Here is a 252013-nt window from a genome sequence, read left to right on the forward strand (position 1 = left end):
ATAATAACACTATTGTCTTCTTTAGAGCTGCTTTATAGCTGAGTCGAACTAATTCCATAACTGAGAATTGTGAAATATTGATACTGAAATGAATCAGTACTAAACTTGGATTGGACTGGATTGAATTGAGTTTGCATCATTGATTCTGGTACTTAGGGGGCAAGCACCAAAAGTGCTTATGCACCTATTGAAGCCGTTGGTTTTCTTCTTCTTTTGCTCTGGGAGTCTATGGCAGCCCATAGAACCGCTTGTGGGAAAGCTATGAAATTTGGCACACAGATAGAGGACAGTCAAATCATTAACCATAGCAAATTTGGAATCTCGAACTCAAATTCTCTAGTGCCACCAACAGGCCAAATTTGCGCTCATGTTTCTGATAATAACTTTTGAACTGTGAGGTCTAGAAGCAAAATTTAAAACGATTTTTAGTAATTTTTCAGAGTCGAATGTATACAAAAATTACATTTTGTACAGGCCAAGATTGCAAAAAGAGATCATCTTCAGAAAATGCTGGCAAAAAGTTATCAAAAGCTTTTTGATATACAGAGCTGTTTTCGTAAAGCATGTTGATGAAATTTGCACAAAAATGGACATGAGGCTATATCTTTGTAATGCTTTAGCGGATTCAGACCAAATTTGGTCGTGTTATACCAAGCAAGTCCTGAGGGCACATGAGTAGTTTCGGTTTAATACCATCTACTGGTCAAAAGATATAACATTTTTTGTTTATATTTTCTGAACAGTTTGACCAAAAATCATGAGTGATCGTGATCGAAGTGATCGAAGTATCTTTGGAGTGATCAAAGATACAGAATCAAACAATATAAAATGTTCCTATGTCAGCCAAATTTTGTAGTAAAATTATGTTTTTTCAAATGCTTTAACATATTGTTACGAATCTTATAGAACTGTTTGTGAGAAAGTTATGAAATTTGAGATACAGATGAAGGACAGTCTCATCATTAACCACAGCAAATTTGGAGTCTCATGTTTAATAACTTTTGAACCATAAGGTCTAAAAGCAAAATTATTTTTTTCTTCTGATTCCTTGGCTCATACAGAGTTGAATGCATTTTTATTTCTATGGTCAAGATTTTTTGCAATTTTGAATTTTCAAAAAAATCTACTTCCAAAGAACGATTTTCACCAAAATGGACTCAGATCATCTTTAGAGCATTCTGGCAAAAAGTTATCAAAAGCTTTTTGATGCACTAAACCATTTTCATAAAGCATGCTAATGAATCTGACAAGTTTGTGCAAAAAAGGACATGAGGCTATATCTCCGCAACACTCTAGCGGATTCTGACCAAACTTGGTATGTGTTATAACAAGCATGACATGAGGGCACATAAGTAGTTTTGGTACAGTACCACCCACTGGTAAAAAGATATAAAATATTGACATTTCTACTTATAGCTTTTGACCAGTTTGGCCAAAAATCATAAGACTGGTCTTAGATTCGGAACAGCATGCCGAATCGAACAGCCTAATCTAATTTTCTTATGTTGGCCTTTTTTTTTTTTTTTTTTTTTTAGTTTTGTGGTAAAATTCTGTATCAACAAATGTTTTAACAGGGGTCTCCAACCCTGCTCCTGGAGAGCTAATATACTGCAGAGTTCAGCTTCAACCCTAATCCAACACACCTGGACCAGCTAATCAAGGTGTTCAGGGCTACTTACTGTAATTACAGACAAGTGTGTTGAAGCAGGGTTGGAACTTAATGCTGCATTCACGCCATATCGTAATTACCATAATTTCAAGATGACAACATGTAACGTTCTACTCTGAGCTGTTCACGTCCTCAGACTCGGAATTATGCCTTTCTATGGCAACACTATCAACGCCTAAACAGAGCCTATGTTGGTCAGGTGGTACAGCGGTCATGTGGTACAAGTCGTAGCTCTCAGAAGACTCCCAGAACGCTTTTTACAAGTTGGAATCTTGTAATTACGGGAATTCCAACATGGCGTAAACGCACCTTAAGTCTGCAGGACGTTAGCTCTCCAGGAGCAGGGTTGGAGAACCGTGGTCTTTACTGAGTAATTAAAGACAGCTCCTTAGCTCTTTATTTTACTTCTGTTGTGCTCAGCCCCTTAATTGCTGCTTGCAGCTATATTTTCTGTTTATTACTGTAAAGCTGCTTTAAAGCAATCTCTATTGTTTATAGCACTAAATAAAGGTTACCTGACTATAGCCTATTGTTGTCACAAAAGGTAAACATATGGTAAATGACCTGCATCTTTCTTTCTATAAATGTTCAGTATCTTTTATTTTAGTAAACACTTTAAGATATGTGGCTATACAGAAAAAAATGAACCTTTAGAAATATTCACTGAAGTAAAAAGTGACAACTAGCCCTTTCGCCGCTTGCATAAACTGCTTAGACTAGTCTTAAAGTTAGTCATGTATTTTTTTTTTTTCTTCTAGTTACAAAAAGGTAGACTGGTCTAATTTGAATTGTAAAGTAAGACTGGTTATCCCTTGGCTAACTGCTAGTTGGTCTATCTAGTTTTTAAGACAGTCTTAACATAGTGGCTTGGGTGTCTTTGTTTGGAACAACCTAAATAAAGTATTACTCAATAAAGTATTCTTGTTTTGAATCAATATTTTGGAAGGATCCACTCGCTGGCTTCCACAATCTAGCTTCGTGTTTAATCTGACTCCAGTTTCAAGTGATCATTAAATTTAGGCGGTTTCTCTAATTTAACCTGATCACAAATATAGATTATGTTTTAATTTACACTACCGTTCAAAAGTTTGGGGTCAGTAAGACTTGTAATAGTCTTTAAAGTAGTCTCTTATGCTCATCAAGGCTGCATTTATTTGATTAAAAATATAGAAAAAACAGTAATATTGCAAAATGTTTTTACAATATAAAATAATGTTTTTTATTTTAACATACTTTAAAATAGAATTTATTCCTGTGATGAAAAGCTGAATTTTTATCAGCTGTTACTCCAGTCTTAAGTGTCACATGATCCTTCAGAAATCATTCTAATATGCAGATTTATTATTAGAATGATCAGTGTTGGATAATATCAACAGTTGTGCTGCCAAATATTTTTTGGAAGCTGTGATTTTTTTTTTTTCAGGATTCTTTCATGAATAACAAGTTTAAAAAGTACAGTGTTTATTCAAAATATAAATATTTTATAACAATGTAAATTATTTATTATTAACTTTTAATAAACTTTTAATTATTAACTTAATACATCCTTGGTGAATAAAAGTATTAATTTCTTAAAAAAAAAAAAAAAAAAAAAGAAACAATAAAAATGTACTGACCCCAAACTTTTGAATGGTAGTGTAGATATTTCATCATTCTGGAAATCCCATACTTTCAATTAATCGTTCATTAAGGACCTGATATCGCTTAGCAATTCACTTGGCCAACAGTGAATGCACGGCACAAGCTCGCCAGTTCTGGACTTACTCAGAGGATGGTTATAATGGGGTGGTTATAATACATTTTATGCAGACTGCACCCTGCAGCCCTTACCATAAAGTGCATTTTTTTCTATTTTTTTCACAAGAACTACAAGGTGTTAAGTCAGTGACAGTCAGTAATCGGAAGCCCTTAATGGTTTCCCCATGGTCCAGCCACTGGTACTTCGGTATGATCCACCCTGGATGCAAACTTTGTGGAAATATCAGACTGCACTTTAATTTACTAGAAATAATGATTTCAAAAGAGATCAGATTGAATCAAATGTAACAATTTATTTTTTATTTGAATGTATCAATATAAGTGACTGCTGTGAAATTGAAACCATTTTACCAATCGCACAGAGACCTTTAGAACGATACCAAACATGAAGGGGAAAAACAACATACTCTCAAGATATAACACATGTGGTATATGGATATTCTTGCTTTGGTAGAAGAGTGAGATGCAGGGAGGGGAGAGGAGAGGGAGGAAGGGTGTGATAAATGAGCAAGAGGGGTGTTGCCCTCTTTAAAGATCTCTTCTCCAGATTAGTTTTATTGTTTTGCTGCATGGAATCTGTTTTTGTCAAAGTTCCTGGACTTTAAATTCATAAGGAAATAATTTCACCACTTACAATTTAAAACATTTTATTGTCGTTTTATGCAGAATAGTTTAACTGGTATATACACAACAAACAAGAGCTGTCTAAAGAAAAAGAGTGACAGTTCAAACTTCTTCCAAACTTGTTAATGATTATAAGGTGTAGCAGTATTTAGTATATAATCCATTTTGTTCTTGTGAGGTCAGTAGCAAATCTATGTAATGAATTCAGACACTATATCTGTCATACTATGGCAGAATTGTGTCACTGAATTCCACTGCATGATTTAGAGCCCTGTTATCCTGTTCAACATAACTCACAACCACAACGCTGGCTTTCATTTCTCACAGCAATATATAAAGTCACACTTCATAAAGCCAATTGTTTTTACTTTTCATTGTGCTCCATGTAATGCGGATGTGGTTTGTGGTTTTTACATCTGTGGCACTTACGACATATGTATTGTTTTATCAAAAAAAAGCCAGCTTTTGTGAACCTTTGCTAAAATTTGTCACTTCAGGCCACAGTTCAATGAAAAGACTGGCTTCTTATCCAAACATCCATTCCACGCTGTAAAGCTGTTCAACAGAGCGGGCCTGATGAGGGAATCATTCCTTGACAGCTCCATTTGACTCAAGCTGACAAGCACAGTGTTTCATAATGGATAGAAAATTGATATTTTTATAGACAATGCAAGAACGTACTGAAAAAAAGGAGGAAAACTTTCTGACAGTTTTTTTTAAAGAGCAAAAAAAGAAGACAGTGTTATTTATTGGACAAAAAAGGTTTTCCTGTTACTGTGGAACTGTGTTTTTTGAGTGGGCCTTAACAAGATATTGCCATGGCTTTTTTTTTCTTTCTTCATAATGACAGCTAGCTAAAACAAACACAATATGTTATTTACAGCATGACACCAGAAAACACGAACTGATCATTAGGCGCTTAACATTTGTGTATGCCTAATGCATGTAGATGCATTCAATGCTAATAACATGCCAAGAATGAGAAATGACATTTTCCTGTTGAATATCACCTAGCAATTCATGCACAATAAATCTTTGTGATTTACATCTTCTGAATGACCTTTTAATGGCTTGAATTAGCCTAGATTATAATACTGTGAAAATTTAATTAAAATGGTCAGTATAGAGTTCAATGTCAAGGAGTCATCTGAATGAATAAGATAATCTAGAGGTGAGCTGTACAGACAGTTCTCATCATTGCATTCAGTAACTGGTTCAGTGCACACTCTGAAGAGCTGGACCGCAAATTTGAATCAGCCTCGCTGGGAAATGAACAATGCATTTGGGTGTAATACTGAGGACCTGCAGCAATGGTCTGGTGTCAATAGAAAGTCAATATTAATTTTCTCTGGGCCAAAAACCCATTTAAGAGCTTTGGAGAGGGACCGGCCATTGGAGATAAGAAAAGTAATAGAAACTCAACCCTGTTTCACACTTCAGAGTCACTACGGGGACTCTAACAAGCACCCGTACCAAGTTATCCAGATATAAAGATCATTACTAGAGTAAAGCTATCTAAAACACTTATTCTCTTTTTTTCAGTAATTACTAGTGATTAGGCTAAATCGCCCTCTTAAATTTCCACTTCTATTTTTAAACACTACCAAATTGTTCTCATGAACTTCGGTTCTGTTAACAATTCAGTACATGCGAAAACATGCAGTACTGCTACTGCTCTAGTCTGATTGCCCTACGAATTGGTTCTTTTAAGTGAATCAAATACAGCAGGACCAACATAGTTCAGTGACTCTTATGAAGTAGCTCATCTGAGTGAATCAAAAGCACAAATCATCAGGTATCTCATTCCCAAATGATTGACTCTTCTAAGTTGGCTCTCTTTTAGTGAATCAAGACATATAGCAAGACCAGGAGTTAAATTACTGAATTAGGCGATTATTTTTAGTGAACCTAAAAACATACAGTGTGACTAGTGCATTTTCCAAAAGCATGGTTAGTTAATTATGGTCGCAAGCTCCTTTGAACTTTTGGAAACAATTGAACTTGTGACCACAGTTGCTTTTAAAGAGGTCGTCGGATGCAAAATTCACTTTTACATGTTGTTTGAACATAAATTTGTGTTGGCAGTGTGTGTACACCCTATAATGATAAAAAAATCCACTTAGTGATTTGTTTAAAATCCCTATAAATCATAACCTCTTTCTTAGATCAAGCATTAGCATTTTAGCAGTTTTAGCATAGACCCGCCCTGAGTGAGCTGTAAACTGTCCGCCATTGTTTCAACACCGCAATGGGGTAGACAAGAATGTCTCATAAGCGATTGAGGTGTTGTGTTGAATGTAATAATGAACATAGCAGTCGTCATTTACTTCCAACATCTGACCCACTGAGGGCGCAGAGGATTGCTTTTGTTTTTAAAGGGAACCTAAATGCGTTTATGTTCGCGTGAATCATTTGTGATCCAGCTTCCCCTACAGAAGGAGTATAAGTTTTTATATGAATCTTTGCAAATTGGCTTTTCGTAATAATGTGCTAGTTATCAATTTCCAGTCTCAGAAAACTGCTCGTCTTCCCGGGGAAGAGAGGGGTGGGGTGAGCAGAGCTCATTAGCATTTAAAGGGACATGCACCGGAACGGCTTGCTGTGAACAGAGCTGTTTTTGACAAGGTAAAAAGGGTGTTCTTTTACACTGCCATTGAGAAATTTTAACCAAAGTATGTTATAGACTTTTTAAAATAAGACCCTATAGCATCAAATCAACTTGTGGAAAATGGGCCAATGACCCCTTTAAGAAACACAACCCTGAATGTGACCTAGTTCTTATTTGTGAATCAGAAAGATACAGCGAGTCCAACTGCAAAAGGCCAGAAAATTTCTGGAAACTTTTAGGGATTTTTTGGAAACTTTCAAGAAAAGACTGGTACATTTTGTGAAACTTTTGGAAAGCTTCTAGAAAAAATTACCAGAAAATGTCCACCCCTTTGCATCTCTACAAATAACTGAATGAACGACTGTTATTAGCCGGTTCTTTTTAGTGAATCAGTGCGACTAATGGAGTAGCAGTTTCCATATGTGAGTTGGTTCTTTTTAGTGAATTATATAGCGCAACCAGTGTAATATGATTCCCAAGTGATTGACTCTCTTATGAGCCAAATCAAAATTCACTCAGACCAGTTACTAAAAGTGATTAGAATGGGTGGCGCTTGAGTTAGAGCTTATGAGCTCTATGTGAACGAGACTAACATGGAAAAGAAGAAATTGTTGAATAAAGTCGTTATTTTAGTTTTCTTTGTGCACAAAAAGTATTCTTATAGCTTCATAAAATTACATTTGAACCAAAGATGTAACATGGACTATTTTAACAATATCTTTACTACCATCTGGGCCTTGAACATGGTAGTTGCGTTGCTGTCAATGCAGGGTCAGAAAACTTGGATTTCATCAAAAATATCTTAATTTGTGTTCTGAAGATTAATGAATTTGAGTGTGAGTGATTAATGACAGAATTTTCATTTTTGGGTGAACTATCCCTTTAAAAGAAAATGCGCTACATTAGCAAAATTTCATGAGCAAAAATTGTCTATTGTTAATAATGCAGACATTTATGAAACACTGTTCACACAGAAGCAGCTTTTTGTTGGTAAGTGCGAAGAATTTTCTTCCTTCACCCTTATGTGATACTCCCAATAGCGCAGATTCCTATTGTAGTGATTCTGTTTTACCTGTGAAATTTCAGCGTGCAATGGTAAATGTGACTGCATATTTATTCTATCATCTGTTGACAAGTGGAAAGGTTTGTACATTTTCTTCAGTAAGTCTAGCTGCCTAAAACTGACACCTAAATGCACATAGGTTACCACTAATAGAAGTAGGCTACTGAGAGTTTCTAAGTGTAGGGAAGTTTTCTAAGGTATGAAGGCATGATTGCCGAAGGCATCTGAGTTATTTTGACATCTTTTAAATCCATTACAGATATTGTTGTCTTTCCGGACCTGAGAGACCTGGAGGTATGACAGTGATGTGTTGGGTTGCATTAGCAGTGGTACCTTGTGGGGGACCTAGGGACCTTTACTTTGATGGAATCTCCTTGTTTGAGACCCTTCCCCCTTCTCAAAGCCTCAGAAACATCGGTCTCCCATGAAAAGAGAAATATGATGTGGAAAATGGCCATTGGGTGATGGAGATTGATTCAGAAGAAACATGAGCAGTGATCAATATGGCGGCTTGTTCGTGGGAGAGATACACTTATTGCTGTTAGTTCAGCCACCTGGTGGATTCTGGGAGGAAAGCGGTCGACGGGGAATGCCAGACGTGTAATTTATGGTGGAAGTGTCAGTCCAAGAGTGATGCCGTTTGGATGAAGGATCCAGAGAGATAATGAAAAGAACTTTTTGTTGGACCAAAAAGAGGACAGTCGGAAATGAAATAAATGTAGCATGACATGAAATTTAATTCAGGTGAGGAGTTTTGAGGAATCGATTTGCAGATGCGTTTCACCTAGAAAACTCTTCTCATCTGTTCATCATCATCGTTTAATACTTTCAATCTTATGGAGCAGAATATGAATTTTCAGAAGTCACCGACTCGCCCTCAGTGGCCTCACTAAATCAGACCGCCAGCCTGTATAGACCAATACTCAGCAGATTCATTTTTCATCAGTATGTACCATGTTGATGTTGACCAGTTCCCCTATTTGCCATGAATATGTCATTTCTATGGGTTGCTATGGTAACAGAATTCTGGGTGGCAAGGGGGGGATGTAATAATCAATAAAACAATGGATGGAGGTCAGAGCTCAAGAGACGAACCAGTGCAGAGTGAAAAGGTATTTTTGGAAAGACTCAAAAATAAGTAATTCTTACTGTTTCGAGTTAGTTTTGAGTGATGTGCTTAGAAAACAGTTTGTAGTGTTTACAGTTACAAGAATAATCACTGACTGACTTCAAAAATGTTTAGTAAATTTATTGATTTATTTAAAAATGTATTTCAGTAGTAAGAACTAAACAATCAGACTATAGTTATTATTTTTTTTAAGTTTTTTTTTTAATTAGCCGTGTTCGTACACTAAATTCAAAAATAGTTTTGCATTATTTTTATCTGTAAAGCTGCATTGAAAAAAATTATGTGAAAATTACTAAATTCGATCTAAATTTCCTTAATATTATTTTTTGCTTTAATACAATTAAAAATAAAAGCCAGTTGTTTACATTTATAAAAAGCATGTTGTCTTAATAATATAATAATTACTATTTTTCTTTATACAGCAGTTCTTTTTGGCCCTCGAATCTGATTGGCTATTCTAGTGATAACAGAACTCCAACCATTTTACTGTTGGTATCACTCAGCTTGCAATATTTCTACAGGAAGTGTCATGGCGGACGCCCAAATCCACTATAATTTTAAAAATAATACTATTTTTGTGTCACAGAATAATATTCATATACATAATATAATAGTTTTTAAATTAATAATAGTATTTAGTATTGAGAAAAGGTGTGTGAGTGAGTGTGTGTGTGAGTGATGGTGATTTTACTTACATTTTTCTGCCATTAGATGGCGACAAGAGACTTTTTATGAGTGAGTCAGCAGTAAAGAATTTATATTGAAAGAGACTGAAACAGGGTTGTAAACAAACAAGTTATTTACTTTTAACAACACCTTTAAGACGCAGCCAACAAATGCAATGAGCAGCGCTGTCATCGGAAATCACCCTTAACGGATAAAAAGATACCGCTTTCCTCAGCGGACATTCAAACTAATGTTTGATTTGTGTGCATATGAGATTGAGCTGAATAATGAATGCTGTATCAGATGCAGGTAACCACACTTCGCTCATCGCTCATAATACTCAACTCTACATAATACTCTACATAAAACTCAGCTCTACAGTGAGCTTTTATTACAGTAATACAATAAGTTTTCAGTGAAGCAACTTAGCATTCCTTCGTTGCTAATTCTAAAGTGACATTTTTGAATTAGTAATAGGAAGCTTGGTCTTAGCTGTTAAACTGTCAAACAGATTTGAATCCATTCTGCATAAAAGCGGGTTTTAAAAGACACTCCATTGTCGTTTCTTATGTATTTACACACTCATGTCGTCAAACTGTTGTATAAATGCAATATCGCACTGCTACTTGTATGATATTGCTAATAGATTAAAAGCTTAGTTTTTTTTTTAATGATGACTGTGTCCTATAGAGAGGTATCATCATTTATGGGGTCCTTAGCTTGAAACCCCCTTTTTTTAATAGCCACTGTGTTGAAGTTGATGCACTGGTAAAGACAGTCCGCCAAACATGTTCTGTCACCCTGGCGTCAGAGTTGTCTCCATGCGCCAGGAATAATCTGCAACCTAAATGTGTTCTCTCTATTTATCCATTCATTTCCACCAGACAAGCACTGTCACACTGACGAATGGGAGCTGGAAAGAGCCAATTGTATTTGTTCAGTAAAAGGCCTCCATTCCCTTAAAACCCAAATGTCCCTCACAAAGAAAGCGATAACCCTCTCCCGACATTACCATAAGTCTCTAAAGAAACTCATCTGGGAAATCAGATGTTTATTACCGGATTCTTGCATGAGGAGCCAAATCAGCTACGCCATTATGTTCTTGATTGGGCTGCTCACTACTAGTTTGCTTTGCGCACATCTGTCTGGCAAGAACATTATTCTGCAAATTTGTTTCCAGTTGCACTAATAGACAATTCTATCTCTTCATCAAACAGAAATGAGTTTTCATAAGATATCTGCATTAAAAAAGGTTGAGGCTGGTGGCTTGAGTATGAATATCAAGTATCGTCTGATTAACGCAGGTGACTGGAGTCATCACACTGGAGAAACTCCAGCAGCAAAACTGAGAGAAGAGTTTCTGGCTTAGCACATAAGTGACAATTAAAAATTGAGAATGAAAGCTTGATTTGGTGCTTTTCAAATGAAAAAAAGTTTCGGTCTCACCAGCAGTGAACAGCATTAAAGCAATAGTTCACTTAAAAAAAATAAAATTTGCACAAATGCACTTACTCTCAAACCATCCAATATGTAGTGGAATTTGTTTCTTCATCAGAACAGATTTGGAGAAATTAGCATTACATCACTCACAAATAGATCCTCTGCAGTAAATGGGTGCCATCAGAATAAGAGACCAAACAGTTTATGAAAACATTAAAATGTGACCCTGGACCACCAAACCATTTTAAATAATCTAAATAAGCTGATGTATGATTTGTTAGGATATAACAATATTTGGGCGTGATTACAGCTTTTTAAAACTCTGGAATCTGAGGGTGCAAAAAAATCCCCCGTTTTAAAGGAAATTGGCTTTAAAATTGTCTAAATAAAGTTCTTAGTGATGCATATTACTAATCAAAAATTAAGTTTTGATATATTTACGGTACAAAATATCTTCATGGAACATGCTCTTTACATAATATCCTAATGATTTTTGGCATAAAAGAAAAATCTATCATTTTGACCCATACAATGTATGTTTGGCTACTGCTACAAATATACCCGTGCTACTTCTGACTGGTTTTATGGTCCAGGGTCACAAGTAATCCACACAATGCCAGTCCATTATATTGTCCATTCCAAACAAAATATTGTGAAGTGAAAAACTAAATAAATAAATACAAAAGTCAAATATCCATAATATTACTTTCTCCAGTGGACCAAAAAAAAATTGTAATGCAAAAATGTGAAAGTTACTAAAAAAAACCAAGGTGCTCCCTTGGAACAAACAAGTAAAACAGTTTTTAGTGTTTACAGTTTACAGTGTTTGCAAAAAAAATGTATTTAAAAATGTATTTTAATAGTAAGATATAGTGATTTTCATTTATTTTTTACTTATTGGATTAATTTATTTTATTTTATTTGCAATGTATATACACTACATTCAAAAATAGTTTTGCTTTTTTTTTTTTTGTAAAGCTGCACTGGAAAAATTAATGTGAAAACTGCTAAACAAACCATTCTAAAATGTCCTTATATTGAATTAAATATTTTTGTTTTGGCTTTTGCACAATTACAAATAAAAGCCAATTCTTGTTTTATTTAAGTTTTTTATCTTACTTAAAATAAACAGATTTAGGGAAATTAGCATTACATCACTTGCTCAATAATGTATCCTCTGCAGTGAATGGGTGCCGTCAGAATGAGAGTCCAAAATCTGATAAAAACATTAAAATAAGCCTCAAGTAATCCACACAACGCCAGTCCATTAATATATTGTGAAGTAAATTTAGTAAAATTACTAAAAAACAAGGTAAACCCTTGGGGGGAAAAAAGAAAGAGACAACCATCTCCAATTGTTATTGATACTTTTTTTTCAGGTTCTTTCTGTTGCACAGCTGGGCCTCTGCACTCGTTGTGACAGATATATTTTCTTTTTTTCAACTTGACTGAAAACGTAATTAGATCACGGTGTTCATGCCGTGGTCTGCAGCATATAGCAAAGTATAAGAGATTTTCCTCCTTCTCTGTGAGCAAAGACAGAACAAGCCGAATGCAGCCAGACGCATGGTCAAGCCTTGAGACTTGCACTCATATAAAGGGTGTATTCTGAGAAAGAGATCTGGCAACGTTGCATCATGTGAAGTGTTTGGTGGACGGGGTTGTCACTGACAACCAGGAACTTCATTTACACTAACAATAGAGATACAGCAGGCAGAAAGAACAAGTGGATATAAAGTCTGCACATAGATATTTTACTTTTTTTTTTTCATTCTCAGTTTTCACAGCCTATTTCCAGCTTTATTTATTTTATTGTAGAGTACTTTTGTCTATTTTTTCACCCAAATGTTGATGCTTTGTTATCTTTTGCATGGTTTAAATCAAATAGCTAAGAAATTGTACATATTTACTTTAGTTTGAATATGTGGATTTAATATACAAGAAAAATAAAAATGAAAACCCTGCTTTTAAAATGCATGATTTTGAATTAAGGTGGAATCATCTGCATCTCTGCACCTCTTTTCTCAACATGCAGTTTGATTGGCTTTTTAATTACAGCGACATAAAAAAAAAAGTTGGCCTCATTCCTCTGCATAATAAAAGATTAGATTTTGGGTGCTCTGGGAATCCAGTTTCCTCTAAAGTGTACACTGCTGTCATAGCTTGTATTGCTATCAACAGAGGGGAGAGAGGTGACAGGAACAATCACCATAAAAATTTCCCAAAGGAACTACTTGATCCTTTTAAGTCATGTACAATGCAATGGTGACTTGAAGTCGGGGAAGGAGAGAGACTTTTAGTCTCGGAGGAGTGAGGAGTGTCGAGCTAAGATGATAGAGGTTGCTGAGCAGGTCTTTTGTTGCACTTTTAACAGTACCGCACTTCACCACCAGACACATCATTATGGCGGTTGCTGTGTTTCTGAATCAGCTGTAAACATTAAAAATAGTCATATCCTTTTTCATTAGAAAATAAATAATAAATGCAATGAATTTTAAATGGGTTGCAAATACTGCTCCATGCTGTCTCAGAAAGGAATTTCAAATGGCAAGAATAGTTCACCCAAAAAATGAAAAATTGCTGAAAATGTACTTACCCTTAGGCCATGCAGTGTAGATGAGTTGTGTCTTTATCAGAACAGATTTGGAGAAATTTTGCATTATATCACTTGCTCACCAATGGATCTTGCAGTGAATGGGTGCCGTCAGAATGAGAGTCCAAACAGCTGATATAAAAAACCTCAACCACAATAGCTCACAGCATCACAAAGAATCAAAAGCTGTTTGTAATAAATCTATCATTAAGACATTTAACTTAAAGGAGAAGTCCACTTCCAGAACAACAATTTAGAAATAATGTACTCACCCTCTTGTCATCCAAGATGTTCATGCCTTTGTTTCTTCATTTGTAAAGAAATTATTTTTTCTGAGGAAAACATTTCAGGATTTTCCTTCATATAATGGACTGATATGGTGCCCCGATATGGCGACCTTTCAAAATGCAGTTTAAATGCGGCTTCAAAAGATCCCAAATGCGGTTGCAAACGATCCCAGCCGAGGAAGAAATATCTTATCTATCGAAACGATTGGTTATTTTCATAAAAATAATACAATTTATATACTTTTTAATCTCAAACGCTCATCTTGTCTTACTCTCCCTATACTCTGTGTATTCTAGCTCAAGACAGTTAGGGTATGTCAAAAAACTCCAACCGTATTTTCTCCCTCAACTTCAAAATCATCCCATATCACATAAGGGTGTTTGATCTTCTTTGCATGTTCACTTTGCAAAGACTGGGTCAGTACTTCTGCAGCGATGCTGAATGATTCTGAAATTATTTTTGAAGATAGGGAGAAGGGAGAAAATACGTTTAGAGTTTTTCGACATACCCTAACTGTCTTGAGATAGAATACACAGTCCAGGCAGAGTAAGACAAGACGAGTGTTCGACATTAAAAAGTATATAAATTGTATTATTTTTATGAAAATAACCGATCGTTTCGCTAGATAAAAACCCTCCTTTCTTGGCTGGGATCGTTTACAACCGCACTCGGGATAGTTTGAAGCCGCATTTAAACTGCATTTTGGAAGTTCAAACTCGGGGCACCATTGAAGTCCATTATATGGAGAAAAATCCTGAAATGTTTTCCCCAAAAAACAATTTCTTTACGACTGTAGAAAGAAAGACATAAACATCTTGGATGACAAGAGGGTGAGTACACTATATGTGAATCTTTGTTTTGGGAGTGGACATCTCCTTTAAACACGTTGCTTCCAGGTAGTAAATTTATTTTTTTATTTTTTTATTTTTTTTAATAAAGAATAATCTCTTTATTCTTTAGCCCAGATATAGCTGAAGTAAAAAGAGAATAATTTCAAACATAATGTTTTTGGATAGCAGCCAACAGCGCTAGCAGGAATATCTAATAATGCAAGACGAACAGATTAATAACAATTCTCTTTTGCCGCATTATCTAAGTGCACACTGTTTCCTCCGCTAATTGAAAGATTGAAGAAATTAGATGAATGCATCTCCCAGTTTACATCCATCACAGGAAGATGCGAGCACCATGGCAACTAATCAAACACAGCAATTCTTAGTTTAGTCACTGGCTTGCAGCCAAAACCAGTCCCTGTTCTTGTAGATAATGACTCCTTGATGCCAGCAAGCATCTATTCTCCAGTTTAATTAACCTTCAATATATTACATGCATCCATGTTTCTGGCTTATTACGGAGGCTGATACAATCTCAAGTGTTCGGGCTTGCTTTCTTGCACTAGTTTATTTGAATATGCCAAGTCTGCCCTCACGTGGTGTGTGAAGGAACTGTGAGGTGTATTGGTTAACTGATAAGATTATGCTAAATACGGTCCGTCAGAAATAATTGAGGGCACAGAACGTCAATAAAAGAAACCTAATATATTGTATAATTTGTGGTGGTGATGATGATTAAGTACTACTGAAGTAATACTTTGTGCAGATCAAGGCATACATTAGACTTTTAGGTAAATACGTTACGTTCTGCATAGTTCTGTCCTGCATTTTTTTAACAGATGTGGATTTTTAATAAAACCCCTGTGTGTTCCAAAGCAACATCTGTGGTTGCTCTTCAATCGATTGATAATTAGAAACTGCTTGATCAGCTCCCTGTTTTGCACACACACTCAAGGCTTCTTCCTTTAATTTAGTAAGTGTTAGAGAGTTTATAGCATGGTTTTACTTCAAAATTAACCATGGATTTATTTCAAATAAAACCAAAAAACATGGTTACTATCGCTAAACCATGGTAACTACAAATTAACCATGGTTTTGGTATCCTAACCATAGTTTAACCATGGTATTTTTAGTAAAACTGGTTTTACAAATGGTAATCACTACGCCAAAAAACATGGTTACTGCACTTTTACTATATTACAACCATGGTTAATTTTCGTAAGGGGACTACTCTAACTAACTAAAATAAATACATTTTAAACTTAGATAATAAACATGCAACAATATCGAATTAAGCAGAATTGTGTACGATGTACGATGGTCATATTTTGCTATGTCAATATTCAAATGTATTTTAAATGGGGGTTAAACTGCATTTTGAGCAAGACAACGTAACGTTAATTTATTTATTTATTTATTTGATTTCATTTATTCATTCATTCATTCAAAAACAGTCCGTGTTGTTTAACAGTCCGTAGATGTATACAAATTATACATATAATGTATAATTTGTCTTGAATTTATTCTGCTTCTAATATGTTGAGTCTTCCATGTCAGTTTCATATTGTAAATGGACTATTTATGCCATTTTTGTATTAACGTTAATTAAAAAAAAATCTCAGGGCGGGCTTAGGAACCTGTGTTTATAGAGATTGTTTCCGGACGGTGCTTGTGGTGTGGTTACACAAGTTGATTTGTGTGGATTACAGTGATGCTGTGAAATGTGAGTGAATTTTATATACATGTACTGTGTTTTGGCGTTTATGCCTTGTTTATATGTCTGTACATGGCGCTCGTCTGTGATTTCTGTGATTAGCGTCTCTGAAAAAAAATAAAAATCAATCGCGCAAATCATTTTTGTCCTTTAGGAAGATATGTCTCTTTCTTATTTTGTATTGGAGTTCAAATATTTTTATACATTTGCTGGCGTCGTTATTATTTGGTTAACCGAATCTATTAATATTTATACTCCATACTGATTTATTGTAAATATCTTTCACATATAATTAAATATGAAGCCTACAAATTATTAATGGTCAATCCACTTCAATTTCGATCTTTTAAGTATATGACAAGAAAGAAAGAGGTCAGTGTCATATACTAGATGCACTGTGAATATTTCTACCTGCTCTATTCTAGATTGACACCCAGTTTGTTTTTCTTGCCCAATGGGCTGACAGCGGGGGGCGGAGCAAAATGTTGAGTGACATTCCTCGGGACGCCCTCCTCCGCCCTCTCACCCGAAATGAGGTGGTGGGGATGTTGGTGAGACTGACCATCTTTGGAGCTGCAACATATTACAGCATCAAATGGGTGGTGGATGCTTTGGACCCGACACAAAAACAAAAATCCCAAGCCAAGAAAAGGGTAAAGATAAATTCACTACTGGATGTGTGCTGATGATAAGTGTGAAAGTAAATGTAATAAGACATCTAATTTAAATATAACTTTTCATGTAAGCCTCTAGTTCAAAGTGCTTAATATGAATATAAACATTTGGACTTGTTTCAAAAACAGTTGATTCTTTTACGGCTTGAACACTATTAAATGAATTGTTTGTTTATCTATCTATCTATCTATCTATCTATCTATCTATCTATCTGTCTATCTATCTATCATGTTCCTTCTCCTTAGGCTGAGAGGTTGATGAAGCAGATAGGCGTAGAGGGTGTCAGTCTGACGGAGTATGAAATGAACATCGCAACTCATCTCGTTGATCCTCGCAGCATCAAAGTAACCACCGATACTGATGCAATCAGTGCAAACCATTCATCAGTTTGCACTCTGCTTCTCATTATATCAGGAAAAAATGAAGAAAAGACATGTTCTTAGTAGTAAAGACATGATTTATTTATGTCATTGGTTGTCATTTTACAAATTCTGTTCAACTGATTTTGAACTGTGTTGACAGATTGGAAGTCTTTGAAGTGGTGTGACCTGTAATCACTGTAACCACTGGCCACCCGCCAGCCTTCCAAGTGATTAGTAGCTTTAGTAGCTTCTTCCTTTCCTTCTAAGGTGACCTGGAGAGATGTTGCTGGACTAGATGAGATCATTTCAGAGATGCAAGACACTGTCATCTTGCCTTTCCAGAAACGTCACCTCTTCTGTGGTTCCAAACTCTTGCAACCTCCCAAAGGTGAGACATGGAGAAAGCATATGAAATCACAGTTTTTTTGGAGTTTGTGTTTTGATCAAGATCACGATCATTGCTTTTCTCAGTTAATTAGGCATAATCATCTGCAGTTAGTATCGAATATTTAATCTAATTAATGCCAAAATAAATTAGACTCTAAATTAGAAAATACCCACAAAAGATTATTTACAGCTATTTTTGTGTTAAATGAGAAAGTATCAAGTAGACAGTACGAATTGTAGCTTTAGAAAAAAAAGAATGATTCAACATAAAATGTATTACACATAAACATTTAGGCTGCAATGGCCTAACGTTAACTATGGAACATAAAAGAAGATCATGTGAGAAATTTGTATTTTTTGTTCATATAATGAAAGTCATAGTAACCAAAACAGTTTTGTTACCAACAGTGTTAGTTTCTTGTATGTTCCACAAAAGAAGGGTTTGAAAAAACATCAGGGTGTGTAAATGATGACAGAATTTACATTTTTCGGGGTGAACTATCACTTTAATGTTTTTATTTTATTATTATTTTTATGAAATGATACTCTAAAAGAAACTAAATCTGCCAGAAGGTGGTGGTAAATCTTCTTTATGAGTCATTCATTCATTCGATTCGATTCGTTCAAATGGCTGATTCATTCAGGAATCAAGTAAACGGCTCTCTATGAATACGCCTTTGAATCATTGATTCACACGATTCGTTCAAAACGTAGATTCATTCAGAAATGAAACACCGCTGTGTTGGTCGGAGACTCTGAAAAATTGAGCAAAAACAATATATGTTTTTCTTATCTTATTTACTGAACTGTTGCATAAAATCACATTTAAGCTTGTGTTAGATCATATTGCACTTGTGTAACATTGCTCTTGCTGCCTGTGTGATATCGTGTGATTATATATAATTGTGAGACAAAACACATACAGGGCATTTTTTTGCACCAATATCTTGAATTTTAGGGCATAACTGCATTTATGGAGTTGTTGCCCTGTATCATATTTGTCAACAGTCAACTGTATGAAATATAAGATCCTGTAAATTTCTGGGGGTGGGATCAGTGCGTTAACTTTGTTAAAATATTTTAATCATGTTATTTTTTCATAGCTAAGTTAACACATTAAACTGACAGCCCTATCTGCATTTTTCACCTAGTGGTTTATTGATTCAGTTTTTTTAAATTTGACATTTGCGCTATTTTGCAATTGTAACAAGCCACCAGAAGCGCTAATGCGTGAGGTTGCCATATATCAAGAGTTTAAATCCCCCAATTAGAGCCATCTTTTTTTAAATGAATGTATTTTCTGCTCAGTGTAAAATTTGTTCAACCCAATCTGGCAACCATGATCACACTCTCTGCACTGAGGGAAAAAAAAAAAAAAAAAAGTACTAACAGTAATCTAAAAACACGTATATTTGAGTTTAGTGATCTCTGTGGAGCAATTCTGCTCAAATAAAAGTATGTTACAGCAAATCTGTGCAACCCTGTTGTACATGTAGCAGCAATATATGAGAAATATCAAAGCGAAGAATGTTATTCTTTTTTTCTTTTTTTTTTTTTTCGATTCCCAGGTGTACTATTGTATGGGCCACCAGGATGCGGAAAGACTTTAATTGCCAAAGCAACAGCGAAAGCGTCTGGATGCCGCTTTATTAATCTCCAGGCCTCCACTTTGACTGACAAGTGGTACGGCGAATCGCAGAAGCTGACTGCTGCTGTATTCTCACTGGCTGTCAAGATTCAGCCCTGCATCATTTTCATTGATGAGATAGGTAACTACTAAATATGGTCTTAATATCTGCCAGATATTTAGGGATTCCAGACAGATGGGAAAAACTATTACACTGCTAGCTTGTTGAACGTACTGAATAATTTCACTCAACACTACTACAGTGATTAACTCGCCTGTAATCCCTATGTATATGCAGGTGTTTTATATTCATGGGTTTTATGGAAAACGTGGTACATGTACATTTACATAATCACTGCAATGTTTTTAATGCTCAGTCTGAGCACTGTATTTTCAGTGCTGATGACATTTGAATAATACTGTACTGAGACCCATCATCTGTGAACCTGAAGAATGTGGACGTGGCACACAGAGTCTCTCAAGCATTTTATCATAGTATACTAGCTGAAATGGCAGTAAAAGTTCATTATTTTAATTAGTTATGCTTCTTTTAACGCCGATATCACATATTAAATTACAAATCATAAAAAAAATGCAAAATTGCAGAAAATCCAAGTCTGCAAAAACGCGGTTGCTTTAATTTCTTGTTTTAAAAATAATAAATAGTTGCACTGTATATCATTTGAATGTAACCGTAAAGTATACTTTTTTTAAACAATATGTGTTTTAAATATTTTATATACGCTAAAGTTAAAAATTTGAAGTCAGTATTTGGAAGAAAATAAAATAATGCTTTTATCTAACAAGGATGCATTAAATTAATTTTATAAAAGATTAAAAAAAGATTTCTATTACAAGTAAATGCATTTTATTTTTTTACTTTCTATGCATCAAAGAATCCCGAAAAAATGTTCACAGTTTCCACCAATTTATTAAGCGACACAGCTGTTTTCAACATTGGTAATAATCAAAAATGTTTCTTGTGCACAAAAACAGCATATTAAAATGATTTCTGAGTGATCATGTGACACTGAAGAGTTAAAATTACATTTTAAAATTAAATTGTAAAATTTAAATTGTAATAATATTTCATACTGTTTTTATTGTATTTGAGCATAAGAGACTTCTTTTAAAAACGTAATGAAAACTCACTGACCCAAGACTTTTGAACTGCACTGTTTATGTAACATTAGTTTTAATTTTCCTTATTCAAAATATTTTTTTCAATTTCTTTTGATTTTGGGTTAATTTCATAGTGTGCATTTATCACATGTATATCTACATAAAATCTGTTTCTTGCATCAGATTCATTCTTGAGGAATCGTTCCAGTATGGACCATGAGGCCACCGCTATGATGAAGGCCCAGTTCATGAGTCTGTGGGATGGACTAGACACTGACTCAAGCAGTCAGGTAACACACACATATACAGGTTTCAGACGTTATTGCATTTCCTCAAAAGTGATTAATAGAAGGTAAAAGTGTAATGTCATTGTCCAGGTAATGGTGATGGGGGCCACTAACAGACCACAGGATGTGGACGCAGCAATACTGCGCAGAATGCCGACAACCTTCCATGTAGGCCTGCCTGTGAGTCTGCTAAACACACCCACACAAACACACTTAATACTTTGTTTTTGTTAATTGCCTGTCTTAATCAGGACAAGACATAATTATTTTTGTTCCATTTTCAGAATGCAGCTCAAAGAGAGGAAATCCTCAGACTCATTCTGTCTGGAGAAAATGTAAGACATTAAGCTCTTCATTAACCACAATTCCTTCACAATGTTTTGTCTTAAAATATAATGCTTATATTAAAGGTAAAGTGGCAGACATTCATATATTTACACTACCATTCAAAAGCTTGGGTCTGTAAGGTTTTAAAATGGCTATAAATGGCATTTATGGAATCAAAAATAAAGTAAACACTGTAATATTGTGAAATAATATAACAATTGTGGTGTTTTCTGTTTGAATACATTTTAGATTTAATTGATTTCTGTGATGGCAAAGCTGAATGATTGTTTAGAAATCAAAATTATCTAATATGCTGATTTAATAGTTAAGAAACATTTATTATAATTGTTGAAAATAGTTGTGCTGCTTGATATTTATGTGGAAACTAGATTCTTTGATGGATATAAAGCTCAATAGAACAGCATTTATTTAAAATAGATGCAGATTAATGTATCTTTGCTGTATAAGGGCAATAATTAAACAAATCTTACTGACCCCAAAGCCTGCATTTATTTGATCTAAATTACAGCAAAAACAGTAAAATTTTGAAATATATTTTTACTATTTAAAATAACTGTTTTTCTATTGTGAGATGTAATATATTCCTGTGATTTCAAAGCTGAATTTTTAGCATCATTACTCCAGTCACATGATCTTTCAGAATTATTCTGATATTCTGATTTGCAATTATTTTAATTATTACAATTATTATTATTATTATTATTATTATTATTATTATTATTATGTTGAAAACAGCTGCATAGATTTTTTCAGGTTTCTTTGATGAATAGAAAGTTCATAAAAACAGTGTTTATCTGTAATAGAAATCTTTTGTAACATTATAGATGTCTTTATCATCACTTTTGATCACTTTAAAGCATCCTTGCTAGTTAAAATCTTTTGATTTTTCTATTCATCACAGAATCTTAAAAAAGGTATTTAACTGTTTTAAATATTGATAATAATAAAAAAAAAGTTTAGGAAATCATTATATTAGAATGATTTCTGAAGGATCAAGTGACACTGAAGACTGGAGTAATGCTGAAAATGTAACTTTGATCACAGGTCTAAATTACATCATAAAATATATTCAAATAGAAAGCAGTTATTTTAAGTAGTAAAAATGTTTTAAAATATTACTGCTTTTGCTGTATTTTGGATCAAATAAATGCAGGCATGGTGATCAGAAGAAAATTCTTTTGAAAAAAAAACTTTTGACTGGTAGTGTGTATATATATAAATTATTTTATTTGAATCTTTTTTTCATCAGTTAAGTAACGCGATTAACCTGAAGGAAATAGCAGATCAAACCGAGGGCTACTCCGGCAGTGATCTGAAAGAGCTGTGCAGGGATGCCGCCATGTACCGCGTTAGAGACTATGTCCGCAAACAGCAGATGAAACAGATCGCACAACAGTTCCAGCTGGATGACGATGAGTATGTCTAAGATAGCATTTTATTTGTGTGCATAACATGTAGCTCTTGCACCATGTCCAAACTAGGGCAGTTTATAATATCTGGAGAAAATGGTCCCATTAAAGGAGAAGTCCACTTCCAGAACAACAATTTACAAATAATTTACTCACCCCCTTGTCATCCAAGATGTTCATGTCTTTAGTACACTTTAGTTCTGTCTTCAGTCGTAAAGAAATTATGGTTTTTGAGGAAAGCATTTCAGGATTTTTCTGCATTTAATGGACTTCATTGGTGCCCCGAATTTAAACTTCCAAAAATGCAGTTTAAATGCAGCTCCAAAGGGCTCTAAACGATCCCAGTCGAGGAAGAAGGGTCTTATCTAGCGAAACGATCGGTCATTGTTTTTGAAAAATTTTGAAAAAGTATACTTTTTAAGCACAAAAGTTAGTGTAGCACAGTCTCTGGGATGTGCGTTCTTGAACTATTCATTCATTTTGAATGAATCTTTAATGTGACTTGGGAAGAACGAGTCGTCTCGGGGAGTGATTCGTTCAGTCGCGCATGCGCAACATCCTATTAGGTTCTGTACTGGAATTAGTTCACCTGTTTCGAATCTTCGGGTTTTTCGAGTTGTTTCTTATGGGGCTGTCACTTGACGCTGATTTTGCTAAAATGAACGAAATGACTCAAAAAAAAGATTTGTTGCTAAACGAGACTCAAAGGTCCGAGTTGGAAAAATGATCCGAACTTCCCATCACTACTATCACGTGATAGTATCACGTCTTTGAATCACCACAAGTTCATCGTCTGTTTACTCCTGCTCAAAAAGGTAGAGTATGTCGAAAAACTCCAAGTTATTTTCTCCTACAACTCAAGAATCGTCCGACATCATTGTACCTTTTTGTTTGTAAACAGCGTTTGACTTACTTGCACTTTCATAGTCTTTGCATGTTCGCTTTGTAAACACTGGGTCCGTGAACGCGCATCCCAGAGCCTGTGCTACATGAGCTTTTGTGCTTAAAAAGTAAACAATTTTTTTTTTCCGAAAAAAAAAAATGGCAGATCGTTTCGCTAGATAAGACCCTTCTTCCTCGGCTAGGATCATTTAGAGCCCTTTGAAGTTGCATTTAAACTACATTTTGGAAGTTCAAAATCGAGGCACCAATGAAGTCCATTATATGGAGAAAAATCCTGAAATGCTTTCCTCAAAAAACATAATTTCTTTACGACTGAAGACAGAAAGACATGATCATCTTGGATGACAAGGGGGTGAGTAAACTATTTGTGAATTATTGTTCTGGAAGTGGAGTTCTCCTTTAATCACAAGTAGTTGCTTAGCTGGTTCATTGTCCTATTTTGTTAGAAGAGAAACGGTTCAAAATATTCTTACGTATTCTTTAGAGTGTTGAAATGCTGTGTTATGCAGAAGTGAATGTAAAAGTATATTACTCCTCACTGATTTTGTTCTGCTGTCCTCTGGTGTGTCCTCAGGCATGTGGACAGCACGCAGCTGAGGCCTGTGACTCAACTGGACCTGCTGTTTGGCCTAGATAAGATGAGAGAGTCCAAACAGGCCACAGTTACAGCTGACCCAGCAAATCTGAGAGAGGTGCCTCTGGACTGAAAACCTCTCACTTTTTCTCCCTCTCACTTCTTTCTTTCTGCCTCATCTTTTTCCTTTCCTTGTCTTTCATATTTCTGTTACATCCCAAACATTACAACTTTGCACTGTAATTAATTTACAGGCAGATACTCAAGACAGTAACCATGTGCATATTTATAATAACAGTAATCAGTAATACTAATTAACACACTAAATGGAATTTAATTATTCTTCAGTGTTTTAACTTGTTTAAGTTGTTTTTGTTGTGATCATCTGTTGGTTGCATATTATGTAGAAGCAGATGTCATACCATTTTTTGGATATGGGAGAGATGAATATGAACTTTGCTATGTCTATAAATGTTTTAGTAATCAGGACCAGGTTTCCTGAAACACTGAGTGTTGTCTAAATGTCTTATTAGGATGCATGAGTGTTACTCTAAAGTTAAACTGAATGGTGCATGTGTGATCTTCGTCAACACCAAATTAGCCATGATAAAATGACTGTCTTAATTTTGCGTCAGGAGCATGTCTGGATCATATTCAACCCAAAATCAAAAGAAAAAAATATTATGCATAAGGAGAAATTATGTATATGTTTTGCTGCCATTGGCACAGCACAAAAGTCAAAAGTCAAATCTAATCCACACAGAACCCAAAAAATGCAATGGACAAAATTATTGGCACCCCAAACTTATTTGGTAGCACCCCCCTGTAGAAAAAAAAACTGAAATCTATCGCTTTCCGTAACCGTGAATGAGTTTCTTACACCTCTCTACTGGAATTTTGGAGCACTCTTCTTTTGCAAACTGTTCCAGGTAATTCAGATTTGAAGGATGCCTTTTGAGTTCTCTCCACAAGTGTTCTATGGGATTCAGATCTTGCCTCATTGTTGGCCATTTCAGAAGTCTCCAGCGCTTTGTTTGTAACCATTTCTGAGTGCTTTTTGAACTGTGTTTCGGGTCATTGTCCTACTGAAAGACCCATGGCCTCTGGTGGAGACACAGCTTTATGACACTGGCCACCACGTTGCACCCCAAAATTCTTTGGTAATCATCCGATTTCATGATAACGTTCACACAGTCAAGGTATCGAGTGCCAGAAGCAGCAAAGCAACCCCAAAACATCTTTGAACCTCCACCATGTTTGACTGTAGGGACCGTGTTCTTTTCTTTAAAGGCCTCATTTCTTTTTCTGTAAACAGTGCCATGATGTCCTTTACTTTTGTCACATAGGTTTTGTCAAATTCCAGTCTTGCTTTTTTATGCCTTTGTGTCAGCAGTGGTGTCCTCCTGGGTCTCTACCATAGCGTCCCTTTTCATTCAGATGGTGATGAATAGTGCGAGCTGACACTATTGTACCCTGTGTCTGCTGATCAGCTTGAATTTGTTTGGAAGTTAATTGGTGTTCTTTATCCACCATTCGAACAATCCTTCGTTGTAATTTTTCATTAATTTTGCTATGTCCACGTCCAGGGAGGTTAGCTACAGTGCCATGGGCTGTAAACCTCTTGATGATATTGTGCACACTGGACACAGGAACATTAAGATCTCTGGAAATGGACTTGTAGCCTTGAGATTGGCCATGTTTTTCCACAATTTTTTTGTCTCAAATCCACAGACAACTCTTTACACTTCTTTCTTTTCTCCATGCTCAGTGTGACACACAACACAAAGGCTAAGTCAACTTTTCTCCATTTTAACCGGTTGCAAGTGTGATTACTATATTGCCCACACCTGTTACTTGCCACGGGTGTGTCTAAATACAAATTACAGGAGTATCACATGCTTGAAAAGCAATTATTTGTTACACATTTGACAAGGTGCCAATAATTTTGTCCAGTCCATTTTTAAGTTCTGTGTAAAAATTTTATCAAGTTTAACTTTTCTTCTCAGTTTTTTTGTGCTGTTGCAGTGCAAACGAAAACAATAAGCATGTGAATACCAAGACATTTGCAATTGGAACAATTTTCGGAGAGAAGTTTTGCATTTTCTGATAGAATTGCAAGGGTGCCAATATTTTTGGCCATGACTGTGTGTATGTATGTATATATATATATATACATATATACATATATACATATATATATATATATATATATATATATATATATATATATATATATATATGTATATATGTGTGTGTGCGTGTATATATGTATGTATGTATGTTTGTATGTAAATTATTATTATTTTTTTTTTTTTTGGTGAAAGAATAATTTCTATATTTTTATCTTTTGGTTTTTGGGTGAAATATTTTTTGTGAGATCCATCTGACTACACATTTTCATTTTGTTTGACATGGTGAACAATAGCATTTAGTAGTAGAAGTAAAAAAAATTGCTAAAAAGTGTATTTTACTTGAAACGGAATTGCTCTCAAGGTTCACATATACTATATAGACAGTTAAGTGATCGCTTGAAGCAAGGTTGGAGACTGACAAATGGTGCTTCATGTATCTCTATTAAGAAGTTAAGCATCTGTGATATATAGATCTTCAGATGAGTCTGAGTGTATTCAGAAAGGTTTAGCTAGGAACATAACTAATATATCACTTAAAGTGTCAAACCAGCATCAAGATAATCATTTATCAGGTACTAATATGGGCACAACGGCAAGCTTCTTTCTTGAAACTACCAGCTTTGTCCATCCGTGCTGAAGTTTCTGGCCTTTGACCAGCTCTAAATGCAAAATTTTTGCTCTTGTCAAAATAAGTTAAGTGAGTGTTTTCCTGTTTGCGGTGTTATAAGCCAGCTGAATGTCTCCATGTGTTACTTTGATAATAAGAGAAGGGAAAATGTGTCTGGCAGCTTGATTAACGGTCTATCAAACATTTCAAATAAATGTCTTAATTTATTCAGATTCATGATTTTTTATGTTGTGCATTTTTAATGACTTGCCAATATGACATTTAACATGTAAATGTGCTTGTTTGGCAAACTGTGCCTACACTAATTCCATGCTGGTGGGGAGATTTGGCTTCCTTTTGCAATTTGGCACCAGATTACATCTTTAATGCGGCTCTGTTCTGCTTTGAATGTTTGTTGTTCTGGTTTGGTAATCAGGTACTAAGTTGTTTTATAATGAGCACACTGAAGAGAGAGTGGGAAATGAGCTCAAATCTTATGCATGCTGTTTGTTAAAATCACCTTCTGTTATCACATAAAATCTTGGTCATAAAGAAATAGTTCAATCAAAAAATGAAAATTTGCTGAAAATGTACACATCCTGAGGCCTTCCATGAAGTGGATGAGTTTGTTTCTTCACTGTAACAGATGTGGAGAAATTTAACATTACATCACCTACTCACCAATGGCAGTCAATGGGTGCCGTCAGAATGAGAGTCTGAACAGCTACTAAAAACATCACAATAATCCACATGACTCCAATTCATCAATTATTCTTGTGAAGCAAAAAGCTGCAAATATTAATGAACAAATACATTGTTATAATTTTTTTATATCTCTGTCCATAATATCTGTAATATTGCTTTCTCCAGTGAACTAGTGTCTTATCTGAATCAGGAGAAGAATATGCACATATCAAGCACCGTTTACAAGTGAAAACAGCCAAAAACGGTTATAAACAAATTTTTTTATCAGCTGTTTGGACTCTCATTCTGACGGCACCCATTCACTGCAGAGCATCCATTGCTGAGCAAGTGATCTAACATTTTTCCAAATGTGGAGAAGAAACAACTCTACATCTTTCCTGAGGATGAGTAAATTTTCAACAAATGTTTCAGCATTTTTGGGGTATACTGTTTCTTTAATGCTGGTATGGTTTTTCTTAAAATACTGTTTCACTGTTAAATTCCATAAGCTTTCCCTGATTTGTCTTTGGGCCAGAAAGAAATCAACAACAGAAAGACAACTCATGTTGTCTATCTAAATTTAAGATAAAAAGCTTCTTTCACACCAATAACTCACTCCAGCGTGACAGTGTTACATAAAGTGTTTTTCCAAATCATAATAAATCCATCTGGAATACGTTAAATAATTGTTGTCAGAATAATGTGCATCACTCAGTAAAAATGCCCTCGCAGTTCCTAATGTTAACATCAATCTTTGGCATTTTCGACATCTCCACACACGTACAGAGCATTCTGTTCTTAAAATATGATTACGAGAGGCAATTGTAAGAGAAACTGTTGACATTCAGCTCTTTGCTGTACTTTGTGCCTCGTTTGCATCAAAACTGCATAACCTTTCTGTTATAGCCGCGAGTCATAATTTTCTTTGCATCATAAAGCGCTTTCATCACTTTCTCTCTGTTCCTCCGTAAACAGTCAAAAATAGAAACTGAGGGAAAACAGGCAGAGCTTGTATCAGTGAGTTCATAATATGCCTTTGTTTAGGTTAGGCCTGTTTGTTGCTAAAAGCTGTGTATAATAACTGATCTGTTGCTTGGAAGTTTTCCGCTGTAAAAGTTAACTGATAGTAACATTAGCTTTTAATGCTTTAATGTTGTAAAATATGATTTTTAACCCAGATTCACTCTAAAAAGAGAGGTTTTTGTCACTGTCTGCGGTGGGAGTCCACAAGAGGGCAGTATTTGTATTGGAATATTTCTGAGACTTCATTAAAAGTTCTTTAAATGAGTGTTTAAAGGAATAGTTAAAACACAAAAACACCTAAAACAGAAAATTTTAGAGAAATTCTGAAAATGATGTGTTTGGTTTTCTATCCAGTTGCAACGAATGGGAATTGATGCTTTTAAGATTCTAAGAGGAGTCAATGTGACTTGTGTTCTATATTTCTATAGTCTTTTGAAGTCATATGCGACCTTGGACCACAAAACCATCATAAGAGTCAATTTTTTGAAATTGAGATTTATACATCATCTGAAAACTGAATAAATAGGCTTTCCACTGATGTGTGGTTAGGATATGACAATATTTGGCTAAGATACAACTATTTGAAAATCTGGAATCTGAGGGTGCAAAAAAAAAAAAAATCAAATTATTGAGAAAATTGCCTTTGATGTTGTCCAAATGAAGGTCTTTGCAATGCATAGAACTGATCAAAAATTCTGATATATTTACGGTAGTAAATTTACAAAGTATGTTCATGGAACATGATCTTTACTTAATATCCTAATGATTTTTGGCTTAAAAGAAAAATTTTGACCCATACAATGTTGACTATTGCTACAAATATACCCATGCTACTTAAGACTAGTTTTGTGGTCCAGGGTCAAATATAGTCTTTCATGTCAGAGATGGACATAAATTTAAGTTATTATATACTGAAAATCTTGATATCTGCCCTAGCTCTCGGCACATTTGTTGGACAAAAACAAAATTTTCTTTTTTTTTCTTTTGAACTCATTCTTTTTTTTAAATTAATGAATCAGTGCAGTTCAAACACATTCTAAATTTTCTACAAAGAATATTTAGATGAATTTGCCACAGTACTTTTACTTCCTTTTTTTAAGCTTGGAAGTCCACATTTGTTGTAATTGCATAGAAAGGAGTGACGAGTATAATTATTGAAAATTACTGCTTTTGTGTTCCACAGAAGAAAGTAAGTCTTATGGGTTTGGAATGATATGAGAGTGAGTAAATAATCAGAATTTGTATTTTTGGGTGAACTAATATTTTAAATCCTGTCCTAAGGCAGTAAACCAGATCCATTGCTGCAAAACACTTCCTATGTAAAATCTTCCTATAAATAAATCTTCCTGTATATAAAATTGCAGTTTTATGGATCTCCTCGAAAGTGTACTACTGCTCAAAAAAAGTGAGGTTTGGTGGATTTTTAAAAGTGTTCTTTTATGCTTAAAAGTCTTAAAACCATTATAAAACCATCTAATATGTTGATTTGCTAAAAACTTATTATTATCAATGACAAACACAGTTGTGCTGCCTAATATTTTTGTGAAAACTGTAATAATGTTTTTCAGGATTCTTTGATGAATAGAAAGTTTGAGAATAATATTCTTTAATGTCAGTTTTTTATCAACTGAATGCATAGTTGTATGTAATATGATATTTAAAAAAAAAACTTAATTCCTAACTTCAAAGCTTCCATCTACATCTACCATTACTATTACTATTTATACTAGTATATATATAATGATGATATACTCGTACGCATTCTTTGATGACTGAAATTCTTTTCTGAGCCAAATGTAAAAGAGCGGGAACATTTGAAACATTCACTTTTATTAGCATTAATGAGGTCTTGTAATTCTTTTAGTAGCCTATAGATTTCTTTGATCAGGAAATGTAATACTGTCATAACATGCAAATGCAATCCACTGTAAGTATGCAGTAGGAAGATATGAGTTCTTGCATTCATTTGGGATAATTTTTCACAGGCAGACACTACAGGTATGGTATGCACATATTTATTATAACAATAACATATAGACCAGATGTCATCAGTGTGTATTGTGTTTAAATCATATCAAAGATGAATCATCATCTGTTGTTTGCATATTCTGTTAAAGCAGTTATTAAGATTTGTTTTGATGTATGATTGAGAGGAGCAGGCTACATGCTGTTGTACTGATTACTGCATCTTTAAATGGTTAGTAAAATCAGGGCCTGATGTCTCAAAACAGGATTGTCTGCTTTACTCAGTCATTTTATTTGTAATCTAAACAACAAAACAGACCCTTTTAAATTGGATTCTTTGCTCATTTTAATGTAATTCTCAAAAATGTGCAGTCTAGATTAAATTATGAAGGGCAAAAGTGAATCAATACAGTACTTGATCAAATTATTTTTGATTTTGACATAAGTGAAACTGTATAGTTCCCTGCATGCTTTGCATTGGAATAAAAAGGGAGAGTAAAAATGTTAAATTAAGTATATTTGTGTGTGTGTGTGTGTGTGTGTGTGTGTGTGTGTGTTTGAGCAAGATGATAAAAAAAAGGAAAATTTTAATTTTTTTAAAATTATTATGTTGATTTACCCCCTTGGTCGAAACCTGCATTTATTGTTATTTATTGTTATCAGAATAATTCATGTTCTAGGGGAAATAGATCGCTTCCCTTTGGTAAAAAACGTGATTGTTTTCCCATAGATCAATTCCCATTGGAAGAAATCGCAGGGGCCCCACACAACTGCCTGGGTTGTGTGGTGACCAAACACGCCACTAGCAACAACAGATGCATGTGTACCACTATTCACTGTAATTACGAAAGTTACCTTGCAGTTACCTTGCAGAATCTGCAAAATGTTAATTGTTTTTCAAAAATTAGAGGGATCATATAAAATGCATGTTATTTTTTTACTTAGTACTGACCTGAATAAGATATTTCACATAAAAAAACGTTTGCATATAGTCTACAAGAGAAAATAATAGTTGAATTTATAAAAAAAAAAAAAATGACCCAGTTCAAAAGTTTACATCCCCTTGATTATTAATACTGTGTTGTTACCTGAATGATCAAAAGCTGTTTTTTTTTCTTTCTTTCTTTTTTTTTTTTTTTTGGTTTAGTGATAGTTGTTCATGAGTCCCTTGTTTGTCGTAAGCAGTTAAACTGCCCGCTGTTCCACAAATTTTTTGGTTTTTCAGCAATTTTGTGTATTTCAACCCTTTCCAACAGTGACTATAATTTTGGGATCCATCTTTTCACACTAAGGACAACTGAGGGACTTATATGCAGCTATTACAGAAGGTTCAAACGCTCACTGATGCTCCAGAAAAATCCAATGCATTAAGAGCTGGGGGGGTGAAAACTTTTTGAATTTGAAGATTAGGATAAATTTAACTTCATTTGTCTTCTGGGAAACATGTAAGTAGCTTCTGAAGGACAGTACCAAATAAAAAATTTGATATTTAGGAAAAATAAGAAAAATGTACACATCTTCATTCTGTTCAAAAGTTTTCACCCCCTGCATCATTTTTCCTTCTGGAGCAAATATGAGCATTTGAACCTTCTGTAATAGTTGCACAGGAGTCCCTCAGGTCAGTACTGAATAAAAAATAACATGCATTTTGTATGATTCCTCTTATTTTGGTCAAATAATTAACATTACATGCAAGGTGTACTGTATGTCAATTTTTGACTTCAACTGTATATTTGCAACAGTTAATTCTACTCACTTAACTTTAGGGGGCTCCAAAGTGGAAAAAAATACACAAAACTATATACAGTTGCATTAACAGCAGACGTAGCATTTCACATATGTGACCCTGGACCCTGGTCTTAAGTCGCTGGGGTATATTTGTAGCAATAGCCAAAAATACATTGTATGGGTCAAAATTATTGATTTTTGTTTTATGCCAAAAATCATTAGGATATTAAGTAAAGATCATGTTCCATGAAGATATTTTGTAAAATTCCTACTGTAAATATATCAAAACTTAATTTTTGATTAGTAATATGCAATGTTAAGAACTTTATTTGGACAACTTTAAAGGTGATTTTCTCAATATTTTAATTGTTTTGCACCCTCAGATTCCTGATTTTCAAATAGTTGTTTCTCGACCAAATATGATGTATAAATCTCAATTTGGAAAAATTGACCATTATGACTGGTTTTGTGGTCCAGGGTCACATGTGTGGTAGTACCATTGCTGTCTTTGCAGGGTCAGAAAGCTCTCGGATTTCATCAAAAATATCTAACTTTTGATCTGAAGATGAATAAAGGTCTTACGGGTTTGAAACGACATGTGAGTGAGTAATTAATGACAGAATTTTCACTTTTGGGTAAACTATAATGCCTCTTTATTTATTTGTTGTATTAATTGGGTAAATTTTGCATATAAACTTAAGATCTGCTGTAAAATAATACTGCTCTCTTATTCAGATCAGAATTTTTTAGAACCTTTATTTGTTTTTCATCTCTGCCCAGCTGAAGTCTGTGGTTATGTGTATCTCAGACGGCCATATTGGCGGCACTGAACCGAACGAAACTTGCATATTTTGCTGATTATTGCTGCTGAAATTTCAATTATTGTCATGTTTTGGGCTGTAATCGGTCGGACTGGGGAAAAAAAACATTTGGAGTACTATAGACTGCCAAAAGTTATAGGCTAACAAATCAAGGAGACGAGTGCAAAAAGAACTCGTCGTTTGTGGTTGGCCAAACTGAACCAGGATTTCCAGGGCAAGAATCTTGACAACATTTGTGTTTGTTCTTATCAGTTTCCGGTCAAGTAGGTGAAATATTAGGATAACATCTTAATTAATACTGCTCATCTGTATCTTTACCACTTATTAACTTTAGTTTGTCAAAATATTGCGCCCTTTCCTGCTTACGAAGTCCTTCTCTATATGATTTAGCAGCTTCCACACGTTTTTTTTCCATGGTTTACACAGCATAAATTAGAAGAACAACATATTCAGTAGTACATTAACCCGTGCAATCCATGCTGTTGTTTACATCGAGTATCACCAATATGGCCGTGCATCCGGTTAACTGACCAAATTGTGCAAAAGTGCAAACCCTCTATTCAAGTTTTTTTTTTTATTGTTGTTTAACCAGGATTGTGGATGGAGGAACACCGGTGTGCATCTGACTCTCCCTTTCTTTTCTGTGGACCCTGATCTGCATTAATAGAAAAAAACAGAGCTGATGGGAAAACTGCATTGCGCTTAAGGCTGTTTCCAAGTATTATTCAGTGCCCCACTGTGATTTAATTGATGCGTTCATGAGGTATTTTATTCATTTTAAGCGCCCGAGTGAATGCGTTGTCATCTCACTGAGCCCAAGTGCTAATGATACATTCAGTATGGAGATGTCTGCTAGAGCGTCGGCACCTGCTGTCTACTACAGGGAGCAAGGAACAGAATAATGAAGCCGAGGGCAGAGAAGCACAGTCCTCAGGGAGTAAGCACAGCACCATGGTCTTGGAGAGGAAACCATTCTAGTTGTCTTCAGGAACTGCAAATATAATTAGAGGAATATGTGTTAAGCTTTCACAGCACAGGTGGACAAATCGTGACGGAAGAGGAATGTTATCACTTAAAGAGTACGTCAATGATCTTAAAGCAATAGTTGAGTTTGGGAATAGATGAGGAGAAATTTTACATCACGTCACTTGCTCACCAATGGATCTTCTGCAGTGAATGGGTGCCGTCAGAATGAAAGTTCAAACAGCTAATAAAAACATTACAAGTAATCCTCATGACTCCAGTCTATCAATTATAGAAAAAAGCTTTGTATTTGTAATAAATTCATCATTAAGGTCTTTTAACTTTAAACTGTTGCTACTGGCTAAAGTATAAGTTTTTTATTAAGAATTATGGACTGTTTTTTTGGCCAGAGGCAATGGTTTCAAGTAAAACACCTTAATGATGGATTTATTTTTTTAAGACAACTTTTCACATCACAAGATGGTTTTCAAATTTATTTTTAATCAGCTATTTGGACTCTCATTCTGACGGCACCCATTCACTGCAGAGTATCCATTGGTGAGCAAGTGATGTAATGCTAATTTTCTCCAAATCTGTTATGATGAAGAAACAAACTCATCTAATCCCAAACTCAACTATCATCTCGGATGGCCTGAGGGTGAGTACATTTTCAATAAATTTTCATTTTTTATATTACTATAGCTTTAAGTGGCAGAAATTATTACTCCTTCAGCATTATAATGGAGGATTAAATGTTTTAAATGTCACTGCATCATTTATTCCCCTAGAGCATTGTTGTTTGATGTATTTTTATGTGTTTGCACTATAAATAGTTGCTTTTTCTTTCTTACACTTTCTCTTATAGAAAAAGATGTGCCCAAGATTTGAAGTTGCTGTGTGTTACTTTTAATGGAGTGTCATGTTTCGCCCTCTTGCAGTTCTGAAGGGCATGTTTGAATTTTCTGTTTGTATAATGAAGTTTGGTATATTAATATTCCTTTGATATTTAGAAAAGAGAAGTCTTCTGCAGTGTGGAAGATCTTAGGAAAAAGCTCAGGGGCATTAGTGCTTAAAGCATTTGTTCAGTTGCATGCGGTTCAAATCCCTCATCAGCCTTAATATTCCAAGGAGGCTTCACTTCCTGAGACTTCTGCTTTCTTCCATCTCAAATAGAGATGAACCGCAATGTATGTGATGTGTTCAGCTGACTTGTTAAGCCCTTGTTGAGTATGTAACACTTTCATCATGTTCCCAATTGCACAAAATAATCATGGGGCACAAGAAACACCCCAAACATGTTATTCATGATGTTAGCCATTTCACCAAACCGAATTAAGAATTGTAAAGTAGACCAAAATCACTAAAATTGACCTGGAAGAGAATCAGTATTTTTCAAATGGGAATTTCTTGTGAGTTTTGAATACTTTGAGATATGCTACATTTAAAAAGTTTGAGATCAGTAATATTTTGTATGTTTTTTTTTTTAAAAGTCTCTTACTCTCATTGTTCATTTACAGTTGAAGTCAAAAGTTTACATACACCTTGCAGAATCTGCAAAATGATAATTATTTTGCCAAAATCAGAAGGATCATACAAAATGCATGATATTTTTTATTTAGTAGATAAAAGACATTTACATATAGTCCACAAGAGAAAATAATAGTTGAATTTATAAAAATAACCCTGTTCAAATGTTTACATGCACTTGAATCTTAATACTGTGTTGTTACCTGAATGATCTACTGCTGTGTTTTTTTGTTCAGTGATAGTTGTTCATGAGTCCCTTGTTTGTCCTAAACAGTTCAACTGGCCGCTGTTCTTCAGAAAAATCCTTCAGGTCCCACAAATTCTTTGTTTTTTCAGCATTTTGGTGTATTTGAACCCTTTCCAATGACTGTATGATTTTGAGATCCATCTTTTTAACATTGAGGACAGTTGAGGGACTCATATGCAACTATTACAGAAGGTTCAAATGGTTACTGATGCTCCAGAAAGAAAAAGCATGCATTAAAAGCAAGGGGTGAAACTTTTTGAATTTGAAGATCAGGGTTAATTTAAATTATTTTGTCTTCTGGGAACATGTAAGTATCTTCTGCAGCTTCTGAAAGGCAGGACTAAATGAAAAAAACTGATTATTTAGGCAAAATAAGAAAAATGTACACATCTTTATTCTGTTCAAAAGTTTACACCCCCCTCTTAGTGCATAATTTGTCCTTCTGGAGCATCAGTGAGCGTTTGAACCACCTGTAATAGTTGCATATGAGTCCTTCAGTTGTCCTCAGTATGAAAAGATGGATCTCAAAATCATACATTTGTGTTCAAATACACAAAAATGCTGAAAAACCAAAGAATTTGTGTGACCTGAAAGATTTTTCTGAAGAACAGTGGCCAGTTTAACTGTTCAGGACAAACAAGGGACTCATAAACAACTATCACTAAACAAAAAACAGCTGTGGATCATTCAAATAACAACAGTATTAAGAATCAAGTGTATGTAAACTTTTGAATGGGGTCATTTTTATCAATTCAACTATTATTGTCTCTTGTGGACTATATGTAAATGTCTTTTATGTGAAATATTTTATTCAGGTCAGTACTAAATAAAAAATAGCATGAGTTTTGTATGATCCTTCTTATTTTGGTAAAATAATTAACATTTTACAGATTCTGCAAGGTGTATGTAAACTTTTGACTTAAACTGTATTTAATCAAAAATCAAATAAATAGTGATACTGTGGAATAATGTTGAAATTTTTCCAGGATTTAATTGAAAGTTTAAAAGAACAGTATTTCTTTAAAATATATATTTTTTAGAATGTAAAGTATTTACTGTCATAAATTTTATGCATCGTTAATTCTGAGATATAAATTATGTTGATCAAAATATAAAAGTAGTGCATAGAACATGCTTTAAGCAAAAGTAAACACATTTTTATGGTTGTGTAGAGCCTCGATATGATTAATAAATCATATGAATAATGGCTACCTTGTAAAGACCATAAAGGGCTTCTCATGAAACCATTTTTGCCATGAAAGGAGAATTCTCTGGAAGTGATGACCTTTCTCACTGACAGGATGTAGCTCTATATTTGTGTCTTGGTTATATCATGGCTCTAGATCTTAATATGAAAATGATTAGGATGTTCACCACTCTCTCTCTCTCTGTCTGTCTTTCTCTCTCTTCTTCTGAGCAGAGCTGGAGTCAGGATATAAAGGCTGCCGTTCCATTACCACTGCTGATTGAGTCTAGGGGCGTTTTGAGAGGTTTTCAGATGAAAGTAGTTTAAAGGTTGTGTGTGTGAGAGAGAGGGATTTGAGAGACCCTTTCAGACATCAGATAAAGGTGGGTATTGGAGACTTTATAGAATTGTGTGCGTGGGTCTTTGGGTGTGTGTTTGTTTCAGTACCTGAAGCGCCATTTTGTATGTTTGTGTGTTAGAGAGAGTTCTCAGTGATCTAAAACCTCTTTAATCCACCAAATCAAAGTAAAAGAGCCATGGATCATTAACTCTGAACCCAGCTTCCTGTGTGTATCTATGTGTGTGTTTAAAAGTGAAAGCAGAAAGTCAAATACTGATCCAACAGATCTACTTTTAATTAAAGGTGTTTTTCCAAAGTCAAAATAATTGATCATATTCCAGTTTAATGAACAGAGATAACTAAAAGTAAACTGTACATATAAACACAGATTCAGTGGCACTTTCCAAACATTTATGTTGAAACAGATATCAGTCTGATAAGTAAGGAATATTTCACCCAAAAATGTATTTCTTTTCATAAATTACTCGCCCTCAAATTGTTCCAAACCTGAATACGTTTCTTCCTTCTGTGGAACACAAAAGAATATATTTTGAAGAATGGCTTATATAATATCTTGCATACGTATATAAAAATTAATGTACATAGTGTAGTTTTGACTTAGGCCAGTAAGCATTCACCTAGTAACCACATGTAACACTTCAATAAATAAATAAATAAAATAAGTAAGTCAAATCAATTAATTGCATTTAAAATAAAAGTTTGTGTTTACACATTATTAATATGCACACATACATGTATATATTTAAGAAATAGATGTAATATATATTTGTGACCCTGGACCACAAAACCAGTCATATGGGTCAATTTTTCGAAATTGAGATTTATACATCATCTGAAAGCTAAATAATTGATGTTTGGTTTGTTAGGATAGGACAATATTTTGCAGAGATACAACTATTTGAATATATGGAATCTGAGGGTGCAAAAAATCTAAATATTGAGAAAATCGCCTTTAAAGTTTTCCAAATAAAGTTCTTAGCCATGCATATTAGTAATAAAAAATTTAATTTTAATATATTTACAGTAGGAATTTTACTAAATATCTTCATGGAACATGATCTTTACTTAATTTCCTAATGATTTTTGTCATAAAAGAAAAATCAATCATTTTGACCCATATAATGTATTTTTTGCTATTGCTACAAATATACCCCCAGCGACTTAAGACTGGTTTTGTGGTCCAGGGTCACATATACAAACCCAGTCATAAGTGTTGATTTTTCAAAACTGAGATGTATGCATCATCTGAAAGCTGAATAAATAAACTTTCCATTGATGTATGGTGTGTTAGGATATGACAATATTTGGCCGAGATACAGCTATTTGAAAATCTGGAATCTGAGGGTGCAAAAAAAATCTAAATATTGAGAACATCACCTTTAAAGTTGTCCAAATGAACTTCTTAGCAATGCATATTACTAATCAAAAATTAAGTTTTGCAATATTTACAGTAGGAAATTTACAAAATATCTTCATGGAATATGCTCTGTACTTAATATCCTACTGATTTTTGGCATAAAAGAAAAATTGATCATTTTGACCCATATGCCCAATGTATTTTTGGCTTTTGCTACAAATATACCCGTGCAGCTTAAGGCTGTTTTGTGGTCCAGGGTCACATATAATATAAATGATGTCAACTTTTATTTTTGATCCGATTAATTGCGATTAACCGATTTGACAGAACTACAATAAATAAAAGTTATTTTTGCATTTCCAGTTAGTGCTTCTCGAGTTGCTAGTAAAAAAAAAATTATACACTTCACCTCCAAAATACCATGCAGCTCTAATTATATTGAGTTTATACTGTGATAATCGCTCCTGACATTTTGTTTCAGATCTGGGTACGGATGACATCCCAACACCATTCGTGCACATAATGCGGGGCAGTGCGGACCGGGCCATGTGTCAGTTTGATAGGCATGAGTCACGGTGACAGCTCTATTAGAGATGTTAATAGAAGAGGACAAAGGCACAGCACCCACTCAGGAAGCAGGAGATGGGGTAATGATGGCTAATTAACTCACGGGTCCCTCTCGTCTTTCTCCTTTTACAGGGAAGAAAATATGACTCACAACACAGCTGACCACCTGCTCACACAGTAATCCCAAGTAAAGCTCAACAATTCCTCCTTGCAAATTTAAAACTCGGCATAATCTGATTTCTGAGCAAATGACTCACTGGCAGTACACATTTGCACACAGTGTTGACTTAAAAAATGTAGGCTACCTGAATGGTGGGTGTATATGAACTATGATTCTCACAAGAATTTGAAGTGTGGAGGTTGTTCTTTCCTTGATATAGCGTTTGACGTCTGCCTGTTCTTGGTCCTCACTGTAATATTGCTAAATAAGGACTTCTACAAAGCTGCTTGAAACATTGACGTTTTATAAACTTGACTTGCACAAGACACAATAAAACCTTACAAAAATAAAACTCAAATCTTGGCCAGTGGACAAGATTACGTGAATAATTTTCCCTTACAATATTTCAGCAATTGTGTTGTGTCTCATTTAGTTGTTTATAGAGTGTTTTCACGGCATGTCATCAATTGGCCATATTGGCAGCACTGAATGTAAACAATGCCACTGAACCGAATTAATCTTGCATATTTCGCTGATTATTGCTGCTGAAAATAGTCAATTATCATCATGTTTTGGGCTGTACTAATCGGTCGGAAAAGTGCAAAAAAACATCTGAGGAACAAAAGGCATTTGTGCTTGGCCAAACTGAACCAGGACTTCCAGGGAAAGAATCTTTACAACATTTGTTTTTGTTCTTATCATTTCCAGTCAGGTAGGTGAAATATTAGGATAATATCTTAATTAATACTGCTCGTACATTTCTATACCACCTATCAGCTTCAGTTTTTCAAAATATTACATTCTTTCCTGCTTACTAAGTCTTTCTTTATATGATTCAGCATCCTCCACACATTTTTCCATGGTTAAGACAGCATAAATTAGCAGAACAACATATTCTGTAGTATATTAATCGTGCAATCCATGCTGTTGTTTACATTTGAGTCAGTGTTAAGTGTGCGGTTTTTCCGCTGAATTTGACTAATTTAACACTGTTGCGGTGGGTTGATTTTCATGTCCGTGGGTTGAAGTGACCCCAAAAATGTGATATTTATCCCCGGGAAAGCTAATTTTAACGGTAGAACCCCCTCAAAAAACGTGTATTTTACCCATTGAATGCAATTTTTAATGGGGGACCTCCCTCAAAACACAATTGGGCTAGTTTTAAGTAGCAATTGGGTGGGTTTTGTTGTGAAAACCTGGCAACCCTGATTCGAGTATCGCCAATATGGTCGCGCATACGGGTAACTGACCAAATCGTGACATAAGTACAAACGCTCTATTGTTTACAATCACACTAGTTTTGCCGATTCCGAATGAATAACTCTTTTGAGTCCAAACCCGTCAGTTTCATTCCCAAATTTAGGACAGCAGGTAGAACCAACCATTACGTAACCCAAGTCTCTTCCGATTTTCGAATGAATCACTCTTTTAAATTGGAATCGGTTCGCGAGTCATTTGGATGGCACTTACGCATTGAATCTTTCGAAGTGGTTCACTCCGTAAATCAACGAGAAAATGAAAACCCTAAGCTTACAACAAAAAGATCTGAATAAAGTGGATGTTTTCTACAGTCAAAGCAACTGAAAACAACGTGACAGCGACGACGTCTTTTAAGTCCTGCAGAGACTTAACAATACAGGTAAATAACGGCATTTTAGTTCAAATTTAAATACGTGGTAATGTTACATGGACACGGCAGTCATTCAGTACATCATGTTTTTTACAGTTTGTTGGGCACCTGCAGTGCTTATCTGTAATGTTTTTAGATGGACAATTGATCAGAAATTATTCTGACACAAAACATGTTCTATTACATAAATACATAAACGAAAAAATGAAGGCATGAGTAGTGAGAATGTAGTCCGTTGATTTGGTAACGTTAACCGCTCTGATGATTCAATTCAGTGAAGAACACCAACTCCGATTCAAACCATCCATTAACTTCATAAGAGTCGGTTCGGGAATCAAACTAAATTGGTCGCGCTGTTTGTTTCTTGTTTTTTTTTTTTTTGTTTTTTGTTTTTTGTGTACACCGCGATGACTCAGTAGTTATACTTTCGTTTTCTAACGTTTAAGTTAACCTATATTTATATTAAATCACATTCAATAAAGACTCCAGTGCAAACTCAATTTCACAAAAGATTCATCAGCGGCGGCACTAAGAAGCGGGGGAGCAGTGCAGTAAACACTGGTACAGTACCATGATATTATCGTCTGTTACTTTAGCTGATTATAGTGGGCTAACGTTACTTTGAAAGGTAATTTTGAAGCTTCGGTGACTTTATATGCTTCGCCCATAGTTGCGTGCTGGAGACTTGTGAACTTGATTACAATTTCCATCCAACGCCGATCTGCTTTCGCACCTAAGTGCTCTGTTTGTGGTGTGATGTATGGCGCTTGAATTGGATTAGGCACTGTTTTGTAACAGGGTCACGCTGTAGACGAGCAATTATTCCACCTTAGTTGTAGTTTGTGTACCTTTCGTCATTTTTGTTTGTGGTTGGAGTGAGGAACTAATCTAGTGTGTGTATCCCGCAGATAGTACATGAATACGTCCCGTTTGAATGTTTGAATTAGGCTAATTCTAAAATTGCAATGGCCTACACAAATACACTTATCTTCATACTGTCATTTTACTGTACTGCTAAATACATAGTGCAGATTAGTATAATAATAAATAAGCGCTGAACTGCTATTGAGAAATGGAAATGTGCTGATAGAATGTAATTTCAGTATTTTCTGGCCCAAGGGCACAAATGGTATGCAAATCCTCACCCTTTCTTAAGTATATTCCAGAGCCAAGAAAACGAACTCCCTGCACTCCGAAAACTCCATCCAGTATTCCTATTCTCTCTCTCTATCTTTTTCTCTGACTGCAGAGACTCGTCTGTAGACTGTTTGGATGGTCTGATGGATTGATGAATTCTGGGACCTTCTGATCTCTTCCTCTTATTATGGAAAACATCCAATTTTGTGCTAACATCAACTTATGATTGCAAGATTTTATGCTTGAAAGATTCACTCTCAGTAGGCATTTTCCCTGCAAACCGTAGATATTAACTGAAGATCAATAATTCAGTGGAGTATCCTTATGTGAGTATTTTGGCGACCCAAGATAATTCATTCTGTATTGTCTGAAGTCCAGTTTAATTCGAATTAGCAGGCTATTATCAAATAAGGTTTTTTTTAAATAAGGCAAATATGATTTATTAACAGGGTCCCCCCCGCCCCATTTAGAACAAACTAGTTGCATTTACTTAATGTTATAGTTTGAACTGAGTCATAAAATCTAGGCTGACAAATTGTGTAACTGGTTTTGAAATGGCTTCACTCAGAGGTCTTGAGTGCTCTAAAATGAGAGCGGATCTTTATATGATTGCAGAGAGTGATGACTGGCTGTAGAGGAGAGGATGTGTGGAAAGCCCTTATGGAGATGCTTTGAGCGTATATTATGCTATGGTACACACTCTGTTAGTAATTCATCAACATTAAGATGAGCATTTATGTGCACACCTGTTGTGAATCTGGTGGAAATCTTCTGCATGCATAAGAATACATATACATGCCATTATTGGTGAATATGATACATTTTATCTTTTGTTTTGGTGACTTGCACCAGACACTCAGAATGCCTTTCAGGGCTTGTTTTTTTATTCCAGTACTAGGGTAAAAAATATGGTAATTTAAGGAAGAAAAAAGGTACAGTGACAGAGAATTGTTCTCAAGCTTGTTACGACTCACACACACTTACTTTCTCTTATACTTACAGTCTTTTATCCCAGGAGTCTTGAAAACCAAGCAGGTTAAACCTCCTGTGGGACTATTAAATGTAATCTCATTTTCGTCTTTTTGGCAGTTTGTGAGACTGATGCGCTTATACAGGAGCACAGAGCAATTTGTGAGTACAGACCATCTCTACAATGAGAAATGTGTCAAATTAGCTACAAAGCAAGCTGAAGAAAAAGAAGGCAGTCAGTGGAAACAAAACTGTATGTTAGTTGTTTTTCGGAGTGGTGCTTTCTCATGCTTTCTCAACTCCTATTTTTTGTAAATTATAATTATAGCAGTAATTAATTAATAATGTAATATAGTAATAGCTATTAAATGTTTAATAATTACAGTAATTAATAGTATTCATTTAAATTTTAAAGTACTAGTAAACGATATCCTAAATTATTTACAGTTTTAGTTTAAAATGTAAAAAATTAAATCTGTTTTTCAAATTGAAATACAATAAATTATATATTAACATTTATTGTGTTTGTGTGGTGTGTATCAGGGCTCTAAGCTTACTTTTCTTTTTAGGAGTACTTGTGCTCCTAACTTAAAAAAATGTAGGACCACAGTCAATTTCAGGAGCATCTTCTAATTAATAATCAAAAAATCTGATCACAAATTCCCAGCCTTCCCATTACAAGGTGATATTTGACTCCTTAAAGTGATTTACAGGGGAATTTTGTTTTTACCTTTAGTAATGGCAAATCTAATTAAAACAACAGAATAATAAGAAGTAGAATAAGAATAAGTTACCAATCAAATTAAATCAGTATTAACAAAATAAATTTGTACTACAGAAGAGCACAAAAGTGGCTTGTAGGTCTCAGAGAGGGGGCATGAGTGCAATCAAATTCATAAATTCATGTTGAGATTATTGTTTTAAATATAACATTTTTGAATATAGAAATATTAAATTATTTGTGTGTATACACACACACACACACACACAATTTTTAAATGCTTCAAAAGTGACATTTACAGTATGTGTTGCATTTAAAACTGATTTATCAATTAATTATTTGCTACATTTACCTACTATTTATTAAATTGTTTTAAATGGTTATTTATTTATTTATTTATTAACTTTAAATATGATTTCTTTACTTACATTTTTAGTTTTAAATTAGTACATTGATAATTCATTAATGGTTTAGTCCTTCATGAACGTCTATACCTGGAATATAGTGCACAAGACGTATTTTCTTTTTAGAAAACTTTTTTTTTTTTTGAGCTTTTTGGAAACTTTTTGGAGCTGACAGATGTGGTCACAATGAATTGTCATTGTTTATTAAGAGCGTACTTTTGTATTCCGTGGGGAAAAAGTTTATCGTTCGTAAACAACATCAGGGATTTGTTGGTGAACTATTCTTTTAAATATGATAAATAGCAATGCTTGCCTATTCAAAAAAGGGACCTATATTTTTTCTGTTCTTGCAAATCTTTTGTGGTTTATCCTTGATATCGGACAGGATGACAGATCATCAATCAGATGACAGATTGCAGCAGTGCTGGCCTAACTGAAGATGTTGACAAAGATAAACCGATATCATCTTGGCAACAAAAAAAATAAAAACCGTTCAAAAGAGATGTGACATTCTAGGGAGCTAGTAAACGAAGAAGCCATCATAAGTTACATGTGACTGCACTCTCCTGCCATGTTTCTCGTCTTGAATCAATGATAAACTGCATGCAGTCACCTCGTGCTGTGACATTACTCTCGCCCTGCGTGACTCAGACCCTGCCCCATCGGCTCAGTAGCTTGACATTCTGCGGAGGAGCCCATTGAGTGCCGGCGGAAAAGCTTGCTACGGTACCTCGTCAGACAGACGTTTTAGCTCGCTTCTGCCATTATTGGGCTTTACTGTGTGGTCGGCTCCAGGCTCTCTGGGGGTCGGCGCAGGAAATGGTAGCAGATTTGTGGCAAATTACAAATCTTGCTGTGGACCAACAGGACTGAGGGAGGAATCCAAGACTGAGAGCACCAATATATGAGCTCACAGTTTTAAGTAGTAGGGGTTAGAAAGGATTGGTTAGAATGCCAAACTTGGGATTGTTGGAATTAGAGTCAATCCTAGATTGTTATCTAGTGGTTTATGAATATTTATAGACTTCAGAGCCACTTTCTGACTGCACTATAGATAAATTCTTTGAAAAGCATGCCACAAGAGAAAATAAAAGCTATTTAATTCATGAAAGTTGCATCACTAGACACATACAGCGCACAAACTTGTAAGCTCTTCGTTTATCTTCAAAACACAAATTAAGACATTTTTGATGAAATCCAAGAGCTTTCTGATCTTTGGGCGCAAAATCTTCGTAAATAGCTTCATAGCTTTATAAAATTATGGTTGAACCACTGATGTCACATAGACTATTTTAAAGGGGTCATCGGATGCCCATTTTCCACAAGTTGATATGATTCTTTAGGGTCTTAATGAAAAGTTTATAATATACTTTGGTTAAAAATTCTCCATGGTGGTGTAAAACAACACCCTTTTTACATTGCCAAAATGAGCTCAGCAAAAATCATCCTATTCTGGTTGAGGTTGCTTTAAATGTTAATGAGCTCTGCTTGCCCCTCTCTTCTCGCTGTGGAGTGACAAGCCTGTTTACTTTAGCTGCTAAACTTGCTAACTAGCATGTTATTAGGAAAGGCAATCGCAAATATTCATTAAAAAAACCCATATACTCACGTCTGCTGTAGGTGAAGCTGGATCACGAATGATTTGCGCGAACATAGACGGATATATGTAAATCGGGGGGCGCATTCCCTTAACAAACAAATGTAATCCACTGCATTTTCAGCAGCTCAGATGTCGGGAGTAAATGAGGACCACTATGTTCATTATTACATCCAGCAAGACAACATCTCAGTCGCTCAATCGGACATATTCTTGTCTAACTTACATCCCTGCTCCGGCATTGAAACAGTGGAGGTCGGACTGATTTAAGGTGGTCTGAGGTAAGACGCTCATATCAATCAACTATCGTAGGAGCGGCCTCTGAGGCATCTGAGAATGGCTCGATTTGAACAAGGGGGTATTATTTTTACAGATTAATTAAAAACCACTGCATGGTTTCAAATAACATGTTCAAATAACATGTAAAAGTGAACTTTGCATTCAATGGCCCCTTTAACGATGTCCTTACTATGTTTCTGAGTGTGGGAACATTTCAGTTACATTGCTGTCTATGCAGGGTCAGAAAGCTCTAGGATTTCATCAAAATATCTTAATTTGTTTGAAATGACATGAGGGTGAGTAATTAATGACCCCTTTAACAATATTTCCTAACATACTCTTACATTGTTTCTGAGGACTTACCCTTTAATGCTCTGTTCAAAATTGGTTTTATAATTCGTTTTATGACCCATTTAATCATCTAAAGCAAAAACATTAACACTAGTACTCATAGTGTTGTAATTTGGTAAAGGCTAATGAAAAACTAGGTCCCCCCCCTGAGTCATTCTGCCCCAGTACTTGTACCAGCACATGCTCCCTGACAAACTCGCTCTGTCTGCATCCACCTCCCACCTTCTTTTCCTGAAGGGCAGAACATGTAAATCTCAGTGCGATGGCGGGAGGTATTGTCTGGTCCATTTTGAGATGTGTGTACACTTCTAAACAACATGCAAAGCACCCGGATTCACTGTGCTTTCTCAAGTGCTTTCTTTACCTCCAAAGCCTTTGAAATGCCTCACGCTGCTTTTACCTTCAATTCATTTGTTTTTTATGTGACATGGTTTTGTTTGTTGTGCTGCTTGCATGATTTGACTCTAAAAGTTCATTTTTTCTGAAAAGAGCTTGAATAGGCATCATTTTTACCTAACCAAGCTGATTTGGCTTTTAAGGCTTTGTCTTATAATGAGTGACAATCTGTATATAATACAGTTGCAGCCAAAAGTTTACATACACCTTGCAGAATGTTAATTATTTTACCAAAATGAGAGGGATCATACATTATTTAGTACTGACCTGTATAAGACATTTCACATAAAATACTTTTACATATAGTCCACAAGAGAAAATAATAGGTGAGTTCATAAAAATGACCCTGTTCAAAAGTTCACATACGCTTGATTCTTAATACTGTGTTGTTACTTGAATGATCCACAGCTGTTTGTTTTTGTTTAGTGATATTTGTTCATGAGTCCCTTGTTTGTCCTGAACAGTTAAACTGTCTGCTGTTCTTCTGAAAAATACTTCAGGTCCCACAAATTCATTGGTTTTTCAGCATTTTTATGCATTTGAACTCTTTCCAACAATGACTGTATGATTTTGAGATACATCCTTTGACACTGAGGACAACTGAGGGACTCATATGCAACTATTACAGAAGGTTCAAACACTCACTGATGCTCCAGAAGGAAAAACAATGCATTAAGAGTCGGGGGTGAAACCTTTTTGAATTTGAAGATCATGGTAAATTTAACTTATTTTTTCTTCTGAGAAACATGTAAGTATTCTGAATTGCAGTACTAAATGACAAAATATGATATTTAGGCAAAATAAGAAAAATGTACACGTCTTCATTCTGTTCAAAAGTTTTCCCCCCCCTGGCTCTTAATGCATGGTTTTTCCTTCTGAAGCATCAATGAGTGTTTGAACCTTCTATAATAGTTGCTTATGAGTCCCTCAGTTGACCTCTGTGAAAATATGGATCTTAAAATCATACAGTCATTGTTGGAAAAGGTTCAAATACACAAAAATGCTGGAAAACCACCAAAAAATTTGTGGGACCTGAATGATTTTTCTGAAGAACAGCGGGCAGTTTAACTGTTCAGGACAAACAAGGGATTCTTGAACACTAAAAAAACAAAAAAAAAAAAAAAAAATCATGTGGATCATTCAGGTAACAACACAGTAAGAATCAAGCGTATGTAAACTTTTGAACAGGGTCATTTTCATAAATTCAACTATTATTTCCTCTTGTGGACTACATGTAAACATCTTTTATCTGAGATATCTTATTCAGGTCAGTACTAAATAAAAAAGTAACATGCAATTTGTATGATTCCTCTTATTCTGGTAAAATAATTAACATTTTCCAGATTCTGCAAGGTGTATGCAAACTTTTTAACTTTATACATCCAAACGTTTGTGGTCAGTATGATTTATTGAAAGAAATGTACACTTTTATTTAGCAAGGATGCATTAAATTGATCAAAATTGTTTCTCTCTTCCGTGTCAGACTTCGAGACTTGTTAACAAGAGTACCACAATGCATTGCATGTACGAACGTGCATCAAAGACTGACACAGAAGAGAAAAAATTGTAAAAGTTGTTATTTTTGTGTTCTTTGCACACAAAGAGTATTCTCATAGCTTCATAACATTACAGTTGAACCACTGATGTCACATGGATTATTTTAACGATGTCCTTACTATCTTTCTGCGCCTTAAACATGGTAGTTGCATTCATGTCTATGCAGGGTCAGGAAGCTTTCGGATTTCTTAAAAAATATCCTAATTTGTATTCTAAAGATGAACGATGGTCTTACGGCTTTGGAATGACAAGAGAGTGAGTAATTAATGACAATTTTTTTAAACTTTCCTTTTCCACTTAGGCCACACAATCTGTTGGATAACATTGTTATAGCACCCACTTCTCTCCATCCAGTCCTCTCCTGATGGATAAACTCCAGTACTTTCTTATGTTTTTTACTTATTAACATTACTAAAGTCAAATGGGTTGCAAAGGGCATTTGAGTGAACCTCACGCACTGTTCTTTCTCTTTGTTTGGTCTCATTTTCCTAAGACCGAGGTGTTTCTGGAAAAAAAAATTCTAAGAAACAGCAGGTGTAAAATAATTTTCTCACGTCCCCTCTGTAATTTCATATTGTGTACCGGATGCATTTTTAGACTACCACTCTCGATTCTGTTCATGAACGATCATGTCCCACAGTCTCATTTTTGCCTCTTCCTGTTCTTGCTGTTTCTTTCTCACCGGTGAGCACAAGTGCATGTTCATTGGGGCTGGTGTTAAGAAAGCCAGGTGTCAGCAGGAATCCAGTCAATTCGGTGCAGCTTTGTCTCTGCACCAGACGTAATTACAGCTGTACCTCTGTGCTCACAATAAGCAGAGAGCTGAAAACAGGAATGAGCAGCAGTTCGTGGTCGACCTTTTACACAAAAGCCAGAATATGACCAAAGGAAGCTGCATTATAAAATGAGGCTGACATGCAGACGTGACCCGCGCTAGTCGCATTATGTCTGGCGAAATCTTGCATGGATGATTTTGTGCACCAACACGTGACAGTTTTAAAAGGATGTCGGTGTCTGTAATGATTCTTCTCTCCTGCTGAGCCATAGTGCAGGTGTACGTTGGGAAAAACAAGCTAAAAGCCTTTGCAATTAAAGTAGCAGTGACAGTTTTTGCATTTTACGCAATGCGTTATATGATCTTTGTAAGTTTTTCTTTTTTTGTGCAGCTGTCAACATTCGGCTTCACAATAGGATCAGTTTTGAAAATGCACTCAAATCTATTATGACTTTGTCATTTCATACTTTGTAATCATCCCCACCTTGAACAAAGATTTATGCAAGAGAGGAAAATTCAATATCATGAGCTCATTGTCATCATTTCTGATTGGATTGGAGAGAATTAAAAACATCATCAGCCATATTCCACCTGATGCTTAATTTATTCCTGTTTTTTGTCTTCCTGCCTTTGTTCAAGTCTTGCTAGTCTCTCTTTCAAACGATTTTTCTTCAACGCTTCAGTGCTTTTGGCTGCCTATCTAAGTGAATGACCTTTATTGTGATTCTCTACGTTCATTCTTTTCATCCGAATCAAGTTTATTTTCTACAACAGGCAAGAAAAAAACATTTTTCCACACAAATGAATAATGCCCCCCTCCCTGAACGTCCCGTCATTTCCAGTTGCCTCATTATTCAAATGTGAAAAATCAATATGCAGATCAATATTAGCATAAACTGGTTTCCGTATTTGAATTCCTCATAATGTACCTCTTGTTATTTCTCAAATGGCTGATGCAGCGCAGCGGGGTTCCTGTCAGAGATCAGCTCTCTGGATTTATGTCAGAGCCCCAGGAGCGGGGTGAACACTGAGAGCTGTGACCGGAATGAAAAAAGGAGGATACGTGGTGGGTGAATGTTCTCGGATGAAAGAAAGGCTTCTCAGGATCATGATATTAGCTTGTTTTCTTCTTCCCACAGAAGGTAAAAGTGTCGGCAGTGCTTTGTGGGATGGACTTAAAGGTTGGAATAAAATGCTGTATTATGTAACCAAAGGTTCCAGGACTAAGATCTAAATGGTTGGGCCATGTTTTACGACAGGCGAGTTGTTCGTTGTGATTATTCGTTGTGCTATTATTATCATATTGCTTTGGTCCACCCATTGAGTTGAGTTCACCTTAGAGCTGCACGATTCGGCATAAATTGAGAATCCCAATCTTTTTGTTTTGTCTTGTTTCAATTAAAGATCACAATTGTCCCATGATTCCAGCAAGATAGCGTGTAATTTACGAGAGGCTGTGACAAAATATTATGTTTAATTAGTTAGAATGAATTTTATAAAAAATTGTTTGAGTGAATGATTCAATGACTCACTTATGAATTATTTAATTCCTGAATGAATCACCGTTTTTGAACAAATGTCTTGAATGAATTACATTTTTGACAGGCAATTGTTGCGAGTGGCAAAACAAATGTTATTTGAAGCACCAATTACTTTCAAAAGGTGATTTGCTCTATTTTGATCTCTACCATAGACGTCAGTGTTTATCCAAACTGTAAACCTTTATTCCAGTACTTCTGTGATAATATGAATGATTGTAAGATAATACTGTGTTGTTGAAAAGACTGTTTGTGAAGCTGTTTTAAACCTAAAAATTATAACTGCTCTCTCATCAGCTGTCAAAAATTAAATTGGCTTTCTTTACTCTATTTTGTGCCTGATTGTAATAAGTTTAGTTAATTGTATAAGTTAATATGCAAAATACCATTAGTGTATTTTTTTTAAATAGTTAATGTTTTTTATAATACACTGCCCTCCAAAAGTTTGGAAAAGTGGGGTTTTGGACAATATTGGCATGAATCCTTTTTAATTTGTGATAATTTTGCACTAATAAGGGACAACACAAACTACGAAAACATATTTTATATTTTATTACATAAACAGTTTATGTATTTGCGCCAAAAAATAATAAGGATTTATGCTGATATCGTCCAAAACCACACTTTGCCAGGGGTGTTTCCAAACTTTTGGAGGGCAGTGTATATGTAATTTGAAATAAAAATAAATCCTTTTTTCTACATATATTATATTCTAATAATATATAATATAATATTGCAATATTTTACATTCAGTACTGTTCAAAAGTTAAAAGGGGTTAGTATTTTTGTTTTTGAAAGAAGTCTCTAATGTTAAGGATGCATTTATTTGATCAAAATACAGTAAAACTGTGATATTGTGAAATATATTATTACAATTTAAAATAATTATTTTCTATAATACATTAATTTAAAAAGGTCATTTATTCTTGCGATGACAAAGCTGAATTTTTAGCAGCCATTACTCCAGTCTTCAGTGTCACATGATCCTTCAGAAATCAATTTAATTGATTTAATCTGATTTTGTGCTCAAGTAACATCTATTGTTAGTATCAGTGTGATACTTTTTTTCACTTTGATGAATAGAACTTCAAACAAACATTTACTTGAAATAAAAATCTTATGTAACAATTGTTTTCACTGTTTGACCAATTTATTGTGTCTTTGCAAAATGAAAGTATTAATTCTTTAAATTAAAAATCTTACTGACCCCAAATGTGTGAATGGAAGTGTAATATATTTATTGTTCTTGGTGGGTTTTCAGTTAACTTACATTTAGCAAGCATACCCATTATACAGTTTAGGTCAAAAGTTTACATCCCCCTTTCAGAATCTGCAAAAATATTAATTATTTTACCAAAATTAGAGGGATAATACAAAATGCATGTTATTGTTTATTTAGTACTTACTTCAATAAGATATTTTACATAAAGAGTGTTTACATATTGTCCACAAGAGAAAATAATAGATTAATTTATTAAAATGATGACATTCAAAAGTTTACATCCCCTTGATTCTTAATACTGTGTTCTTACCTGAATGTTCCACAGCTGGTTGGTTTGTTTGTTTTTGTTTTTGTTTAGTGATAATTGTTCATGAGACCCTTGTTTGTCCTGAACAGTTAAACTGCCTGCTGTTCTTCAGAAAAATCACTCAGGTCCAACAAATTCTTTGGTTTTCCAGCATTTTTGTGTATTTGAACCCTTTCCAACAAGGACTGTATGATTTTGTGATCCATCTTTTCATACTGAGAACAACTGAGGGACTCATATGCAACTATTACAGAAGGTTTAAACTCTCACTGATGCTCCACAACAACAAAAAGCAATGCATTAAGAGTTGGGGCATGCAAACTATTGAACAGAATAGGGATGAGTACATTTTTCTTATTTTGCCTAAATATCTTATTTTTTTTATTTAGTACTGCCCTTCAGAAGATAGTTACATAGTTACAGTTTCCCAGAAGACAAAATAAGTTATATTTACCCTGATCTTTAAATTCAAAACGTTTTCACCACCCGGCTTTTAATGCGTGGTTTTTCATTCTGGAGAATCGGTGTGTAACTATATTCTCAAAATATAAACATTTGTCTTTTTCTATTTTTAAAAACAATAATAATGTTATGTACAAAAAATATACAATTTTTAAATTTATTTTTTAATCACGCATTGTCATTGTCAACCCCCTGTGTTCCAGTGCAAATTGCACCGTATAGGTGAACAAACTTGAAATTGCTAATGCAAAAAGCAATTAGCCACATGGCTTTATTATCTTATGGCTTTATTATTTCTTGCATTATCCTCTTAACACAATATTACTTCAGATAGTAAGCTTTGTCAATCATATTATACAGTAAATCATTCATTTGTTTGTGTTTTATTGTTTATCCATCAGTTTTAATCTCCCAATGAGGTTTACTGTGCACGCCGCTCCCGCGTGTGTGTGTACAGCCGGATTGACAGCTGTGTTAAATATCCATTAGGTAGGCAGCAGCTGGCGCAGAACCTCCTTTTTAACCATTAACATTGCTTTGACTCATCCACGTCCCCTCATTTCCATATAATATAATTAGCATTAATCAAAACAGGGTAGGAGGAGAGAACCCAAAGCTAGAGCTGAAAAATGCAACACCTCTGAGGATACTGCGAAATATGAATGATCCACTGTGAGCTATGTATTTTTGGACCAAACTCGGTTGCAAAGGTGTGAAAAAAGTAGGCGGATTCACGTCATGTTGCTCACACTAAGTAACAGTTGCTCAGATCTTGCGCCAGCCTTAAAATGGTCACGTAATTAAGATATTCCCTGGACCCTTCTTGCTTTCTCTATAAGGTGATGAGTAATATTTGACTTAGGTTGATATTTATACTGTATGTTGAATAAATAAACGATAAGCTAAGGGTCTGAGCTGACTTTTATAACATTTAGAAGTAGCACTTGTTTGAGGTATCATTCGTGCATTAGCAGTTGGTCTATGCGTCAGCAGTGGCTGAGTAATCTCAGCATTCAGACCTGGCAAGTGCAGTAATATTTTGCTTTGTCAGTTTTTTTGTAATTCATAAATCAGCAGAAGTATTCAGTGTTATTTTCAGATCGGATCCAAACACTGCATTCTTACAAATAAAGTACCATACAGATCATTTGATCTGGAAATGTTTCATATGGAGTTCATATCAAAAGGTTTCTTGGTAAAGAATTCATCACGCTTGTGTCATTGTTGGCATGTCTTTTGAAACTGTGTAGGAAACACAAATGGGATCTTTTTTTAGGAGAAAAATCTCAGTGAGAGAATTTCTTTTTAAAGAAATTAATTTATTCAGCAAGGACTAAATGTATCAAAAATAAGAGTGACTCAAATAAATGCTGTTCTTTTGAACCTTCTCTTTTTGAACCTTCTCATTCATCAAAGAATTATGAAAAATTAAAGAATTCTGTAAAAATGACTAAATTTGACTGTTTCATTCTGTTTTATAATGGTAATAAACACAGCTATTTTATTCTGTAGCTACCTTTTTGTTTCTTCCATTTTTATACATCTAACAGTATTTTAATGGTGTGTAAACAGGGATATAGTCCATGTAATAGAAACTGAATATTTTCCAGAAAGTGTTTTGCACATATAGGCCCTATTTTAATGGTGCCGTTCTACAGAATTGGTGCAAACTGCTGTCCCACAACCAATGAAAAAAAACGCACATTTAAAAAGCATTTAAGTATTCTAATCTTAGATGTTTACTAAGATCCTTTTTGTTATCTATTGAAACCCACAGTAATATTTAAAATATCAGTAAGCTATATATACACTACCGTTCAAAAGTTTGGGGTCAGTAAGACTTGTAATAGTCTTTGAAGAAGTCTCTTATGCTCATCAAGGCTGCATTTATTTGATTAAAAATATAGAAAAAAAACAGTAATATTGCAAAATGTTTTTACAATATAAAATGTTTTTTATTTTAACATACTTTAAAATAGAATTTATTCCTGTGATGAAAAGCTGAATTTTTATCAGCTGTTACTCTAGTCTTAAGTGTCACATGATCCTTCAGAAATCATTCTAATATGCGGATTTATTTTTAGAATGATCAATGGTGGATAATATCAACAGTTGTGCTGCCAAATATTTTTGGAACCTGTGATTTTTTTTTTTTTTTTTTTTTTTTCAGGATTCTTTCATGAATAACAAGTTTAAAAAGTACAGTGTTTATATATAAATATTTTATAACAATGTAAATTATTTATTATTAACTTTTAATAAACTTTTAATTATTAACTTAATACATCCTTGGTGAATAAAAGTATTAATTTCTTAAAAAAAAAAAAAAGAAACAATAAAAATGTACTGACCCCAAACTTTTGAACGGTAGTGTATATATAAAATCATAATTTATGTGGGACTCAAAATTTTTGGGGGGGTGTTATTCCATAAAATCGCCACTACTGTAAATAGAGTCATAACCGAAACATGTCATCATTGTTTCGGTAGTTGCAAAAAGGAGCACATAATCCTTTATTTGGGGTAAATAAAATTTTAGTACAATTATGCACATTTTTAGTATTTTACTACGTTTTAGCAGTGTTTTAGTATATAGGTTAAAATTCTGTGATTGTGATGTGGTCGCTACCAAAGCATTACTGTCACTACCAAAAATGTGCAGTCACAACAGAAACATGGGATGTTTTGTATACTTGTTTTGTATAGTATACTGAATTATCATATTATGATGTTATGATAGTGTTTAGTTCAGTGTATATTCAAACTAATGAATCTTTAAGTTTGAAATCAGTATGATCAACTTTTTGCCTTTTACAAATAAAAATTGGATTCAAATACAACAAATCTCATAAATCACACTTGAAATATTATTAAAATTATAATTGTTACTGATTTACCTCTGACAACTTTTTAATAAAATAGAAAAAAAAATAGAATTAAATGAAATTATAATTAAAATATACAGTATTACTGTGTTTCAGTAGTGAAAAAAATTGGGGGAGGGGACAAAAATTTCAAAACTTTCTGAAAATACAATACAAGAATTAACTGCACAATTAATAGAAATGTGTACCTTGGATATTATACATTACAACATATTTAAATGTTTTTTAGACATGACATTTATTTCTGCCTTTATATTTAAGGAAGAGGGTCCCTCACATGGGAATAGTCATGTTTGGAGGCCTGTCTGTGGCAAGATTTAAAACGCTGGTTTAGAAAAGTAACAAGTCACTTTTATTTATATAGTGCTTTATTCATACAGATTGTCTCCAAGCAGCTTTACAGGAAAAGTGTTGTCAGTAATGCAGGAGGCCAATAACAAAGTCAATTTTTCAGTTGAAGTCAGTTCATTGTTGATTCAGTGCCTTCATCATCTAGTTCAGCTCTCTTCCAATAGTGTCTGTGCAATCAAGCTGACAATATTACCAGAAATTAAACATCACCAAATAAGCAAGCCAGTTTTCAAGGAACCAAAACTCCACTGGTGACAGAAATGGAGAAAAAAAAACTTTTCTCCTCTGGCCAGATGAACCCTGTCAGGTTGTGCAGAAGACTCGCTTGTTTCTCGTGGTCTTATGTCGATGGTCGTCTATGTGATGAGGTCTTCACTGGGGCTGTCTCTAGGCCTCATCTAGTTTACATGATCTCTGCTGACATTCAGGGCTGTAGAGGTCATCTCTAGATGCTGATCCACCATCTGGACTTGATCCGGGTGACTGCAGTGACAATATGATCTGGATACAGTCTGGATCTGAATGGCTACGGTGACCTCGTAATAGGAATGAAACAAACTAATATTAGCATAGATGGCATAGGGGAGCGCAGGGCACAACCTAACACTTTTTTAATCTCTGTAAATCCACGTAGGGGTTCAGAGTATAATTTTTTTATCCACGTTAATTTCACACTTGTCTTGTACAAATATGCCACTTTGTTTCATAATTACAGTGTGTACGTTTTTCGTTATTTACCTCAAAAGAAAGGAAGTAAAAAGTGACAACATGCCCCATAGGTTGGGTACATTGTAACATTTAAGGGGCACTTTGTAACATGACCATATGACAGCTTAAAACGTTATATGATTGAATGAAAAAATATACACAACAAACTAAAATATTTTGTCAATAAAATAAAATGATTTAACTTTTAAAAAAAAAAATCTAACTTTTGAAGTTCACAATGAACACATCGCAGCCATGCGTGGGACGGCCCTGATTGCAAAACACAGCTATAAAGTATTGTTCAAAACAATGTGCGCAAATAATTGAAACCCATTCAGACATTCAAAAAAAACACTCCCCTCCCTTCAAACACAGCTCTCATAGCACATGAGACACATAAACGAGCCAAAATGCTTTACATTTCTTAAAATAATAATTTCTCAACATTAAATGTTGATTGTGAGTCTTTATTAACCTGTTTCTTGTGGTTTCTTTTTAAAATCCATAAAAGTAAATAGTGAAAATGACATGGATAATGTCATAGAATAGCATAGTTTAATATAGCGGGGCAGATTGTAATGCAGTGTTACAACTTTCCCCATCAGCACGACTGGAATATAAAACTGGTTTGTGTCTTCTGCTGACTTGCCAAGCATTAATAAACTGTCTAAACTGATAAACAACAGATTGGCGATTAAAATAACTGCAGATTTGTCTCATTTTCAATGAATACTAAAAACTGAGAAGAAAAATTTACTTCAGCCAGAAATGTACTTTTACCATGGAAAAATAAACATTCAGCGATATCATCAAAAGGCTTTTGAATTTTGGGGCACTTTTTTTTCTTTTTATAGTGTTGCCATGGCTACAAGTAAATAGCATAAATTTGGATATGCTAGCGTGTGTGGAAATATTTAAACCATGTGTTATTATAAATAACCCCACGTTAGTTTGTGCCCCGGGCACCCCTACTTCTTACAATGTAACCAGTACATCAGGTGTAATGGGAAGAGTTGCCGGTTCCGGTTGACCTAATTAATGCAGCCTAACAATTCTTTAATGGATTTGAATTATACAAATGTGCTAGTGTGTTCTGTGTAAGCCAGGTTAAAGATAAGGGTCTTTAATGTAGATTTAAACTGACAGAGCGTGTCTGCCTCCTGAACAACACTAGGTAGATTGTTACAGAGTTTAGGCACTAAATAGGAAGAGGATCTCCTGCTTGCAGTTGATTTTGTGATTATCAAATTGCTAGAGTTTTGCGATCGCAGCTGATGTCAAGGACTATTTTGCGATATTAGCCCGCTCAAGTACTGAGGTGCTAACCCATTCAGAGCCAGTGCCAGTGCATTGTTGACAGAAAAGGGCTAATAGGGTCAAACTTCCTGGTTCTAGTGAAAAGTCTAGGTGCTACATTTTAGACCATCTGGAGTTTGTTTTTTTTTAAACACGCAGAGCAACTACCCAATAATCTAACCCTGAGGTCGTGAATGCATGAATTAATGTTTCTGCATTTGACTTTGAAAGCATAGGTTATAATTTTTATATATATATATATATATATATATATTTAAGATGAAAAATGTGGTTTTACAAATGCTAGAAACATGGCGTTTGAAGGAAATCAACTATGCATTCCATATATAGAGTTGAGGTCAAAAGTTTACATACACCTTGCACTTAATGTATATGCATAATGTTAATAATTTTACCAAAATACAAAGGATTATACAAAATGCATGTTATTTTATTTAGCACTGACCTGAATAAGATAATTCACATAAAAGACCTTTACATATAGTGCACAAGAGAAAATATAAAAATGACCCTGTTCTAAAGTTTACATATGCTTGATTCTTAATAGTGTTGTTACATGAATGATTCACAGCCATGTTTTAAAAATATGGTCTCTTGTGGCCTATATGTAAACATCTTTTATGTGAAATATCTTACTGCATTATCTTACTTGTCTTGCAATCTTACAATATCTTACTAAAATAGCATGCATTTTGTATGAAACCTCTTATTTTGGTAAAATAATTAACATTTTGCAAAATTCTGCAAGGTGTATGCAAGCTTTTGACCTCAGCTGTATACAGCACACCTTTCCTCAACAAGCCACACGATTTGAAGTTTCATTCATGTCTCTATGGACAAGTTACCTAACAAAGTTTCAGACCTAAGGTTACTAGTTTGTTTTCTGAAAAACATAAGCTATGTTAATGGTGATGCTTGCTTTAGAGAATATCATGGCTGTGTTGGAGAACCAGTTGAAATATTAAACATGTTTCCTTCCTGTGGATTTCACTGTAATGAGTGGTAGGTAGCGGCTGTAATGGGGACTAAAACCTCCATCTGCCTTCATGCATTTTAGCGCAGTCCTTTCACTAATGCTTCCTCATGGCCTCAATGAATAAAAGCCCCTCTCATGCTCCGTTCTGATTGGTTGAGAACTCGATTATGCATCGCCCATTGTGCTGAAAGTCATCTTTCCTCTCAAAGATCTGTTTTGATGCGTCAGCTGCAGAGGATGTGGGAATAAGTGAGGCTGAAATATACTGCATTTGCGGGTGTGGGTATAAATGTGTGGTTTTGTGTGGTTCTCTAAGTCACTGCGCATTACGATATTGAATATCGAAGGAAGGTTGCCCTTGGAAAGCATGCACTTTTAAAACATCCGTAAAACTTCTGCTGTTCTTGGGATTAGAGCCGTATATTTATTTAAGACCAGGTCAGTTTTCCCATCTAGCTCATTACGTAAGGTGTGTAAATCTTCAGCCCGGTAATATCGTTAATGTCAGATAAGTGCAAAATGCAAGAATGAAATAAAGTATTTATCGCTTTTATACTACAACTTAATATTAGATAAGGCCACAGTCTCATTTTATGAAAAAAAGGAACACACTCTAGATTTATATATGCATCATGTTGAAAGCAGCTTGACTTTACTAAATAGAGGTCTGAGTTTCATCTCCAACGGTCTAGGGAGGGATTACGCTATCAGCAGAACAGATCAAGCCTCCCTAAATCTATCCCATGTTTTCCCTGCGCTGCATACAGACAAGGCCACAAATGGAAACGACTCCATCCGGAATATATTCAGCCAGTCTCTCACGTTAAGACTCCTAATAACCTTGGTGGAAATAGCGGCAACCGTCGCAGGTCGAGAAAAAACCCATTTTTGGATTCCCAGATGTGTCATCGCAGCCCACTCTGGCAAATGAAACCGAATGAACGAATAAACACGTGAACGGCGCAAGAGTAACAGGCCAGAATAAAAAGACGCAATTCATTACCCAAAAGAATACACTTCATATTCGGCGAGTGACGCCGTGGTGGCCAGGGTATTTTTGAACCCGGTTCCCCAGTGATGAGTCGTGAGAATTCACACTGTTGCCTGCAAATGAAAATGACACTTCGATTAGCAGTGGAGATGTTCGTTTAATGCCTCAGGACAATTTCCCTCCCTCTGCAGATGGTTGGTATAATGATAGCGCTTTTATTGTACAGAGCGGCAGATTCCGGCGCCGTGCCCTTTTACAGTGAATCCATCTGTCTGGATTGGGACAGGCTGAATCCCTCACCGTTTCATTTCTTCCCACCTCCATTGTTTCACCTCTAAGGACCCTTTAATCCATTGACCCGGTGCATTAAACTGACGCATGCTGTAAAGCTAGAGTTGTATGTCAGTGTTTGCATAAAGAGAGGTTTAGTTCACTATACATATAGTTGTCGATGTGTGCGAAGGTTCGGAAGGAGTTGGCCTGGTGTCCTTTGCCGAGGAGGAACTTTATAATTGTTTATCTGTCTCGAGAGGGAAACTTGCCTCAGATAAGTCACCTTGATAGAACGCCTGCTTGTTCATTTTAAATCAATTTATTAAAACAATTCGCATAAGCCCCTGTCAGCATACTTATATAGATCACCCTGGGGGTTGGATGCCCTCCATGCCAAACCAACCAATCATCTTCTGTTTAGGTCTGGTGAGACTGCACATGCATGTTGATTGCTGAAAATTGAAGGTTGCATATTTGCATGCAATTTGAAGAAATAGAATAGCTGGAATTATTATGATTTCTGCTTTTGCTTTATTGACGATATTGGTCAATACTAGGCATGAAAAAAGGAATATAAAAGCCGTTACTGGAGCAGTACCCTTTCAAAAGGGACTAATATGTACCCTTAAAGAGTTCAAATTAATAAATGATTTACTTACCCCCATGTCATCCAAGACGTTTATGTCTTTATTTCTTCATGCAAAAGAAGGTTTTTGAGGAAAACATTCCAGGATTTTTCTCCATATAATGGACTTCAATGGGGATCAGTGGGATGAAGGTCCAAATTGCAGTTACAATGCAGCTTCAAAGGGCTCTACACTGTAAAAAATAAAAAACACAATTTGTTGAGTCAGCTTAAAATAATTTGTTACCCTGCTGCCTTAAAATTTTAAGTTCAGTCAACTAAAATAAGTTTAGTCAACTTGAAATGTTAAGTTGTACTAAGTAACAACTTAGATATTTTTTTGCTAAACTTAACAGATGGGTAAGTAACCCAGCTGCCTTAAAATTTTAAGTTGATTCAAATCAAATATTTAAGATATCACTTAGTATAATTTAACATTTCAAGTGGAATAAACTTTTCTTTTGAGTTGACTGAACTTAAAATTTTAAGGCAGCCAGGTTACAAATTATTTTAAGTTGACTCAGCAAATTGTTTTTTACAGTGTACATGATCCCAGCCAAAAAAAAAGAACAATTTCTATACATTTTAACCACAAATGCTCATCTTGCTTGACTTCACACTAGGCCTGCACGATTAATCGTTTTTAAACCGAAATCGCGATTTGAAAGGGTGCGATTTTCAAATCGCAAGAGATGCGATTATTTCGATGGACTATCAAATATGTTAACAAGCATATACATGGTTTTTGACAGTTAGCTTCATGTGCATATTACGACTTAATGCGTATATTACGTTTGATGCAGAGTTTAACCAGTAGGGGGCATTTTAACACTGCATGTACTGATTGAACTCGCAAATAACGTTAACGCCATTTGGAAAAGATGAGCGAGATCTGCGGCTCAACTTCCAAACAAAGTGTGTCTGCAGAAGATTAAAGTCCTGCAGACGACTTGGTACCTAAACGAAAAAGCACCGCATATGTTTGGAATTATTTTGGATTTTGACGTTCTAATGTACTTCAAATGCAAGTACTTTGTAAAACGTGCCGAACGTCTGTGTCGACCTCGCGAGGCAACACAACCTGTATCAGCCTAGGGTTGGGTACCGAACCCGGTGCCAATACGGCACCGGTACCCATATGACCGGTATGTACCGAACCGAATCAGAACGCAAATTTCGGTGCCACTTAAATGCCTGAACTGTCGATTGACATAATTTTTCTTCTGGTGCTATGACACGGACGTCAGAAGCTTTGATTCATCAACATGCATGGTCGCTAGTTAAATTTAAATACTGCATTCATGGGTGTCAGAATGACCTGAAAATGTATTTCCTGAATGAGAAAACTCACGTGAATGTCGGAAAGCTTTGATGATACAAATCCAAGACATCTTTGTAGTTACTGTCCATTTTCACATTTCGAATTAAAAGCACAAATCGTCGGGAAATGAGACCATCTGAGAAGCGCATGAATGCAGCAAATATCGTTACACTTGCTTTGACTGCAGCAGGTGGTTTGCCGTTAGCTTAGCAAGCTACATTAAACGCGTCTGACTTAAAATGCCAAAAACTAAACGTTCTGAAGTGTTGCTATATTTCACGAGGAATTATTCAGACACCGCGACGTGCAGCAAATGTTTTACAACAGTTGCGCGTAAAGGGGAAAACACGTCAAATCTAATGAAACATTTGGTGGTACATCGAATAAACTATAATAAATAAAGCAAAGGGATGCACCGTGTTTGACAGTTTGCGGACATTAGCTGCCACTATCAAGAGAGGTGTCGTAATAACAGACGCTATAGCAAGTTACCTGGCTACAGGTTATCTGGCTTACAGTGTGTTTGGATTCTTGAAAGTTTAAGATTTTATATTTAATTGTTAATTTAATTTTATTTAAGATACTGTAGTTATTTTTTTTAATTTGTCATGACAACTGACAACTTTATGTAAAAAAATGGCAACAATAAGAGGTTTTAAATAAACAGTAGCACAGTGTAGCATACTTTGTGATTATGCTTGGTCTTTCTTTGGTGCTGTTAAAACCACCACATCAAACCTGTAGCTCTTTTATGAAATAGTAGTAAATCGCTTTTTAAATCGCAAATTGCAATTTTGATCAGAAAAATCGCAATTAGATTTTTTTCTCCAAATCGTGCAGCCCTACTTCACACAATATGTAGTCACGTTGGAAAGGTCATGTGTGATGCAGGTGGAAGTACCACCCCAGTGTTTAAAAAACGAATGTGCAAAGAAAGTCAAAGGAAAAAGGTAAAATAACGTCAGACGGTTTTGAAGTTGGAGGAGAAAATGAGATGGAGTTTTTACGCTACCCTACCATTTTGAACTACACAGTTAAAGAACTAACCATGTGTGACCTTTCCAATGTGAATATGTAATGCGTGAGGTCAAGATGATTTTTATTTAGAAAATAACCGATAATTTCACTAAATAAGACCCTTATTTCTCGGCTGGAATTGTGTAGAGCCCTTTGAAGCAGCACTGAAACTGCAATTTGGACCTTCAACCCATTGGCTCCCATTGAAGTCCACTGTATGGAGAAAATTCCTGGAATGTTTTCCTCAAAAACCTTAATTTCTTTTCAACTGAAGAAAACATTTCGGATGACATGGGGATGAGTAAATTATTAGGAAATATTTAATCTGGAAGTGAACTGATCCTTTATTTTACTCTTCTGTCTGGTTTGTTTGTCAGACAAAATGCCATATTCTGTGTTTTAATATTGGTCAGATCGCCTTGGAGATGTTGCCACAGTTCTTTTGGATTTGGTCTGTTTCAGTTTGTTCTGTTTCTTCATGTCATTCCAGACAGACTGGATGATGATGAGATCAGATCTCTGTGTGGAGCTTCAGGTGTTGTCAGACTTCTTGTGCAAACAAAAATCTCAATGTTGTGTTTGTGTTCCTCAGAAGAAAATACATTATAGAGTTTTGGGATGACATGAGATTTTTTTTAAAACTTTGTTGACCAAACAGCATGAACACCCAGGATGAATACTACAAATTTTATGCTGGAATAGTAATGTACTAACACATATATGAGTAGCACATTCTTGTTGAAGTGCCTGAACATACTCCACTATTATAAAAGCAGTGTAAATGATGCTAACGACCTCTAGGAGGGCCTTACTAGACTCTTCCTCACCTTGTTTTACACATGCACACAGTTCATTTTTGAGGCAAGATCAGTTCTTTGAAGTGTGTATGCTGACAGCAGGGGCCAGTTGAAATGTTTTAGTTCTTTTAAACTTCAGAAGTTGTCACTTCCTCTGATGTGTACATTTCGTGAAGGTCAGCATGTAATGTTGAGAATGACCTGCCTACAGCGTCTGACACTTAGCTCTCAAAACCACAAGGATGTTGAAGCCAGCCACGCAGAAATGCCACAGCGAATATCACCTCTGAAAGTTTTCAGAAGATGAAATGGTGGTGCCCTGCCACTTCCTTTCAAGCTCACACTTTTCTCACCAGCCGCAATCAAAGTCCAAAAAAAAAAAACCCCATCCGTATACGCACTGATGTGAACATGTGGTGTGAACATTTGCTTCAGTTGCAGATCTTGACAGCTTTACTCACTGCTTCAGTGAATCGCATTGATTTGACAAGTATAGCACATCATTTCAAGTGTAATTATGATTAGTGCAGATTGAATAGCAATTAGATGATCCACATGTGATGCAGTAGTAGCAGCTTTAAAGCTTTACAGCTTGACAACAGTTTTTCGCGTATAGGTATTACAGCAACTTCTTACTCATTTTTAATGAGGATCAGTGAGAATGACACCCCACTTAAAAACCTCTAAATGTAATTAATTGTATTTTATAACAAAACATTGAACTTGTGGCACTGCTAAATTGTTACATAAGTATTATATTACATAACATTACATTACATTACAATATACAGTAGTATAAGATATCACAAGTACACTTCTCAAACATTTTGACAACAAAAAAATATATTTTTATATAATAATAAAAAATAAAAAAAAACAATATCTGGACATTTACAACCTTCTGAATGTCACTGCATTAAATAAAATATTGAACCGAGTGGCATTTACACTGAAAACATTGGATGTCATTGCATTTTATAAGGTACCACAAGCACACATTTAAAGTAAAACATTGCACAAAAAAGTAATAATAAATTCTTGTTTTTAATAATAAATTCAAACAATAAAATAATATCAGAACACTGAAAACATTTACAAACCTCTGAATGTCATTGCATTTCATAACAAAACATTGAACGAAATGTCATTTTTTTCATAATATAAAATAATATATTATATTATATTATATTATATTATATTATTAAGGTACCACAAGCACACTTTTGAGGTAAAACATTGCACAAATAAAATGTAATGATAAATTCATTTTTATTTAATTTTTTAAAAATATTTATCAAATTATTAAAAAATAATTATCAAACAATAAAATAATATCTGGACACTGAAGACTTTTACAAACCTCTGAATTTTATTGCATTTTATAACAAAACATTGAACAAAATGTCTTTTTTTTATAATATAAATATATTGTGTCATTACGTTAATTACATTATATAAGGTACCACAAGCACACTTTTGAAGTAAAACATTGCACAAAAAATGTAATGATAAAATCACTTTTTATTTAATTTGTAACAAAGTTATATATATATAATTTTTTTTTAGTAAAACATTAGCAAACCTCTGAATGTCATTGCATTTTATAACAAAACATTTACTGAAATGTCATTTTTTTATATTATATTATGTTATATTATATTATATTATATTTTATTATATTATATTATATTATATTATATTTATTATATTTATTTTTCAAACAAAACATTTCACCAAAAAAAAAAAAAAAAAAAAAAAAACGAAATGAGAAATTCATTTCTAATTTAAAACAGTGAAACATTTATCAAATGCACACTCATAACTTTTAATGTGCATCCTTTTCCACTGAATCTACATTCTGGTTGTTGATGTTTCCAGATGCCACATGGTTTTATAGTCTATTATTTAATGCTGTTTCCTTAATGAATTTCTGGCTTAAGTATCCACATACTTTTCGGACACACTGTATACACAAAATAAATACTGCATGAGATGTTTACGCATTCAGTTACCCAGTGTGTGACCTCTCGTCCAATCCACGGCTTCAGCTCTGATTACACAGAGGATGAGGAGGCTGGTCCATCGTCAGGGTAGTCAGACCTATGTCCGGTTTCCTTAGAGATGTGAACCAATGCACCCTGACACCAGCGCAGCCCGGAGTGACTGCGTCCCTGAAGGGTTCGGACACTGAACGTTCTACACGCAGCAACTGTGCCAGAACACTTCATCAACGGCAGGAAATCACATTTACTGTCACATTCCTACTTCAGCGCTACCTACTGCGTTAAGTGCGTGCGATACTGTACATTATCTTCTTCTGAAAGACCTTTATCTAAGTCATTGGGAGTGGACTGGGTTTTCTCCAGACAGATGGAATAGAAATGTCTTGATTTATGTGTCTGAAGTAGCAGCCAGGGTCGCCTTTGTCACAGCTGTTTTTGTCATTTGTAAAATCTGAAAAAGTGAGGATCTCTATTATTTGTATTTTTGTGTATTCTTTTATTCTTGCTTTATATGTTGTAAATATATATTGTTTTATATATTGTAAAATGATAGATAGTTGGACGGATAGATGGATAAGTAGATGGATGGATGGATGGATTGATAGATGTAATTTAATAAGTAAATAATAAAAAAAAATTGAAAATATAAACAATATATTGTATAGATAGATAGATGGATGCAATTTAATAAAAAAGATCAAAATAACCATGATGATATGTTGAGAGATCCTCACTTTTATCTATACTTTTATAATTTCATATTAACCACATAACATGTTTTAATGATTTATCTAAAAATTTAAATACAAAATTTTAATTAGACTGTTTTGATTACATACAGATTAAATTATATATTGTTAAATATTCATAAATGTGTGTATATTATATATGCTCTATAGATAGACAGATAGATAGATTTTAATAATAAATAAATTATAAATTAAATATGCAAGGTCCTCACTTTTTATGTATTATATACAGCATAAGTTATTTATATATTTATTTATAAATGTAGATTTTATTTAAAAGTTTAATTTTACACATTTTTGTATCATTTTGAAATTCAATAAAAAAGATTTTTATTAAAAGTTTTTGATTGTTTTTATAATATTTATATATTTAATTTAAATTAATTCACAGGTTTTATATGAATTCATATTTTTTATTACTTTGATTAGTTAAATCATGAATTTGATTATAAGTTTACATTTTTTCACTTTTTTGTTTCTTTTTGAAATTAAATAAAAATATAATGATAGATGGATGGATGAATAGATAGATTTTAATAATAAATTATAAATAAAACAAAATATGCAAGACCCTCACTTTTTATATATGTATTATATACAGCATATATTTATTAAATATAAAATATATAATATTAAATATATTTATATAAGTATATATTTATTTATATATTTTTATTTTATTAAGTATTAATTTTTTCACATTTTTTGTATCATTTCTAAATGAAATAAAAATATATATTTAAATACAGATGATAGATATAGTTGTTTTATTTAATTATTGTTTTTTGTGATTTATTATATTTTTTATATATTTTTTTTATTTTAAGTTTTAATTTTTTCACATTTTTTGTATAATTTCGAAATGAAATAAAAATATATTTAAATAGATAGATATTTAATAATTTATTAAACATAACAGTTGTTTTATGTAATTATTGTTTTTTGTGATGATTATATATTTAATTTGTAAAATTATTTTACATGTTTGATATAAATTCTTATTTTTTAATACTTTGATTAGTTATACCATGTATTTAATTTTGTTAGAAATTGTAATTGTTTCATAATTTTTTTTATTATTTTGAAATGAAAAAAAAATTCACTATAAATTTAACTTTTGAATAACCTTGTGTTTGTTATATACAGTACTATATATTTAAATTATCCAAGGCAATATAACTGAACAGTTTTGTGCTTTGTGCCTTTGATTATACAGAGACACATGATTTTATGTGCGTGTTGCGCTGGTGATTTATGTAGGCCATCTACAGCACCTTATAGTCACACCAGAAAGAACATCATTCATTTTTTGAAGTAGTGATGGAGAGTCATGGCTTCATTCATTGCATTCTGGGAATGTATATAACATACAGTGAGAATAAAGCATGGCTAGCACATTAAAGATTAGCACATACATTTTTCATTACAGTCACAGGATTGTAGTGGTTGATGCAGGAAGTGTCTTTGGGTTCACTTTGATATCTAAAACCTGATTTAATACTATGTTCTTACGTCGCGCTTACAAGAACCCAAATTACACCCTTACATGTGATGCTGTTATTTGGTCTCTTCACACCTGTTCTTATTTGGTTTGTCATTACCATTGTTTGACAAGCAGCAAACGCAAGCAATGACGTATAACACTAACAGATCTGTCAGAATCGAATGGTCTTCAAAAACACATTGAACCATGGACAGTTAAATGATATGTTCTGCTGTGCAGCGCTTTGTAGTTGTTGTTTTTTTTTTTCCCACCATAAGCTGCTAAATATTTCTCACACTTATCTTAATGTCACAGGCGGCTGATGTCATTTATGCCTGTAGGTGCATTTATGCTTTAAAGTCACATGGATGTGTTTCCTGTTCCAGTAAAAAACTCACCATCTGGAATATTTCACACACACGCAGAGCAATTAGAAGAGCTGGATCCATCGTGCTCATAAAACCGTTGTGAGAAAGAAAAGCACAGATAAAACAAAACAGACTTTTATAAAGTGATTTTGTTTTTATACAGGATGTAAATAATGCAAAGAAAGCATCTGTGATTCTTATGCAGGAGTTTTCATTTAGTGTGTGTAATGAGCGGCTGCCGCCGGAGTGTGTTATTTGTGTTGTTTTGCTGAGTAGTGGTTGCGGTTGTCATCGCTGACGGAGGGCGACGGCAGCAGTGTTCTCTCATGCAGACAGCTCTGTCAGACGCGCTCCACTTCTCTATCGCTTTTCTGCGAACTCGCTTTCTGTTTCAGTGAAATTACAAAACCAATACAAATGTGTTTCTGGTGCTGATATACATCTGCTAACATACAGATGCAATTTTTGATTCATTGGAACAAAAATGTGTTTCAGGGGGATTTGAAATGAAACCACTCATAGTTCAAGTGAAAATGGTTGATGGCAATGACTGCTTCTTCAAAGCACTGTGTAATGAGACCTTTTATGTCGAAAAATAGCTGCTCTATGTGCAACTGAAATGGTTTTAATGATTTTGTATGATGTATTTTGAATTTGTATGATTTACATGAAAATTGCATGAGGAATGATTTGAGTTATAGTTTTGACTTGGAAATGAACTGAAAAAAATATATTTGAAATAACCAGGATATAAACTATATACATGGACTGTTTATTGAACAAAACAAAATATCAACATTTGAGAATTTCATTCACTTGATTAAAAATACAGTAATGTTATGAAATGTTATTAAAACTTAAAATAACTATTTTCTTTCATTTATTCCTTTAATGGCAAAGCTTCATTTAAGCATCATTACTCCTCAGTGTCACATGATCCTTTAGAAATCCTTTAGATTCGCTGCTCAAGAAACATTTGGTATTGTCGACAAAGTTGAAAACACTTGCTGCTTGCCATTTTTGTAGAACCATCACAGAATATTAGTATTTCACTAATATTCTTTTTTTTTTTTTTTTTTTTTTTTTTTGGATGAATAAAAGTAGAAATTACTGTCACATTTGTTAAATGTGATGTGTGCTTGCTGGATCAAAAATTCTCAGTGTCACCTAAATTTTAATTGTAGTGTAATTATCTGTGTAAATAAGGGCTTTCACTAACAATTATTTTGGTAATCAAATAATCGGTCGAATATTCTGACGATTAATCAAGTAATTTGATTACTTTCTGTCTAAATCTATGTTAGTGAGCACTTCTCCTTTGCCGAGATAATCCATCCACCACACAGGTGTGGCATATCAAGATGCTGATTAGACAGCGTGATTATTGTACAGGTGTGCCTTAGGTTGGCCATAATAAAAGGTTTGCATAACCAAAGAATTTCTGCAGAATTTCTGTCAGAAACCGTCTCAGGGAAGCTCATCTGGATGCTTGTTGTCCTCATTGGTGTCTCGACCTGACTGCAGTTTGTTGTCGTAACCGACTTGAGTGGGCAAATGCTCACATTCGATGGTGTCTCGTACTTTGGAGAGGTGTTCTCTTCATGGTTGAATCCCAGTTTTCACTGTACAGGGCAGATGGCAGACAGCGTGTATGGCCTCGTGTGGGTGAGCGGTTTGCTGATGTCAACGTTGTGGATCGAGTGGCCCATAGTGGCATTGGGGTTATGGTATGGGCAGGCATATGTTATGGACAATGAACACAGGTGCATTTTATTGGTGGCATTTTGAATTCACAGAGATACCGTGACAAGATCCTGAGGCCCATTGTTGTGTCATTCATCCACGACCATCACCTCATGTTGCAGCATGATAATGCACGGCCCCATGTTGCAAGGATCTGTACAGAATTCCTGGAAGCTGACAACATCCCAGTTCTTGCATGGCCAGCATACTCACTGGACATGTCACCTATTGAGCATGTTTGGGATACTCTGGATCGGCGTATACGACAGTGTGTTCCAGTTCCTGCCAATATCCAGCAACTTCGCACAGCCGTTGAAGAGGACCAACATTCCACAGGCCACAGACAACAACCTGATCAACTCTATGCGACGGAGATGTGTTGCACTGCGTGAGGCAAATGGAGGTCACACCAGATACTGACTGATTTTCAGACCCCACCCCAGACCCCCCCTAATATAGTAAAACTGCACATTTTAGAGTGCAGTTTTATAATGAATTGTTTTTGTAGTATTAAAAATAGACCTAAGCGAACAATAGTCTCTAAAATGACTTAAAAATACATATATAATAGCTTTAAATGTAGTGTACATATCTGTGTAAATTAGGGGTGTCAATAATGATTATTTTGGTAATCGAGTAATTGGTCAGTTGGTCATGCTGATGATTAATTGTGTAATTTGATCATTAGAATTTTTTTTTTTTTTTTTAATAAATATAGACCTAAGCGAACAATAACCTTTAAAATGCCTTATACATATCTGTAATAGCTTTATATGTAGTTTAAGTATCTGTGTAAATTAGGGCTGTCACTAACTGCTTTTTTGGTAATCGAGTAATTGTTCAGTTATTCGGATGATTAATCGAGTAATTTGATAATTATAATTATTATTATTATTTTTATTTTTATTTTTTGTAGTAATATAAATGGACATAAGCAAACAATAGCCTTTAAAATTACTTAAATATAGCTTTAAATGTAGTGTACATATCTGTGTGAATTAGGGCTGTCACTAACTATTATTTTGGTAATCGAGTAATTGGTCAATTCTAATGATTAATCGAGTAATTTGATAATTATAATTACTTTTTTGTAGTAATAAAAATACACCTAAGCGAACATTAGCCTTTAAAATGTCAACATACATATATAATAGCTTTAAATGTAGCGTAAATATCTGTGTAAATTAGGGCTGTCACTAACTATTATTTTGGTAATCGGTCAGTTATTCTGATGATTAATTAGGTAATTTATAATTACTTCTTTTTTGTAGTAATAAAAATAGACCTAATGAACAATAGCTTTTAAAATTACTTAAACATAGATATGTAATAGCAATGAGGCAATAATAATTCAAATAAAGTATCAAAAGCAAGTAATCACATGGTTTAATTAAAACAAAACTGTTAAAAAATGTATTATAAACAATAGAGCTAACGTACATTACGCATTATAACAAATGACTGCAGAGGGTGCCAACAGCCTGACGATTGTTTTAACACTTTACAGCGCCATCTAATCCTTGTTCAAATGTCCACTTAATCTTTAATATTTGGCCATTTTTTTATGACAGAAATGCTACAGCTACTGTAATTTATTGAATATGTGGACATCAAAACGTGTAAAATGTGTGAGGATTTCAGCTTTTATTTTGAAATCGTGATGAACAGTTAGAATATTGTGAAAGATGTTGATCCTGTGTTTGCTTAGGTTTATAAATGATTTACCTTAAAATGTTTATGAAATGGCGCTCTTTGTTCCCATATTAACGTTATAATAAACCCAAACTCACAACAATATGCAGAGATGGAGTTTGAGACACTACACAGACTGGCAAAATGCAGTCGAGGTGAAATGAATCAGCCCTAGTGTAAATACATGAAAATGTTAATCATTTAGTACAATGTGAGTATTAATATTTGATACCACAGTACATTTTTAAGGTTTGTCTTGCACTTGGTATCCATTCCACCACAAATACATACAAAAATACAGCTCCTTTAAATATCTTCAAGTGAATATGAATTTATTTTGCACAAACGTGCCCTGAATCACGTCAGTGGCCATGATCGTCTCCAAATTGCTAGAATTTAGTAGCACTTAGCTTGTGACTCACCAGCGGTGTCAATATCAGTCTCCAATGTTTTTTTGCCAAAACAAGTGCTGGTGGGAGGACCTTGACATTTTAGGTCTCAGTGAGAAAATGGGATTATTCCATACTAATCAGCAGTTATATTTATAGAAATGATCCTGCGTATGGCTGAGTAGGATGCTTGCAATTAGAAAATGGCTGGTAAAACATTACGTGGGGAGATTTATTTATGTTTATCGACTGCAGTCAAGAATTTAGATATGTCTATACAAATAAGATGATCATAAATCTTCTGGGCATGAATATTTATATGGACATTAACATTATATAGTCATGTATATACATTAGTTTAATGACACGGTGTCATCAAATTGTATGTGAGATATTAGAATCACCATACATGTCATGTAGCTCATATATTTGCATCAATTTTGTGTTCACTTGACGAGATAGAACATTAAGCCTGATGCCGCAATGTATCATAATGTAGTGGAATGAAAATCACTCGGTAGCTGAGAGAAATATTCCAGGGTCAATACAAGTTAAGCACTATTGCCAGCCGTGGCATGCTGTTGATTACCTGTGACCTGTTCCTTAATTTATAAATTCAAAAAAATATTGCATTTGCAGTAAATTGAAAGTCTATTGGGTAAGTGTACCAGAGGGTGCAGGCAAGTTTGTGTTTTTCATTCCAGAGCTGTACAATTAGCCCATAGATTTTATATTGTATGTGCTTTGTTCTTTTGTGCAAACTAAATGGTAAGTAGGGCTGTTCGATTACGAAAATTTTGGAATCGAGTCCGATTCCGATTCCTGGCCCTGGAATCGATTCCTCACTGTTGTTTTCGAGTCTTTTTTTTTTTAGGTTGGAAGAACCTAATTTCGCCATGACTGTAGTATATAAAAGTCTTAGAAAGTAACCTTATCATAATATGAAGCTTTGTTTTTAAAAATTATGATACATTGCTGTATTTAAATTATTTTTTTTATCTGCATCTCCCATGAAATTAGTCATAGGCCACAGCTGAGCAGTGGACATGCGTTTATTGCATGAATGAAACAAGACGTGTACAGTTCAGCTGAATGATGTTTACTTCAACCGTATACGTTGCACATAATTAACAAACTGTACACTGAAACTAAATAACCAGACCATTAACGACACTGATATAAGAGCTTGTGGTTTATCTGTCAGTCAGGCACGCTCTTGGCCACTTATCTGTGCTCTCAGCGCTTTCTTTCAGAATTTTCACAGGCTGATAGAAAGCTTAAAAATAGCATTAAATAGGACCAAGACTCTCAATCGCATCATGATTAATAATGTTGTGCAACACTCATGTGGACAATATAAGCCAGTTACACAGTAAACTAACCTCTGAATCATTTTTGAACTGGTTCTTTAAAACGATCTATCCGAAAGAACCTTTTCGTGGAAACGAATCAGACTTCTAATCACTATTAGCAAGCAAGAGGCAAATTAATAAGTGCTTAACGGCAGGCTGCATCCTCAAACTCAGACGTGCTCAGTACCGACTCTTTTCATTCAGTTTATTTTCGTGAATTGACGTTCAGTGACGTTTGATGACAGCAGCCTGAGATGTGCAGCCTTTGTATGATGCAGCTGTTCATTTCAGAGGCGCCCATATACTTTTTTTTTTTTTTTTTTTTTTAACTGAAAACGGCTCTGAACAGGGAGTCGATTCCCCCGGATGGAATCGATTCCGACCTCTCGATTCGCAACGCCTCGGAATTGAGGAATCGATTCCCAGCCCTAGTGGTAAGTCAAAATTATTTTTTGTGGTAACTGACAGATATTGTCAATTTAGCATCAGTTGTACTGAACCCATAACATTGTTTAAAGGAGAAGTCCACTTGCAGAACAAAAATTTACAAATAATGTACTCACCCCATTGTCATTCCAGATGTTCATGTCTTTCTTTCTTCAGTCGTAAAGAAATTATGTTTTTTGAGGAAAACATTTCAGCATTTTTCTCCATATAGTGGACTTCAATGGTGCCCCTGAGTTTGAACTTCCAAAATGAGTTTAAATGCGTTTTCAAAGATCCCAAATGTGGTTGTAAATGATCCCAGCCGAGGAAGAAGGGTCTTATCTAGTGAAACAATGGGTTATTTTCATAAAAATCATACAATATATATACTTTTTAATGTCAAACGCTTGTCTTTTCTTACTCAGCTTGAACTCGTTTTTTGTTCCTGTTCATGACAGTTAGGGTATGTCGAAAAACTCCCATCTCAACTTCAAAATCACCCTATATCGCTGTTTTAGCTTTTTTGTTAAGGCTGTTTGATCTTCTTTGCATGTTCACTTTACAAAGACTGGGTCAGTACTTCTGCAGTGATGTAGGATGATTTTGAAATGATTTTTGAAACTTGAGGGAGAAAATACGATTGGAGTTTTTCGACATACCCTAACTGTCTTGAGCCAGAATACACAGAGTTCAGGCAGAGCAAGACAAGATGAGCGTTTGAGATTAAAAAGTATTTAAATTGTATTTTTTTTAAATGAAAATAACCGATCGTTTCGCCAGATAAGACCATTCTTCCTCGGCTGGGATCGTTTACAACCACATTTATGATCATTTGAAGCTGCATTTAAGCTGCATTTTGGAAGTTCAAACTCAGGGCACCATATCAGTCCATTATATGAAGAAAAATCCTGAAATGTTTTCTTCAAAAAAACATAATTTCTTTACGACTGAAGAAAGAAAGACACAGACATTGTGGATGACAAGGAGGTGAGTACATTATCTGTAAATTTTTGTTCTGGAAGTGGATTTCTCCTTTAATACTGATTGCCTCCCACAAGAAAATCTACTAGATGTTCCTTAATTAAAAGACGGCTTTGTGCAAACTCTTTCATAACTGCACTATAAATGACCCTGGCTTCAAATGACAGCGTCATCGACCCAGATGTAAAAAGTGTGATGTGTAGTGTTCTTTTTTAGCAAACAAACTCGTGGATCTTTCTATGCTTCAGCACACATACATCTGTTGGCAGGACTCATGTGGGCAGACGCAGCCCCCAGGTCACATGGACGATCAATGGGCGACAAGAGATCTCTTACAATGAATAGTCAGTCCTGTGTGCATCCTCTTGCTTAACAGTAGTTAATTTAATTAGTTTCATTAAACAGAATCAGCTTGAATTCCAAAATAATATTTCTCCCAAGGTCTACACTGAAACAAAAAGGTGTAGAAACAATTCTCACTCAGAAACTGCTAATACATTTCACAAACAATTACAAAGTATTTTTTTTGTACAGTGTACTGTGATAGTTTGGAAAAAATCTTTTTACTGTGTATTACAGGATTTAAATGCATAACTTTAGTTTTAAAATTAATAACTGGCAGCTATTTGGAGTAAATTTTCACTCCCCAGCCTTCTGTATTTAATCATGTTTAATATATTTAATGAGCACTGCTTATATCCGCTTATAGTACAGTATGTGAAATTCATTTAATCATCAGGCTGCCAGTGGATTAATATTTTTAATGTAATTAAATATGTCAATTAATAAATAAAATGAATTGCATGTTACTATTATTCTTTGATTTAAAATCATGTATACTTTAATGTATACAGGTATACTACAGATCAAAGAGCAAATTCATTTTTAGAATTGTATATGTATGTTTATAATTTTTTAAATTATATATCTTTTTCATAATTATAATTCTTATTAAATTATTAACTTTTCTCATGAAATTATAGCTCATTACACTTTGTATAAGTTATATCAGCATACAGTAGATATTTACAACCCTCCTTGTTTATATAATTCTTATATTTAGGTTTATTGCACATGAGGAATAATTTGTAAAATCTTGCACTTTTAATGTCTAGAAAATACATATCCATGTGAATCTGCATGCTGACTCTGAGACAAACTGGGAATCCTGGTTTAGATATGATAAAAATAGATTTCACCCTCTTATACACTTTTCCGCTTTCATCTTTAAACACCAGAATATACACTGAATTCTCGTCCTGCTGTGACCCTCTTCAGCTCTCCTCCAGGCTCTGTGTGTGTGTGTCCTCTGCTTCTCTCCATTTCTCATTATAAGCACCCATCACACACTCAAGACTGCCCTGTCATTTAAAGGTGACACTACTTAAGTGGGTCAGAGAAAACTGCGCTTTTACACATTTTATCTCTTGCCCGTTGGTCTATATATGTGAGTGCATGCATTAAAGGCTAGAATACTTAAACCTAAAGCTCTGCATCATGCAAAAGCATCCTTTAGGAGTTTAACGGTTTCACCTGCAACAGCTCTTTATGCTCTTTTTATAGTTCAGTAATGTCATGCAGCACCACTTGTTTATATGATTCTTATTTTATGTAGGTTGTTTCATAACTGCAAGCAAGGAATAGCCTAATTTGTACTGTGCTTTTAAAGTCTAGAAAATACGTAATACAGTTGAGGTCAAAAGTTCACAAACACCTTGCAGAATTGGCAAAATGTTAATTATTTTACCAAAATAAGAGGGATCGTACAAAATGCATGTTATTTTTTTTATTTAGTACTGACCTGAGTAAGATATTCCACATAAAAGACATTTACATATGGTCCACAAGAGACAATAATAGTTGACTTTATAGAAATCACCTGGTTCAAAAGTTTACATACACTTGATTCTTAATACTGTGTTGTTACCTGAATGATCCACAGCTGTGTTTTTTGTTTAGTGAGTTTACACCCCCCGTGGCTCTTAATGCAAAGCTTTTCCTTTTGAAGCATCAGCGAGCGTTTGAACCTTTTGTAACAGCTGCATGTGAGTCCCTCAGTTGTCCTACATCAAATACACAAAAATGCTGGAAAACCAAAGAATTTGTGGGACCTGAAGGATTTTTCTGAAGAGCAGCAGGCAGTTTAACTGTTCAGGACAAACAAGGGACTCATGATCAACAATCACTAAACAAAAAAAAACCCATTGGTAACAACACTGTATTAAGAATCAAGTGTATGCAAACTTTTGAACGGGGTCATTTTTATAAATTATAAATTTATAAATTCAACTATTATTTTCTTTTGTGGACTATATGTGAACGTCTTTTATGTGAATCTTTTTCAAGTCAAAACTATATATATATATATATATATATATATATATATATATATATATGAAGAGTTCAGATGCAAAACCAGCTAAATCCATCTGGCGTCTTTCTTTAATAAATGCATTTTTTCCGGCTCAGATGTATAGGTTTCTATGTGAGTACTGGTACTTGGGCTGAGGCTGTTATTTTAGCGAGTTTGATGAAAAAGAATTTGATGGATGTATAATATGTGTCGAGAGCATTCACTCAGTATCATTATCTCATTTTTGACCGAGATGGCTTTTAGCTGGTTTTGCATCTGAACTCTTCATATATATATATACATTTATACATGTATACATACATAATATATATATATATATATATATATATATATATATATATATATACACATCAGATGGATTTAGAGGCTTTTGCATCTGAACTCTTCATATATGCCCACCAGGCCGGTTCACCATTTCATTTTTAAATATATATGTGGGCAATTACAGAAATAATCTCAAGAAAGACCCACCAGGGAATGTATTGATGAATAAAATCCAACAAATTAATATTTTTTGTTTTTTTTTATACACTAGCTTTACTAAAGCAAAATCAAACTATTTCCAGGTATCCCTTGGAACCTGCTGGTTATGAATCAATAAGTATGTTTACATGCACTGCAGTCTTAATCTGTTTGACCAAGTACACAATTCATAATCAGATACTTAATATTTCAAGTATTAAATGCATGTTGTGCCATACTTATGTACTTATGTCTTTTGGAGCAAATGGACAACGCCAAGGCCAGTTGGATGTGATTGAGCTGGCATGAATAATTGGATTGGCATTTTTTCTTTCAGACTAAATTGGTTGCATTTTAAAAAGATAAATTATTGTTTTAGTCAGACTAAAATCAGACCTAAAGTGCATGTAAACATTTACTTTTACAGAATCTAATACAAAATACAGAATTAGAATTTTTATACATTTTGTATACACTGTAGGCAGTGTTTGTCTGTGCAAAAGTCATTAAGATATTTTTGATGAAATCCAAGAGCTTTCTGACCCTGCATAGACAGCAATGCAACTACCAAGTTCAAGGCCCAGAAAGGTAGTAAGGACATTGATAAAATGGTCCATGTGAAATCAGTGATTGAACCGTAAAGGAGAAGTTCATTTCCAGAACAACAATTTACAAATAATTTACTCACCCCCTTGTCATCCGAGATGTTCATGTCTTTCTGTCTTCAGAAATTATGGTTTTTGAGGAAAGCATTTCAGGATTTTTCTTCATATAATGGACTTGATTGGTGCCCCGATTTTAAACTTCTAAAATGCAGTTTAAATGCAGCTTCAAAGGGCTCTAAACGATCCCAGTCGAGGAAGAAGGGTCTTATCTAGCGAAACGATCAGTATTTTTTTTCGAAAAATAAAAATTTTATACTTTTTAAGCACAAAAGCTCATGTAGCACAGGCTCTGGGATGCATGTTCACGATGCTACGAATTAGTGATGGGTCGTTCTTGAACGATGTGTTCATATTGAATGAATCTTTAATGTGACTCAGAAAGAACGGGTCATCTCAGCAAGTGATTCATGCACATGCACAGCATCCTGTTAGGTTCTATACTGGAATTAGTTCACCTGTTTTGAGTCTTCGGGTTTTTCGAGTCATTCGTTCATCTTATGGGGCTGTCACGTGACAAACGAACGACTTGAACCCGAAGACTCGAGATGAACTAATCAATTCTTTTTGCAGCTCACACTGCATTGGTTGAGTTTATGGGGCTGTCATGTGATGAACAAACTACTCAAACCTGAATACTTGTCAATGAACGAAATGACACGAAAAAAAGATTTGTTCATTTTGCTGAACGACACTCAAAGGTCAGAGTCAGTAAAATGATCCGAACTTCCCATCACTACTACAAATCACGTTGAAGTTCATCGTCTGTGTACTCCGGCTAAAATTCAATTCAATTCAATTCAAATTTATTTGTATAGCGCTTTTCACGATACATATCGTTGCAAAGCAGCTTTACACCAAATTGACATTTTTACTATATATGTAGTAGTAGCTTGATGTACATATGGTAGAGATGTCTGGTAAAGATCAATTAATGACGTAATCAAACAGACAAAGAACACTATAAATTTGTAGCAGAATTTGGTAGTGCTGTATGTTTTCAGGGTTGGCATCAGGGTTGGCATCATCTGAAGTCCTCTGAAGGGTTGGCATCATCTTTTCTTAAGTGTTCTGGATCCACACTGGAGCTTGTGAATTTCCTAGTTACCATGGGATGTCAATCCCATGGCAAAAACAGAGAACAAATAGGAACATAATTAGCGTAGCTGCTGTTCAAACTAAGAAAAGGAAGGTTTGTTAAACCAGAGCTAAAAGATTAAAATGAACATTTGATCAGATATAGCTGCAGAAAAAGTTTATGAGATGCATTATTTGAATGCTTGGCTAAAAAGATGTGTCTTTAATCTAGATTTAAATAGAGAGAGTGTGTCTGAACCCCGAACGTTATCAGGAAGGCTGTTCCAGAGTTTGGGTGCCAAATGTGAAAAAGCTCTACCTCCTTTTTCACATTTGGCACCCAAACTCTGGAACAGCCTTCCTGGTAGAGTATGGTGAAAAACTCCATCTTATTTTCTCCTACAACTTTAGAATCGTCCGACATCGTTGTACCTTTTTGTTTGTAAACAGCGTTTGACTTACTTGCACTTTCTTAGTCTTTGTGCGTTCACTTTGTAAACACTGGGTCTGTAGTTCCACGTGACTTTTCAATGTGATTCAATAGTACATAGCGTCGTGAACGTGCATCCCAGAGCCTGTGCTACACAAGCTTTTGTGCTTAAAAAGTATACAAATTTTTATTTTCCGAAAAAATTACAGATCGTTTTGTTAGATAAGACCCTTCTTCCTCGGCTGGGATCGTTTAGAGCCCTTTGAAGCTGCATTTAAACTACATTTTGGAAGTTCAAAATCGGGGCATGAATCAAGTCCATTATATGAAGAAAAATCCTGAAATGCTTTCCTTAAAAACCATAATTTCTTTACGACTGAAGACAGAAAGACATGAAGATCTTGGATGACAAGGGGGTGAGTAAATTCTTTGTGAATTGTTGTTCTGGAAGTGGTCTTCTTTAATTTTATGTAGCTATGAAAATACTTTTTGTGTGCAAAGAGAAGGGTTGAAATGTTGTTTGTCTACTATTAAAATAGAGTTTGAGAGCACTGTGGCAGCATACTGTCCATTTGTTGTTTTTGAAGGCCTTTTGGATGAGTTTTGGATGAGTGCTTTCTAGTCTGTGGCTTTGTGGCTGCTAAGTCAAAAGAGCTCACACCCCAGTCTCTTTGATATTCCTATCTCTAATAGAGCTCAGGTTATTCCTTCAGATGAATTTTTTTTATCTCCTAGCCAAAAATCAAATCACTTAGAAAGGCCCTTTAGAAACTGCAGGATTTGAGCTATCATTCATCTCTGTACCGCAATCCAAAAGTTAAATACTTGGGGTTAGGGGTTTGTTCAAATCCATCAGCATAAGTATAGGGTATAACAGTAGTGATGCTTGCCTTGGCAAGCCCCTGTAATAACACCTAATCTCTAATAACAGAGCAGCCGAAGAGTGCCGAGGTTTGCCCTCTGCAGATCGAGTTATGGAGGACGCATGACTTGACACAAACACGCATTGTCTTTCTGATTGCTTTTCTCCCAGTATACATCAGCCGCACCTCCTTGTCTCAGTACCCATCAGAACTGCTGTATCGGGAGCGCATCTGCCACACAGCCTCTGAATAAAATATTTCCCTGCAAGCTGGGAGAAAAATAAAAGGCCTTTTTGGGTCACAGTCCTCATTCTGCGTTTCTAAGAGCCTGGGATTTTTTTTCCAGGCTCCCGAAAGCTCTCTATTCCTCTCAGCTTTGTTATTAGACTTAAAACCTCTCATCTCATGAATTATTAACCGAATGTGATGTTTATTTTGGAATCTCTTCCAGGAGGTCATTCAGCCGGCGGAATCCACTGAGAGCAAATGTCTCGCTTTCTTTCAGAGTTTATGTCGTCCGGAACAATTGAGATGTTTGTTTCTCGACGGTTTTATGGTGGCGATCTTGTTCACAGCTCGGACTCAAGGGTGTGTGTGTGTGCATGAGTGTGTACACAGTATGCGTTACGACTGAACGCAATAAAAAAGCACCGTAATATTTACCAAGCTGGTGACATGCAGATATAACAGAAAAAATACTCACGGCTCGCAAACTTGTTCACATTTTTATATTTCATATATAAATATATAATCGAGGTAGAGAAAGCACATTTCAGGTGATCAAATATGCCTCATTGTATAACATGACTGTTCAAAGCCAAATAAAAAAAAAATCCTTCTCAGCTTCGCCCACATCCTGTTGACTTACGTTAACAGGAAGTACTTCAGTTGTATTTCCCCAGGTCAGTCTATAGGGTTATGGTTTGGTTTGTTTGACAAAACACTTATTACAAGCAAGATAGATTTATTACAAGCAGTCATTTAGATATAACAGATGTAAAACTGCACTGCAGTTTTGCGTAACTTTACGCTGGGGAAAAAACAGAGCTCTTAGCAAACAAGGAAAATTTATGCTGTTTCTTTCTTTCTGAAAATGTGCTGTAGTTCACAGGATGCTTGAAAAAAACATTGATGATGCCAAACGCGTACAAAAGCTGACACCTGTTTTCACAGACGTTGCCTCATCCTGTCACATCAGTTTGAGAAACTTTTAGCATCACATTTATGGATTCCCTAAACACTTTCTGCTTTCAGATCTAAGGTTGGCACCATCTGGCTGGCTTTCCATATTGCGTTTGAGCACCGAGATGTGCATGACATGCTTAAGCTGTCTTCAAACGCAGAGCTGCCTTACAAACATACAAGATCTGAACACAGTTACCAGACAGCCACGATTTACGTGCCATGTCAAACAAAGGCAAGTGATTATAAGAACATATTCTTTTATTCACTTGAGACTGAGAAAACATATTTCAGGTTAAAAATACTTTTCATTTGGTAAATGTCAAATTAATTCATATACTGAATGGACCCGAACACATATAGGGTTCAGCAAAGATAGAGATCTCCCTAGGGTACTTTACTAAACACTATTGTCGCTAATGCACTGTAAAATTTTCCTGTTTGGAAAATTGGCTTGTATTGAGGGACAGACATTACTTCATGGTAAATATCTGGGCTAAAGTTCTTTAGCCCAAATGGACCAAGAAATCAGTACGACAGTGTTTTAGTGCCATGTTAAAAAATACAAAAATCTTAAATTACGAGATTAAAGTTGTAATATTTTAAGAATAAAATCGAAATTATGAGAATAAAGTCAAAAAGCCGTAATTGATTTGAATGTGGGATTATTAGCAGAAATCATACCACGTGTTATTCTTGCAAGGACAGTATGCTTGGAAATAATATTTGACATCTTCGATTGCATTCATTAGGCCTATTTGTTGTGCATCAGCCACACAATAATAGCAATAAGCTTTGTGCTTTTGTTACTTTTAATATATAGCAGAGTCTCAGCTTTTGAAATCTGTCAGTTTTGTAGTGATATACAATGTCTTTTGCAATAATGTATTTTTCACGCTCTTGAATCTGGCAGGACAGATCGCTGTATTCATGTAAATCAATCGTCTTTTCGATTACAATGAGACATTTGTTACAATGAGACATTTAACTAAATTAAACAGTTTTCTGTTTAATTTCCACCTACTCAAAAACGTCTCACATCCAATCTTTCATTCCTCGCATGTATTTAAATAAAAACAACAATTAAACGTTCTAAAGGTTCAAGTGGACTCTAGCTCTTTAATGTAAGTTATATTGTTGTCTTTTCTGGGGTATCTAAGTGACTATTCACAAGCTGTTTTATTCACAGTATAATAGAGTAAATGATTGAAAATAATATTTAACATCTTCCATTCATTATTTGTAGAATACCAGCCGCCCAGTAATCGTAAAAATGTAGTGCTTTTAATATTAAAAACTGTGAAAAACACATTATTGTAATAGACATTTGTAATAGCCAATTGTTTGTATTACGTTATAAAACAAAAATTTTGAAAGCTGAGACTTTGAATTATGTCACAGTGCTCCCAATCCATGTCATTTGCATGCACAATAGACTAGAATATACTATCAAAATATTATAACTTTAATCTTATAATTGCTACGGATTAATTCTCATAATGTTGACTTTATTTTCTAAATATTTAGCATTTATTCTTGAAATATTTAGACTTTATTCTCGTAATATTTCACCTTTATTGTCAAAACATTTTGACTTTATTCTCATAATTATGACTTTATTCTCGTAATATTTCAACTTTCTTCTTGAAAAATTTTGACTTTATTCTAATAATTTTCACTATTGTCAAAATATATCAACTTTATTCTCATATTTCAAATTTATCCTCGTAATATTTTGAATTTCTTCTCGTAATATTTTTTTTATTCGAAATATTATGACTTCATTCTCACAATATTACAACTTTAATCTCGTAATTTTAGAGTTTTTATTTTTTTTTTAACGTGGCACTAAAACGCTATCGTAAATCAGAACTTTGAGAGTGGAATGGATTTGGTAGCTATGTATTCCTTTCTGGAAACGAATTGGCAAGCATTAAAAACAATAAACATAAGGCTTTTGAGACAGTTCTGAAGATCTAAAAACTGTTAAAAATAAAGATTCTTTATTGGCATGAAGAACCTCCATGTAACAGTTTCATTGCACAAAAGGTTCTTCATAATAACAGTAGGTTCTTTAAATGATTGAAAAAAGTCAGTTTAGAGCTATTCTCTGAAAGAAAAAAAAATTGGAACCTTTATTTTTAAGAGTAAAGAAAAACATTAAAGTCTACATGACTCCACCTTGATCCATGAAAATACTCTCTGCACAGAAACAACCACTTTAACAACTGGAATAATAAATTATTCTGAAATATCACAAATGATGTGTCAATATAAAAAGCTGGTGCGATAACAATGTAAACAAGGAATACAAAAGACAGACCATTTATGGTAAAGTCATTATATCTGAAGGTAATACTATGACACTTTTAGTGGGGTCCACGCATCTAAACAATTTCAAGTAAGTTACTGTTCATGCAGATAATATCATTTCTAATGAATAAATGTACCTATATTTTATATCACATACTTTTGATCACCAAAGCTGTATTTATTTAATCAAAAGTACAGTAAAGACAGTAATATTGTGAAATATCCTCTTTTCATTATTTAATATATATTTAAAATTGAATTCATTTCTGTGATGGCAAAGCTAAATTTTTGAGCAGCCATTACTCCAGTCTTCAGTGACACATGATCCTTCAGAAATCATTCTAATATATATATATTATATATTTGAAAATATTGATATGTGTTTTTTGTTTACAATTTTAGGATTCTTTGATGAATAAAAATAATAATAAGGATGGCATTTATCTGAAATGTAACTATACAGTAGTCAACATTTGAAGTGGATCAGAACTTTTCATCAGAGTTGTCCTAAAACCAAAACCATACCTGTTCTTGTCTTAGGACAACTTTGATGAACTTTTCTGATCCACTTCAAATGTTGACTACTATATCTTTGCTTGCTAAATAAAATAATAAAAGTATTGATTTCTTTATGGTTCTTTAAAAAAATGAATTCCAAACTTTTTAACAGTAGTATTTGTACATAAAGGCTTAGAGTTTTGGACCCCACTTGAAATCCATTGTATTACCATGATAGTTTTTTCTATCACAGACTGGTTGATATCAATAACACACCAGCACAAACGATTTAAAAAATTCACAGATTTCTTGAGATAAATGGGAGCTACAACTTTTTGGCAGGCACAAATATTATCCATCCATTCACCATCCAATTTATGGCACACATGAATTAACAGCTACTGTCAGTACACAGAAGATAGTGTTGCTGCGGTCTGAAAAATGGATTTTACCCAGAATCCTTTGTTCCTTCCCACAAACTATTCTCTTGATCCGCTGTGGCTCTACCGCAGCATCAAAACACTGGTCATCGGGTTCAAAACCATTTATTTCCAGGCGACTGCACATGGCTAATACACCCCTAAGTACCAGCACTTTACCTGATAATGACACGGTTTAGGCTGCTATACATCAATCATGTTTCGTCCTCCTCCATCTTCTGCTCTATATTGTTCTGTTCAGAGCTATTGAATTGTACACTCTTGAATACCTCACCGTTGTATGTAATACAGTATAACACTTTCACTGTATGCTGTATTTTATGATCTGCTGCGTGAACACTTACACTCTTAAAAATAAAGGTTCTTCACGATGCCATAGAAGAAACTTTTTTGTCTAAATGGTTCCATAAAGAACCTTTAACATCTAAAGAATCTTTCTGTTTCACAAAAGGTTCTTTGTGGCAAAAGAGGGTTCTTCAGATTATAAAAAGGTAAGAAAGAAAGAGAACCTTTAACTGAATGGTTCTTTGTGGAACCAAAAATGGTTCTTCTATAGCACTGCTGTGAAGAACCTTTTAAAGCACCTTTATTTTTAAGAGTGTATGCTCTTTGTTTTTTTTTTTTCTTCCACACTTGGCTCTTGGGCCCTGAACATGAGACCACACGTTTGTAGTTTTTAGTTCTAATTGCAGTGTTTACACCATTAGTGTGAGTATAAATAACAGGGGGTGCAAGAGGTAACTAGTAGCTAGATAATGACTTAGGAGATTGATGCCAGTTTCACAGTAAGTAGTTGTACCTTTAGTTGTGTATGTACAGAATAAAGCATATGGCAGTTGAATCTGCCACTAATGTTTAGTCAGATATACTCCAAATGCGAGCTGCTCTCTGACTGTAATTTATTCAAAAACATGCAGCAATTACATATGCATTATTCTGTAGTAAGTGTGACTAAACATGGAAGAGCACTTCATTTCCTGGAATGCATTAAATTTCAATTCAGTAAATGTATCTTCTCGTCATTAAACTTCCTATGTGTTGTGGCCAATTCAAATTCCAACTAATGAACTGAAAGTAAGCCAATTATTAGTTTCTGATATTTGCAGTCCAACCAAACAACCCAAACTCTGAAGTCAAATAAAATTTGGGTCTGCATCAAAAGCTGTAGTGTGAAAGCAGCCTTAAAGGATTAGTTCACCCAAAAATGAACATTTTCTGAAAATTTACCCTGAGGCCATTCAAGAGGAGTTTGTTTCCAGCTGTGAGCAAGTGATGTAATGCTAAATTTCTCCAAATTTGTTCCAATGAAGAAACAAACTTGGATGGACTGAGGGTGAGTCAATTTTCAGCGATTTTTTTTTTTATTTTTGGGCGAGCTGTTCCTTTAAAATGTTTCCAATATATAATCAATTTGTATTGTAAAAATTGCATCAGTAACTGACAACCTTCGGTTTCTGGTAACTATGAACAAGTACATTTTTGAGTTGGGGATAGTTCACCAAAAAATTATTATTATTATTTATTTTTTTTTTTTGGGTGAACTATCATTTTAAGGTATACAAAGGTTGTTAGACATCCAGTCATTGTTGTCCTACCACAAATCTGCAAGAGATTTTTTTAATTTTGTGGACACTTTGATGAGCATCTGTCTGATTGGAATGAGAATCGCCCCCAAGAAGTCAAAACTGTCAAATAAGTCCCTTGTTTTCTTTTTTTCTAATTTATTTCATTTCTTAACTCTCTTCATTTTCCTTTTAGCTTTGTTTTACATCAACAATCTTGGCAAAACACTTAGTGTACACTGTAAAAAATAAAAAACACAATTTGTTGAGTCAGCTTAAAATAATTTGTTACCCTGCTGCCTTAAAATTTTAAGTTCAGTCAACTAAAATAAGTTTAGTTAACTTGAAATGTTAAGTTGTACTAAGTAACAACTTAGATAATTGTGTCTAATAAACTTATCAGATGGGTAAGTAACCCAGCTGCCTTAAAATTTTAAGTTGATTCAACTCAAATATCTAAGTTGTCACTTAGTATAATTTAACATTTCAAGCTGAATATACTTTTTTTGAGCTTAAAATTTTAAGGCAGCCAGGTTACAAATTATTTTAAGTTGACTCAACAAATAGTTTTTTACAGTGTAGTCCTTGTGGGAAAAGGTAATACACAAAAATGCACAGGCAATTTCGACGTTTCTGGTGCAGGGTTAAAATCTGTGACAAGAAACACTTTGTAAGCTTCTCACAAAGATTTGGCAACATACATATAGAACTGTACATCAAGAACACTTCTCCTCCTGTGTGTAAACAACCACGTTGAGTTGCTCAGTCAATAATTTATCTGTTAAGAGTCATTAACACAAGATTTTACAAGAATCAGTCCCCATTTAATGCCGCTTACCGTGAGTTTCGTCAATCATGGTTGAAGAGACACTTAAAGGCATTGAAAGTCTTTTTCAATTGCCACAACAGGTCAAAAAAGGGTACAAAATTGACAATGCCAGATCACGGCATATGCACAATGGCTCGCGGAGTCAGATGTTCCATCAAAGACAGTCGGCTATTCCATGTTCTTAAAGTTCTTAAAATAGATGGACTGAGTCATCGGAAAAGCAAGGTGAGTGTCCTGTCTCTTGTTGTCTCAAGGCAGGGATTCACGCTCACACACACACACGTTCTGATGGATTTCCAATATCAGTCAAGCCTCATAGTGACAACTGCCTACAAGCCCTTATTTTTCCTCCTCTGGAGACTCGGTTGCCAGATATGTACAGAACATCTGCTTTAAGGTGGCTGCATACTTTCTCAGAACACTCACAGGTGGAGGGAAATCAACATGATCTCTGCTTAATGCCGATAAATGAACCAATGACTGGCTAAAAACGAAAGAGGCAAGTGTGAAGATTTACACTTTTGTTCCACATTACAGAATCTATTGTTACGATGAGAAAATTAGCAGCTTTGAGAAGATAACAGCCAAGAGCATCCCTATAATCACACCCCATCACTTTATGACAGCAAAAATGAGCTAATTACTATGAATTTATAGACGGGAATAGCAAACACGTACTGTTGGTAACATATAGAAAGATATTTTAGGATATCACTATTTTAGTGCTATTTAAAGTGTCCCCGTGTTTATCAGAATGTACTCTGTATTTTAAAATAAAAATATATAATTGATTCTTAAGAGATGAAGTCAAAACATGAACCATATATTTTCATTAGTTCTGAAAATAGCCTGTAGTCACTGATGTTTATACAAAGGTATCATTTTATTAAATGTATAAAATTCAATTACAACTCAAACAAACCTCATAAATCAAAATGTAGAAACATTTTGATTTTGTCCCGATCTATCGCAAGCTTAAAGGAGAAGTCAATTTCCAGAACAGTTTACAAATAATGTACTTACCCTCTTGTCATCCAAGATGTTCATGTCTTTCTTTCTTCATTTGTAATATAATGGACTGATAATGGTGCCCTGAGTTTGAACTTCCAAAATGCAGTTTAAATGCGGCTTCAAACGATCCCAGCCGAGGAAGAAGGGTTTTATCTAACAAAACGATTGGTTATTTTCATGAAAATAATACAATTTATATACTTTTTAATCTCAAATGCTTGCGTTGTCTTACTCTCCCTGAACTCTGTGTATTCTAGCTCAAAACAGCTAGGGTATGTCGAAAAACTCTGACTGTATTTTCTCCCTCAACTTCAAAATCGTTCTATATCGCTGTTTAACCTTTTTTGTTAAGGGTGTTTGATCTTCTTTGCATGTTCACTTTGCAAAGACTGGGTCGGAACTTCTGTAGTGATGTAGGATGATTTTGAAATGATTTTTGAAGTTGAGGGAGAAAATACTGTCAAGAGTTTTTCAACATTATATGAAGAATTATATGAACATCTTGGATGACAAGGGGGTGAGTACATTATCTGTAAATTGTTGTTCTGGAAGTGGAGTTCTCGTTCATTCCTGAATAAATCAGCCGTTTGAACGAATCAAATGAATGGTTTGGTTCCCAGTGACTTTCATTGTATGAACAAAAAATACTGAGATGTTTCTCAAATTATCTTCTTTTATGTTCCATAGTTTATGTTAGGCCATTGCGGCCTAAATGTTTATGTGTAATAAAATGTTGAATCAAATAAAATATTTATTTCTAAAGCTACAGTTTGTAATGACTACTTGACAGTTTCTCATTTAACACAAAAATAGCTTTAAATAATCTTTGTGGGTATTTCACAGTCAAATTTATTTTGCAATTAACTAAAATAATTAATCAAAACATGTAATACATTAGATAAATAATTAGGTAAAACTTTGAATCAATTGACAGTCCTATATATATACACACTGTATATGAAGAGTTCAGATGCAAAACCAAATGCATCTCGGTCAAAAATGAGATAATGATACTGAGTGAATGCTCCTGACACATAGTACATGTCCATCAAATACTTTTACTTCAAACTCGCTAAATTCCAGCCTCATCCAAATCAGAAGTACCAGTACGTACATAGAAACCTATACAAAGTAGCCAGGGAGAAAAGCTAATTTTAAAGAAATACGTCAGATGGATTTAGGGGCTTTTGCATCTGAACTCTTCATATACACTACCATTCAAACATTTGGGGTCTGTAAGATTTTTTTTTAATGTTTTTGAAAAAAGTCTCTTATGCTCACCAAGCCTGCTTTTAAAAATTCAGTAAAAAAAAAAGAAATCTGGGAAAAATTATTACAACTTAATTTTCTTTCTATTTTAATGGTTTTTCATTTTCGTCTCTTTTTTTGTGAAGGAAAAGCTGAATTTTTACTCTCCATTATTCCAGTTTTCAGTGTCAGGTGATGAACAATAATAACATTTCTTATTGTAAATATTTTGCTTTATAGAGGTTTTAATGATTTATTTTGGGGGTTTTTTTTTTCAATTAATTTAAAGGATTAGTTCACTCCTGAATTAAAATTTCCTGATAATTTACTCGCCCCCATGTCATCCAAGATGTTCATGTCTTTCTATCTTCAGTCGAAAGATAGTTACTCCTCCCCTTACTCCTCGGCTGGGATCGCGTAGAGCCCTTTGAAGCTGCACTGAACTGCAATTTGGACCTTCAACCCACTGATCCCAATTGAAGTCTACTATTTGTGTAATTAACATCTTGAATGACATAGGGGTGAATAAATTATTGGGAAATTTTAATTCTGAAGTGAGCTAATCCATTAACAACCTCAAACTTTCTCTCTCATATCTTAAAAATCAAAGAATTTGTAGCCAAGTATTTTAGTAGGTCTAACACTCACTAAAATCAAATCCAGAATACCTATACAAATAATGAAACAATTAATGACCACATACGTTAATGGAACTGAAACGTGGGTGTTCTGAATAAGTATGAGGCCGAGGTTCTGTCTTTTGTTCACACTGTCCTTACAAAAATCCAATAAGCAGATGTAGCAATGCACATTGTTCGGCTTCAAAGTCATACTTGATTAACAATAAAGTCCTGTCTGAGTTGCGTGTAAACCACATTTAGGCCAAACCACATCCTTTAACACTCTAAGTTTATACCTTCAGCGCTTCATGCACGCCTACAGCTGACAGTCGGCGGTTTATGTTCCGGTACCTGCAACGGAGCAAGTCTCTGTATGTGGAGCGCAGATCCCGGTTGAAGAAAGCATAAATAAAGGGGTTCATTAGCGAGTTGGCATATCCAAACCACAACAGCGTCCTCTCCAACCATATTGGTATGCAACTACACTTAACCCCACATATAAACGGTCTTGCTGTAGACAGAATGAAAAACGGCAGCCAACAAATACCAAAAACTCCAACTATCACGCCCAATGTCGTAGCTGCCTTCTGCTCTCGCTTGAAGATGGAGATATTATGCCGCTCACGGTTGAGCAAGCGAGAAAGAGCAGCGCACTCCTCAGCTACGCCAGGCGTGTGTTGGGGCTTTAGGCCTTGCATCCTCAGGGCCTCGCTGGCAACCGTCTCCAGACGTTCCCGACGGGAGAAGTCGGTAAAACGATGTTTGGCGCCGCTTTTTCTGGCGGCCTTGAAGATCTTGTAGTACATGAAGAGCATGACGATCATGGGGATGTAGAAGGCCACGGCGGTGGAGTAGATGGTGTAGCTGAAGTCCTGGCTGATTAGGCAAACGCCAGCCGTGTTAACGTTCTTCGCCCAGCCACAAAATGGCGGCAGTGTGATTGAGGCAGACACAAGCCACACACCGAAGATCATCTTCGCCATCAGCTGACCGTTTTGTCGCGCAGGGTAGGTCAAAGGGCGGGTGATGCCAAGATACCTGCAATCAAACAGTTTTAAGACATTATCATGAGATTATTAATTATATTAAAGCTAAAGTTGTGATTTCTGCTCTATCATTTGCTCACCCTCATGTCATTCTTTAAAGGGTTAGTTCACCCAAAAACGAAACTTCTGTCATAATTATTCACCCTCATGTGGTCTAAAACCGTAAGACCTTCGTTTATTTTCAGAACACAAATTAAGATATTTTTGGTGAAATTCGAGAGCTTTCTGACCCTGCATAGACAGCTATGAAACTGACACATTCAAGGCCCAGAAAGGTAGCAAGGACATAAAGTAGTCTATGTAACATCAGTGGCTCAACCTTAATGTTATGAAGCTATGAGAATACTTTTTGTGCACAAGGCAAGCTAAATTAAGGATTTTATTCAGCAGTGTCTTTTCTTCTGTGTCAGTATGTGCATTCACGAGTACAGGCACATTGATATTCTGCTCAAATTTTTTCCCAAGTACATTTTACCAATTCCAAACCACATCGGTCTTAATCATTAGGTACATTTTGGGAGTTCATTTTTAGTCCATCTCCGCAAAACACAAGTTTTAGGATAGGAGATGGACTAAAAATGAACTCCCAAAACTTACAGCCAGATTCTGGAAGATAATTTCTTTAAAGAGTGGTAAAAGAGGATGTGATGCTTGTCCTTCAAAAGTCACTCTTAACTTATCTGTCTGTAAAGCCTATAAAAACAGTCTTCATGTATTTTACAACACTTCAGCATGTTAAGGGTTATTCCACCCCAAAATGAAAAATTTGTCATTAATCACTTTTACCCATGTCGTTTCAAACCCATAAAAGCTTTGTTCGTCTTTAGGAACACAATTTAAGATATTTGGAATAAAAAAAACCCGGAGGTTTGTGACCGTCCCATTGACTGCCAGGTAAATACCACTGTCAATTCCCAGAAAAGTATGAAAGACATCGTCAAAATAGTCCATCTGCCATCAGTGGTTCAATCTGAATTTTATGAAGCGACGAGAATAATTTTTTGTACGCAAAGAAAAAAAAACGATTTTATTCAACAATCCGTCTCTTCCGTGTTAGTGTAGCGCCATTTTAGAGAGTATTCGCTGGACACAAACTGACGCAAACTGCGTTTTTAATTTTTTTCTCTGCATATAAAAAGTATTCTCGTCGCTTCATAAAATTCAGATTGAACCACTGTTGGCAGATAGACTATTCTGACGATGTCTTTCATACTTTTCTGGGTCTTGACAGTGGTATTTACCTGGCAGTCAATGGGACGGTCACAAACCTCTGGGTTTTCATCCAAAATATCTTAAATTGTGTTCCGAAGATGAACGAAGCTTTTACGGGTTTGGAACGACACGGGGGTAAGTGATTAATGACAAATTTTTCATTTTGGGGTGGAGTAACCCTTTAATTCTTATAAAGTGAGGGTAACTTTTTAGGATTTTTTACTCAAGGAAAGACTCTGAGAGACTAAAGGGTTCCAGATGGTTTCACACCTAATTCATCAGGTAAATTCTTAATTCTTTTGCAGTTAGCATGTGTCTTTTCTTCTCCACTAGTTTTTTTTCTGACCCAATGAACATTTCTGTCCAATGGTCAACTTTGCAAATTCTAGTTTTGCATTGGTATTCTCAAGGCCATTTATTAATTTTGGACTTTTCAGTCTGAGTGAAATAGTTACATCATGTATTAAGACTGACAGAAAATGAAAAGTTGTGATTTTCTAGGCTGATATGACTAGGAACTATACTCTCATTCTGGTGTAATAATCAAGGAACTTTGCTGCCGTACCATGGGCAGAGCACCTGAAAGTGACCGGCACTAAGTTTGTGTAGATGCAGAGTTGCAGTTGGCTGAGTTGACGGCTGCGTAATATCACTGCGCCTGCTGCACCCATGGTACGGCAGCAAAGTTCCTTGATTGTTACGCCGAAATGAGAGTATAGTTCCTAGCCAAATCGGCCTAGAAAATCGCAACTTTTCATTTTTCGTCCGTCTTTGCACAAGATGTAACTACAGAAGAAATATATCGAAAAAATATCAAACATCTTTGGTCATTTTTGAGCAAGATGCTAACGATCTAATCAGACTCAATGATCTATGCTAAGCTATGCTAAAAGTGCTACCGCCAGACCCGTAGATCGGCTGAATGGATTTGAAAACGGTAAAACTCAACTATTTAACTCTAGGGGAGTTGGAAAATGAGCCCATTTTCAAAAAAGGGGGAGTGTTCCTTTAAGAAATGATCATGTGACTTTTAACAAATGCAAAGGGAGCTGTAAATGTGAAAAAACTGTTTCCATTGCAGTTGTGCGAAATATTCCTTTTTAGAATTGCCTGAAAAACCAATGTTTGCGATATATGGGAGGGTTTTTTTTTTTTTTTTTTTTTTTTTTTTTGAAATTACATAATTTTAAATTTTGGATGAACTGTCCCTTTAATACGGTTTCCTCTATACCTGTTTTACAGTTTTCGATGAAGCTCAAAAATGTTTAGCCAAAATATGTTTAATACCATATCTTCTGCACTATATTACAATTCTTCATTTAAATTTAAATGTATTCAGTGTTGATATTTTCCTTCACCACAGCTCTCAAACCTCATTCTGCTTGTATGTATAGTCAATATGGCACATTCAAACATGTCACACCAGGTTTTACTTCAGTGATGCCAAATTACATTGAATCATGTGTCTTGTCACTGAATGTGATGCATCAGATTTAAATATGTGCAAAACCATACTAATGAAATTTGACAGTACAAGGAAAGGATTTTCTTTGACTAACAACTTACATTTTGTTTAACATAGTTTTCCAATATCTCTTTTTGTGTTCCACAGAAGAAAACACATCTTACAGGATTGTAACAATGTGAGGGTGAGTAAATAATAACTTATTTTTTAACTTTAACAATTAAAGAACCATTTTGGATTCCCCTTTCATGAAACAGTTCTTGAAGAACCACTTTTTTTCTTAGTGTAAAGAACTTATTAACAGTCTAAAGAACCTTCTTCCATTATAGAACCTTTTGTGCATTGGAAAGATTCCTTGGATGTTTAAGTTTCTTCATGTAACCACGGATCCCAGTTATATCACAAAATATATAAATTACAAGTGTAACTTCTTTACCAAAATCATTATGTACTGCAGATGCATGAACTCGCCTCAAGCTTGTTTTTCTAGAATTCTGCTCAATAAGCCAATAGGTGGTACTCTACAAAATGATTGAGAGGCAAATGAGAATGAAGCGAGACATTCAGCTTTTAGAGGAATTAAGTTCACATCAGGGGCATACTACAGCGTGACGAGAGGGTGGCTCAAATTGCATTTGTCTGAGCAGTTCTTGTCTGAACCAATCAGCACCCACTTGAGTTGAGCTGATGAGCAGAAATGGTGAATTTGAGAAAAATGCATGAACAAAAATAAAAAGATCAGTTATATTATTGCCACTTCTGCTGCTGAGGAAATTGACCTTGATGCCGCCATTGCATCTGTTGTGGTTAAAGAGCCATATTTAAAGAGAAGAAGATTACAGCTCTTGAAGGTTTGATGAAGGATTCTCATTGCCATGACCCCTGCCCCCAGGAGACACTTATGCAAGAACGTGCTTTCCATAAATAACTAAATTTAATCTCTGTGCAGTTTCCACTATCGCTGGGGTCGTAGTGAACCCACAAAGTACAACAAAGCTATTGAGCTTAGAATGGCTGTACACAGTTAGTCTAAGAACAGATATGATACTGGACATATCAAGAGATGAACATGTACATTTATTCATTTAGCAGACACTTTTATTCAAAGTGACTTATAAGTGCTAACCAGATGTGATTTATAGCTAAACATTATCAGGCAAATAAAAACCATAATGGCAAACGTAGGTCAAACTGAACTTGCGGCGTAGTTTTATCTCACATAATTTTTGTTATCTGCCACACTGATTAGATCTCTCTGAAATATCTATATTGATTTATAAAATCCTAAGACCACCAACATTTGGTTCCATGATAGTGTTTCTTTTTTGAATCTCACAGTTGCTTACGCAAAAACATACATACCCTATACAAATGTGGTCTGATTAATGAACAAGTGACTTATGTGAACCCAATTTTTTTGGTTTGCGATGTATGTTTTTGATTCACTAAAAGAATCAGTTCATTAGACTTATTTTTTTCCTATAAAGTCCAATTAATGAACAAATGACTCTTATGAACCGAATCTTTTTAGTTTGCGCTATATCTTGTTTTAATTCACTAAAAGAATCAGTTCATGAGACTCATTTTTTCCTGTGGATTCCAATTAATGAACAAGTTACTCTTAGGAGCCATATCTTTTTAGTTTGCACTGTATGTTTTTTATTTATTAAAAGAATCAGTTCATGAGACTCATTTTTTTCCTGTAGAGACCAATTAATGAACAAATGACTCTAATGAACTGAATATTTTTAGTTTGCACTGTATGTTTTTATTTTTTTAAAGGAATGAGTTCATGAGACTCATTTTTCATGTGGAATCCAATTAATATACAAATGAATCTTAAGACCCAGAACTTTGTAGTTTGTGTTGTATGTTCTTGATTCACTAAAAGAATCAGTTCATAAGACTCATTTTTACCTATGGTGTCTAAGTAATGGACAAATGACTCTTATGAACCAGTTATTTTAGTTATTTTTAGTGAATCAAGTGAAAATAAATCACGTCAATTTCAGCATTCAGTGGTCAGATATTACATATTGTTTGCCATCATCAATGACAATGCTGTGTATAGTAATGGACTTTAAGATAAGACATTTTATGTGTTTTCTAAGTAACAAATACATAAACACTTTCCAAACCTAAAGACAGATTTAATTGGCATTGTATGCAACTATCTGACATTTTGCCCTGTGGTTTTATGATATATGACATGTTTTCACTCTTATTTACACAAGTAATGTAAATTCAACCAGTGGTTTGACAGAGTCAAGACTATGTAGGTTATACATATGCTGAAATAAAATTCCTGAAGCACTATATCCTCTACAGTATATGCAGTGGCAGCTCAGCCATACAGATTTGATTCTCTGTGGCAGCAGTTCTGGCTCAAACACCATCAGCTGTATAAAGTGAATGATTCCAACTTCCCTTTAAGCGGCTTAGCAGTCAAACACCCATTGGTTTATGACTCCCAGGGCACCATGGAGGTCCTCGGGTCATGTAAATAACATAGCCATTATTTATGTAATAACACTGAGGGCACAGGAGGTTTCAAGGCTAGAATAATTTTAATCATAATTCTAGGTCATATGGAAAATGCAGTCTGACCTTTTCATGTAATCCTTTGAACAACATGTACAATTTTCCACTTCAAAATGAAAAAGAAAAGTCTTGTGAGAGACCTTATGAGGTCCATTGTAAGTGCAAATAAGGCTAGAAGAGGTTCAGGTCATATGGATCTCATATGTAACCCTGGACCACAAAACCAGTCTTATGTTGCACGGGCATATTTGTGGCAATAGCCAAAAATGGGTCAAATATATTAATGTTTCTTTTATGCCAAAAATCGTTAGGATATTAAGTAAAGATCATGTTCCAAGATATTTTGTACGTTTTCTACTGTGAATATATCAAAACTTCATTTTTGATTAGTAATATGCATTGCTATATACTTCATTTGGGGAACTTTAAAGGCGATTTTCTCAATATTTGGATGTTTTTGCACCCGCAGATTCCAGATTTTCAAATAGTTGTATCTCAGCCAAATATTGTCCTAACAAACCATGTGGAAAGCTTGTTTATTCAGCTTTCATATGATGTATAAATCTCAAAGCTCAACTGGTTTTGTGGTCCATGGTCACATATGTACATTAAAAACATGTTTGTCAACTGTTGATAATTGTGTTGTTTTTTTTATTAGCTGTTTTCACTCTCATTCTGACGGCACCCATTCACTGCAGTGGATCCATTGGTGAGCAAGTGATGTAATGCTACATTTATCTAAATCTGATCCAGTGAAGATATAAACCCACTTACATCTTGGATAGCCTATGAATATGTACACATATTCATAAAACATTTTAGAAAATGTTTATTTTTGGCTAAATGTGGTAAAAAGCTAAGTGCACCGTTGGCAGTTTTTGGCAGTGCTGTTATTTCCTATAACACAACATTTACCTGAAATGTCAGATTTTTTCATGCAAAGAAAAAGAATCTGAACTCTTCCACTTAGCATCAAACCCTTTTCTGCTTCCATTGTTTTAAATTGCATGCATGACTTTTCAAAAGCATCTACTGTAAATGTCAGTTTGATATAGTAACCATGGGAGCCACTAGCGAAAGTACACTAAAAATAGCTATGATAGATGTGTTTTTTCATGTTGTGTCATCATTGTGTATTTCAGATGTTCATGAATGTCTAGTGAAGAGTGAGAGAGCTTCTAGAAAATTCCTGGCTATTTCTTTCACTCAAAGTCTATTACTCTGAAGATTTTGTTTGTCTTGAGGGCCTGTTGTGTGGTCTTGGATATACAGTAAGGCTGGGTTAACAGAGAGGATGTTTCACTTCCACCGTGTTGCAAAAGTGTGGTGAAGTGATCTCTATTTGAACATTTTCCAAATCTTTTAAAGGCTCTTTTTTTAAAGCACCATTTATCTATTTGTCTGGAACAACAGATGGTGAAATATTCACAATATTAGTCAAGTACTGCTTTTAGACAACCCAAACTCAATGTCCAAAAAAGAAAAAAAAAAAGAAAACATCTTCACAGTTCTTTAAAAGCACTCGAAAATGTGCTATCATACATAACATACTGAGGAGCCCAAAATAATAGATAAAAATATTTGAGGCTTTGGCTTTCCTTCAAACACTAACATTTTGAAATATTTTTACTATTTAAAAGAACTGTTTTCTCTTTGAATATATTTTAAAATTCAATTTATTCCTGTCATCAAAGCTACATTTTCAGCGTGGGGGTGAAAAATTAATACTTTTATTTAGCAAGGATGCTTTAAATTGATCAAAAGGGATGATAAAGATGATAAAGATAAAGATAGTTTATAATGTTACAAAAGATTTCTAAATGCTGTTCTTCTAAACTTTCTATTAATCAAAGAAATCTGAAAAAATTCTACTCAGCTGTTTTCAACATAATAATAATAATAATAATAATAATAATAATAAATGTTTTCTGAGCAGCAAATCAGAAAATTTGAATAATTTCCGAAGGATCATGTGAAATTATGTTAAAATTCAGCTTTAAAATAGGAATAAATTACATTATAAAATATATTCAAAAAGAAAACAGTTATTTTAAATTGTAAAAATATTTAAAAATTGTACTGTTTTTGCTGTACTTTGGATCGAATAAATACAGGCTTGGTGAGCAGAAGAGACTTCTTTTAAAAAAACATAAAAAATCTTACTGTTCAAAAACTTTTGACTGGTAGTATATACATATATATAATGATTCAAAAATTATTTTTCAAAGCTCAAAGATTTTTTCAAAGATTTTTTCATATCTATCTGAGTGACTGGAAAGTAATCAAGTTACATTTATCAATCTATTTGCACTTTTTTTTAATATTATGCCATTACTTACAGTTTATTGTAAGTCTCCCTTTAAGATAGAAAAAGTAAAGTCCAAGCTAAAGTGGCTCAGAGACTGGGTTAATAGAGGACGAGACATGGCAGAGAAATGCGCACAGGTCTGTCTGTGAATGAACTGATGAAGAGTGACATGCAGAGGACAAAAACAATCAAGCAAAGGCATTTACAGCAGCCACTGCTCCTTCATCTTCCTCCTCCTCTCTTCTTTACACAAACTCTCCTTCAAAACATCGGTATCTTCACCATCTTCCCTCTTCTTTTCTCTCCACTCCTACCTACAACTTTAACCTCTATGTTGATCATTTCTGACATCTCTTTCTCTAGTCATATATATTCCACTTCTATGGCACATTATTGTGCTTTTTTATCAAATTAAGGTGACTTATCTATTATGCTAGTTGTGTTGTGCAGTAATGTACATGCATGATGTATTTTGTGGCAAATACACAACAATCCTATTTATGTAATTAACTCAGACTTATGTAATTCATACAGTATATTGTAACTAAAAATATCTGCATTGCACAACAGAGAAATGCATTCACTTAAAAAAAAAAACCTAAAAGCGAGAGGATCTCTGCTTTTGCTTACGTACATATATATTCCACTTTGAGAAGTGAAAATTGTCCGACTTGACAGCTCCTTTTTGACTTCTGAGCCTGCAGCCGCCCACTCTCGTCTACATTCAAGACCAGTCGTTTGGCATCTTAAATGAGCCTAAAAGCCAAGGATTGCAGAGGCTTGATGGAAGACGAGACCATGGCAGCGTTTCGCTGTTTTAAGGATAAAAAAAATGCTACAGCGATGTTTTCCTTAAGATACTCTCTCTCTATGAATTCATCATCTCGCTGTACAACATTGCTAAAGTATGTTATGACATTTGTATTCTTTCTGTTTATCCCTGCTTTCTTCCTCATTTTCTCTCTGTGTATTTTTCAATAATTTATAACCAAATCCAGGAAGCTTTAGTGCTATGTTTGGTTTCCGTTCAGGCTACAGCTAGTATTTTTTTTTTAGGTCAGGGACAAAACCTGTGGCTATTTTCAGATTATAACTAAGACAGACAATATTTATCTGAATAGTAGATTCTTTCCATGTGAGCCCAACGTCTCTTTTCATATCGATGGAGAGATAGCTGTTGTTGTTTTGGTAATGGATACAGTTGGATACACTTGTATACACAATTGCACACCATTAACTGACTTCATATTTGTATCTTACTGCACATGCACATAACCTTGGGCTTAAAAGCAATGGAGCTGCAATTTTGGAGGGGAACGAAGCACTTGTGATGGACCTGGCATTGTTTTTTACAGAACATTCATCAGCTGAATAAAAGAGATGCCGTCATATGACAACTGTGTAAAGTGACTTTTAAACCTTTAAGTGGCGACGACCCGGGTTTGAACTCATCAAGAGATTGACCCTTTTCACAAAGCCTGACATTTTAAAGAGACTAACTGAGTGGAGAGAAGCTGCATTTAAGCGATAGGATATATCGGAGACTTCACGTGTTAAGTGAACTCAGGCATTCATTGGATTCATGGCATTATTTGGAGAAGAGCACAATTTCAAACTCAGCCTCTCCATAAAATAGCTCTTAGCAGAGTTGGCTAAAACGACAAGCCTGATTTTAAAGGAATGATCCAGGTTCAATACAAGTTCAGCCGTATCGACAGCAACAGCTGCCTGCTGTCGATTACAGAGAAAATAGTTTCAATTCATCTCTCAGTCTATGCTGTTTGTGAGTTGATTTTGTTGTTGTTGTGAAGGGAATATAGTTCTTTCATACAGAATTGTGTGAACTTTAAAATCATCTTTAAAGGTTCATGAAACCCCAGACTACTTTTTCTGAGATTTGAGCAGAGGTTGCACATCATAGATGACAATGTTACCGTCCATTAATTTTAATTGTTGGAGAAAACTAGTTAATTTTGAGCTTTTTTGCTCTATTTTCATCTTCTGGGTTTAAAATCGACATTGTGCTGACGTCACAGTTTGTGAGTGAGTGTAATAGCGGTTTTTACAACTCCGTAACGCAAACTATCAAAAGGATTATAAATGCTGCAAAATAAGCCTTAAAAGTTAATAGAGGTGCAACAGCACGTTCATATATATGTTTTCGATGCAGAGTGCAAATGTCTGTGCATTTATTTGTGTTGTTAACTCAACAGGAGCGAAATGAAACTGTCTGAACCCGAAGTTGACTCTCTTTCCTCTTCCCCCTCCGCTCCACGGTGCACCACGCCCACTTTTGCAGCATTTTACAAAACTATGGTGAGAACTAACCAGCAAACAGGGGGGTTTCATGACCCTTTAAAGGGGTTCCACTAGAGCTCAAACCAGATGAACTTCTAGCTTTTCATTATCTGTTTATTATTGTGTCCAAAGCAGCTTAAATTTAATAAATTTGGTCAGTTATGCATTACTGATGGAATTCATGCGGGTGTTTTTTTTCTCTTTGTCACATTATTGGCAGGAGAAAGTGAAGGAAACTAACCTTTTTGAACACCACAAATTAGCTGTTTAGTTTGCGTTATCATTTATATTATTATTATATTAATTTTTGTATTAATTTATCAAATTAATGACATTTATACACACACACTACCAGTCAAAAGTTTTTGCACAGTAAAATTTGTAATGTTTTTTTTAAAGAATTCTCTTACCTAGCCTGCATTTATTTAATCCAAAATACAGCAAAAGCAGTAATGTTGTAAAATAATGTTACTATTTAAAATAAATGCTTTATAGTTTAATGTTTTAAAATGTAATTTATTCCTGTGATCAAAGCTAAATTTTCAACATCATTACTCCAGTCTTCAGTGTCACATGATCATTCAGAAATCATTCTAAAATGCTGATTTGCTGTTCAAGAAACGTTTTTTTATTATTATCAATATTTAAAACAGTTGAGTACTTTTTATTTTTCAGAATTCTTTGATGAATAGAAAGATCCAAAGATCAGCATTTATCTGAAATAAAAAGTTTTGTAACATTACTATACCATTCAAAAGCTTGGAGTCAGTATAATTAATACTTTTATTTAGCAAGGATGCTTTGATTTGATCAAAAGTGATGATAAAGACATTTATAATGTTACGAAAGATTTCTTTTTCAGATAAATGCTGTTCTTGTGAACTTTCTATTCATCAGTGGAAACCTGAAAAAATTCTCAGCTGTTTTCAACATAATAATAAGAATAAATGTTTTTGAGCAGCAAGTCAGAATATTAGAATGATTTCTGAAGGTAGATGTGAGTGGAGTAATGATGCTAAAAATTCAGCTTTAAAATCAAAGGAATAAATTACATTTTAAAATATATTAAAATAGAAAACAGTTATTTTAAACAGTAAAAATATTTCAAAATAAATGCAGGCCTAGAAAGCAGAAGAGACTTCTTTAAAGAAAAAAAAAAACATTAAAAATCTTACTGTTCAAAAACTTTTGACTGGTAGTGTAAGTTGCAATTAAAAATTTCCTTTTATCATGAGAAATTTTGAATTACTTAACAACTTAAATTAAATGCTTTTTTTTTAAAGACTTGCATTGTACATTAGTTTTTTTTACAAACTGATGGATGAGTCAAAATCATTCGCTTTGGCCAAAAGAATCTGCTTAATAAATAAATGCAAATGCACTGACAGCTACAGATGCTGCAAACGCAGCTTAAGTTGTATTTAACCCTGAATATTCCATTAAAATTCACAACTTAGAAGGAAGAATATGTCATCTTAACATCTACACTTTCAGATAGTTCATTGGCAAATTTCTTCTTTTGTGACAGTATGTAAAAAACACTCACATCTTGGCGGTCCTTGGGGGAAAGTCATGAAAACAAAAATCGCATGCAATAAATCAGCACTCCAGTCCTGTTTGCAGCTATATTTATACAGCTCTATTTTGATTTATTATTGGCCTCATAAAACCTCCCCACTTAATTCTGCAATGCAGATTCAGGGGTAATTGCTCTCTAAATATGTCAGATGACACATGCCCTACTGAGTTTATTAGCGACAAACACCAATAGCTCCTCATTTATTAAGATAATTAATCGAACAAATTTCCTTAGTGCTGCTAATATGCACACGAGCAGCAGCTGTCATCCTAAATGCTGAGTACTGTTACAGACAGACAGAGAATGAAGCTGTAATACATTCGTATTAGAAAATGTCACGCTTTAATACAGTAGTCCGAGCTTTAGATCACATCAAGACATGATACATCAACGATATTATGGATGCACCGTGCCTCAAAATATATTTGGACACTTGCATTACTGTGCTGCATTACATTTTATGCTGCATTACTGTGAATTATTATGAATGCTGTTCCCAAAAATATATTTGTGCACTTAAAAAAAAGTTTGCTTAAAAAGTGTGCTTAAAATAAAGCAGTTTGGCTTGTTTATAATTATATAATATAATGCCATTCAAGCATTTTTAAGTGAGGTGTGGGTGTCCAAATACTTCTGAAGCCAGTGTATCATAGGATGAAAATAAGTTGTTTTTCTGTTTAGAGAAAATCTATTTCTAATTCATTAATTTACTAATATATTGTCTACAAATGCAATTACAAGATCGGTGCTTTAGCTTTCCTCAGGGATTGTTGGCTAATTAAGCATAATCTTTTTTCAGCATAAAGAATGTTAGTGTTTAATCATTCCCTTCTATTGTTATTAATATCTTTATCAAGATACTGTACATACTGTTCTGGCATTTCAACGATAAGTGTATGATAGGTGTCCCATAACACCAAGGCTGTTTAAATACTGAATTATCATAACTTGGAATAGAAATGGTTGAACAAACATTTAGGCATTCAGATGTCCTTGAAACATGCAGAGTATGACTAAGCAGACAGTTAAACTGATAGTGAAAGACTGTAAAACGTAAACATGAAGATGTGTGCATACTCCTTTTCTGAGGGACTAAACTTACCAAACATAGTTTATCCACAGTACTGGAGGAGCAATTCAGTTCAACAACCTTGAAGTCTTTGTTAAGGCAGCAGTGAAATTGAATTGTATGTCAATAAAAGATACACCCCCATATACACATGAGAAAAACGCATCTGGGAGGGACAATGCTTCATAGATATCTCCCTCCCTGAAATATAAAAATGACTGTGAGTTTGATCAGAACAAGGGCTGTGTGGACATTGCTGCTGGTTTTAGTGAGCTGTTGCTCCGGCTCTTGACAGACATGATTGCTGTTCAGCTTTGGCCATGTTTAGGGCCCTCAGAGCAAGTACTTCAATGAGAGCTTGATTTCTGACACAAATGTTAAACTGTTTAAAAAAAACAAAACAAAAGTTAAACACAAGTGTTGAACTGAAACAAGAGGCCTAAACATACCACAGAGGGATAGAAGAGGATACTTTTTCTTTCTTTTTTCTCAAAATTCTTCTGTGTGTAAAAATACAATAAATGTATATATATTTGGGGTTCAGTAAGATTGTTAACGTTTTCTAATTCTAATGGTCACCAATTCTGCTTTTATTTGATCAAAAATACAATAACAACTGTAATATTGTGGAAAAAAATTTACATTTACAACAAATGGATACTGCTTTTGTTTTTTCTTTTTTCTCAAAATTGTACTGTGTATAAAATAAGAGTCCAAAAATACAATAAACGTAAATATATTTGGGGTCCAGTAAAATCTGTAACATTTTCTAATTCTCATGGTCACCAAAGCTGCATTTATTTGATCAAAAATACAATAAAAACTGTAATATTGTGAATTTTTTTTTTTTTTTTTTTTTTTTTTTTTTTGGCAAAGCTGAATTTTTAGCATCATTAGAAAAGGATACTGCTTTTGTTATTTTTTTCTTTTTTCTCAAAATTATACAATACTGTGTGTAAAATAAGAGTCCAAAAAATACGATAAATGTAAATACATTTGGGGTTCTGTAAGATTGTTAAAGTTTTCTAATTATAATGGTCACCAATGCTGCATTTATTTGATCAAAAATACAATAAAAACTGTAATATTGTGAAATATTTTTTACAATTTACATCACCTGTTTTCTATTTTTATATATTTTAAAATATATTTTATTCCTGTCATGGCAAAGCTGAATTAGCATCATTAAAAAAGGATACTGCTTTTGTTTTTTCTTTTTTCTCAAAGTTGCACTGTGTGTAAAATAAGGGTCCAAAAATACAATACATGTAAATATATTAGGGGTTCTGTAAACTTTTTAGCTTTTTCCCCATTCTAATGGTCATCAATTTATTGCATTTATTTGGTCAAAAATACAATAAAAACTGTAATATTGTGATTTTTTTTTTCTTGGCAAAGCTGAATTTTCAGCATCATTAGAAAAGGATACTGCTTTTGTTATTTTTATTTTTTTTTTCCCTTTTTTTTTCAGAATTGTAGTGTGTGTAAAATAAGAGTCCAAAAATACAAGAAATGTAAATATATTTGGGGTTCAGTAAGTTTTTTTAACGTTTTCCAATTATATGTAATGGTCACCAGTGCTGCATTTATTTGATCAAAAATACAATAAAAACTGTAATATTGTGAAATATTTTTACAATTTACAATAATTGTTTTCTATTTTAATATATTTGAAAATATTATTTATTCCTGTGATCGTAAAGCTGAATTTTCAGCATCATTACTACGGTCTTCAGTGTCACATGATTCTTCAGAAATCATTCTGACATGTTGATTTAGTGCTCAAGATAAATTTCTTATTATTATCAATGTTAAAAGCAGTTGTACTGCTTAATATTTTTGTAATATTTTTCTAAAGTTCAAAAGAACATCATTTAATTGAACCAGAAATGTCTTTGCTGTCACTTAATGCATCTAATTTATTGCATTAATGCTTAAAGTATTCATTTCTTTTAAAAATAAAATAAAATATGCTACTAAAATAAATGTTACTGACCCCAAACTTTTGAACTGTAGTTTTAACATCAGCAACCCATATTTAGTGTTCAAGACTGTCCAGTCACAGTGATGTTATGAGGAGGAAGTTATATATATGGGGTGAGACAGTGCAAACTATTTTAGCTCCAACAGGAAACCCACTCACTCTTTGTGAGCAAATGTGAAGAGCGTGTTTACACAGACATTGTAAAGTCACAGCATTAAAACCAGCCCTTTTACTTTTAAAGGTCAGATAGAGGGTGGAAAAAAGAATAAAAATGATAAAGAGTATCTGATGCATCTGTCGTTTTAAAATCTTGAAACAAAATACTTTGTTATTGTAACTGCTTAGTTTAAAGCACTTAATGGTGGCCTGTCATATAAATATCCCATATAAAACTTACATGGTCAAGCAATGTTGTATGTCACACAAAAGGATGGGAGAAAAAACTGCTCTGGGAGACGTGCTTCCCATCAGAAAGTCTGTCTTTGTTTGTTTTCACTTTGTAGATGGCACGTGTCACTGGATCCTAAAATACTAGTTAAATAACCATATAGTGCAAGTGTCTAATAGTGTTTTTATAGCTGCCTTTACCAGCCATTTCCCACGGCAGCACAAGTAAAATCAATACACTATATAAACTTAAATTAGCACCTTTTAATGACATCCATTATCATTAAATAAATGATTAAATGTGCTTTACATGACAGATTACTGCAATTGATCATTCATTTCCAGAGGGAGCTGATACTTCATTTATTAGTACTAATATCTGTGTGCACGTCTGCTGGCAGGATTATGATATATTGATTTATTCTGTTCCTGTTGTTGTTTAGCATTCACAGACCGTAAAGGCACAACACCGCACGACTTAGCAGTCAAATAAACGTTAGGGATTTTTAAGCTATTTATAAATTCCCCTTTTCTACTCAGTATTTACAGAATATCTGGTTTTATCCATTAACTTCTCCATTTCATTTCCTGAGTGAAGCCACATTTTCTTTTAGCCTCAGGTGCATTAGCAGCATGTTTTATTCACTTTGGAAGGCCAAGTCAATATCTAGTTGTTTTCCTTGTCCTACTTCACTCAAAAGCATATTAATTTTGTTTATTTGTTTTGTTCCTCTTGTTTGTTTGGTTGCCTTTTAATATTTTCTGAAAAATGTATGGCTTTCCCAAAGTATAATTCATTGGCATATGACCTTAGTGACATACCGTGTAGTATCATATTGATCTTTCTGAATGTAAAGGAACAGTTCAACCGAAAAATTTTAATTTGCTGAAAATGAACTCACCCACACACTGTAAAAAAAAAAAAAAATAGTTGAGAAAACAAAAAAGTAAGGCAAGGCAACTTCATGCAGTAAGACTTTTGAGTTCTCTCAGCAATTGTTTTTTTTTTAGTTTTTCTCAGTAAAGATACTTTGTTTAGCCAACATACATTTTTGTTAAAGTTAAAGGAGAACTCCACTTCCAGAACAACAATTTACAAATAATTTACTCACCCCCTTGTCATCCAAGATGTTCATGTCTTTCTGTCTTCAGTCGTAAAGAAATTATGGTTTTTGATGAAAACATTTCAGGATTTTTCTCCATATAATGGACTTCATTGGTGCCCCAATTTTGAACTTCCAAAATGCAGCTTAAATGCAACTTCAAAGGGCTCTAGACCAGGGGTTCTCAACCTTTTGCAAGCTGGGCCCCCCCAAAGCTGGTTCATTGCAGTTTTTGTCTTTCCTTTATACAGATTTAAATAGTTTCGTTTTCGAAGTACTCTAAATTATATCAGTGATTCTCCGATGTTAAATATGATCAAGAATTATTTTATTTCGATCTACAGTGTAATAAAAGTTAAGAAAAATATTAGCCTATAGCCCTAAATATATAGATTGCAAGCTAATTCCTTTTTTCTTAACTTTTAACTTCTTCTAAAAATTATCAAGAATATTAAATCAACTCAATAGGCTAAAGAATTTTCTTATACAAACTTAACGAATGCACTTCAAAACGAAGTTTTCATATATAAATTCAGGAATCACGAATATGACAAAATAATATTATTTTTTATATATTAGTTGTATAGCTATAATAGTTGTATCAAATGAATAAGGAAATTATGCCTTGAATTTATTAAGTAATGTTTAATTTCGTTCGTTTCGCTCTCTGGAAATGTAAAGAAAAATACCGTTTTTACTTGGAATTCGTTTTTAATCCCTGGTTTTAAACAAGGATATACATGAGATAATTTATATATTATTGCTTGAATATTTCCTATAAATTACAAAGGTTTAATTGGAATCTTTATTTCAAACGACCCGACCGCCGCGACCCGAATATCATTAAAAATATTTTTGGATGACTCGTAACTGCGGGTAACCGCGGGTGACCGCAAGCACCCGCTCATTTTGGATCAACCCGCGCATCACTGATCAAACAAATGAGCGCCGTTTTCTAAAGTCTATGAGCGCAGCACACACAAATAAACTAAATTGACATACTGCAGTTAAATTTCAAAATGTGGTGTTTTTATATTTATAACATTTGAATACAGTTCAGCAACATACATCACACGACCTGACGACCAAGAGAGCTGACAATTGACCATCACTTAATTTCACCTCACGATTGAAAATGTGACACTGATTTCATATGACAGTTCAACAAACAAGTTAATAATATTAAGTCACTTATATTTTTGATGAAATAATGACTGTTTTGGTCTATTTTAGCAGCGAAAATAGATCCGATGAATCCAAACAAAGATCACGAATTTGCATTTTTTTTCTGTTTTTTTTTGCTCCCATCCTGTAGCCTACTCGCGCCGCCCCCCCGCAAGAGTGTCCCACCGGTTGAGAACCACTGCTCTAGACGATCCCAGTCGAGGAAGAAGGGTCTTATCTAGCGAAACAATGTCATTTTTTTCGAAAAATAAAAATTTGTATACTTTTTAAGCACAAAAGCTTGTGTAGCACAGACGTTGGGATGCGCGTTCTTGAATGATTCATTCATTTTGATGTAATGCTAAACTTCTCCAAATCTGTTTCTGTGAAGAAACAAACTCATCTACATCTTTGATGGCCTAAGGGTGAGTACATACAACTATTCCTTTAAAGGGGTCCTATTATGCTCTTTTTCAAAGCCTTGATTTTGTTTTGGGGGTGTACTAGAACATGCTTTCATGCTTGGTGCATTATTTTTAACATAATTTACATTATTATAATTAGGGATGCACGATATTATCGGACTGATATCGGAATCGGCCGATAATGACTTCAAATGTAAATATCGGCATCGGCCCGATATGAAAAATTATGCCGATATGTTTTGCCGATAAGATGAATATGTTAACTCACATGTGCTAAGGGTGTGCTAGGGATTAGATCACGTCAGCAGTGTGGCTCATTCTTGAAGCAAAGTTTTGACTGAATGAGGAGTAGATTCACTGTTTTGTATCGCTGCATTTAAACTGAGAATACACATACAGAATGATGCATAGCAATAGCACGTGCAGTGGCAGCAGCGGCTATAGGAGAAAGCGCGCCGTTGTTCCATTTGGGATAATTTACTGTTGCCTGTTTCATATCCAGTCACTAGATCGCTAAATGCACATTTTAAATGGTTTTATGGTGCTCTTTGTTGTATTTTGAAACCCAATGGCTGTGTTTGCACATGACATGATCTGCATTTAAAATAAAAAGTAATTACGGCGCGCGGTCAGTGAATTCTCTTTCTTCGGCGGCGCAACGGCAAAACACACTGTTGCTCATATGAAACATTTTTCGTGAATATGACACAAGTGAGGTACAAAGCATTCTTTATAAGTTAAATAATTGGTTAGCAGGCAAATGTTAGTAGCGACCATACTTTTGGATTCATGCAGTTCGAGCCAATACATTTAAAGCCATAAGCGGCTGTGTGTCCTGTTTTCCCGGTTGGTCACGAATTGCCACAAACTTAATAATATTTATAGTTTCTTTTCACAAATCATCACCGTCTCACCCTTTAATTTCGCAGGTTTGTTTTCTTGTCATTTACTTTTAATCCATGTTGTCGGATCATTTATGCGGGTAAACTGCGTGTGGGAAATAAAAGATTTCGTGGCAATAAATTAAGAATTACTTAAAACGACTTTTTATTCGTTCCCTTATTTTACAAATTAATAAATTAATAAAACGTAGGAACGAATTAACAAGTTGTAGGAAATAATTATGTTCGTGTCCCGCAGCCCTGTCAGAGCGCAGTGCACCGTATAAAATAATTAGAAATTATAATTAAACATGACTTAGTGACTACATTTCTATTACTTTCTTTCCATGTTGAATGCCTTTGTATTGCAGGGCTCTAGAATGATCAAAACTGTCACTTGTTTTTTTTTTTTTTTTAAATGTGCAAGTTAAAATTTGACGTGGTCGCACTGCTCCATACAGCGCGGGTTACAGAGTTACAAAGCCGTGGCATATTCAGGATTTCACTGATCACGCAAAGAGTAGTTTTCGTTGTGAGCGCTTCGGGTGTAGAGCCTGGTTTGTATTTGTAGTGTCAGCACGAGCCAGGTGGTGACGGCAAAAAGGACGCGACTATTCTGGAAACGATGGCGGACGGAGGATTTGGTTTTCGAGTAGGGTAAAAGACCGCTTGTTAAACCAGAGAAGGTAAACATGTTGGTATTCTTGTGCAAAAAAAGTGTACTGTTTTGCCAGTTGGTCACGAATTGCCACATAACTTAATATTTTTATTTTCCCAAATCCTCACCGTCTCACCCTTTAATTTCTTAGGTTTATTTTCTTGTCATTCACTTTTAATCCATGTTTTCGTATCTCTTACTGTGATAAATTGCGGGTGGGAAATAAAATATTTCGTGGGAATAAATTAACAATTCATTAATACTACATATTAATTCGTTCCCTCATTTTACAAATTAATAAATTAATAAATCATAGGAACGAATTAAGAAATTGATTATGTCCTGTTCATGTCCCGCAAAGCACCCTCACAGTCACCCAGTTTAGTTCTACTTTTCTGTTTTCGTTTTGAAATGTTGTATTCAGATTGCGAATTCGAAAGTGAAAGCATCCGAAGTTCGGCTTATAACATAGCAAAAGTGAACTTAATTTACAAAATTCAGATCATAAATAATGCTAGTCTACTGATGAAAAAAGAAGGGATTGAATGTAAACCACTCATTACTATTTATTTAATCCTAACGAATAAGTTATTGTTAAAAACTAACTTTCCAAATAAAATGATATATATCGGTATCGGTATCGGTATCGGCCAAAATGAGATGAAAAAATATCGGCATATCGGATATCGGCAAAAATCCAATATCGTGCATCTCTAATTATAATACATCTCTCCCAGCCTGGCACAAAAGGCTCGATTAGTTCCGGGTTTAATGAAGGCCCGCCTTCCGAAAAACAAAATGTGTTGTGATTGGTTAGCTGTCCCACTGCGTTGTGATTGGCGAACAGCTTAGACAGTGTTTCAGTACTGTCGTGCCCTTGTCAAAGAATCAAGTTATGTGTACAACTGTTAGCGCAAGCTGGATTAAAGTGATTCTTACATTTTAAATATGGATATTTTTCTTACAAAAACGCATCGATTCACTACAGGAGGCCTTTATTAACCCCCCCGGAGGGAGGAGCTTGGGAGTGCCAGGATAAATTTTAATATAACTCAGATTGCATTCGTCTGAAAGAAGGAAGTCATATAAAGGAAGGATGCATGGAGGGTGAGTAAATAATACGCTACAGTAGTGTTTGGTCCTATTATCAGCCGGCGAGATCGCCAATACATGATATTACCGTGCTAATGTATTTAATTATTTACATACTTAGTTTCATTGCCCGAAACCAGCTCCAGCATAAGGCTAAAAGCAGCCTAACATTATCAAAAAACATCATCACTGATTAGCCTAGCCTATTCTAGTGCAAGTTTATGCATTTTAAAAAACTCTCTCGTTATAAGTGACGCTATCTACACTGTATGATGAATAAATCTCTTACCACACACTGCACACATCTGCGGCGTGTTACGGCTCCGACTCCCAACCGGAGTTTCCACCCCCTGTACTGCACACGTCTTCGGCACGTTACTGCTCTGAAGTGACCTGCCGCACTGCGGCTCATTGAAGCAGTTCTCCTCCGCGCTGCATTGCTAAAGTCTGGCTAATCCCCCACCTCATCCCAACCCTCCCTCCAACAATTTGATTTTCCTTGGACGCAATTTATTTTAATGATATTCTAATGGTCCGTGTTGTGACATTATTGCAGGCGGAAAACAAACGCTGTAGTCCAAAGGAGCCATTTGTTGTAGTTCTTGAAAACTATTTCGTTAAAAACGAAATATCTCCTTTTGGAGTGGACTTTGAGATTTGTACCTTTGTAGATCTTTTTTATTTTTTATCTTTTTAATTTTTTTATTAAAGATACACACCACACACTGACTGAAATTCAAAAAGTGAAAAAGCATAATAGCACCCCTTTAATGACATGTAAAATTAATATGTAGTGTCAGATATGCAGGATGTGCATACATTTATTTATACAGCCAAAGGTGGGAGTGTCACATGTTCCTCCTGTTACTTACTTCCTTTGATTTATTTAGCTTTTACTTAACATCATCTAATGTTGACCTGTAAGATGATGAATGATCTAATTTCCTTGTTAATACCACAAGGCATAAAGCAATCCTCTTAACCAAGTCTTGGCCGAACATGCTAGTATCACAGAAAGCCTCCATGGTTTGTTTTCATATGAAGCATAAACATCTGTTGCTAATGCATGTGAGAAAACATGACCTTTGTGCTTTTCTATTGGTAACTGTTCATGGTGTCAGTGCGACCGGAAAGGAGTATTTTTTTAAATATAATGTCTATAACCAGCGTATGTGAAAGGTTTTTGGTTACCACAAACAATTCCGCCTTGTCCCACAGTATGTAAAAATAAACATATATCAAGAAGTCAGTCATTTTGCATTGAAATAATGGTATATATCACAATATACACTTTTTAAAGAATTATCTTATGCTCATCAAGGCTGCATTTACTTGATCAAAAATTCAGATAAAAACAGTAATACTGTAAAAAAATATATTATTACAGTTTAAAATAATGGTTTTTTATGTGAATATATTTTAAAATATAATTTATTGCTGTGATGCAATGCTGAATTTTCATTAGTCATTACTCCAGGCTTCAGTGTCACATGATCCTTCAGAAATCCTTCTAATATGCTGATTTATTATGAATGTTGGCAACAGTTGTGCTTCTTAATATTTTTTTGGAACCTGTGATTTTTATTTGTATTTTTTTCTGGATTCCCTGATGAATAAAAAAGTTTAAAAGAAAATCATTTATTCAAAATATTTTTTAAAAATATAAGTCTTTGCTGTCACTTTTTATCAATTTAACACATTCTTGCTGAATAAAAAAAAGAAAGAAAATGAAAGAAGAACAATTTACTATCCACAAATGTTTAAATGGTAGTTACATTGTTACAAAAGATTTCTATTTTCAATAAATGCTGTTCTTTTTACATTTTTATTAATTAAGGAATCCTGAAAAAAGCAGCACAACTGTTTTCAACATCAACATATTAGAATTATTTCTGAAGGATCATGTGACACTGAAGACTGGAGTAATGACTGATGAAAATTCATCTTTGCATCAAAGGAAAAAATTATATTTTAAAATATAAACATAGAAATACAGTTATTTTAAATTGAAATAATATTTCACAATATTACTGTTTTTTCTGGAGTTTTGATCAAATAAATGTAGCATTGATGAGCATGAACATCTTTTTAAAAATCATTAAATATCTTACTGATCTCAAACTTTTGAACAGCAGTGTAGTTATTTTTTCTGGATACTAAATAAAAAAAATTGGTAATTTATACATTTCTTTAATCTACTACTCCTACAAATCACTTTAGCATCAACAAACAAGACAAGAAAAGAGATAATTATAATATCTATTATATGTGAGATGTGTGATATCTGTGGCAGCCTAAATACTACATGAAGCCACTTTTATCTTGTTGTTATGTTTTTTATTTCTGTCATTAAATACACAGAATTAGACGAATATATAGCTTCAAATAGTTTAACAACGTCGGCGCCGATAGCCTTGTGGGCAGTGTGCCGACATATAGCACCGCTGCGCTCCGAGCATCCCGTGTTTGAATCCTGACTTGAGGACCTTTCCCGATCCCACCCCCATCTCTCTCCCCCACTTTGCGTCCTGTCATTACTAATCTGTCCTGTCTTAATAAAGGCACAAATGCCAAAAAAAATATGTATATACATAAAAAAATAGTTTAACAAAGGCTTACTTTGGCATTCATTGAAAATGAAAATTCCTGTATGTAACAAACTACCAGCAGTCCAACAATAACAGCATTAGTTATTGTGTATTTAACTTTAATACTAGATTTAAGTTTAATATTTGATTTAAAATTCCAGGATTTCAGTAAAGAATTTGTTCAGTACGATTACAATTAAAAACAACTATGTCATTGTATTACAGACATTCTGTGGGAAAAAAGGTGTAGCACTGTGGCAACATTATGCAACGTTCTATGTTTATACATTCCTGTATTTGCGCCCCTGATGTCTTAGCCTAACCACTTGACTTGGATCCTTAGCAACCCATCTGTGTAATTGCTATTTAAACATTATGTGGTCCTTATGAGTCATTTGGCAGGGAAGTGTCAAGAATGTAAATAAAAGTATAAACACAAAATTAGCTAGTTTAGATAATCAAAGATTATTTTAGTCAAGTTCAGCATCCCAGTATATACACAAACATGCACACTCCGTGCCAACACATCTGATCATGCCATTGCCCTTTTGCACAAACAGAATATGTAAATACAGATTTAACATGTTTCACACATACACAGACATCCATGCATCCCATAATGTGCCTTTTACATGTTACCATAGCATTGCTCAAATATAACTGTGGCATGGTGTCATATTTTTTCTTTAACCATGATGTCTTCTGTAGACTGCTCTTTGTAGTTTAGGCTCAGCATTAATATATATTTTTTAATTAAATTATTTCTGCAAGAAGGCATTAAATTAATCAAAAGTGACTGTAATAATTTATTAAGTATTTAAAATAATTCATCATAAAAACTATTAAGCAGCACAAAAATAAGAAAACATTACATTTTAAAATATCTATATGTATAAAAAAAACAGTTTTTTATTTAAAACTGTAAGATTTTTTCACAGTATCATCATTTTTTTTGATCAAGTAAATGCAGCCTTAGTAAGCAAAAACAAACAAACAAATAAATAAATAAATAAATCTGTGTTGAAGAATAAGGTGGATAAGGAACATAATAGACCACTTTTGTAGTCTTGTCACGATACCAAAAGTTTGACTTCTATACGATACCTGACTAAAATATCACGATACTACTACTGAACCAATACTGCAAAAAAAAAAAAAAACGGACCAGGAAAAGTAATTGAATAATAGATCCAAATGGAGATCATAGTTATTTTATCTATTAAAACAAAGCATTTCATTCTCCCTTTAAAAAAAAAAAATAAATAATAATAATAATAACATGCCAGTGCCACTACACAGAATTATGGTGAGATCTTTGCTATATTAGTAAGTCAGCTTATAGGATAAAGCCAAATTTATTTAATGATATAGTAATTTTATTTCACAACAACAATTTACATCATGACTTTGTCATTTTTTGTTATTTTATCTTTGTTATTAATAATAAGAACCTAGTAACAAACTAAAGGACAACTACAATAAAACAAAGACACAAATGAAATAAAGAGGGCCCTATGAAATGTTTTATTTTTTCCTAAATTCCGTTGTAAATTTTTAGACTCTATTTTAATGGTTACATTAAAAAATATTTATCAAAAAGCATGCCTAATTAACTGAAATGATGAAACTTACAGAATTTAACAGCAATTTAGTAAAAGTTTAATAAAAATTACATGTTTTTAAGGCCCTACGAAATACGTTTGAATCATTTTTCTCTCATTTTCTGTTTGTGAATCTCTCTTTTCCATTAATTTTCTGGATTCTATTTTAATCATTTGATTACATTTTAATAATCAAAAGCATGCCTAATGAATTTATAAAGAATAATTAGATGTGATAAAGAGTTCATTTATTATAGGATATTTTTTTTTTTTCCAGAAATGCTGTGATGTGTATTTACAGTTTTCTGGTAAATAAATTCTGGTAAATATTTTTTTCTGGTAAATATTCCTTAAACATTGTTCTAATAATATTTTTATTAGTAGTAGTAGTTCTAACTTATATTTCTGACTGTCACAATAAACCGAACTATTATTTTGACGGGTTGCTGTGAAGACCTTTAGGGTCTTCATTATATGACGATAGTTTTCTGCAAAAGAAACGGTAAAATGCTTATGAAGTGACTCTCAGAGCAGTTCTAGAGATTATGTTCATGTGTTCATGTACTCATATATTGAGGCGGCAGAGGCTGAAAACAGCGCGAGCGTCACGCGTATGTGTGTAATAAACATGGACTGTAAAAAATATGGACGTAGTGTCCGTGACGTCACCCGTAGGTTTCTGAAGAGCATTTTTGAAGCTCTTAGTGGGCGGGAGTTGGCCGTCGCCATCTTGGAATCGCGTCACTGCACGTCACTCCCGGATAATCGAAAATGGGCAAATAGGCGGGACGTGGGTGGAGCTGGTTGCTGAAACCACGCCCACCTAGCACGACGGTGGTGACAGCAGCGCTAATCCACCTGTCACTCAAGTGGTCACGCCCTAAATTATGCAGAACTTTAAGGCTTAATATAAATTAAACGGATGAGTTATAAAAAAATTCACCCCCCTCACAGTTGACATGAAGGGCACAATTAGCTATATAAACCAAACCCACTTTTTGAACCAGGCTGTAAACTATTAAAACTATTATAAAATAGCTTTTTCTGCTGTGAAGTTGGGCATTTTAACATGGGGAGTCTATGGGATTGACTCCCTTTTGCAGCCAGTCTCCAGCGGCCAGTCGATGAATTGCAATTTTAATCACTTCCGTGTTGGCTTCAGGAGGAAGACCGGGAGGTTGCCGCTTGGTAGTAAATGAAACTGCACCATTCACTAACACAGACACGCAGAAATAAGGCTCTTATTAAAATGCATTCTTAAAGTACCGGTACTAGTAAAATGTGGATTCGTACCATTTTTAAAAGCAGGGTATTGCGATAGTTTTTAAGTACTGGTATATTGTGCAGCAAAAAAGAAATTCTATTTTACCCATCTTTCAGTCTGACACACATTCTGATACACCTGACAGACTTGCTTCAGAAATGTTAAGCTCTAACATTCCTATTAGAAAGCCAAATCTTATTTGACAAGATGTCTGAGCGAACAATCACAGACGTGTCAGGATGCCACATGGTAAGGTTGCTCCATTTCACTCACACCTGATGCTAAATAACACAGATGTCACTAAACATCTCCGCTTAACCAGATCAGAAGATATAATATTTATTCGAACCAGAAACATGGCAATGCATTCAGTTGCGGAACGCATTTTCTATTCATTTCCAGAATGATGCCATTTTATTTTTGCCACTTCTTAATGATGATCTGCAATATTCAGTGGACATCCATTCCAAGGGTTTTTATGTTTAATTCATGATTATTTGTGCTCATTTCCTCATATTTTAGTCATTTATTCTGAGCTTTTGCACATCAAATTGAAGACATTAATATCAAGAACTAGTCCACATACATTTTTATGACCTTCCCAGCTGAAAAAAAACAGCACAGATGGAAAATATGAAATCTGTTATGAGAAGGATAAATTTATTGTTGTGGGGATTCATGAAGCACAAGTGGCATAAATAAAAACAACTTTACCTCACTATCAAATATGTACTTTTTAGGGACAGTTACAAATCACTCTGTAACTGAAGCAGATGAAATATAGAACAAATCAAAAGCTTGTTTATTCTTTTAGATAAACCTGGAATAATCTGCACAATTTCCAAGGTCATTTGCTTAGCATTTAAAACAATACTATGAAGACAAGACAAAATTATTGATATACAAATTTACTGAATTATATACAGTATCTAACATTCAGCACAATCATTTTTAAGCACTTTTGCAGAATTTATCATGATTTATCATGATTTTAACCATTATTGCCTGTAGTACAGGGTTGTAAGGTGAATATTCTCTGTATTTATCTCTATTTTCTCATGAAAATATAGGCTATGTCTGCCTTTATGTGTTAGGAATGGGTTTTAAAGGACCACTGGACGACCAATTACTCTCATGGTCTAGTTGAATCAATAATGTAATAGCATTAAAAAAAAAAATCTGGATATGAGGGCAAATTATATCTTTCTCCAAAGAAGTACATTTATGCTTATTAAAATAACTATGTCATTTCAGGTATGTGTCATGGGGGAAGGTGAAAATTGTTAAATGGATAGATTAAATAAAAAATGGAGCAAAGCGGCTCTAGAGTAAAACATGAGGTACTGAGTGGAAAAGCACTGGACTTTTTCAAGTAAAAATTGATTAGGTAGAATCTATATTTCTCTCTTTCACCTAATTAAAGGCCCCGTTGAGTGAAAAGAGAGACAGGCCTCCTTCATAAATAAATGTTTTGAAGTTTTTGGCTGAATGAAACTTTATGCTGTTTTTTGTGCAAAATAACTGCTTAATTTCAGATGCTATTAACATGCTCAAAGCTGAATTTAAAAAAAGAAACTCTTTGAATTTGGCAGTTCTAACAATTAATGAAACTGAACATTCATCACAGACTGTGACTGTGATATGCAATAATATTGCAAAATGAATTCAAATGAAATTCAGAATCTGCAACAAAAATAGTACTGTTGTATTTTGTCCTGAAAAGTGACTGAAAGTCTTGTCTAAGACAAGCACAAATAATGGCTTTTGTGATGGTTTATGCCTCATATAACTTGTGAGAGATCACAGTTTATTGATTTGTGTCAAATCATTTTAATCGAGATAAGATGGTGGGCCAATGTGTGAAAACTGTAAGCCTTCGGAACGATTTTCAGTTGGAAAAAATGAATGTAATCAAAATGCACTTACTGAACTTTTAATGGAGTTTAGACATGAAGTATAGATGGAGCATGACATGATAATAATCTTGTCAGTTAGACTCCAAAAATAACACAATGATGTTACTTTAGCAGGTCATTTTGCTTAAAAATCATTGTTAGAGTAAAAAAAACCCTGACATTCATTTAATAGTGAACATTACCAATATGAAGTTCCATGAACAGTTGAGGTCAAAAGTTTACATACACCTTGCACAATCTGCAAAATGTTAATGTTATTTTTTATTTAGTACCGACCTGAATAAGATATTTCACATAAAAAAAAATGTTTACATATAGTCCACAAGAGAAAATAATAGTTGAATTTATAAAAAAAATAACACCGTTCAAAAGTTTACATTCAGATTTTTAATACAGTTTTTTTGTTTGTTTGTTTAGTGATAGTTGTTAATGAGTCCCTTGTTTGTCCTGAACAGTTAAACTGCCTGTTGTTCTTCAGAAAAATCCTTCAGGTCCCACAGATTCTTTGATTTTTCAGCATTTTTGTGTGTTTGAACCTTTTCCAGCAATGACTGTATGATTTTGAGATCCATCTTTCACATTGAGGATATGCAACTATTTCAGAAGGTTCAAACACTCACTGATGCTCCAGAAGGAACCATGATGCACTAAGAAAACATTTTGAATTTGAAGTAAATTTACCTTATTTTGTCCTCTGGGAAACATGTAAGTATCTTCTGCAGCTTCTGAAGGGCAGTACTAAATGACAAAAATATGATATTTAGGCAAAATAAGAAAGATTTACACATCTTCATTCTGTTCAAAAATTTACACCCAGGCTCTTAATGCATTGTGTTTCCTTCCGAAGCATCAGTGAGTGTAATAGTTGCATATGAGTCCCTCAGTTGTCCTCAGTGTTAAAAGACAGACTCAAAATCATACAGCCATTGTTGGAAAAGGTTCAAATACACAAAAATGCTGAAAAACCAAAGAATGTGTATGTAAACTTTTCAACTATTATTTTCTCTTGTGGACTACATGTAAACATCTTTTATGTGAAATATTTATTCAGGTCAGTACTAAATTAAAAATAACATGCATTTTGTATGATCCCTCTTATTTTGGTAAAATAATTAACATTTTGCAGATTCTGCAAGGTGTATGTACACTTTTGACCTCAATTGTATATGTGTAATACACATGTATAGCTGACATCAGCAGACGTTATTTCAAAGTTATACATTTCATGTAAAGATAAGCTTTTTTCCTTTAAAACTATTCATAATAAGACCAGAAACATTTATTAAGAAAATATACAGAGTTGACTTTAAATTTAACCTTTACATTTAGGATTTCAAATTTAAAGCATTTATTCAGTAAATTAAATTAATGTGCAAATATATTGAATAATAAAATTGTATTTTCAGCACAATAATTTTCAAACACATTGGCCAAAACCAATTATTTTATACGCTCGCTATACAGTAGTGTTTTACATTGTCTGTTTTACAGTAACCTAAAAATAGCAGACATAAAAGTGCCCATGAGCCTCTAAAAATTATGTGAGCAGCAGAAGGTTCAACAACATCTCTCGACTGGCAGGATGAGAATATAGAGAATTATTGAAAGCAACTCTTAGAGATTTTTGTGTTTGTTATCTTGGAGTGTAAAGGCAACTGATTCCACCTCCAACTGACAATGTGTTGACCTGTGAGCAGAAACACTAACACAGTTAGGATAGTTAAAAATTGATGTAGTTTTATATCAAGCTATGTGTAGTAAGAGCCCTGGATGGGTCACTCAGGATGAATCAATAATGTAAGAAAAAAAAAAAAAACATCTGGATAGGAGACCAAAACTTTGACTCAGGACATTTTCATCACACCATTATTCTTGCTTCATTATTATTAGTTGCAGGTGCCTCTACTTGCACAGAAACTTAATAAAGGATGTATCAAAAAAAGATGATTATCTTTACACAGAGACTGTTATCATGATTCCCAAGGAAGTGTATGTATGGAAATTGTATGAAAGTCATTACCACCAAGTGGCCCAATATAAGCCTACTAATACCACATAACCCCAGTGGTGAACAAGCTTGTCACCAGCTTAAAATAACCTCTTGCAGTAAACTGAACTGAAAAGAAACTCAATTTTGCAGTTTTAACAGTTATTAAGACTGAAGATTCATCATACACTCTCAGAAATAAAGGTACAAAGGCTGTCACTGGGGCGGTAACGTTTCAAAATGCATGCTTTTGTACCTATTAGGTTGTAATATGTACACTTTAAAGGAGAAGTTCACTTCCAGAACAAAAATTCAAAAATGTCTTTCTTTCTTCAGTCGATAAGAAATTATGTTTCTTGAGGGAAAAAAAAAATCAGGAATTATCTCCATATAATGGACTTCAATGGTGCCCCCAAGTTTGAACTTTCAATATGAAATTTAAAAGCAGCTTTAAAGAGCTCTAAATGATCCCAGACGAGGAAGAAGGGTGCTATCTAGCAAAACGATCGGTCATTTTCGAAACAAATTGACTATTTATATTCTTTTTATCCTCAAACGTTTTGTCTATTTATATTTACATATGTGTATTTTATTCTCATCTTGTGTTTATTGTCTGTATGTTGTTGCTGTCTCTGTGTACTGGAAGCTAATGACACTAAAACAAATTCCTAGTATGTGCAAGCATACTTGGCAATAAAAGCTCTTTCTGATTCTGATTATATGGAGAACATACCTGAAATGTTTTCTTCAAGAAACAATTTCTAATCGACTGAAGAAAGAAAGACATCTTATCTGTAAATTTTGATTCTGGAAGTGAACTTTAAGTACTAATATGTAGCTTTAAGGTACCAGAATGGCCTCTTTTGCTACAAACATGTACCTTTTGAGAAGATACCGCCCCAGTGACAGCTTTTGTACCTTTTTTTCTGAGAGTGTAGATTGCCACCATATTGTGCAGTAATGTTGCCAAATTAATTCAAATCTAATTTAGAACATCTGCAAGACAGATAGAACTGAATGAAAATCTCAGATAAGCACAAATAGCGACTTTTGTGATGGTTTACACCACATATGAGAGATCATAGGTTATTACTGATACTGACAGACGTACAGTTGAAGTCAAAATTTACATACACCTTGCAGAATCTGCAAAATGCTAATTTTTACCAAAATAAGAGGGATCATACAAAATCCATGTTATTTTTTATTTTGTACTGACCTGATGATATTTCACATAAAAGACATTTACATATAATCCACAAGAGAATGTAATAGTTGAATTTATAAAAATGACCCTGTTCAAAAGTTTACATACACTTGATTCTTAATATTGTTACCTCAATGATCCATAGCTGTGTATTTTTGTTAAGTGATAGTTGTTCATGAGTCCCTTGTTTGTCCTGAACAGTTAAACTGCCTGTTGTTCTTCAGAAAAATCCTTCAGGTCCCATAAATTCTTTGGTTTTTCAGCATTTTTGTATATTAAAAACCCTTTCCAACTGAGGGACTCATATGCAACTATTACAGAAGGTTCAAACGCTCACTGATGCTCCAGAAGGAAAAACAATGCATTAAGAACCGGGGGTGAAAACTTTTGAACGGAATGTGGACGTGTACATTTTTCTTATTTTACCTAAATATCATATTTTTTCATTTAGTACTGCCCTTCGGAAGCTACAGAGAGTACTTACATGTTCCCCAGAAGATAAAATAAATTAAATTTACTCTGATCTTCAAATTCATAAAGTTTTCACCCACCCCAGGCTCTAAATGCATTGTGTTTCCTTCTGAAGCATCAGTGAGTTTGGATGCACAAAATGAGGTACAAGTACATGACAGCTTTGTCATTTTTAAGTGAACTATCATTTTAAGTCGTATTTAATCAAGCAGCTCTCCTCACTTTTTCTATAAGAGAACTTGTTTTTTCTCTGCGGCGTGCCTATTCCCTTAACATCTACTGCTGAAACCTCCTGTAGAGGTAACTCTATAAATTTTCAGCCTCCCTCCTGCGCGACAACTATGTCAACCTCCCTCGCGCTGTTCTCACACACTGCTCACAGGTCCGCCCCGTACAGTGTGCTATCAGTTCTCCGTCCTCCCTGAGGGTTAAACCATATTACCACTTGTCATCATTTCTGGTTAGGGCATCTCATGCAATATGATCCGCAGTCATATTGGGGTTTACATGAGCCCGTGTACAGCATGTTAGAAACGTGCAATACTCTTAAGTGATTATATAAAAATATTAGTGTGAAATTCACACTAAAGGTTTCTCCTGTCCTTTCCGCTCCTGCGGTCACAGGGAGACGTCAGTGACACTCGAAAACACATCGGACGGCACAGACAGGTGTGACTCAACGTGTCAGGCGGATCTCAGGTGAGTTTTAGCCTCCATATTCTGCGAGGGAGCTGGTCAGGAGAGCAGAAACAGCGTCATATGCCACTAAGACTCAAGGAGAGTAGTCACAAGAACACTAGAGACCTGAGGCTAGTTCCTGGGCCACTGGGAAAACCTGCTTTTTGAACCTGAACTGCATCTGTGTCCGTTCTCATTTCTAAATTCTAGAAGACAGCCAGACCGTGTGTGTCTCATTTGCAATTTTAATGCAAATCTGTCCCTTCCCATCTCCACACGCAGAACTCCCCCATCTAACATATGAGGTGATTTTTTTCTTTTCCTTGCACAAAGGACAGTTACCATTGCTAAGAGGATAGACTTCCTTCACTTACCATGGAGTTTAATTATTAATACCACTTGCTTGAATAATTGATATCACAATTTATTAATCTCAATAGGAAGACCAGACCTAAAGTAACCAGGTAAAATAGAGATAATGTGGCCATGTATGTGGCTTTGACTATTTCACAGTTAAAGGAGAAGTTCACTTCCAGAACAAAAATTTACAGATTTACTCATACCCTTGTCATCCAAGATGTTCATGCCTTTCTTTCTTCAGTCGTAAAGAAATGATGTATTTTGAGGAAAACATTTCAGGATTTCTCTCTATATAGTGGACTTCTGTGGTGCTCGCAAGTTTGAACTTTCAAAATGTAGTTTAAATGCAGCTTCAAATGGCTCTAAATGATTCCAGAAATGACGATTTATATATTTTTTAACCTCAAATGTGTACTCTGTGTATTCCGGTTCATAACAGTTAGGATATGTCAAAAAACTCCGATCTCATTTTCTTCTCCAACTTCAAAATCATCCTACATCGCTGTTTTACCTTTTTTGTAAAGGGCGTTTGATTTTCTTTGCACGTTCGTTTTGTAAACACTGGGTCGGTACTTCTGCAGCGATGTAGGACGATTTTATATAGTGCTGGGTACTTACAAATTGTAGTTCTTTACTGATTACAAATTATATGGCAGAAATTGTTTGTAAAGTAATCTTTTGGATTACATATTCCAAAAGACTCTGACTACTTAAAAATCTATTCCATTCTTTCATAAACACATCATGATGTTTATTAAAGATTATGGTATGCCAGGGTTTCAAAACTGGAGTTTGTGACGTTTTAAATGAAAAACAATCAAAATAAAACATTTGAACAGTAAAAATTAAAATATTTTAATTGTTTATCTTCATGTAACATGAACGTTTGAGTGTGTCATTAAATTAAAATTGTTACTTTTTAAATAACTGTTTTTATTGTAATATATTTTAAAATTGAATGTATTCCTGTGATTTATTCAAAGCTGAATTTTTAGCATCATTACTCCAGTCATCAGTGTCACATGATCATTTAGAAAAGATATGCTGATTTATAATCAGTGTTGGAAACTCTTGTGCTGCTTAATATTTTTTTGGAACCTGTGATACCTTTGTTAGGATTCTTTGATTAATAAAAAATAAAAAAAGTACAGCATTTCAAAAAAGAATAACAATTTAAGTCTTTACTGTCACTTCATCAATTTAACACATTTCTTGCTGAGTAAAAATATTAATTTCCTTCAAAAAAAGAAAGAAAAAAAATGACAGACCCCAAAACTTTGAACTGTAGTGTATATTGTTAAAAAGCATTTCTATTTTGAATAAATTCTGTTCTTTTTACCTTTTTATTCTTTAAAGAATCCACAAATCATCCTTCCTTAGCAATGCATATTACTAATCAAAAATTAAGTTTTAATATATTTATGGTAGGAAATTTACAAAATATCATGAAACATGATCTTTACTTAATATCCTAATGATTTTTGGCATAAAAGGAAAAAATTGATCATTTTGACCCATACAATGTATTTTTGGTTATTGCTACAAATATAGCCATGCTACTTAAGGCTGGTTTTGTGGTCCAGGGTCACATATGTGTTAATCAGCACAACAGTTTCCAACATTTATAATATAACATATGAAAATGATTTCTGAAGGATTATGTGGCACTGAGGACTGGAGTAATGATGCCTAAAATTTAGCTTTGCATCACAGGAATGAATGATATTTTAAAATATAATCAAATCGAAAACTGTATTTTTGTTCAAACAAATGCACCCCTGATGAGGGAAAAACACTCTTTTGAATGGTAGTGTATGTGTATATACTGTATACACAATATACACAAAAATATAGGACAACCAGCAATATTGTGAAATGTTATTTCAATTTCAATTGAATAGTAAGTTGAAAAGAAAAACAGAATAATTTTGTTCAAAAAAAAAAATATATATATATATTTATTTTTGCGCTAAATGTTTCCATTCAAGCCTCCCCTAAAAGACGAACCAGCAGTTAGTATTGTGAATGCATCCAGTGTATTGCAGCACATGCATGCTACTTCTATTTTTGATGTATCCTTTTTAATAATGCAACAAAATCAACACTTGATTTTTGAAGTGCCGTTCTTCACATTAGCACATTACATGAACATTGCCTGGTCACATTAGCATGAACATGAGATAGATAAGCCAAGTGTTACTTCCTGTTGTCTTTGCACCCTTCTGTCAATACCCAGTGCTGTGTGAGTTCTCACTTCTTTATACTAGCAGCAAACATTTAATTCACTAGTACAGTGTTTCATCACTGTCATTTCACCGTGAGATGAAACTACAATGTGCCTATAAATAAAAGACAGGTCTAATGTCTCAGTAAGATGGATAACTAGCTTATTCTCACTCATGGACAACTTAACGAGGTATTTGTGGGTTGTGAGTGCAGGTCATTTGTCTTTAACATTGGAGAAATAAAGATGATTTATTTAATGAGATAATACAAAGCCCATTAGAGAAACATTCGGTCTCCTTTTATGATTGCTGATTTCTTTTTCACACACTCCCAGAGCTCTCAATTACAATTACAAAAAAAATACAATTTAAAGCGGTCATCGAATGCAAACTTCACTTTTTCATGTTGTTTGAACATTAATGTGTGTTGGCAGTGTATGTACAAATCTTCCCTATAATGATAAAAATCTATGCAGTGGTTTTTAATTAATCTGTAAAAATAATATCCCCTTTTTCAAATCGAGCCGTTCTCAGATGCCTGTTGGTGTGCCGTCACACCCACAGAGGCCACTCCCACGATAGTTGATTGACATGAGCTCTTACCTCAGACCAGCTGTCACAGTCCACTAACTTTCCTTGTTTTGATGTCAAAGCAGGGATGTAAGTTAGACAAGAATATTTCCGATTGAGCGATTGAGGTGTTGTGTTGCTGGATGTAATAATGAACATAGTGAGCAGAGCTCATTTGCATTTAAAGGAACAACCCCTTAAAATGAGATGATTTTTGCAGAGCTGATTTTGACAAGGTAAAAAGGGTGTTGTTTTACAAAACCATTGAGAATTTTTAATCAAAGTATATTAGGGACTTTTCATTAAGACCCTAAAGAATCATATCAATTTGTGGAAAATGGGCATCCGATGGCCCCTTTAAATACTTTTTTATTCTCGAACACTCATTTTGCCTTGCTCTCATTGAACTCTGTGTATTCTGGTTCAAGACAGTTAAAAATCATTTCATTGCAAAAGTACCAATCCAGTCTCTGCAAAGTAAACATGCAAAGAAGATCAAACACCCTTAACAAAAAAGGTAAAACAGTGATATAGGACGATTTTGAAGTTGAGGGAGAACATGAGATGGGAGTTTTTCGACATACTGTCATGAACCAGAAAAAAACAGTCCAGGCAGAGTAAGACAAGATGAGCGTTTGACATTAAAAAGTATATAAATTGCATTATTTTTCTGAAAATAACCAATCGTTATGCTAGATAAGACCTCTCTTTCTCGGCTCGTTTACAAGCGCATTTGGGATCATTTGAAGCCGCATTTAAACTGCATTTTGGAAGTTCAAAATCAGGGCACCATTGAAGTCCATTATATGGAGAAAAATGCTGAAATGTTTTCCTCAAAAAACATTCTTTCTTCAGTCGTAAGGAAATTAAGACATGAACATCTTGGATGACAAGGGGGTGAGTACATTATATGTGAATCTTTGTGTTGGAAGTGGACTTCTCCTTTAAGGGAATGCTTATAGATAGATTTAAAAGAAAAGATTTTGCACATTTTGAGTGCAGTGATGAATCAGGTCCATAAATGTGTTGATTGATTTGATTTAATGTTGATTTAAAATCAGACGTAAACTCTTATGATCTTAGCAGTCTGAAATTTCTCAATTTGTCAATCATCTGCCTTTTGTCCAGCTAATTCCTCACTGCTGAATGGCTTTATTCTCTAGAGCTTCAGATTGTGATTGTCCAATGGATAGACGTCTGTTGTTCTGTGGGGAACCTTCTTGTTGGAAACACCTCAAGATTTTGACAACATAGTAAATGGTCCTTTGAAGACGAATGAGGAAAAGCCACTAGCAAGGTAGTTTCACTTCCATTATTACAATGATCTACGAGTTCTGAATCAAAGGTCAAAGCATTTGTCAAGAGTACTTGAACACTGAGTTATAATAGTGAGTTTACGGGCACTTCAGTTCCTGTTTAGGAGCTGTCCTTCACTGCTGGCTTCTGTAAAATTAATTTAAGAGCATAAATAAAAGGGCCTTAAAAAGGGTCTTAAAAGGCCCATGGTGGCATTTTTATTACATTGTGTAACATAAATTATATGCTCTTAAAGTCAGGTTAAAATCTAAATTGAGTTGCTTAGAATTTATTTTTTGTGCTACTAACGTAAAAAAAAAAAAAAGACTTCCATTTTTTGGACAAATAGATATCCCTGGTTCATTCTACATCATTTAAAAAAAGAGATCTGCAGGTAGTCTTATACAATGTCATTCAGAGGGCATGTGTATCCAGGTACATTTCCTAATTAAATACTGGATCCGTTTTAAATTAATAGCCAATCAGACTGTGAAGGCAGGGTAATCTCATCACGAATGGCAGCTACACAATGTTCATTTAATAAAAACCAGAGCAGAGAAAACTGACAGATCACACTGCTTTATTCTCAATAACAAGAAAAGCACTAAGCACCTCCTGTCTACGTCCAAACAGAAAAATCCTTTCCAGCCAACCTCAAATGTGCAATCACTTCTCATCAGGTTATTTTTTTTCAAACGGAACAAGCGTCATGAGAGACTAGGTTTGTTTATAATCCTTAAAAACCCTCAAGTGCTTGTTGAAAGAATATGAGCCTTTGGTATGTGCATGTGTACAGATTAAAGTGTCTACTAAGCGATAGCAGACGTAATGTGCTGGGGAAAAAAATGATGAAAAATGTGTCTGTGTGACATTTTCCTTGAGTAGCAAAAGCATTTTTCTAAAAAAAAAGGATGTGTGCGTCACAACAATGAACATCGCTGTAACACTTTTTGTTTAAATGTCTTGATTTTTGGGCAATACATCTCAAACTTTATACTGTATACTAAAAAGTAAAGGATCTTTACTGGCATTGATGGTTCAGTGAAGAACCTTAAAGGAGAAGTCCACTTCCAGAACAACAATTTACAAATAATTTACTCACCCCTTTGTCATCCAAGATGTTCATTTCTTTTTTTTTTTTTCAGTTGTAAAGAAATTGTTTTTTGAGTAAAACATTTCAGCATTTTTCTCCATATAATGGACTGATATGGTGCCCCGAACTTCCAAAATGCAGGTTAAATGCGGTTGTAAACGATCCCAGCCGAGAAGGAAAGGTCTTATGTAGCGTAACGATCGGTTATTTTAATAAAAATAAATAAAATGTATACTTTTTAAAGTCAAATGCTCATCTTGTCTTACTCTGCCTGAACTGTTTTTGTTCCGGTTCATGACGGTTAGGGTATGTCGAAAAACTCCCATCTCATCTTCTCCCTTAACTTTAAAATCGCCCTGTATCGCTGTTTTACCTTTTTTGTTAAGGGTGTTTGATCTCCTTTGTATGTTCACTTTGCAAAGACTGGGTCGGTACTTCTGCAGCGATGTAGGATGATTTTTGAAATGATTTTTGAAGTTGAGGGAGAAAATACGATTGGAGTTTTTCGACATAACTTAACCGTCTTGAGTCAGAATACACAGAGTTCAGGGAGAGAAAGGCAAGACGAGTGTTTGAGATTAAAAAGTATTTGAATTGTATTTTTAATGAAATTAACTGATTGTTTCACTAGATAAGACCCTTCTTCCTCGGCTAGGATTGTTTACAACCGCATTTGGGATCGTTTGAAGCCGCATTTAAACTGCATTTTGGAAGTTCAAAATCGTGACACCATACCAGTCCATTATATGGAGAAAAATGCAGAAATGTACCACAGAAGAACCATTTTTGGTTCCCCAAAGAACCTTTCAGTGAACAGTTCCTAAAATGACCTTTTTAAAGAGCTTTTGAACTATAAAGAACCTTTTCTGCATTTGAAAGATTCCATGGATGTTCAAGGTACACTGTAAAAAACAATTTGTTGAGTCAACTTAAAATAATTTGTAACCTGGCTGCCTTAAGTTCAGTCAACTCAAAAAAAGTTTATTCAATTTGAAATGTTAAATTACACTAAGTGACAACATCTGTTAAGTTTAGCAAACACAAATATCTAAGTTGTCACTTAGTACAACTTAACATTTCAAGTTGACTAAACTTATTTTAGTTTACTGAACTTAAAATTTTAAGGCAGCAGGGTAACAAATTATTTTAAGCTGACAAATTGTGTTTTTTATTTTTTACAGTGTATACATCCAAGGCTTAGAACCATTGATGCCAATGAAGAACCTTTATTTTTAAGAGTATACACCAGAATTGATGGGCATCTTCAAAGGTGCATTATGTAAAATTGACAGCTTAGTGGTTAAAATAGGTACTGCAGTCCTCAGACACAACACTCAAGTGGGTTGTCAGATTGAGGACATGCATCGGAAATGAGATCAGCTGACAATGAAAGATGACAAGTTGATTTATACTCATTTTAATATGCCTCTGGCTTTATAGCTTTTTAGATTGATGCTGAGGCTTTTTAGGTCGGGTAGAATCTGCGAACCCTGACCCAGTTCATTTGCTGGCTTCCCATGCTGCGATACGCTGTTTTCCACTCTCTGGCAACCCTGGGTTAACCCGGTTAACCTGGTAGTGGGTGGAGTCACACAGACCAAAACAAAAACAGGCATTCCAATATGGAATGCACATTTTCAAAATAGAATGACTGCCTGTAGCCTTCTTTATCAGAGAAACAAGTATGTGAACTTAACATGTTTCTTAAATACAACCTGTTCTCATGACAAAAACGTACCTGTGGGAACTTTTTTTACAAGACGCGAAATACGTTACGGCATGTACGTTACGTGAAATATATTCGATGTGAGATGTCCACTGAGTGGCGCTAAAAGAGTGTTTGTTTTTTTTCCCGGAACAGATGAACGTACATATAGTGCGTTTTATGTGACGTTTAGTTAATCATAACTGTGTACAAAAACGATTACAAGTGCTCGCTATATTTACAACTGCAGTGATGTGTACATTTTTGTACGTATTTTGTGCCTTGCGAAAAAGTTCCCACAGGTGTGTTTTCGTCATGAGATCAGGTAGCCAAAGTATCTGCAAATGTATTAAAAAATTACATACAGTACCTTAAAATAACACAGCTTTACAATGACAATTTATCTTTTTTTCTCCCATTTGTTCAACCCAAAAGATAAAGCTTGAAGGTTAAAACCCCAAGGCACCGCCTGCAAAAGGTATTTACTCCCCAGACATGCTGTAAACCATATAGAAAAACAGCCTTTGTGTTCAGTCAGAAAGCAACACCTTTTAAGACTGAACTAAATATTAATGGCCACTCTGCCATATAGATCAATGGCTGACTGAATTAACTATTCGATCACATAACCGTTTACTACAGCCATATGTGAAAGTGAAAACTGCAAAATCAATACAGCACATTTTTTTTACCCCAACAAGGACTTCACTACAGCAGCAGAATCTCGGACTTCAGAACCCAAAGGACACTAGCTCCTCTGATGTGTCAAACCAAATCAGGGTCTGTCAGTGACCTCATGATGTCACATGGGAGACTGGCTGCAGGTGCATTGACCCTATTCTCGGTCTAGAGGAATAATGTCCAACATGGACACAGAGTTGTCAGTCTTAATTTCTGCTATACAATGGACACGTCCAAAGAGTTGCCTTGACATTCAAGTGAAGGAAGTTGCCAGAGCAGTTTAGTACTGACTGATGCTTATTTAACCGAGGAGGAGTATTAAATGAGCAACAACTTCAAACATTTATGATTAGATGGCTAGCTGACATATCACACAGTGACAGCAGTGCCCTGAAATTTTTCAAACAGCATCTAATATTTGTTAAATTATAAGTGTCATTTTTATAAAAATATTCATTGAGAGACTATTTGGCATATTTGCTTGTTTTATTATTTATAAATGCAAAAGCTAAAAGCTGTTTAAAATAGTGGAAATTCTTTAAAAATGGGGGAAAACATCTTAAAATATCTCCCTACACTCTCCTGCACACATAAACAGTGATTTGTTGAGTTCATGGAGCTTGATTAATAGGACAATATTTTAAAATCTGGAATCTGAGTGGGCAAAAAAATCAAAATATTGAGAAAACTGCCTTTAAATTTGTCCAAATGAAGTTCTTAGCAATGCATATTACTAATCAAAAATTACGTTTTGATATATTTATTGTAGGAAATGTACAAAATATCTTCATGGAACATGATTTTTAATTAATAGGCTAATGATTTTTGGCATAAAAGAGAAATCGATCATTTTGACCCATACAATGTACTGTTGACTATTGCTACAAACATACCCGTGCTAATTACGACTGGTTTTGCTACCAGGTCACAATTTAAAAATCAATCAATAAATAACAAATGCACTCAGACCTGTGGATACATTTTAGCTTGCACTGATGTACTTGGAAAATAAATAAATAAATGCTAAAGGCTACTCCAGGATAAAATATTTTGATAAACCACTAGTGGTGATACTGAACGTTTGTAGGTTCAAACCCTAACATGTGTTGCTTCATAAACCCTCACCATTGTGTTCAAGGCACTTTGGTTGCTCCAGGAGGATTGTCCCTGTAACAAAGTCACTTTGTATTAAAGCGTCACCTAAACGACTTAGTAAGAAGAAGCCAACCTACTCACCTGTCCACACTGATCACGCACAGCGTCATGATGGATGCAGTGCAGCACATCACATCCATGCCGATGAAGATGTTACAGAAGACCTCTCCAAAAAGCCACTTTCCTCCCGTGAGGTCCGTCACGATCACGAATGGCATCACCACAATAGCCACGGAGAGATCCGCCACGGCCAGAGACACCAGCAGATAGTTGGACGGCTGTCTGAGCTTTTTAACGACGCACACCGCGATCACCACCAGCATATTTCCAATCACCGTCACGGTGGTGATGATGGCCAGCATCATTCCGATGACAATCTTCTCGGCTGTGGTGAAATCGAGCAATTGCTCCCCGCAGGATTTGTTCCACATGGCCATTGAGATGTTGTAAAAGAAGTGTGAGGAACCATTGAGAACTTCCGACGCGACCTCCGGGTGAGTGAACGAGAAGAAATCTAACGAGCCCGATGAGTTGAACATCATCCCTGCGCCTGATGATGAAGAGCTCGCCAAGAGTGCGCTCCGTGCGCCAAACGCATGCTGAAGCGAGCGCAGATCTGGGGTGCCTTCCAGCTCTCCAAAAGAAAAAAAGGCAAGTTGTACCGAAACAGCAAAGGAAAACTTAAATAAACGGGGGAAAGGAGGATAACCACTATGGTTTGGCTGTATAATGCGCGCGTTTGGAGAGGCTGTACAATCCTTGACTTGATGAAAGTGACAGTTCGGTTCTTCATGCGAGGAAGTGTGTGAGAATTGCGCACTCTAGTAGGTTAAACGCGTAACTTTCTCATCAAAGGCAAGCGGGCTCAGCTCCACCTACATTAAGATGTTTTTCTGTCTTCTATTTTGGAAAAATCACAAGCGCACTGCATTCGACTGTTTTGAAATACTCGCTCTCAAGGATCTCTCACTTCAGTTCTCGGGCATTTTGTGCCTTGTTGCATAACTACAAGGACATAGCATTATTTTTGTACGTCTTTGATTTTGCACAGTGAAAGAGGGCAATAATAATAATAAACATCTTACAGATATTCCTAAAAAGTGTTTTGAAAGAGTATACATGTCTTAGTGACGGGCCAAAAGCCCTGTTCTAAACGAACAACAACCATTTTTAATAAAAGCTGGCGCTTCCTTGAGCATATTGTGTCTATGTGGGCGTGTCTGATTAATATTTAAATGTATGCACATGAAAATCAGCAACATCCTATGGGAGTGCAGACAGTGGAGCTCGCATGATTAGGCTTTTAAACAAACAATAATAATAATAATACCAGTCATTATCGTCATTATGATAACAATAATAATGAAAGGATGTTGTTTTTAAGTCAATCAAAAAACTTATTTTGCATGTTTGAGTTTATTCGCCTTAGGTTTGCTGATATGGGGCGGGGTTTTGGTGAGAGGGCGGGGTTTTGGAGTTTTAGGGGGGTGTTCTACTTCAGTGGCTGAAATGGCTTACAGCACCTTTTTATTTATTAAAGGTTGTAGGTTCAAACCCTGGAAGGGGCGATTTATGACCACTGACAGAAAGGCCCTTTAACCCAGGTTGCTTCAGGGAAAATTGTCCATGATATAAGTGTACTGTAAGTCACTTTGCATAAACCATTAGCTGAAAATGCTTGAAATTTTAGACTTTCCAGAACACCACGCAGAGCTCTAAGAGAACAAAAGTCCTGAAAATTTGAACAATCAAACCCTATCAGCTGAATGTTGACAGCTACGGAGACTTGAACAAAAAATAAAACACATCCTGTACTATGTGAATGGTGAGCGCTCAACCTCATGGAGTTAAGTGGCATGAAAAATGAATCTGTAATGAAGCGGAGAATTGCACAGAATAGGACAGCATGTTCCCAGGCTAATGTGGCTAAAGCCACTATCATCTTCTTTGTCATTGTCCAACAGCTGGGGCATGTCACCCCCAGGGCATTGTGTTAGAATCTGAATGCATAATTTTTGTTATTATTTCTTTGGTTATAAAGTTGTAAACAGGGTTTGTGAATTAAAGGTGCAGGATTAGATTTTTAGACTGAATTTGTAGAAATAATGAAAAATGAAAATGTGCTGAAAATTTACTCATCCATTTACTCATGTACACTACCAGTCAAATGTTTCTGAACAGTCTCTTCTGCTCACTAAGCCTGCATTTATTTGATCCAAAATATGACAAAAACAGTAACATTTTTAAATATTTTTTAGTATTTAAAATAACTGTTTTCTATTTGAAAACAGTTATTTTTAATATATATATATATTTATATATATATATATATATATATATATACTATCCTCCAAAAGTTTGGAAATGCTCTAGAAAAGTAGGGTTTTGGACAATATTGGCATGAATCCTTTTTAATTTGTGATAATTTTGCACTGATTAGAGACAACACAAACTACGAAAACATATTTTATTACATAAACAGTTTATACATAGAAAAAACTTACATTTATACTGACTCCAAGCTATGTTACAAGATGTTTCAAAAACAAAAGCTACAAAGCTTTTTATTTTAGATAAATGCTGATTTTTGGATATTTGTATTTATCAAAGAATCCTTAAAAATTTTCTCAACTGTTTTAAATATTGATAATAATAATAAATGTTTCTTGACAATCAAATCTGCATTAGAATGATTTCCGAAGGATCGTGTGACACTGAAGACTGGATAATGATGCAAAAAATTTAGCTTTGATCAGAGGAATAAATTGCATATTAAAATATATTAAATTAGAAAACAGTTATTTTAAATAGTAAAAATGTTTTAAAATTGTACTGTTTTGTTTTACATTGGATAAAATAAATGCAGGCTTAGTGAGCAGAAGAGACTTCTTTAAAAGCATTTCTTTACAAAAACTTTTGACTGGTAGTGTAGATAAGTTCGTTTTTTTTATCATAACAGATTTGGAGAAATTAATAATTACATCACTTGCTCAGCAGTGGTTTTTCTGTAGTGAATGGGTGCCATCAAAATGGCAGTCCAAACAGCTGATAAAAACATCACAATAATCCACAAGTAATCCACACAACTCCAGTACACTGAATTAATATGTAATGTGAAAATTCATAATTAAGGCATTTGAACTTTTGCCAAAATACCAGCCCACAACCATAATACTTCTTTCTCCTGTTTATGGGCATGTTAGTTTAGAAATGCTTTGGACTGTTTTTACTTTTGTAGGTCTTGGTCTGTGCATATTTCTCTCCTGATTTAGCAGTTTTATGATAGAGAATTTGTATTTTAGTTGAAGTGGATCCACTGGTGAGCAAGTAATGATAAATTTCTCCAAATCTGTTTGTCTAAATCTGTTTGTCTTCTCCAAATAATTTGTCTACATCTTGGCTGGCCTGAGGGTGAGTATATTTTCATTTTTGGGTAAACTATTCCTTTAAAGGGATAGTCCAAATAAACAAAAATAAAAATGCTGTAATCATTTACTCGCCTTCATGCTGTTTTTTTCTTCTGTGGAATATAAAAGATATTTTCAAGAATGTTGGTAATCAAACAGTTTTGGTTCCCATTGACTTCGAGTGTGGACATTTCACTGGAAGTGGAAACCAAAACACTTATTTTTAGGTGGACTAGCCTTTTAAACTCATCTCACTCTTGCTAGAAAAGTCAGTGTGCCAGTTACCAGTCACCATGCCAGTAAAGTAGCTGTATCCAGTGACCCAGAATATGTTGGCTTCTCTTTTGATGTTCAAGGTCAAAGCACCTGGGTCAAGTGCTGCTAGAAGGATGAAAGCCAAACTGCTGCTTTGACCCAGTATGCTCACTGCTCCCCTCAAGCCTTATTGGTCAATATTCAGAGTAGCCTGATGTGCAGAGTGCTGATGATGAATGTCATCTTAAATTAAAAGTCATTGCAGTTGATTCGCTTCTGATGAGCAACACTGTTGATGAAATTACCCTGGCTGTATAGGCTCAGTTATGAACCTCCATAGGTGAGTCAGTATACAGCTGGGAAAGATGTTTGTTCACTTAAAAATCTCATCTGTCTTATGTGTAGGTCTATAATATAATAACATTTCTATGATAAAGATTAATTTTATATATTTTTCATGAAGAGGACTTGAACCTGCATCCCCATAGGAGCACCGAATCCTAATTGCAATTTTTATGATTGACATTTAATTTAGAAAACTGAATCTCTGAAGTATTTAAAGGTGCACGAAGTAGTTTTGTCCTCATTAAAAAGTTTTATATACAAATAAATGAATAAAACTTTTGAAAAATACTTGAGAGCGTAAGCTTGCAGTGTGATACGAGAGACAACCAGCCTTCAGATATACAAGTATGATCAGGAAAATTGGAAATATCAGATCACTGAATGCCACATTTTACCAGTCAAACAAATAAACTGTAAAAACACATTGTTTCAATGTGGGGGTTTACAAGAAAATACTATTTCAGTCTGTCTACATCAAAATTTCACAGTTTAATTTGATGTCTTGCCATTTTCTATGTAATTATTTGACAAATTTACAAGCAATTTCTTAGTCTTTGTTTCAGTAAATTCTTCTCTTTGTCAGTGTATGAAATAATATTTTTCTGTTTACTGCCTTTGCTTCACAACTCAGCATAATCACTTCTGAAGGGACTGTATATACTTTTTTTTTTTTAATCACAACAGTTTTAAACCTTTTATAGGTTGTTGCTTGAATATACAAAGACCTTATTCTGAATTTCCCTTTTTGTGGATCACCTTAATCTCCAACCTGAGAAGTTGGGATCATGTGGCAGAGCTACGTTTCCTTCCAGTAGTTCTGTTCTCTCTGTAGACTTTTTAGTAATTAAGTGAGATGTCTGTTGAGCGCAAAGACATGTTTGTGGCTGCATAATAAAACAGTGTTTACTCTATGTAGCTTGTGTCTTCACAATCATACAGCAGGGGAAATAAAGAAGGAATCTGTCACACAATCCTCTAAAGGCAGAAGACAAAAGGACTTTTGGCAGGGGGCGGGAGATGTTTGACTTGATGGGCTTTCTTATAATAATAGCAACACTGGTGGCTATACAATCTGGCGATGCAAATGCATCATTGAAATTTCCTGACTGCAAAATTAATTTCACAACTTAAGAACCATGGCAGCAATACCCCGTTATACAGTATAACTTGTTTTAACAAATTGAGTTTATTTGTTGAGCTTTTCAGAATCTTTAGTTTAGTTACCACCACACAGAATGTTAGAACAGAAAACAAAACGTGAAGAATATTTCTGAGATACTGGGTCTATAAGTTTAACAATAACAGGGCAATATATATGGAAAACAGCACCAGATAAGTCAGAGTTGTAGTTTATCTGTTAGTTATCTCTCTCCTGCATGGTGAAACAAATGGAATACTGTATACAGTATCTCCAGAGAATTCCACATCTAAGACTGCAGCATCATCTGTTTTGTGAAAATATTTCTCGCCTTGACACGGTGAACTTTGTTCAGCAGTGGCAAGAAAATGAATTCTCATGCAGCAGAGGTTTACAGGAGTCCTTGGGGGGAAAGGGGTGAATGCTTTGAACTATTCAAAGAGTTCACTATTCAAAATAGACTATTCTTTATGCTATTTTTCTTTTCAACTGAAGTTTTCTGATGACTTTTGAAACATTTCATGCAAATCTAGATTTGCTGAGGCATTCAAATGTACCAAATGCACCAAACCGATTTGTACTTCTTTTCTGAATTTATCTTCATTAAAATGCTATGGAACTGTCCTCATGAGAGGACACCATCATGAGGGGGTTAATGCTTTGCCTTTTTATTTTTATTAAATCTCCTGGGCACGGCAGTTGAATTTTGTACTCTGTAGAGGGCTTTTGTATTTCATACATTTCTCTGAGACCACACACGTCACTGTTTTAAGTGGTGTGTCATGAAGAGGACATCCTGGACTTTCGGAGAGGCTAAATTTAGCGGTTTGTCAATGACAGCGCCCTTTGGTTTTAGAAATATCTGACAATATTAGAAATATCCCACAATCTTCTACAGAGGGATAGAGAGAGGAGGTATGGAGTAGTTTTCTTATAGTTATCATTTGTGGCCCTGGACCACAAAACCAGTAGCATGGGTATATTTGTACCATTAACCAACAATACATTGTATGGGTCAAAATGATTGATTTTTCTTTTATGTCAAAAATAATTGGGATATCATGTTCCATTAAGATATGTTGTAAATTTCCTACCATGAATATATCATAACTTAATTTTTGATTTGTAATATGCATTACTAAGAACTTTATTTTGACAACTTTAAAGGTGATTTTCTCAATATTTAGATTCTCAGATTCCAGATTTTAAAATAGTTGTATCTCGACCAATATCATCCTTTCCTAACAAACCATGCTTTAAAGGGGTCATCGGATGCAAACTTCACTTTTACATGTTGTTTGAACATTAATGTGTGCTGTCAGTGTATGTACACATCTACCCTATAATGGTAAAAATCCATGCAGTGGTTTTTAATTAATCTGTAAAAATAATATCCCCTTTTTCAAATCGAGCCACTCTCAGATGCCTGTCGTTGTGGCATCACACCGACAGAGGCCGCTCCTGCAATAGTTGATTGACATGAGTGTCTTACCTCAGATCAGCTGTAAAAGTCCGACCTCCATTGTTTCAATGCCGGAGCAGGGATGTAAGTTAGACAAGAATATCTCCGATTGAGTGATTGAGGTGTTGTGTTGCTGGATGTAATAATGAACATAGTGGTCGTCGTTTACTCCCGACATCTGAGCTGCTGAAGATGCAGTGGATTACATTTGTTTGTGAATGGAATGCACCTCCCGATCTACATGTACCCGTCTATGTTCACACGAATCATTCGTGATCCAGCTTCACTTACAGCAGAAGTGAGTATAAGGGTTTTTTTATGAATCTTTGCGATCACCTTTCCTAATAATGTGCTAGTTAGCAAGTTTAGCAGCTAAACGCGGCTAAATGCGGCTGAAGTAAACAGGCTCGTCACTCCACAGAGAGAAGAGAGGGGCGGGGCGAGCAGAGCTCATTAACATTTAAAGCAGCCTCGACCAGAACAGGATGAATTTTGCAGAGCTGATTTTGGCAAGGTAAAAAGGGTGTTGTTTTACACTGCCATTGAGAATTTTTAATCAAAGTATATTAGAGACTTTTCACTAAGACCCTAAAAAATCATATCAACATGTGGAAAATGGGCATCCGATGACCCCTTTAACGGAAAGCTTATTTACTCAGCTTTCAGAAGATGTTTAAATTTAAAATTTAAAAAAAATTGACACTTATGACTGGTTTTGTGGTTTCACATTTGTACTGGACTGATTTTCAAATAAACATCTCTGGAAAACTTTAGAGTATTTTCAATCAGGACATAATTTAAAGGTGATTTTCTCAATATTTTGATTTTTTTGCATCCTCAGATTCCAGATTTTAAAATAGTTGTATCTCAACCAAATATTGTCCTATTCTAACAATCTATCCAACTGGATTGATTTTCAAATAAACATTTCTGGAAAACTTTAGAACATTTTCAGTCAGAACATAATTTTCTTTTAATGTTCTTCCATAAACATCTTTGTACTTTGTATTACGTTTATATCAGGATTATTTTGGATATAGAAGAAAAGCTAAAGACTGATTGTTAAATAGACATCATTGTTGATTGTCTTCATTTTAAAGTGCCACAATGCACATCCACAGAGAACATAAAATAAAAACAATAAATTGATTTGTTTCATTTCTCTAATGTTAGAGAATCTTTTCAGAATCTTTACTTTAGTTACCACTACACATAATGTTAAAATAGGAAACAAAAACAGAAAATGTATGTGAGTTAGAACTCAAAAGCGTTCCCATGATTCGTGAATTGGTTTGACTGAGTCAAGAATCGCGAATCGGACAAACAACACTACTGAATCAGTATTTGTTCAATTCATTTAATCTGGCTGTTGGATAGAAGTCGAACCTTTCATAGTCTCACTGAAGTAACGACGACATTTCAGGTACATTTACACCATTTTTTACCACTTTAAGTACACGTCAACCTGATTTGTGTCTGAAAATAATCGAATAGAAATGTGTTTTCGTTACTGCGTTCGTCATTCTGTCGAATAATCTGATCAATTTGATTTCGCGCGCTGTCTGGTTTGACGTTTCGTATTAAACTTGGCAAAAATCATGCAAACATGCAAAAGCCAAACAAAAGTACTAAATACGCGTATATAATGTTATCTTCCCATAGCAGTCTAAAATGTCATTTAATTTTAATTTAAACAACAAATTTAAAGAGTGAAATCATCCCAGGTATTGTTTCAGACGCTGTCAGGTAGACACGTGTTCATGTCGACTGATATAACAAACTTAAATATCTGACTAACGTTAGATTTTTGCAAAAATTACATTAGCCTCGATTACAACTATTAATATTATATTCTGGGCTAAACACTGGGTGTTTCTTGTGCTTCAGTGAACATATTTGGCAGAAGTCTTGCACAATGACGCATTAATTTATTGAATATGTTGCGCAGTTTAAAAATAACTTGCAAATGTGCCGAGAAAAACTGAAGTGAGATTTACTATTATGATCAATATCAAAATCAAAGTGGCCCAATGAGAGGATTAGGGTTATTGCCTTAAAGCTCTGCTGTGCTTTGTCAGTGTAAACAGACATGTCAGGAAAACCTTCATTGATCTTTGTGCTTTGTTTTTGTCAGTTGCATTGAAGTGCAACAGAGGAAAAAATGGATCCAAAACGACCACCCTATCCTGGTCCCCCAGGGGTCACCCGCATACCCTGGATGCAGTCAGTGGAAGATCAGGGTCAACCGCCAGACCAGCCCCCACTGGGACGGGCCAGAGGTCTGGTTTTGCCTAAAGATGAACCTCTCCCTGGACGAGGTAGAGCCTTAGGCGTACCTGGAGAAATGCCTGTGCGGTTTGGGAGAGGAATAACTCAGCCTGTAAGTGAGCCTTCGGTTGGCATTCCTAGAGGAGTGCGATTACCCATAGAAGAGGGAGCTTTTGGAAGAGGTTTTTTGCTGCCCACTCCTGAACCCACTGTTGGGATGGGGAGAGGCACTGCTGTGGGACCAGTGCCTACCCTGGCCATTGAAAAATCAGATGTAAAGGGGAAGATGCCTGACCTGCAAACAGAGTTGGCTCCAGCAATTGCCAAGGTAATGGTTAGGGCTGGACGATTTAGGGGAATATAAATCAAAATGTGATTTTTTTTAATAAAAATGGTGATTGCAATTTAGAATAGGTTTGCTGTGCTTGTTTGTAGGGCTGCACAGTTTGGCCAAAAATTTTGTTATAATAATAATAATAATATACAAAATAAAAATATAGACATATTACTATATAAAAATAAAACAGATATTTCTGTTATAATATTTCACTCTAAAACATAAACATTCTGTTTAAGAAAAAATATGCAGTAACAATAATAGCAGTTTTTTTTAAACTGCTGAATGTTTGCCATATCACAAAGGGGATTCAGTCATTGCTGCAACGCACACACATTGTTACTCACGCAGTTCTCTTCCTCACAGATGGGAGATACACTACTGTACCAGTCAAAAGTGTTTTTTTAAATGTTTTTTAAAGAAGTCTCTTCTTCTCACCAAGCCTGCATTTATTTGATCCAAAATACAGCAAATATAGTAAAACTTTGAAACATATATATTTAAAATATATTTTAAAATGCAATTTATTCCTGTGATTTCAAAGCTGAATTTTTAGCTTCATTACTCCAGTCACATGATCATTCAGAAATTATTCTAATATTCTGATTTGCTGCTCAAAACAGTTAATATTATTATTATGTTGAAAACAGCTGAGCAGAATTTTTTCAGGTTTCTTTGATGAATAAAAAGTTCAGAAGAACAGAATTAACTGGAATAGAAATCTTTTGTAACATTATAAATGTTAATGTTCTATTAATTCTATAATCTATAATTGAAAAAAAAACTTTATAATAATATAACAATACTGACTCCAGGCTTTTGAATGATATACTGTATAATGTTACAAAACTTTTGGATCTTTCTATTCATTAAAGAATCCTGAAAAAATGTACTCAACTGTTTAAAATATTGATAAGAATAATAGTAAATGCTTCTTGAACAGCAAATCATATTAAAATGATTTCTGAAGGATCATGTGACACTGAAGACTGGAGTAATGATGCTGAAAATTTAGCTTTGATCACAGGAATAAATTACAATTTAAAATAGATTCAAATAGAATTCTATTTCTGTTTGCTGTATTTTGGTTTAAATAAATGCAGGCTTGGTAAGCAGAAAAGACTTATTTAAAAAATGTTAAACTTACTGTTCAAACATTTTTAACTTGTGGTGTATAATTTTAAGGCTGAAAAACATCATAAATGGCAATTTTAGCGGCTTATGTTATGATTATCTAAGACAATTAATGACGATTATTACTCTATTCACAACATCTGTGAACCAAACTGCTCTGAGCTCTGGTGCTACAGACATCAGCGGATAATTAGCTGCTCATGTAAAAGAACACAGTGCCATGCTTTAGTGTGAAACACGGACCGCATATATTTATTTTAATTACACTACCGCCTTAATGATTTGATAATCACACTAAGCCATAACACGTTTTAGGTTTTATTTCAATGAATCGTTTCCAAAAAAGTTCTGAATGAATATTTGTGTCACCAAATTTCAGGAAATAAGTGTTTGTTTCAAGTTTCAGATAAGCACATTTGATTAAGCAATAGATTAATGCAATAAGTCTCAAGCTTTGCTTTCTTTTAGGTTGAAGCTCCTGGGCCGGGGTCATCGCTGGTGTCCATGTTCAGGGGCCTGGGCATTGAGCCGGGAAAGACATGGGGCAGAGGATCTACACCTATTGGTATGTGAGAGAAAAAAAAAATTACTCACCCTCATGTCATTCCAAACCAGTAAGCCTTTCGTTCATCTTCAGAACACATGTTAATATATTTTTGATGAAATCCGAGAGCTTTCTGACCCTGCATAGACAGCAACACAACTGACACGTTCAAGGCCCAGAAAGGTAGTAAGGACATTGATGAAATAGTCCATGTGACGTCAGTGGTTCAACTGTAATGTAATGAAGCTTTGGGGATACTTTTTGTGTGCAAAGAAAACAAAAATAACAACTTCATTCAACTATTTCTTCTCTTTCCGTGTCAGTATCCGCCATCATTTACGAGAGTACCACATCGCATGTATGTGGTGCTGCTGACACAAGATGACAGTTTTAGTGTGGTTTTTGATTTAAAAAAAAAAAAAGACAATTTTTTTGAAAGGTTGCATCCGTTTATGCCAACCAGGGTTCGTACAAGGTGATTAAAGGGCTTAAAGTATTTTGACTTTTTAAAATATAAGGCCTGGAAAACCCTTGAAAATAGCAATAAATTAGCAATACGAGGTACTGGAATTTAAAATTGAATTGAATTTAAAAGTGCTTGAATTATTGAAATGTATCTTGAAATAAGTGTTTAATTTTTTATATATCTTTAATATCTTTTCATGCAAAAATAAAATGCTAATAAAATATAAAGCTAGTGAGCTAAGCCAGAAGTAGTACTGATAATGTCATGTAACCATGGCTGAAAACACGAAAAGAGGAACAGATGAACTAAATCAATTTAATTTTGAACTGAATCAAAGTAATTTACTCTGGAACCGCTCTGATTGATTCATAATTGTGACTTCAGTCATTTATTCCCAAGCAATTCACTAGCCAAAAAAAAACAAAAACAAAAAAAAACAGATCAAATTAAAAGAGCCAATTATTTTATGAATTTGGACATTGCTTGTAACGATTTAGTAGTAGTGATGGGTGAAACTGAGGTTTTTGAAACTCTAAATCAGTTAAACCATTGCATCGTGAAATGATTTACTGTTTCGAAGCGCTCCAATCGCTCCAATCATGAGTCATTTGATTCACATCGCAACTTCAGATTGCGTACTGCGAATCATTTGATTTAGATCGGGACTTCGGGTTCACAAATCATTTAATTCAAATCGGGACTTTGGAGTGTGTATCAAGAATCATTTAATTTAGATCAGAGCATAGATTGCGAATCATTTCATTCTGATTGGAACTTTGGAGTGGGTTTGTGCATCATTTGATTCAGATCAAGACTTCGGTGCAGGTTTGTGAATCATTTGTTTCACTTCAGGACTTTAGAGCGTGGATTGTGTATCATTTGTTTCAGATCAGGATTTCGGAGTGGTTTCACACAGATTTTTTTTTATAGAACAGTAGAAAAGTGAAACCATTAAGGCAGTACAGTTATAAAAACAAAGCAAATAAAAAAGTAAATGAAAGTTTATGCAAATACAAATCCCTTAAAATAAAAAAAGAAAATTAACCGTGGTTTTAATTTGAAAGAAAAACATTGTTTGATAAGTGTGCTTTCTGATTGAAGTCCTTGAAAATCAAAAAAGTAGTGCTTGAAAAGTCCTTGAAAGTCCTGGAATTTAATTTTACTGTGTCTGTATGAACCCTGGCCAACATGTTTGCATATTCATTCAGGCTGAGTTGCAACAATTGGTTTTAAATACCGCATATTGGCGTCGTAAGAAGCAGGACCTATTCTCTACCATTATAAATGCAACACGTCTTAGTCAACCCTGCGGTATACTGTATTTAATCAAACTCATACCTGTTTTATTATTCATGTCAGCACTAGGTTGATTGGAGTGGGCATTAAATTGTGCGCCATCATTCTTGTATCCTTGGCAACACCAACAATATTGAATAGTCACCACTTAGACGTGCAATTTACTGCTGAAGACAGCAGGAAGGTCAAGTAGCTAATAATGAAAACAAACTTAATCTGCAATGTAAATACAAATGATGAAAGTAAGCCCATTAATCTTGTATTTAAGAGCTTTTTTCTTTATAAGGACTTAAACAGTGCTCGAAATAGTCCTTGGCGTCTAAATCAGTGACCTTTCTGTGTTTTACGCACAGCTCTTGGGGAACCTCTGCTTTTTTCTGGGTGCACTTGACAGCAAACTGACTGGCTTTCAAAAAATATATTTTCTTAACACAAACATGACATTTTAGGATAAGACTTTCAACCTTTTACATTGTCGCAGTGTTTCTTTTGTCCCTAATACACCAGTTTTGGAATTAAAGGGATAGTTCACCCAAAAATGAAAATTCTATTGTTAATTGCTCACCCACGTCATTCCAAATCTGTAAGGTCTTTGTTCATCTTTAGAGCACACATTAAGATATTCTAAATGAAATCTGAGAGCTCTCTGACCCTCTGAGAAGATACATTCGTTGTTTTTGCACACAAAAAATATTACGGTTGAACTACTGATGTCGCATGGACTATTTTAACAATGTCCTTACTGCGTTTCTGTGTCTTGACCGTGGTGTCTATGGAGGCTCAGAACGCTCGAATTTCATCAGAAATATCTTAATTTGTGTTCCCGAAGATGAACAAAGGTCTTACAGATTGGGAACAACATGAGGGTGAGTAATTAATGACAGAATTTTCATTTCAGGGTGAACTATCCATTTAATCAACCCTCTTAACCTACATCTGCCAGTCAACAGCTGTTGTCACTTAAAATATTTGACACAAGCTGTCAAAGTCAGGCCCTAAAAAAGTTCTGAACCTAATTAAACTCGGGTTTATGGGATGCTGTTTTAATCTTTAACTATATAGTGTCTGTTGACATTTTATCGTAGTTATCTACTAAGGATTGTGTCATTTAGGGCACTATGAAATTAGTTTTTACTGTTTCCCTGAAACAATAAAATTCCCTGAAAATGCCCTTTTATTTTTTCCAAATTCTGTGTTTTCCATTTTAATTTTTCTGCATTCTCTTTTAATGGTTTAATTACATTTTAATACTTAATGCTTTATATTTGTTCATCCTAATTTGGCACAATTCAGTAATACTCCACATTTTACAGTAAATTTCATTTTTTGACTGAATTCTGTCTTTGTTTTTTGCATAATGGAAATTATAGTGCCTTATCTGGACCTTTTTGTCCAAATTTCATTCATATCTTTTTCTGTAGTTCAGCAGGTTGTCTTAATTGTGATTAGAAACTAGCGTTTTTCTGCAAATAATGTCTCTGTTATTTGTCTTAACTGTATGTTGCTATTTCTGTCTTTTAATTTAGGACGAGGGGCAGCAGGTGATATGGGGGCTGATGTCCAGCCTAAGCCGGCTATCGTTGGAGCAGCTGCTTTGACTCCACAGAGAGAAGAAACTCGCTTAGAAGAATCACTCAGGTGATTTTCACCAGCACTACCCAAGACTGATTCTTAGTCCATATTTGCTATTTTTCTGCTTGTTAAGTGATGGTCATAAGGATTACCTGTATGATCATTTTATGGACTTTAGTTATCTTTCTGGAACCTATTCTTTTGCTTCACAAATGAAAGGATGTCATACGGGTTTGGAATGACATGAGAGAGTGTGAATGTTGATAGATTTAACAGTTTTGATAGAACTGCAAATTTTAAAAGATGATTATTTAAAATGCATCAAAATGCTGATACTTTGAGTTTTTCTTTGTGTGGTTGCAGTTTCCTGGGAAGAGGATTTGTTGGTGTTGGCAGAGCAGCATTGCCTCATATGAGTGTGGGTCGTGGACCAATTGGCCCTGTGTCTCCCATTCCTGTCCCATTTTCCTTGCCGTCTGCTACCTCTGTTTCTGAAGAAGCCCCAATTCCTCCAGGAACACCCCCTAAAGTTGAAGTGAAAATTGAGACAGTGAAGTATGTGTTCTCTTTCAGCAGTTTATTGTCCTGTTTGTAATTTGGGATTATTTTAAGCAAGGTTTTTTAAAGGATCGGTTTACTTTCAGAATAAAAATTTCTTTTTGCCCCCATTTAGTGGACTTTAATGGTGGCCAACGGGTTGAAGGTCCAAATTGCAATTTTAGTGCAGCTTCAAATGGCTCTACACGATCCCAGCCGAGGAATAAGGGTCTTATCTAGCAAAATGATCAGTTATTTTTTTCAAAAATATAAAAACTGATATAGTTTATAACCACAAATGCTCATCTTGCGCTAGCTCTGCAATTTGCATGCGTGTCTTCACACCTTGTGTAATCACGGTAGAAAAGTCACGCGCAGAGTTTTTCGCCTGTGTGCTTCAGTTAAAAAAGGAAGTGTAGGGCGAAAAACTCCATCTCATTTTCTCCTCAAACTTCAAAATCGTCCAGCATCTTTGTTTTAAGCTTGTTTGTAAAGTACGTTTGACTTTCTTTGCACCTTCACTTGACTGGGTTGGTACTTCCACCTATCATGTGTGAGTGATTATGTTAATGCCTGAGGTCGAGCTAGCGCAAGACGAGCATTTGTGGTTAAAAACAATATAAATTTGTATTTTTCTTAGAAAATGGCTGATCGTTTTGCTAGATAAGAGCCTAATTCCTTTGCTGGGACCGTGTACAGCCCTTGAAGCTGCAATAAAAATGCAATTTGGACCTTCAACCGTCTTATCCCCATTGAAGTCCACTATATGGAGAAAAATTCTGTAATGTTTTCCTCAAAAACCTTAATTTCTCTTTGACTGAAGAAAGAAAGACATGAAAGGAGGAGTCCACTTCCAGAACAACAGTTCACAGATAATGTACTCACTCCCTTGTCATCCAAGATGTTCATGTCTTTCTTTCTTCAGTCGTAAAGAAATTGTGTTTTTTGAGGAAAACATTTCAGGATTTTTCTCCATATAATGGCCTGATATGGTGCCCCGAGTTTAAACTTCCAAAATGTAGTTTAAATGCGGCTTCAAACGATCTCAAATGCGATTGTAAAAGATCCCAGCCAAGAAATAAGGGTCTTATCTAGCGAAACAATCGGTTATTTTCATTTAAAAAAAATACAATTTAAAAACTTTTTAATCTCAAACGCTCATCTTGTCTTGCTCTCCCTGAACTGTGTATTCTGGTTCAAGACAGTTAGGGTATGTTGATAAACTCTGACAGTATTTTCTCCCTCAAGTTCAACAATCATTTCAAAATCATCCTACATCACTGCGGAAGTACTGACCCAGTCTTTGCAAAGTGAACATGCAAAGATGATCAAACACCCTTAACCAAAAAGGTAAAACAGTGACGATTAGGGCGATTTTAAAGTTGAGGGAGAACATGAGATGGGAGTTTTTTGACATACCCTAACTGTCATGAACTGGAACAAAAACAGAGGTCGGGAAGAGGAAGATGAGATGAACGTTTCAGATTTAAAAGTATATAAATTGTATTATTTTTATGAAAATAACCGATCGCTTCGCTAGATAAGACCCTTCTTCCTCTGCTGGGATCGTTTACAACTGCGTTTGGGATCGTTTGAAGCCGCATTCAAACTGCATTTTGGAAGTTCAAACTCGGGGCACCATATCAGTCCATTATATGGAGAAAATCCTGAAATGTTTTCCTCAGAAAACATAATTTCTTTACAACTGAAGAAAGTAAGATATGAACATCTTGGATGACAAGGGGGTGAGTAAATTATCAGGAAATTATCATTCTGGAAGTGAACTTCACCTTTAACACGAGACTTGCTGACCCCGAACTTTTGAACTGTAGTGTACATTATATGCATTGTAACTGAGTTATGACCCAGTTCTACCTAATTTGCAAACGATTTCTTTCATTGGTGCTGTTTTTATTAACAAATTAATTCAACAAGTTGGTACAGGCTGTACTGTATTCCTACAGGGAGCCTCTGCAGAAAATGGGAACAAAAGGCAGTCCCGTATCCATCGGATCAAACTACATCCCCATCTGTTGCAAAAATGATGCTGTGTTTCAGTACCATGTTACTTTTAAGTAAGTCTTAAAATATAGTTTTTTTGCAGTCTTATGGTGGCTGCCTTATTGAATTTACTGTATATGACCAGATGTGTGCAGAACTTTTTTTTTTTAATTGTACCAGATTATTTTATGCAAATTAACATCATAGCTACAGGAGGCCACTTATAATTTATCCAGTTGTAAACATTGTTTAGAGCTAATGATGTCTAATATTGATTGTTCAAGAAGATCAATAATGGCCAGCCAAGTATGAAGATAAATTAGTGCACCTTTTCTTATGCATTTCTTAATGGAAACATATTGTTTGCCTCAGCCTGTCAGAATAAACTAGATGTTTAGATCATGTCTTATATAGTAACCAGTATTGATTGAATAATTATGATGATCAGCATCTTGTTTTAGAGAAAGCATGATTAATGGCATTAATGATTAGCTATTGAATTTCAGCCCGAACGTTGAGTCTCTCGGTATGCGCTTCGGTATGATGAAGGAACATCGGCCTACTACTGGAGAGGTGGTGGCTTTTGATGGATCCATCCTCTATCTGCCAAAACGCCTTGAAGAGGTTTGTGTGCATGTTAGACGTTGTTGTTTTTCACTTTAGACACACCTAATTACCCAAGTTTACTTTGGCTTTGCTGTGTAACAGGTTGTTCATCTTAAAGCTGAGAGAAAAACCGATAATCAAGAGATCGACATAAAGATCCAATTGACAAAGATTCTGCCGCCCAGCTCTGATCTGTGTATCCCGTTCTACAACGTGGTCCTAAGGAGGTTTGTGCTCTCCATGTATAATAATAAGGATTCTCAAGACGACACAGGGCAGATGTGTTTGTAATTTGTTCTTCCTGTTTTTCTCTTCCATTGTTTGAAATGCCCTCCTCTGAGAGGAAACAAATGCGCTCTGTTTCATTAATGCATGACCTCACTAATGGGTTGAAATAAGAGTTTGATGTATTACATAGACATAATGCATTGTTCACAATGCATGGCTCCTTCCCTCATTCATCCAGAGCATTTATGGAAACTGAACTGCAAAAACAGGTGAGTCAGAAATGGTTATGATATTGAAACCATGAGAAGAATCATTTGCTTTGAAGTGTGAACTACATTGTTAGATCAAGGTTAGTCACTTATAACAGAGGCCATTTACACTACAGTTCAATAGTTTGGGGTCAGCAAGATGTTTTTTTTCTTTTAATTTAAAAGATGTCTCTTATTCTCACCAAGTCTGCATTTATTTGATCAAAAATACAATTGAAAGTAAAGTAACTGTTTGCTACTGTAATACATTTTAACATTATTAAAGGGGACACTGGATGCAAAATTCACTTTTTTATGTGGTGTTTGCTAGGTGTGCAACGGATCGCGGTTGATCCGTGATCTGTGCGGATCACGACCCATAGTTCGGAACGCGCATGACTCACGGATTAACTCGTTTTTAAAACTTGTAGATTACAGTGTTTCCCCTGCCATAATATTAGGGGGGTGGCCCGGGCCCCCTTGAAGGTCAACTTTATTTTCTGTATAGCGCAGATCACAACAGACGTCATTTAAGGTTACCTTTCCTATAGAACTGGTCTGTATCTTGTTCTTTTATTAAACAAACGAAATAGACTTATTTATCTTATTTACACAACGGCATGTCATTTCTCTCTCTAACGTTACGTTACGTGGCCACGTGTCTACAATTTCTCCTCCGCTAAAACGCGGACGGGATCACGGAGTCCATTCATAAAAACGGTATTTACTCTATAGCAGGGGATGTCACAGAATTTGTCAATTTTTGGATTAATAAATCAGAAGTAGGTTTCTCACTTAATTCGAGTCGCGATATGGACTAGTGCCTGTGAATATTAAAACGCAAAAAGACGGTTTAAATATGAATCCCCCATGTTCTGCTTGGCTCTGTATGAATGAATGGCGGAGACTCAGCTTTGTTTACTACACAAATAATGAAGCACAGGTGACGCTCGCGGTTATTTTCGGCCTCTGCGTCTCATTATATGACAACATAAACGCATAAACTTAATCTCCAGAACTGCTGTAAGAGTCACTTCATGTAAATTTTACTGGTTCATTTGAGAAAATTAGCATCATATCATAGTGTATACACACAAAAATTAACCGGCAACCTGTCAAAATAAAAGTAATGTTTGACATGTAACAGAAATGTGTTAGTCTTGTATTACTTTTGTACAGTATAATGTAGGTGTTTAAATATTCCTATTTCTGGCAAATTTAAATAAAACAATTAAATGCAGAAATTATAATAAAAGAAATAACAGAAAAAAATGTTTGTTTGGCAGCAAATAAAAGGGTTTAATTTTCATTTCATTAAAAATAAATAAATGTTTAATGCCTGTATTTGATTATCAGAAAAATTAATTTTTCAAGAAACAAGAATTTCTGAAAGAAAAAAAATTGTCATTATAAGGTTTGGTCTGTTTTTTAGGTCTCAGATATTTTTGTATTTTATTTTATTGAAGTTATTTTTGATAAAACCAAAAGTTTCTTGCCATACTGTTCTTGTAATAAATGGAAAGCAGATTACATTTGACTCCTCCCCTTTTTTGCTGATCCGAAAAATGGTCCGATCCGTGACTCAAAAACCGCGAGTGATCCGAACCATGAGTTTTGTAATCCGTTGCACCATAGTGTTTGCATATAAACTTAGCAGTGTGTGAACAACCACCCTACAATGATAATCCATTCATTACTTTTTTTTTAAATCCAAAAAACCTAAACAGTCTCTATCAAGCCAATTTGATATTCTGAGTAGTATGAAATTATCATTTAATCAAATGAAAATTAATCCCTTTTATTGGTTTACTGTTAAAATGAATACATGGAAGAAAAATTTTGTGAATATTCCTTTAAAAAATGTTAATAATTGTATTTTTTTTTTGCACAATTAAGGGGCTAATATGGTTGTAATATTTATTTTTATCATTTAGTCTTTTCACAGAAAATAGAATATATATTAGGGGTGGGAATCTTTCGGTACCTCAAGATTGGATTCAGATCGATTCATGATTTTTCATCAAATTTTTTGTGCACACTGGACATCAGATGCACCAGTATTTTAATACAAAACACACCGGTCTATAGTATGGGGAGGCCTGACTCAAGAAATCAGTGTTTTCCCATTAACTATTAACTTCCTAATAAATCAGACATATTTTACACTTACCATTAGGAATGTGTCTGAATCATACAGTGTTTATGAACATCTGTCTTTTTGCAGAAAGGTAATAACGTAATACAAAACCCTTAATACGAGATGGGAGGAAAAAATATATTTCAGTGCCTTCTCTTTTTTTGACCAATTTAATGTACCCTTGCTGAATAAAAGTGTTAAGTTGATATAGAGGAAAAAAATCTTACTGATCCTAAATTTTTTTAACGGTAGTGTAAATCTGAATTCAGTGGCACCACAATAATAAAGCAGGAAGTAATAATACAGCTGTCCCTGTGAAACATAGCAAAGGCCACATACATTGGCAAATCCATATAGATCCAAAAGTACTGCAGTAAAAAAGCAAAACTTTGACTAACCCACCCTCAGAGAAAATGTAACATCTTTTCCAGTGTTTTCAGTAGGCGTAATTCTTCCCTCTCAGCTACAGACATACACATCATTCTTCCCTCTCTTGTAAGACAAAACCGTTAGCAGTCATATCACTCAGCAGATTCCCTAATGTGTTGTCCTGGAGTCTCAGCACTGGGCCTGTCTGAAGCCAACCATGTTTGAAATCTACAATTAGCTGCTGTCTCAGTGGGGACCGAACACCCTCTTTGCTCTTGATAGCCAGGAGTGAAAACATGCTCCTGAGAGACCGCTCAGCTGTGCCTGCCTCACTCCATTTCCCTCCACAGCGTCCGTTGAAGATCGGAGATGGTGGGGTCATCAAGCAATTTTGGAAAATTAAATAAGTGTAATCGCATTACGGACCTTGTGACGTAACGGCACAAAGAGGAATGAAGATTGTGGGTTTCATTCTGTGTTAAAGCAATATTATGGGTTTAATACAAGTTAAACTCACTCGACGACAGATGTCGGAGCATGTTGATTACCACAAAAATTAATTTTGACTTCAAAAGGCAAAAAGCGAGTTTATTTACAGTATCAAATTAAAGAGGCCAATTTTTGGAGGGTTTAAAAGCAGGAATGTGATGCTTTTGATTTTAAAAGCTCTATATTATTCAAGCTGCAAAGTTAAAAACTTAATTTGGCAGCAGAACAAGGATCATACATTAGATTGTCATGGCAAAACAGCTTTTTATTATTATTAGACAAAGAAGTGGTAAACACTCAATTTGTCAAGGATGACACAAAGTTTAAATACAAAACTTGTAGCTGTGAAATTGTATGTAAATAAACAGAAAACTTAGTGAGCAATAAAACAATAAAATCATGTTAATAGCCATGTTTAGGTTTTGTGGTTATACTATTTAAACAGTAATTATTTTGATGTTTAATGTTTTAGATTGTCGCTATTTATTTTAAACCAGATTTCTGCTCTCTTTTTTTTTCATAAATATAATCATAATTATCTCACCTGTTATTTTAGTATAATTTATACTAATTATTCATTTGTAAATGGCTGTTTTTTTATTGTTATAGTTTCAGTTCATTTTAATTACTTTAATTTTATGTTCTTTTATTATTTTATGCTAAGTTTTTTTTTTTTTTTTTTTTTCCTTAAGTTTTTCATCTAATATTTACACTGCTGTTCAAACGTTTGGGATCAATGAGATTTTTAATATTTTTTTGCACATCAAGGCTGTGTTTATTTAATTAAAAATACAGAACAAAAATGTATTTATTAACAGTATTACAGTTAATTATTTCAATAGTGTGTTGGGTTTCTATTTAAAAAAAAAAATTTATTCCTGTGATGCAAAGCTGAATTTTCAGCATCATTACTCGAGTCTTCAGTATCACATGATCCTTCAGAAATCATTCTAATATGCTGATTTACTACTGTTATTATCATTGTTGGAAACAGTTGTGCTTAAGGTTTTTTTTTTTTTTTTTTTGGAACTTGTGATAATTTCCACAGGATTCTTTGAATAAAACGTTAAAAAGAACAGCATTTATTTAAAATATAAGTCTTTTATAACTATACACTACCGTTCAAAGTTTTGGGTCAGTAAATGTTTTCTTTTTTTCTTTCTTTCTTTCTTTCTTTCTTTGAAAGAAGTTAATGCTTTCATTTAACAAGGTGTTAAATTGATAAGTGATAGTGAAGCTTACATTGTTAGAAAAGATTTCTGATTAAGTGCTTTTCTTTTTAACTTTTTATTCATCAGAGAATCCTGAAAAAAAGTATCACAGTATCAACTGTTTCCAACATTGATAATAAATCAGCATATTAGAATGATTTCTGAAGAATCATGTGACACTGAAGACGAGTAATGGCTGATGAAAATTCAGTGTTGCATGACAGAAATAAACTATATTTTAAAGTAAATTAAAAAAGAAAAGTTAATTTAAATTGCAATAATATTTCATAATATTTATGTATTTCTGATCAGATAAAAAGAACTTTGAGCATAAGAGACTTATTTTAAAAACATAAAAATCAAACTTTGAACGGCAGTGTTTATTTTATTTCAGCTTTCAGTAAAAAATAAATAAATAAATAAAAAAACAGTGACAGCTGGATTTTGCACGTGCTGTTAATTAACTTAAAATCAATATTCCTTTATTGACCATTTCAATGCAAATGTGATTCCCTTTCCACATAAATTAGTTTTCATTATAATCAAGTTTGTAATAATTCTCAGTGGCTGACTACCAATAAGCATTTGAAAATTTATGGCCATTATTAAAGCAAATATTTAGTAAGGTATTGGGAAACGCTGCCAGTGTGAAAACACAACATGAGCCTGCTGTTGTAGTTAAGCTGTTCTCATACGCACCACATGAGTGTGCGGTGTGAAACGGGCCATATTGTTGAGCCCTGTGGAGTATTGCTCCACTTTTTCTGTGCATATGAGGCAAGTCTGTGCTATAATGGTTTGTTGACAGTCAGAGCTGACATCTCTCACTTTTCCTGCTGCTTTCCTCTCATTCTTTCTCTCCACTTTAGAGTGATGAAATTACTGGGGCTGAAGCTGGTGGGCAGAAACCATTACGACCCCAACGCTGTTGTGATTCTGGGCAAACACAGGTATTTTGCACTGACCTGATTGTCTGTGATTGCAATCCAACCAAAATTGCTGTGCTCCACATTGTTTGGTTTCACACTGAATAAATCTAGACTTCAGATTTGGTATTTTTCCACCTGACCTATGATTACCAGACACGTTTGAACCATTTCAGCACCACTTGCAATATCGGTTTGCATGTTGATGCTCTGTTCAGGATACTTGCAATTGTTTGTGCCTAACTGTGTTTGTAAATGCGTGTCCGTCAGGCTTCAGGTGTGGCCTGGATACTCCACCAGTATCAAGCACACCGATGGAGGCCTGTACCTCGTTGTGGACGTCTCTCATAAGGTGCTGCGAAACGACTCTGTGCTGGATGTCATGTGAGTTTGATCAGTATAATCAATCATTCTGACATCCACATGTATGAAGTCATTGCCATTTTGCCAGTTGCAGGCTTCGTTCCACTTCAAAGCTGTTTCACTTGCTTTGAGCCCCATTTAACTTGCACTGATGTATGTATGTATGTGTGTGTGTGTGTGTGTGTAAATTTTTTTTTTTTTTTTTACGTTATGGTAGTAGTATTATGTATTATTATAGTATTAATAATACATTTAATAAATTTTTGTTCTACTTTTCATATTATAGTATTAATTTAAAAAATATTAAATTATTAATGTAAAAAATACATTCTTTTTTAAATCTATTACTTAAGTAATAATACTTGTAATATATTTGACTTTTTTCTACTTTTTATAATATACTATTAATTAAAAAATATTAAATTATTAATGTAATAAATACATTCTTTTTTTAATCTATTTTTAAATATTCAACAATTATTACCAATTCTAGAAGGCGGGGATTTTTTTTGGGCGCTAATCATAATGATTTTACAGGTGTTATGGTAGTAGTAGTATATTATTATAGTATTGTATATTATTATAGTATTATAGTATAGTATAGAATGGTATAGTATATAGTATTATAGTATTAATAATACTTTTAATGTTTTATTAATTAAATTAATTAAAAATATATATATTATTAATTAAAAACATTATTTTATATTATTTTTACATTATTTTAAAATATATATTTTTAATTGATTATATAATGTATTTTTAAATTGACCAAATTCTAGGTGCAGCATTGCATGTATTCTTCATAGCGAAGACAATAGCAATATGCTTTGCCACAAGCTCAGTGAAATAATTATCTAATATAGTAGGCGAGGTGAGAGAAATGGATTATTTCATTTTGTTCAGAGAGGTATGGATAGGGAAAAAAAACAACAAATCTAATTAAGGACTTTTTTTTTTTTTACCCAAACTTTATGTATGCTATGCACTTCTTGAACTAATGCATCACTGCTTCATAAACTGGGTTGAAATTGAAAGATCTTATATGGTTTTTCTAACCGTTCTTTCAGAATTTATTTGTTTATAGTGTGTCATTGGACTTTTAATTGCCGTTTTTGTCATCAGGTAGCTTTTGGTGCACACACCAAAAAATAATTAAATTAAGATAAATTGGCCTGCATATGAAATTCTATTTCAGTTAAGATGCTGCCATAACATTCATTTTTAATGAGAGTTGGGAGAGATCATTGCTGATGTGACAATTTAGCAGAGCTCAACTTAATGAAAATAAGCAGCATCACAATCCAATGGCTAGTAATGGGAGTGCGGGCAGACACCTACTATATTTCTAGTGATACTAATCTCTAGTGATTTAATTGTTGTTAGTGTGGAGACAGCAATGCAACTCACTAGGTTTCGGACCAGATCTCATCTGTATAAATTATTTAAAATACACACTAAATTTCAGGCTAAAATTTACGCTATAATCAGTGCAGTGATGCCATTTGCTTAACCCTGAATAACCGTTTATCTGCTGTAGGAACCTGATTTACCAAGGAAGTCGAGAGAGCTTTCAAGACGAATGCACAAAGGAGTTTGTCGGTTCAATCGTGATCACACGCTATAATAACCGCACTTACCGTATCGATGACATCGAGTGGTCCAAGTCTCCCAAAGACACTTTCACCTTGGCTGACGGAACTGTGACCACGTTTGTCGATTACTACAGGTTCATCTGCTATGTGGAGAACCCACTTCTCTGATTTAAGACCTGAATGCATGTAAAAGATGTAACAGCTGGATCATAACTTGTATAACTGGATTATATGCAATGCAAATGACATTGTGAAAGTTCATGCATTCATCAATTATAGCTCATTATGATGGCAGAGACATATATGTGCTAGTTTAAAGTGACAAATTACTGTTTTATTGTTTGTTTTGTCAATTTTCTAATTAGCTTTTTTATTATGCACAGAAAGAACTATGGCATTACCATAAAGGAACTGGACCAACCCCTGCTCATCCATCGTCCAAAAGAGCGGTCCAAACCTGGAGGAAAGGTAAAATAATGTTCATTATGATTTTTGGAATAAAAGGTGGTGGCATTTTGTTTGCTTAGTTATTAAAGAGCTTTAGAAATGACATGACAGCTGTGTATCAGTCAGTTGTGGGTTGAATATCATGGGCTTGATTGAATTCAGACTCCTTGCTGTCATCTAGTGGTGTCATTGGGTACTGTGCTTTAACAGTAGTTTATTTGGCCTGATAAATAGTAGGCAGGGTCTGCATTTAAATATTTATTTGGATGACACAGGCGAATTAAGAAAATGTACCAGTCGTATACACTGCTACTTAAAAGTCTGAAGTCAGTACGTGTTTTTTTTGTTTTTGTTTTTTTTAGCATTAAATTGATTAAATGAAACTGGAGTAATGACTGCTGCTCGACGTTGCCATCACAGGAATAAATTTTCATTTTAAAATTGTTTTTAAAAAAGAACATTATTTTCAGTTATAGTAACATTTCACAATATTACTGTTTTTATATTCTATTTTTGATCAAATAAATGCAGCCTTGATGAGCATAAGAGGCTTCTTTCGAAGCATTAAAAAATCGTACTAATGCAAAACTTTAGAACACTATTGTAATTTTATTTTATTTATTTATTAATTGTAATTTTACTTTACTAGATACTAAGATGTGAATTTGATCTGTTTCATAACAGGTTATAACGGGTGAAATCCTGCTGCTGCCAGAACTCTCCTTCATGACTGGCATCCCAGAAAAAATGAGGAAAGACTTCAAAGCGATGAAGGTATGAATCAATTATTAGTCAAACAGAGTCAGGTGGGTGAGATCTTTATTTTGCAGACTGTTCAGATAAGGTTATTTTCTAACTGTTTGTCTTCTGTTTCAGGATCTGACCATGCACATCAATGTGGGAGCCGAGCAGCACACCCAGAGTCTCAAACAACTGCTGCACAACATCAACAGCAATAATGAAGCTGTCTCAGAGCTGGCCCGCTGGGGCCTCAGCATCAGCCAGGAGATTCTAGTGGTGAGAATGGAAACACGCACCTCCAAGCTATACCTGAGAGTGTAGTTCAGAGAACTTTTTGTGCCGTAGGTGCATCCACTGCTCCGTCAGGTCCTCCATCAATATCAAACCAGAAATTTGTTCATGTTCAGCTCATTGTACTTGGATAGCTCTTAAAGAAAATTGCATTAAATTGTATTAAATTGCATTTTTTTATATGTGACCCTGGACCACAAAACCAGTTTCAAGTAGCATGGGTATATTTGTAGCAATAGCCAAAAATAAATAGTATGGGTCAAAATGATCAATTTTTTCTTTTATGCCAAAAATCATTAGGATATTAAGTAAAGATCATGTTCCATAAAGCTATTTTGTAAATTTCCTACCGTAAATATATCAAAACTTAATTTTTGATTAGTAATATGCATTGCTATGAACTTCATTTGGACAACTTTAAAGGCGATTTTCTCAGTATTTTGATTTTTTTTTTTTTTTTTTTTTTTTTTTTTTGCACCCACACATTACAGATTTTCAAATAGCTGTATCTCAGCTAAATATTGACCTATCAGAACAATCAACACTTATGACTGGTTTTGTGGTCCAGGGTCACATATATGTCTACTCTAGTGAACAGTTGGGGTTGGTAATAATAATAAGTAAATAAATAAAGTATATTATTTTATATTTTTATTTATTTATTTTTAAAGAAGTTAGAAAAGAAGCTCACCAAGGCTACATTTATTTGATCCAAACAGTAATATTATAAAATGTTGTTATAGTTTCAAATATATATTTTTTATTTGACTGTATTTTAAAATATAATTTATTCCTGTGATGGCAAAGCTGAATATTTGGTGTCATTAATATAGTCTTCAGTGTGACATTATCCTTCAGAAATTATTCTAATATGTTGTTTTGGTGCTCAAGAAACATTAATTAACAATTTTGAAAACAGCAGTTATTTGAAGTAGTAGTCTTTTATATTATTATAAATGCATTTACTGTCACTTTGGACAAGTATTAATTTCTTAAAAAAAAAAAAACATTTTGCTGACACCAAACTTTTAAACAGTAGTATGCATCCACAGATCCATGATATCTTTCAATAATTTCAAATTAGAAATGTTTATTTTTACTGTATTGTTATACCTAGATATATTATATTGCATTGTTCTGTATAGTATATAATATACTATTGTATAATATATATTACTGCATATCAGTTGTCATAATCAGTAATATTATTAAAGACACTTATATAGCATTTATTATATGGCATTTTCTGAACTTGATGGGGTTTTCTTGAAATATTGTATTTTACCTGACTGGAACCCTTCTGTACCTGGCAAATACTGTGTATTTAGTTTTTGTGCCTGATTCCTTTTCAAATGCAAAAAAAAAAATTGTAATGCACATAGACTGTTTTGAGTCTGAACCTTTATGGATCTGAATAAAAAGATAAAAATCAGGGGTAAAGCATTATTGCAATGTGCAAATAAGTTTTGTGTGTTTATATAGATAAGTTAATATCTATAAAACCTGAAAAAAAAGTGTTTCGTTCATCATGATCCATTGATGTGTTTGTAGCTAACTTGAATTACTTAAACGTTTTGTTTCTACACAGACTCAAGGAAGAACTCTGCCCAGCGAGACCATCTGCTTGCATTCAGCCTCCTTCGTAACATCTCCATCAGTAGACTGGTCCAGAGAGGTGGTTCGAGACCCCTCCATCAGCACTGTGAGTCAGCACAATCAGAGAGCTCGGACACAGCGTAGGGTGTTTGAACAAAATCACTGTGAGTCACTGGTTTGCGGGGGAGTGCACACGTGCAGCGGGCACATGTCACACTGATCAGAGGAGGTGGACTGCAGAACCTATATATTTTCAAAGGATTCAGGTTTCACACTGCAGAAAGAGAACAGCCTTGTTTGGCTTGAGTGAAAGAAATGTGGGGATTGAATTCACACGTTTTGTTCGAGGCACATCACACATGGGTATTAAAGGGGTCATGAAATGCATTTTCAAAATGATTTTATAATGTTTCCTAAGGTGCACTTATCTTAATGTGGTTAATCAGAAATGGTAATAATTAATATATAATGGTCACGTTGTACCCTTAATTTAGCCCTCTGATTTAAACGCTCTGTTGGAAGGGACTGTGAGTCTTCGGTGTAAATGCTATGATTGGCTAACATCCATGCATATTAAATGAGAATGACTTGTGGAATTCTCAAAACATAATATTTTAACTTTAACAGCCACCAAGATTGACTAATCATGAAAAGAGCATTATATTTAGATCTGCTCCTTTTGCATCAAAGGTTGCAGCACTGCACTGTCATGTCTGCTGAGCACACAATGCAATGACCTCCCTATTGCAACACAATTTCTGCAGTGTCACAAATACTTTTATCATTACAGAGAAAACACAATGTTAAACGTCCTCTTTGTTGAGCAGTGTAATCGGTGTCATTGATTATAACCAGAGTTTTGGCTAAAATGCAGAAATGAAGTGACTGCTCCTTTGATCACTTTCTGTATGTAAAATAATCACAATATAGAGAACAGATGGTTTTCACAGTTCTAACAGTAAGATTTTACAACAGATCAGACTTTACCGATCACATAGGATCCCGTTTTAATTTTTCTGGATTTTTTTTTTTTTTTTTTTTTTGGTAAGAATTTTTATAGACTCTATTTTAATGGTTAAATTAAAAAAACATTAATCAAGAAGCATGTCTACATAATTGAAATCATGAAACTTGCACAATTTAAAAGCAATTTATTAAAAGTTTAACAAAAATTACATTTTTTAAGGTCCTATGAAATACCTTTTTTATTCTCAAATTCAGTTTTCATATATTTATATATAATATAAATAAATAAGTAGAATAATAATATAAATAAATATGTGTGTGTATACATACAGTTAGTCCACGGTTCAATACGTACCTCGATTTTTAACCACGGTTTTCGGTTTGGTTCTGATAGCTTGCCACTAGGGCTGAGCGATAACTCGATAACGATTATTATCGCAATATAATTTTCCTCAATAAACCGATATGAAGAGTTTGATAAATATTCAATATAATTTTTATGTGCCAAAAGCGGAACGAAACAGCACGACTCATTTGAATCGCGCCACACGGACCGTTTATCCGCTCGGACCAAAGTTCAAACTGCGCAAGCTCACTAAAGAAGATGTGTTTATTATCTCGATTCAGTGCGGACGCGCCTGGAAAAACCGAGCATGTCGCACCGCATGCGCGTCATGACTGCGTCGCTTCCGTTATGAGCGGGCCTATATTTGAAATAACGAATTTGAGTGCAAAAGACGCGATATGTGAACGGCTCTGTCACACACAAAACAGCGCTGTGAGATCCGGTGTGAAACACTTTAATTCAGTGATGAACACAAATGACTCTGTAATTCAAACTGGTCTAAAGCTGTGTGCAACGAGACAGAAGGCTTTTCAGTCTACACATCGCCATCATTTACCATGAATTTACTGTAGTAACACTCACTGCACCATGGTATTGTGGCAGCAATGTGGGATATTCACATTGAATTTAATTACAGGAGAAATGGTATATAATTATAGTATGTATGTATTTATGGATAATTATGTATAATTATAGCATGTGTGCATTTATACTGAATGTTTTTAGACTACTTTACTTTGGATTAAAAATCTGACTTTAAACTTGAAAGAAATTAAGATTTAACATTTATTGTGATGATTATCGATATCGACTGATATGAAAAAAAATGTTGTGATAATTTTTTTGCCCATATTGCCCAGCCCTACTTGCCACATCAGTGTTTTTTTTTTGTTGTTTTTTTTTTTTTTTGCATCGATTTAACAACAAAATACTCTTGTAAACTGTACACTGGAAAAAGCGTGGATTATTATATATCTGCTTAATATTCTTTTGAGAGAGGTATTATTTTTCCGATTTTTACACAAAATAGGATGGGTTTCATTCATACTGGAGTCCAGAGGGCGCCCACATGCAGAAAATCCATATATGCGTCAAAGAGATAACACTGATGACGTTCCAGCCAGGAAATCTCTAATATAGATAAAGGCATCGCTATCGCTATTATAGTAACTGATTAAAAACAAGATGTAACGTTAAATGTTTTGAATGATGAAATGTAAAGACAATGAACGCTCGTCTGCAATAATATATGGTTTATCTGTGTTCTTCAAGCCATCTTGTGTATTTTCATAATGATTAAGGCATTGCTAATCGACGTATATTATAGAATATATTGTCTGCCTCATTCTATGATAAGAAGCCACATCAGATCACAAAAGGAAGTTATTTCAAACACTCGACTGATGCTGTGAAGTAAAAATAAGTTATAATGTTCTCTTTTGTTGGACAACAAGTTTAGAAACGCTTATCATTGCATTTCATGAGAAGGGAAGATGCTCTGCAAGTGTTGCTTTTTCAAATATAAACGGGGAGGTGTTTCCTCATCTTAGCATGTGAAATCACGGGCACACACACAGCAAATTTCGAGAGAAATAAAACAAGGAAATTATTTAAATGCAAAACCGAAGAACCACACAAGTGTGAATTGAACCGTGGATGTCATACCGAACGGTTCGATATTATATTGAGTATTGTGACATCGCTAGCTGGTACCATAAAAGTTTAAAAACTCTGCTGCCTTTTGTCACATTCTTGTGTTTATTTGTTATATTGCATAATTTCACTGCCTTCTGTAGCAGATCACACTATAAATAAACCTCTGTGTTTACTTACAGTAGTTTTGAAAATCGGGTGGATTTTGTTGTGAAAACCGGGGAACCCTGTTTGTATCGTTCTTTTGCACATGCGGGCCAGTTCAGAACCATGATCTCTTCATACTGGAAGTGAATTGAGCACTAAGGCTCACAGTGTGAACGTGGCCTTACAGTATAATATGGTTTATTTTAGTGAATTAGAAACATATAGCTGGACCAATTAGGTCTGTTTTTCTGAATAAAATGACTCTTATGAACTAGTTGTTTTAGTGAATCTCAAACATACAGCTGGACCAGTGAAATCTGATTCCTGAGCAAAATGACACTTAGAAGCTGGTTCATATTTTTTGAATCACAAACGTACAGATAGCCCAGTAAAATGACTCTTATTAACCAGTTTCATTTTAGTGAATCAGAAATACATAGCTGGACCAGTGTATTCTGATTCCTGAGCAAAATGACTCTTATGAGCTTGTTCTTATGAATGATTTGAAATTAATGACACTGATCTATTATTTAGTGAATCTGCTGACTTAATCTCTGAATGATCTACCAAAAGAGGATGATTATGCTGTAAAAAAAAATTCTTTGGATGTTTTTAATTTGAAAGCTCAAATCTCATTCTCTCACATTGCTCTAATGTAGTTCTTCCTCTCTATTTGTCTCCTAATTTGTTTCCGTCAGGTGCCTCTGAACTGCTGGGCTGTTTTCTATCCCCGACGAGCAACCGATCAGGCCGAGGAGCTGGTGAGCACTTTTACAAGGGTAGCCGGACCTATGGGCATCAGAATCGAGCGGCCCATCCGTGTAGAGCTACGGGATGATCGAACCGAGACCTTCGTCAAGAGCATTCACTCTCAACTCACCAGTGAGGTGGGAAAATAACCTACACAAAGGGACCTGGAAAAAAAAATAATGAAAGAGCTTTTAAAAGTGCCCACTGTGGGCAATGGGTCTTTTGGCTTTGTAGTGCATTGGGGTATTAATCTAAATATAATAGTATATTGTCTTTCCTGGTTTTCAGCCCCGTGTGCAGCTGGTTGTCTGCATTATGACCGGAAACAGAGATGACCTCTACAGCGCCATCAAAAAGCTCTGCTGCATCCAGAGTCCCGTACCATCACAGGTTTCATTGAAACACAATGTCTTTGCATTTCATAGTTCAGTTACTGTTAATGTAACACACACACTACTGTTCAAAAAATAAAGTTAAGACTTCTTTTTAATGTTAAAAACCGTAATATTGTGATAGTATTTTCAGTTTTAAGGGTCATTCCAGCTGGAATCATCAAAATTTGGAAAAGTTCCCCACCTGACGACCTCAGATTTGTCTGAAAAAAATCCATGTGATGGGTAATATGCCCAATAGATCATATACAAAATTTCAGATCTCTACTGTGCGTACTTTTTTCACAAAAAATCTGTAAAAAAGTTTGTTTTTTACCCCGTTTTGGCATCACAGTCTGAGTGAACATGTTCAGACTGAAATATCTCCAGAACTATTTGTGCCAGGTCCATGAAATTTTCTGGGCTAAGAGTCCTAGTCCAGAACTGCATGAATTACAACTCACAGCATTGTTACTGAATTTACACCTGAATGCTGGCCCTCTACTTTTCTTTGAAACTATTACTTTAAGGGTTTTCAGATGTCCATAGAAACCTCAATTTTCAATGTATAAGCATCAAACTTGGTAAATGGTCTGATATGTACCATGTCTTTCACATCCTTTGATATCAGACAATAGAGTCTGATGGATGTTGAGATATTAAGGTCCAAAATGGAAAAAAACTCATTTACACCAATGTTCGGAGCAATATTTCCCATGAATGACACTAGGTGTGAACATAAAACTTGTTTTTTTGAAAGAGCATATTGTTATTGATAAAATATAAAAAAATTGGGATGGGGTTTTGCCTCATTTTTCTGTAATGATTTTTTTAAAACTCAGAGTTTCGTCACTGATCCTATTGTTCACTTTTGCTCTTCAACTTCGTATGGGCATTTCAACAGAATTTATTAATGTTCCACTAATGTTCCACAAAAAGTACAGAATACAAAAAACGTACTTCCAGACATGAGTCACTTTAATAATGTATACCACCAACACAAATGACATAACAGTTACTGAAAGTTGTTCATGAAAGTGTCTGAATCCACAGTTTCATTTTCTTTTATGACATAGCATCGTCCAGTGGAAGTAACTGGCACATCAATTTTCATTATGATGTGCTGGAGAGGCACCCAACAGACATCTTCCCTTTTTGGCCAAAAGTAGCCTCTAGCTGGGCCATGGGGATGCAAAAAAAGCACTTGAATGTCTTGCTCTGTGTCAGAGACGTCTCTGATGATACCAACCCACCATTGTCGGTCATACATACAAGTAACATATTGTCCTGGGACCATATCTGTGATGTGAAGGCCTTGTTCAACTGGGTCAACCTCAAAGTTGACATGGAACCCTGGTGTTCCTGATACTCGACTGACCTCAAAATTAATCATTGTTGACTGATTGATTGATTGATGCTAGATCTCATACCACCTGAATATTATTATTTCTAATCAATATTGCCCTGCTTTCTCAATGAAAATGGATGTATTATTCACTGGATTGGGTGGAACATCAAGATTAGGTACTTATGTTGCATTCCATTGAATGTTGGTAGTCGGTGAATCCGAGTTAGTTCTCCCGATGTCCGTCGTAAATGCTTTCCATTGTAACAGTTGGCAAAAATATGGATGCCTATGGATAATTCCAACCGACTCGGTCTGTACTGAACTGGCCCGAGTGTGTGTTTCGGAACCCCAACTTAAGTGGCCGTTCCTTTGCACTTTCCCGAGGGGGAGGTTGGATTTCCCGAGTCCCGAGCACAATGGAATTCTGCATTATAGCATTAATTTAGGCATATGAGTTCAAAATAGCTGGTACTACAGTAGTTGTGAATGTCACACATGTCACACACACACAATGATTTTTTAAAAACTTATTACAGAAAAATGAGGCAGAACCCCATCCCAATTTTTTTATATTTTATCAATAAGAACATGCTCTTTCAAAAAAAAAAATTTCATGTTCACACCTGGTGTCATTCATGGGGAAATATTGCTCTGAAAATTGGTGTAAATGAGTTTTTTTCAATTTTTGGACCTTAATATCTCAACATCCATAAGACTCTATTGTCTGATGTCAAAGGATGTGAAAGACATGGTACATATCAGACCATTTACCAAGTTTGATGCTTATACATTGAAAATTGAGGTTTCTATGGACATCTGAAAACCCTTAAAGTAATAGTTTCAAAGAAAAGTAGAGGGCCAGCATTCAGGTGTAAATTCAGTAACAATGCTGTGAGTTGTAATTCATGCAGTTCTGGACTAGGACTCTTAGCCCAGAGAATTTCATAGACCTGGCACAAATAGTTCTGGAGATATTTTAGTCTGAACATGGTCACTCAGACAGTGATGCCAAAACGGGGTGAAAAACAAACTTTGCACAGTAAGTATGCACAGTAGAGATCTGAAATTTTGTATATGATCTATTGGGCATATTACCCATCACATAGATTTTTTTCAGACAAATCTGAGGGGGTCAGGTGGGGACCATTTGATGATTCCAGCTGGAATGACCCTTAACATATTTTAAAATGTAATTTATTCTTGTCATGGCAAAGCTGAATTTTCAGTAACATGTTTTTTGCCTTGCCCAGTTGTGGCAAACAGAATGTATTCGTATTAGATATTTCATATCAGAGTATGTGAGCGGAGTGAAGCAGCAACAATTTCCCCTCCATGCTCTAAGCATTCAATAGTCACTCCGCTCCTGGTTTACCATTTCCCACTCTTCACTTAGTTGATCAGGAACACCGCTCCACCTCTAAACTTTTTTTTTTCGGTACATTACTCTCTGTGTAATAACAAAACATTTATTTCAGTGAAAAAAAAAAAAAAGTCGAAAAATCTAAATTTCAACATTTTGAACAACAGGGCCCTATCTTTTTCTTGTTTTTTAGAAATTCTTGTGTTTTAATTTTTCTGATAATCAAATGAAGGCATTAAATATTTATTTATTTTTAATGAAATGAAAATTAAACCCTTTTATTTATTTAATTTTTTTCTGTTATTATTATAATTTCTGCATTTAATTGTTTTATTTAAATTTGCCAGAAATAGGAATATATAAACACCTACATTATACTGTACAAAAGTAATACAAGACTAACACATTTCTGTTACATGTTGAACATTACTTCTATTTTGACAGGTTGACGGTTAATTTTTGTGTGTATACACTATGATATGATGCTAATTTCTCAAATTCACATGAAGTGACTCTCACAGCAGCTCTGGAGATTAAGTTCATGCATTTATGTTGTCATATAATGAGACGCAGAGGCTGAAAATTAGAGCGAGCCTCACGTGTGCTTCAGTATTTGTGTAGTAAACAAAACCGCGTCTCTGCCATTAATTCATACGGAGCCAAGCAGAACACGGAGTCATATTTAAACCGTCTTTTTGCATTTTAATATTTACAGACACTAGTCCATATCGCGATTCGAATTAAGTCAGAGACCTACTTTTGATTTATTCATCTGTCCAAAAACTGACAAATTCTGTGGCATTCCGTGCTATAGAGTAAATCCGTTTTCATGAATGGACTCCGCAATCCCGTACGCGTTTTAGCGGAGGAGAAATTGTAGACGCATGACCACGTAGAGACAGAAATGACATGCCGTTGTGTAAAAAAGATAAATAACATAAGGCTATTTCATTTGTTTAATAAAAGAACAAGGTATAGACCTGTTAGGAAAGGTAACCGTAAATGACATCTGTTGTGATCTGGCGCTATATAGAAAATAACTTGAATAATAGAATAATAGCTTACTTGAAGGTCAGGTAAGCTTTATTTTGTTTCATATCATGTTTGAATCTCTTCCCAGGCCATCAACGTGCGGACCATCTCCCAGCCACAGAAGCTCCGCAGCGTCGCTCAAAAGATCCTCCTGCAGATTAACTGCAAACTGGGAGGAGAGCTGTGGACGGTAAATGTTCCTCTGGTGAGTGTGTGCTAATCAGAGCTTTTTCCCCCACAGGTGGCCCTGGAGTTACCGTACTGTGTGTCACTCTTGATTAAGTAAATATGCCTAAGTAAATATGGCATATCAAGAATGAACCTGAAAATGGTCACTGCACTGTGGGAACTGGTATATGATATCTAGCTGTGATCCATTTTCAGTTTATTTTTTTTAACACATTCATGGTCAAGTTTCAGTATTTATTCCTGGGTTCACATCTTGACTTGGAGTGTAAAGCTCTGTTCCCCCACATTCATAAAGAGACTTTATTACCTTGACACCAGCAGCCACAAACTCATTAGTAGTCTTTGAGTTGGCGGGAGAATATTAAAATATCATTAATATTCAAATAGAATAAATCTTTGTAAATAACTTGTTTGCCAACTTTAATTATATTTGTTTACAAGTTCACAAATAACTTGTAATAGATCAAATATGATGTAATGCATGATAAAAAGGCATCCAAAAGTGAACTTAATGCTTTATTCCATCTGAATAGTTTTGATGTTAGATTGTTGCAGCAAATAAATCTTCACTGTAACCACTGTAGTTTTAATTTGAACAGAAATACCTGATGGTGATTGGAGTGGATGTTCACCATGATGTAAGCAAGAAGAGCAGATCTGTCATGGGCTTTGTGGCAAGTCTCAACAGGTAAATTAAAACCACTAAACAAAAGTTCGAAAGTCTCTTGTACTCACCAAGGCTGCATTCATTTGATCAAAAATACAGTAAAAAAAAAAAAAAAGTGATTGTGAAATATTACAATTTAAAATATCTTTTGCATGATCCTTCAAAATATTTAGCTTTTTTTCAGAATTCTTTGATGAATAGACAGTAAAAAATTAGTGTTTCTTAGTTTTATTATAGGTATGTGCATTTATCAAATCAAGTTTAATGTGTTCATGCTAAATGAGAATTGCGTTTGGGTTGGAAGAAACTGCTCAGACTGGAAAATCCAGTGAAATTTTGATTAAATTTTATCAGGGCAAAAAAATAAATACATTCAAAAATGTTAACGTATACATAGATGAACTGTTCACGGTAGCATCTATGACATGCATTTATATAAAAAAAATGTTAAGTTTTCATTTTATGCCAATTTTAGATTGCCCCAATAATAGAATCAATGTAGAGCTGCACATTTCTGGATAAACTGAGGATCACAATTTTTTTGTTTCTTCTCAAATAAAGATCACCATTCTCTAAACTAAATAATGTATGACAAAATATTATTGCTGCAGTCTATTTAAAAGTGTTTAATTTGAATGAATTATTAAACATTTTATATATAATTTATTTTATTTTTTAAAGTTTTATTTTATTAATTTAAAATATAATATATTTATTACACCGATTTTTCATATTAAAAATATGAGAAAGTGGTTTGAATGATTTAATGACTCACTCGTACATACTTCACTTGTTTCATTACTGGATGAATCAGCGTTTTTGAACGAATCTCTTGAATGAATGATTCAATGACAAATAAATTTTTTAACAGTCACTTTTCTCCACCTAGTGGTGAAACAATGCAGTTGACACAAATGTTATTTGACATGCCCGTTAACTTTCAAAAGGGTATTTGCTCTATTTTGATTGCTACCATAGACATCAGTGTTTATATTTGAACTATAAAGTTTCATCTCAGTATTTCTATGATATGAATGACTGTAAGACAGAAATAATACTGTGTAACTGAAAGGACTTTGTGAAGCCGTTTCTTACCCAAATATGGTAACTGTCTGCTCTCTGTGTCAGCAGCAACACGAACGCAGACTTAAATATTCTGGTATGATCTTTCAAGTGTTTAATAGACATGGGCGAATCATTGTCATTTAAAAATGGGATTGCATGGGTGTTTGAATAGAGATTGCGATCTTATAACAATTAATCATGCAGCTTTAAATCAATGTAGTAGCTAAAGTCTACTAATAGTCAAGCCACTCAAAATTAAAACTGTCTTCGCCAAAAGTGTGAATACTGTGAGCTGTTAATATGGGTACTGAAATGAAAATGTTCTCCTTCTATGCATTTGATATCTGTGAATCAGGCTCAACCCTATGTTTATTGTCCTGGTGTAGCATGCTGACCAAATGGTACTCCAGAGTTACCTTTCAAATGCCTCACGAGGAGATAATCAATGGCTTCAGAGTCTGTCTGCTGGCTGCCCTGCAGAAATACTACGAGGTATTATATGTCATAATCTTAATCAGCTAAAATATAGGTTTTACGTGATTTTCAAAATGCTACATCTTTGAAACGTCTCTTAAATGTTGTAGAGTTGTATTTTACTCATTTTACCCACTTTTTACAAACAGGTGAACCACGCCTTCCCTGAGAAGATCGTCATCTATCGCGACGGCGTATCTGACGGCCAGCTAAAGACCGTGGAGCTTTACGAGATCCCTCAGGTTCTGAAATGCTTCGAGACCATCCCGAACTACGAACCGAAGCTGGCTTTCATCGTGGTGCAGAAAAGAATCAGCACCACCCTGTACTCCTACGGATCCGACCACTTCGGCACACCCTCGCCAGGAACCGTACTGGACCACACTGTCACAAACAGAGACTGGTTGGTTTACAAGAGCTGAAGCTTGTCCTCCACAATGCAGCCTGGGATTCTGCAAATGGCTTTAGCAGCTAGATGTGCAAAGCTTTGCAGAAATGAGATCTAGTCAAGTGCATTAGCGAGAGGAAATAAAATGCGGTATATGAATTGACATGTTTCTCTTCTCTTCAGGGTGGACTTCTACCTAATGGCACATTCGATTCGACAGGGTTGTGGCCTGCCCACTCATTACATAGCAGTGTACAACACAGCAAACCTCACCCCTGACCACTTACAGAGGTGAGAAATTGATTCGTTGTACGTGTATGTATGTGTGTGTGTGTGTGTGTGTGTGTGTGTATATATGTATGTATGTTTGTGTGTGTATATATCTATATCAGAGGTTCCGGTAGAATTTAACATTGTCTGTCATTTTGACGAACAGTGTCGTAAAAATTCTGTCATAATCTATTCCTCTTTTTAATTTTCATATTTTAATTCTAATACACAATTGTAATACATTGCTTTTATTTTTGTTACATTTGATATAAAACAATGTCTCAGATTTCAAATTCTGTCCATTTCACTAAAAAATTCAAGCAATAAATACCGTTTTGTCACTCTTTAATGTGGCGTGATAGATCGTTGTAGCTTCAGGGCACTTGCCTGTTCGTAATCGAAAGCATAGGAGAACATTCGTGAACACGCTGGCAGATACCAATTATCTGACCGATGGTTTTTAAAATGACTACTGAATGGAAAATAAATAGTGCTATACTTTTTTTTTTTTTTTTTTTTTTTTTTTTTTTAAAGTAGCTTACTGAACCATACTTTGTAAATGAAAAAAATTTTTATTATTAATCATATGTTGGTCATTATTGTTAGTTCACTGTTCATTAATATTAACAAAAGCAACTAAAATTTTTTTTAAATATATCAGTAAATGTTGAAATTAACACACTCAAGGAAAAATACTTCTATTACAGCTTTTATCAATCTTAATGTTACAAATGGACTCATATTGTAAAGTGTTACCATTACATCAACAGTCAAGCTGAAGATGGCCATCTTTAAATATCTACACAAAGGCCACGGTATTGAAATTACGTACATATGGATATTGTGTACTTTCACAATTTAACTGGTTCTATTCTAGAACATTTGTGGTTATCTAATCTAAATATTACAATATTTAGTCACACAATGGTTAAAAGTGGAGCACCATGTCTAGAAGAACTCGCAGCTATCCGGTATCACACACACTGGACGCGTCGCATTCGATTCAAGCAGCGGTCTACAAGACTTTATTTTATCACCAAATGGGCAAAAGTATACTGCTGTCTTTTCTCCACTAATGCAACATCTAGTTAATAAATTCATCACTTAGTAATGATATGAAAACATGCACTACAGTATACTGTACACACCATTTCGTTGTTGTTTTAAATCCGCCTTTGAAGTGTCCCACTGTGCAGTGCGCAGTGTCACGTGTCTAAACAAACTGCATGTGCTGTCAGTGATTTCCGCCACTAGAGGCCGCTCTCATGCTGTATAACGAAGACTATAGGGACTTTGCTGTATAATGAGGAATTTCTGAGCCACTCCAGCCACGGACCCAACCCGGAAAAACTATCGGCATGGATTTTTGCCGATAACCAATAGTTCCGCCAATCAACTATCGGGGCCGATTAATCGGCAAAACCGATACCTCGGTCGACCTCTAATATATATATGTATAACCAGTGGTGGGCAGTAACGAAGTAGTTGTACATTTTTCAAGTATCTGTACTTTACTGGAGTAGTTTTATTTTGAGTAACTTTCACTTTTACTTCACTACATTCCAAAGTGTAAGATCGTACTTTTTACTTCACTACATTTCATAAACATATCGTTACCTCTTATAATATATCACAAGCGGTGTCTGATTCATGAACAAACTGATTCTTTTCAATGAACCTGTTGAATTGATTCGCCAATCGCACCAAACGATTCATTCACGAATTGGAATGATCCGATTGCAGCTGTTCTCGAGTCGACAACTCACTGATTCAAATGATCGGTTTAGAGCGAGTCTCCAGTCAACTGAATTCACAAGTAAGAACCGGGAGATCTTTTGTGCGCGCGACTAATGCTGCGAAAAGTAAGTTACTAATGTCGAATTTTAGGATTAATTATTATATCAGAAAATCATATTTAGGTCAAAGCTGTCCGTTGTTTGTGAATTACACAATTAAAAGGTGATCTGTTTAAGCGCACTGAAATGCTTGAATTCAGACACATCAAAAACGAAAAATTTAAATAACAGCTTAAATAAAATAACTCATGCACGTTCATATTCCTCGCTGATGTAACGTTAGCAGTCTTATTAAAATGCTACTCATGTAGCCCTACGTGACGTCTGTTTTTATATTGTTCAGCAAACAGTATACATTTTGATATTGTTTGGATCAGCTAGAATAGACATGATATGATATGAATGTTTATTCAACCATACTGAAAATAAGTAAATATTGTTAGCTGATGCTAACTGTCTAGCTGCTTGCTGGTGCTAAGTTGAGATCATTTTTAGATATAAAGTCCACATATTTTTATTCAACCACCTAGATAGATTACATCTGAGAGAAAAAGGATGTCATGCTCAGAACATGGTAACTACAGTAATTATTAAAGTGGGAAGTGATGCCCTCTGGGGGCATTTGGCCAGGGGTGTTTTTACACAGACAATATTTGAAAGGAAAAAATCATTATGAAAATATAATTATATTTTCCTTAAAATGTTCTTGCTAACTTCAGGCCTTATTCTCATGTCATATATAACTGTGACGTTATGAAAAACAAGCTTTAAAACACTTTTTTCTTACTGGTGAAAATTTGATGGTCAACTCTCAGGTACATTGCAGTGTAAGCTTCACATTGAATATTACTACATCACTCTCGTCAACATAGTCCATATCAACAACAAAAATGTAAAAATGTATTAAGTAGCCTATATAAAATTGCAAAATAAATCTACCAGTACTTTTTTTACTTAAGTACATAAAAAATCAGATACTTCTGTACTTTTACTCGAGTAAAATTGAAAGAGGAGCACTTTTACTTTTACTGAAGTAATATTTTATTATACGTATCTGTACTTTTACTCAAGTACTCAACTTGTGTACTTCGTCCACCACTGTGTATAACTGTATAAAACGTTACTGTTAAGGAAGCAGCTAAACTTAATATTTATTGTAATGGCATTATACAAAGACATTTCAACTTATTAAATGTAAAAAAAAAAAAAGTGACATTAATGTATTAAATGACTTTTTTATGTTGAATGGCTATATTTGCCCTTTTTATCCACAAATTAAAAAATATATATTTTTTTTATTTAATTTATCTTTTACACAGGTTGACCTTTAAGATGTGCCACCTGTACTGGAACTGGCCTGGAACAATACGCGTTCCTGCACCATGCAAGTACGCCCACAAACTGGCCTTCCTGTCTGGCCAGTACCTCCATTCAGAGCCTGCCATCCAGCTCTCAGAGAAACTGTTCTTTCTGTGAATGAGGCATGTTCAGCATCTTAACCAGACCCAAGAAGGGTAGTTTTCATATTTGAATCTCTGCCGTTCGTTCTTGTTTTTTGTTTTTTTTTTTGATTTTTGATTGCTGTTCTTAAGAAATACTGTTCGGAATATTTTTGCATGTTAACCAAAACAACCTCTTTTTTTTCTTTATTGTAACTCTTAGTTCTTGTGGAGCATTACAAAATAAAGTGCACTTTAAATATCCCCAGTGTCTGGCTCATCAGTAAATGTATGAAATAATGCTCTGGTGTGTAGAAGTTCACAGCTGTATTCATTCTGTATTAGCAGATTCATTTTTCTTGAGAGAAAATCTTGGCAACACTTTACATTAAAGGGGTCATCGGATGCCCATTTTCTTTGCTTCTCATTAACTTTGAATGGAGTGACGTAAGTCGTTGCCGAACTGAATTATGAGTCCATTGCATTGCGTCACTGGCATTGCTCACGACAGAAGTTTAAAAATTTTGAACTTCTCAAACACTGACGCAGGTGTCAGCCAGTCTGGCCAATCAGCGCAAAGCTTCAGGCACGCCCTCTGTGAAGCATTAACACTGACGCCCCGTGTGAATGGGGCGTTAGGCAGATCAGGGGCCACATTCCCTTCAAAAACAAAAGTAATCCTCTGTATCTTCAGCGGCTCAGATGTTGGGAGTAAATGTTCAGTACTACATCCAACAACAATACACCTCAATCGCTTCGGAGCCAGGCGTCGAAACAATGGTGGACTTTTCATAGTTCAATGTGCTAAAACGACTGTGTTAATCAATAGTCGTGCAGAACTGTATCATTCTTCCAGGAATCTCAGTACAGCCTGATCTGACAAAGTGGTTATTATTGAGGATTTTAATCATTATGGGGTGGTTGTGTACACACACTGCAAACACACATTTGTTGAAACAACGTAAATTTTGCATCCGATGACCCCTTTAAGGTCCAATTAGTTAACTACATCAGTTAATATGAACTAATAAACAATACTTCATGTTAAATGTTAATTTCACCATTTGCTAATACATTTTAAAATTAAAAGTTGTATCTGTAATCAATAAACCAACATGTTACCTACATAATGGACATGCATAATCTATTATATAATATATATATCTATTAATAAATGCTGAAAACATACTTTTTGCTGTTTGGATATTGTAGATATACATACTGATTTTGGTATCTACAGTACCTGTTTCAGTATTGTCATTTGCTTGTTTTTAGGTTACCACTGTATACAGTGCCTTGCGAAAGTATTCATACCCCTTCATTTTTGGGGTTATGAATACTTTCGCAAGGCACTGTATGCTTTCATATAAAAATGCTTGCACTTGCACTTGCTTTATGATGAATAAGCAACAGTTGCAAAAGATGAGTCTGATAGTGAATCTGATTTTGACAGTGAAGAGAACATGTTGCAACATCAAGCTGAGGCGAGTCAGACAAAGATTTTGATGAAGAAAAGCAAGAGTGCTAGACGAAGACCGCAATGTAAGCGACAGAGGAAGTCACAGACATTGTTATGTAATTGGAATTACATAAAAAAAAGTATAAAACGTCTGAGGTGTAAACCACTCTTCAGACGTGGCCTGCAATAAGTGTGAAGGACACCTGATAACCCTGTCCAAGGGCACTTAAAATCATCTCCAGTATTGCTGTTTAGAGTTTGATTTTAGAGCTTGTAGCTTAGCTGAGTTTGGTTTATTTTTGCATTAGCTACTTTGTATTGTAACTAATGAAGTAAGAGATCACCCTTACCCTATTTTGACCAGCCTTACCGTATGTGAATAATCATAGGGTATAATCAAAGGTGTAAGATAAAAGGACGCAGCAAGTAACATGGTGCCCAACTGTGTGGCATGAGGTTTGAGTTTTAAGTTAAAAGTCTAGATACCACACTGAAGAGCTACCAGTAAGACCCACATGGACCAATCCAGAGCATATTCGGTAATACAAATCCAGAGGGTCATAGTATATTCCAGTCCAGAGAAAGTGATAGAAGCATGAAAATACAGAAGACACAGATAGTGACAGTACTGAGTCATCAGAAGATGATTTTAGAGAAGTAAGATTATGAAACGGTGGTAGAAGTACTGTCTACACTTTTTTTACTTAAGTTAAAGTAAAGAAGTATAGGCTCAGACATGCTTAAGTAAAAAGTACCCATTACTACTACCTGTTTTAGTAGCATGCATGAACTGAGCCTACCTGCATTGTTTTGGCGCAGTGCCACCGAGTGGTCAGGAGATGCGAAAAATGGCTATTTTTGCTTATAACTTCTGAATGGTTTGGCCAAAAATCACACACTGGTCTCTTTAGATTCGGTGCATCATGCCGAGTCCAACCATACCCAATATTCCCATGTCAGCCATTTTGGGTGTCGGCCATATTGAATTTTGTCAAAAAATGCTATATTTTACGAACGCATTGACGTATCATTGCGAAACTCGGTATGTCTTCGGCACCATGCCCTGACAGTCCTCAAAAAGTTTGGGGCGGGTATAAAGAAATTTACAAAAATGCTAATAACTTCTGCTTACATTAGCCTATTGTAGCAAAAGTGATCTCAATAGATTCCTTGGGTCATGCTGAGAACATTGATACCCATTATGCCAAAATTGGCCAAATGTCCTGTCCGCCATTTTGATTAATTTTGAAAACCTACTTTTTTTGAACTCATCCTAGACCGTTAGTCCGATTTTCACCAAATTTGACTCAGATCATCTTCAGACCTTGCTGGCAAAAAGTTATGGATTTCGTGTCAATATACGAAACAGTTTTCGTTTAGCGCATCAACGAATTTGCTGGAAAGATGCCAAACTACATCTGAGGCTGTATCTCTGCAAAGCTTTGAATTAATGACACCAAATTTTGTATGTGCCATTGTCACCTCACACTGACCACGGCACATTGATTTGAAAACAGAACCACCTTTTTGGTCAAAAGTGATAAGCCATGAAATTATGTTTTTATTGGTTGTATTTATGATTTTTTAGCCATTTCAACTGATATCATCCTAAAATGGCTTTAATTACTCGTTGTAGTCCGTCTGTCACTCACTGCTTAGCTCCTCATTCTGCCTCTTCTGTGCTTGGCCCAGCAATTGCTGCTTGCAGCTATATTTTAGTTTTGTTTTGTTTCGCCACCTATTGGTCAGAAGTAATACACCAGTCATTAAACATTAATAATGAAATTTCCAAAAATGCTAATAACTTCTGATTGCATTAGCCTATTGTAATAAAACTGAATAAAACCATCTCAAAATATTCTTTGGGTCATGCTGACAACGTACATACCAATTATACCACAGTTGGCCGAACTTCCTTTCTGCCATTTTGATTAATGTACAAAACCTACTTGTTCAAACTCCTCCTATACCGTTGGTCCAATTTTCACCAAATTTGACTCAAGTGATTTTCAGACTGTGCTTAAACAAAGTAATGGATTTTGTGTCGATAGACAAAACCGTTTTCATACAGCACCACTACATATTTGAGGCATGATCCCAAAATGACTCTGAGGCTGTATCTCTGTAAAGCTTTGACATAATGACACCAAATTTGTGTGTGTCATTGTCACCTCACACAGAACACATCACATCAATTTGAAAACAGTACCACCTGTTGGTCAAAAGTGATAAGCCATTCAATTATATTTTTATTGGTTGTGTTTATAATTTTTCTGCCATTTCAACTGATCTCATCCTAAAATGGCTCATTGTTGTAGTCGCTCTGCTCCTTGCCATGCTTAGCTCATTCTGCCTTTTTTGTGCTTGGCCCCGCAATTGCTGCTTGCATCTATATTTTAGTTTAGTTTCGTTGTAGTACTACTGCTGTAGTTTTGTCTTTGTTTATTTAGTTAAGCATTAAACTGCTAGCAACTCTTAGCAGCCTGTTTACAGATGAAACTGACCTGCAGTTAAAGTCCTGAACAGGTCAGTAGTTTTGCGTTTATGATCCACCCGGGCGCTTCCACTCCATTCTTGAGTCACTTGCAATGATTACCCTGATAGAAACCGTTTGGCGGAGACACGGAGCATGTGCGAGCCGAATAATTACGTTGCTAGTAAGACTGACTGATCCATGATTTATTAGAGATTTGTTATCGAATAGTGATCCACCAAATGCAGATTAAAACAAAAGTAACGAACCTGGTTTGAAAATGTAAGAAGTAGAAAGTACAGATTACTTCCCATCTCTGACAGATAGATAGATAGATAGATAGATTATTATAATGGATTAACTTGGGAAAAGAAAGTAAACAATGGTTTTTATTTTGGAGAAGTTCTGGAGAATTTACATGGCAAGGACTAAGATCTAAAATTGTGGAAGAAAATATTAACTGAAAATGGCACTGAAACAGATCAAATGTTGCAGTTGAGACTGTAACCTTAGTTCCAAAAGTCAATTCATTTTGGTCGCGGCTGCATATGTATGATAGCTTATAGCTTATGTCATATTTGTACCAGACCACAAAAGTAACCCGGGCCCAGGCCCCGAGCAGCACCCCTTCCCCCTTTAGTGACCCATGAAATAGATTTACTACATTGTTAGAGAATTACTAGACTGTTTTCAAAAGAATTACAACCAATTTACCCATATTTATGAGCAATATGTGGAATTTTAATAACCAAGAACAATGAAGATGTATGCCACCATACTCTTGGTACTGGATGGTAGCAAAATTACAATATGCTGAAAAGAATGCAGGATATAGGCAGTGGACTTCATAAGATTGGAAAGATTTAGCTGAAAGAATTAGACAAGGATGGATATTGGTGGGAAAAGGATTAGAAAAAAACAGTACAGTAACTACTGTGATAGATGTAGGACAAGAGTTATTGAATACAGTAATTAAAGTGGCAAAATGGATAATTGATAATTAGTATGTGTTACTGATAGGAATATTTGGAATATTAGTAATAGGAATAGACAGGAATATTTAAATTAAAGGAGAAGTCCACTTCCAGAACAACAATTTACAGATACTCACCCGCTTGTCATCCAAGATGTTCATGTCTTTCTTTCTTCAGTCATAAAGAAATTGTGTTTTTTGAGGAAAACATTTCTGCATTTTTCTCCATATAATGGACTGATATGGTGCCCCGATTTTGAACTTCCAAAATGCAGTTTAAATGTGGCTTCAAACGATCCCAAATGTGGTTGTAAATGATGCCAGCTGAGGAAGAAGGGTCTTATCCAGTGAAACGATCGGTTATTTTCATTAAAAAAAAAAATACAAAGTACTTTTTAATCTCAAGCGCTTGTCCTGTCTTACTCTCTCTGAACTGTGTGTATTCTGACTCAAGACAGTTAGGGTATGTGAAAAACTCTGACAGTATTTTCTCCCTCAACTTCAAAAATCATTTCAAAATCATCCTACATTGCTGCAGAAGTTTTGACCCAGTCAAAGCAAAGCAAAGTAAACATGCAAAGAAGATCAAACACCCTTAACAAAAAAGGTAAAACAATGATTTTGAAGTTGAGTGAGAAAATACGGTCGGAGTTTTTCAACATACCCTAACTGTCTTGAGACAGAATGCAGAGTTCAGGGAGAGTAAGACAGGACGAGCGTTTGACATTAAAAAGTATATAAATGGTATTCTTTTTATGAAAATAACATTGTTTCGCTAGATAAAACCCTTCTTCCTTGTCTGGAGTCATTTACAACTGCATTTGGGATCGTTTGAAGCTGCGTTTAAACTGCATTTGGGAAGTTCAAACTCAAGGCACCATATCAGTCCATTATATGGAGAAAAATCTTGAATTGTTTTCCTCAAAAAACATAATTTCTTTGCGACTAAAGAAAGACATGAACATCTTGGATGACAAGAGGGTGAGTACATTATCTGTACATTGCTGTCCTAGAAGTGGACTTCTCCAAAGTAAATTTAAGAAATTTTTAAGAATTTGAAAAAGTTTTAATTCATATACAAAGGCATTGCTAGATATGGTGGAAGAGAAAGAGCCCCAAAAACACAAAAAAAGGTGGCGGCCGGTCTTGCTTGAGACTCAAATCCCAACCATTAGACACTGCAAAAAGTGTGAGAGGTGAGAGAGGCCATATCTGTTCTCACATGGGCAGATATCCAAAGGGTATCTTCAAGGGGAGAGTATATTGGAGCATGCCAACATGACATAACCAATACGCCGCTATTGCGGCAGAAATTTGGACAGTACCTTACCATTGTAAAGCAGAGTATAAAAATTTGGCCAAACATGATTTACAAAAATGTACATATAATTGATAAGGTACAACAAAGACACCAAAGGCTTTGAGGGGTACATGCAAATGAAAATGAGAGTGTAACAAATGTGATAGACTGAGCTAGGAAATAGCAAGAAGAGTGTGTTTTTGATATGGATATTGATATTGCTTTTTACCTGTTTCAGTGTTGTAATTTGTTCATTTTTAGGTTAACACCATATATGCTTTGATATAGAAATGTTTGCACTTGCAGTACTTGCTTTGTTAGGATGAATAAGCAAGAGTTGTCATGATAGACTTTCAGCATGAGTCACAGATAGACTTTACTTATAACTACAAACTGAGCCTCAAACAAGAACAACCACAAGGGAGTCTTCTACTGTACATCATTCCTGAAGGACTACAATCTTTTGCAGGGTGAGTACTTAATGGTTTAGGCTAGATTTGACCGTCGTTAGGGTTAAAGGTGTAAGATAAAAGGGCACACACAGCAACAGTGCGTTGTTAGTTCATGTTAACTAATGCATTAAGTAAGGATAAAAAGTAAGACCAAAGAAGGCCAAAGGAAACGGTCTAATTTGTTTCTGGGCAGCTGACTCTCAACATAAGTACAAAGAATGCGCTAAATTCCACATCAACATCTCAAGACATTTTTAACAAAGGATCTGTTGAGGACTAGTCTAATACATTGAAAAAGGACTAAAGCTGAAAATGACGAATGTCTACAGAAAGATCCTACAATATGTTCTTGTAAATCTAAACTAAATTTGGGAACATGCAAGCGATTTGTCTGGAAATGTAGGTACTTTGCATTAGAGTTCAATGGAAATTTGGTATTAATAGCGATATATTTGTTTCCACTAGATGTCAGTGTTTTAAGGATCACTAACATTAAAACTTTTTAAACTGGCTAAAATTGAATACAAATACTAGCAGCAAAATGTTACGTATGTATGTATAATTATTAAGAAAAACGTCAAACAGCATGCATCCTAATACTAAAGCTGTATTTAAACCTATCACAGGACTCTTAAAAAATCAATGTGGCAAGTTACTAGAATCTGAGACTTTTTTTGTTGTTGAGACCCGCAAACCTCAGCAGAGGTTTCACCCATATCCCAGTGTCATGGGTTGTCAGTCACACTTATTGTGACTGTAGAATGATGGCCATCATGTGTTGGAAAGTGTCAGGTGCCCCATGTAACCCATATGGAGTAGCAGCATCCCTCTGGGTTGCTCAAAGCTATTTCTTGTCACCTGCCACTTGTCTCAAGTAATCTAGCACCATATGAACACGTTCTTGAAGCATAGCTCCAGCTCTACCCAGCCAAACACTTCAGCTATGTACAGAAATTACAGTTAAAATGCAACAGTCGTTATATGTGCAAAATCACAACAGATTGCTACTTATTGAATTAAACATGCAATGTAATGAGATTGTGTGGTTTGAAACTTGTATTGTGAACTAATAGCAATGTGTAAATTCGAATACTTCCCATAATGAATGACAACTAACATTTTACATATCAGCTGTTGTTAAAGTACATACTTATGTTTGCAGGTGTGTAATATTAATATTATACATCCGCTATTACCACTGACCTTTGAGCTGTTTGTTCTTCGAGCTATAATTTATTAATAACAACTGCAGAAACTTAGCTAAGCAAGTGCAATTTAACAAAGAGGAGCAACGTATTTGGTACAAACACACTCTAAATATTGTGAATATTTCCTGGCCTCATGGGATAGCAAAATGTCCACTGGTTACACACTTGAGAATTTCAGCAGATGCATTAGTTCATCCTATATTGTTGTTTTATGAATACCTGTGTTCAGACATCCTACTCATTACATTGATTTTTGCACATTTATGCATTGATTTTTGCATACTATATAGTCGTGCAGTATAAATTTGAATGCAGATTTAAAAAAAAAAAAACACTAGACATAGAGGCATAGAGTTGGTAACAAATTTTTGACTAAAATAATGAAAACATGCAATATATATATATATATATATATATATATATATATATATATATATATATATATATATATATATATATTTCAATAAAATTACTCAGGACACATTCTTAAAAACCTGTTTCGCTGCTTGAAAATCCCTTTCGTCTGACCCTTATGTAAATTCACTGCGTCAGCGACAGCCTCGAAAAATAATTATTTGCAATTATGCATTCACCACGGTGAGGATTTTAAATTTTAATTCAACAAAAATAATAGAAGACAACACACTTTAATGAGTAAATTATTAAAGACGGGCGACATCACGAACTGAAAACAAGAGACGCGTCACCACCTGTGGCTAATTTTCTCATGTATTAAAAAATCGTCTTCCATCTACCTTCTAACTACAAATGGTAAGAGCGCTGAACTGCTCACGTAGCCCTCGTTTCAAAGTATTAAAATACAGCCCAAACTCTCTTGACCTTTGTGTGAATGGTACTGGCAGCTACTTTTGTATGAATATTAAACAAGTTGTTCCGAAGTTACTCCAATAGGAGATGCTTGCCTAATTAATATTTAATGAGTTTACGTTCTCGCCTTCCAATGGCGAAGGCTTCGGCTGCTGAATATTAAGCAGAATTCGTAATTTCGCGGGGCGGCGCTCACTAATGACGCAATCACACCCCGCCCTGTTTGTTAGTTCCACGCTGCCGTCTTGTGAATGGGTCAAGACTGAAAAAACAGAAAGCCATCCGGTCTCTCGGTTTTAAAAGGGTTACTCCATGTCCCTTCGTTCATTCTGGACTGTCAGATAACGGACCTGTCACGCGCCGACAGACCAACGACTCGCAAATTTGGTGAGCATCATCTTTTTCCATTACTTGGCTAGCCGGCTAACCATTAACCACGTCAATGAGGGTTACTGCTTTTACTGACACTCATCAGATCCGTGCGAGGTTAAATGGTGTTACATGCAACGCATCATTGGAGTGATTACAGGTAGTTGTGGATGTGAGCTTGTGTGACGCTGTAACCAGACAGAGGTTTGTTGACGGCCTGTTGTTAGCAAAGATGATGTGATGTTTATCATGATTCGCAGCAGTATGAGTGTACAGACATGCATCAGGACCGCTTACGTTTATAATTTTAGGTCCTACGTTGCAGTTTGCTGACCAACCGCAAATCTAACAGCCAGGGTCTGTTCCACTTTTTGTTAGTGATGATTAATATTACTATATTTATATAGACTAAGAGCAGCCAGTCATACAATGTTGTAAACTTGATTTATTTGTTGTCTTAAATAGCTGAATCGTGTCTGGTTGATGTAATGGGATCATTTTTTGAAAGTACTCTTAAGATTTTATTTTTGTCCTTCTGTCATGCTGTATACAGTACATATATAGTGTGTCTTTTTTGGCCATTTTATGGACTTAAAGATTTATAGCTTGCTTTTTCCATGGCGTGATATAATAATGACGATGATAAAAAAAAAAATAATAATAATAATAATGATAATGTAGTTGTAACTTTCATTCTTTACGTTAACCGTTAACTTGTTAAACTTTATACAACGTAATGCTATGTAGTTTTTTCAGTGGCTATTGCTAAAACAGATAGAAATAGGGATGGAAGATGACTATATGATGTACACTACCAGTCAAATGTTTTTGAACAGTAAGATTTTTAATGTTGTTTTTAAAGACTTTTCTTTTGCTCACCAAGCCTGCATTCATTTGATCCAAAATACAGCAAAAACGGTAATATTGTGAAATATTTATGCTATTTAAAATAACTGCTTTCTGTTTGAATATATTTTACAATTTATTCCTTTGAACAAAGCTAAATTTTCAGCATCATTACTCTAGTCTTCAGTGTCACATGATCCTTAATCATTCTAATATGCTGATTTGCTGTTCAAGAAACATTATTATTATTATTATTATTATTATTATCAATATTTAAAACCGTTGAGTACTTTTTTTTTAGGATTCTTTGATGAATAGAAATATCCAAAGATTATCATTTATCTAAAATAAAAAGCTTTTGTAGCATACAATTATTATTGTTTGGTTTTTGTTAGGAAAGAAATTATAGAAATTAATACTTTTATGTAGCAAGGTTGCTTTAAATTGGTCAAAAATGATGATAAAGATATTGTTACAAAAGATTTCTGTTTCAGATGAATGCTGTTCTTTTCAACATTCTGTTCATCAAAGAAACCTGAAAAAAATCTACTCCGAGAAGTTAAATGTTTTTTTGAGAAGCAAATCAGTAATGATGCTAAAAATCAGCTTTGAAATCACAGGAATAAATTACATTTTAAAACATATTTAAATAGAAAACAGTTATTTTCAATGCTAAAAATATTTCAATGTTCAGTTTTACTGTTTTTGCTGTACTTTGAATCAAATAAATGCAGAAGAATAAATGCTTGGTGAGCAGAAGACAACATTAAAAACATTAAAAATCTTTAAAAAAATTTAAAAATTTAAAAATTAAAAATCAAAAACTTTTGACTGGTAATTAAAATTCACAAAAATATGTACAAATAATTTGTTAACATTTTTGTAAAATGTGCAGTTTTTCACAAATGTGAAGTTTCACTTTGACCAAATAACTCACCTGACCAATATATAGTACAACAGTTATTAATCGAAGTATTACTTATTATATTTATTATATTTGAAATATTGTTATGAAATGTAGTAGTAGTAGTAGTAGTAGTAGTAATAATAATAATAATAATAATGTAATTATAAAAATTAATTTGGAAATGTTTGTGATATGAAATATAATGAAATATAAATATAATGAATATAATGAAATATAATGATTTTTTTTTTTTTTCATGAGCTTTTTTGAGGTTATTTAAAATGATATTTAAAAAGTTGAACAGGATGAACAACTGGAATAATTATGGAAACCATGATTATATGATCATGTAAACTTTTGTGACTAAAAACTCTTGATTTATATTGAAATGTAAAAGAGAATGTGTGCTTTTATGCTTCTGTGTACTGTTTTCTGATATTAAAATAAAGATAACAGTGATTATAGTGATCACCTTGTTGATTACTCCTCTGACGTATCTTCACTGACCAAAACATTGTCACAAAGTCCTTGGAGGTTTGTCAGTTTTGACGTAGTGTGGAAGGCAGCAAAACTGCTTGTTATCCACTTTTCCAGCTTAGTGGTTAGGCGAGGGTTTAATTAATGCTGGATGTTGATGCCTGTTTGTTGGTGGTAATTATTTCTAAGGATGTCCCCACGAGCAGAAGGGAAGTGCTCTCTGGCGTTACGTCGTTTTCTTTAATGGAAGGTCTGATGATTTAATTACAGTGCCTCTGTTAACCTCATTGTCTCCTGTATAAAGGGACTTTGATCACTGAGGCCTTGGGCATTTGAAACGTCCCGGACTCTATGTGTCAATTGCACCAGCTGTTCAGGGCCGAAGAAGAACTTCTGTATAAAGTAGATGAGCAACAGGTAAAGTTGATTTTTAACGTTGCTTATGCATTCAAAAAAGTTGATTAACTAAATATGAGTTAGTAACTGTTCCAAAAGTGTTAATATTTGCTTTCAGTGATGCCAGAAGCTGTCAGGATAAAAGGTTTGTAAGTCTTGCCAGCAAAAGAATTCAAGTTGTCAGTAGTCAGCAAATCTACTTTAACAGTCATGGCTCTCAAATTCCTTATGACCTTCAAGAGGGTTTGTTCAGCAGTACAAGTAGTAACTTGCGTTTGAGCATCATACTAAAATTTGGTTGCATTGTGTGTCTTAAGAAATTTGACCTCTTTTTTTTTTTTTACGAGTTTGAGAGCAATTTCTCTTAATAAGCCAAAGGATTTGAGGTATTATTTATGTCCATAGCAAAAATACACTGCCTGTCAAACGTTTTTGAATAGTAAGATTTTTAATGTTTTTAAAAGAGACTCTTCTGCTCACCAAGCCTGCATTTATTTGATGTTGAAAACAGCTGAGTATATCTTTTTTTTTTCAGGTTTCTTTGATGAATAGAAAGTTCAGAGGAACAGCATTTATCTGAAATAGAAATCTTTTGTAACATTATAATGTTTTTTATTATCACTTTTGATCAATTTCAAGCATCCTTGCTAAATAAAAGTATCAATTTCTATAATTTCTTTCACAAAAAAAAAGTTTTAACTTTTGATAATAATAAAAAATGTTTCTTGAACAGCAAATCAGCATATTAGAATGATTTCTGAATGATGCTGAAAATTGAGCTTTGATCACAGGAGTAAATTACATTTTAAAATATATATTTACATAGAAAATAGTTATTTTAAATAGTAAAAAAAAATCTAAATATTGTTTTTGCTGTTCTTTGGATCAAATAAATGCAGGCTTAGTGAGCAGAAGAGACTTTTTAAAAATAAAAATTATAATAATTAAATAAAATAAAACATTAAAAATCTTTTTAAGAAACGTTTGACTGGTAGTGTATATTTTAAAGTGCTGGCCTGATTGGGGTTTTCTAACCTTAAAGATGTAGTTCACCCAAATATTAACACTCTGTAATCATTTATTCACCATTATGTAATTCCAAACCTGTATGACTTTCTAAGGAACACAAAAGAAGATATTTAGAAAAAAAGCCTGTTTTTTTTTTTTTTTTTTTTTTATATTTTTTTTTTTTATAATGACTGCCATATTGTGAGGATCTTATTTTGTGATAAATGTTTCACTACTATGAGTGTACATTTTATACGTTACACTTTTACAACATTTTACTGCAAATTGGTGGTGCTTTGCACAGGCAAACATAACTAAGTATCAAAAAAGTGTCTGTGTTAAGCAGCTAGCAGGCATGTAACTGTAGCCGCTATGCTAATCCAACTCAAAACACTGTTGCTTAAACTGCTTTTCTCATATTTGGCTGGATCGGGTTGTTTTTGGAGCAGAGAGTATTATTGTTCAGCTTCCTTAAAGGCATAGTGCGCACTTCCTCCGTTGAACTTTGAAAAGCTTTCCTTAGAGACCGTTCCCTCTTTCCGTCGATTGTTTTCCATGTAGTTGTGTGTGTTCCTCGAGCGTCTGCTCGACAACAGGTGCCTAGTTGTTAAGGACCTCTCTTGAGGTTTTCATCTGAGTCATGCTGTAAAACCTGCCACGTCAGCAGAGTGAAGATGTCTGTCAAGTGGAAAGATTTGCCGTCTTTTTCCACTAGGTTAGTGCAGGTTAGTCTGCATTCCTAATGTAGAGACATTCAGATGGAACGTGGGTTTTAAAAGCTACTGGCTTAGAGTACTTGGGTCGTCGTACAACTGTGTTGGCATTTCTATCTGAAGGAAAAAAACTAAATTATTATAAGATTTTAGGAATACAATACAATTACCAATACAGTTCAGTTCTTTAAAATTAATGCAGTAGCTACGTGAACTATCAAGGGAATAACTTTAGTTAATGTATTAGGTATTAGGTATTAAAAACAATGAACAACTGTTGTATGGGATTTCTTAGACTAATGATTAGGTTAATGTTAATTTTTAAATATGTAATGCATTTTTAACCTTTCAAGTTGTTTTAGTTAACGTGAATGTATTCTGAACAGGCATGAGTAATATATTTTATGAATGAACATTGTTCTAATTTAGCATTTAGCTTCACTGTTTGGTCAGTAGCTATCTATAAGACCTTTTGGTGTTTTACAGGGTTAAAATATAAAATATTTTAAATGAATTCAGATTAAATTTATGGTCATAAGAAGTCTTAAACATCTTAAAAGTCCTAATTATCATTTTAAGAAATCTTATTTTGGGGACAGCAAAACAGGAATTGCAATATAACCTAATATGATCATTAAACAAATCATTATTTTATTATGAATCACATCCTTGCCAGTGATTTAATAAAATAAATATGAGCGCTGCATCTTTCAAAGTAAATACTATATAAGATCATTATTATTGTATTAAGAAAATCCAATGTTGATCAACTTCTAATTCTTATGTATTGATGTATTAGCATGCAAACAAGTTTACAATACAAATGTATTAAATGTGTGCTCAGAATAATCTGAGATACATTTGTATAGGATTTTCTGTATATGGACATACTTCTGCATTAGTTTTATTTGTGCAAGGTCTGCTAATACCCTGGTTTATACTCAAATTAAAATTGTTGAACATTGTTTTATATAAAATCTTAATGTCTGTTCTTGTAACATTTTGACATATAGTGGCCCTGGATCACAAAACCAGTCTTAAGTAGCACAGGTATATTTGTAGCAATAGGCAAAAATACATTGTATGGGTCAAATTTTTTTTCAGTAAATATATCAAAACTTAATTTTTAGTAATATGCATTGCTAAGAACTTAATTTCATTTGGCGATTTTCTCAATATTAATTTTTTTGCACCCTCAGATTCCAGAGTTTCAAATAATTGTATCTCATTTAATAAAATTGTCTCTTATGACTTTTTTTGTGGTCCAAAGTCACATGTGCATTTTTTTTTGTTGAACTGTATCTTAGCGCAAATCTTTTGAAAGTGAACTATCAAAGACCTCAGTGATGCTTCTTATCTAATGATCATAAACTTGCATTATATAGATTTACGACGCTTGTTTGTGCTGATTTGGGCACAGGATGGATCTCAAAGCTTTGCTCTAAATGGTCAGTCAATAAATTCATCAAAGACCTGGTTGGTGATTGCTAATCCTTCTTGATGCAGATGCAATAGCTATAGACAATCTCCCTTTAGACTGAATACCAGACATTCTTCTCTGTGACTTATCTTCGCTCCTGAAATAGCAGCAGTGCACAAGGATCTCTTTAGACAGGGTCATTATAACCCTCTGCTATTATCTGAGATACAATGCTGCCGCTGGAAATCATATCGGTGTATTGTTGTGACAGCACTGAGATGTGATTGCCTGTTCCAATATAAATGCTGCTTTTTGGGCTGAGAATTTACAATTTGGACTTTGTTTCTTGCAATTGCATGTTATTTCTCAAAAAAAAGTTATTTCGGCTTATACACACAGAATTTGAAGATACGAACTTGCAGTTTTGAGAAAAATAAAGTCAATTCTGACCTTCTGAGTTTGCATCTCAATTTTTTAAAAAGATAATTACAACTTTTTATCTAATAATTATGTCTTTTTCTCTCAATTGCAAGTTAACACCTCACAGTTTGGACCTGTGAGTTTATATGTCGCGTTTCTGGGTTTATATCTCAAAATTGCCAGATGTATACTCAGAATTGTTAGAAAAAAGTCAGAATTGTAAGATGAGTGTGAGTGTGTTGTTTACTTATTTGTCCAAATTATGATGTTTTGGTGCAAATATTTGCTATTTCATATAGTGACACTAGTAGCACAGAAATGACACACTGCAGGTTTAGTGTGCTATATAATTGAACTTCATGTTTATAAATGGTTATAAATGGGCTATTTGGCAGCAGTTGAGTTGTCAGCTGATCAGAGGTGTGTGCTGTTCTACAAAAGCTCACCTTGCCTTTGCTGGCCCTAATATATTATCAATAAGTCAGTGAGGATCATATTTCCTCTGTCTCTCCAAACCACAGGCATAATCCTAGTCAGCATACCACAGCCGACATCAGCATGGTGCGGTTAACCTCTCCTTCACACACCCTGCTGTTTTTGATAAACATTCTCATGCACTTCTACACCCACTCTGTAATTTACACCCTGATGGCGAGTCAGAATTATGAGTGCATAATGCTGGAGAATAAATATTAAACTTCTCCCAGATATATGAAATCAGATTATAAGAAGCAATCATTCACTTCCTCATTTTTACTTGATGGCAATCAGTAGTGACATTGAACAGGTTTTACTTCTTTGTCACAGGCATTCTTTTGGGTGTTTTTTTTTTTTTTTTTTTGAGGACACTCTCTGTTTTTGCTCTCTGTCTTTCTTCGACTCATGTTCATCCTAAGATCGGGCCAATTAAGGTTAAGCAAGGTGAGTCTTGACTGATTTCTGAGTGCTAGTTCTTGAAGGTCCTTTGTGAAGGTTTAATGGCTCTTCATTAGTATATTCAGTCTCTTAAACCCTTGTGTAGACGAGTTATAGACCGGTTTGGAGTAGACGTCACAGTTACGTTACTTGCAGCTGCGTGTGCATTGTGGTGGCAGAAAAACACCGGTAACAAGTGGAGAGAAACAGGTAAAATGCATGGAATAAGAAAAAAAAACGTATCGTGCCTTTTGGATGTCAGAGTCAGAATTAGAATGCAAATCATTTTTATAGAATACTGTCATTAAAGATGCTATCTGAAGTTAAACGCAGACGTTTAAATGGACAGACTATGGATGAGACCTGCTATGATTAGTTTACATACGGTTGTTATATTTATTTTTTTTTTTTTCTCACAATTCGGACTTTTTTTCCTCACAAATGCAAGTTTATATCTCATATTTCTGACTTTATGACTCAACAGTAGCGAGTTTGTCAATTCTGAGGAAAAAAAAAAGTCAGAAGTGTGGGATATAAATTAATGATTCGGAGCCGAGGGGAAGAGAGAAAATGGCAAGTTGATTTTCCTTATCAGAATTGTAAGCAATAATCCTGGAATAGCGAAAATTGCACCAGATAGGCTCCGCCCACAAAAATCGTCATCACCGTTTGCAAACACCAAACTGGTCTATGGAGTAACCATGTGTGTCAGACTGCAAAGCCATGATTGTGAGGTTTATACAAATGTATTTTTGTTTATAGGTTTTGCTCATTTTACATTAACAAAGTAATCTGACTTTAAATTACCCATATTGTTGAAATTTGAACTTTGTGTTTCTTTTGGTCGTAGTTACCCGGAATTCTATCGATAACATCATTAAACATTACGATTAGGCAAAATCCATTCAAAAGACTGTCCAAATGAATACTTTTAAAATAAGAATAGGTGAAAGTTGTTGATTTTTCTGTTATAATTCTCACAAAAAGTATGATGATTAATTAAAAGCAGGTGAGAATATTTAAATTATGTGCACGGAAGCATACAAAAAGGCGATGATTTGCTGATGATTGATAATTTGGCGATGATGCATCACAGTGAATATTCACTGGCTATGGCCAAAAATATTGAATACATAGATAGGGCTGAAAATTATTAATGCTTATTTTTAACTTGTATTTAAAGGATTAGTTCACTTCCAGAACAAAAATGTACAGATAATTTACTCACCCACCTGGACTTCTATGGTGCCTGCGAGTTTGAACTTCCAAAATGCAGTATAAATGCAGCTTCAAAGAGCTCTAAATGATCCCAGCCAAGGAATAAGGATCTTATCTAGCAAACATTTTCTAAAAAAAAAAAAAATTGATATAGTTTTTAACCTCAAATGCTCATCTTGTCTAGCTCTGTGATGCGCATGGGTTGAAAAACTCCCATCTCATTTTCTCCTCCAACATTAAAGTTGTCCTACATCGCTGTTCGCTTTTTTTGTAAAGGGTGTTTGACTTTCTTTGCACTTTCACTTAGTAAACACTGGGTCGGGACTTCTGCAGCGATGTAGGACGATTTTGAAGTTGGAGGAGAACATGAGATGGGTGTTTTTCGACATACCCTAACTGTTTTGAACCAAGTTCAGAGAGTATACATGCGCATGGCAGAGCAAGATAAGATGAGCATTTGAGGTTAAAAAGTATATAAATGTATTTTTTTTAAGAAAATGACTGATCGTTTCGCTAGATAAGATCCTTATTCCTCCGTTGGGACCGTGTAAAGCCCTTTGAACCTGCTTCGAAACTGCATTTTTTTGGGCACCATAGAAGACCACTATATGGAGAAATCCTGAAATGTTTTCCTCAAAAAACAGATTTTCTTTATGACTGAAGAAAGAAAGACAAGAACATCTTGGATGACAAGGGGTAAGTACATTATCTGTAATTTTTTCTTCTGGAAGTGAACTTCTCCGTTAATTTAGATTGTCCCCATCGCATCCAGAGATATTGATTCATTTTGACTGTTGTATGCTTACATAGACCATTGTATGTTTCAATTCATGTTTCTTATGCTGTTGTTATTGCCCCTTTGCATCTCATCATGAGAACTCAGTATATTCAGTATATACACTGGAGGGTGGAGGGTCATTTTAAAGTAATGTTTTTTGTTTAAATATCTTTTGGTTGAAACATGACATTTAAGGGGCATCCCCACTTAAAATTGCTTTTTTGGTGGTTACTTTGGTAGAAATCTGCTGTTGTGTAAACATCAAAGCCAGTCATTAGTATTAGGGGATTCAGCAATGGTAATTTTCCATATTGTTCTCGGCTTCTTTGCTTTCTTGGTAATGACTGGTTTGGGTTTACTCTGCGGCCCTGCCCCTTTGCAACAGTGGCCTTTGAGACTTTCTCAGAAGGGCCCCCTTTGGGGCCAATTATCCTGTGTTTGTGACTCAAATGTTAAGAGTTCATCCATTTACAACTGGACTTTGCTTCCTGTGGTTAGAAAACATCTGACCTTTCATACATCAGGACCTTCAAAGACATTGAGTCTCAGTGTCCAAAAGTGATTGAATAATTTGTCTCTGTTTGTTTAGTCTTGACGTAAGGTTCAAACCTTTACCCATTTCCACTTAGAATACTAATCTCAAGAGCTGTTTATGAGTAGTATTCATATTACAGATTTAAGTTAAGCTTTTAAAATTGCTTCACAGTGTACATTGCAGTCTTCAGGCCTCCCAGACACGCATAATTTAATATATAATAAATCTGGCTACCCGAGATGGAGATATGGAGATTATTTTATTTTCATTAGTATTATATCACATTGTGCACCATTTGCTGTTTGAGTCTCATAGAGTGCTTTGGATCTGGAAACCGTGAGAGGATTGTTTGAGGCCAGAATTATATTTACACTTATGCATTTAGCAGGCACGTTTATCCAAAAGATACCTGAATTGCATTCAAAGTTTCATGCCCCACACATTTTATGCCCCTAAACCCATGACCTTGGTGTTGCCATCGCTGTGCTCTATTGTTAGGAAGGCTAGTTAAACTAGTAGTGGCTTGCATTTGATAAATTGTTGCATTAAAGTTAAAACATGATTTCATTTTGTGCTTTCTGACATTGCCGCTTCTTAGCTGGTCAGGCTGGGAGATCCGCTAGAAAAAACAGCTAAAACCAGCTACTTCCAGCTTAAACCAGCTAAGACCAGCCAACCAATTTAGGCTGGTTTTAGCTTTTTTTTTTTTTTTTTTTTTTTTTTTTAAATATATAGCATTTTTAATTATCGTTTGTTTTTCAGCTTCATTTCAATTAATGAAAACTGTTCTTAATTGTTTTAACAGTTTTGTTTTAGTTAACAATAACACAGGTTTAGGCCTGTTATGGACAGTAGACTCATATGTTTTTTATATTCTCTCCAGTGGTTAGTTCATAGCACTTACAGAAGTTAACATTTCCATTTCTTTTTTATTATTATTAACAATTTCAGTTTTTGAAACATAAAAATCCTTTACTGTCTTTTGTGTGTTTAAAGTACATTGAGTGGAGTCAAATTTAATGCAGGTTTGCTAAAACAATACCTGATCGCAATTTGGATAATACCATTGGTTGTTCAGTAACGTGTACCTGTGAACATTTATTTAGCAAGTAAATCATGTTCATTTTGATTGGCTGTGTGCAAATTATTTCTTTCTCTAAAAGATAAACTCCGTGATGACCATTTAAAGACATGTAATTCTTATTCATGTACCTAATTTTCTCATCATCTTCTATATGTCTATGCAGTGCTCGTTTTGCTGGTAGAGTCATGACCTTGAGACAAGCCAATGGCTGCAAACAGCTGACCTTGACCATTGGCCTGACCCTGACTCTAGGCCTTCTGCAGTGGCCAATAGGACATGTTAGTGGTCAGGATGGACAATCTCCTACGCAAGTCCTTCAGGAGCTGCTGACACGCTATGGCGACAACACCAGCATCTCCGTCCCTCAGCTCCGAGCGCTCCTCATGCGCTTAAATGGAGGCCAGAGTGGAGACCATGACGCACAAACACAGCCCATCAAAACCAATGCATCCAAGGTGAGTCGAGAAGATTTTACAGGATGTAGGACTTTATATGCATTTGTTGCCCAGAGTGTATTTTCACATGTCTGGCTCTGGAACCCTTTTGCCTTTGATTGGCTGCTTCTTGCACACAAAAATACATGCCTACTTTGTTCAGTATACAATGACTGCTTTTACATAAGTGTATTTGAATATGAAAATCAGGAAGTGTTTAGAAATACTAGGGATTTTGCAAACCTATTTTATCTTTCATTTGTATTTTTTTTTTTTTTTTTATACTTATGGTGAAATGATATATCCAAACAATGGACATTTGTACTTTCTGATCTGAAAGTCCAGTTTTCCTGCTTTGGTTCACATTCTTTGGTTTATGAGAGATGTTTAAAATATTTTTAAAGCTCAGTGTCGCCCCTAATTTACTTCTGACACAAAAGAGATTGATCTTCTCTGAGTGCTTTGTAAGACATGACAGAGGTCAAATCCTCTGCTAAGCAACTATCACATCACCAATCAGTGAACGCTAACAGGGCCGGCTCTGGACAATTTGCTGCCCTAGGCAAATTTTTACCTGGTGCCCCTTGCTTCACAGCCCATTCTGCTAATAATACATTTTCTTATTTATTTATATATATGTATATGTATATGTATGTATAAAAGCTGATGATAGTGAAACGGTAACGCTTACAATAAGGTATCATTTGTTAACATTAGTGAATGTATTAACTAACTTGAACTAACAATAAACAATACATTTGAAACGGTATTTATTATTTTTGTTAATGTTAGTTATTGAAAATTAACCTTATTTTAAATTGTTTCCAGTGAAACTATAAAACATAGGTGCTGCCTAAGTCACATTATAAATTAAACACAAACAGCTAGAATAATTACATTTGGTATTTCAGCACAAAACTGTATTCATTTGAACACTTCTCTAGCATACAGTAACTTTACTGTTTAGTCTTTAAAATAAATCTGAAAAGTGTTTGACCTCCAGTAGATGGCAGCAATGTTATACTAAACTATAGCCCTTTCTAACGTCATTACCTTTAATTAAACTGAGAAACGTACTTCTTTAAAGTAAAATTTTACATAAAATGTTATTTTAATAAGCCCACTTATCTACAAATATTACTAAATTCCCCAATTCCATTAGCCAAATACCGTAAATCACCAAATACTACACACTGCTATTAGCGTAAAAATACTATTAAAACATGTTATCATGTGACACGAAAAATGACACGGTTATGTTACGAAGTCTCGAATCTCTGGAACTCCATTGTTATTACCCTATGTTAAACTTTTAGTGTAGGCCAGCTGAACTTTTACCTCATGTAGTTTATTTATATGATCATCATTCATTACATAGTATTCACTCTTTTATTAACTCTGACTTTGTTTCCAGTTGACTCGAGAAAGCAATAAAATAGTAATGTTTTTGTCGGATGATCGCAAAAAGACTTACTAGGTGTGCAATATACAGTAGAATCTTTGGTTGATACTAATGTGATGAAAATATGTATTTGATAAATACAATGTTCAAAAGTATGGGGTTGGTAAGATTTTAATGTTTTAAATGTCTTGTGTTCTTCAAGGATGCATTTATTTGATTAAAAAATGCAATAATGCAGTAGCATTGTGATATATTACCATTTAAAATAACAGTTTCTTTTTTAAAATGCATACCTTATCCACAGTCTTCTGTGATGCTGATTTTTCAGAAATCATTCTAATATGTCGATTTGATGCGCAAGTAACATTTTCATTTTATTTATTTATTTTTAAAGCAATGTAATGTCATGATTCATCAAATTAATTCGAGCACTTGATTTCACAAAATCCTGGAGAGCAATTTGCTTGTCAGATAACTGGCAAAATACCGGAAGCGACGCATTCCACAGATGAGAATTGGAGTTTGGGCTTATTATAATGTTCATCTGTTAACACATCGTGCGCCATTTTGTCAGATTTGTAAGGTAAATCATTGATAAACCTACAAACCGGAGAATACATCAGTATCGTTTCAATATGCTAACTGTTCATTACGATTTTCTAAATAAAAGCTCAAACTCTCACTCTGAGTTTACACGTTTTGATGTCCACATATTCAAAAAATTACAGTGGCTTTAGCTTTTCTGTCGTAAAAAAACGGGCTAACATTAAAGATTAAGTGGACATTTGAATTAAATATTGTTGAGTCAATATTAAAAAAGGATTAGATGGCGTTGTAAAGTGTAAAAATCATCAGGCCGCTGGCGCCCTCTGCAGACATTTTTTTTTACGCGTAATGTACTTTAGCTCTGTTTGTATTAGGTATTTTAAGTTTTAACAGTTTTGTTCAATAAAACCATACGATTACTTGCTCATTGCTATAATATATGTATTTTAGCTTGGGTCTACTTTGATTACCACATAAAATTAATGAAAAAAATTAGATTACTTGTTCATTTGTCAGTATAATCGGCTGATTACTCAATTACTAAAATAACTGTTAGTGACAGCCCTATACATATTTTTGCTGTCACTTTTGGTTCTTTTGATTGCATCCATGCTTAATAAAACTTTGTAAATAATTGTGAAAAAACACTTTTGTTTAAAAAAAAAAAAAAAAAAGTTTTGAACAACTTTTGAATGGTAGCGTATATCCAGCTTTTTCTTTAATACAGAAGTAAGCCTATGGGTGGAACTTCCGGTTCATTAGCCGCTATAGGGAAATAAGAAGAATAACAATAGTAAAACTGCACTTAAATTAGTGTGTTCATAATTAAGATAATACATTAAAATAATATGGTAAGACACGCCAATTTGCAATATCAAGCAGCAAAACGAGCTGTTTTGTACAGCTAAAAATTGCTGGACGCGGATGAGACCGGAAGCCAGACCCATAAAATTTACAAATGGCTGCACCCACTCTTACAGGAAGAAAAAGGGTGGATATGTGTGGCTGGGTATTTCATAATTTCTTGGTATTACAGTATTACCTGCCTGAGTGTTGAGTTAAGTGCAAATCAACAAATATTTGTCTTTAGTTTAGCATTTGTGTACTCATGTCATTACGTGTTTTGTGTTATCTCTTGTGCCACCTCTCAAGGTATAAGTTAGGAAAAGAGTAACACGTTGTACTTTATCAGTTTGTCCACAACGATAAAAGGCCATCTTGAGCTGTCATAATTTTTCCTCCTCCACAGACAGCATTTGTTATGCTAAAAGACTAAATGTGTAACATTTTCAAGGTCCACAAGTAGAATATCTGCACGTCTTTTTGTTCCTTGAAAATGTTTCATTAACTTTAATGAGTGATACATTTTCGGACTCCTTTTTAAGTCGCATTCATTTTTTCTGCAGATGTAGCTTTTTGTAAACACAGCTTAAAAAGTATATGTCCCTCCCTTCCTCAGAGTTATTATAGGATATGTTTTCAACACTGTAAACCCTAATCCTCAGTATGACCTTGAAATATTACATTGTTAGACCTCAAAGTCAAATCTGTGCTTTCTATCCTGTGCTGTGACAGCTCCAGCACAAACTCTGCACTCCCAATGCTGTAATTTAAGCTTCTCCTCTATGATCAGTAATTGAAACCTCTGTCCTGTCCTCTGTTCTCAGTGCTTGGCTGCAGACACTTTGGCAGTGTATGGGATAAGCGAGCAGTCTCATATAGATGAACGGGGCCTGCAGGAAATATGCCCTACCATGTTACAGCAGCTGGACTCACAAGCGTGCAAGACCCAACAGGACCAAGAGTCTGAGGCAAGCCCCAGACCCACTGATGCTGAGGGTAAGATTGGCTATCCATTGACAGTCAATGCATAATGTTATGATGATGCTTAATTTTAAAGTATACATTACATGGCCAAAAGTATATGTACATCCCTATTTGGCTGTTTCACCTATACTTCTTATAGTAACAAATGGGTAAAATGAATCATACATGTGTGTGTAAACTACTTAAAGCAACATTTAAAGTTGGTTTACGTATGCTTATGCACCGTTCCCCCATGCAAACAGCGAAAGGGCCATAAAGGCCAGACTCTTCAAACGGAAACCTCATTGAACAATCAAGCTAGGGTTTTAAAATAAATTGTTTTTTAATCAAATATGGGTGTGATGTTCAGGTGTCCTGTACTTTGGCCTTGTGTCAAGGGTAATTTGTTGCTTAGCGCTGTTTCTAATGAGATGCGTTCACACGGTGAATGTCATGAAACTTATTAACAGTTCTTGTAATATTCTCTTTAGACCGTCATGCATTGCACGTGCCCAGGTAATTCCATCCGTTAAACTTTATCAATATAGATAAAGTGCAACGTCTTGGTATATTTATAGCAGACTAGTTGAGTTCATATCTAGTGTACACTGTAGACAATCTTTGACTTTGTCAGCGATTTAGGCTTCTAGGAAAAACAGAGTGAATTAGCAGAACTTTGCCTGAGAGGGTCGGAAGAGTGCAGGTGTTCTCATGTGTTGAGCCTTGATCTCCAGTTAAAGTGTGATAAGAATAGTCAACTCTGAACACTGAAAAATCCAGAAACGTCACTGAAATGGACAACAAAATATTGTAAGTAGGTGTTTTTTTTTTTTTTTTTTTTTTTTTTTTTTTTTTTTTTTTTTTTTTTGTTTTTTTTTTGCTTCAAGCACTGTTCAAAAGTTTGGGGTCAGTAAGATTTTTGAAATGTGAAAGTCTCTTATGGTTACTAAGGCTGCATGAATTACAGTAAAAGAGCAATATTGTGAAATATTGTGCAATTTAAATATATTTTCAAAATGTAATTTATTCCTGTAATGGCAAGTCTGAATTTCTAAGCAGCCATTCCTTTAGTCTTCAGTGTTACATGATCCTTCTGAAACCATTCTAAGGTTTTGTGCTCAAGAAACATTTCTTATTTTTATCTTATCATCAATATTGAGAACAGTTATATTACTTAAAATTTTTGTGGAAACCATGATGCATATTATTCATGATTTTTTTTAATAAATAGAAAGGACAGCATTTATTTTAATTGGAAACCTTTTGCAATAACATAAGTACTTTCGATTTGTAACAGTAAAGATATTAATTTAATTAATAAAACTTCTTAATGACCCCAAACTGTTGATTGGTGGAGTGTTTAGATACAAATGAATACAAAAATATTGAAATACCCTTTTGCATAGTTAAAGGTGCTGTATGTAATTTTTTGACGTCACTAAAACATAAAAATATCTTAATACATTTGCGGATAACATACCTGTTTCTCCAAAAACAATGCTAGAGCCAGTTGTTCTAGTTTGAAAATGTGTATTCCATGTCGGAATGTCTTTTTTTGTTGGTCTGTTTAACTCCGCCCACTGACAGTTTACCCAATAATATTTCTAGAGTTTGGGTTGCCAGTTGCCAGAAAACTCATTGCCTTGAAAGTGAGCAAACGAACTGTCTCAGAGATTGCAGTAGGGATGTGCGATATGGGCTTATAAATTTATCACGATAATTTCTGGTATTATTGCGATAACGACATCAATGGCGATAAGTCAGGGAATCCTGTTTCTTTAGAGAAAAGTATTATCTTTCCTATTTTTACCCAAAATAGAGCATAACTGAATACACATGTACAATGTGATGACTATTTCATTCACTGGAAGCCGGAGGGCGCCCTTGCGCGTAAACTCCGCATATGTTTTATAACAGAAGTAATAGCTCTGATGACACTCCAGAAAATCTCTAACCCAGATATGGCTGTAGCTGAATAGAAAGTAGATATAGAAATTTTAACTGAAGAAACTTGACAATAAACATAGGATTACTACAATATATGGTTTGTCTGTGTTCTTCAAGCATTCTTCGGTAATTTTCTAAGGATAAAGTATATTTATAATGCAATTGTAATCGACGTAGCTTTTATAATAATATAAAATAGTATGATTTCTGCCTCATTCTGTGATATGAAGTCACATCCGATCGCAAAAGCTTATTTTAAACACTCGGCTATGTTATGAAGTTAGTTTAGAGAAAGATGTCAATAAATGATATCTTTGTAGGACAACAGGTTTGTAAACGGGCTTATAAACATGTAAAACTGTATCGCACACATGCCACTGTAGACTTTATCGTTATTATCGCGGGAAGACAATTTCTTATCATGGGGGAAATTTTTACCGGTATGTCGCAAATGATAAGATATCTCCCATCCCTAGTTTGACGATTGTACCCGACCTAAAAAGCCTCGACCAACTAAAAATATTTATGACCAGAGGAATAATAAAACGTGGATGCATCAGCTCATCAACTTACAGTGTAAGGTTTGTCACCTTCCGTTTGTTTGTGTTGCATGTTTTCAACCTGGCAACCAATGTGAGCTTTGAGTTTGAGGAGGGGGGGGCGGCAGAAACAATATTTTGAATTTGGACTGCACTACCCTTTTTAACCACTGGCTGTCAATATTCCATACTGCACCTTTGAACATTATTGAATAATGCTTAGAATGAATGTAATGAAATGCTGCTGTAATTACTAGGACTATACATCCTCAAAAATCACCAGTTGGTATTCTAGCAAAAATGGCTTTGAAGATATCCCTAGGTATTAGGGATGCACAATATTGGATTTTTGCTGAAATCCGGTATGCCGATATTTTTCAACTCATTTTGGCCGACAGCTGATGCCAATACCGTTATGTTTCCTTTTGTTTGGAAACAACACCAAGTCTCTACTGTGTGAAAATTATGAGCAAATTATTTTTAATTTTGGTTAGCTTTTAACACGAGCTTATTTGTTAGAATTAAACAATAATGAAGTTCTTTTATAATTACAGTACCTTGAAGCTTTGAAAATATCTAAAAATATATATCAATTTGTGTATTTTACTTTCATTTTATCAGAAGTAGGCCAACAGCGCCCCCTACGGAATTAAAACTCTACCGAACGGACATTAGGACCTAGGGGAGGCTGCCGCTGTTGCCACTGCAAATGCTATTACTGTTTACTCACACACCTAACACTTCATTCTGTATATGCATTTTCAGATTAAATGCAGTGATCGAAAACGGTGTGTCTAATCATTATTTAGGCAAACTTTGCTTTAAGAATGAGCCACACGGCTGACCTGATCTACTTGCTAGCACACCTTGAGCACATATGAGTTATTCCTCTTATCGACAAAACATATCGGCATAATTTTTCATACCGGGCCAATGCTGATATTTACATTAAAAAGCCATTTTCGGTCGATTCCGATATTGTTCTGGTAATATTGTGCATCCCTACTAGGTATGACAGTTTAATACATATCTAATGCAGTGGCTGTCAAGTTGTGTAGGACTTAAGACAATTTAGAGAATCTTTTATATCAAAATAAGACATCCTGACTTTTAAAATGGCTAAGCCTGTATATTTCAGCAACATCTGGATTCAATCACGGTACTCTGGTCAGACAGGAGATTTGAAGGGAGGCTGTGTGCTTGGAGAGACTTTTCAAAAGCTGAACTGAAATATCCCTTGTGTAGGCGACAGATATAAAAAGGCAAGACAGTGAGAGTACAGAGAATTTCATGGGCGTATATGAAGGCTCCTGAAAGACATTTCAGGAGAGAAAGTTATGGTTTCAGAGAACAGGAAACAATTTCACATGCACACTATAATCTGTGATTTGTTATTTTTACAAACATTTCAAATCTGTTCAGTCTTGTATTCACCATAACCTAAAACAAACCCTGTCTACAGCAGATTATTTTATTTATTTTTATTTCATTCATTGAAATTCTTGTTTTGAATCAGCCTGTGACTCTTTGTGACTTAACGTGTTCAACATCTGTGCAGCGTGTTTTCTGGCTCAGTGATATTTCCTGTCGTTTTCCATCATGCTGTTCTTTATCTGCTAAACAAGGCACTTCAGGGTTTTGGCATTTCTTGCGCATCCTGACAGCAGGAGAGGAAATGAAAGAAGAATGTCGCAGTGCCACTTCCCTCCGGAATTCAAGAGATAAGGAGAGAGAAAAGGGGAATGTGTGCTTTTAGAGACGGAGTGTTACAGCATCCTTTTCTCAATGCAGTCTAACCCATTCAGTACCCATACAAAACCCTGAACTGGCACCAGTGATGGTATTGGTATAATATAAATATGAAATGATCACCAAAGAGGATGGAATAGGATTTAGGACAGGTTGCAGGCCAGGCCCAAACCCGTATCATTTGCATGAGCACCGCAGCTCAGTGTCTGTAGCATTTTTCACAACTTCAGGATTGCAGTTAATTTTTTTTGTTTGTTTGTTTGTTTTAGGTTCTGTCTCAACTTTCCAACCGCAGTGGAAACTGTAGCAACCTTTTAGGTGTTAAAGGGTTATGGCTCGTTTCCACCAAGCGGTACGGGTCAGTACAGTACGGTACGATTCGGTACGGTACGATTTACTACGGTAAAGTTCAAAATAAATATCTAAAGTTAAACAACTTTGTGCTCACCCAAAACGATATGACCAGGAACAAATAATAGATTCTTGAGACCAACGATTGCCTGTTAGATATAACTAAAATAAATTGTATCTCAAGTTTAATCACTACAGAGACATCAGAGCCAGCGGCAAATATCAAAAGGACTAGCCGAGCTAAGGCTGCTCTAAGCGGGATACATGAGCACTGAACGCCCGGTGATCGCCTGGAGCTCACATCTCTGAAATGGGCATAGCAAATTTACAAATAGGTGTTATCTTTATAAACATACCACAGATTTGAGTTTTAAACTTTAAACTACTTTCTCCCCTGGAAAACCTCTTTTTTTGGGCAGTGGCGTCTCACAAGAACATACAAGAACGCATATTGAGAAATGGCTACTGTCTGTGTGAAAATATAAAATTGTGAAATACAGTTATATTTGTGCACGCTGATGTAAATTGGCCCAACATGCACGAGTGAAGGAGACACTTTATCCACTTGCAGGTGACGATTCTACTCAGCCAGTCAATGTTCTGCAGTAAGTTTAGCTCCACCCTTTTGATACCTTTGGCTGTGCTGGGTACCCCAACAGAAGGGTACCAAAAAAATGGTATAGTACAATTTGCTATTTTGATACCATTCACAACTTCTGACAATGGAAACAAAAATAATTGCTTACCTTACCGTACCGTACTGAACTGTACCGCTTGGTGGAAAAGAGCCATTAGTTCACCTGAAAATGAACATTCTGTCATTAATTACCCTCATGTTGTACCAAACCCGTAAGACTTTCGTTCATCAAAACACAAATTAAGATATTTTGATAAAATCGAAAGCTTTCTGACCCTGCATAGACGGCAATGTAATTACCACGTTCAAGGCCCAGAAAGGTAGTATTCCTTCTCTTACATGTCAGTCAAAACGCATTCTGACGTGTCGAAGACTGACACAAAAGAGAAGGAATTGTTGAATAAAGTCATACTTTTATTTTATTTGCACACAAAAAGTATTCCCGTAGCTTCATAACATGGTTGAACCACTGATGGTGTTGCCAAGTCCGTGGTTTTCCCACGGAATTGGGCTACTTTAACGCTGTTTACGCAGGTTGTTTTTCATGTCTGCAGGTTGAAGCGAAGCGATTTTGCTTAGGAATGATAATTTTGCCAGGGGAATCCTGCCAAGAAATGTGTATTTAAACCCCCAGAATGCTATTTTTACTGGGGGACCAGCCTCGTAATGTGATGGAGCTACTTTTGGGCTAGTTTTGAGAAGCAATTTGGCAGGTTTTGTTGTGAAAACCTGGCAACCCTGGTAACATGGACTATTTTATCAATATCCTTACTACTTTTTCTAGGCCTTGAGCATGTCAGTTGGGTTGCTTTCTATGCAGAAAGCTCAAATTTCAGCAAAAATATCCTAATTTGCGTTCCAAAGATGAACGAAGGTCTTACAGTTTTTAAATAACATGAGGGTAATTCTAAGTAATGTTCATTTTCTGGGCAAACTATTCCTTTAAATAACTTTGAAATCTCACTGAGTGTGTTCACATGCACAATATTACACTGATTATGATTAAGGTGATTGAAATGCTTAAATGGCATATTTCATTGGGTCGTAGTATAGGGCAAAAGCCCTGTTCTAGTAAATCCATAGTAAATCCAGACAAATTCCAAAGTCTCATGTATGTATTATTTATCGAGGTGTATTTGTCCATTGCTTCTTACTAGGGATGTAGCGAAGTTATCAAGATCGTAGTATCGCGATAGCAAAACTGTCTCAATATTATCATGGTCACATGGCGATATGAAACGACATAGGTCTTCTGGCCAAAAAAAAAGTGTGGATTTTTAAAATATATTGACAAAAAAATCTCTAAAGTGTTTTGGGCCACTATGCTTTGGCACAGTATCTGTCAAATGAACTAAAACCAAAAGCACAATAAGGCTTAATCCCTTCAACTTCATTCAGGCGATCAGCTCGTGATCTGGTGATTTCCGCGCCTCAGAATGGCTCCGTTCACAGTGAATGCAGTGAACTCATTTATTGCATGTGCTGTGAGTTTAGCCCACATTTGGCAACGCAACGGCCATCAGTTATGCTTTATTTTCGCGACAGATGATTACAGCATTTCACTAGAAATGTGTTTTTGTCAGCCTGTTTTTTCACTGAAGCTGGAGTTTTCCTTCAAAATAAAAGCTCTATTACTGTTTTTCGTCAAAATAAAAGCTTAAAAGTGCTAGCGATTTAAATGGGTAACTAGGACCCTATAATTCCGTCATGCGGAAAATGCGGATGGAATCGCAGAATCCAGTCATAAAAACAGAATTTACTGAATAACGCGGAATGTCACGGAATTTGTCGAAAGTTTGAATGAATTAATCAAAAGTAGGTCATTACACTTCAATCAAACTGCAATATGGACTAGTATCTTTAAATATTACGCTGCAAAAATACCATTTAAATGTGAATCCTGCATGGTCTGCGTGTCTCTATTTTAATGAATGGAACAGACGAGCGGTTTTGTTTACTACACACACTGAAGTGTGTGATGCTCATCTGTCGTCTCACTAAATGAGGACATAAATACATGAACACTATCTGCTGAGAGTCACTTCATGAGCATTTGAAAACTAGCATTATATCATATACACACAGAAATGTAAAGGTAGACACGCCAACCCGTCAGTCCGGTTTAACTTGAAGATATTGTGCCAGAAATATATTACTACTATATTACTACTATATTACTATTACTACTACTATATTACTACTATTACTACTACTACTAAAATGAAACAAACATTATTTTTAGTGTATAATCACACAACATTTCTTCCATGTTTTAATTTTAATAGTAAATTCCCCTTTGTTTGCCAAAAAAAAAGTTTGCTTAATTTTCAGTAATTAAAAGGTAAATTAAATTATTGTTTTATGCCTTCATTTGATATCAGAACATTTTAAATACACAACACAGAATTTCTGAGGCCTTCATAAGGCTGTTTTAAGAATAAATTTGAATAAATTAAGTATGCATTTAAATAATTAGACAAACTAAAACACAGAATTTGATAACAATAAAACACATGGTGGAAAAAAAAAAAATAACAATAAAACATTTCTTAGGGCCCTAAACATGTCATTTTTGTTCAGCTTTTGTTAAATTGATGTGAAATTGTGTAAGTTTCATGATTGTAATTAATTAGACATGCTCTGATTCATAATGTAATTTAACCATTAAAGAGGAGTTGAGAAAAATTAAAACGGGAAAAAACGTAATCCAGAAAAATTAAAACGGAAAAAATGGAATTTGGGAAAAAATAAAACTGATTTCGTAGGGCCCTAGGTAACGTTACTGCAGTCCAAATACAAAACATCTCTTTCAAGTGTAGAAATTAGGAAAGAAGTAATGTAATTTCCGTGCTGTAGTGTAAAGCAAAAATTATGTACCTATAAAATAGTAATTTTTAATTATTTTACAGTGCAATTGTTTTACAATATATGGCTATATGGCCATAGTAATAACTATAATAACTATAATATGAAATTGTTATTTTTAATATATTCTAATTTGTTTGGCTTCTAAAACACCAGTGTGAATGTAATTTAGACTGAGACAGTATACCACAAATTAAAAAAGAGGGTTGAGTTCCCTTTAAAGTTCAGGTACAATTGCATTCTCTGACATTTTTTCTAAAGTTTTCTTAGGAACATGGGTTGAAGCTCTTAATTTTGAACTCTCAAAGTGCATTAGATAGAAAAATTTAACTTAAAATTGTACATTTTAGTTTTTTTCCCCAAATCTTCATCTTATTTTTTTTTTTTTTATTTAAATATTGCAATAAATACATTGCGGACTTCATATTGCGATATTATCAATTTAGATTTTGATATCGTTACATCCCTTCTTCTTACAATAGTCATTGTCCCAAAGGAGCTTTTCAGAAGGATAAATAAAGAAACAGGAAACAAGAAAAAAAGTCCCCAAGGCTTTGAAGTAAATGAGGAAGTAGCCTGTTATCAGTGTGTTGTACATGTAAACACAGTCAGTGACACATTTTTGTATGTTATGAGTCCATGTAACTGTTTTATGAAAGAAATAATTTCCTAAATGCTTCTGTGTGTGTTTATGAATGATTTTCTTCCTCTGTAGGTAAAGTCCTGACAGCTGTTCTCAGCTGTAAACAAATGCAACTGTGGTTTTGGAGAAAGCCGGACGATAAATGATCTGTACACAAACGCACCTGCCGCAGTTCACTCCCACATAATGACATTGTCTCTCAAACTGCACGCGTGTCCTTTCACAACTGTGTTTATGACATATCTTGCATTTCCAGGGATTCCAGTCTAACTGGGTTAAATGAGCAGTGCTGCCGGACTGAATTATACAATGTAGTCCTTGCACACAAAGGTTGTGGGATGTGTCTGCTGGGGTGTAATCTCATGTAATTACAGGCTGTATGTGTGTGTGTGTGTGTGTGTCCTGCAGTGTGGGGTTACTCAGTTTTGAGTGTGACTCTGATTAGTGCGTTCGCATTGACTGGTGTTTTTGTGGTGCCCCTGATGAGGACGCGGTTCATGCGCAGAACACTCGTCTATTTCATCGCACTGTCCATCGGAACATTGTTCTCCACCGCCATCCTGCAGCTCCTGCCTGAGGTTCAGTATCCATCCACCCATTTCCACCCAAACACACCGAATCAGCCGCGGATCAAGATTAATCTCAAAGGGGTGTCTAGAATTGTCGTCTTTTCCTTCTTTCCTCCTTCACACAATGTTTTCTCCCTTTTAACACAACAAAACACCCCTAACCACAGTAAAGTTTTCTTTTTTCTTCCTCTCTTTTAGCTTTTATTTCTTCCATGATTTTTGTGTTGGTAAATTTTCAGGACCATAAAAGCTTTTGTTCTGTGCTCAAGATGTTACCATAGCTGATTATTTATGTACTTATTTATTGGTATTTCAAACACCCACCCCCCAATAATCACTTGCATTAGTATTAACAGCTCAGATTGATAAAAATACTTATTAATAGACCCATTATTTTCATTTAATTTATATTTATTATATTTATATTTAGCTTTTTAAAATATTTTATTTTTATTCATTATTTTTTATAAAGCGGATAATTTTTAATTGATGACTGAAAATTTAGCCTTTTGCAATATTTATTTTAAAAAGAGCTGTTTATTTTATTTTATTTTATTTTATTAAGCTGATAATTTTGTAAATGATGACTCAATCTTTTTATTAATAAAAATGGAATCACATTTTATTTATTTATTTTTTTTTTATTATTATTATTTTATTTATTTAATTTATGTTAAAACTGATCATTTTGGTAAATAACTGAATCTATAGCCTTTTTGAGGATTTATTTAAAAAAGAGCAGTGTATTTTATTTTTTTATAGTATTTTATTTTGCTGATAATTTTGTAAATGATGGCTGAATCTTTAGCCTTTTGCAAGAATTAAAAATGAGCTGTGTATTTTTATTTTATTTTACTTAATTTTTTTATTTTATTTTATTTTATTTATAAATTATGACTGAATCTGTAGCCTTTTGCAAGATTTTTTTTTTAAAAGAGCTGTGTATTTTAATTTTATCTTATTTAATTTTATAAATGATGAATGAATCTTTAGCCTTTTGTAAGGTTTATTTTTAAAAAAGAGCCATAAATTGGCCCAGATTTTATTTTATTTTATTTTATTTTATTTTATTTTATTTTATTTTATTTTATTTTATTTTATTTTATTTTATTTTATTTTATTTTATTTTATTTTATTTTAGATGATAAGTTTGTAAATGATGACTAAATCTTTAGCCTTTTGGAAGATTTATTTAAGAAAGCCATAAATTGGCCCAGATGGAATCATTTATTTATTTTATTTTATTTTATATTTTATTAATGATGTAGGAATAGTTTTGAATTTTGGTTTAGGATTGTCAAGCCGACATATTGTTCAATGTTAGATCCCACACTTTTTTTTTTTTTTTTTTTTTTTTTTTTTTTTTTTTTTTTTTTAGAGATGATCGATACCCCCTGCCTCAATCTGCCTCCACCCCTTTTCAAACCGTTCCTCCTCCCCTGAATACTGCCTTTAAAGTAGACCCTTAACACTACATTTATTCACTGGCTCACTGGTTATGGAAATCCCGTCTTTGTTAAAAGAGCTAATGAAGTGCTGCGTATCCCAGGATGCTCTTTGTTGGGTTGTTGGTGCTATAATAGCTCAAGCAGAGCTACACCTTTTGTGTGCTGGGTGTTGATGGGTCATTGGCTGGTCAACATGAATACGGGTGTTTTCAGTTCCTTTGTTGCCTGGGGAGTTTAAGGAGGTGTAGACTGTGAGTAGGAGTATGTTCAGCTACCCCGTCAGTGACTTTATGTCTCAAGGCATCATTGGTTCTATGATGGTCAACAGGAAGCCGCCTCCACTACTTCCTCTGTGAATGAAACACAATGGATTTTAAAATGTGAACATACACTACCATTCAAAGTTTGGATGTCAATCATTTGTTTTTGAAAGAAGTTAATAGTTGTATTCAGCAAGGATGCATTAAATTGATCAAAATTGATTATAATAATATTTTACAGTGTTATTGTTTTGACTATTTTTGATCAAATAAATGCTGCTTTGTTGAGCATAATAAATAAAAACATAGACCTTAAACTTCTGAATGGTAGTGTAATAGCATGATTCTAAAATGTTTTATTTTTTTAATAGAAATTTTGTTTTTTTGGCATTAAATCTGTAAATGCAATTTATGAATTTTCTTCAAATGTGAAAACTTTTGTTTTAATTGCATGAATTGATTTGATAATTCAGTGGCCCACCGAACTTAATTTTCCCCTCAGGGAGTCAATCTTACATTTGAGATTATGAATATCAACCTTTCACCTAGTTTTAATTATTCTGCTGATTAATTCATTTTTTCTTCTTGTTTCCCCCTTCCTTTTCCACTTCTGTTTTTTTTTCTCTCTCTCTCTTTCTGTCTTCTGGTTGTTTGGCCAGTGTGGGGGTATGGTTTCCTGTGTGTGACAGTGATATCTCTGTGTTCACTGGTCGGGGCGAGTGTGGTTCCCTTCATGAGGAAAACCTTTTACAAGCGGTTGCTGCTGTACTTCATAGCCCTGGCCATTGGTACTCTGTACTCCAACGCCCTCTTTCAACTAATCCCAGAGGTAGAGTGGACACGTGGGGGAAACGGGTTGATAGACGTGTGCCACACAACCGGACTAAAGACATTTCTAATTCCACTCTCTCTAGAGTTCTAGATTTTAGAGTTTATATATTGAGTCTGACATTTAAAGGAATAGTTCACTCAAAAGGAAAATGTTTAAATTACTTACCCCTCATGTCGTTCCAGACTTTATATACAGAACAAATAAAAATATTTTATACAATATTAATAAAACTTCTAGTTATCTATACACATTTAAAAAAATAATTTTGTGCAATACCAAATCTGCTGTTTTCATTACAATAAAAATGAATTGTGATTCACACCGCTAAGCTCAAAAAAAGTATTAAAATAGACTAGGTTAGACTCATGATACTTATATACTTACAGTGCGTTATATTTAGGCCAGTCAATAGAAGTTGACTTCTTGCAAAATAACAAATTGGACATTCTACACAAAAAAAAAAAATAATTTTGTGTTCTAAATAATAAAATGGTACACTACCAGTCAAACGTTTTTGCACAGTAAGTTGTTTTTGTTTTTTTTTAGACATCTCTTCTGCTCACCAAGCCTGCATTTATTTGTTCCAAAATAAAACAGTAATATTGTGAAATATTTTTATTATTTAAAGTAACTGCTTTCTATTTGAATGTTTTAAAATGTAATTTTCTCCTGTGATCAAAGCTAAAATTCAGCATCATTACTCCAGTCTTCAGTGTCACATGATCATTCAAAAATCATTTTAATATGCTGATTTGCTGTTCAAGAATATTATTATCAATATTTAAAACAGTTGAGTACATTTTTTTAGGATTCTTTGATGAATAGAAAGACCCAAAGATCAACATTTATCTGAAATAAATTTAGAAAGGATGCTTTAAATATACTTTTATTTAACAGGGATGCTTTAAATTGATCAAAAGTGACGATAAAGACATTTATAATGTTACAAAAGATTTCTATTTCAGATAAATGCTGTGCTTCTGAACTGTCTATTCATCAAAGAAACCTAAAAAAAATCTGCTGTTTTTTAATAATAATAATAATAATAATAATAATAGCAAATCAGAATATTAGAATGATTTCTGAAGGATCGTGAGACTGGAGTAATGATGCTAAAAATTCAGCAAGGAAGTCACAGGAATAAATTACATTTTAAAATATATTCAAATAGAAAACAGTTGTTTTAAATAGTAGGGGTGTGACGACACACTTATCCCACAAGACGAGACAAGACACAAGACTGGGTTCACGAGAACGAGACGAGATTTTTAAACTTTTTTTTTTTAAGAAATCCTCAATAATGAAATGTATATAGGATAGAAACATATAAAACATTCTTTTATTCAACTGAAAAAAAAAAAAACAAAATGCAAAAAAATGTAGGTGCATTTTGAAATCAGCTTGTACTTTATGAAATTAAACTTCCATTTTAATGAATTATATGCAGTAATAAACATAAACAAGAGCTTCACGATTCTGCATAAATTGAGAATTCCAGTTGTTTTTAATAAATTGGAGACCATGATTCTCTCACAATTCTGGAGAAAAAAAGATTAGAAAACTAAACAAAATAACTTATTTTACAAAATTAAAAAAAAAAAAAAACATTCAATATAGGAGTCAGTGTCTCACTTCATTAAGATTGTTTGACTATTGAAATCTCCTGAATGAATGATTCAATGACATACTTTTTTAAAACGGGCAGTTGTCGCCACCTCCAGGCGGAAGAGGATAAGCGTTACAGTACATACAAGGGCTAAGATACTTTAGTTTTGATCGCTACTGTAGACAATAAGTGTTTATACCCCAACTGTACAGCGACAGCGTTCACATTGGAAGCGTAATAATGGCCGACCCTCTGATTCCTTAACATGGGCAGTGACAAAACGTGCTCCTCGTGCGCCATTGACACTCGCGATGTGAAACAGTTGTGACAGACATAGCTAAATCGGTGTCATTCAAGAGAAAGATCGCATGGGTGTTTGAGTCGAGATCTCGATCTTTTAAGGATTAATCGTGCAGCTCTAAAGTAAACACTGCAATATATTTTTGCATTATGTCCTCACGAGATCTCGCAAGATCCGACTGGTCCCGCCACGAGATCTCCTCACATCCCTGTTAAATAGTAAACACATTTTAAAAAATTACTGTTTTTGCTGTACTTTGGATCGAGTAAATACAGGCTTGGTAAGCAGAAGAGACTTCTTTAAAAAACATTAAAAATGTTTTTGACTGGTAGTGTATGTTTTGGAACAAGGTGAGGGTGAGTAACAGATGACAACATTTTCATTTTCAAGTGAACATTCCCTTGAAAGCATAAATATAAGTCTTCCTGGCCTCAGTGGTTCTCCCCAGCTGAAAGGCTAGAAAATAGATTTAAAAAACGATCAATAAACTTTGTATTGATCCATAGAACTGCTGTTGCTGGAGTTCTCACAGGACTTGATATAAAATCATAGCATTTAATGTAAATTTTTGAGGCAAGATGGCATGGAACTGGAGCACATATTTAAGTTTTAAATTTGTCTGACTGTAAACTATTCAGATTAAAACCTACAGTACAAGTGAATGGCCCAATTTGTAAAAAATCATAATTCTGAGGTAAAAAGCCAGGCGAAATGGGGGGGGGAAGCCCTGAGGCACTAGTGAACTACTCTAAGAGCCAATCTAAAATAAATCCCATACTCACTCTTCTTGACAGCTTATAACCAAGTATAAAATAAATGTGGAGAATAGTGTTATAAAAAAAAGCCCTCTTGATTGTTTCTGGTGTCTAGGAGAGTGACTATGTGTTTGTATTTAGATTGTATCCATACAGAATATATTATTTGCTGCACACATTCAGTTTATAGTCTCTCTACCATTCAAAGGTTTGGGGTCTTTTTTTTTTTTTTTTCTTGCCAAGGCATTTTTCAAACAAATATAGTGTAGTATACAGTAAAAATATTAATATTGTGAAATATTATTACAATTTAACAGAACTGTTTTCTATTTTAATGCATTTTAAAATGTAATTTATTCCTGTGATGCCAAAGCTAAATATTCAGCAGCCATTTCTCCAGTCTTCAGTGTTATATAATTCTTCAGAAAATATTGCAATATACTGATTTGGTGAACTGAAAACTGCTTTATTTTCTTGTGGAAACTGTGGTGGTTTTTCAGGATTCTTTGTTAAATACAAGCTTCAAAAGAACAGCATTGTAACAAAATAAGTGTTACTTTTGATCAATTCAATGCGTTCTTGCTAAATAAAAGTATTCATTTCTTTTTTTCATCTTACTGACCTCAAACTTTTAAATGGTAGTGTTGTTCAGTGTTGAATTTTATGATAATAAAACACACAACAGTTTTATGGTTCACGTTTAATAACAAATGCTATATGTGACCATGGACCACAAAACCAGTCTATAATAGCCAAGAATACATTGTATAAAATTATCGATTTTATTTTATGCCAAAAATCATTAGGATATTAAGTGAAGATGAAGATATTTTGTACATTTCCTACCATAAATATATCAAAACTTAATTTTTGATTAGTAATATGCATTGCTAAGAACTTCATTCGGCTAACTTCAAATGTGATTTTTCTCAATTTTTTTTTTTTTTTGCACCCTTAGATTCCAGATTTTCAAATAGTTGCATCTCAACCAAATATTGTCCTATCCTATCAAACCATACATCAATGGAAAGCTTATTTATTCAGATTTTATATGATGTATAGATCCCAAAAGAATTTACCTTTATGACTGGTTTTGTGGTCCAGGGTCACATATTAGGGTCACATATTATCATTCATTTCAAATTAGTTTGAAAAACAATTGTATTTGACATTTTAAAACATGCTTTTTTCTATATATAGGCCTTCGGATTCGACCCCATGGAGGATTATTATGTGCCCAAGTCTGCTGTTGTGTTTGGAGGATTCTACCTGTTCTTCTTTACAGAGAAAATCCTAAAGATGATCTTAAAGCCAAAAGACGGGGTAAGCTTGGACTAATGGTCTGTTGGATTAAACCATAATACTGTTGCTTAAGCAAACAGCTTTATCTGACAATGTCATTGTGACATGGGTTCTCAGTGACATCAAAAAAAACTCATGTAGGATGTTATTTCAGGACCTTTTAATGTTAAAACTCATGAAGTTTTGCATTGGAATGTGTGAACAGTATGTACAATGTGTACGTGCCTGGCTTTAGCTCCTCAGGGGCTTCACTATTCATTTGTAGTATGCTTTGAAAGACAATGTGGAAAATTGGACCCAAAAAGCTTAAACGTTAAATGTAACAATACACTAAGGGCTTTTTTTGTAGTCTGTAATCATTTGGCCAAAGGCAGCAAATCATTTTACATGAGTCAGAAGATTTATAATTGAACTTTTGTATTTAAGATTGTAATGTGTTGTAATGCAGCGCCCTCTAGTGGAGAATTGTATTTGCAAGCTTTTACTCACTCGCTATTTTTCTTGTCTGTTTTCTGCTTGCATTTCTAATCTGATTGTCTCTTTTGTTAGGGAGGGCATGGGCATGGGCATGGCCACGGCCACAGTCATTTTCCAGCAGAGCGCTATGCCAACTCTAATGGCGATTTGGAGGATGGTGTGATGGAGAAACTGCAGAATGGAGAGGCTGGAGGAGCTTCTTTACCCAGAGCGGAAGGTGATGGCAGAGGGCTTGGGGAAGATGACAAAATGCTCAGCACTGGGCAGACAGTACAGGTGAGGAATAAAATAAACTACGCGTTTCAGTTTGCTTAAAAATGTTTTCCAAATGTTCACAAACATATCTAATATTTAAGAACAAATCTGTAGCTTCAGTTGATTGGTCATAAGTGACTATAAGTCTCACCCACAATTAGATCCTTTAAAAATAACTCGAAATCAAATTTGACCCTTGTTAGTTTTGGCATGTTAATGTCATGCCAAAATTACTGTAATTATACGTTTCCATCTTGTAAAAACTTTTTAGATCTTTGTTGAATGTATAATTACAGCTTGGAAACTCATTTTAATGAATGCTCTGACTTTTTTCATTCATCTGTTAATAATGACTAATGACGTCATGTAAACGAATCCAAAATATACTAAATGTGTTTCAAGAGCATATAGATGTGAATAATAATATAGTAATTTTGCTGTCATCAATAACAAAGCCAGTCATGTTGTGAGAGTTGCCATAGAAACATATTTTTCTGAGTCTGAGGATGTGAATAGCATCTCAGAGTTGTCATCTTGTAATTACCATAATTTCAGCACGACGTGAATGCGGCATGATTCATCAGCGAGATTCATCAGTGCGTGTTAGGTTTTTTAAGGGAAAAATTATTGTTTTGATAACTTACATTAAAATGCAACATCATCTCTATCTGAAACAAGTTTCTCTGATCTGAGCTACAAGAACCCTGCAGAAGCTAAAAGAATATGTTTCATGATTCTATCAAATTCTGTGGTGCAAAATGAAATACCAGACTACATTATTTCATTCTGTCTATGTTAAGTCACTCAAAACTCAGATTTAATGTTGAAGACATCAAATACATTGCTAGTATTGTTTCATTTTATTTTGGCTGCTATTTTTGAAATAATCAAAATAGAAATCTTTTGTAACAACACAAGTTTTTACTCTCACCTTTTTGAATTTAACATGTACTTGCTAGGTAAAAGTATTCATATCTTTCAAAAAGAGAAATAAAAACCATATTGACCTCAACGGTAGTGTATATCGTTACAAAAGATGTCTATTTTAAATAAATGCTTTTCTTTTTAATTTTTCATTCATCAGAGAGTCACAGGTTATCACAGGTTACAAAAAAATATGTAGCAGCAGATCTGTTTCCAACATTGATAATGAATCAACATATTAGAAAAATTTCTGAAGGGTGAAATTGAAGACTGGATTAATTGCTGAATAAATTACATTTTACAATTAGGGCTGTCAGTTTAATGTGTTAATTAATTAGTTATGAAAAAAATAACGCAATTAAAGTATTTTAACGCAGCTAACACACTGGCCCCGCCCCTAGACCTGTACATCATCATATATTTCATATAGTTGACTGCTGACAAAAATGATGCAGGGCAACAACTCCATAAATGCAGTTATGCCCTAAAAGTCAATATATTGGTGTAAAAATGGCCCTGTATGTGTTTTGTCTCATATTTATTATGTATCGCATATCACAAGGGCAGCAAGGCCAGTATGACACAAGTGCTGATTTTGTCCCGATCTATCACGAGCCTAAATGTGATTTTGTACAATAGTTCAGTAAATAAGAAGTTAATATAGTGTTATATTTTAAACATTATATTATGTGTTTTGCTCAATTTTGCAGAGAATATATTACCTTTGAAGCCACAGCAGAATTGTTGCGCATCTCCGAGCAACACAGCTGTGTTTACTTTCTGAACGAATCTGCGTTTTGAACGAATCGTGTGAATGACTCATTAAGCCATAGAGTATCAAATCATTAAGAAAATATAATAATAATAATAATAATAATAATAATAATAATAAAAACATTAAAGGGATAGTTCACCCTAAAAGAGTTCACTTTTGAAGAGTGTTGGTAACAAAGCTGTTTTGGTTACCATGACTTTCATTATGAACAAAAAATATATCTTATATAATAGATGTTTCTCAACATTATTAAAATATATGTTATATAATAGATGTTTCTCAAATGATCTTCTTTTATGTCCCATAGTTCACCTTAGGCCATTGTAGCCTGGATGTTTGTGTAATATATCTTACGCTGAATCAAGTAAAATATTTCTTTCTAAAGCTACAGTTTGTAATGTCTACTTGCTACTTTCTTGTTTAACACAAAAATAGCTTTAAATAATCTTTTGTGGGTATTTTCACAGTTACATTTATTTTGCCGTTAATTAGATTAATCAAAACATCATGTAAATAATTAGATGGTAAATTTTAATCGACAGACAGCCCTATTTACAATATATTTACATAGAAAAGGGCTATTTTAAGTGTATCAAAATTGTACAATATTATTGTTTTTCTTGTGTTTTGTTGAGCATAAGAGACTTTTTTCAAAAACATTAAAAAGTCTTACTCCAAACCTTTGAATGGAAATGTATATTCACTTTATTTTTCTGTATTTGTGTCGCAGGACTCTCAGAGTTCAGGTGGTGCTGGAACTGGTGGATGTTACTGGCTGAAGGGCAGAGCATACTCTGACATCGGTACTCTGGCGTGGATGATCACTTTGAGCGACGGTCTCCATAATTTCATCGATGGCTTGGCTATTGGAGCCTCCTTCACTGCTTCTGTGTTTCAGGGCATCAGTACGTCAGTGGCGATTCTGTGCGAGGAGTTTCCACATGAGTTGGGTGGGTATTACTGACTCTGTTATGGGAACAATGAAAAATGGCACTTGACTTGCTGAGACTGTTGTCATGTAAATGCTCTGCTGGATCTGTGTGTCTAGGTGATTTTGTAATCCTGCTAAACGCTGGCATGAGCATCCAGCAGGCGCTCTTCTTTAACTTCCTGTCAGCGTGCTGCTGTTATCTGGGCATGGGCTTCGGCATTCTGGCCGGAAACAACTTCTCTCCTAACTGGATCTTTGCTCTAGCCGGAGGCATGTTCCTCTACATTGCACTGGCTGATATGGTAAGAAATGTGATGCTGTTCATTTGCTGGCCTTAAATGAGCTGGTTGGGTGGTTTGCGTTTCTAAAATCAGTGAAGTGTAAAAAAAGGTTATTACTAGTGTCTTTGAAGCATTTCTGTGGGTCTTAAAAAATCTTGAAGGATTAGTTCACTTCCAGAATAAAAATTTCCTGATAATTTACTCACCCCCATTTCATCCAAGATGTTCATGTATTTCTTTCTTCAGTCGCAAAAAGCAAAGTTTTTTTGAGGAAATATTCCATACAGTGAGCTTCAGTGGGAGCCAACAGGTTGAAAAAAAAAGATGAACAATGGTTTCGCTAGATAAGACCCTTATTCCTTGGCTGGGATTGTGAAGAGCCCTTTAAAGCTGCATTGAAACTGCAATTTGGACCTTCAACCCATTGATCCCCATTGATCCCCATTGAAGTCCACTATATGGAGAAAAATCCTGGAATGTTTTCCTCAAAAAACTGAAGAAAAAAAGACATGAACATCTTGGATGACATGGGGGTGAGTAAATTATCAGGATTTTTTTTTTTAATTTTGGAAGCGAGCTGATCCTTTAATTCGCCCTTCCACTGTTTCGGGCGTGAAAAATGTCTTAAATTAGAGCATAAAGTCTTAAATTCAAAGCCATGGCATTAAATATTGCATGCACTGCCAAAAAAAAAATCAGTATTTTTGATTTCCAGTACAAATATCTAAACATCCTTCAATCAAGATACATTTACTTGAGACATAAAATAAAGAAATTAAGTTTTGTTTTCTGAGAAATGTAACAAAATAAATGAGTTTATTCTTAGAAAACAAATATCTGTCAGTGCAGTTAGTAAATTGGCAGATAATCATTCTTTCACCTTCATAAAACCTGCAGAAACCCTCTTGCATACTAAAATTAAGAAAAATACTTGTTAAAATGCATTTTTGTGAACTACAATAATTTAATGGATGTGTAAAACTGGAATAATAAAAAATAGTTTGGCCTGCATGCTTGTGTGGGAAAATACATTCTACCTGCAGATGGCGATGTAGCAACTATGACTGACATTATTTAATAAATTATTAGTTCCTAAAACTATTAAAACTTATATATATATAACTTATATATATATAAAAACTTATATATATATATATATATATATATAACAAGTCAAAAGAGACAAGACATTTGTAAATAATGTTACAGAAGATTTATATTTTAAATAAATGCTGTTCTTTTAAACTGACTATTCATCAGTATTGAAAAAATGCATCATGGTTTCCACAAAAATATTAAGCAGCACAACTGTTTTCAACATTGATAATAAATTTCTTCAGCAGCAAATTATCATATGTGACCCTGGACCACAAAACCAGTCTTAAGTAGGATGGGTATTTTTGTAGCAATAACCAAAATAACATTGTATGGGTCAAAATTATCAATTTTTCTTTTGCCAAAAGTCATTAGGATATTAAGTAAGATCATGTTCCATTAAGATCCTTTGTAAAATTTCATTCTGTAAATATATCAAAAATTAATTTCTGATTAGTAATTTGCATTGCTAAGAACATCATTTGGACAACTGTAAAGGCGATTTTCTCAATACTTTGATTATTTTGTTCACTCTCAGATTCCAGATGATGTGTAAATCTCAGTTTCAAAAAATGTACACTTAGGACTGGTTTTGTGGTCCAGGGTCACATATTAGAATGATTTTTGAAAGATCATGTGATACTGAAGACTGTAGTAATGACTTCTGAAAATTCAGGTTTGCTATAACAGGAATAAATTACATTTTAACATTTATTAAAATAAAAAAAGTTTTTTTTTGTTTTTTTTTCAATATTATGGTTTTACTGTATTTTTGTTCAAATAAATGCAGCCTTGGTGAAAATATAAAAAACTTCATAACTGTCTAACTTGATAACTATGAAAAAGGAAAATGTCATTAATCATATGGTTATTTTTCTTACTATCCATGTGTCTCCATATTCGTTTGTCCCTCTCTGCAGTTTCCGGAGATGAACGAGGTGAGTCGTGAGGAAGAGGAGGCCGGAGGAAGTGGCTCTCTGCTCACTTTCGCCATCCAGAATGCAGGGCTGCTCACAGGGTTTGCCATCATGCTTGTACTCACCATCTACTCTGGACAAATACAGCTTGGATAGCAGAGGACCTAAATACAAACTCAAACACTAAAGGACTATCTCAGCACCTGGAATAAAACCTGAGACGTACTGGGACCTCCAGAATTTAATATGAGCCAGCTGTGCTGGCTTGTTTTCAGATCATTCGCCCAGCTGGACTAGGTCATGACATAAATTTCAATGTTATGGGCATAGTTTGGGCTCCTGGACTGTTTAAATGAAGCTAGAATTGACTGACCTGTGAACTTTGCTTTAGATTTATCCAAAACCCAGGACCTGTTGATGGATGTGGTACCATTCATCTAGTTTAGACCTTCTCTTGTTCTTTTGCCTCAAAAGCTTTAGGACACAGTGATGTCCCTTTACCGTTTGAATTCTAGCTCCCAAACATATATATATGTGGACATTTTTGTACTGCTTTTTAATGTTCTCATTATTTAATTCTCATTTTGTTTTTCAACAAAACATCTCTTTCCCTCAGAGACGAGCCTTCCTCATATTCCTGACTGTGAGGTTTAAAGTATTGTCCACTAATGGATGGGATGAAACTTGACTCTTTTAACTAACATTTAGTCAAATGTAGGTTGTTTCCTATGCTTCATACCAAATGGTTTTATTTATTCAAAAGAGAATTTTTAAAACAACCACAGAAATACCTAATTAAATAAGTTTTTCCATTGCCTAGGGATGAGATATAGATCTAGACTAATTAGTTGGCACTCATAATTCCACAACTGAACATTATGTAGGTCACTTTAATCAACAGTTACTGTGCACTGTTGCATAAATAGATTTTAGATACAAAGCAGTGTCTGTTCACAAACATATCCCTGTTTAATTCTTCCCTCCTCAGCGTCATTTCGTAATAGCAAGCAAAAACAGTAAAAGCTTGAAACAACACCAAGGCACCAATTCTTTTGTTATTGGTTTTTATTTTACCTCTTTAACAAAAAAGTAGAGACCAAGGTTCTTCTAGAAAACTTTTATCTTTCCATTCATATGACCAGAATAAGTGGTGCATATTTTTAGAAATACCCTCCTATTATTTGTACTTTGTCTAACCTGAGAAAATAATCACACCAACTTAGTTATCATTGCCTTTAACTATGATAATTACTCTTAGAAAACTCCTATTTTCCTATTGTTTGATCTGAATGCAGTACTCTTAGTAATTTAAGAAATAATTAGGAAATGCAGGCAAAATGGGTGTATAAAAGTGGTGTTGTAGTGATTCTACAATAATATGATCATTCCTTTACATATAGCACTACAGTACAGTACTTAGAGCTCTTTGATAATTAAGCATCTAGACTGACTAGACTGTTGGATTTAAAGCTGAAGTTTGTCATTTCTGTGGCAGTAGTTTAGTCAAACATAATTTTGACTTGTCTGTTTTGAAATAATTTCCTGACCATTACCACTGGTTTTGACCCCAAAATCAAGCTATTGGTTGAGCCAGTCTTGCGGTTTCATGATGCTAAAATATTGTTTTCAAAAACAGTTTGAAATGCAGATTTTTTTAGGGGAAAAAAAATCAATCAACAAATGTCTTGCTTTTAACATTATATCTGCATATTAAGATGTGTTAGGAATTTATATATATATAGAGAGAGAGAGAGAGAGAGAGAGAAAAAGGACACGTCAGCATTAAAGATGGCTTGATTTTTAGAAGTCTATTTAGTCAATTTAGAAGTCAATTCCTAATTGTAAAGTCAGTTAAGAATATTCTTATGTGTATGATCTATAATACAGATGTTAAATTTCTATGCAGCAGAATATAATTTCAATGGTTAGAACAAGATATGAGATTATTTAGAAATTGATCTTATGCTTCTGATCGACCTTTGCTCACAGTAGATCCCTTGGCATCACTTTTGTCTTCCACATTTAACTCAAATTCGCAATTATGCTTCCATTGCTTAATATTCATGCTAGTAATATATTCATATATGCTAGTTTAACGGTGTAACGTACAATGCATCAGTTGAACACTTCAGTATGCTGTTGAGCAAATAGTTACAAGATCATTCTGTTCATCATGTGAGAGGTCATTTTAGCTCTGTATGAACTGAACGTGATGATCTAAGTGTAACTTTATTTCAGGGCTGTCTTTGCATTATCTGTGCATCAGCGTTAATGCGGTTTTTTTTTGTTGTTGTTGTTTTTTTTTTTAAATAATCCCCCTTTGTTTGTGTATGTAGTTGCATTCAGCTTTGTGTGCAGCCATTGTTTCAGCTGGCGTCTTATTGCTATGCATCAACACGTCCTCTGAAGTGAGTTTATGCCTTAAAAAGAGGAGGTAGTCTCAATGCCATCATCCAGTGGTGAAAAGTTTTAAGTTTTTGTACCTCATTTTAAATTCAGTAATATTTAAAAACTATTTTGTAGTGTAGAATGTGTGAATGTCCTTTTGTGTTTTTTTTTTTGTTTGTTTTTTTTTGTTTTTTTTCTCAAGTCATTGATTTATGTATTTTGTCATCAGTTATTGTATTTAAATGATAAGAGGGAGTTGTTTTGTCTGTTTTGTTGTTGTGAGAGAGTTTGTGAGCAAATCAACATCTTATGTCATTTTTTTTTTTTTGTTTGTGGAAGGTGAAAGCAAATGTACCTGTTACGATGAAGTCATTGTTTTAATTACTGTAAACATCTCAAGTGTTGTGACTCATGATATCTGTGCAACATGTGAAATCTGATTGCTGGTAAATGTTTTTTTTTTTTTTCTTCTTTATTTTTCGTTTAAAATATCAAGCCATGAGCTTTCTGTTCATATTTTGTGCAATGAAAAAAAGCAAAACATGAAACAATCTGATTCAAAACTGAAACTTCTCATTCATTTAATATGATCTTGTTTCTTGAATTATTATTATTATTATTATTATTATTATTATTATTGTTTAGAGAGAGACTAATTATTTTAGCGAATTATTTAACTTTATGGCAAAAATATATAACATTATTTCTATTTAGCTAAAGCAGGTACATCCGTAAAATAGTCCCTCATTCTTTAAGGCTGACTAAAAAAAAAAAAAAGTTATGTTATTTTTTTTTATATGTGTGTAATGCTCCTCAAAAACTTTTATTTCACACCAGATATGTTCATATGCAGAGTCGCGTTTGTTTACACCCTTCAGAAATAGCGTCATTTACAATATTACAATTTAACTATTTGAAAATTCCTCCATTTGGTCAGTTACCTGGATGTGCGATACTCCGATGTAAACAACAGCATGGATTGCACGATTAGTGTACTCCTGAATACGTTGTTCTGCTAATTTATGCTGTCAAAACCACGGGAAAAAAACGTGTGGAAGCTGCTAATCATATAGAGAAAGACTTAGTAAGCAGGAAATGGCGCAATATTTTGACAAACCAAAGTTAATAGGTGGTAAAGATACGTACAAGCAGTATTAATAAGAAATGAGCCAAATATTTCACCTACCTGACCGGAAATTATAAGAACAAACACAAATGTTGTCAAGATTCTTGTCCTGGAAATCGTGGTAAAGTTTGGCCAACCGCAATCCTTTTGTTCCTCAGACAGTTTTCTGCAGTCTTTTCCTTGATTTGTTATACCTTTTGGGAGTCTATAGTACTCCAAATGTTTTTCCTGGTCTGACCGATTAGTACATGACAATAATTGACCATTTTCAGCAGTGATAATTAGCAAAATATGCGAGTTTAGTTCACCTCAGTGGCATTATGTTCCGTGGCGCCAATATGTTCAATTGACGAAGCGGCGGGAAAACTGTGTTTTCAAAACACTATAAATCAGAAGGCATCTCAGGCGCTGTGAATCATGTCAGGAGTCGACTAATATATGAATTACTTTATGAGTAAACCTCTGTAAGTCATACAAGTACAACGGCATTAGTTTATAGTTTTTTGTATAACGTATTTTATATCGATAGCTCATTGTGTACAAGAGTGCGCTGCAATCTTGATAACAATTTCTTTTATTACTATTTATCCTTTATATAACGAAGTATAACACTAATCTTGAAACCACCTATTTATTTGCCATTCATTGTTTAATATTGACAAAAATACAGTAGTCAACATTTGAAGTGGGTTAAAAAAGTTAATCAAAATTGTCCTAAGACACGGGTATTGTTTTGGTTTTAGGACAACTTTAATGAAAGGTTTTGATCCACTTAAAGTGTTGACTGCTGTACACCTTTGTGACAGTACACTAAAGTTTGAACGCACATTTATTTACTTAATATACATATATGCATACTATTTACATATTTATCTAACGTGCTTGTATGTATATTAAGTAAATTAAATCTTTAAAGATTCTTCAATTGTAAAGCAACATATACACTCATCTTTAAAAGTTTATTTGTTGTTTATTTAGGACTTTAATTTTGAAGCGTTATTTTGGGGCATTCCCGTTATCGTCACATTTCGCACACCAGCTGGTGTGTGTCCCAAGTCTAAAAGTTGCAGGAGAACGAGTTCAAAACTTTACAACCCTAATGATAATGATAGGATAATGAATCCTAGTGATAATGCTTTGCACAGATAGCGTCATTACAAGAAATAAATGATATGCACATTCTTGTGCCAGGGGTTTCATTTATTGCCTTTTGGCTGCAAGCTGACTGTTAAACAGTTACAAGGTACGTTTAGAGAGAGAGACCTTTGTCACAGTGTCATGACTGAGAACCACATGCGATTTACACTGTTTGCATACGACGCCATACATTGATATTAAAACATCTCGGGTTATTCTAGCCAGAAACCATGTTGTGCAAATATAAGGACAAAATCCATCTCTGTATGTTCATAGTGCTGCTCCTTCAGCTGTTATCCAGGACTGCAGGTAAGTTCTTCATACATGTACTAGAGTAATAACCAAGTGTTGTTTTTGTTATTCTGTCTTCTAGAGAATGCAATAGCAGCAATATGTCTTGACTTCCTTTCTTAGCGCAATCATGTGCCAACAGCTGTGGTGAGAAGTTGAACACATGCTCCTGTCATGCAACATGTGAATCTCTGAAGGACTGCTGTGCTGATTATAAACAGTTTTGCCTTGACATTGAACCATACTCTGGATCTTTGCTGGGAGGCAGAGACTTTAAAATCCTCAATGCTACATTTGAGCAAAACATTAACCTCACTTGCAGGTAAGAGTGCCAAAAATCTGTTGATGTTCTTTGAATTGCACAAATCAACTGTACATAAACACTGGAAACGTCTAAAGTTCCTTGCGAGTTGATAATGTCACAGCATGGTGTGTTTAAGTATTTGCTCACAGAAAAAAGAACATTTCCAGTGTCATTCTAAACCTGTATGCCTTTTATTATTATTATTTTTTTTTTATTACTGTTTAATATACTTAATATGCAAGAACAGAATACTAACATAGAGTGTTCATAAATTATATATTCTGGCATTGAGGGAGTTTTAGCTTAAGGGTTTGCTGTTGATTTTGTTCCTCTCAACTCCTCAAGGACAAAGTCTGTTTAAAAGGTTTATTTGGTACATCAAGTGGCTTTAGTGAAGGCTGAATGAGATGAGGGTGAATTGTTTTTTGTATTCCTCAGTCGCTTTGAATAAAAGTGCATGCTGAACTGATAATGTATCAGATATGATCTGTGCTGTAAATACGCTACAGTGCTGAACAGAGTGTGTTTCACAGGTTTAACTCAGAGATTTTGACAGAGGGTTATGTGGATGAAAGCGGAGTAGGTCATTGTATTTCTCCTCTGCTCTATGAGTCGGGCTGGATCCCTTTTGAGGTGTCCACAGATGGAGTCAACTATGACAGAGCAGGGCGGTGGCTCTCAGGTGAGCTACAGAAATTATAATGCACTTTTTTTTGAGAAAGTCTGTGAAAGTGTACCTTATTTGCACATTTCTTATTCATCAGTGAAAGTTATTTTAATTAATCTAGAAGACATTCCTTTCTGGAACATTCCTTCAGTCTTGTTAATAGCTAATATTAGTTATGATTGTATGGTTATTGCCTAATGGCCTGATTAAATATTGTCGTCAGACCTCCTGAGGCATATGATATTAACACAAGTTCACTGTAATATGTTTGTTTTAATGTGAAAGTATTTCTTTTTGATATTGATGCTCTGTCTGATTGATTAGTCCACCACAGTAAGCTGAGTCCTTTTTACACGATCGTTATGGTCAATGCCACACAGTGGCAGTACTATGGCACACCTAATGTCAGCGGGGATTTAAAGATGATATGGATCCCATCTCTAATAAAAGCAGAGACAGTCAATGTCGAACTGTGGGGTTACAATGAGACTGGTAAGCACATAATCCATTCATCCATCCATTTATCAATCTTTCTGTCTGTCTGTCTGTCTTTTGCCGTTCTATCTGTCATTCTGTAATTTTGTTCTGTTTTTCTGTCTGTCAACTGTTTTGTCGTTCTGTCTGTTGGTCATTATTTCTGTCTGTCGTTCTTTCTGTCGGTTGTTTGTTTTGTCATTCTGTTTTGTCGTTCTTTCTGTCAGATCTATTTTTCTGTCGGTTGTTCGTTCTGTTATTTTGTCTGTTGGTCATTCTTTCTGATGGTTGTTTGTCTGTCCATCTGTCTTTCGGTTGTTCTGTCTGTCATTCTGTAATTCTGTCTGTCGGTCCTTCTTTCTCTCAGCCTATTGTTCTGGGTCTCTGTCTGTCAGCTGTTGTGTCTTTCTGTCTGTTGGTTGTTATTTGTGTCTGTCATTCTTTCTGTTGGCTGATTTTGTCGTTCTGTTTGTCATTATTTTTGTCTGTTCTTTTTGTCGGTTGTTTGTTTTTTCTTTCTGTCTATCATTCTTTCTGTCAGTTGTTTGTTCTGTTATTCTGTCTGTTGGCCATTCTTTCTAATGGTTGTTCATTATGTTATTCTGTCTGTCGGTCTTTCTATTAATTGTTTGTTTTGTCGTTTTCTCTGTCATTATTTCTGTCTGCTTATCTTTCTGTCGTTCGTTTTGTTGTTCTGTCAGTTGTTTTTGTCATTGTCGTTCTTTCTGTCTGTCATTCTTTCTGTCAGTTGTTTGTTTTGTGATTCTGTCGGTCCTTATTTCTGTCTGTTGTTCTTTCTGTTGGTTGTTTATTCTATTATTTTGTCTGTTGGTCATTCTTTCTGATGGTTGTTTGTCTATCCGTCTGTCTTTCAGTCGTTCTGTCTGTCATTCTATAATTCTGTCTGTCAGTCCTTCTTTCTGTCAGCCTATTATTTTGGGTCTCTGTCTGTCAGCTGTTGTGTCTTTCTGTCTGTTGGTTGTTATTTTTGTCTGTCCTTCTGTTGGCTGGTTGTTTTGTCCTTCTGTCTGTCAGTCCTTATTTATGTCTGTCGTTCTTACTGTCGGTTGTTTTGTCATTCTGTCTGTCATTCATTTCTTTTTATCTGTTATTCTTTCTGTTGGCTGTTCTGTCTGCTGTTCTGTTTGTGGGTCGTTCATTCTGTCTTTCTGTTTATCAGTTGTTCTGCCTTTCTGTCTGTTGGTCTTTCTTGTCTTTCTCTCTGATGGTCATTCTGTTCTGTCTGTTGGCGTTTCTATTTACCTGCCTTTCTGTCTATCTATTTCTTTCTACATATCTGTCTATCAGTCTGTTTATCATTCTAACTGTCTATTGAATATGCATAGATAATATATTATTATGGTAAACCAACAGGAGAGGCATATTCTGCTAACTGGGAGGCGGAGTGGAAGTATCTGTACACTGTGACAAGAGATGTACCCAACGTTGGAACTTTCGTTTTCACCCCACAGATCGCAGAAAAACCATACTCCCTTTGGGACCTAGGGAGCATGCGGATCATTCCCAGCACTAAACCAGATGGAGCCCAGTAAGAACATTTATTAGTTAATGAGTTATAGTTTTTAGAATGAAATGGTGTAAAACATTATGTCTCCATTATCCGACCATTTAAATAAAGACATGCTTTTTTGTGCAGGAATGTTAACGCCCTGTGGAGTGGAGCGCATGCGATCGCCTGGCATCTAGAGGAGGCATTCAGGATGGACTCTGCAGGCTGGGCCCTGGAGAAGTGTATCAATTGGGATAAAGAAGAGAAAGCAATGCCCAGCTTCCAGACTGAGATCATAGATTGCCCCTGCACTCTGGCCCAGGCCCGTGCTGACACAGGAAGATTTCATGTAGGTGTAGAGCAATAAATCAATCGGACATTATTTTGGACACCACAGTTTGCAGCACTAGCAACATCATAATTATTTGAGAATTCTACCAATTACAGATTCAGGCATTTGTAATCATAGAGTTTTAATTATATTGTAATGAAGCAATGTATATATTTAAGAGTCTATATTGTAGCTTTGATGAGTTTTGTGTTTATTTTTCAGACGGATTATGGCTGTGATATTGAGGCAGGTAGTTTCTGTGTTTACCATCCAGGTGCAGTTCACTGCGTCAGAGCCATACAGGGCAGGTAATATGCCACTTATCAGAATGTCAAGCCATCTTTATTTCTCTAGCGGTTTATAAAATATAGATTGTGTCAAAGCAGCTTAGTTATACACAGTGATGGGAATAACGCTGTTTATACCAGCGTTACAAACGGCATTACTTTTTTCGGTAACAAGTAATCAAACTAATTACTGTTCCCCCGTTACAACACCATTTCCGTTACTGACAATAAAATGTGGCGTTACTATAATTTTTTTCGTTACGTTCTTCTTAGGTTCTTCTTCTTCTGAGGTAAATTCTGGCTTATTCCTCTCAGCGCATCTTCTTCCAGAAACGAAAAGTAGTCTAAATGAACTTGATGAATGTTCACGTTTGTTTACAGAGGTGATGTGGGTGTTTACATTGTAGGCGCGATTACATTAGAGATTAGAGAGTTTAGATGGTAAAAACTGGAGATTATACAGTATCATACAGATTACTTCATCAGAGAATATTAGTTTTCAGTGTAGACTTACTTCATTTAAAAGTAGACATTTCAAGCTTTCTATACATATATTTCTCATGTCTGTGAGGCATGTATTTCGCAGAGGTTCACAGAGGTTGTTTTATTTACGTGTCTGTGAAGAGAGGTGATGGAGACTAAGACGGCAAAGAGCACGCCCTGTTTATTTTATTTGTTTTTTACAAAAGCACATTGTTTTCTTGTTATTATGATGTTTTTTCAGGTCTGTGGGTTGAAGCGACCCCAATAACGTGATATTTAGCCCCTGGAAGGTGTCTCTAACATTGTCCCACAGCAACAATTCAATAGTGCAGATTAGTGAACAATGTTTTATTTATTTGCCATATTTAATATTTGACATTTTTTATTTTTTATTTAAGTAACACAATAGTGTCCCTGGTAATTAGTTACTTTTATAATGATATAAGTCAGTTACTAACTCATTACTAACTAATTTGTGAGAAGTAACTATAACTATTTACTTTTGTAAAGTAACATGCCCAACACTGGTTATACAGTATACAGGAAAATAGTTAAGTTCAAATGTTTACATGCACCTTGCTGAATCTTCAAAATGTTAATTTTTTTTTACCATAATAAGAGGGATCATACAAAATACATGTTATTTTTTTTATTTGGGACTGTCCTGAATAAAGTATTTCACATGAAAGACATTTACATATAGTCTACAAAAGAAAATAATAGTTGAATTTATAAAAATGACCCTGTTCAAAAGTTTACATACACTTGATTCTTGATACTTTGTTACCTGAAAGATCCACAGCTGTGTTTTTTTGTTTGCTTAGTGATAGTCATGAGTCTCTTGTTTGTCCTGAACAGTTAAACTGCCTGCTTTAACTGCAGCACAAAATTCTGTTTTTTTTTTCAGCATTTTTGTGTGTTTGAACCCTTTTCAACAATGACTATGATTTTGAGATCCACACTGAGGACAACTGAGAGACTCATATGCAACTATTACAGAAGGTTCAAACACTCACTGATGCGTCCAAAGGAAAAACTATGCAGATCAGGGTAAGATCAGGGTAAATTTAGCTTATTTTGTTTTCTGGGAAACATGTAAGTATCTTCGGTAGCTTCTGAAGGGCAGTACTAATAGAAAAAAATATGATATTTAGGCAAAATAAAAAAAAAATTCTTCATTCTGTTCAAAAGTTTACACCCCTGGCTTTTCAAGCATTGTTTTTCCTTCTGTAGCATCAGTGAGCATTTGAACAGTAGACAACTTCCAAAATATGACTTATTTTATAACCCTTTCTTATTCATCTAAATACATTTAATTCTGTATGTTATATTTAGCCAGTTGATGTATTTTTTTCTTGCAGTCCTGAGTATGGTGCCGGTCAGCAGTGTTGCTATGACAGCACTGGAGCTCAGGTGCTCACTGGAGACTCTATTGGTGGCAGCACCCCAGATCGAGGGCACGACTGGGGGGATCCGCCATACAAAAAACCACCCAGAGTTCCAGGATTCTCTCACTGGAAGTATGATGTCATCAGCTTCTACTACTGCTGCCTGTGGTCAGACAACTGCGAATACTACTTCACTCACCGCCCGTCCAGTGACTGCAGAACATATCATCCTCCTAGAACAGGTAAAAAAAAAAAAAAAAAAAAAATTACCTGTAATTTCCTTTTTTAGATTTTGTAGTCTTATTTAATTTTCATTTTATTTGTTTTTATTTTAAAATAAATCTTTTTTCACCTTTTCATTAGCTGCTGTGCTTGGTGACCCCCACTTTATGACATTCGATGGTGTGACTTTCACCTTCAATGGGAAAGGAGAGTACAGTCTGGTTCACTCTCCACACTATGATTTGTCTGTGCAGGGTAGGACCGAACCAATGAAATTTGAGAATGGTGAGTTCTGTAACCTTCCGTGTTAAGGATGGATTGTATCAGACCTGGGCTAAAAAAAATTGTTCCTTCAGGTACGGTTGCTATGGCAACACGACTGAGTTCGGTGGCCATGAGGCAGAAAGACTCCGATATTATCGAGGTGCGTCTCGGAGACCAAGTAGATGAGCTCCAGGTCTTAATGAACCAACAGGTTCTTTCCTTCTCCGAGCAAAAATGGATCGACCTTAAGGGTAACACTAGTTTATTTATCCTCTCAAAGTCAGCTTTAGCTGGGCACAGTTTTCTTCCTGGTCTGTTTTATAATCTCTGTTGTCTGTGTTTTTTCTCTGTCTTTCCAGGTGTTTTTGTTTTTTCCCCTAATCCCACTAATGTGACGGTGATGTTTCCGTCGGGTACGGGGGTAGAGGTCAGGGCAGGTCAAGGGGTCATGACTCTTACGGTCCTACTGCCACATAACTTACAGAACCACACACAGGGGCTGCTCGGTACAATGAATGACGACCCTGAAGATGACTTCACCTCAAGTAGTGGCGTGATCATCCCTCTCAATAGCAGTGCACAGGACATATTCACCTATTGTGCTGGCTGTGAGTAACTGCTTTACTTTCACATTACTTTACTGCCAGTGCAGTCAGTGCATGATGAAATTGTTTGTAACCGAGATTACAATTTATACTGCTTGTCTGATATAATTTAATGTGTTTATAAATGCCATCTGATTTTATTTACTGTATTTACAAAAGGCTCCATCTGTTGTAAAGATGGTATGGGGTAAGGGATTTAATGCATAAATATGTGCCTAGTGTAGGGCCCTATGATTTCTGCGATGCAGAAAATGCGGATGGAAACATGGAATCCAGTCATAAAAATGGAATTTACTGAATAATGCGGAATGTCACAGAATTTGCCTGAATTAATCAAAAGTAGGTCATTACACTTAAATTAAACTGCAATATGGATTAGTATCTGTAAATATTATGCTGCAAAAATATAATATTTAAATGTGAATGCTGCATGTTCTGCGTGTCTCCATTAATGAATGGAGCAGACGAGTGGTTTTGTTTACTACTCACACTGAAGCGCGCGTGATGCTCACGGTGATTTCAGCGTCTGTCGTCTCACTAAATGAGGACATAAATACATGAACAATATCTGTTGAGAGTCACTTCATGAGCATTTGACCGTTCCATTTTAGGAAAACTAGCGTTATATCATATACGCACAGAAATGTGAAATAAAAGTCAGGTGTAACTTGAAGACAATGTGCCAAATATATATTACTACTATTACTACTACTACTAAAATGAAACAAACATTATTTTTTAGGGTATAATCACACAACATTTCTTCCATGTTTTAAATTTAATAGTAAATTCCCCTTTGTTTGGCAAAAAAAAAAGTTAATTAAAAATTAATTAAAAGATAAATTAAATTAATGTTTTATGCCTTTATTTGATAACCAGAACATTTTAAATACACAACACAGAATTTTTGAGGGTAAAAAATAGCCTTCATAAGGCTATTTTAAGAATAAATTTGAATAAATTAAGTATGCGTTCAAATAATTAGACATGGTAAAACACAGAATTTGATAACATTAAAACATATGGTGAGAAAAAATTAAACATTTCATAGGGCCCTAAACATGTCATTTTTGTTAAACCTTTATTATTAAATTGATGTGAAATTGTAGAAATTGCATGATTTTAATTAATTAGACGTGCTCTTTGATTAATAACATTTAATTTAACCATTAAAAAGGAAAAAATGTAATCCAGAAAAATTAAAACGGAATTTAGAAAAAAATAAAACGGAATTGATTTAATAGGGCCCTACTAGTAATATGCAAGCAAATAAGCAATTAGTTAATAGTGAGAATTGGACTTTAAAGGAGAAGTTTACTTCCAGAAACAAAAATTTGCAGTTAATTTACTCACCCCCTTGTCATCCAAGATGTTCATGTCTTTCTTCCTTCAGTTAATAAGAAATTGTTTTTTGAGGAAAACATTTCAGGATTTCTCTTCATATAGTGGACTTCAATGGTGCCCCCAAGTTTGAACTTCCAAAATGTAGTTTAAATGCAGCTTCAAAGGGCTCTAAACGATCCCAGCCGAGGAAGAACGGTCTTATCTAGCGAAATGATCGTCATTTTCAAACAAATTGACAATTTCTATACTTTTAAACCTCACATGCTCGTCTTGTCTATTCTGGGACAATACAGTTGGGGTATGTCGAAAAACTTGCATCTCATTTTCTTCTCCAATTTCAAAATTGTCCTGCAGAAGTATCAACCCAGTGTTTACAAAGTGAACATGGAAAGAAGATCAAACGCCCTTTACAAAAAAAAGGGTAAAACAGCAACGTAGGATGATTTTGAAGTTGGAGACGAAAAAGAGATGGGAGTTATACCCTAAGATTATGACCCAGATTACACAGAGTTTGCATGTGCATCACTAGACAAGCATTTGAGGTTAAAAAGTATATAAATTGCCAACTTGTTTAGAAAATGACCAATCGTTTCGCTAGATAAGACCCTTCTTCCTTGGCTGGGATCGTTTAGAGCCTTTTGAAGCTGCATTTAAACTACATTTTGGAAGTTTAAACTTGGGGGCACCATTGAAGTCCACTATATGGAGATAATTCCTATAATGTTTTTCTCAAAAGACGTATTTTTTATCGAGTGAAGAAAGAAAGACATGAACATCTTGGATGTCAGAGAGGTGAGTAAATAATCTGTAAATTTTTGTTCTGGAAGTAAACTTCTCTTTTAAAATTGTGTTTTAATAAGTGTTTTTTTTTTTTTTTTTTTTTTTTTTTTTTTAAATACCATGTGTTTTTCTTCAACAGGGGCCATTACGAATGAGACTTCACTCTTTACTTACGACTCAACCTACCTCCTGTATGAATATTACTATGCTCCAAAGCATGATCCATCTTTTATCCCAAACTTTTCCGTGACTGAAGACCCAGAGGATCCACTGCTGGAGCCAACGCTGAACCTGTGTGCCGGAGAGGGGGCTTCATTCTGTAAATACGACGCACTAAGCATGCGCAGTCTGGAACAAGGCAATGCTACACTGCTGGCTTACCGGAGTCATACGGCCACCAGGAAAGCTCTGGCGCCTGGTAAGTGTAACCATTTCGCTGGGAACCTATTGTGAAAAAGCTATATATATTTTTAGGTTTGTTTGCAGGAATGTTGATTACAGTATTTTCATTCCCAGACTTCTGTATGTATGATTTAGGCACCATCTCCCAAAAATACATTTCATAATCCATGTATTTCTGGCCCTTAAAACGATTTGGATGACCCACCTTCAAAGTTGCTTGCATAACCTATATATTATATATATACTCATCACATGAATTATGTATTCATGCATATATGCACCATATATAGGGAACTATGATTTCCGTCATGCAGAAAATGCGGAGGGAACTGTGGAATCCAGTCATAAAAATGGAATGTACTGTATAATATGGAATGTCACGAAATTTGCCAAATTTAGGTTTAATAAATCAAACGTAGGTCATTACACTTAAAACGTGATATGGACTAGTGTCTGTGAATATTAAGCCACAAAAATAATATTTAAATATGAATCCTTCATGTTCTGCGTCTCTGTGTGAATGAATGGTGCAGACAGGCTGTTTCGTAGAAGTGTTGAAGAACAACATTGAAGAACAGTGTTGAGTAAGTTACTCTAAAAAAGTAATTAATTACTAGTTACTAATTACATATTCAACAGTGTAATTAAAATACTGTACAAATGACTCTCTCCAAAATGTATTTAATTATTTACTACTAATTACTTTCTTATCCCATATCAAAGTTAATGAATGACACAAGGATAGGCATGAAACACTTCTTTCAAATAAATAACAGATTACTACAGAAATTATTCTAGTCATACTTTAGATTAGGGTCCAATTCTCACTTTTAACTAACTATTAACTATGAACTAACTATACTTTTGCCTCAGTGTACTCCTAATTACTGCTTATTAATACTTCGTAATGTAGACAGCTAAGTTTAAGAATTGGGTAAGATTAAGGATTTAGAATAAAGTCTAATAACCAACTAGTTTACAGTGAGAATTGGACACTAAAGTGTTACCAATAATCTTATTAACTCACCAAAGTATTTAAAGTGGTGTTAAATCCACTATTGCATTGCATTTTATTGTATTAAGTTCAATTACATAAGAAGTAACTGTACTTAAATTACAGAAGAAATAAGAGTAATCCCTTAATTTTTCAATGGAAAAAATTATTAAATTACAGTAGCTAATTACTTAGTAACTAACACTAAACCCAACACTGCTGAAGAACTGCTCTGAGAGTCACTTCATGAGCTTTTTACAGTTTCGTTTGAGAAAAACTACCACCATATACAAACAGAAACGTAAAGGTCTTCACAGCAATGCATCAAAATAAAAGTTTCATTTAACTTGAACAAACAGAATTATATTACTTAATGTAATGATAGTACTACTACTAATAGAATAATTAAAATATTATTTTTAAGGAGTATTTACAAGAAGAAAATATTTTTCAGAATTCATTTACCAGAAAAATGTAACACAACACAGTATTTCTGAAAAAATTAATACATAAATAATAATAATTGTATAAAATCGATCAATTAGAGATGCTTTTGATTATTCAAATTTAATGACATTATTAAAATGGAATCCAGAAAATTAATGGAAATCATAGAATTTGGTAAAAATAAAACTTACTCTAAAGTCTTTTATAGGGCGTAAACATTAATTTTTTGTTAAACTTTTAATAAATTAAGTTTGATAATATCTATTAATTAGACATGCCTTTTGATTAAGATATTTAATTTAACCATTAAAACAGAGTCTAGGAAAATTAAAACAGAAAAACAGAATATAGAAAAATTAAAATGGAGAAAGCAGAATTTGGAAAAAAATGAAATGCATTTCATAGGGCCCAACATAAAGCGCCTACAGCTGATTTTTTAAACTTTAAATATATTTTTAACTGTTATTAAATTTTGTGTATCATTTTTTTTGCTAAATATTTATTTTTATATAATATATGTATTTATTTATATCAAATATTAATTTATTTATATTATTATATATGAATATTTACTTATTATATTGTTAGGTCACCTGAAGCTTTTATTAGTGCTTTTAAAATTTTTACAACATGCTCATATAAGTCTTATCAGATGTTATGCATTTATATCTGGTTATGAGGATAAAGACAAATGCCAAGCATCATGTGCAGATTAAATAACAGCGGCACACTGTTCATTTTAAAAATGCAATGTCTGACCATATCTCAGTTATAAAGCTTTGGAGACTTGCATATGATTTGACTCTTATCTGTATGTCTTTTTATGGTTTTGTAATGGCTGTGATTTTGTGATCTCAGTACAGTCCTGTGGGTGGCTGTCACCACCTAACCATGGTCAGAAGGAAGGAACCTTGTACCTGGAAGGGGCAACGGTCGATTTCTCATGTAACGATGGATACCGTCTCTATGGGTCCCAGGAACGCACATGTCAAGCAGATGGCACATGGACTGGACGGGACACGCACTGTGTGGCTGGTAGGTGTAAGTGCAGCATGAGAATTGACTCAGACGTGTTGTTCCAAACCACCAGGTGGCAGCGTTTTCCTTTTTAAAGTTCATATCCTCATGAGGTAATAGAAGGCTGTAGTTTTTTCTCCTATTCCATATTCCAGTTGTGCTTAGGAAGCATTGACACATTTTTTTTCAGGATTGCTTTATGAGTAAGGGCATCGTTAGGCCCTTTACTTCCTCCCTCCACAGGTGTCTATAGGGACTCCTCTCATCAAACAGAGCAGCCCATTGATCCGTCAGTCACACAGACAGACAGACAGAGAGTGCAGCAGTCATACAGCCCAACCTGGATGCACTTGAGCTTGTTAACTCTTGCCCCCTCTGTCTCATCAGAGCGGAACGGCGTACTTCCTCTCGATAGGCATCTTCAGGATGGATCTGTTTAGGATCAGATCTGGACTCTCTCCATCAAACACATATGAATCGTTTATCTGCTCCACAGCTGCTGAGAATTCATCCCCCGCTGGCTTGCTGGCCTTTCTGGGGGTTCGCTGCGTAACCGGAGAGCCAAAACAAAGCAACAACTCGCTTTATAAAACACATCAGGCCTGTGAGCCAAATGTATCTTGCTCTGAGTTTACTGAATGCACGCTATTGCAAACATGTTGGATAATTCGTATTGGGGGAAAATAAATAAAGAAATGTGGTAGTGTTGGTGTTCAGCCAACGCTTTGAAACTTGTAGTTTGTCAAATGTGATATTGATCAATATTTGCAGTTTATTTGCTGGTGGTGAAAGTACATTGCATACTAAATCAATAAAGCAGCTGTTATCTGCTTTATTGATTAATGATCGTGTTGTTTATTATCCAACTTGAGAATCATATTTGTGAACTCTCAAATTGCAGATAAAGGATTGTGAGGCACTCTTTTATTACTGCAGGCCATTGTTCGCTGGTCGCCATCTCACACAGCTAAACAGATCATTATTTATCATCAGGAAGTTGTAGGAAAGGATTTTTCTTGATATATGGGTGCTCACAGACAGGGCTGTGCTCAAACCGCTGTGGTCAGAAAGGTCAGTAATGTGCCAGTGGTTTTATCAAACTTTTGGCACCGACACTGATTTTAACAGGTTATTTAAAGAGAACTCCACTTCCAGAACAACAATTTACAAATAATTTACTCACCCCCTTGTCATCCAGGATGTTCATGTCTTTCTGTCTTCAGTCGTGAAGAAATTATGGTTTTTGAGGAAAGCATTTCAGGATTTTTCTCCATATAATGGATTTCATTGGTGCCCTGGTTTTGAACTTCCAAAATGTAGGTCTGTAGAACTACAGACCCAGTGTTTACAAAGCGAACACGCAAGACTAAGGAAGTGCAAGTAAGTCAAATGCTGTTTACAAATAAAAAGGTACAACAATGTCGGACAATTCTGAAGTTGTAGGAGAAAATAAGATGGAGTTTTTCGCCCATACTCTACCTTTTTGAGCCGGAGTACACAGACGATGAACTTAGACGTGGCTCGTAGCATTGTGGATGCGCATCCCAGAGCTAGTGCTACATGAGCTTTTGTGCCTAAAAAGTATACACATTTTTATTTTTTTTAAAAAATGACAGATAATTTCTTTACGACTGCAGACAGAAAGACATGAGCCTCTTTGATGACAAGGGGGTGAGTAAATTATTTGTAAATTGTTGTACTGGAACTGGACTTCTCCTTTAGGGCTCTTTTTGTCAATACCACATGTCTTTACCTATATTCTCTACTTTTTCCCTGACTCTTTACATGTCTTTCATCCCTCTTTACCAGTCTCATTCTCCCTATTCCTGTCGGCTTCTCTTTTTCCTTCACCTGTCTCTCTAATTAGGGCCACAAGCACCAGTGGTGCGAGGACCCTATTGAAATTGCTCAGATTCTTTTTCAAAATTAATCGCATTTTTGAGGGCCTAAACATGCTCGAACACTCATGAAACTGCACAAATGCCAAAAGTGGTGAAAATTTACATCTGAAATGTGTTTCTGAAGTGAGTGTGGCAAAATGGCTTGAGAGCGCTACCTATAAAATTTCAACAAAGTGCCCCTCGAGCTATGTTTCACATACATGTAAGAAATTCAGTAGACACATGTAACACACTAATTCCTACAAAAAGTCTCTTGGTACAAAGTCCGAAACCCAACAGGAAGTCTGTTATTTAGAATTTTCTCTGCACGTTTTGTGCCATTTTCAGGCATTGTATTTAAACAGACTCTATCTAGAGATTTAAACAGATCAACACCTAATTTGGTCAGTTTAATCTAAAGCCCTTTGTGACATTAAATTGCGAAGATCTTGAGTTTTCGTTAAAGGGCGTGTCCGTAGTTGGCCTGACAAACTTTGATGTTTCGCCATGAAAAAGAAAGTTGTTATAGGCGTACAATCTGCACCAAAATTCACATGCTTGATAAGAGTCCTGTCCTGAACACATGCCCATGACCATATTCAATTATGGTCATAGCGCCACCTGCTAGCCACAGGAAGTGTCATTGTTTTGCGCTGTAACGAACTCAAGAGATTTAATGACATCAACATTATATTTGTCAGTCTACTCCAAAGGCCTTTGCAATGTTAAATTGGTAAGATCTTGAGTTTTTGGTAAAGGATGTGTCTGTGCCAGCCTGACAAATTAGATGTTTTACCATGTAAAAGAAAGTTGTTGTAACCAAAGTCCCCTTCAAGGAAAGTCTGTTTGGCGCAATATTTGCAACACCTCCGGGCAGTTCGTCCAAGACCAAGTCCTATCTAAATGAATAGGGGGATCCTGAAATCTCAAAAACTACTTGTTAAACTCACAATTAAATTACATATCTCAAATCAGCAACAAAATCTGAAATGAACTGCCCTATGGATGCTGTTTCTTATGCTCAAATAGCATTTAAAAAGCGTATTTTCCAAGCTAGACCAACCAATGCACATGTGCAGCCATAACACGCTTATGACTGTGCATGCGCATTGGCCATCTGTGACCTTAATAGTTAGTTGCTCCAAAAATGAAAATTCTGTCATTAATTACTCACCCTCATGTCGTTCCAAACCTGTAAGACTTAATCTTCAAAACACAAACCAAGATATTTTTGATGAAATCTGAGAGCTTTCTGACCCTGCATAGACAGCAATGTACTTACCACGTTCAGGGCCCAGAAATGTAATAAGGACATCATTAAAATAGTCCATAGCCATAGTTCAACTGTCATTTTATGGAGCTACAATAATTCTTCTTGTGTGCAGAGTAAACAAAAATGACGACTTTACATTCTAAGGTGCTTTACAATGCCATAGAAGAACGTTTTTTGTCTAGATGGTTCCAAAAAGGTTCTTTTTGGTGAAAGAAGGTTCTCCAGATTATAAAAAGTTAAGTAGAACCTTTGACTGAATGGTTCTTTGTGGAACCAAAAATGGTTCTTCTATGGCATCGCTGTGAAGAACTATTTAAAGCACCTTTATTTTTAAGTGTGTATTCAACAATTTCTTCTCTCCTTTGTCAATCGACAAGAGATGTCAAGAGATCTTCACCTGTTTCTCCTCCTTTTGTTAATTCATTCTTACCACCTGTCTCTCTTGCCTTCTGCTCTTCTTTACCTTTATCTTTCTCCCTAAATGTCTCTGTTTTGTTTGTCTCTCTTCTTGACCTGTTTTCTCTTCCTACATTTGTCTCGTTTTTATCTCTACATTTTTATCTCTTTTCCTAAATGCCTCATTTTTAATGCGTTTTATCTTTCCTCACCTATCTTTCTGCCTACCATTTCTCTCTACCATCTTTCTGTGCTCTCAAAAAGTCCTCTTTCTCGCTTCTTTGCCTTTATCTTCTCATTACATATCTAACATTTGTCATTAACCTTTCATTCTCTCTGTTCCTGCCCTTTTTTCTCTTCACCTGTCTTTGTGACTCCCTGTCTCTCCTTTCTTTATACCAATTCTCTCACTTATATTTTATAGTTGTACTTTTTGTCTTCTCTGCCTACTTGTCTCTCTCTCTCTTCTTTATCTTTCTCTTCCTACATGTTTATCTCTAAATGCCACTTTTTATCTCTCTTCCACCTGTCTCTTTCATCTTCTCCTATCTCTCTCCCTAACATCTCTACCATCTCATTTTTCTGTCCTCTGAACATGTCTTGCTCTCCTCTTTACCTGTATGTCTTCTTTACTCCTCTTTACCTCTTTCATCCCTCTTACCTCTTTCATTCTTTTCATTTCTGGCTGTCTTTCTCTCCTCTTTAACTGTCTGTCTTTTCTCTTCACCTGTTTCTCCTTCTTTTGTTAATTCATTCTTACCACCTGTCTCACTTGCCTTCTGCTCTTCTTTATCTTTGTCTTTCTCTCTAAATGTCTCTCTCTTTTGTCTTTCTTCTTTAACTGTTTTCTCTTCTTACATTTGTCTCATTTTTATCCCTACGTTTTTCTCCTTTCCTGAATGCCTAATTTTTTATGTGTTTTATCTTTCCGTTTTTATCATTCTGCCTACCATTTCTCTCTACCATCTTTCTGTGGTCTCAAAAAGTCCTCTTTCTCACTTCTTTACCTTTATCTTCTCATTACATATCTAACATTTATCATTAACCTTTCATTCTCTCAGTTCCTGCCCTTCTCTTCACCTGTCTTTCTGACTCCCTGTGTCTCCTTCCTTTATACCAATTCTGTCACTTACACACTGACCAAAAGCAACACTTTTGTTTTGGTCCCCATTTTTCATGAGCTGAACTCAAAGATCTAAGACTTTTTATATGTACACAAAAGGCCTATTTCTCTCAAACATTGTTCACAAATCTGTCTAAATCTGTGTTAGTGAGCACTTCTCCTTTGCCGAGATAATCCATCCACCTCACAAGTTGCTGATTAGACAGCATGATTATTGCACAGGTGTGCCTTAGGCTGGCCACAATAAAAGGCCACTCTAAAATGTGCAGTTTTATCACACAGCACAATGCCACAGATGTCGCAAGTTTTGAGGGAGCGTGCAATTGGCATGCTGACTGCAGGAATGTCCACCAGAGCTGTTGCCCGTGAATTGAATGCTCATTTCTCTACCATAAGCCATCTCCAAAGGCGTTTCAGAGAATTTGGCAGTACATCCAACTGGCCTCACAACTGCAGACCATGTGTAACTACACCAGCCCAGGACCTCCACATCCAGCATCTTCACCTCCAAGATCATCTGAGACCAGCCACCCAGACAGCTGCTGCAACAATCGGTTTGCATAACCAAAGAATTTCTGCACAAACTGTGAGAAACCATCTTAGGGAAGCTCATCAGCATGCTTGTGTCCTCATCAGGGTCTCGACCTGAGTGCAGTTCGTCGTCGTAACTGACTTGAATGGGCAAATGCTCACATTCGATGGTGTCTGGCACTTTGGAGAGGTGTTCTCTTTATGGATGAATCCCGGTTTTCACTGTACAGGGCAGATGGCAGAGAGCATGTATGGCGTCGTGTGGGTGAGCGGTTTGCTGATGTCAACATTGTGGATCGAGTGGCCCATGGTGGCGGTGGGGTTATGGTATGGGCAGGCATATTTTATGGACAATGAACACAGGTGCATTTTATTGGTGGCATTTTGAATGCACAGAGGTACTGTGACAAGATCCCGAGGCCCATTGTTGTGTCATTCATCCACGACCATCACTTCATGTTACAGCATGATAATGCACAGCCCCATGTTGCAAGGATCTGTACACAATTCCTGGAAGCTGAAAACATCCCAGTTCTTGCATGGCCAGCATACTCACCGGACATGTCACCCATTGAGCATGTTTGGGATGCTCTGGATCGGTGTATATGACAGCGTGTTCTAGTTCCTGCCAATATCCAGCATTTTCGCACAGCCATTGAAGAGGAGTGGACAAACATTCCACAGGCCACAATCAACAACCTGATCAACTCTATGCAAAGGAGATGTGTTGCACAGGCAAATGGTGGTCACACCAGATACTGACTGGACCCCCCCAATACAGTAAAACTGCACATTTTAGAGTGGCCTTTTATTGTGGCCAGCCTAAGGCACACCTGTGCAATAATCATGCTGTCTAATCAGCATCTTGATATGTCACACCTGTGAGGTGGATGAATTATCTCAGCAAAGGAGAAGTGCTCATTAACACAGATTTAGACAGATTTGTGAACAATATTTGAGAGAAATAGGCCTTTTGTGTACATAGAAAAAGTCTTAGATCTTTGAGTTTAGCTCATGAAAAATGGGGGCAAAAACAAAAGTGTTGTGTTTATAATTTTGGTCAGTGTATTTTATACTTGTACTTTTTGTCTTCTCTGCCTACCTGTCTCTCTCTCTCTCTTCTTTATCCATCTTTCTCTTCCTACATGTTTATCTCTAAATGCCACTTTTTATATCTCTTCCACCTGTCTCTTTCATCTTCTCCTATCTCTCCCTATCATCTCTACCATCTCGTTTTTCTGTCCTCTTAACATGTCTTGCTCTCCTCATTACCTGTATGTCTTCTTTACCCCTCTCTACCTCTTTCATCCCTCTTACCGCTCTCATTCTTTTCATTTCTGGCTGTCTTTCTACATGTTTCTATTTGCTGTCTTTCTCCCCCTCCTGCATTTAAAAAAAATAATAATACTATTTTATTTTATTTTAACATTTTACGTGATAGTAAAATTGCGATACTAATATGACTGTCCTAAGTTCTTTATTTTCAAATGTAAAGCTGTCAAGCGTTTATTTTGGCGGAAACCCACAGAGAGGCCTTAAGGCTTCACTGTTGTTGACAGCAGCTGGTTTATAAGTGCTTTTCATAAATAGTTGCCGCATGTTGGGTTCCTAAATGCATGTTACAAGCAACCCAAACTCAGAACAGATGTAGTTCATATGGAGCAACATTTACTGCAGACTGAGCCACTCTGAGCCACTAAAAACACTGGTTCGTGCTGCTAGCGTGTAAATGAACACAGTGCTGTGCTTCACTCTGAAACACAGAGGACATATTTTTAATTAAATAGCAGCTTTTGTGATTTGATAAGAATTTCCCCTCTCTTCTCTGAGTGTGAATGTGTATTATCAGCGACTAACGTCCACAGTGTTGTTGATGAGAATGATTTGGTGGGGTTTTTTTGCATTTGCAAAAGCAATTTTTAAGCTGTCATGATAGATTCGGAATGATCTGCTCTAGTTAGCATGAAAGTACAACCTACAGATAACCCCCTCCATACATGTACGTCTTTTCATTCTTATGGTATGACCATATCTGTCACTCTTGAGCATGTCTATAGTCATTATCTTTGTTTTGAAGGTCGGCCTTCTAGACTGGCGCTCTTAAAGGCTGACATGTGTCGTAGTGTCTTAGTGAGCGAAGGGCTCAGAGCCCCACCTCCACTTGTATTGATAGTCCCACTAAACCTCTGTTTACTCCCATGTTGTGGGGTCTCAGTGATCTTTCTCCCTCTTATCTGTTCCTCTACTTTCTCTCTCTCACTCTCTCCTTCTCTTTCTTTTGTTTTGGCTACTGGCTGATAAAGGTTGACATTCTAGCCCACATACCCGTCAAGCATGTCAGTGGCACTGGGATCAAAGAGCTGCCCGTGCCTGTAATTGACTTCCCATTACAGCGCTCTGAACCCCCAGCAAATAACCCTCAACGGTTAGTTATTTGCATGCATTCCAGCACAGTTCATATTCAGAGGAGCAAAAAGAAGAAAAGTGAGGGTGAAATGAAGTGAAAAGTGTAGGTTAACAAAAAGGGCAATCGTGTGGTTCTGTGCAGGGCTGCAACCAACAATTATGTTGATAATCTGTCAATTTTTTTCCACAATTAGTCATCATTTCAACATCTCCCAAACAGTGTGTGCAGAATTTGTTTCAAATATAAATATATGATTTTAACTAGTTAAAGAAATGAAACAAAACCATTTTTTTACAGAATGTAATAGAAATGGCACTTTTTTTCAGATTAGGTGGATATAATGTTGGTTACAGGTTAGTAATATATATTTTTTTTATTCACAGTAATCTTATAAAATGAGAAGTTTCTATTTTCGCAAATGTTGTTTTTTTTTTGAGGAAAAGAATTTTTCACCTGTCCGATGCTCTTTTTGCAATTTTTTTAAGTACATAAAGTACACAAATATATATGTAAGTAAGTAGCATATATTTACTACACAGTATCAATATACATTTAAAGTTTAATTAAAATTAATGACACTTTTTGCTGACATTTTGCACTGATATTTTTGTGTAAACCATGAAAAGAACAGCATTTATTTGAATTGTACATTTTCATTAATTATTGTCACTTTTGATCAATTTTGATCAATTTAAAGTATTTTTAACTGTATTATTATTTAATGACATTTTAGTTGATTGATATTTTTGTGTAAACCATGGAAAGAACAGCATTTATTTGAATTGTACATTTTCATTAATTATTGTCACTTTTGATCAATTTTGATCAATTTAAAGCATTTCTAACTGTATTATAATTTAATGACATTTTAGCTGATTGATATTTTTGTGTAAACCATGAAAAGAACAGCATTTGAATTATGCATTTTTCATAACATTTTAAATCTTTACTGTCACTTTTGATCAATTTAAAGAATTTTAACTATATTATTATATAATGACATTTTTATTGATTGATATTTTTGTCTAAACCATGACACAGTATTTATTTGAATTATACATTTATAGCATTATAAATCTTTGTCACTTTTGATCAGTTTTGATCAGTTTAAAGCATTTTTAACTGTATTATAATTTAATGACATTTTAGCTGATTGATATGTTTGCGTAAACCATGAACAGCATTTATTTGAATTATCCATTTTTATAATATTATAAATCTCTTTGTTGTCACTTTTGATCAATTTTGATAAATTTAAAGTATTTCTAACTGTATTATTATTTAATGACACTTTTTGCTTATTGATATTTTTGTGTAAACCATAAAAAGAACAGCATTCTTTGAATTATACATTTTTGTAACATTATAAAACCCTTTATTGTCACTTTTAATCAATTTCATTAATTTTTTAACTAATTTTTATCACACACACATAGATAGGTAGATAGGTAGATAGATAGATAGATAGATAGATAGATAGATAGATAGATATTTTAACAGTACTTTTTTTGTTTGTTTGTTTGTTTGTTTGTTTGTTTTAAATGGGAATGCACTGTTCCTGTTGGAGGACCCAACTAATCTTTAATGAAATTTTAAGGTTGTTGTCAACTCGATTACCAATTTGATCAATTTGATGTTGCAGCCCTAGTTTTGAGAGTTAATAGTGCTGTTTTTTGGGTCTGACCTCATGAAGCCCATCTGGACCCTGTGTTTGTATAGTATGTGCGTCACTGCACTGCAGATGCCCTGAGTCTCAACATATGGCACTGATGCTGTACCGCTTTGTCGAATTACACTGGTTATAACTCTCTATCCGTAAAGAGGCACAAGATGGAAAAAGGAGGCTACAGGGAAGGAAAGAAGTCTATTAGGAAGAGCAGTAGACGTGAAAAAGAAATCATCTTTCCAAATTCCAAGAACAGAGAGAGAGATTTATTCATTGAGGACACTCACATATGAGTGCACATCCCAATGAGACAGTCACAGGCCTGGGAGGATGCAGAACAGCATGACGGGAGGGGGCACGAAGAAATGACGGACACAGCCGCCAGTGAAAATGCATTGTGACAGATTGAACTCTGCTGCAGAGAGAGTAGGAATATGATGCAGAATAGAACTGACAGCGCGGGTTTAGCCGCTAACTTGCTCTTTTTCTTGTTCCCAAGGCAATGTGTCATCAGCATCGGTACAGGTCACCTGCAGACCTCTAGTGCATTTGAGGGGATAGAAAAACGTGCAAAAACAATGAGGTCTGCACTGTTGACATCCCTAACTTGCCATCAAAGACAGTGCTGTAAACAGAATACAATGAAGCCAGCAGAAGCTGTGCATTTTGAATGATAAGTATTATTAGTGGTGCTTTTAATTGCTCATGCTACCAAGCAAAAGTTTGGAATTGTTAGGATTTTTTACGTGAAAAATAATAGCCTTATGCTCACCAAGGCTAAATTTGGTTGATAAAGATTATAGTAAAAAAAAGTTATTTCTTTGATTATTAGAAAGTTCAACAGGCATTTTATTTAGAGATTTTTTTTGTCATATTTGATCAGTTTACTTTTCTAAGTCATCTGACTGACCTGATTATAGACTGTAAAAAAGATGGATGACACATCTCCACTTCCACTACAGAAAAATTGAACTCCAAAAGTATGGCCACTGTCATCTTGCGCCAGTGATGTCTTTTGGAGCCCAAATCAGTAGTGATTCATTTAGAGCGTTAGTCTGTGAAGTAGTGATTCATTTAGAGCATTAGACTGCGCAGTAGTGATTCATTTAGAGCATTACTCTGTGCAGTAGTGATTCATTTGGAGCCAGAGTCTGCGAAGAAGTGATTAATTTAGAGCATTAGTCTGTGCAGTAGTGATTAATTTGGAGCCAGAGTCTGTGCAGTAGTGATTCATTTAGAGCCTGAGTCTGTGCAGTAGTGATTCATTTAGAGCCCCAGTCTGTGCAGTAGTGATTCATTTAGAGCATTAATCTGCACAGTAGTGATTCATTTGGACCCAGAGTCTGTGCAGTAGTGATTCATTTAGAGTCAGAGTCTGCGCAGTAGTGATTCATTTAGAGCATTAGTCTGCGCAGTAGTGATTCATTTAGAGCTTTAGTCTGTGAAGTAGTGATTCATTTAGAGCATTAGTCTGCGCAGAAGTGATTCATTTAGAGCATTAGACTGAGCAGTAGTGATTCATTTAGAGCATTACTCTGCGCAGTAGTGATTCATTTGGAGCCAGAGTCTGTGCAGTAGTGATTCATTTAGAGTCAGAGTCTGCGCAGAAGTGAATCATTTAGAGCATTAATCTGCACAGTAGTGATTCATTTGGAGCCAGAATCTGTGCAGTAGTGATTCATTTAGAGTCAGAGTCTGCACAGTAGTGATTCATTTGGAGCCAGAGTCTGTGCAGTAGTGATTCATTTGGAGCCAGAGTCTGCGCAGTAGTGATTCATTTAGAGTCAGAGTCTGCCAGTGATTCATTTGGAGCCAGAGTCTGTGCAGTAGTGATTCATTTAGAGTCAGAGTCTAGCAGTAGTGATTCATTTAGAGCATTAGTCTGCGCAGTAGTGATTCATTTAGAGCTTTAGTCTGTGAAGTAGTGATTCATTTAGAGCATTAGTCTGCGCAGTAGTGATTCATTTAGAGCATTAGACTGCGCAGTAGTGATTCATTTAGAGCATTACTCTGTGCAGTAGTGATTCATTTGGAGCCAGAGTCTGCGCAGAAGTGAATCATTTAGAGCATTAATCTGCACAGTAGTGATTCATTTGGAGCCAGAATCTGTGCAGTAGTGATTCATTTAGAGTCCGAGTCTGCGCAGTAGTGATTCATTTGGAGCCAGAGTCTGTGCAGTAGTGATTCATTTGGAGCCAGAGTCTGCGCAGTAGTGATTCATTTAGAGTCAGAGTCTGCACAGTAGTGATTCATTTGGAGCCAGAGTCTGTGCAGTAGTGATTCATTTAGAGTCAGAGTCTGCGCAGTAGTGATTCATTTAGAGCATTAGTCTGCGCAGTAGTGATTCATTTAGAGCTTTAGTCTGTGAAGTAGTGATTCATTTAGAGCATTAGTCTGCGCAGTAGTGATTCATTTAGAGCATTAGTCTGCGCAGTAGTGATTCATTTAGAGCATTACTCTGTGCAGTAGTGATTCATTTGGAGCCAGAGTCTGCGAAGTAGTGATTCATTTAGAGCATTAGTCTGTGCAGTAGTGATTAATTTGGAGCCAGAGTCTGCACAGTTGTGATTCATATAGAGCATTAGTCTGCGCAGTAGTGATTCATTTGGAGCCAGAATCTGTGCAGTAGTGATTTATTTAGAGCCTGAGTCTGTGCAGTAGTGATTCATTTAGAGCATTAATCTGCACAGTAGTGATTCATTTGGACCCAGAGTCTGTGCAGTAGTGATTCATTTAGAGCATTAATCTGCACAGTAGTGATTCATTTGGACCCAGAGTCTGTGCAGTGGTGATTCATTTAGAGCATTAATCTGCACAGTAGTGATTCATTTGGACCCAGAGTCTGTGCAGTGGTGATTCATTTAGAGCATTAATCTGCACAGTAGTGATTCATTTGGACCCAGAGTCTGTGCAGTGGTGATTCATTTAGAGTCCGAGTCTGAGCAGTAGTGATTCATTTGGAGCCAGAGTCTGTGCAGTAGTGATTCATTTGGAGCCAGAGTCTGTGCAGTAGTGATTCATTTAGAGTCCGAGTCTGCGCAGTAGTGATTCATTTAGAGCCAGAGTCTGTGCAGTAATGATTCATTTAGAGTCAGAGTCTGCGCAGAAGTGATTCATTTGGAGCCAGAGTCTGCGCAGTAGTGATTCATTTGGAGCCAGAGTCTGCGCAGTAGTGATTCATTAAGAGCCAGAGTCTGTGGAGTAGTGATTCATTTAGAGTCAGAGTCTGCGCAGAAGTGATTTATTTAGAGCATTAGTCTGCACAGTAGTGATTCATTTAGAGCCAAAGTCTGCGCAGTAGTGATTCATTTGGAGCCAGAGTCTGCGCAGTAGTGATTCATTTAGAGCCAGAGTCTGTGCAGTAGTGATTCATTTAGAGTCAGAGTCTGCGCAATAGTGATTCATTTGGAGCCAGAGTCTGTGCAGTAGTGATTCATTTAGAGTCAGAGTCTGCGCAGTAGTGATTCATTTAGAGCATTAGTCTGCGCAGTAGTGATTCATTTAGAGCTTTAGTCTGTGAAGTAGTGATTCATTTAGAGCATTAGTCTGCGCAGTAGTGATTCATTTAGAGCATTAGACTGCGCAGTAGTGATTCATTTAGAGCATTACTCTGTGCAGTAGTGATTCATTTGGAGCCAGAGTCTGCGAAGTAGTGATTCATTTAGAGCATTAGTCTGTGCAGTAGTGATTAATTTGGAGCCAGAGTCTGCACAGTTGTGATTCATATAGAGCATTAGTCTGCGCAGTAGTGATTCATTTGGAGTCAGAATCTGTGCAGTAGTGATTTATTTAGAGTCAGAGTCTGCACAGTAGTGATTCATTTAGAGCCAAAGTCTGTGCAGTAGTGATTCATTTAGAGCATTAATCTGCACAGTAGTGATTCATTTGGACCCAGAGTCTGTGCAGTGGTGATTCATTTAGAGCATTAATCTGCACAGTAGTGATTCATTTGGACCCAGAGTCTGTGCAGTGGTGATTCATTTAGAGCATTAATCTGCACAGTAGTGATTCATTTGGACCCAGAGTCTGTGCAGTGGTGATTCATTTAGAGCATTAATCTGCACAGTAGTGATTCATTTGGAGCCAGAATCTGTGCAGTAGTGATTCATTTAGAGTCCGAGTCTGCGCAGTAGTGATTCATTTAGAGCCAGAGTCTGTGCAGTAATGATTCATTTAGAGTCAGAGTCTGCGCAGAAGTGATTCATTTGAAGCCAGAGTCTGCGCAGTAGTGATTCATTTGGAGCCAGAGTCTGCGCAGTAGTGATTCATTTAGAGCCAGAGTCTGTGGAGTAGTGATTCATTTAGAGTCAGAGTCTGCGCAGAAGTGATTTATTTAGAGCATTAGTCTGCACAGTAGTGATTCATTTGGAGCCAGAGTCTGCGCAGAAGTGATTCATTTGAAGCCAGAGTCTGCGCAGTAGTGATTCATTTGGAGCCAGAGTCTGCGCAGTAGTGATTCATTTGGAGCCAGAGTCTGCGCAGTAGTGATTCATTTAGAGCCAGAGTCTGTGGAGTAGTGATTCATTTAGAGTCAGAGTCTGCGCAGAAGTGATTTATTTAGAGCATTAGTCTGCACAGTAGTGATTCATTTGGAGCCAGAGTCTGCGCAGTAGTGATTCATTTAGAGTCAGAGTCTGCACAGTAGTGATTCATTTAGAGCCAAAGTCTGTGCAGTAGTGATTCATTTGGAGCCAGAGTCTGCGCAGTAGTGATTCATTTAGAGCCAGAGTCTGTGCAGTAGTGATTCATTTAGAGTCAGAGTCTGCGCAATAGTGATTCATTTGGAGCCAGAGTCTGCGCAGTAGTGATTCATTTGGAGCCAGAGTCTGCGCAGTAGTGATTCATTTGGAGCCAGAGTCTGTGGAGTAGTGATTCATTTAGAGTCCGAGTCTGCGCAGAAGTGATTTATTTAGAGCATTAGTCTGCACAGTAGTGATTCATTTGGAGCCAGAGTCTGCGCAGTAGTGATTCATTTAGAGCCAAAGTCTGCGCAGTAGTGATTCATTTGGAGCCAGAGTCTGCGCAGTAGTGATTCATTTAGAGCCAGAGTCTGTGCAGTAGTGATTCATTTAGAGTCAGAGTCTGCGCAGAAGTGATTCATTTGGAGCCAGAGTCTGCGCAGTAGTGATTCATTTAGAGTCCGAGTCTGCGCAGTAGTGATTCATTTGGAGCCAGAGTCTGCACAGTAGTGATTCATTTGGAGCCGGAGTCTGCGCAGTAGTGATTCATTTAGAGTCCGAGTCTGCGCAGTAGTGATTCATTTGGAGCCAGAGTCTGCACAGTAGTGATTCATTTGGAGCCAGAGTCTGCGCAGTAGTGATTCATTTGGAGCCGGAGTCTGCGCAGTAGTGATTCATTTAGAGTCCGAGTCTGTGCAGTAGTGATTCATTTGGAGCCAGAGTCTGCACAGTAGTGATTCATTTGGAGCCAGAGTCTGCGCAGTAGTGATTCATTTAGAGCCAGAGTCTGTGGAGTAGTGATTCATTTAGAGTCAGAGTCTGCGCAGAAGTGATTTATTTAGAGCATTAGTCTGCAATCGCAAGCTCATCCTGTTTTCATAGCATCGGATAACTAATTTAAAGCAAACTTCCTAGAAAAACAAGAACTTGAACATACATCAACATGATAAGAATTACCTAAAATGATAGAAACCATCTTATGTGAAGTGTAATTTGTCTCATTCATTAACATGGAGAGGGCGGGGTTTATGACCTGTACTGCAGCCAGCCACCAGATGGAGATTGAAATGTTTTGGCTTCACTTTTCAGAACGTGTGCGGCACACTTGGATCTGATGATGAA

At 34.9% G+C, this 252013-nt stretch overlaps 5 protein-coding genes across 12 annotated transcripts; 4 read left to right on the forward strand and 1 right to left on the reverse strand.

Annotated features, from left to right (window-relative positions):
* The first annotated feature begins 16331 nt into the window (after positions 1-16331).
* Positions 16332-27055, forward strand: atad1a (ATPase family AAA domain containing 1a). Of its 2 annotated transcripts, none has more exons than XM_051110896.1 (10): positions 16332-16394; positions 16852-17038; positions 17306-17404; positions 17690-17810; positions 19378-19578; positions 20742-20848; positions 20936-21025; positions 21130-21180; positions 22443-22609; positions 24080-27055. In XM_051110896.1, the coding sequence occupies exons 2-10, from the start codon at positions 16868-16870 to the stop codon at positions 24210-24212; spliced, it is 1140 nt and encodes a 379-aa protein (XP_050966853.1). In that variant the 5' UTR covers positions 16332-16394; positions 16852-16867; the 3' UTR covers positions 24213-27055. The 2 variants fall into 2 exon arrangements, with proteins under 2 accessions (XP_050966853.1, XP_050966851.1); XM_051110894.1 differs by having other exon boundaries at positions 16340-16394; positions 16811-17038.
* Positions 27056-82853: 55798 nt separating this feature from the next.
* Positions 82854-133782, reverse strand: htr7c (5-hydroxytryptamine (serotonin) receptor 7c). Its single transcript, XM_051110711.1, has 2 exons — positions 132861-133782; positions 82854-91808 (listed from the first exon to the last, which is right to left on the reverse strand). The coding sequence occupies exons 1-2, from the start codon at positions 133319-133321 to the stop codon at positions 91061-91063; spliced, it is 1209 nt and encodes a 402-aa protein (XP_050966668.1). The 5' UTR covers positions 133322-133782; the 3' UTR covers positions 82854-91060.
* Positions 133783-140695: 6913 nt separating this feature from the next.
* Positions 140696-175313, forward strand: piwil2 (piwi-like RNA-mediated gene silencing 2). Of its 3 annotated transcripts, none has more exons than XM_051111305.1 (23): positions 140696-140809; positions 141521-141982; positions 143594-143690; positions 146958-147069; positions 147367-147558; positions 149505-149615; positions 150048-150165; positions 150250-150374; positions 155699-155779; positions 156026-156139; positions 157659-157847; positions 158097-158181; positions 158845-158934; positions 159037-159177; positions 160781-160894; positions 164599-164787; positions 164939-165040; positions 168850-168966; positions 169550-169638; positions 171069-171174; positions 171306-171559; positions 171728-171835; positions 174930-175313. In XM_051111305.1, the coding sequence occupies exons 2-23, from the start codon at positions 141548-141550 to the stop codon at positions 175084-175086; spliced, it is 3126 nt and encodes a 1041-aa protein (XP_050967262.1). In that variant the 5' UTR covers positions 140696-140809; positions 141521-141547; the 3' UTR covers positions 175087-175313. The 3 variants fall into 3 exon arrangements, with proteins under 3 accessions (XP_050967262.1, XP_050967263.1, XP_050967264.1); XM_051111306.1 differs by having other exon boundaries at positions 157659-157829; XM_051111307.1 differs by lacking the exon at positions 157659-157847.
* Positions 175314-183965: 8652 nt separating this feature from the next.
* slc39a14 (solute carrier family 39 member 14) lies at positions 183966-223354 on the forward strand. Of its 5 annotated transcripts, none has more exons than XM_051109765.1 (10): positions 183966-184129; positions 186646-186758; positions 194992-195283; positions 198878-199049; positions 208156-208325; positions 214719-214841; positions 215370-215573; positions 217982-218201; positions 218300-218484; positions 220479-223354. In XM_051109765.1, exons 2-10 carry the CDS (start codon positions 186748-186750, stop codon positions 220629-220631), a joined length of 1530 nt encoding a protein of 509 aa, XP_050965722.1. In that variant the 5' UTR covers positions 183966-184129; positions 186646-186747; the 3' UTR covers positions 220632-223354. The 5 variants fall into 5 exon arrangements, with proteins under 5 accessions (XP_050965722.1, XP_050965720.1, XP_050965723.1 ...); XM_051109763.1 differs by lacking the exon at positions 208156-208325 and adding an exon at positions 210684-210853; XM_051109764.1 differs by lacking the exons at positions 183966-184129; positions 208156-208325 and adding exons at positions 184300-184315; positions 210684-210853.
* Positions 223355-224930: 1576 nt separating this feature from the next.
* susd2 (sushi domain containing 2) lies at positions 224931-237376 on the forward strand. Its single transcript, XM_051109453.1, has 15 exons — positions 224931-225232; positions 225348-225435; positions 225541-225739; positions 226255-226403; positions 226713-226880; positions 228237-228411; positions 228520-228721; positions 228926-229011; positions 230835-231103; positions 231225-231368; positions 231440-231598; positions 231707-231955; positions 234216-234494; positions 236778-236954; positions 237180-237376. Exons 2-15 carry the CDS (start codon positions 225357-225359, stop codon positions 237374-237376), a joined length of 2532 nt encoding a protein of 843 aa, XP_050965410.1. The 5' UTR covers positions 224931-225232; positions 225348-225356.
* Positions 237377-252013: the final 14637 nt, after the last annotated feature.

The sequence above is a fragment of the Labeo rohita genome, chromosome 5 (genome assembly GCF_022985175.1).
Source record: "Labeo rohita strain BAU-BD-2019 chromosome 5, IGBB_LRoh.1.0, whole genome shotgun sequence".
Taxonomy (NCBI): Eukaryota; Metazoa; Chordata; class Actinopteri; order Cypriniformes; family Cyprinidae; genus Labeo; species Labeo rohita.

What these genes read in the sequence shown, in the direction of transcription:
- atad1a (XM_051110896.1), top strand. Translation starts at nt 16,868, where the DNA reads ATGTTGAGTGACATTCCTCGGGACGCCCTCCTCCGCCCTCTCACCCGA. An exon ending in CATTTTCATTGATGAGATAG is followed by an intron (nt 19,579 to 20,741) that starts GTAACTACTAAA and finishes TTCTTGCATCAG; the next exon opens with ATTCATTCTTGAGGAATCGT. An exon ending in TCATTCTGTCTGGAGAAAAT is followed by an intron (nt 21,181 to 22,442) that starts GTAAGACATTAA and finishes TTTTTTCATCAG; the next exon opens with TTAAGTAACGCGATTAACCT.
- htr7c (XM_051110711.1), bottom strand. Translation starts at nt 133,321, where the DNA reads ATGATGTTCAACTCATCGGGCTCGTTAGATTTCTTCTCGTTCACTCAC. An exon ending in TGCGTGATCAGTGTGGACAG is followed by an intron (nt 91,809 to 132,860) that starts GTGAGTAGGTTG and finishes GTTTGATTGCAG; the next exon opens with GTATCTTGGCATCACCCGCC.
- piwil2 (XM_051111305.1), top strand. Translation starts at nt 141,548, where the DNA reads ATGGATCCAAAACGACCACCCTATCCTGGTCCCCCAGGGGTCACCCGC. An exon ending in GACTCTGTGCTGGATGTCAT is followed by an intron (nt 156,140 to 157,658) that starts GTGAGTTTGATC and finishes TATCTGCTGTAG; the next exon opens with GAACCTGATTTACCAAGGAA. An exon ending in GAGACCCCTCCATCAGCACT is followed by an intron (nt 160,895 to 164,598) that starts GTGAGTCAGCAC and finishes TGTTTCCGTCAG; the next exon opens with GTGCCTCTGAACTGCTGGGC.
- slc39a14 (XM_051109765.1), top strand. An exon ending in GGAGTTTCCACATGAGTTGG is followed by an intron (nt 218,202 to 218,299) that starts GTGGGTATTACT and finishes CTGTGTGTCTAG; the next exon opens with GTGATTTTGTAATCCTGCTA. An exon ending in ACATTGCACTGGCTGATATG is followed by an intron (nt 218,485 to 220,478) that starts GTAAGAAATGTG and finishes CCCTCTCTGCAG; the next exon opens with TTTCCGGAGATGAACGAGGT.
- susd2 (XM_051109453.1), top strand. Translation starts at nt 225,357, where the DNA reads ATGTTGTGCAAATATAAGGACAAAATCCATCTCTGTATGTTCATAGTG. An exon ending in ACCAATGAAATTTGAGAATG is followed by an intron (nt 231,369 to 231,439) that starts GTGAGTTCTGTA and finishes TTGTTCCTTCAG; the next exon opens with GTACGGTTGCTATGGCAACA. An exon ending in ATTCACCTATTGTGCTGGCT is followed by an intron (nt 231,956 to 234,215) that starts GTGAGTAACTGC and finishes TTTCTTCAACAG; the next exon opens with GGGCCATTACGAATGAGACT.